The sequence below is a fragment of the Xenopus tropicalis genome, chromosome 9 (assembly GCF_000004195.4).
Source record: "Xenopus tropicalis strain Nigerian chromosome 9, UCB_Xtro_10.0, whole genome shotgun sequence".
Taxonomy (NCBI): domain Eukaryota; kingdom Metazoa; phylum Chordata; class Amphibia; order Anura; family Pipidae; genus Xenopus; species Xenopus tropicalis.
In genome coordinates this window covers 41,056,548-41,344,905 of record NC_030685.2, presented here as the reverse complement: position 1 = coordinate 41,344,905, position 288,358 = coordinate 41,056,548, and the positions used below count along the sequence as shown (strand labels likewise).

The window sequence follows — 288,358 nt, the reverse complement described above, 5'->3', positions numbered from 1 at the left end:
TGCTTATATATCAGTCCAATGCAGTGTATCACACCCACACGATGTGTCCAAAGTAAATGCTCACCAGATTTAATTAAAATAAGAGCATGTAGAGAAGTCAATTCGGCTATTGATTGCAGTGCATCCTTAGTCCTCAGAGTATATGGAATGAAGAGGAATCGAAAATAGTATAAAATCGTTTAATATGTAAAATAAAGCCCCTGCACAATGCAGGCTACTTACAGTGTGAAGCAGTATATCAGTTGGGAGGGTTGTTCTTATGAGGAGGCAGCACACGATCACACAGTTTCTACTATACTGAAGATTTGGTTTCAAAGAACTCCACCAAGAAGCGCTGAGTATTTGGGGGACCACCCTATTAACTGTTACACTTAATACTGTGAGATTTGGGTTGGATTTCCACCAAGTCAATAGGTAAAATCTGATTGGCTGTTCACAGCCCCACCCACTTTTGGGCATCCAACAATCATCATATTTTCATTCAGGCTGACCCCATGACTATGTGATTCAAGTTTGGGGAGTGTAGCCTCAAAGCTGTAAGATTGGCAGCAGTTTCAATTTCCCCATTAAATTCAATGGGTGAAATTTGATTGGATGTTGGCCCCTCCCACTTTGGGGCCATTCAACAAATGTCGCTGTTTCATTCGGGGTGACCCCATTATTATGTTCAAGTTTGGGGGTGTAGCTTCAAAGTTGTAAGTGTGGCAGCAGTTTGAAAATCTTCCCTGTCAAAGTCAATGGAAAAATTAGGATGGTTCGGAGTGGCGCCACAAAAATATGGAGGGCAGGATCACTTAGAAAAGCACAAGCAACCTGGTCTGCTATAGGGCGAAGAAGTGTGGGGAGTTTGGGTGTTGTACCCCTAAAACTGTAGGAGGAGTAGCGTTTAGAAAATGAGGGGCGCTAAGAAGAAGCAGAAGAAACGGAAGAAGAAGAAGAAGCGGAAGAATAAACCAAAGTCGAAGAACAGTATGTTGGGGTTTTCAACCCAACACAATAACTTCTGGAATGTGTACTTTAATGTCTGAATTGTTTGATTTACCCCTCTGCTCCTCAGAGTAAAATTTTAAATCGAAGAAAAATGTGTCTTTGTCCAAAACATTATTGAGGGCTCTGGTATGTGCACTGTACAACTTGATACTTTTTTTAAGCCAATGTAACAGCAGCCACTTTAACATGGGAGATTCCATCAATGTAACTTGGTAAAAAATAGAATATTGAAGCATCCACTCTGCCAAAATTACTACGATCATGCCCAGCAATTGCCAAAAGATATAAGCATGCATTGAATGTGAGCAAATAAAGAATCCTGGTTTTGTAGTAAATCAGGCCATCTCCCTTATCAAATTTACTTACTAAGCTGGCCATACACTCACCGATATTATCATACGAAACACGGTTTCATATGATATGCGCGTATGGCGGATCGATGAGATGAAAAGCTTCTGATATCGGTCATCTCATCGATCCAGTGGAACAAAAGGTTTTGAGTTTAGGGCTTATTATTATTATTAGGGCTCATTAGATAGGTGTAGAATCCCTATTGTTTCTACTTCCATATCTGACGATTCAGTCCTGAACATCAGTGGAGGGTGGGGATAATCTTTCCTGCAACCAATGGTCACAGGAAAGATAATAATTGAAAGGTGTATGGCCACCTTAAAGGTTCCCTTGGGAGGCTTGAAAAAAAATATGCGTACTCTGCTGGGAGCGAGTCTGGTAGTATTGTTAGGAACTATATATGTATGTTATTAAGAATAGCTAAAATAATTTCTTAATGTCACTTAATGTGCTGTACATGAGTTATGGACATACTCTCCTGTATATGTTCCTTCAAATTTAATTATGTATTGCTAATGATATAGTATGTGGTTAAGAGCTCTTGATAATTTTCTATTTTGTATAGTGTTATTTAAAAATGTAATAGTCTACAAAAACTGTTAGTGGATAACAGTTGCATGTAATGTACTCAAATGTCACATGGCCCTGAGTACAAAGACAAGACATAATGTCATAATTATATAAATTGAAGAGGGTTTGAAAGTAATTTTGTGCTGGTACTACATATGCATGTGATTATACAGCTACAGTGCATTGTAAATGTACTCTGACCACTGACCATTTTTAAATTTTACTAATGTACACTGAAGTTTTGTTTTCTGTGGTATTTTCATTTTAAATCACTTATGTTCTCTGCCACCAATGAAGCACCATGTAGGACTCGGGCCTTAATGTGTTGGCCTTATATGAGAAAGATACTTTTTGAACAAATACAGCTTTGCTATTTATAGAAGGATTTCCAGTGAACTGGAGGTTTTCTGTTTACAATGGCTCTAAAGAGGACACGACTACATTACAATTTGCCTCTACAGGGAATAATTTGTTTTTTTCTAGAGGTGCTTATGCATGGTTGTTTTTACCATGTTTATTTGAGAGGCAGGTTTGAGAAACCCCTAAATGTATGAGCTAATTGGTTACATGTTATTTTACCTACTTGCACCCATGATAGACCCATCAAATGTGTGTGTGTAACGGCCCCAAGAAACTATTAACTAAAACTATGAGTGCCATAAATGCTCTTTGCCATATTAGAACATGGACTAATACAAAAAACGCTCAAAAAGGATAAAATCTGCGTGGGATAAATACCAAAGAAAAAAATTAAATAATTACAAAACAAGTAATTAAATCAATGAACAACCGCTTGTGCACAACAGCACGAAAGTAAATCAACTAATTTAATTAAATTAATTATATACCCTGTGAAAAGTTGAGACCCGGGTGTAGTAAAACCCCGAGTCTATAACTCTCAACACGAGGAATAAATCACATAAGCGGCATAAGGTTCAAGATAAACAGTATGCTCACCGAAGTCCAATGGTGGTCCGGGTGCTTTTAGCCCCGAACCCGCAGCTGAAGGGAAGACACACCAAACCAACCATATTAGAACATGGTGCATATTAAAACAACCCCTTGAAGTTTTAGTGTATCCTGCTATAGACATCTGTTGCCTCTCATTGTCCCAGTTGGAGTCAGAATACACGATGAGAATTGTACCCTTAAAAATCTCTCACCCCTATTATGAATATAATCTACAAGCTTCTACGCCTGACTTGTATATATGAGGGTATTGTATGCAAAAAGGACATTAAACACCTATCAACATATTATCCCTTCTGTTGGCCCTTCGGCTGATGCCACACGAGACGTAGGGCTGATATTTTCGGCAAGCGGAAAAACGCTTGGCGAAAATTCAGCCCTACGACTGCTACTTGTGCCTGCACCCGAATGAATGGAATACGCTCGGGTGCAGGCACATGTAGCTGATATACGCATGAAAACATTGCTTGGTTGCAATGGGCAACATTACCTCTAAGGGTTCTGGCACACGGGGAGATTGTAAGTCGCCGGTGGGATGGCACACGCGGCGGCGCGATTTTGGGAAATTGTCGAAGTTGCCTCGCAAGGCTTTTTTTGGCGATTTTCCGAAATCACACCGCTGCGTGTGCCATCCCACCGGCGACTTACATTTTCGCCGGTGGGATGGCAGGTGATGGCAACTCGGGGAGATTAGTCGCCCGCGTACAGGGAGTTTTGTCGCGGGCGACTAATCTCCCCGTGTGCCAGAGCCCTAAGTGCATTAATGCAGGGGGCATTATGATAACCCTCTAAAGGGAGATACAGCAGACCTCAAAACTGGAATTAGTAATGACAAATAAACTGTTTAGTAATCCATTTGGTTGTTTTCCATTCACAAAAAAAATTAAAGGCACAATAAGAGAATCACAGTGAAAAAGCTACATCGATATTGACCTTGGGGTGTTGTTGACCTTCAGCAGTCCCAAGAACGTGCTGGGCCCATATGCAAGAAGATCTTTAGAAGGGCCCTGCGCGCACAGATATTCAACCGCTATCCCCTCCCCACTCACTCTTATGTGCACTCCAAAGTTCTGCACACCCTGTCACCCTAAGAAATAATTCCAAATTGTTTTCTATTGTGTTAGTCAAATGAAATAAACTTCACTTACACTATAGAAATGATTTGAATCTTATTTTCTTCAGCCTTGAAATTCACAATTTCAGCATGCAGGCAGGCACCATTTTGCGGACACTGTTATTAAGGCAAACTTTGCACGCTGCCAAAATCTTTTTTCTGTGCCAGTATGGGGGGGATCTGATACCCATGTCCATACTCTGGTTCCAAAATTAGATGGTTAGGAGGGAGGGGGGATGTGAGGAGTGCAGCAACATCTAAGAAGTTCTGAATTGAAAGTGAAAGTAACTGACTGCCACACCTCTATGCCATAGAGGCGGGGCAGGCAATATATGATTGACAGCTGGGATTTTTAAATGCTTTTATAATGGGTATGGATGTGTTAACGTATAATTTGAAAAGGGTTTTTATTATACGGCTTTTTATGCCTGGGTGACAGGTCCACTTTAAGCAGTGGACGCGTATAACTTCGACAAGAAAAGCGGCTATAGAAGAAGCAGACCCCGAGGTCGGGCCCCCCTGCAGGGTTTGCTTCCTCTATAGTTATGCCACTGAAATTATTATACATCATTTACAGCACATAGCTCTGTTTGATAGGCTGCTAAGTTTTAAGATATTTACTGGTATATATAAATGAATTGTCTGTGGTAAAGGCAGGAATGAAATATTATTTAAAAATAAATAACTGTGTTTTATCTGGGTATAAATTAAATGAACAGCAGTTTGAATACCATTAAGGTTATGTCTGCATGTAGGGGTTGTACAGGTGCAGGTACTTATACTAGGGGTAGTTACTTACAACGTGTTTCCTGTAGCACTGCAAGTAGATAAGGGCTTTATATGTAATAGTTGGGTCAACACAAGTCGCAATGTATATGAAGCCCTGATTTCAATTTAACGGAATTTATGGTAGTATTTGAATTGATGTGCACAACTCTCTCGCAAAAAAATGTAATGAAAGGCAGCTCTGAACAGCTGTCAGTTGTTTGTACTCAGTTGAGTATATTCGCTATCCAATAGATATGGGGTTGGGGCATAATATGCAAGTAAGAACATTCATTACATGGGTGGCAGGAAGGATGTCAATCATATATTTAACCACTAGCATCAATTCTTTTCAAACCAGCTACTGTACCTTTGCAAAAATATCCTTGTTGTAACAGATTTTTAGATTGCAGAAACCACTAATAACAATAGTTTAAATGTTCTTATATAGTGCTTACACAATTATGCTGTGATTTACAGGAATTTTAAATTAATTACTGCCCTAGTGAAGATAGCAAACTAAGGTCCCTATCACATTCACACACAATATGTTAGAGACAGGTTAATTGGCTCCAGCTAAAACTATGTTTTTTGACAATGGGAGAAAATCGGGGCACCCAGAGGAAACCCATACAAGACATAGGGGGAACATGCAAACCAAAAGCACAGTCTAGTGGCTGTTTAAAAGATCTACATTATAGTGAAACCATGTTTATAGACATCAATGCAATTTTAATGATCACCTGATATTTAAATTTAAAGTCAAGCATTCATTCTTAAAAACATACATTTTAAAATAATATATTCTTCATTCAACAAGGCTTTCACCTAAATCAAATGATGAAAGGCTTCTCCTGAGCTGGGGAACAGATTATTTTAAAGGATCTGTTGTCTTCTTCCACTAAAGATACGGTTTCTTTATTCGACATGTTGTAGAGTGCAGAAGGTACTGAAGTTGCAGTGTATGAATGAGAAAGTGTGTGATGTCTTACAGATGCTTCTCTGGGTGTTTGCTCCTGAAAACAGAATCCACATGTTTGCGCAGGCTGTGAGCTTTCTGTCTCTGGAGGGCTATCTTCTGTGATATGGTCTGGAAACAGAAAGGTATAAAAACTGTTTGTCATAGGCTATTTTTCAAAACTTAGTCTTGTTTACATTATACATTTGCCATCCCTTTAAGAGAGCCAACATCAGGAGGGTGTGGGCTGGATAAGGGGCTGTTTAAGAAAGGGAAGGGCAGGTTGGGGAAGTAGAGTTACACGTTGGAGCTGTTTGGGATTCACCGGATTTTTCTGAGACAAAATGGTGGGTTTGAACTGCATTCTTGTTATCTGCTAAAGTAAGCCAAATTAGTTTTATTTGGGCTGCCTTTGGGACATTTTTTGGTAAATTATACCTACTCTGTTTTGTGGAACTTTTGATTGCTGAATGGAAGTTGTGGCCTAGTAAAAGACTAATTGGATGTATAATTTTGAAGGTATTTATAGGAATGGTTGGACCACTCTCGCTTTTCTCTGATCAGAACAAAAGCTGCCTGTCAGTACTGAGCCAAGTTAAGCAGATAGTTCCCCTTTACGGGAATAAATCAAGAACAGTAATTATTTTTATTTAATATCATTAAAAATGACAATCATGTCTGCTCTGTGTTTTTAGTAGAAAACCTAATATTATATGCCCTGAAAGATAGCCTTTAAGGAGTTAAAATTTGCTTTTCTGTGAGTGAGTTCACCAGTTGATAAATATGCTTCTTAAAATCCCATAGGAATAATTAAAACATGGGTGAATTTTTATGTATTAAGCTCTAAACTCAGATTTTGATACATCTGCCCCCTAAGTATTGGTAGGACTGTAAGTTTTGTATTGTTCACGAATTCTTGATTTCACAGATTTTCTTTACTATATGGAGTTGTAATATACTTTTATAGTAGGGACAGAAATTACATCTAATGCTGTTGGTTTCATTAGAGGTTTGCATTATAGCATAGTATTTTAGGTTAAAATGAGACATGTCTATTGAATTCAACCTTTGGGTCTCAATGAAACCTACCTAACTGATCCTGTTTGGTCACTGCTCAAATGTAAGTATAAAATCCAGTTGTGTGAAGAGCTTGTTGAGTTAGTTTACTAGAACATGTATAGTATTATATATTACAGTTAGGTCCTGTTGTCAGCTTATGGGTATTAAGTTTTCCCAAGTTTTAAGTATTCCCTAAAAAAATATTATTTCTCCATTTCTGTATACAGAGCTTCTTTATTTTTTGCCAGAAGATAGAAATGGAAAACAGGACAGGGTCATACCCCCTTTATTTACAGCATTAGGTCTTTACCGGTAGATTTGTGTTGTTTTATTAATTTGTTACATTGTATAATTATTTAATAACTTCTTAAAGTGATCTGGTGGCAGCATCTTTTTAAAGATGAGATGTGGAACAGTAAAGAGTGTGCTGTGAAATAAGTAAAAGACTAATTTGATGTATAATTATGATGGTATTTATACATCCCATAAAGTAAGCGGAAGTGTGACCCGATTCTTGAGGGTTAAGGCTAGAGATTTAGTTATGAGGTCTATGTTAGCTACTAAATTGTTTAAGGTTTGGATGAATGTGAATACCCAAGTGCTTAAATGATGTTACCCATTTCACATTTTATTATTATTATTATTATTATTATTTATATTGTTACCATAATTCAATGGAGCCACACTCTCAACCTGAATCTTTTTACTATTAATATACTTAAACTTTTTGGGGTAATTTTTGGCCTCAGTCGCAATGCACTCCTCATTTTCTATCTTTGCCTACCAGATTGCTGTTCATATAGTGTTTAGGCTGATGCCACACGAGGCGTAGGGCTGAAATTTTCGGCAAGCGGAAAAACACTTGGCAAAAATTCAGCCCTACGCCTGGTACTTGTGCCTGCGCCTGAATGAATGGAATACGCTCGGGTGCAGGCACATGTAGTCGATATACGCATGAAAACGCGAGAGAATGCAAAGTCAAGTGCAGCCTCTGTCCCCACTTACTTGTGTTTCTTAAATGCTTTATTTTTTTCCCTATTAAATTATTTACTCCTTAATTAAGCCACATAGGGTGGTCAGCTGATTCTAATCAGGCCCACCTAGTCAGTCTGTAGAACTTACTCTGAATAGCCAGTCCATGTATTCCTAAGAAATGGCTATATATTCTGTTATCAATTAGCTTGCATACATATAAAGGGTGACTACAATGTTATTGAGCAAACAGTAGCACAAGTTATTGTTCCTACAACATTTATTTATAAGTTATACAAAAGGCAAATTGTAGTTTTATGGGAATGTGCAACATATTGTTTAACTACAACTCCCACATCACCAGCCAGCTCACTTGGCATGTAGGCTTGCTGGGCCTTTGTGCTAAATAACTTAATTGCTGCTACTCAAAAAAGCAAGTGTTATATGGCTTATTTTATGTTTTTGGTCAAAAATAGAAAAGAAATAAAGTTCTAGGTGTTTGTTAGTGACTCGGGTGAGAGGGAAGTTTTGAGACAATGTAAAGGGAATTGGGTTGAATTTTTAGACCTTCTTTAAAGTTTTTTCCAGGATGGGCAGGAATGGTTGGACCACTCTCACTTTTCTCTAATCAAAACACAAGCTAGAGTTAGAGTTCACCAGTTGATAAATATGCTTCTTAAAATCCCATAGGAATAATTAAAACATGGGTGAGTTTTTATGTATTAAGCTCTAAACTCACATTTTGATACATCTGCCCCCTAAAGGCCCCCATACACGGGCCGATAGAAGCTGCCGATATCGGTCCCTTGTATAATTTCACAGCTTATTTGTGGCAAGATTATTACAAAATCAGGAACTTGGAAGTTTTAAACAATATTTTTTAAAAAACAGGTTTTTTATTAATAAACCCACCGTTAAGTAAATTGCCTTTATTTATCTCCTTTATGGATTGTTTACAAGGTAGTGATTGCTTTGGCTTTCTCAAGATTCGCCACAAGATGAAAATGATGATGCCAATAACTGTGATGATGCCAACAGTCACCCCAAAGTAAATCAATATAATGTGATTGAGGGGCATCTGCATATTGTCTTTTCCATGATGATTCCAGCTTTCTGCTGTAAGAGAAATGTATATCAGAAAGGAAATATGAAATAAAATTTCGACTTAAACATACTTATATTAGAAAACTCAAAGGGGTTGTTCAACTATAAAATTAACTTTAAGTATTATGTAGAGAATGCCATACTGAGACACTTTGCTATTTGTCTTCATCTTTTATTATTTGCATTATTTAGCTTTTTGTGCAGCAGCTCTCATGTTTGTAATTTCAGCAGCAATCTGGTTGCTGGGGTTCAATTTAACCTAGCAACCAGTTGTTTCAAAGTGACAGGAATATGAATAGAGGATGGCCTAAATAAAAAGTAACAATAATAATACAATTGTGGCATCATAGAGCAATAGTTTTTTGCTGCTGGGGTCAGTGACCTCATTTGAAAGCTGGAAAGACTCAGAAGAGAAAGGCAAATAATTAAAAAAAAAATATACAAAATAAAAAATGAAGATCAGTTGTTAAGAACAGGCCATTTTATAACATAATAAAAGTTAACCTGAAGGTGAACCACCTTCAGGGTATGTAAAATTGAGGTTTACTTAATTTTACCTGTTAATTTGGTTTTCAAGCTGAAACACAGGTTTGGCCTCTGTTTCTGTTTTTTTAATCCGTTTCTTTTAATAGCAGATTCATTGTGCAGTCAAATTTTATCTATCTCACAATTGGCTCTATTTTGTGCACTGACGGGTGGATGCAGCGCTTATTCGTGCATACAGAATATTACGTCTCTGTGGAAGGCAATGGATCGAGCCTGTCTCCAGCAGCAGAGAAAATGACAAGTGTGCCACTAGCCTTATGCACATGTTACTGTATATAACTTATAGCAGCACATTGTTTATTGCAATCCTAATACTTTCACTGTTTGTTCTTTGAATATGAAACATTATTAGTAAAAATGTCTTTTTAAAAATCTGACCTACTGCAGCAACAGTCATAAAAGCCATAAATCCTAAACTATTACTCTATATAGTGCCTAATAATCGTATCATATTAAATTAATAAAACAGCACCATATTAGGCCTATTACTACCATATGAATTTTGCTAAAATAAGTTTTTTAAATTCAGTTTTTTTTTTCATTATTTTGTCGTTACAATACAATACAATACAATGCCAAGTACAATACATGGCATGCCCTGGGATGTGGCTTACTGTAATATGTAAGAACAATTTAGTGATTTCCTTTGTTTTCTACATTCTAACCAATTGCACCAAGCAGGAAATGCATTGCTTTAATGTTGAATTATGGTAACAATATGGTTATAACTGACAGAGAAAAGGCTAATGTGTTAAATCAGTTCTTTTCATCCCGCCCGATGGCTGCACTCTTGGCTTTGTTCAGTATAGTCAGTGGCTGACACAGGACATGGTACATAAAGGGTTACACAAAATTAATGTGAACAAGGCACCAGGGCCAGATGGAATACACCCTTGGGTACTGAGAGAGCTTAGTAAGACCTCTATTTCTGACATTCTCAGACTCGCTACCTATGGATTGGAGGAAAGCTGTAATTCTTACATTTAAAAAGGGATTGTGATGTCATCCTGGCAATTATAGGCCAGCAAGTTTGACATCAGTGGTTGGACAGTTATTTGAAAGCTTGTTAAGGGATCACGTTCAAAATTATGTACCGGAGAATGACATGAGCAGCAATCATCATGGCTTTATGAAGGACAGGTCATGTCAGACAAATTTAATAGCTTTTTAGTAAGAAGCTGAACAGTGGGGTTGCAGTAGATGCGATTTCTTTGGATTTGTTTAGTTCACTTTTATTTAAAGGAATACTCTAATGGGAAAAATGTAACTAGGCAAATTCATAATGGAAGCGGACCTTAGAGTCCTTGTAGATAATAAACTTGTCTGTAGCAAGCGATGCCAGGCAGCAGTTGCAAAGGAAAACAAGGTTTTGAAGGTATTAAAAGGGACATAGATTCACTGGAGAAGGGTATTATTGTTCAACCACCTAGAATATGCTTTTCCATTTTAGCCTCCAGTGCTCAAATGGGACATTGAGTTAGAGAGGGTCTAGAGAAGGGCAACTAATCTGGTAAAGGGCAGGGCCAGAACTAGGGGTAGGCAGAAGAGGCACCTGCCTAGGGCGCAATGGTGGGATGGGGGGGGCACCTCTCCTTTCACTTACCCTTAGTTCTGTGCCCTTTCCCCCCACCGCATCACCTCCCTCCAGAAGCCCAGTAATCCCGTAAGCGTGCCAATCTGGCCGGGTTGCCTAGGGTGCCCGGCCGTCTTGGCCCAGCGCTGGTAAAGGGTATGGAAAGTCTCGGTTATGAATAAAGACTGGCCACATTGGAAGAAGACACTTAAGGGGTGATATGATAACTATGTATAAATATATAAGGTTCATAATGGTTCATATAATAATCTCTCTAATGCTTTATTTACCAGTAGGTCCTTCCAGCGGACTCAAGGGCACCCATTCCAGTTACAGGAAAGGAGGTTCTGTCTAAAGATTCGGAAAGGGTTTCTTTTACTGTGAAAGCTGTGAAGTTGTGGTTGTGGAATTCCCTCCCTGAACCAGTTGTACTGGCTGATAAGGGAGGGAATTCCACAACTTCACATATATATAACTTCAAGAAGGGGTTGGATGGCTTTTTACAAGTGAGGGAATACAGGGTGATTATGGGTGATAGTTCTTAGTTCCAGGGACTGCTCCAATTCCAAGGAATTTTCCCCTCTTTGGCAAATTAGAGAGGTGTCAGTGCCTTCCCCTGTACTAGCAGTTAGGCATATATAGGCATAAAGGTTGAACTTGATGCATATGTGTCTTTTTTTCCATCCTAACTTACTATCTTCCTTATAAGCAAAAGTTTAACATAAAATGAGTATAAATACAAACACTCACAAGTCCCTATAAATAAATACTATAGTGCTCATTTGAGAACCCAAAAGCAGTAATATGCAAAGTGCTAATAAGACTGCATTTGACTTTTTTTGCACATAGCGAGCCGTCTGGGTGTGCAAATAGTGATAGACCTGCATGCTGCTCTTTGAATCTAGTGGGGGCTGCATTAGGCCACACTAGATTCAAAAGATGTGGGCACGTAAGCATTCTCCCCCTCCCCCTGCCCCTGACTTGCGTGTCATTCTGAGGCAGCAGGATTTTTCATCCTGCACTCTGTACAGAGCCCAGTGTCTGGAAGGGCAAACGTGCTACTAAATGAGCACTAAGGAGCCTGCTCTTGTGCCCCTTAGTGCTGTTGCACTTGGCTCTTGTGACTGGGGTTGCAAATGAGCCCTTTTGATTCCCTTGGGAACCTTCTTCAGAGTTGCAGAAATGTAAATAAACCATACATATAATACTTCCATATAACAGATTCTATGTTCTGCTGTACTTCCAGGTAAGGGAGCAGAGAAGCACCTCCTTCATTTTCCTAGGCAACAGCAGACACAAATAAAAAAGAAATAATGTGTCTGGTGCAAAACTACTGAAACTATGATTTTGACCATTCTCAGCAGGGGGCTGTTTTCCACGGCCCAGTCAAATTCAAATCAAAAAGGGGCCCTGGTAGCAAAGCACAAAGTTACTTAAATTGCATAGCTTATGTATACACTTACATCAAATCCTCAATCAATTGGCTGACATTAATTCATTATTTTATTTCACTTTCACCATGAACATTGACTACTATCAGAGTCCAACTGTTTCCCCTATAGTTTCTGTGCCCCCCAGCAGTTGAAGGGTCTGTTTCCCTTTATAGTTCTCTTTATAGGTAAAATGATTTGCAAGTTTGGGACTATGATACTGTGAGTATCATTGCATCTATTTGCTATCCTGCTTTCCTGTATCTCAAGTGGCTAAGCACACTGCGTCTCGGTTGTCTTTAGTCCATTTACAATTATAGATAGAACCAAGAGCAGTGGCTGGTGGGGACAGCCTGAAGTACAGTTAAATATAATTTGGGCAGGTAGAAGGGACAGGTAGAGGCCTCCTAGCTATTTATATTTCCTGTTCAGTGGATTAGATCATTTCAACATACCCAGACCATAAAAATGTGGCATGTCCCATATTATGCCTACAATGCTTTTTAATATTTGTGGGTATCTCTGTGCACCAGGGTTGCTTTGTATATAAATTATAAATTCTAAATAACATGAATATACTTCTCTGTAAAGTAAACTTAGTGAGTTGTTTCTGCTGTAGGATTATACTCCTAATTATACCAGACTAAAATTTAAATGGCCAATTTAAAAATCTTATTGGGACAAAGAACGCATCAGCTTGTTGATGTGGCCCTTGCCTTGACGACCTGCTCATATTGCATAAAGATCCGGTTATTTGGCCAAATGCAGTACAAAGAGGGCACTGAATATTTTGTTTTGATTTGTTATCTTTATTTGTATATTTGTTTAATAGTAGTTTAAGACATTATTTCTATGTTTTACTGTTAAGTCATATCGGGTAGGTTTTCTCTGCTAGTGTATTTCTGTCTGTGAAGAAATGCCTAAAACTTCCCACACCACCTCCCATTGACTTCAGTGGAAATTGCCAGCACTGCTGGTACAGACTATTTTTAACAGTTGATGCAAATCCCAAAAGCTTATATTCAGAGAGGCAATAACTGTGCATAGAAGTAATAGTAATTATTTTGTCTTACCCTGGCAATGGTCATTGCACTGACTGGGGTGTTGTCCGCAGATATCCTGGCAAGGCACACAGCTCAGCAGCACTTTATCATAATAAGAGCCATAGTTACTCTTACACTCTTGCATGGCTATGGGGAAAATTAAAAAGTTAAAAGAGCAGAAAGAAACAGAAACTAAAATCTGAAGCCATTAGAAAAAAAATACATATTTGTTTTGATTATTTTCTTTACGGTTTTTTTATCTGTTATTAAAAAAAACAAAAAGTTGCTGAAAATGGATCAATACTTAGGACCACGCACATTCAGAAGTGATGGGTTATAGTATTACACCCAGTATAGCAAAGGCAGCATTCTTTGATGCTTCAAAACAGATGTCTAAGCATGGAGCTTATGGGCAGAATTTTAAATACTATTCATGTTAACATGTAAATCTCCAACATAGCTGTGTAAGGGGTCCGGGTCAGACTGGGGGGTGCAGGGCCCACCGGGGCTACTGCTTCAGGGAATCCTGAGCTCATCTTAGTTGGTGACAGATAGTAGTAAAAGAAGGCAGCATTTACCAGTCAGGGCTACATAGAGCCAGTTACATTTTCTAGCATCTGAGTAAGCAAAGTAGGAAGTTCACCCTTTGAAATGACAAGATGTGGGAGGAAAAAAAAGATGCTGACAGAAGATGTTACTGCAAGGTCAAAACAAGAGAAATCAAAAGGAAAAACTAAAAGAAACCATAATTACTCTAAAGCTGGCTATACGCATTAAGATTTTTAAAAGATCCTTAGTTATCATAGGACCAAGCTTATCCTGAAATGATCATTTAAAAGTACAATTTGTCCATCAACAAAAATGACCATTTCAAGTGATATTGTCTAGTTCAAGCTAGAAAAACTACTTGTTTGGTCTTGCAAACACTTGAACAATGGGCAAAGTTCATTGCTAACGACAAAAGTTTTCAAACTTTTTCTGATGTCAGATAAAAAATCGATCTGAAATTGGTTGTCAGGGAGAGAAAAATCTTAATGTGGGCCCACCTTGGGTTTAAAGCACTGAAAATGAATCCACTCATCAGAAAAAAACACTCTGACTGGGGTATTATTCCTGATATGAGCATTTTCAGACATTTTATTTCTCCATTCATACACCATATAAAAAGTATTTCTGAACCTAGACTTTACTCTACAAGCCTGGGCATCCATTAATCATTCATTAATTTCATTAATAAATGCAAGCTCCTATATGCCCTACCCACCACAGAGGATCAAAATGTGATTTAATATGAATCAGACATAGTTGGTATAGACTTTTAAAATTATTTTCACTGTAAATAGAACCAGAGGCACAATATCTTGCCTCATTTAAGCACTGTTCCACTTTTATAGCCAAATAGAACAGCCTTTCTAAGCACAGGTAGCCCTTGGTAGTCTATCCACTCCTTCTGCTTTTTTCTTTTCTACACACAACTCTCTATATCTTTTCTACTCAGTGCATTCATGGTAAATTGGTCAAAAACTATTTAGAAGGCCATCAAAGAGAGATTCTATTCCTTCACTACTACTTCTATCAGGTGTTGGACCACACTGCAACACTATTCATTATAGCACTGCCTAACTTGCATGTAATTAAGGTGCACAGGTTAGGCAGCACCAATGGGCACATGGCACTATAAAGCAATATACTTACTCCCTACCTATGAAAGGGTTGAAATACAGGGCTGTGTTGCTCCCACAGTGCTGGTCTTAAACCTTGTGCTGAATTCAACACAAGGCTGCACTCTACCAAATTTGCTCTGTGTCCATTAGTGCTCTAGCACTAGCACTCTAATCCCCCCCCCCCCACTGACCTAACTGGACACATCACAAAGCCCCCCCTTCCCTGTCTTTCTAACAAGCTTACTGCCAAAAACTAGGATGGGTATGCTGCCCAAAGGGATGGCCAGGAAAAGAGGATTTATTGTATTAAACAAACAATAACAACATTTAGTTATTCAATAAACAGAGTTGTAAATATACAGAGGGTGCCAATACACTTTGTAAATAAAAAGAAATTACCAAATTAATAAAAAGGATATATGTGGAGATATATTATCATTTAACTGAGAGCCAATAGCTTATGGGATAGAAGCTATAATAAACATCCGAGAACTGCATTTGTCATTTGTGTTCATGGTAAGGGCTATATGTCTACCCATTCATCACAGTAAGAATAAAACCATTTCCTCTTTTCCTGGCCATCCCTGGTCAGCATTAAACGAATGGGTTTCTTATCCAAACAATGTACTATAAGGGGTGTGTAGAAAAGTCAGACCCAGAATTCCCAGAAGTAGCTCCTGAAGACTCATCTTCTCTAGACACTACTGAGTCTGTCTGACTCGCTTTCTTTATCCCCTGAGATACCACTTGCCTGATCCATGAAAGAATATGCGCAGGCTGAACCTCCAAAGTAGAGGAAATCTCGGGTACAGTAAAGACTGGTGCACGAGGCTGACACAATTGAGCTGAAACAACGTGTCTTGGAGGTGACATAGAGTCCTACCTAACAGCCTCTCTAACACATCTATTACAAAGTCTTTTACTCCTTTCAGTAGGAGCCTTGCATACCTTACAACAGGGGTCCACAACGTTTTGGAGCCATGAGCAACATTTAAATGTAAAAAGGGTTGGGGAGCAACACTCACTAGCATTCAAAAAGTTCCTGGGAGTGCTAGATAAGGGCTGTGATTAGCTATTTTGTAGCCCCTATGTGGACTAGCAGCCTATAAGAGGTTCTGTTTGGCAGTACACCTGGTTTTTATGAAACCAAAAATTGTAAAATAATAATATCCTTTTGTGCATAAAATTGATTTTATTCTCAGAAATATATCTTTTGTATATTTGTTACGAGTGTATATGGCCACACAATTATTCTGTGTATTGGGGATTGTTCTTTGTATACAGAATATATTTTTGTAGACAAAATGTACTTTGGACAAACAGCACCCCATACAAAGACAGTGTTTCAATGGAAAGTGGAAGGATATCCAAGCATTTGTATATGCCACAGTCACCATTTTCTTTGTTCATGCGTTTCAAAGTTGGTGAAATAAAATTCAACTGTCCATAAACATATACTGCTTTAACACAATGACCCCTGCATGCAGTTGTTGTTTCCTACTTTTCATTTATATAATTAGCTAAATATGTGATTTAGGAAGACTAACAGGGTCAGTGAATAAGCATTTTATAGTCCTAAAATATAAAAACCAGTGTACAAAGCTATATTGATTACAAAAAGAGTGAGAGATTTAGTCCAATGCAATAGGGTTTATATATTTATTATATGCAAAACTGAGGCAAATGCTGCAGAATGAGACAACAACAACAACAACAACAACAAACATTTGTAAAGCGCTTTTCTCCCGTGGGACCCAAAGCGCATAAGCTTGTCTCAGATAAGTTATGTGGCCATAAATGCCAGGCTAAACAGGTGGCTTTTCAGTTTTGATTTAAACGTGTCCAAGGTTGGAGCTGTCTTGATCCCGTTTGGCAAGGCGTTCCACAGGGTAGGGGCAGCATGACAGAAAGCTCTGGATCCAAAGGTTTTCAGTTGAACTCTAGGGATGGTCAGATTATTGGATCCATTTGATCTAAGATTGTGGGAGGTGTGACGTAGTTGCAGCAAGTCCTTCAGGTATCCGGGGCCCAGGCCATGTAGGGATTTGAATGTTAGCATCCCAATTTTGAAAAGGATTCTCCATTTTATGGGTAGCCAGTGCAGTGAGCGAAGGATTGGTGTTATGTGGCAATGGCGGGGTTGGCTTGTTAGCAATCTTGCGGTAGCATTCTGTACTAGCTGCAGGCGGTGTAGGTCTTTATTTGGAAGGCCTGCATAGAGGGCATTGCAATAGTCCAGTCGTGATGAGATGAAGGCATGAACTAGGGTTGGAAGAACCTCAGAAGGAATGAGGTGTTTAATTTTTGCAATATTCCTTAGGTGAAAGAAGGAATGTTTCACCACAGCTGAAATTTGGCTCCTGAAGTTTAATTCCCCATCAATTAGTAAACCCAAGCTGCGCACAGTGTTGGAGCTAGCAAGATCTGAGGTCCCTAACCTCAGTGGCATTGACTGTGTCTGGAGCTGCTTTGCTGTTAGGCGCTGGCCACCGATGACAAGAACCTCAGTCTTGTCAGCATTTAGTTTGAGCCAGTTTTCGTTCATCCACTCCTGAAGTTCAGCTAGGCATGTGTTTGGGATGGGATCTGTCGTGTCGGGTTTAAATGACATATAAAGATGGGTGTCATCACCATAGCAGTGGTATGTCAGACCGTGTTTTTGAATGATTTTCCCAAGTGGCAGCATGTATATGGTAAACAGCAAAGGGGATAGTATTGAGCCCTGGGGCACGCCATATTTTAGTGGCACAGGGTTGGACTGGAAAGGCCCTAAGGCTACCTGTTGTGTTCTGCCAGCTAGGAAGGAGGAGAACCATTGGAGGACTAAGCCATCGATGCCACAATACTCTTGCAGTCTGTTAAGCAAGATTTCATGGATTTCACCTCACCCCTTCTTCCTCAAACCCCCCCCCCCTCCCAGAGGGCAGCCCTGCCTAGTACCCCTACCTAGCCAGACCGATTTGATGATGTATTATTTTACACTTATTTAAGCCTCCAGGTTATGCTATAAGAAACCAACCCATCTGATAAAACTACTGCCCAGCCCAAACCTCTGCAAGACCTTCCAAAGATATGGCCACTCAACAGTCGAGGTTGAGTCAAAGGCCTAGTTGGGTAAAATGGCAAAAGCAAGCCTGGTAGGTGCTACCTCCAAAAATAAATCTTATGAAATATTTGTTATTTATGATGATTTGACTGTGTAAGCCACCGCTACTCTGTAATATATGGATTCTCCTGAGTATTTTGTTTTTGTGCAACCAAAATAATGCACTTGAGTCATCACAAAAAAACATGATAGAGTGATATCCCACACACATACAAGAGCTGTATTATGGAGACAATAACATCTTCTTGTGATTGATTCATGTAAAGGGAAGAGGGTGTATATGGGTAACAAGTTATTATTTTCTCTGCATCTCTAAATCCTCCTTGTCTGCTAGCAAGTCAGTCCCAAATGGAAGTCTCTTAAAGCAGACTTTGTTTCCCTCCTTTTCTTCCAGCTTTGATTTATATTTAAATATTGATGACATAAGGCACATTATTTTTCCAAAATAATTAAAATATGGTTCTGAAGTTTATAAAGCGATTATAATGTGCACCAAGGTCTGTCATAAACATAGACTCATCCCTGAAACTGCCAGTTATTCCTTACAACAAAGAATGCTTCAGTGCAATGGTGCAACCTGGACCAGCCCTGTCCTTGCTATCTGCCATAGGGAAGGCAGTAAGAGCAGGGCCCAGTTGCGGCCTGCCTCCCCTCCTCTTGAGACAATGTAGTTTGTTGGTGAAATCAGTTTCAGACTGGGGCACCAAGAGCCCACTAGAGAACTTGATATAAGGAGCCCACTAGCAACAGCCCTAAAATGTTTTAAAAATACTTATATTTCATGTTTTAGAGATTCATTGTTCAAAGCTATCTGCTTAAAGGGCACCTGTCACTCAGCTGTATAATAAATGTCTTATATAAGACCTATGTAAAAACCTTAGCTGTCAATCATATATTGCCTTCTCCACCTCATGCTTAGCATTTTTGCACTTCCTAGATGGCACTTTTCCCTTCCCCCTCTGTGCTCACGGTCTACAATTGTGAAGCCTGTGCATGGGTATCAGGTCCCCCATTCTGGCGCATACACAAGTGTAACCCCTATTTGACTGTAATAGTCAAATATGTCCAGCTAGTAATAGAGCATGGGGCACATGCGACTCGGATTCTCAGGATGGACCTTTGCTAAATGTGCTTATGGAGGGTGTTGTGTACCTATACCTCCCACTGCCACTAGAGCAAAGGGCAATAATTTTGTGAACCAACTGATAAGTGTTTATTGTCCAAGACAAAGCATATAAGTGCAGGGTGAAGATACTCACACTCCTATGAGGTAGACATGCATTCAGTAGTACAATTGATGGTAATACAGATTAATCAGTTGAAGTATGGTGTCCACTGGTTTATCCCTTCTCATAAAGAGGTTGGGCAGGGTTAAAGACTGGCGTAGTCCCTGGCACTTCTGGTTCCCTAATCTAAGGCAAGTAAGCCTGTTAGGAGACTACTCCTTTATTCTCTTATCCTGGATGGAGCAAGGAAGCTGCTCTTTCTATACAGGTTCTGACTTTCTCACTTTCCTAGAAAGTGCTATAAGTGGATCTAACCTGTTCTTCCTTTACCTCGTTCACAGGGTCCCTGTCCCCAACTTCACTAAGGGTACTTGTCCCCTTAGGCCTAACAATTCTGGGCCAGTGTGGATCCCAGGCTTCAAGGAGCATCCACACAGATCAAATGCTGCAGGCCAGGAAGAAAGATCCACCCCTTTCCTAACACTATATTAACTCTTTTACTGCCAAGCACGTATGGCATACGTGCTGGCAGTAAAAGGGCTTAAACGCCAACGACGTGTCTCATACGTCGTTGGCGTTTAAGCGCTGCTCTCTGCAGCGGCGGCATGTGCCGCCGCTGCAGAGGGCTTCTAACAATGACAGCCCCCCTGGGCAATGTGCCAGGGGGGCTGTCATCAGGGTCCTGCGAGCCGATCGCTCGCAGGACCCTCCAGGAAGCAGCAGACGCGATCGCATCGCGTCTGCTGCTTCCTGCTTCCTCCCTCTCCCCCAGCGCCGGCCCAACTGAGGAAGGAGGCGATCTTCAGGAACAGGTAAGGAGTTTTTTTTTTCTTGCATTTACACACTTTTACACACTTATACACACATTTACATACATTTATACACACTTACATACATTTACACACACTTACAGCACACATTTTAGCATTTTTTTATTTTTTTTTTCATTTTTCACACTTTTATACACTTATTTACACTCATATACACACTTACACACTATCACACAACTTTTACACATGTACATACATGTATACACAAACACTTGTTTTTTTGTTTTGCTTTTTTTTTTTTTTTTTTCATTTTACCACTTTGTTTTTATTTTCTTTTACCTAAAAACTGTTTATTTTGACAGCGTAACTATTGGATCAGATATTCTGGCCACTAATTACACTGTCATGTAACTTATTTTGTTGTTTCACTGATTTGCACAATTTTTGTGGTTTTATCACATTTTATCCCTATATAAGTGTTCCTGATCTGTTTTTAGCGTAGCTTTGCCAGGTGTAACTTTGGTGTACAAAAATAACTTTACCTATTTTGAATTCATCAGAATGTGTACTTTCCAAAAATATATGGTTTTCTGGGGGTCACTGTATAGTTAGGGGGGGTTACTGCACATAATACACTGACAGGGGGCTCTGTGTGCAAAAGCTGAGTTGGCAGGCGAGAAATCCTTATGCGCTATTTTCATTTTGGGTTCAGTACATACCGCAGACTTTGGTATATCTATGCATATTGGGCATCAAACTGTTCAGTAGGCCTCTGATGTTCCTATTTGGGGAGACTTGCTTTTGTATGCAAGAAATTGTGTGAGATAAATGCGGCAAATTGCAACATTTTTAGGCGATTTTCTGAAATGTCATAAAAACCGATAACTTTAGGAAAGCTTTGCGGCTTGGTACTTTGGTGTAGAAAGGACTCTTTACCCTTGTTGGATTTGTCAGAATGTGTACTTTCCAAAAATATATGGTTTTGTGGGGGTCTCTGTATAGTTAGGGGAAGTTTTGGCACATAATACACTGACAGGGGGCTCTGTGTGCAAAAGCTGAGCTGGCAGGCGAGAAATCCTTATGCGCTATTTTCATTTAGGGTTCAGTACATACTGCAGACTTTGGTATATCTATGCATATTGGGCATCAAACTGTTCAGTAGGCCTCTGGTGTTCCTATTTGGGGTGACTTGCCTTTGTACGCAAGAAATTGTGTGAGATAAATGCGACAAATTGCAACATTTTTAGGCGATTTTCTGAAATGTCATAAAAACCAATAACTTTAGGAAAGCTCTGCAGATTGGTACTTTGGTGTAGAAAGGACTCTTTACCCTTGTTGGATTTGTCAGAATGTGTACTTTCCAAAAATATATGGTTTTGTGGGGGATCTGTATAGTTAGGGGAAGTTTTGGCACATAATACACTGACAGGGGGCTCTGTGTGCAAAAGCTGAGCTGGCAGGCGAGAAATCCTTATGCGCTATTTTCATTTAGGGTTCAGTACATACCGCAGACTTTGGTATATCTATGCATATTGGGCATCAAACTGTTCAGTAGGCCTCTGGTGTTCCTATTTGGGGTGACTTGCCTTTGTACGCAAGAAATTGTGTGAGATAAGTGCGACAAATTGCAACATTTTTAGGCGATTTTCTGAAATGTCATAAAAACCAATAACTTTAGGAAAGCTCTGCAGATTGGTACTTTGGTGTAGAAAGGACTCTTTACCCTTGTTGGATTTGTCAGAATGTGTACTTTCCAAAAATATATGGTTTTGTGGGGGTCACTGTATGGTTAGGGGAAGTTTTGGCACATAATACACTGACAGGGGGCTCTGTGTGCAAAAGCTGAGCTGGCAGGCGAGAAATCCTTATGCGCTATTTTCATTTAGGGTTCAGTACATACCGCAGACTTTGGTATATCTATGCATATTGGGCATCAAACTGTTCAGTAGACCTCTGGTGTTCCTTTTTGGGGTGATTTGTCTTTATCTGATCTGATTTATCGGCAAATTGCAACATTTTTATGCGATTTTCGAAATGTCATATAAATCTGCAAACTTAGGAAAGCTTTACAGCTTGGTACTTTGTAGCAATAAGAAATATTTACCCATTATAGATTCGGGGGGATGTGTATTTTCCAAAAATATATGGCTTTCTGGGGTGAATGTACTTTTTTTGTAGCATTATCCCACATAAAGGATGTAAATGTGTTGATTTTGCAGGAGCTGAAATGATAGATCATATGGGGGTATGTTCCCATTGGGGCCCCTACATGCCACATACTTAGGTAAACCTATACATATTGGGCATCAAACTGTTCAGTGGACCCCTGGCGTTCAAATTTAGGGTGTTTTATCTTGGTACCTAACACTATGTGGGAGATAAGATGCTGCAAAGTGGAAGCTTTGAGGGGATTTTTGGAAATGTCATCAAAATTGCTAACTTTAGAAAAGCTGTGCGGCTTGGTACTTTGGAGTAGAAAGACATGGGTACCCATTTTAGATTCGGGGGAATGTGTACTTTCCAAAAATATATGACTTTCTGGGGTGAGCGTACTTTTTTGTAGCTTTATCCCACATATAATGATGTAAATGTGTTGATTTTGCATGAGCTGAAATGACAGAAATGACAGTATATATGGGGGTATGTTCACATTGGGGCCCCTACATGCCACATACTTAGGTAAACCTATACATATTGGGCATCAAACTGTTCAGTGGACCCCTGGCATTCAAATTCAGGGTGTTTTATCTTGGTACCTAATGTTATGTGGGAGATAAGATGCTTCAAAATGGAAGCTTTGAGGGGATTTTTGGAAATGTCATCAAAATTGCTAACTTTAGAAAAGCTGTGCGGCTTGGTACTTTGGAGTAGAAAGACATGGGTACCCATTTTAGATTCGGGGGAATGTGTACTTTCCAAAAATATATGACTTTCTGGGGTGAGCGTACTTTTTACTAGCTTCATCCCACATATAATGATGTAAATGTGTTGATTTTGCAGAAGCTGAAATGACAGAAATGACAGTTCATATGGGGTATGTTCACATTGGGGCCCCTACATGCCACATACTTAGGTAAACCTATACATATTGGGCATCAAACTGTTCAGTGGACCCCTGGCGTTCAAATTCAGGGTGTTTTATCTTGGTACCTAATGCTATGTGGGAGATAAGATGCTTCAAAGTGGAAGCTTTGAGGGGATTTTTGGAAATGTCATCAAAATTGCTAACTTTAGAAAAGCTGTGCGGCTTGGTACTTTGGAGTAGAAAGACATGGGTACCCATTTTAGATTCGGGGGAATGTGTACTTTCCAAAAATATATGACTTTCTGGGGTGAGCATACTTTTTACTAGCTTTATCCCACATATAATGATGTAAATTTGTTGATTTTGCAGAAGCTGAAATGACAGAAATGACAGTTCATATGGGGTATGTTCACATTGGGGCCCCTACATGCCACATACTTAGGTAAACCTATACATATTGGGCATCAAACTGTTCAGTGGACCCCAGGCATTCATATTTAGGGTGTTTTATTTGGTTACTTTATGACCTGTAGGAGATAAGATACTATAGACTGGAAGCTTTGAAGCGATTTTTAAAAAAAATCACAAATTTTGATAAAAACCAATAACTTTAGGAAAGCATTGCGACTTGATAGTTTGGAGTAGACAGACAGTTGTGCCTATTCTGTATTCCCCAGAATCTGTTCTTTCCAAAAATGTACAATTTTCTGGGATAAACCTTCTGTTAGTGGAATTTTGGCCTTGAAATCCAAAGTATGCAGTTTTTTTGGAGCAGTGCTTTGGGAATTTGGTAGTGTACTGCTGGGAGTTTTTGACCTATACAAGTGAGAAATCTCCATAAAACTATATATATTTGGTATTGGCACGTTCAGGAGACATGGGACTTTCCAAATCAGTTGTATATTCGTGCATAAAATAATTTTTGTTTCTAGTATGTGTGATTATATTATGGAAAATTTGATTTTTTTTGCATTTTTAGATATTTAGAAGCCTATATCTTGTTACAGAATTGGAATTACACAAAAATTCTACCATATTTTGAAAGCTTAGGTTGTTCTGAAAAAAACGATATATTTTTTTCCTTGGTAAACTAAAAGTCCCCCCGAGGAAAGGCCCCTAAAGTGAAACAGTGCAAAATGTTCAAAAACTGTCTGGCAATACAAGTTCTGCTTTGACCAAAATGGCTGGCAGTAAAAGGGTTAAAGTGTGGTAGGGTGTGGTCAAACCTTGAGCCAATAATAAGGTATATGTAAATACCAACTAGAAACATCCAGCCTTGCCTAGTGACAAGGAGAAAAGGAAAGGTAGTATGTAGTCATAGGGGCACATTAACCCTATGGGTCCCTACACAAGATTCCACAAAATGACGCTTGTCATTGCATTGTGGTGATTGCAAATTCCAAAACTAAAGAAAACAAGATTAAATGAATTCATACAGTGTAAGTATTGTTTATTTTGCTTGACTAACCTGATATAAATTATTTGGAATTATTTTGTAGGGGGACAGTTTCCCTTTATTATAGCCAAGTAGGCACTGTTTTTCAAAAATACTTGCCACTTCACTAAAGTAAACATTTAATAGATAGAGACATCAGAGCAACTAGTGCGGCAGCTTCCAAAAAGACACATTCAGGACTACTTCTGTGATCTCCTGTGTCTTGTTTGTTGCATTATGCTCTGGTTGTTGCATTTTTGCTAGTGCAAGCTGTGTCAGAACAAGAGCAATGCAGTGGATACAGACAGACTGCAGTGGACAGCACAGAGAGAGTGCAGGCGGAACGCCTCTGCCCCAGTGCTATCTCTATCTGTTAACTCCTGCTCTTTCATTTACACTGAAATCTTTTTCTAAAAAACTCAGGCCTTGTGCGATTAAAAGCCTCCCTGGATTCTCTTGCGTGTCTGTGGCAAAAAAATTTGGCTTCTGACACCATCTCTAGAGTTTTATTACAACCTTTTCCTATCTTTCTCACTGCTGATAATAATTAAAAACAGAAGCAAAAAAATGAAAAGGTAGAAAAGAGTTAATGCTCTGTGCTTCAGGTCAAAGGACTTACTGGGGAAAATCCTGGTACTAGGCTAGGCCAGTCTGACACAGGCTTTTTAGTAAACTCTGACACTGCCTAGAACTGCAAAGTCTGCTTGTACATTTTGGCAAACAAATTACAAACTTTATTTTTGCGATCACATTTTTCCAATAAATAAGAATCTCATTAGGTGGCAACATACTTTTTTTGATTTTAGCTAATGTGAAACTTACTGAAAATCTGCCCTAGGATTTTTTGTACAGACTTTCTGAAGCTCAAGGTATTATTACATATGTCTGTATATATGTATTATATGACATATTCCTGCGATAAAGGGAACACAAAAATAAGACATCCTAGATCTCATGACATTTATTATTAAATTCTTCGTTCTTTACATAGTTGAATGTACTGACAACAAAATCACACACAAATTATCAATGGAAATCAAATTTATCAACCCATGGAGATCTGGATTTGGCGTCACACTCAAAATTAATGTGAAAAAATACACTACAGGCTGATCTAACTTTGATGAAATGTCCTTAAAACAAGTCAAAATGAGGCTCAGTAGTGTGTGGCCTCCACGTTCCTGTATGACCTCCCTACAACACCTGGGCATGCTCCTGATGAGGTGGCAGATGGTCTCCTGAGGGATCTCCTCCCAGACCTGGACTAAAGCATCCACCAACTCCTGGACAGTCTGGACAGTCTGTGGTGCATAATGTCCCAGATGTGCTTAATCGGATTCAGGTCTGTGGAAAATGAGGGCCACAAAATACAGTAGAACCCCGAATTTACGTCCCCAGATTTAACGTTTTCCCGCCATTTAAACCATTTTGTTGTGGTCCCACCAATTTGTATGCATTCCTATGGGCTGTCTTCCCGGATTTTACATTTGTATTTCCCGCATTTTACACTGTTTTTAACATGCCTCGCCCTAGCAAATCGCTTCATTTTAATCTGAAAAAGGTGCTTACTTTAGGAAGCAAAGTTTCCCCCATGTCTTGCGATCGCAGGCGCCATCTTGGGATGGTCAGCGTCACCACTATTGCCTCATAATACACACTGTGCATGCGCACCTATCCGGGAGCTTACAAAATATCACGAGATTTGCAAAAGCACGGGGGAATTTGTGACTGAGCAACAGAAACACCAGTCCTTCATTAAAGGTACAAGTTACAAGGTGCAGATTTTCTTTAAAATTGTACAGATTTTTGTTTTAGGAACAATATAGTGCTGAGTTATGGATGTACATTTTGAAGTCAATGTTATATGGTGTCTCTGTGTCAGTGTTATGTAGCAATGGGGTGTCAGTTGCAAATAAAAAAATGGTTCCTGTAGTTATTTCCTTTAAATAGCTTACATTTATGTGTCTTTAACACATTTCCCTGATTTTACTTTTTTTTCCATGGTCCCCTGAAAAACGTGAAATGGGGGTTCTACTGTAGCTATAAATTGCTGAGCAATATTGTAAGCTCTTTTGGGCAAGGCTCGCTGTACCTCTTTTATCTGTTATAAGCTTTAGTTGTATGTAAATCTGATATCTCTATGCAGCAATGTACAATAAATGCGTAAAATGTTGGCATATTATAAAAACTTGTTTATAATAATTATTGAAATCCATATGTACTGAGAGACATGAATGCACAGTGCAGCAATAGTTGCTTAATGAAGATTACAAAGTGTCAGGGTCATGGGTGGAAAATAGTATTACTGCACCTTGAGAGACGAGTGAACCTACTAGCAGAGATATGCAAGTAAAATTCTACACACATCACAAGTTAAAATGGCATGAACACGTCCACTTATATCACACTATCTTTAATATTGGAAACATAAAAAGACCTAGGTAAAAGTTAATCCAGGAAAATATGTTTTGAAGTGATATCAGATGTTATTAAAAAGTTAGACCTTTTCATTTACATAATGGCAGTTTTATGGTTGTTGCCCCTTTAGGCTTCATTTTATGAATGTGTATGCACAGGGGTACAGATGAAAGGCGCAATACACCCACAATACATAATTTCCCCCTGAGGACCACACTAGCTCTACCACAATTTAAGTATAACTTGTTTCATAAAGTAAATATTGGCACATAGGTGGGATGCAGGACTGCAACTGCACACTGCAATTGTGTGATTTTATTATCTTATAGTACACAGTTGTAACCTGTACTTACCAACTGCCAAAGCCGGCATTAGGTACAGAACCTCTTTCTGAGCTATCTGTGATTTTTGTGTTGTTCCCCAGATAAATTGGCATCAGGTGTAACAATGGATGGGTACAATTTTGCTATCATTTTAACACCTAACTATGTGTCTATTAGACCATGTATCAATAGTGTTGAGTATGTAACCAAAAGTGATTTTAAGGACTTTGTCCTATAGTGCAGTGCTATAAGTTCTACCACAATGTAACCTATTTGTTAGTTGATCTAGGGCTTTACTGCAGTAAACACAGGGACTGAGGCCACTGCTTTTTTTTGTTCATCATTTGTCTCTGTTTGTTCATCATTTGTCTTATGTAAACATAAACACCAATAATAGTGTAAATATCTACTATTGGTACAAACAAAGTTTTTTTTCATTGTACTGTTGTCCATAACATAGTAATTTCCAATCCACCCCTTAGTTTAATAATAAACTTATCTCAATCACTGTTGAGAAAACATATGCAGTGCCAAAGTTTCCTCATAAGGCAACTTCTAAAAAATTGAACACCCCATTAGTTTTCATACTGGCAATTTACATTATTGCCCATGGTAGTGAAGATTTTTTCTCCTTGTGTGCCAGTACCCTTAGCTTACAAAGTGATTTCTTTATTATTTACCTTTGTGTCTTGATAAGATTTCGTTCAAGATGTGCTGTCCTCCTATCCATGAATGAAGTGAATGCAGAAGTAATTGCAGACAGTATAACTGGTATTAATAAGTGTTTCCCAATCTAAAACAATGCCAAGCGTGACTCGCCCTGCTGTCCTCCTCTTACATCTTTCTCTGATGCAGCCTCTTTGCTATTACTCAGTATATTTATAATTAGCTTCTCATTTGATTACAGTCATCTCTGGGAGCTTCCTGGGGCTGCCCCTTCTACATGACATAGCTTCCTCTGGGAATCCAAAATTCTGATGTTATGCTCCTTTACAACACATAAAAAAAAATCTGATTTATTTGAAAATAAAATTAGCAACTGATATTACTGAATTGTTCAAGTGATACTGGAACTGTAAAAATCGATTAATGTATACAGGTATGGGACCTGTTATCCAGAATGCTTGGGACCTGGGGTTTTCCGGATAAGGGATCTTTCCATAATTTGGATCTCCATACAATAAGTCTGCTAAAAATCATTTAAATATTGAATGAACCCAATAGGATTGTTTTGCCTCCAATAAGGATTAATGATATCTTAGTTGGGATCAAGTACAAGGTACTGTTTTATCACAGAGAGAAAGGAAATCATTTTTAAAAATTTGAATTATTTGCTTATAATGGAATCTATGGGAGATGGCCTTTCTCATAGGCGGATTTTCCATAAGGCTAGGGGAGGCTAAGCCTCCCCAAACCTGCTTGGCACATTAAAAAAAAACAAAACAAAAAAAAACCTTACTCCGTTTCTGCACTGTCCTGGAAAGCCTGTTTTGCTGTGCTCCGGTTGGATCTTTCTTCTTGTGGATTCTCCAATCAGAGCACAGCTTTCTTGACAGACAGTAAAATTGACCAATCAGAGCACAGATGCACACAGGGATCGGGAGATTATGCAAACTGGAAGCAGTGCAGAAATGAAGACTGAAAAGAAGAATCTGCAGGCTGTAAACTTTACCTAAGAACCAATTCTCAACTTTTGCTGCAGTTTTCATCCCACAGGTACTATACAGTTCTAAAGAATCACTAGCTGACATTAAATTGTTTTTTGCCTGACCTGACATCTATAATAATTTATAATCTATCCCCTACCCTAATAGATGGAGGGTGTTAACTCTTTCCCTCTGAAAAAGCGCATTGTGTGTTTATATATTTGTTGTTGTTTTTTGCACTTACTATTTTTTTTTTATTTTTGTCATTGTTTTGTTCATTTATAGTAAGTTACAGTGGGGCCAATGTTGTGTATCCGTGCCAGTGTTATAGTGCCAGGGCCTGAATATCTGCCATCAGTACCCACTGTGTTTCACTGTATATAATGTGCTGGGTTTGTACATACAGACTGCGTCTCACTGTATATAATGTGCTGGTTTTGTAAATACGGACTGAGTCTCACTGTATATAATGGGGAGTCAGTACCCACTGCCTTTCTTGCTATAAAACTAACATAAACACATCTAAAGGGGTGGTTCACTTTTAAGTTAACCTTTAGTATGTTATAAAATGGCCTATTCCTAGCAACTTTGCAATTGGTCTTCCTAATTAATTTTTTTGAATAATTTGCCTTTCTCTTCTGCCTCTATCCAGATTTCAAATGGGGGCCAAAAAATATTGCTCTGTGAGGCTACAATTTTATTATTATTATAATTTTGTATTACTTATTTTTCCAAGTAGGCCCCTTAACTATTCATATTCCCATCTCTTGTTTAAACCACTACCTGGTTGCTAGGGTAAATAAGACACTAGCAACCAGATTAGCTGCTGAAATACCAAATGGAGAGCTGCTGAACAAAAAGCTAAATAACTGAAAAACCATTAAAAATAAAAGTGAATTCGAATGCGAACTACCCCTTTAAGCTAACTGATCACAAACACAAATGTTTGCAGATCCCCTAACAGAAGTGCACGTATAAATACTTTTACATCCTAAACATTTTAGGGTAAAAAAAAAAGCACCCCCACCCGCACTTTTGTACAGTATCCCTGGGAGTCCGTGGGAATGGCAAGAGGTAGTTGGGAGGTTAACTTTTTATGCCAGCAGCGAATCCACTAAGTCTCACATTAGCTGTAGGTCAGTCTGTGTATGGGCCATCTTTAGCCTCCCCAAACAAAAAAGTCACCCTCCGCCTATGGCCTTTCTGTAATTCAGAACTTTCTGGATAACGAGTTTCTGGATAAGGGATCCTATACCTGTATTACTAAATATATAAGGCAAGATATTTTTTCTCTAACACAGTGGTACTTAACTTAGCGACACTCTGACATAGCTTTATGTCTCAGCATTGCATCAGTCATGCATTACAATCCTTCAGTAGGCTGAAGTGCTGCTTTCAGTTATACTCTAGATCAGTGATCCCCAACCAGTGGCTCATGAGCAACATGCTGCTCATCACCCCCTTTGATATTGCTCTCATTTGCCTTAACCCTTTCACTGCCAGCCATTTTGGACCAAAGTGGAACTTCTACTGCCAGACAGTATTTGAACATTTTGCACTGTTTCACTTTAGGGGCCTTTCCTCGGGGGGACTTTTAGTTTACCCAGCTTTATTGTTTTTTTCAGGACAAACTAAGCTTTCAAAATATGGTAGAATTTTGGTGTAATTCCAATTCTGTAACAAGATATAGGCCTCTAAATGTCTAAAAAATTTTAAAAAAATCATATTTTTCATAATATAAACCAGAAACAAAAATTATTTTATGCACAAAAATACAACTGATTTGGAAAGTCCCATGTCTCCTGAACATGCCAATACTAAATATATATAGTTTTATGGAGATTTCACACTTGTATAGGTCAAAAACTCCCAGCAGTACACTACCAAACTTCCAAAGCACTGCTTCACAAAGCTGCATACTTTAGATTTCAAGGCCAAAACTTCCACTAACTGAAGGTTTATCCCAGAAAATTACACATTTCTGGAAAGAACAGATTCTGGGGAATCCAGAATAGGCACAACTGTCTGTCTACTCCAAACTATCAAGTCACAATGCTTTCCTAAAATTATAGGTTTTAAAAAATCCAGGGGTCCACGGAACAGTTTGAAGGCCAGTATGTATGGGTTTACCTAAGTATGTGGCATTCAGGCCCCAATGTGAATATATTTTTGTAAAGTACATATCCCCCCAAATCTAAAAGGGTACCCATGTTTTTCTACTCCAAAGTACCAAGCCACAAATCTTTCCTAAAGCTGGCAATTTTGATGACATTTCCAAAAATCCCCTCAAAACTTCCATTTTGCAGCATCTTATCTCCCACATAACATTAGGTACCAAGATAAAACACCCTAAATTTGAACTCCAGGGGCCCACTGAACAGTTTGATGCCCAATATGTATAGGTTTACCTAAGTATGTGGCATGTAGGGGCCCCAATGTGAACATACCCCCATATGATCTATCATTTCTGTTATTTCAGCTCCTGCAAAATCAACACATTTACATCATTATATGTGGGATAAAGCTAGTAAAAAGTATGCTCACCCCAGAAAGTCATATATTTTTTGGAAAGTACACATTGCCCTGAATCTAAAATGGGTACCCATGTCTTTCTACTCCAAAGTACCAAGCCGCAAAGCATTTCTAAAGTTAGCAATTTTGATGACATTTCCAAAAATCCGCTCAAAGCTTCCGCTTTGCAGCATCTTATCTCCCACATAGCATTAGGTACCAAGATAAAACACCCTGAATTTGAATGCCAGGGGTCCACTGAACAGTTTGATGCCCAATATGTATAGGTTTACCTAAATATGTGGCATGTAGGGGCCCCAATGGGAACATACCCCCATATGATGTATCATTTGAAAAAATCAATACATTTACATCCTTTATGTGGGATAATGCTACAAAAAAGTACGCTCACCCCAGAAAGCCATATATTTTTGGAAAGTACACTTTCCCCCGAATCTGAAATGGGTACCCATGTCTACTCCAAAGTACCAAGCTGCAAAGCTTTCCTAAGTTTGCCGATTTTTATGATATTTCAGAAAATCGGCTAAAAATTTTGAAGTTTGTCGCATTTATCTCACACAATTTCTTGCGTACAAAGGCAAATCACCCCAAATAGGAACATCTAAGGTCTACTGAAGAGTTTGATGCCCAATATGCATAGATATACCAAAGTCTGTGGTATGTACTGACCCCAAAATGAAAATAGCGCATATGGATTTCTCGCCTGCCAACTCAGCTTTTGCACACAGAGCCCCCTGTCAGCGTATTATGTGCTGTAACACCCCCAAACTATACAGAGACCCCCATAAAACCATATATTTTTGTAAAGTACACATTCGGATGAATTCAAAATAGGTAAAGTTATTTTTGTACATCAAAGTTACACCTGGCAAAGCTATGCTAAAAACATATCAGAAACACTTATACAGGGATAAAAATGCAATAAACCACAAAAACTGTACAAATCAGCGAAACAACAAAATAAGTCACACGACAGTGTAATCAGTGGTCATAATATCTGATCCAATAGTCACGCTGTCAAAATAAACTAAAAACAAGCAGTAAAATGGAAAAAAAAAATAATACAAAAAAAAAGTTTGTGTATACACGTGTGTACATATGTAAAAGTAGTGTGACAGTATGCAAGTGTGTATATGAGTGTATATAAGTGTATATTAGTGTGCAAAATGAAAAAAAAAGTGCTAAATTGTGTGCTGTATGTAGGTATAAATGTGTGTGAGTGTAAGTGTGTAAATATAACAAATAAAAACACACTTAACTGTCCAGAAGATCCAGATCGCATGGCTAGCCGTCCTGCTGCAGTCCTGGTGAGTGGGCGGCTCTTGGTGGGGGGGAAACAGGAACCAGGAAGCTGGGAGCAAGCAGCAGACGTGATGCGATCGTGTCTGCTGCTTGGGGGGGGGCCTGCAACGATTCTGCAGAGAGAATCTTTATTTGCCAAACGACGTACGGCGCATGTTGTTGGCAGATAAAGCCTTTTTCCTGCAACGACGTACGCCGTTGGCAGGTAAAGGGTTAAAGTAGGTGTCTATTTTTAAATTTCTGGTTTGGAGGCAAGTTTTGGAAGCACAGGGACATAGTTTTACTTTAAGCAGAGCCTCCTGCAGGCCACACAGGGCTTCTAAATAGCCAATCACAGTCCTTATTTGGCATCCCCAAAGAACTTTTTTCATGCTTGTGTTGCTCACCAAAACTATTTACATCTATATGTGGCTCACAAGTAAAAAAAAGTTGGGGATCCCTGGTCTAGACTTTTGAAGGACTGCACCACCCTGAGCCCAGCATGACATAAAAAATGCTAAAGAATCCTACAGCTCATTGGCCTCAACTTAAGGTGGCCATACATGGGCAAATTTAGTGCCAATTTGTCCAATTCAGACTGATTCGGCAGCTTATCCTATTGCTTATGGGGCCATCCAAAAATCTTGATTTTCCTGTCTAATTTGGCTTGCTTTGACAGCCTGTATCCCCTTTGTTGTGATCTGATCGATCTGATCAGCCCAATATCGGATAAAGATCTACTAGTTTGTTGACCTCACCAAACAAGTAGATCTTATAATATATGGCCAGCCTTAGTCATATAAAATGCTCACACAGTGCACAGAACATATAGATCCAAATACATATGATTTATTTTTTAATTAAGGATTTGCTTTTCCCCAAAACACAAATATTATCATGATGGTTGTTCTACTTATTCATGTTATGGAGTATTTGTTTATAAATAAATGTGGATATATTAATTAGGGTTAGGGCATTAATGCCACAAATTTTTTTGGCATGAAGGGGCCTACCCAGCACCACCTCAGAGGTCCTAGGCTCCTGAGGTGCCCAAGTTGATGTCGCCCCCCCCCCTCGCCTCGCTTAGCATTTTCACGTCAGAGGGGGGTAGGGGCATTGCTAGTGCAGAAAGCACAATAGTGCAAGTGCGCTACTGCAAGTAAAGAAAGTAAATGGCATTACTCGTGGGAATTTTGCTTAAATGCCTGCTTATTTTGCAGTAGCCTGAGTGTTAACCAAAAAATTACTTAGATAAGCACTCAGCATCAAACTGTTCAAACAACCTAGCATAAATAACAACAGTCTGTTGATCTTCGTACAGAAGGACTTGTGGGAGATAAGATGCTGTAAAATGGAATCTTTCTAGCAATTTTTAGAAATTTCTTTTAAAACCACTAAATATAGCATTGTTTTACAATTTGATAGTTTGAAGTAGAAATATCTCTGTACCAATTTTAGATTCAGGAGAATATTTACTTTACAAAAATGTATGGTTTTAAATGGTCAGTGTACTTTCCTTTTGCAGCTTTTACAACACATAAGACAGGCAAGTGTGTTTTTGAATTAGTTGAAATGTAAGCCATGAAATTATTAGGCATATAATTGGTTATAGGTACAGTTGTGTTCAAAATTATTCAACCCCCACTGAAATGGAGTGTTTTGGCCAGTTTGACATTGATTTTGATCATTTCAGTCATCTTGTTTACAATTAAATCAAAGAGGCACTTGTAAGTCAGACAAATATAACATAACATTTATAATGAAATAACCACAAATGTCTTTTCTGTGCTCACATCATTATCAGTTTTATTCAACCTCCAAGTGACAATCATTCTTAGTACTTAGTACAACATCCTTTTCCAGTTATAACAGCTTTTAAACGTGAAGCATAGCTTGACACAAGTGTCTTGCAGCGATCTACGGGTATCTTAGCCCAGTGTTTTTCAACCTTTTTTGGGCAAAGGCACACTTGTTTCATGAAAAAAATCACGAGGCACACCACCATTAGAAAATGTTAAAAAATTTAACTCTGTGCCCAGCAGCAGTGCCCCCCTAGTACACTGGTGCCCAGCAGCAGTGCCCCCCTAGTACACTGGTACCCAGCAGCAGTGCCCCCCTAGTACATTGGTGCCAAGAGCAGTGCCCCCCTAGTACATTGGTGCCCAGCAGCAGTGCCCCCCTAGTACATTGGTGCCAAGAGCAGTGCCCCCCTAGTACATTGGTGCCCAGCAGCAGTGCCCCCATAAGTCAGTGTGCCCCATGGCCCCCCCTAATACATTGGTGCCCAGCAGCATTTTACTCTTCGGCGGCTTCAGCAGCATCTTCCCCTCACGCGCACCGCCTCTGCACTTCTGCCTACACGCGACCTCACACAGGCCCTTTTATAACGTTGCGCCCCGTGCGTACTGACGTCACCCGTACACACGGGGCGCAACCAATGACCAAATTGCGGCCCTGCCTACGGCACACCAGGAACAGCGGTTGAAAAACGCTGTCTTAGCCCATTCATCATGGGCAAAAGCCTCCAGTTCAGTCACATTCTTAGGCTTGCGCGCTGCAACTGCTTTCTTTAAGTCCCACCAGAGGTTCTCAATCGGATTTAAGTCTGGTGACTGCGATGGCCTCTCCAAAATGTTCCAGCCTTTAATCTGCAACCATGCTCTAGTGGACTAGGTATGCTTGGGATCATTGTCCTGTTGAAAGGTCCAGCGTCTCCCAAGCCTCAGGTTTGTGACGGACTGCATTACATTTTCTTCCAATATCTCCTGGTACTGAAGAGAATTCATGGTACCTTGCACACGCTGAAGCTTCCCTGCAGCTGAAGCTTTACCTGCAGAAGCAAAACAGCCCCAAAGCATGATTGACCCCCGCCATGCTTCACAGTAGGCAAGGTGTTCTTTTCTTGATAGGCCTTGTTCTTCCTCCTCCAAACATAGCGTTGATCCATGGGCCCAAACAGTTCTAATTTTGTTTCATCAGTCCACAGAACACTATCCCAAAACCTTTGTGGTTTGTCTACATGACTTTTGGCATACTGCAGTCGACTCTTCTTATTCTTTGGAGACAGCAAGGGGGTGGCATGGAGGCCTTCATTACGCAGTGTGCGCCTCAGCAGTCACACGGGGACTTTTCTCCACTTTGCGCTTCAGGTAGCGCACAGCAGTCGAAGTCAGCGTCTTCTTTCTGCCACGACCAGGTAGTGTTTCAACAGTGCCCTTTGCCTTGAATTTGCGAATGATGCTTCCTATGGTGTCTCTTGGTATGTTTAACATCTTTGCAATCTTCTTATAGCCATTGCCCTTCCTGTGAAGAGAAATCACCTCTTCTCTTGTCTTCCTGGACCATTCTCTTGACTTCACCATGTTTGTGAACACACCAGTAAATGTCTAGAAGGAGATGAGTATCACAGTCATTTTAAATCTGCCTAATTGGTGCTTATTATGCTTGATTGCTGCTCGTTGACATCCACAGGTGTTTTCAATACCTGATCGAAAATACTTGAATGAACCTCTGTTCTTAAGAGTGGTAGTCTTTAAGGGGTTGAATAATTGTGTCAATGAAGAAATCACAAAAAAACATTTTATACTGTATTACAAAAACAATTGATGTCATTTTAGTTGCATTTGGTTCTTTAAAAAGTCCTTGTAAGATTTCATTCTGAACACAATTACAAATGTACACTGAATTCCCTAAAACCCTTTACAGCATTGGGGGTTGAATAATTTTGAAAACAACTGTATATATTGGGGAATCTACATGACATGTACTTGGTTAAATCTATACACAATGAACATCAAATTGCTGAAATGGCAGACAGGCTAGTTCAATTATTTTTGTATTTTGGGGGCCCTACATTGCAGGTACTATAGCAAGCCTATGCATAATGGGCATCAAACTGTTTAGTGGATCCCTGGCATTCATATTTAGGATGTTTTATCTTGGTACCTAAGGATATGTGGGAGATGAGATGCTGCAAAGTGGAAGTTTTGAGACGATTTTCAGAAATGTTATCAAAATCAACTTTGGCTTTTTTTTATTATTTTAGTAGCTGAAATGACAGCCATGCTAATTCATGGGCACTATTTTCATGCCAGGGTCTCTATAGTATAATTTGGAATTTGCAATCCACTGCTGGATGAGACTCAGTATTGGTTGTTGACATATGGGTTTTTGTTTCATGTCACACCTGACATTCCTAACAAATAAATTAAATCAGCCTTTTCTCTTGTAAAATATTGTATTTCTATGAAAACATACAGTCATCAAACTAAGAAAAATGTAGCCCCTGAGACATGGCAAACATACATTTCTGCTGTTGTTTTCAGGCAGAACAGTAAATGTCACCCTAAACAGAAACCTGCTCTTTGCCAGGTGCATTTCTCTGAATGAACATTTGTGCTTAAATTTCAACAAGTTGATGGTTAAAGAAATATTATCTGCAAATTCAATATGTAAAGAGAGGAAATGAAAAATCAGTCATGAAGAACACTCAAATGTTGTTGCTCACAAGCAAGTATTGAATTCAAATCACAAGATGTGTCATTTCATAGATCCTGGGTGCAACTGGACTGTACAATCCTTACTTACTGGGTCTGTTTTTTATTCACAAATACATCAAACTTCTTAAGAAACCAACTGTTACAGTGTGCATATACTCTAATTAGATTATACTAATGACCTACAGCTCCTGTGAGATTACTGCAATATGTTTCATTTACTGGTACTATATGACCACTTTCAGTATCAAAACTACCTCAATATTAGCAGTTTTTGAGAAGCTGAAACTTGGGACTCCTCCAGTTACATGGGAGTAGGAGAAACGATAGGTTACCTGAAAGCAGTTCTAAAGTGTAGTGCTGTCTCCTTCTGAAAGACTCGGGCACAATGCACTGAGATGGCTGCCTACACACCATTATTACAACTAAAAAAAATGCATTTGTTGGTTCAAAGATAAATTATCTGTTATCTGCTATGTAATATATGCCTTTTCTCCTTTGAATGGTTGTTCCTATGGCTACAGAGCAGCTTGGTTTATATAAACTATAGTAGTCTTTCTGAGGCAAACTCACCAGTCGCAGGGCAACAGTATATGATATTGTAATTACTTTCATTTTTTGGAGTTACTGTTCCTTTAAGTTTTTTTGGGTAGGACTGGCCTGGCAAGTACAAGCAACCTGCAGAGTTTTAAAACTGGACTTCAGATCCATAGCACACTTCGTTTTTTTTTTTTTTTGAGTTTTAACTTTTTTATTGAAGATAACAAAGTACATAACATATACAATGACATTTCCAGTTGTATATAATTGTGTCAATAAAGAGTACAATTGTTGATCGAAATTGGTTTTTACGTGTCGTTCCTTAAGGGGAAAAAAAAAAAGAGGGTGGGGAGGGATTTGCAAGTCAGGGTCTTGTTTTTTCAGAATCCTGGCTTGCCGGGGAATGGTTGGTAAATACAAAGAAAATATACATACATACAAAAGAAAAACATTAAGGTTTAAACTAGTTAAACTATAACCAAGCCATGCCGGGTGGGGTATCTCTCATTGCTCCTCTCCACTTTTCTCCAGGATCCGGGTCCAACCTGGACATTATTCCTTTTTGCTTCCATTGTGACCTATCCCTGAGACTCTTAGGTCGTTATCTGATTTGACTTTATCCCTTCTGCTTCCCTGCCCTCCTACTGGAGGGGTGATTATATGGTTAACCTTGTTTAGTTTGCATAACTGAGGTAACTCACATAATTTATAAAATTATATGGGGAAGGCATGGTTCAAGTGGTGGAAGTAAAGTATTGTTCCCAGGGGGCCCACTCTTTTTGAAACCGTTCTTGCTTATCAGTTAAGATACTGGTTAATTTTTCATTAACGTAGATCCAGTTAACCTTATTTTTCAATTGTAGAATAGGCAAGAAAGGGGATTTCCACGATCTTGCTATTGTTAGTTTAGCTGCGATAAAGATTTGGTTTATCAGCTTCCAAGTGTATTTATTTACATTAGGTATTTTTTTCCCCCAATAAAGCATGTTCTGGGGATTTGGGTAGGTTAACTCCTGGTACTGAAAATATCATTTCATGGACCCTAGTCCAAAATCTTTTTACCCTGGGACACTGCCACCATATGTGATAAGCCTTCCCCTCTGCAGTTTCTAAAACCTTGCGGGTTGTATTGGTTGTTTATTTTATGTAGCCTGGCTGGGACCAGGTACCACCGTAATAGAACTTTGTACCCCGCTTCCAGCAGGGCAGTATTGATTGAGCTATGCGCTGCTTGGTCCCATATTTTAAGCCAATCCTTTTCATCAATTGTATGACCCAGATCTTTTTCCCAGGCTTTTACGTACGGTAAGGTGGGTGGGAGGTTAGTTTCAGATAAAATGTTGTATAGTTTTGACAAAACCCCTTTGGAGTATGGGTATTTGGTAGATATTGTTCCAGGGTGGTGTATTTGCATCCTTGAATTTGGATTTTAGGTAATGTTGTACCTGTATGTACCTAAAAAGTTCACCTGGGGGGGGGGGGGAGTACAGTTGTTGGAATCTATCCCACTTCAAGGGGCCAGAGATTCCATACATCTACCTTAATACCGTGAGACCCTTAGATACCCACCACCTAAAAGATCCCTGGTCTAATCCTGGGAGGAATTCCGGGTTTCCCACTATCGGGACAGCTGGATAATGAGGGGAGAACAGTTTTGCTTTATCTTGTCCCATATAGTTAGGGTTTGTTCTAGCATAGGAGTTAAACCTTCAGGTCTATGTACATAGGGAAGCCATATAATCACTGCCAGCTTTGCTGGGCTGATAAGTGTTTCCTCCATGGTCACCCATTTTGGAGGCGGTTTGGCGTACAGTATAGGAATCGATGCTATTTGAGCCGCTTGATAATAATTAACAAAGTTTGGAACTCCTAGACCTCCCTTTTGTCTTGGTGCTTGCATTGTTGCTTTTGAAACCCTGGGGGGTCTAGTGTTCCAAATTTCATTACTTTTACTGTAGTTTTTCGATAACAGAACCCGGTATTGAAATAGGTAGGGTTCTGAAATAGTACAGCACTTGTGGTAAAATTACCATTTTAACTGCATGGAACCGGCCAATCCAGGATGTATCCTGTTTTGTCCAGGTCTTTAGGGTAGCCATCACATTTTTCCACAAGGGGGGGTGGTTGGTTCTATATAGATCTTGTATTTGTGGAGTTATTTTAATACCTAAGTATTTTAAGTATGCTGATTGCCACTTGAAATCAAAGTTTAATTGGAGAAGCTTGAGTTGTGGGGGTGGAAGGTTAATATTCATTGCATAAGTTTTTGTGTAGTTTATCTTAAGTCCTGATATTTCCGCATATTTATCAGATGTGTTAATTAAATTGGATAATGTGGTGAGTGGTCTAGTTATCAATAGTAGAATGTCATCTGCAAAGAGACATATTTTATGGTGTGTAGAATCTATTTTTAGGCCCGATTTGTTAGTGTTGTTACGAATTTGTGCGGCCAGTGGTTCCAGGGCCAATATAAACAAAATTGGGGATAGAGGGCAGCCTTGCCTCGTACCTCCTGATAGTGAAAAAGTCTCTGTGTAGTATGGGCCCAATCTAACATAAGCTTGGGGATAATTATACAGTGCTTTAATGACGTGTTGGAACTTTTGTTTGAATCCCCATTTGTCTAGAATATAATGCAGGTAGGACCATGAAACTGAATCAAAGGCTTTTCTTAGATCAATGGATAGTAATAGCCCAGGTATTGCCTTGGATCTAATTGCGTGTATGAAGGTCAGAGCCCTCCTAATGTTGTCTGTTGTCTGACGTTTGGGGACAAAACCCACTTGTTCCCTGTCGATTATAGTAGGGAGAAATGTATTCATTCGGTTTGCTAAAATTTTTTTACAGAATTTTTACATCAATGTTCATAATTGATATAGGTCTATAGTTTGCACAATTTAGTGAGTCTGTGTCTGGTTTTGGTATTGGGGTGACCTGCGCTAGAAGTGAGTCCCTTCCCCCAAATCCTCCATCCATTATTTCATTTAGTGCATTCGTTAACTGGGGTGTCAATATTTTAGCGTATTTGTTGTAGTATAAGGCCGTTAAGCCATCTGGGCCAGGCGCTTTTGATGTTTTGAGTTGCTTTATAGCCTTTAGGACTTCCTCCTGGGTTATTGTATTTTCCATAAGATCTGCTTGGGATTCCGCCAGGTGCGGAAGATTTGCCGCTTCTATAAACCTGTTTGCTTTTTCCCTGGGGAAGGGTGTACCTGATGAGAATAACGATTTGTAAAATTTACCAAATTCTTCTATTATTTTAGCAGGGTTCCCTGAGATCTCCCCTTGGGAAGTTCTAATTTTATATAAAGCTGTATTTGAGGTTGGAGTTTTTTTCAATTGCTTTGCTAGTAATGTTGTAGGTTTCTTGCTCAGTGAATAATATTTTTGGGATCTCCATTGAAGGGTGGAGGCTGCTTTGGCTGATAAGTGTAGGTCTAGTTCTGTCCTTAATTTAGACAGCTGTGCTCTTAATGCTGGAGAAGAGGCCTTTTTGTTCTGTTTCTCTAGGTCCTCCAGTTTGGTTTGCATTAGAGCTGTTTGCTGATTGGATTGTTTTATTTTGTAGGAAATAGCGCTTATGATATGACCCCTTAATACAGCTTTATGTGCTTCCCATAGGCTGACCTTTGAATTGACACTGTTTTCGTTTTCTTTAAAATATTTTTCTTTTTTTTAACAATGCTGTTTATTGAGAAAAAGCATTCAGTGTACATACATATGGATTGATGAGTCTTTCGCATTGTACAGATTTCTCGTATTTATTTTAATACAGATCTATATAAAAATAAACAAAAACAATAAACATGACATTCTGCAATAAACCATGTTTTCAGTGTAATTATTTCTGTTGCTCCTGTTTTGAGGGGCATTGAGTTTCCTAGTGGGGTATAGGGGGGGTAACATCTGCAGTTGTTAAGGCTTTTATATATGTGGCTGTAGGAAAAAGGGGGGGGTACCTTGCATATGCACATGCGAGTGGTAGAGTGCTAGTTTCCTGTAGGGTCTCTACTCATCTTTTTCTGCATCTAGCCAGTCTCCCCAGACTTTTTGGAATTTGTCAAGGCAATTCCTTCTCATATATGTTAGTTTGTACAAAGGGGCTGCCTTGGTAATTATGTTCGTCCAAAATGGGGTTGTGGGGGCTGAGTCTGATTTCCAGTGAAGGGCTATAGCTTTCTTGGCATACATTAATAGAATTGAGAGGAGAGTGCGCTGTGCCCTCCTGGGGGTTGTTTCCTCCACTTGATTCAGGAGTATTGTTATGGGGTTTAGGGGTACTATGAGCGATGTTCTGTTTTGAATGCTCTGGATTACTTGCATCCAGAAGTCCTGAATCGCCGGGCATGACCAGACCATATGGAAATAATCTGCCTCTGAGGCAGGGCATTTCGGGCAAGTTTGTGAGATGTTCGGGTTCATTGCATGCAGCCTTTGTGGGGTGAGATAAGTTCTATGCAGGTATTTTAGCTGGAGTAGCTTGTCTCTGTTACATACCATACCCTCAAAGCAGGAGTCTAGAATATCTTCCCACATTTCAGCATCTAATGTGGGTATGTCTTTTTGCCATTTAGTGAGGGCTTTGGTGGCTGGAGATGGTCCAGCTTGAATTAGCAAACTGTAAAATAATGATAACGGTTTTCGAAGTTCAGGTGTGTGAGCATACTCTTCCAGTCTCCTGGGGGTGGTGTTTAATGTTTGTGATTGGAATTGGGAGCTGGCTGCATGCCTTAGCTGTAGGTATCTGAACAGCATTTTATTGGGTAGTAAGTATCTCTCTTTGAGGTTTTGAAATTGCATAAGTTTCCCCTCTGTATAAATATCATTAATGTATTTGATACCATGCATGGCCCAGGCCTGCGGGTCCGGGACAGTGCTGAAGTGTTTGAGTTTTGGATTGTGCCAAATGGGGGAGAATTTAGAGCAGTGAGGGGGGGGGCTAGGGAAGAGGTTAAGTGCCATTTTCCATACTCTCACCGTTGTGGACATTACTGGTGTGGCTTTCTTTGTATATTTGGTCCCTCTGTATAACAGGTTTTTAAGCTCTTCAAGGGACCCAATCACTTGCGCTTCTAGAGTTGTGGAGGCATTTTGTGTGGAGGGGGAGGCCCATCTCCATGCTGCAACTAATTGCGCTGCCAGGAAATACAAGAATAAATTTGGTGCAGCCAATCCCCCTTGCCTTACTGGGAGCTGGAGAGTGGCTAGGGCAATCCTTGGTTGTGTGTTGTTCCACAATAGTGTTATTTCTAGGCTGCGGAGGGTTTTGAACACTTTCTTTTTGATCACTATGGGGGATTGCCTGAAGATGTATGTTAGTTTTGGAAGTAATATCATTTTAAAGAGATTTATCCTGCCATAGAGTGAAAGAGGTAGAGGTGCCCATGCCTTAATTTTGGATTCGGTGAGTTTGAGGACTGGGGCCAGATTTAGGTCTGTAAATCTTTTAAGGTCTCTATGTACCCAGATTCCTAGATATTTGAAGGTGTCAGACCAGGTTAGGCCCTGGGTTTGGGTGGGTGCGTCTGGGGACCTGGGATCAACGGCAAACAGTATAGATTTACCCCAGTTTATCTTGAGGCCTGAGTAGGCTGTGTGTATTGATATTTATGAGTGCCGCTTTGAGTGATTTGTCTGGGTTTGCCAGGTATAAAAGAGTATCATCGGCATACATGGAGATTACTTCTGTACTGTCTTTTATTCTTAACCCCTCCACTTCACTATCTGATCTTACTCTGCATGCCAGGGGTTCCATTGCGAGGGCAAAGAGAAGGGGGGAGAGTGGGCAGCCCTGGCGGGTGCCCCTTTTTATGGAAAAGGGCTGTGAGACCTTGAAGTTTGTTCTAACCCTGGCTAGTGGATGTGCATAGAGTGCCTTCACCCATTGAATATATGTTGGTGGGATGCCGACCCTTTTAATTGTGCCCCAGAGTTAAGGCCATTCAACTGAGTCAAAGGCCTTTTCATTATCGAGTGAGGCCACTGTTCTGTTACCTGCATTTTCGTGTGTAACAGATAGATTGGTGTATAGCCTTCTGATGTTGATGTCTGTAGACTTTCCCGGCATAAAGCCAGTCTGGTCTGGTTTGATTACTTTGTATAGTATAGGGGCTAGTCGAGAGGCTAGTATTTTGGCTAAAATCTTTGCATCTGAATTGATTAGGGAGATGGGTCTATACGAAGCACATTCTGTTGGGTCTTTACCCGGTTTTAGTATGAGTACTATTAGTGTTGTACTCATGGATTGTGGGAGAGGGGCACCCGCCAGAGTGGCATTGAATAGGTTAGTTAGATGAGGGGCAAGTTGGTCTTTGTATGTTCTATACCACTCGATGGGTATCCCATCAAGGCCTGGGGTTTTGCCTATAGGAAAGGAGGAGATGGCATCTTTGACCTCTTGGACAGTTATATCAGTTCCCAGTCTTTGGGATTCCTGTGGTTCAAAGGTGGGGATATCTGTGTTATGGAGATAGGTATATATTTCTTGTTCCCCCTTCTGTATTTTTGTGTTGTATAGATCTGCGTAGAAGTCTCTAAAGGCCCCATTTACCTCTTCCAAGTCAGTTGTGTTTCCCCCTGATGAGTTTTTGATTACAGAAATAGTGGACTGTGCAAGCTCATCTCTTGCTAAGAAGGAGAGTAGTTTGCCATTTTTGTCACCTTGTTCAAATATGTTAACTTTTTGGTAGAGTATATGTTTTTTGGTTGCCTCTACTTGTGCTAGTGTGAGGGCATTTTGGGCACTGAGCCAGTCCTGTCTGTTTTGCTCTGTTGGTGCGTTAACATACATAGTTTCCAGCTCATTGACTCTTTGGGTAAGTGAGGTTATTTCAAGGCTCAGTGAGATGGTTAGGGCTTTTATGTTACTAATGTATTCCCCTCTTATATAAGCTTTTAGAGCATCCCACACTACATCAGGGGTGGAAGAACCTTGGTTGATCTCGTAGTATGAGGTTATATTATTTCGAATATGTTCAACCAGGTTTGGGTGAGTAACCCAGTAAGGACTTCAGGTAAGGACCTCCAGGTTCTATCGCTTGGGTCTGTGGTTACCTTAATAGAGACCGTTATGGGGGAATGATCTGATATACCTCTGGTTAGGATATCGACATTAGTTATCAGTTTGTCTAGGTCTGGGGTTCCGAGAGCTAGATCAATTCTGGACAGGCTGTTATGTCCCGGGGAGTAGCAGGTGTATTGTTTTTTATCTGGATTGCGTGTGCGCCATATGTCAATTATGCCATACGTGGAGACCCAGTTGGAGAAGTTTATATTGGGGGTTCCAGAAGCTTTTAATCGGTCTAGTTCTGGATCCCTAATTGCATTAAAGTCACCTATCACCAGCAATGGTGCTGGGGGTAGTTTGGTAATTTTCCCCATTATTTCATGTAGCAGTCTGGAATCAAATGGGGGTGGGAAATATATGCCAGCAATTGTATATTGGCGTCCATATAGTAGTCCATGCAGGATTACATACCTGCCCCATTTATCCGTGGTAACTGTGGTTAGGCTAAATGGGCATGATCTGGTGATCAATATAGATACTCCTCTAGCATATGTGGAGTATGTGGAGTGATATGAGTTGCTTATCCAGGGTTTTTTAAGTGCTTTTTTTACCTCCCAAGTGGGTCTCCAGCAATATTATAATATGAGGTTTCTCTTTTCTGACAAAATCAAAGACTAGTCTACGTTTGATAGCTGTACCCATCCCTCTTACGTTCCAGCATATTACCTTAACCCTTGACATTGTATACAATTAGTAATCGTTCCCCTTGGTGTTTGAGCACACCTATTATTATGTTCAGAATATTGTGTCATGTTAAACTTATAAACAACAAATAAGTAACTTCCCAAGTTCAAAATATGTTCCCTCCCTACCCACACACTCCCCAACGAAATTGTGTGCAGGTTTTCACCCTTTAACGAACCTGTGATGAAAAAGAGGGGTTATAGTCTACTCAGCCTGTCCGCGCCTGGGACAGCCTGTGTTCTTGTAGGTCTGCGATGCGGGGGTAGACTTCGCTGTTGCATGGGAGTCAACTGGTGTAGCCGGTGTCTTTGTTCCATGTATTGTCGTCTGGGTCTTTAGCAGTCAGTTTGCAGAGGTGTCTAGGTTCCAGTCATGCTTGTCTGTGAGGTGGTGGGTCTCTAGGTCGGCCCTTAATCCAAGAGATTGCTGTCTCCGGAGATTCAAAGAATTGGGTCTTCCCGTTGGCGACTATTCTGAGTCTGGAAGGAAATAGCATCGCGTAGGGGATTTGCCGTTGCCGCAGCATACGTTTAACTTCGGTAAATTGTGCTCTTTGTTTCCTAATCAGTGCGGAGAAGTCTGGATATATTGACATTTTGTGGTTCTCGTGTAGCAGCTCTCCTGCTTTCCGGGCAGCAGTTAGAGCTGCGTCTCTGTCTTTGTAATTTAGAAGTCTGGCTATCAGTGGCCTTGGTTGTGCGCCGGGTGGAGGGGGTCGGCCCGGTATCCTATGTGCTCTTTCAACTGCAAAAGCTGCAGAAAAGGCTTGTTCCCCAAATTTAGATTGGAGCCAGTTTTCAACAAAGTTCTCTGCTGCATTTCCTTCCGCTCCCTCCGGCATTCCCAGTATGCGTATATTATTGCATCTTAGACGATTTTCCATATCGTCCGCTTTGGCTTCTAGTGCAGTTAGTTGTTTAGTAACTGAGTCAATGCGGCCTGGCATAGGGTTAGTTAAGTCTTCCAGTTCCCCTATTCTCCTTTCTGCCTCTCCCGTTCTTTCTCTTACTTTTTGTAGGTCATGCTTTAGTATAGCAAAGTCAGTATGTATTTCATCCACTTTTGTAATCAGCGTGGAGTGATTATTGGTAATTATATGTAGTATTTCCGTCAGCATTGGTTCTGCTGAGGGGGAGGGCTGGCTTGGGGTAGCAGCATGTAAGGTTGCCTGCCTGTTGTCCGGTACTATTTCTGGTGAGGGAGACATACCTCTGGGTTGTAGGGGAGGAGAGGGTTGCCTGGCGAAGCGCTCGAGCCGCTTGGCTGCAGTACCTTCTGTGCTTGCTGCGGCTGTGTTCTCGGCGCGGGTCGCATGGTGTGAGGGTGCTGCGGCGCCATCTTGGATGTGCGGGTCCGTGGCGGGGGTTGCTGCGAAGGGTCTCGCTGCTTGTTTGCTTTTACCCATTGCGTCAGGTGAGTGTCCTGGGGTATCTCCCCGAGTTTGTAGTGCCTTATACGGCGTTTATTTATATGTATCTGCAGGATATTAGAGGCACCCGTGCAGAGCTCAGTACAAGTGCGTCCTACCCGTCCAGCATGCAGGCCACGCCCCCTAAAATATTTTTCTAAATGATTTTGTATTTTTTGTTGGATCATAAAGATCTTTTAAAGTTAAGGAGAGAGGTGAATGGTCTGACCACGTGGTTGAATGTATTTTTGATGAGATAGCCTTTGGTAAAAGGGTTTGTTGTACCCAGATATGGTCAATCCGTGAGTATGTGGAATGTGGGTTGGAATAAAATGTGTAGTCCTTTTTCCTAGGGTTCATTTCTCTCCATGCGTCTATGAGCTGCATGGAGGATAATGTTTTCTTTAGGAGCGTTAGGTCCCTGTGCGTGGGTGGGGTGTTTTGTTGGGGGGTCCCTGTCTGATTAGTCGAGTGTTGTTTTGTTAGGGATGGGTTATATTTGTCTAATGTTGGGTCTAAGCTTAAGTTTGAGTCCCCGGCCATTAAGAGAACCCCTTCCATATGCTTGTGGACCATGTCGAGCAAGTCTATCAAGAATTGTACCTGTTCTGTATTTGGGCTATAATAGTTTACAATTGTGATTTTTTGGTCTTGGAGGTCCCCTATCAAAATCAGATACCTGCCTTCCTGATCGTTAATCTCGTTCCGGATCGTTAGTGGGAGTCCCCTTCTCACACATACTGACACCCCTTTTGTTTTTTTTGGCCCATTTGCGGAATAATAAGTAGGGAAATAGGTGGAAAGGAACTTAGGGGCCGATGTAGCTGAAAAGCGTGTTTCCTGTAATAAAACGATGTCTGCTTTGGCTGAATGATAATATTTAAAAGCTTTAGTCCTTTTATTAGGGGAATTAAAGCCTTGTACATTATGAGAAATAAATTTCAGTTGGGATATCATTTTTTTGTGGCATATATAAGCTATTATAATGTTGTGGGCTCGATTTCTATATTGGGTTTGCGGTTGGAACATAGCCTGGCTTTTCCCTTTAGATCGTAATTTGTCTGCGGTTACTATAGGGGGGTTTGAGGTGTGTGCTGATGCTGATATCATACAACTCACGTTTTGATGGTTATTGCACCTGGATGGTGGAGGATCTTGACCTAAGATACCCGGGACCCGGATCAGTGAGGACTGTACATCATGGAGGCTGAGAACACCCAGCATGGAAACAAAAAAACAGGTTATTATTACATTTAACCAATACAAAAACATTTCCGGCCAAATTGGCCAACTTTCTGGTTAAGCAAAAATCTTTTTACTGTATCTTTCGATAAGTAAAAAGGGTGTGCAGCTTTCTCAGGGGGCAGCCATGCTAACACACCGGTACTTTCGTAAGATTATTATATATCTATTTGAGGTAGTGGTTTCCCTTTCACTGTAATGAAAAGTTCAGTCTCGTTCAGAGGTAGTTAATTTAAGAATCCAGGGTAGGTTTTCCCCTTTCTCGTGGGGTACGTTGGGTTTTTGCTCATATTGGGGACAGGTTGACTGAACGGGCCGGGCTCTGTGACGCAGGAGGAGATTGCGTTGTTGGTTCTACCCGACGGAGGTGTTGCAAGACTTCCATGGCGTCTCCTACTGTAGATGGAGAATATTGTTTACCGTTATGGAAGAAGTTGAGACGTAATGGAACTGACCATCTGTATTTTATGTTGTGATTCTGAAGGATTGCTAGGGCTGGTTTGAATGTGCGTCTCCTTTGGATGGTTTGCGGAGCCAGGTCTGTAAAGATTTGGATAGGATGTCCTTCGAATTGTAGAGGGACCATCTCTCTAGCCGTTTTCATGATGGCTTCTTTTGCTTGGAAATAGTGGAGCTTAGCGATGATGTCCCGCGGCTGATTTGGTTGTGCCGGTTTACCCAGCGATCTGTGGACTCCATTTCCAATTTGGCCGGAGGCAGGTGTGGAGCCAGAATAGATAGTAAAGATCCAATGTCCTTCTCCAAGTTTTTGTATGTTTCTGGGAGGCCCCTAATACGGATGTTGTCCCTTCTTGAACGGTTTTCCTGGTCCTCTAACTTTTCCTGAAGATCTGTTATTTGTCTTTTCGTTGTATTTATTTCCAGTTCATGACCATCTAGGACCGTAATTGCATCATCCATTTTTTGTTCAAGGAGATCCGTATGTTGTCCTACCTCTCTTATTTCTTTCGTTAATGCTTTGGTTATTTTCGTGGAGGATGCCTCTAGTACTGTACGTAACATATGCTTAAAACGTAACAGCAAATCAGATTCTTTCGAAGCTGGTCTTGGCTCCATTTGTGATATTATTTCTGAATCTTGTTGATGGAGCGCGGTTTCTGTATCTGAATCTGACTGTTGTGGAGGGGAGGATTCCCTCACTTTTTGTAGGTACTCCTTGATATGTTTACCCAAAGGAGTCTGCTTAGATGAAGGCGCCTGTGGGCCTTTTCCCTTGCCCCATTTGCCCATTTTGTATGCTTGCGGGTGTTGCTGAGACCTGGATTCTGTATTAGTTGGCCGGGCAGAGTGATACTGAGAATTGCCTCTCTTTCAGTGGAGGCAGAGTCTGTTTCACGGTGGAGGCAATTAAAGAACGTTTGCCAATACCCTCCCCCCTTTTTTTTTTCTTCCCTTTCCCCTTGCTTTATAGTATATATGTCCCCTTTTCAGTCTGTTTTACATTGGGTCACACCCTGGATGCTATAGAGGGTTTAACAGGGGTATGCTTGTGCTGGGTTTATGAGGGAGTATCTTGGAGGAAGGTGAGGTGTATATCACCAGAAGGCTATCTGTAGTGTGCCTTTTCTGTAGTATAGTCCCTCTGGTCCTCTCCTACCAGCTTATGGACTGTGCTCTGTCCTTTCCCCCCGCGTTTGCCGCTATCACCCGGCCCTCGCGTCGGGTAGTAGGCCTTGTGATGTCACCCGTGATTCACTTCGCGACTCCAGCGGGGACTCTCCTGGCTGATTTTAACCCTTTGCCTGGGGAAACTACCGCTTGTAGTATTGGCGTGCTGCGGAGCTCTAAGGCAGTGCGGCCATCTTAGAAGCTGCGTGCTAGCGCCCCCCCACACTTGGCTTTTTAATGGTTAGATAATAATAACACTTCTTTAATACTAGCTTTGCCCCTATATTACTGCTCATTCAAACGTTTCTTTGGGCATCTACCCAGGTCCACCAGGACTGGGGGCCCCACATTCAAATTGTTACATTTGCTATAACTTTTGACTAATGCATCCCCCTGATGGGCCCTTCATTTAAATCAGATAGAAGAGCTCTACATAGGTGTTGCCATTTCATTTCTGTTTACTTTAACTTTTGATTCAAATAAATGCTCCTATAGACCATTCTAACAGAATACTTGTATATGCTGCCATAGCGGATGGTTTAGGGTGGGCCCTTGATCTTATGTCTACTTTAGTAAGTACATACTATTACTTTATTTCTTGCCTTAAAGGAGAACGCAAGTCAAAATTTAAAAAGCATACTGCCCAATAGTCCTCCTATTGTTTAGTAAAAATGCCACACTTTTGGCTCACCTAATGAAATATTTACTCAGTCACACTTACTTCACATTTTCTAGAACAGGCAGCCATCTCTAAAAAGGTATTCTCCCTTCCTTTCCCTCCTTGCTTCATACTGCACGTGTTTCATTCCCTCCCCCCCCTCCCCTCTGGCTGATTGGCTGGTAGGTATGTGTAGCTCAGAACAGGAGACAGGATCAAGTTACACACATGCTCAGAGAATAGGAAGGCTGCCGCTGGCAGCCTACAGGAAGGACAGAGAGATTTCAGTGATGTCACTGTAGTCTTCACACTGCTGTAGGCTGCCAGCACCATATCTCAGAGAAGCAAGCAGGGATCTGGGAATTTAGATATGCAGTAAGTACTTAAAAAGAATGCCTTTAGACTTACATTTAATTTAAATTAACCTTTCATTGTCCTTTAATACATTTATGGTCACCTGCTTGAGGGTAGCCTATTACACATTTTTGGCATTGCTGTGGGGGCCCACCAATTTGCTCAGGGCCCAATTGCACCTAAAGGTGGCTCTGGTTCCTGCACCCAAATGTTCAACATCGGCTCCAAACAGCTTGTGGCGGTAAAGTAAGTGGGTAGGTGTTTGAAGTTGAAGAGGAAGCAGACCTGCGAGTTTGTTTTAGCTGTAAGTGTATTAGACGCCCATTGTTTTGTTAAACCGTTGTACTGAAATATAAGGTTTCTCTCCTCTCTGTTATACTCAATCTTCTATTTCCAATTGCTCAATATATATTTCATTAGTACTGCATACATGGGAAAGCCAGATGATCAGCTGAGCCTAATACCGTTCTGCTACTAATCCCTGCAACTGCTTAACTAGCATTCTAGTGTGGCAAGCGATTTATACGTCACAGAACATTGGTCTTAATGAAGTCATTTGCACATGGATAGAAAACTGGCTACAGGATCAGGTACAGAGGGTGGTTGTTAATGGTACATTCTCTACTTGGAGTAAGGTTATCAGAGGGGTCCCTCAGGGTTCTGTACTGGGTCCACTTTTGTTTAACTTGTTCATAAATGACTTAGGGGAGGGTATTATAAGCAATGTATCAGTGTTTGCAGATGACACAAAACTCTGCAGACCAGTCAATTCTATCCAGGATGTGGCATCCTTGCAGCAGGATCTTGACCAACTGGCAATCTGGGCGGCTAAGTGGCAGATGAGATTTAATGTGGATAAATGTAAGGTCATGCACCTGGGATGTAAAAATATGCAAGCCACTTATACCCTTAATGGGACTGCACTAGGCAAATCCATAATAGAGAAGGACCTTGGAGTCCTTGTAGATAATAAACTTGGCTGTAGCAAGCAATGCCAGGCAGCAGTTGCAAGGGCAAACAAGGTTTTGAGCTGTATTAAAAGGGGTATAGATTCACGGGAGGAGGGGGTTATTCTTCCCCTTTACAGAGCGCTGGTAAGGCCCCATCTAGAATATGCTGTCCAGTTCTGGTCTCCAGTGCTCAAACGAGACATTATTGAGTTAGAGAGGGTCCAGAGAAGGGCAACTAAGTTGGTAAAGGGTATGGAAAGTCTCAGTTATGAAGAAAGACTGGCCAAGTTGGATCTGTTTACACCGGAGAAGAGGCGCTTAAGAGGTGACATGATAACTATGTATAAATATATAAGGGGATCATATAATAACCTTTCTAATGTTTATTTACCAGTAGGTCCTTCCAACGGACACGAGGGCACCCACTCTGTTTAGAAGAAGGGAGGTTCCGTTTAAATATTCGGACAGGATTTTTTACTGTGAGAGCTGTGAAGTTGTGGAATTCCCTCCCCGAATCAGTCGTGCTGGCTGATACATTATATAACTTTAAGAAGGGGCTGGATGGATTCTTAGCAAATGAGGGAATACAGGGTTATGGGAGATAGCTCTTAGTACAAGTTGATCCAGGGACTGGTCCGATTGCCGTCAGGAAGGAATTTTTCCCCTCTGCGGCAAATTAGAGCGGCTTCGGATGGTTTTTTTTTGCCTTCCTCTGGAACGTCTTTTTTCAAACCAACTTACTATGTACTATGAATCACACTATTTGGGAACATGTGTCCTTTTTGGGTTGGGTAGCAGTGGCAAGAATATTAAAACTGCTACTTAATTTCATTATTGATCATCTAGGGGCTGATTTGTTAAATTTATTTTTTTTCTGACCTTGGTATAAATTCAAATTAAACTCAATCATTGCATTTATAAAATGTCATGATAATGCTGTCATTGGTCTTACGAAAATTTCAAGTTTACCTTTGTAAATCACAAATTTTTTGAGCTGAAAGTATGGTTAAAACTCAAAAAATTTAAGTTTAAACAGACGTTTATTTCCATGAATCCTCTTTATTTTTCCCAAATAGGAATTGCTCCAGCAGTCATTTTAGGAGAATTGGTGCTCATTCTTGGAAAACAATGTGTTTAAGTTTCACTTGAAACTGGGTGAAATAGAAAACAATTATGGGATTTACTTCCCCTTGAAAATGTCTAGGTCACTGACTATTCTATTCTGAGCCTCCATAGGACTCAATGGTACTTGACAGATCAAACCTGCCGAAATTATTTTTTTTTTCAGAGAGCGTCATAAACTTCAAATTATTTGAGTTATGTTCAAAAAACATGAATTTGACAAGTTTATACATGTAATACAAAACACAAAGTATAGAAAAGTGTAATGTATGTGTGAATGTTTAACTTTTTTTTTTTACTCTATTTTAACAATTTTATTTTATTTTCAGTTCCACATTACTGTTTATTGATTGATTGCACAGGTATCAGACCCCTTATCTGGAAACCCATTATCCAGAAAGTTAGAAATTATGGAAATGCCATCTCCCATAGACTCAATTTTAATCAAATAATTCACATTTTTAAAAATGATTTCCTTTTTCTCTGTAATAATAAAACAGTACCTTGTACTTGATCCCAACTAAGATATAATTAATCCTTATTAGAGGAAAAACAATCGTATTGGGTTTAATTACGGTTTAAATAATTTTTCTGTAGACTTAAGGTAGGAGACCAAATTACAGAAAGACCCCTTATCCAGAAAACCCCAGGTCCCGAACATTCTGGTGACATTCTGGATAACAGGTCCAATACACACGTCTTTCCGGAATTTGGATCTCCTACCTTTAGTCTACAGAAAAAATATTTAAACAGTAATTAAATGCCTGTAAAACATTCACTGAATAATCATTGTTATGATGGTTTTATCAGATTCTGTATGTATTCTGCATTATCCATTACTATTTGTTTAGTAAAAAACGTGTGTAGTATTTTCAAATGTAATATTGTCATGTATATTAGAGGACAGGTAAAACCCCCACAAAAATTTAATCGGTGAACAGCCACTCTTTCATATACTTTCAATACATGCCACTCCTGTTGTTCAAAGGTTAACAAGACGGATGTAACATCCCCTTAATCAGTTAGGATTCCTTCTTCTCCTGTAACCCCCTTGACCACCTCCCTAAGGAACAGACTTTGGCTCTTGGCTAACTGAGCATGCTCAGTTCTTCTCAACTAAGGTTACCAAACACACCTTCCAGTCTAGCATAGAAACTCTGCTCTAGCTGTGCACTCTGCTGGAGAAACAAGTTTTCTCTCCTTACCTCCTCTCCTGGGCTCAGTTTAACCTTTACAGGGCACAGTTCAGCAGGACTTTTTCTCAAAGTAATTTCTGCCAGTGTAAGCCTGCATTCTTCATTGCATGGACTTTACAGTGCATGTGCTGTTTGCAGCTGGCACTGATGATGTGCAAGAGGGAAAATGGCCACCAGGTGAAAGCTGCTATTTGTTTTAGGAAAATGTATTATAAACATGTCCTTTAAGAGATTCCTGGAATTCATATTTAAGACATTATATCCATATATCTAATAATACGCTAGACATGGTAAGCGCAAGCTCTAAGACCAATTTCAGATATTTAATAGAAAACACTAAATTAGAAACATAAAATTGCAGTTAGGTAGTTTTGAGTATAAAGACATTTACCTATTTAATCCAAATGAGTATTTTGCAAAAATTTACAATTTTAGGATGTCTTACAAAACAACATGTGTTTTGCAAAGTGTCAGCCCTAAATACACAAATAGTTTATCCACAATTTTCATTTATGTGTTATCCTTGGACATGCTTCAAAATGCAAGTATTCAGATGAATTTCAGAAATTTCATAAAAATGGTCAAACTTTTTAGCGTTTCCTTGCAAGACAACTTCCGCATCTTCAGAAAAACTAAACCACGCACATGTTTTCCCACCAGCACATTATTTTCAAGAGATTAGTCGCTTATTGTAGAGCAGATTTATCATGGGTGACTTATTTCCCTTTGTGCTGTCATGCTTAAAATTTCTAAAAAAAAAAAAAAATTCCAAATCTAGCCAAGCTTTATTAGCTTGGAGCAGAAACATTGTTTTTTCAGTAATGTAGCAAATGTCCCACTAAAAATATTGAGAAAAGAGTTACCATTAAACCTAGGAGAGACATTCAACCTGCCATCAATGTTCACATTAGCCAAGTAGTAGAACACGTGCATGGTTGGTAAACTTTACTAAGTTGTAGCTTAGGTCCTACAAGAAAATGTTTTTTTCTGTTACTGGTGAAAGACAGCAGTACAGAAACTAAGTTTGGGGAGTTCATGTGACATACTTAATGGGTCCTAAAATCTGGAATCTGAGAAGTCTGGGATTATTTCTGATTATATCTGTGATTTTTTTTTTTTTTTAATTCATTCATGAATTGGTTCAAAGTGTTTCCAACACAGTGATTTTTCATAAATTATTTAATGAACAAATATTCATACATAGTACAGAATTATTTCATTTTATAAAGAAAAGGTAAATGGTGTATATATATCATGAGTCTCTGTAGCTCAATATACAGCAAAAAAAAAAAAAAAAAAACACACAGTAAGTGCCAGTATTTTTTTTTTTATATTTGTTCAATGGATTATTTGACTCCAGACAAGAAGCCAGGAAAGTATTACTCTCCTAAGCTCCACTGTGTAATGACCACCATAAATAAAAGCAAAAGGGGCATCTAAAAGCCGGTTCAAATGCAAATTTAGAATTAAGATTGGGAGAGAAACAAACAGTACTTTTGAGTGCTTCTTCTGCTTTTAAAATTTGTTAGTTGACTGTGGTGTTTGCCATAGTGGTATTTTAAAAAAAAAAAAAAAAAAAAAAAAAAAAACTCTAATGTAGATATAATTTAAAGTTTTCATTCGGATTTTTTCACTGTAATGGCTGCTTCTGCTAGCGTCCGAGTTTCAAACTGTTTTACAAGTTCCTCCACATACACTTTAAAAAGAGGTGTTGGATCCTGCAAAGGAAAATAACAGTGGTTGCTGCAAGACATTCACAAAGTAACATAGGTTGAAAAAATACATTATATATATATATATATATATATATATTAGTAAGTACTGCACTTCTTAACTTCTCAAAGAAAAAAAATATGAACAAAAATGCCAACATTTTGAGCACCAGCTGTGCTCTTCCACAGTAATAAAACAGACTACCACCCTGGCAAACATTTAAATACCCAAACTTGGTGAAACGGTGCCAAAATGCTACTGTTAACTTGGTAACCCCTGCACATAAACATAGTGTGAGGCAGCCAAACTTAGATCATATTGATCAGACATGAAAAAAACAAGCTTTCAAATGGTCACCCCCCTCCCCACGGCAACAGAACAATGGGCAGGTAGAAGCTCCCTGACACCTCTGCTGAAGGCTTCAGTTGCCTGAACTGTTAGGAGCTCCAAAGACTAATAGCACTGCTGGTACCATCCTAAACTTTAGTGAGTGGGTAAACAGGTAATATAGCTTATACTGCTTCACAGTAATTTAAAGGAATAGTAACACTAGTAAGTAAAAAAATCTATTCTACTCTGTTTCAATAATTTCCCTATCCTGCACACCATTTATTATTTTGAATGCTTTATTAGAAAATACCTGCCAAAACTTGGCTTCCGGTCATTTGAAATAGGGCGATATGGCGATGCAGAAGAAGCAGAATCCACTATGCCACGATCGACTTCTCCTCCTAGCCTTCCTTCTGTATAGGAATGAGTCGGGCTAGGATCCATCAATCAATCGTCGCATAGTGAATTCTGCTTCTTCTGCATTGCTGTATCGCCCTATTTCAAATGAGCGGAAGCAAAGTTTTAGCATATATTTTCTAATAAAGCATTCAAAATAATAAATGCTGTGCTGGATAGGGCAATTATTGGAGCAGGGTAGAATAGATTTTTTTACTTAAAACATTTTAGTATTACTTTTCCTTTAAGGTGGCTTCAGTCATTTCTGTGGAAAATCTGCCCCATGTGCCATTAGCCTTAATTATCTTGTACAGTGAATATATAGACATATACACACATAATATAAAGAACAATACTATGTATTCACGTTTTAGTTACATGAAGCCATATCTACTCGGCCCAACGCAAAAGCACCAGGCGTAGGCACATCAATAATGTTTCTGGAGTGTAGGGGTGGATTTTTGGCCTGCATTTATTCAGACAGTGAATCCGCCAAACGTGACAGGAGTCTAAGTTTCAGTTACTCACAATGTCACTATGATCTTGTGATGTGATCACGGTAGAGTTTGGGTATTTAAGTGTTCATCAGGGTCTCAGCTAAACACTGGAAACATGGCTTGGTGTAAAGAGACTTAACAACACTATGAATGCACCAAATACAGGATTATGGGGCTCAGCCTTTTTCAGCAGGATTCGGAACCGGCTGAATCAGAATCCTTAAAATCACTTTAATTTTTGTCACATAAACACAGAAGTTGAAGATTTTGCAGTGCGTGCTTCTTTTTGACCGCTCTATGGCCTAATTTGGATATGCAATTTAGGATTCAGTTCAGTATTCAGCTAAATCTTTCACAAAGGATTCCAGGTTCAGACGATATTCAGTGCATCCCTAAACAAGATGCCGCATTTTCAGCCACTGTGATATTTATTAGTGGTTGAGCAAAATCCTACAGGGAACACCACATTTTTACCTAAACCAAGCCATGTTTTCAAGTGTTCAATTGAATATTATTATATACATTTGTGGAAAAACATAGCGCTGAGATGAACTTAAGCCTTCATCACCACAGCCTGAACAATACATTCTAGTCACATACTTCACAGACTACCACCTGCACTGGGCCACCATCCACGCTAAGTAAAACATATCCTTAATATTTTAAGGAGAGGCCCCTTTTCCTCTACTGCTTTTGTTATGCTACTATTTAGAAGGGGTGTGTGAAAAGCGAGTATTGTAAAATATGTTTCGTTTTTCTATATATTATATAATAATTTATATGCTATTGGTTTTGCCAAGGCATTCTTCTTTATTTCATGAATTTATGCATGTTTGATAATGGAGGAACGTAGGAGGATAAATAATTTAGCAGTATATATTATATAAAAATAGTATTAGAACCAGCACTTCCTGTAAATTAATTTTTATTTCCTTTAACACATTGTTCTTAAAAAGTCCAATGTTTCGGTCATAGGACCTTTACCAAGGATATATACCCATAAACAACACCAGATAAAATAACTAATGTGGCTTGTGTGACACCTTTTAATAAAAGTGTATCAAGAATATATAGATAGACATGTGTGTATGTATACACACATGCATATTTATACACATACTCTGTACATGTGTCTTTTTTTCAACCCAAGTTACAAGTATGTGTACGTGTAAAAGTACAAGGAAAATACTTAATACAAAGAATGCTACCGTGGGCTGGTAAAAACACTGAATGAGGTTTTACTATATACATTTATGTCTGTAAGTTGCTCACAGAAAAACTTTACTTTTACAATTTAAAAATAAACTTGCCATAACATAACAGAATGATTTAGCAATGCACCATTCATATTGCTGGATAACCAGATGCCACTTTCAAGAAAATATTTTATGAAAAGAAAAATATTTACTACTATCTAGAATGATTATAAACATTCACCTGTTAAAAAGGTTAAAAAGTCTTACCTTCTTTTCTAACAGTCTCTGCTTTTCTATAGCTTCTTCTAAAGACAACCCCACCCATTCTGCTTCCTCCATTGGAATTACAAATTCCTAAATGAAACAAGATAATGATGTGCAGTAGCTCTCTTTTCATTTAAACATAAGCTATAAATTGTACAGTGCATGAAGCATGCATCCTCTCTCTTCATCTCTATGCAAGAAGTGCAGACTACAGCTTTCAGAACAAACATTAAATACCATTGCTTACATGCAGACAAAAGATTACTTATCACAAAATCACATTCCTGAGACATAAGTGGACTCAGGCTCAGACTGTAAGCACCCACATTGTTCACCTTTTCACACCTTAGCCAGATGGTAGGAGCAGTGCAAGCATTGTGTCAATATGGCACACACAGGCAGCATAGGGCAGGCAGATTATGGCACACACTGGCAGGGTATTGCAGGCAGAGTATGGCACACACAGGCAGTATTCCGCCTGCCCTATGCTGCCTGTGTGTCCCATATGCTGCTTTGGGAGGTAAACCTGGCAGGGGTTTGTTTTGGGAGTTTGTTAGCATTTGGAAATAGTCATTATATGGTCCCTAAGCTGTGTAATTATGTGCTGGGGTTGCTGTGCTATCCACAGGGGAGGAGGAGGTGGCGGCATTTGGATTTAATGGTTTGACTAAATATTACATAATAAAATTATTTCACATATGAATGAAGGGTGAAATCCCTACAATAAGCGCCAACCATTTGGGTTTTTGCCTCGGCCATGTAAGCCAGAAAAATTCCAGGCCTCAGTACCACAGAAGTTGGACAGCACTGTACTGAAGGGTTTTGACGTGTCCCCTTGTGCGCCCTCTTGTAATAATTTCTTGTGAGACACAACTGGAGGAAAGCACTTTGGGTAGGAAGCAGCTAGGAAGAACTATTTGAGAGAACTGCCACTGCAAAATGTATTTAAATATTTTTTTTTTAATGCTTAACAGTTCAGTACTATGCAAAGACTAAAGGAACAACTTAAAATGTACCCTACAAATACGTACTACAAATGTAATACATACCTTATATTTGTTATACATATGATCTCTCTTTGATGGATCATTGGGATGAAGATTTGGGTCTCTTGATGCAAGACGCATGAGCATAGCCCTTTTTAAATCCATTCCAAATTTTGAGTTTAAATCTTCTTTTGGGGTCTATTATAAAAACCACAAACTCATATAAGCCCATATATGCATTCAAAAGCCTTATTCTGTACGATAATGTCCTCAAGGCAAAACAAAAACATTAAGTCAATCAGCACAGGATGAAAAAAAATTACGTTTTTATAGTGTGAAACTGCACGACTGCACTGCAGGACTTGCTATTCATTCTATTTTTTATTTTTTTAATAATTATTTGACTCTTTTTTTAGCTCTCTAGTTTGGAGATAAAAAAAATTGGCTGAAAGGGTCACAAATTATCCTAGCGACCAGGTAGATGTTTGAGTGCACATGCCCAAAGAAGTTTAGACAACATCAAAGGATGTTCTGAGAATTTGAAGGCGAGAAGGTATTGTCAAAAAATCTGCACATGGTCAAACAGTCTGCAGCTTGTAAGATCAACAGAGTTACTTTCTCAATGTGTGGTGGTAATCAGACATGTAAGAAAACCCATTCAGATAAGTGAGAGGTACTGACAATTAATTTAAGTGATTGGTTGGTTAAATATTAAAACAATGGTTATGACTACATTAAAACAAAGGTAAAGGTATCAGACCCCTTATACAGAAAGTTCAGAATTATGGAAGACCCATCTCTCAGACTCCATTGTAATCAAATAATTCACATTTTTAAAATGGTCTCCGTTTTCTCTGTAATAATAAAACTGTACCTTGTACTTGATCCCAACTAAGATATAATGAATCCTCATTGGAGCCAAAGCTATCCGATTGAGTTTAATTACTGTTTAAATATTTTTTTTAGTAGACTTAAGGTAGGAGATCCGAATTACGGAAAGACCCCCTTATCTGGAAAAACCCCAGGTCCTGAGCATTCTGGATAACAGGTCCCATATCTGTAGTATGAAAGTGAAGCAGAAAGTTATAAAGGAAGCCTGCAAACTGATCTAAGAGGAAATAGAAGACAAGAAAGAAAATATGAGAAGCTAGTGGGTAGAAATTTCAGTAGGGCTGAAGGTCACAAAGAAAATGATCATTGGTGTATGCTATAAACCACCCCGTATAGATGAGGGGGATGACACCCAGCTACTGTTGCAAATGGAGGAGGCTTCACAACTGGGTCAAGTTGTTATTATGGGGGACTTTAATTATCCGGACATTGACTGGAGTAATGGGGTGGCAAGGTCAAAAAAACTAGTAGGTTTGTAAATATGCTAAATGACAACTTTTTATTTCAAGCGGTTCAAGATCCTACTAGGAATGACTATTTTGGACCTGGTAATATCCAATAACACTGAACTCATCTCTAAAACGTTGGTTGATGAGAACGGGGAAAAAGCAGAAATTTTTAACTCTTATTTTTCATCTGTCTATACATCTGAGGAGCCAGATAATGAAGGCTTCCCTTTTAATATGCCCAGTTCTAGTAATTTAGCTACTGACGCATGGGTCACTCAGGAGGAAATTCAAAAGAGACTTGAACATGTAAAGGTACACAAAGGTCCAGGACAGGATGGGATTCATCCCAGGATATTTAATGAGCTGAGCGCTGTGATTGCCAAGCCTCTTCACATAATTTTTCAGGATTTGTTGAGGTCTGGCATGGTGCCGAGAGGCTGGCGAATGGCTAATGTGGTGCCGTTATTTAAAAAGGGATCCTGTTCTCAGCCTGAAAACCATAGGCCTGTAAGTCTGACGTCAGTAGTAGGAAAGCTTTTGGAAGGGGTAATAAGGAATAGTGTACCTGAATACATTGCAGTTCACAATATTTATAGGTTTGTGCCAGCATGGTTTTATGCACAACAGATCTTGCCAGACTAATTTAGTTGCCTTTTATGAGGAGGTGAGCAGGAACCTCAATGCTGGAATGGCAGTTGATGTCATCTACTTGGACTTTGCTAAAGCGTTTTATACAGTACCTCACAGAAGGTTAATGATCAAATTGAGGAATATTGGCCTAGAACATATTTGTAATTGGATAGAGAACTGGCTGAAGGATAGATTACAAAGAGTGGTGGTAAATGGAACATTTTCTAATTGGACCAGTGTGGTTAGTGGAGTACCGCAGGGGTCAGTCCTTGGTCCTTTGCTTTTTAACTTGTTTATTAATGACCTGGAGGTGGGCATAGACAGTACTGTTTCTATTTTTGCTGATGACACAAAATTGTGCAAAACTATAAGTTCCATGCAGGATGCTGCGACTTTGCAGAGCGATTTGACAAAATTGGAAAACTGGGCAGCAAACTGGAAAATGAGGTTCAATGTGGACAAGTGCAAAGTTATGCACTTTGGTAGAAATAATATAAAGACAAACTATCTACTGAATGGTAGTGTGTTGGGGGTATCCTTAATGGAGAAGGATCTAGGGGTTTTTGTAGATAACAAGTTGTCTAATTCCAGGCAGTGTCATTCTGTGGCTACTAAAGCAAATAAAAGTGTGGTCTTGTATAAAAAAGGGCATTAATGCAAGGGATGAAAACATAATTTTGCCTCTTTATAGGTCCCTGGTAAAGCCTCCCCTTGAGTATGAAGTGCAGTCTTGGGCTCCAGTCCTTAAGAAGGATATTAATGAGCTGCAGAGACGTGCAACTAAACTGGTTAAGGGGATGGAAGATTTAAGCTATGAGGGAAGACTGTCAAGTTTGGGGTTGTTTTCTCTGGAAAAGAGGCGCTTGCGAGGGGACATGATTACTCTGTACAAGTACATTAGAGGGGATTATAGGCAGATAGGGGATGTTCTTTTTTCCCATAAAAACGATCAATACACCAGAGGTCACCCCTTTAGATTAGTGGAACGAAGCTTCCATTTGAAGCAGCGTAGATGGTTTTTCACGGTGAGGGCAGTGAGGTTGTGGAATGCCCTTCCTAGAGATGTGGTAAGGACAGATTCTGTTAATGCCTTTAACCCTTTCACTGCCAGCCGTTTTGGTCAAAGCGGAACTTCTACTGCCAGACCGTTTAGGGGCCTTTCCTCGGGGGGACTTTTAGTTTACCCAGGAAAACAATATTGTTTCTTTCAGGACAACCTAAGCTTTCAAAATATGAAAAAAAATCATATTTTCCATAATATAAACACACATACCAGAAACAAAAATTATTTTATGCCCAAAAATACAACTGATTTGGAAAGTCCCATGTCTCCTGAACATGCCAATACCAAATATATATAGTTTTATGGAAATTTCTCACTTGTATAGGTCAAAAACTCCCAGCAGTACACTACCAAATTTCCAAAGCACTGCTTCAGAAAGCTGCATACTTTAGATTTCAAGGACAAAAATTCCACTAACAGAAGGTTTATCCCAGAAAATTACACATTTCTGGAAAGAACAGATTCTGAGTAATCCAGAAAACGCACAACTGTCTGTCTACTCCAAACTACCAAGTTGCAATGCTTACCTAAAGTTATTGGTTTTTATCAAAATTTGTGAATTTTTTTTTTAAAAATTGCTTCAAAGCTTCCAGTCTATAGTATCTTATCTCCTATAGGTAATAAAACTAAATAAAACACCCTAAATATGAATGCCAGGGGTCCACTGAACAGTTTGATGCCCAATATGTATGTGGTGGTCCCAATGTGAACATACCCCATATGATCTATCATTTCTGTCATTTCAGCTCCTGCAAAATCAACACATTTACGTCATTATATGTGGAAGAAAGCTAGTATAAAAGTACGCTCACCCCAGAAAGCCATATATTTTTGGAAAGTACACATTCTCCCGAATCTAAAATGGGTACCCATGTCTTTCTACTCCAAAGTACCAAGCCACAAAGCTTTTCTAAATGTAGCAATTTTGATGACATTTCCAAAAATCCCCTCAAAGCTACCACTTTGCAGCATCTTATCTCCCACATAGCATTAGGTACCAAGATAAAACACCCTAAATTTGAACGCCAGGGGTCCACTGAACTGTTTGATACCCAATATGTATAGGATTACCCAAATATGTGGCATGTAGGGGCCCCCAATGGAAACATACCCCCCATATGATCTGTCATTTCAGCTCCTGCAAAATCAACACATTTACATTCTTTATGTGGGATAATGCTACAAAAAAAGTACACTCACCCAAGAAAGCCATATATTTTTGGAAAGTACACATTCCCCCTAATTTATAATGGGTACACATTTCTTTTTACTCCGAAGTACCAAGCCGCAAAGCTTTCCTGTTTGCCGATTTTTATAACATTTCAGAAAATCGCCTAAAAATGTTGCAATTTGCCGCATTTATCTCACACAATTTCTTGCATACAGAGGAAAAACACCCCAAATAGAAACACTTAAGGTCTACTGCACAGTTTGATGCCCAATATGTATAGATATACCAAAGTGTGTGGTACGTACTGAACCCAAAATAAAAATAGTGCATATGGATTTCTCGCCTGCCAACTCAGCTTTTGCACACAGAGCCCCCGTCAGCGTATTATGTGACGTTACACCCCCTAACTATACAGAAAAACCCACAAAATCATATAGTTTTGGAAAGTACACATTCTGACAAATCCAACATCAGTAAAGAGTCCTTTCTACACCAAAGTACCAATCTGCAAAGCTTTCCTAAAGTTATTGGTTTTTATGACATTTCAGAAAATCGCCTAAAAATGTTGCAATTTGCCGCATTTATCTCACACAATTTGCGTACAAAGGCAAATCGCCCCAAATAGGAACACCTAAGGTCTACTGAACAGTTTGATGCCCAATATGCATAGATATACCAAAGTCTGTGGTATGTACTGACCCCAAAATGAAAATAGCGCATATGGATTTCTCGCCTGCCAGCTCAGCTTTTGCATAGAGCCCCCTGACAGCGTATTATGTGCTGTAACACCCCCTAACTATACAGAGACCCCCAGAAAACCATATATTTTTGGAAAGTACACATTCTGATGAATTCAAACTAGGTTATGTTATTTTTGTACACCAAAGTTACACATGGCAAAGCTATGCTAAAAACAAATCAGGAATACTAACAGGGATAAAAATGCAATAAAACCACAAAAATTATGCAAATTAATGAAACAACAAAATAAGTCACACAGTGTAATTAGTGGTCAGAATATCTAAGCTAATAGTCACGCTGTCAATATAAACAGTTTTTAGGGAAAAGAAACTAAAAACAAAGTGGTAAAAAAAAAGTTTTAGTGTATACATGTGTAAAAGTTGTGTGACAGTGTGTAAGTGTGTATATGAGTGTATTTAAGTCTATATAAGTGTAGATAAGTATGCAAAAAGTGTGCTGTGTGCAAGTTAAAAAAAATCAGCCTTACCCGTCCTGAAGCTTGCCTGGTCCTCGGTTCTGCAGTCCTGGAGCATGAAGTCCCCCTAGGCAGTGGGCCGGCGCTGGGGGGAAAGCGGGACCAAGCAGCAGATGCGATTGCGTCTGCTGCTTGGGGGTCAGCCCTGCGACGATTGCGTCACAGGCCCGACATGACAGCCCCCCCTGGCTCATTGCCCAGGGGGTTATCATCGCTAAAAACTTTCTGCAGAAGCAGCACATGCCGCTTCTGCAGAGTAACTTTATCTGCCAAAGAACGTGCGGGGCACGTCGTTGGCAGATAAAGCTTTTTACTGCAACGCTGTACATCATTGGCAGTTAAAGGGTTAAGAGGGGCCTGGATAAGTTCCTGAACAAGCAGAATATCCAAGGCTATTGTGATACCAATATCTACAGTTACTATTGGTGGTTGTATATATAGTTTATGTATGTGAGTGTATAGATTGGTAAGTATAGGTTGTGTGTGCTGGGTTTACTTGGATGGGTTGAACTTGATGGACTCTGGTCTTTTTTTCAACCCTATGTAACTATGAACCATAATTGCAACAGATAAGAACCCTGGCTTTCGGAAGAAGCAACAATAAACAGGTTTCCTTTGTTAATAGAAAAGGTAGGAAATGCCTGATATCTATTATAACAAAAATATGAGTTAATAGGGTTGTTTTATGTTTAGAGAACCTGATCTTCTAAACTTGAAGGGCACCTATCAGTCCACTAACCATCTCTGGGCCAATAGGTTAGCCCAAACCTGCCCAACCCGTTCATCACTGCAATATAGTAATACAATGCAGCAGCTTTACAACATAATTGAAACAAAATAAAAATATATTTTTTGTTGATCCCCCACCAAAAATATACCATATACATAACAAGGTTTTAAACTATTATCTGGGCAATAACTGCACACCTTTAGGATATAAAAATCAAATCCATACGCAGCATCAATAAGGTCCAAAGTTCTCATGGTCACTGTGATGGAAAAGGTCTTATCCAGTATCTCACTGTGTAACTCCCTTGTAAAGAGCTGAGGCTTCCAGACTTTTTTTACTCTTGCAGACAGCTATGTTTTTGGAGGTAAAAAAAAAAAAAACACAGTTAGTCAAATACTGATTTGTATGAATAAAACATTCTACAGTGATTTTGTGCGTGTGTGATATTTTAGTTTGGAGCACTGAAACAAATATTTTTGATAATGTTTTATACTAGAAAAAAAATTGTGAAATATGCTGTGGTAATGTTTCTTGTCTTATTTAAAATTTTGCATAATTTAAGTATGAAAGGTATTGTGGAATTGAAAGTCTTGGCTGGAGGGGTGCTGACTGCTGCAACACTGTTTCAATAGCACATGTACTCACAACTAGCAAAAAGGAGAAAAACAAATGACAGGCAGTGCCTTAACCCTTTAAGTGTCAGCAGAATTTTACATTTCGGTTCCCCTCAGTGCCTGACGTTTTGTAAAAATTCTGTGCTCTCTCAATTTAGGGGCTTTTACTGGGGGAAGGGTTAAGTTTAAACTATATATTGTTTTTTTCAGGAGAACCTGAGCTTTCCAAATCTGGTTTTTGTGTATTTCAACTTCTGGAACAAGGTTTAGAGTTTGAAATACAAAAAAAAAAGAAAAAAAATGCTATTTTTCATGATATAGGGATTTAAACCAGAAACATATTTTATTGTATGGAGAAAAATTCAACTGATTTGTAAAGCTTCATGTCTCCCGAACGTGCCAATACCGGATATGTATAGTTTTATTGAGATTTCTGACTTCTATAGATCAAAAACTCCCAGCAGTAAATTACTAAATTTTCAAAGCATTACAGCAGAATACGGCATACTTAAGATTACAAAGCCAAAAATCCTGGAACACTAGGTTAACCCTAGGAAACCATATATTTTTGAAAAGTACTCATTCTGACGAATCTGAAATGGGTAACTATGTCTTCCAACTCCTAAGTACCAAACGGCAATGCTTTAATGAATTTAGCATTTTCTATAAAAAAAATTAATAAAGTTCTAAAAAATTGCCTCAAATCTTCCACTTTCAAGCATCATATCACCCACATAATATTAGGTACCAATAAAATACATCCTAAATATGAAAGCCAAGGGTCCACTGAACGCTGGTACTTTCTACTCCACACTACAGAGTCGCAATACTTTCCCAAAATTGCCAGTTTTGATAAAATACCTGAAAATCACATCAAATCTTCCACTTTCAAGCACCTTATCTCCCACATAACATTAGGTACCAAGAAAACACATCCTAAATATCAAAGCCAAGGGTCCACTGAACAGTTTGATGCCCATTGTGCATATGATCACCGATTTATCTGGCATTTAGAGACCCCAAAAAGCAAGTAAGTACATACAAAGTGTATACAATATAATATACCGCATGTGCATTATGTGCCATAAGACCCCCTAACAGTACGGAGACCCTAGGAAACCATACATTTTCCGAAAGTACACATTCTGACAAAACAAAAATGGTTAAATACATCTTTCTACTGCAAACTACCAAACTACAAAGCTATGCTAAACAGAACGGTTTTTATGAAATTTCTGAAAATCGTCACAAAGCTTGCATTTTACCACATTATGCAACGTATCAACATAAAACTTTCTAGATATGAACGCCAGGGGTCTACTGAACAGTTTGATGCCCTATATGCATATATTGGCCAAACTACGTGCCGTACAGGGGCACCCAAATAAAAATAGTGCATATGAATTTTCACATTTTTGCACCCGGTATGTGTATTATGTGCCATAAGACCCCCTAACAGTACGGAGACCCTAGAAAACCATATATTTTCCGAAAGTACACATTCTGACAAAACAAAAGTAGGTAAATACAAACTACAAATACTGCAAACTACAAAGCTATGCTAAACAGAACAGTTTTTATAACATATCATCACAAAGCTTGCATGTTGCCCCATTATGTACCCCACATTTAGTAACGTACCAACATAAAACACTCTAAATATGAACGCCAGGGGTCTACTGAATAGTTTGATGCCCAATATGCATAGATTTACCCAAACTATGTGGGGTACAGAGGATGCCAAATTGAAATACAGCAGACAAAATGTCCATGTGCAAAGACAAGAAATAAAGAATGTGAAATGCAATAAAATTGATAAAAATAAAAAAATCACAAATCATTTTTTTTTTTGCCTAATAATATCTGCGGTCAGAATAACAGCTTGAGTATTTTGGCTTGGGCAAATTAGTTTTACAGACAAAGTCAAGTGAACAACAACTATGCATAACTGAAAATGGCTAAAAATGCACCAAAATCACAGAAAATGTTTTAGAAACACCAAAATAATACACAAAAGGTATTGCGCAGTGTGGTTAGCGAATATGCTATCCGCAATGGCAATAAAACATTTTTTTCAGGCAAGAATAAAAACGATGAGAAAAAAAAAAAAATTACAATAACATAAGTGTGTAAGTGTGTGTGTATACTAGGTAAAATGTGTTTTGTGTGCATGTGTGTGTGTGTGCAAGTAAGTGTGAGTGCTGTAAGCGCTGTGAATGTGTGAAACCCCCCAACCCCCCCAAAAATGTATGTGTGTGTAAGTATAAGTGTGTATTAGTGTAATAAGTGTGTGATTGTGTGTTTGTGTGTATTTGGCACTTACCTGGACAGAAGAAGCCGAGGATCTGCAGAAGAGACACGAGCAGGCACAGCAGCTGCAGGCCATGTGAGGGGGCAGTGCAAGAAGCGGGGGGGGCCAGAGGGGGAAGCTGGAGAAGGCAGAGGCACTGCAGGGAGAGCCACAAGGATTCCAGGTATGTGCTATGGGGCCCCTGGGCGAATGCGCCCCATGGGCCACTCATTCCCCCCCCTGTGCTCCTTGCCTAGGGGCTGGGGAACGAGTGGGGAGTGAAGGAGCGGCTTGAAAAGCCACTCCCAAACCGGAAGTGCAGCAGGACGTAGAATCTACGTCCTGTGGCACTTAGGTACTTTGATACACAGGATGTAGATTCTACATCCTGTGGCACTTAAAGGGTTAAATGCCAATTACAATTTACAAATACATTTCAAATCACTGATCAACTTTACATAAAGTATTGTTGAAAATTGTTTAAAATTAAAACGGTCACATGCTCATGTCAAACTGGTACAGGACAGCACATGTATTACAGGAAAAAGTAAAAGGGCCCTAAAACATTACATTTGCAAAGGACAAGGAAAGGCTTCAACTTTAGATATCAACATTAGAAATACCTCTGTTGCCTTTACCTGGTTGCTAATTTTGTATTTCTTAATTGTAATTGTATTTGCAGCAGGTTGCTTTCAAAGATTTGTATGTTCCTTGTCCGTTGCGGCCTCCATTTTGGATAGGTATACATAGTAAAGATGGTGCCGCTAAATGTGCAAAGCTCCAGCCTACTTGATTCGCTGTGTGTATGCCCCTTCCGTGTTTCGTGCGTCACCATAGCAGCCATCAAAGACGGTTTCTGTAGTAGTGGGGGGCAGGGGCGCTTCTGCCATTAGGCGAGTTGAGAAACCGGAAATTTTTAAACCGGAAATTCGGCTCTTCTAGTGCAGAGAGCGCAATTGCGCTCTCTGCACTAGCGATCTCACCGCCCCCAGACCCGCTCCTGCGCTCAGAAGGTAAGCGCTTGGGAGCGGCATCCAGGAGCCGCCTTAGGCGGCGATATGTCCAGAATCGCCCCTGGTGGGGGGGGGCTATGCAGGATCTTTGTTGGTGAGCGCTCCTGTTCTGAAAATGTGCTCGCAAATACTAATACTGCACATGCGCTGCCCTGGTCTTTTATCAAATGTGCATGTATGCCAGTCTTGGTCTTGGTGCATGAGCGCAGATTTATGGGTATTTTCATTAAAGAGCCAGTCTTTTTTTTTTTTTCTATGCGGCTTTTGATCTGGAAAACAAGCTGAATATGAGAAGAATTTAGGGCACCGATGACAACACTGGAGGTATGCCTCTAGTCGAGGATTAACTCTTTAGTACCCTTTCCTTGTCCTTTAAGTAAAAAGGCCCTAAAACATGTGCATGACCTAAAACTGCAAATTTATTTTACCTTATCATTATTTGCATATCGGTAGCCAGTGACCCATCCTTCTCCTCCCCAAAGCCCTTTGTCTGCCTCGGGAGGAAAATATGGCAGAATGGGTACATCTTGAACACGTTCCCTCTGTCCTGACTTTGGACTCAGACAAAATTTAAGCCCATGTTGTTTCCAGTGCACAGGAGATGGTTTGCGTTTTTCTAGTAAAGAAAGGCGATAATGTTCTGGCAGACGTGCGTAGATACCTTCCTTCAGCTTTAAAGCATCCCATATTGCTGGAGGATACTTGTGCAATGGCATTCCCTTAACACAATAACAGTAAATAATACAGACATTAGTAATGATTTTAACAATGTTTGGCTAAATAAGAAAGCAATAGACACAAATATTTATTACAGAAAAAGATAACCCTTGGACTGTAGGATAAAAATGACAGATAGCTTACAGAGAAAGAAAGTAAAAGATAAAGCAGGTTCAAAGCTACAAAAATACGGTGATAGATAAGATGGATAACTTCTGAAATTTCAGGTGTCTTCTGAGTTTGCTCTTGTGTCAGGCTCAGAAAATGTAGAAGCAGCTGACCTTCACCTTGACCGAGACTTCTCTTGGGTGCCCTACAGAAACTAGTGTTTCAACTTAACCTCAGTCGTTCTTTATATGTAAGGTAACAACTATTTCTACATTTTTTATCTTAACGGTTAGCCTCTCTTTTCATTGCTTTAAGTCTTATTTCTACCCAACAATGTTACTAAACCACATTTACAAGCCATGCCTCGCACGAACTAAGCAATCTTAACACCTTCTCAAAGAACTGATAAGTGGCGAAGCTGTCACTCGGCTATATCACAGTAGTTTGCAAACAGAACACCTTCCACTATATTTTATTCAACAGCGGCACAACCGTGCGGGAAAGAAAACAGATCTATTAACCCTAAAACATACAGCAGGGACGCCATGGAGGGGGCAGTCGTACCTAGCCCCGCTGTGCAGCACTTACTTGGATTATTGGGGCACCTGTTGTCAGTGCCACGCGGATGTCAGCCTGAAAAGGTCGGGTAGTTGCAAGTGTGCCTGCAAGTTTATTCCCTTACAATTTCACGCACCAAATCTCTTCGCGCGAGACTGGCGTCAGGACTTCACGTAAGCGCAGTGACGTATCGCAATGTAACCCCCTGGTGGAAGTGCCGAATTAGCGTAGCTCGACGTCGGAAGTTGCTAAAGTGTGGCGATACCTTTGGTTGGAATCTGCTATTTCTCTGCTCCCGAATCCTGCTGTTAGAAAACAATAAAAGAATTACAAATATTAGACTTTTGTTTCGTGTTGGTAGTTGCAGCAGGCCACAAGGAAGGGAGAGGCTTGGTTTGGAAGAGGCACAGACAGAGCAGGAAGCAACAATGTCTTTGATGTCATTCTGTATAGAAGGCCATCAGACAAGACAATATCATAAATCCAAAGTGTTTTTCACCCCTGGGTGACTGGATTGTTTGGAACTGTGGGTCTACTGGAGAATAGTAATAATGAAGCTCAGGAGGAACATAAGCCATGCTGATAGGAGTTTCAGGAGGTGCTGAGCTGATTGAATTTGAGAAGCAAACTGTGGATACAGAGAATAATCCTGTCAGGGAATAATAGGATCATCATCATAATCACAGTGCTGATCCTCAAGGATGAGACTTCTAGAGAGGGCATCTTTAATGATGAAATTAAACTGGGGGAAAAAAGAGTACCCACCAGGCCTGCCAAGTATTGAGTCTTTTGAGCACCTCAAAATACTCAAGATTTTTGTAGTCCATAAGAATTGTTATGGGATGCGGACTGCCTTCAAGAAGATGTTTGCACTCTACTTAAGCTAACTTGATAGCAAGTCATTCTCAGTTTCCAATGTCTTAGTTCTATTCTGCAGAGGAAAATCTCTTAGAGAAATAGGCATATGGTTGTACTTTTCCATCAGACAAAATGGCTCCTGCTACAATATTGGATGCATCGACTTCCATGTAGAAGGGTTGAAGAGAGTTGGGGTGTCTGAGGACTGGGGCAGGAGCTAAAGAGTCTTTCAATGCTTTAAAAGCTTCCAGGGGCCAGATATTAGGATAAGAGCCAGGATAGATGCAATACGAGAGGAGAACCCTTTGATAAATTGCCTATAATAAATGGCAAAACCAATAAATCTCTGTATGGACTTGGTGCCTGTAGGAAGAGGCCAATACTGGATTGCAAAGACTTTTGAACGGTCTATTTGAAAACCAAGTAAGGGGGATCTTGGGGACTTCAAAGACCTTAAAAGCCCTTGGAAAAAACAAGAATGTCGTCTAGATAGACAAAAACGGATTGTCCCAAAATGTCTTGGAAGATGTTGTTCACAAATTCTTGAAAGACAGCAGGGACATTGCAGAGCCCAAAATGCATTACCTGATATACATAATGCCCATCTCTGTTGCTGTCTTTCACTCATCCCCCTCACGTATCCAGATCAAGTTGTAGGCCCCACGAAGATCTAATTCAGAAAAAAAACCTTAGCCTCTTTCAATTGATTGACCAGTTCAGAGATGAGGGGTAGGGGATAACAGTTCTTAATGGTTATCTTGTTGAGGCCTCTGTAATCGACACAGGTATGAAGACCACCATCTTTTTTCTCTACAAAGAAGAATCTAGCCCCAGCTGGAGAGGTCAAAGGCCATATGAACCCATGTTGAATGCTGTATGTATTCCTTCATGGCCTGGGTCTCAGCTGGAGAGAAAGTATAGGTACGGCCTTTCTGGGCCATGTTTCCAGGAAGGAGATCGATGGGACAGTCATAGGGATGATTAGGAGGAAGAGTCTAAGCGGACTTCTTACAGAAGACATGTGAAAAGTCTTTGTATGCAGAGGGCAAATGCAGAAAGGCGGCAGACAAAATTTGCAGCAAAATGGACTCCAGCGGGAGATTTGGCTACTGGACCAATCGAAGACAGAATTATGTAAGCGGAGCCAAGGTAACCCTAGCACCACAGGAGCATAAGGGCAATTGATGGTAAAAAAGGATAATTTATCTTTATGCAGAGACCCCAAGACCCACCGTTGGGAACTATAAACACAATTGTAGTAGATTTGTCTTAAGAGGGTAGTAACTCAGAGATAAAGTTCAAAGTCACTGAACCCCATGAATGAGAAGGGACTGGAAGAAGAACCAATAGCTTACTGTTAGAAACCTTTGACCAGGCACAAATCTCACGAGAAACAACATACTGTAAGGGAAAGGTAGGGGCACTAAAGAGGAGAAGGAAAAGGGAGTCTTCAGGCAAGAACTAATACTGTGCAGACAAGGAAAGGGGCAAGGGCAGGACGGAGCAGGCAAAGGCGGAAAGGAACAGTACGAAGCGGGCAAAGGCTGGAATGAGAACAGGACGGAGCAGGCGAAGGCTGGAGCAAGAACAGGAACAGGACGGAGCAGGCGAAGGCTGGAGCAAGAACAGGACGGAGCGGGTAAAGGCTGGAGTGAGAACAGAAAGGAGCAAGAGCAGAATCAGAGTAGGAACAGGAGCCAGAACAGGGAACTAGGAGCTAGGGACGATGCCACAGTGTTCAAGTAAATCAGTGCTCAGGCCAGGAGGGCTGGGCTTATATAGGGCAGGGTCAGCCCTGATTGGCTGAGCTGAGCCCACCAATAGGGCTGCAGGAGAGTCAAAACATAACCAGGTAAAAGAACAAGAGGGAAAAAGAATAGTCGATAGAAAGGAAGATGAGCACTTAACGGCTGCTCTCCTGGTGTAGTGATTAGGGAGAGCAGCCAGCAACCAGAAGGTCCCTGGTTCAAGACCCAGCAGAAACTTACACTTACCTAACACAGTCTTTTCTCCAGATCAGCCATTTTTCCAACAGGGAAGTTTTTTTCATTCTAGGATGTTCTGCTCATTTAGAGTCATGGATAACTTTGAGTGCCTCCAGGGATGAAACTTTTATTTCCATAAAACAGAAGTCCATCCTTAAAAGTTAACCCAGAAGGAGAAGAAGAGAAGAACAAGGCCCATCTAATTGTCCTAAGTCTCTTAGCAAAGAGCAAATATTCCAAGTTACAGTGGTCTGTGAAGATAAGATGCTCTGCTCCCTTCAAGAGGTACCTCCCATTCCTTCAGAGCAAGTAATTCCTGTGATGTCATAATAACATTCAGAGTTACATGAAAAGAATTTAATGCCAGACCTTTGACAGCTCCAACAGCCATTTCTGAGGCGTCCACTTCTAAAATGAAAAGAAGTGATGGAGTGATGAAGGATAGGAGCAAAATCAAAGTCTTTTTAGGGAATCAAAGTCTTTTTAGGGATTCAAAAGCAAATCACATAGTAACATAGTAAGTTAGGTTGAAAAAAGACGTACGTCCATCACGTTCAACCATAATGCCTATATTTAACCTGCCTAACTGCTAGTTGATCCAGAGAAAGGCAAAAAACCCCATCTGAAGCCTCTCTAATTTGCTGCAGATGGGAAAAAATTCCTTCCTGACTCCAAGATGGTAATCGGACCAGTCCCTGGATCAACTTGTACTAAAAGCTTTCTCCCATAACCTTGTATTCCCTCACTTTCTAAAAAGTCATCCAACCCCTTCTTAAAGCTATATTCCGAATATTTAAACGAAACCTCCTTTCTTCTAAACGTAGTGTGTGCCCTCGTGTCTGTTGGAAGCACCTACTGGTAAATAAAGCATTAGAGAGCTTATTATATGATCCCCTTATATATTTATACATAGTTATCATGTCACCTCTTAAGCGCCTCTTCTCCAGTGTAAACAAACCCAACTTGGCCAGACTTTCCATACCCTTTACCAGCTTAGTTGCCCTTCTCTGGACCCTCTCTAATTCAATAATGTCCCGTTTGAGCACTGGAAACCAAAACTGAACAGCATATTCTAGATGGGGCCTTACCAGCGCTCTGTAAAGGGGAAGAATAACACCCTCCTCCCTTGAATCTATGCCCCTTTTAATACAGCTCAAAACCTTGTTTGCCCTTGCAGCTGCTGCCTGGCATTGCTTGCTACAGCCAAGTTTATTATATACAAGGGCTCCAAGGTCCTTCTCCATTGTGGATTTGCTTAGTGCAGTCCGCTTTAGGGTATAAGTGGCCTGCATATTTTTACATCCCAGGTGCATGACCTTACATTTATCCACATTAAAGGCAAAGTAAAGTCAAAATCAATTAACCACACTATTCAATACCACTACTATCGCTATGTAGAAACGCTATATTTCTGGCTTGCCTAGTGAAAGATTTACTGAGATACACTTACTACATACTACAGACTCTACAGATGCCCACTTCCTTTCCCTCACTACTCCCTACTGCACATGCGTCCCCAGCCAAGCTTCCCCCCCCCCGCTCCCCCAGCACCTGCAGGCTGCGTCTGTCCCATACAATAACAGCACCTGCTGGCAATGTCTGTCCCACACAATAACAGCACACAATAACTGTCTGCGTCTGTCAGGAAACCCTCCGCCCCCCCCTCCGACTCCCGAACCAAAACGTGCCAGGGCAGCAGGAAACATCAGTAATCCATCAGGAAACATCACCCCACCGAAACCCACCCCCCCGCTTCGCTCTGCTCCCCCCCACCTGCCTGCGTCCTCTTCCTATGCCCCCAGCTCGCCGCTGCTTCTACTTCTTACACAAGCGTCACCATGGCAACCAGGCGTTCCTGCTTCTGCGCGTGTGCTTGCTAAGGAACTGGTCGTACAGTCTGTGCAGGAGCATTGCATTATGGGAATCTTCTCTACCCAGCTCAGCGTTTTTTCTTCCTGTTTGGCTTCTGATCATCTGAACTACTGAAATATTTAAGGGCACTATTGAGACAACTGCAGGTATGCCTGCATTTTGAGATTAACTCTTTACTAGCCTTTCCTTCTCCTTTAAATCTCATCTGCCACTTGGCCGCCCAGATTGCCAGTAGGTCAAGATCCTGCTACAAGGATGTCACATCCTGGATAGAATTGACTGGTCTGCAGAGTTTTGTGTCATCTGCAAACACTGATACATTACTTATAATACTCTCCCCTAAGTAATTTATGAAGTTAAACAAAGTGGACAGAAAGTAAGAACCTTACTCCAAATAGAGAACCATTAACAACCACCCTCTGTATCCGATCCTGTAGCCAGTTTTCTATCCATGTGCAAACGACTTCACTAAGACCAATAGATCTTAGTTTACAAAGCAGTCGTTTGTGAAGAACGGTATCAAATGCTTTTGCAAAATCCAAATAGATTACATCTACTGCATCCCCACTGTCCAGCTTCTTTCTAACCTCATCATAAAAAGCAATTAAATTGGTCTGACATGACCTGTACCTGAGGGTATATTCCATCTGGTCCAGGTGCCTTGTTCACATTTATCTTGTGTAACCCTTTTAGCACCATATCCTGTGTCAACCACTGCGTAGTTGAAGCTGAGGCAACAGTGTTGCTATTGGGTGGGACTTGGCACTCTGGCTCCTCTACTGTATACACAGAAGAAAAGAACTGGTTAAGCACATCTGTCTTTTCTGTATCTGCTGTAACCATATTGTTACTACAACTCAATGGGGCCATGCCCGCAACCTGCATCTTTTTACTATTAATATACTTAAAAAACTTTTTGGGGTTAGTTTTGGCCTCTGCCACAATGCACTCCTCATTTTCTATGTTTGCCTTCCGGATTGCTGTTTTACAACACTTGTTATAGTGTTTATATTCATTAAATGCAGCTACTGTCCCCTCCGACTTATATTTCTTAAAAGCTTTCCTTTTTTTCCCTATTAACTTCTTTACCTCAGAGTTAAGCCACATAGGGTGATTCTTAAGACTTCTACTTTTTCTTATTAATGGAAAAAATTGAGGATAGTAATGATTTAATATCATTTTAAATGACAACCATTTCTGCTCTGTGTTTTTATCAGAAAACCTAATGCCCCAATCTATGCCCTGAAGCACTGCCCTTAAGGATCTAAAATATTCTTTTCTAAAATTCAGGGTCTTTGTTGCCCCAGTGTAAATTTGTTTCCTGCACCAAACATCAAATGAAATAACATTATGGTCACTGTTACCCAGGGGTTCAACCACTTGCACATTTGCTATATGTTCTGGGTCATTAGAGACCACTAGATCCAATATAGCATGGTTCCTTGTTGGCTCCTCAACTACCTGTGACATAAAGTTGTCATGCAACAAGTTTATAAACTTGTTCCCATTTACTGTCCTGGCAGTACTATTGCTCCAGTCAATATCAGGATAATTAAAAGCCCTCATTATTATCCTCCTCTTTGCTTACATTAGGGGGTCTATAGCATACCCCTACCATTAATTTGGTGGACTCTTTACTATCTTTGAGAAGCTCACCCCCTAAGGCTTCAGCTCTCTCTGTTACCACCATCTGTCAGGACTGGCCTCTGGTGAGAGACCAGGAGGTAGGAGCCTATATGCAAGTAACCCCCAGAACTCCATTTAAGGGCTGGACAGCCGAGTGAGGTAAAGCAAGAATGTTTAATAAAACTGAACAGAACAAAAGAATAAATATACAGGCCTGTGATGAATAGGCAAAATAGACAGAGTCCGGTAACAGGCAAGTAGTCGGGGCTGGCAGAGTACTGGCAAGGTCCGTAAGGCAGGCTGAGGTCAGTGGCTGGCAGCAGGCAAGCAAGGTTAAGGAAACAGGCCGAAGATCAAACCGGGGAGATCCACAAAAGACAGGGTACCAGGTGGGGACAGGAGAACGGAGACGGAAATCAGGCAGGGAACGCAGGAACCAGGAGTCAGGATACGCAGAAGTCAGAATCAGGATGGCAGGATCAGGCTCAGCTAGGATGATGATCGAGCAACTGGGTGTTGCCCGGAGAGGGTTTATATAGGCAGGTGATTATTAAAGCAGCCACACATGTGATAACAAAAAAAGTCGCCACTGAAGGAAAATTGGTAAAGATGCTAAAAGGGCAACAGACCCCCACATAGCCTTCTGTGGCTCAGTAAGCAAGTGCACCTGCAATCCAGCCTAAAGTCCAGGGTTCGACTCCCCGCAATTCCTGACATTATTGCTTCCTCCTTAATATTTGCTTTTAATTCCTGCTTAACGAACAGATACATCCCTCCTCCTTTTCTATTGCCCCTGTCCCTCCGAAACAATGTATAACCTCCAATATCAACTGCCCAGTCATGCGACTCATTTAACCAAGTTTCAGCAACGCCAATCACATATTTCTGCTCCAACGCTAGTACCTGCAGCTCTCCCATTTTACCAGTCAGACTCCTTGCATTGGTAAACATACATACATACTTTAATACTAGTACCAGCGTGAAAATGTCACGTAAACAACTTATGGTCCTCCCTGCCATTATCAGTATCCTGAAGAAAGTCTCCTCCCCCATTATCCCTTACTATGCCCACTACTTCATCTATCCTGTCTACCACAGAATTACTTGCTGCACCTGTAGCCATTCGAGAAATCAGCTCAGTTCTCCAGAAACCCAAAGCCCTCCTCCCTGCACCAATCTCTCAGCCACGCATTAATCTCCCTAAGCTCCTGCTGCCTTCTTAACGTTGCTCGTGGCACAGGTAATATCTCTGAGAAAATGACCATGGAAGTCCTCGCCCTCAACTTATCGCCTAGTTTTTTTAAATCGTTCTTGAGGACTTCTCCCCCTCCTCTAACTTTGTCATTGGTACCTATGTGTACCAAGACCGCCGGGTCTTCCCCAGCCCCTCCCAACAATTTGTCCACTCGTTCCACCACATCCCGAACCCTAGCATCAGACAAGCAACACACATTTTGGCATGTAGGGTCCTTGCAACAAATTACCTTATCCACCTTTCTAATAATTGAATCCCCTACAACTATAGCCTGCCTTCCCTTCCTAGCACTACTCCCCCACCTGTATTAGAGGTGCCGGTTCCCAGGGTGCTCTGAGAGTCTGCCTGCTCCATACATGTTACCTCAGAGCTTCAGCATCTTCACCTAAAACGGCAAATCTGTTGGTTTGTCCAAGCTGTGGACTGACCTCTACCCTTGCGTCCCCTACTTCCCCTCTTAACTGTCACAAATTTGTCTCCCTCATTAACCTCCACTGTCCCTTCTCCACCCCCAAATACACTGGCCCCTGCCAGTGGTTGCTCAGTGAGCCTCCTTTTCTCCCCCATGTTTGTAGCTGCCCTCAGTGCTGCTGTCACGATCGGTATCCCAAAACTCAGAACAGGTGCCAAGGGTCCGGTCACGGCTCACGCTTCTGCCTTTAACAGCCGCCTGTCACGTTGGGAGGAGCCCTTGCTACTCGGATGCCGCCAGGACTTATAGTAAGAGACCCAAGGAGAGAGTTCTGAGTAGGCAAGGGAACCAAACGTGTAACAGGAAGATGGGGAACAATTCAGAGTAAATCTTGAGAAATATACAGATCTAAGTAGAAAAACGCTTACCCATTGTACATGGTTGGTCCAGGTGCTCAAGCCCCAGGCCCTCAGCATAGGGGAGCCATATAGGAATCAAGTAGGAAGTTAGGCAGGCACTCCGGAATCCCAAAGAAGTAGAATTACTGCTCAGGTATTGAGTAAAAGCACGGTAATTTTATTTAAGTAATGCACATAAATGCTATGAAGCCTTACGTGTTTTGTACCATCCAGGGTACTTAATCATAGGCTATATAACATCCTTTAGACACAAAATATTTAAAGTCAAGCTGACCAATCAGTTAGAAGCAGTGCTAACCAATCACAACGGGCATGCAATTAGGATCGTTAGTACTAACCAATCATAAAGGGCCATGTAATTAGAAGAACATTACAAGAGTTGTACAAACAGATAGTAGCAGTACTGACCAATCATGATAGGACATGCAGTTAGAATCATTAGTACTAACCAATCGTAAAAGAAACTAAATAGAAATTACTTAAAAATTAATTAAAAAGAAAAAATAAGCATTATGTGTAAACAGTTTGCAGTAGAAAATGAGCTATTAGCTACAATGTAAACCTACTGCTCTAATTGTGTTGTCTCTTAGACTTGTTGGTCATTTTTGTCCATTTTTCTACAATAGCCATGGAATCTAATACTAGAAAATAAAAACTAGTGGAAACTTCCACTCTAGTCCCTACGGTACATGAATATTTCTCTTCACTAGAGACACTCTCCTTAAAAGAACTGAGACTACGGTGGGAAATAGCTTCTTTTGAAAAATACATATCTTTACATATGATTCCTAGATGTTTGAGAATTAAAAAGTATCCTACCTCTCTCACAGAAGATACTGACTTCATGGAACAGTGGAACTTAATTCTATACGATTGTTCATTAAGATTAATGAACCTTCTGATAGACAACAAACGTCAAATGTATGATAAATTGAAAAATTATATCTCTATCTTTAAAGAGAACCATAAAGATTTAACTAAACTTTCTGACTATACTAAACTTTCTGATAAATTAACAATAAAAATTGATAAGACTGGAAAAGATATTATGGACATTAAGACCAATAAATTCAAAAAGGATTATGATACTAATTCAGTCTATAATTGGAGACAATACATGAATAAACAAAAGAAATATAATGCTGGTAGGAATAGAAGTAACACTTCGATCTTATTATAGATCTTAGATCTATTCTAAAAACTAAAGATAAAAGAGTTTTTCTGGCACTGATTTTGACAGCTGTGAAAGTAATTGTGAATCAGATACTGGTGGCTGCTGTTCCTCTCCTTTATCTTCCCAGGTCACTCACGATCTTAGAATGAGGGAAACCTTCTCAGAAGGTGATAATAGACCAAAAATATCTACATCTTCATCTTCTTCAAAAAACGTAAAAAAGGACAACCGCCTGAAATGGAAAAACAAAAGAAATCATCGCTGAAGCGAATCTGGCGAGAAAGATCTAAAAACACCAAAATACCCTCTGAGAGACTGAGGGAGGAAAAGATTTTGAACTTGTCTGACAGACCCTTCAGCACAGATGAGAAGAACGTTTTAGAAAAAGGTCTAACATTCTGTCCAGTAAAAAACTTTGACTTATTTAATACTATCACTGATAGCAATCGCTTTGTACACAAACTATTATTGAAAAAACATTTCTTAACACAGAAAATTTGGACACCACTAGTACTGATAACACTTGAGAATGTTTATGATAAGAGTGACACTATATTCCTACAATCACATGCCTCCAATTTTAGATACTTCATTTAGAACACCTCCAGAGAGAAAATGATCCTAATACAGGAAGGGTAGGCGTTAACTCTAACACATCAATTGATAAATTTAAATCTAAGTCTAATTTCTACCCAGCATATCTCAAAGACCAAATTATCAATATGTTTAAAAAAAACATTGAACTAGAACTGACCTCTCTACACGAAAAGTTAAAATGCCCATAAAATCTCTCAATAATAATAATCTCACTTATAGAGAAATAAGAGCTTTAAAAAATTTAGAAAAGGATACGAATATTGTCATTAGACGAGCTGACAAAGGTGGCCAAATTGTCATACTAAATAAGATAGACTATCTTACAGAAGCACAGAGACAACTAGCTAACAAAGATTCTTATAAGAAACTGGATAGTAATCCTACTCTAGCGTTCAAATTAGAATTAGATACCCTTCTGCAAGAAGCCCTGAAATGTAATATTATTGATGATAGACTCTACTCTTTCTTAAAACCAGAATATCCAAAAACCACGATTTTTCACTATTTACCCAAAACTCACAAAGAGAGACCTCCTCCATCTATTTCTAAGACTAAAAGAAAGATGTTATGCCATAGATACTTTAAATCAAGCTTTTCAGAGAGCAGCCTCTACTGAGAGATATAAAACAAATCAATATGAATGTAAACAAAACTCTCTAAAAATAAAAGTGCACAGAGAAATTCCTCTCAAGCTTTATCCTGCATACTTACGTTAAAGGAGGTGTAAATGTTAAAAAAACAAATCATATATTTAGCCTTAGACTACTATTCTCTACACTTTACACTACCTTAATTTTTAAAATAAGACTACCTTAATCCACTGTGTCCGGCACTTCCCCCTGGTGTTTTGCAGTCACACGTGCCATGTTTGAAAGTCTTCAGAAAGAGCAGAATCCCCCACCCTCCTGGAAAAAAAAGCCTGCTCATACACAGGCTGGCTCCTGCTGCCTCCAGGCATGCTCAGAAGGGCTCTCCCCACCGACAAGTTGTCGGTGTAGTGAGAGACCTGAACAGGAAGTGGGGGCGGAGCTTCACTCTAAACAAGGAAGGAGTGAAATAGAGCAGAATGTAACTCAGCAACCAGGTAAGAAAGAACAGAGGGACAAAGGCAGGCAATCTGGGAAGCTGTTTACAGTAATTTTATTAATAGAAAAAAAAAAAGGTTTACTTATTCTTTATGCCCTCAATACAAGGAAATTTAAAATATTATAGACAAAAACCTTGGTATCTTAAAATCTGATCCTATTCTTAGACAGATTTTAGATAATGCACTTAACTTTGTAAGAAGAAAAACTGAAACCATAGGTAACAGATTATCACCCAGTTTTATCCAATCTAATAAATCTCCTACCACATGGTTATCTACTAAAGGTACATACAGATGTGGCGCCAAATCTTGTATTACTTGTAAATACATACAAAAAACTCAATCCTTCACCTCCACTATTACTAACAGAACATACAATATTCATCATTATATTAATTGTAATACACAATTTGTTATATATTTATTAATGTGTAAAAAATGCGGTAAGCAATACGTTGGCCAAACCAGTAGGAAATTAAAAGAGCGTATCAGAGAACACATTCTAAATATCACTGATGAGAAAAACAACACTACTGTTGCAAGACGTTTTTCACAATGTTGTAATAGAAATCTCTCCAACCTTACTGTCATTGGCATTGATAAAGTACATCCAGACCCCTGTGGTGGTAACATAACTACTGTCCTAACGAAAAAGGAAACCAAGTGGATTTTCTTTTTACATACCATACAACCCGAACGATTTAATTATGATTATGATGTATCATGCTATGTATAACTGTAATTATACTATTTTTACAGATATATGTAAATGCAGCACGTTTTAGTTAACGACTTCTCATATTTTTCATTTAACTACATTTTGGTAAAAACGTCTTATATATATATATATATATATATATATATATATATATATATATATATATATATATATTTGTCCCACTTATATATATATCTAGATTTTGTGACCTATATCTACTTGTATACCAATTATTAATCTCTCATTTAATTCTCATTTTGAATGACTCGTGTATCTTATTTGTGCATCTGTAGATGCATATCTGTACATTCTAATAGAGATTCATGCGTATGCATGAATGAATGATTGGATGTATAACTCCCTAATTAGGCTAGCACTGTGGTTTACATTCTAGCTAATAGCTCATTTTCTACTGCAAACTGTTTACACATGCTTATTTTTTCTTTTTAATGTCCTTCTAATTACTTTCTTTTACGATTAGTTAGTACTAATGATTCTAACTGTATGTCCTATCATGATTCGTCAGTACTGCTACTATCTGTTTGTAATGTTCTTCTAATTACATGGCCCTTTATGATTGGTTAGTACTAACGATCCTAATTGCATGCCCCGTTGTGATTGGTCAGCTTGACTTTAAATATTGTGTGTCTAAAGGATGTTATCTAGCCTATGATTAAGTACCCAGGATGGTACGAAACACGTAAGGCTTCATAGCATTTATGTGCATTACTTAAATAATAATTACCTTGCTTTTACTCAATACCTGAGGAGTAATTCTACTTCTTTGGGATTCAGGAGAATGATTCAGAGTAGTCTGGTACAGGCTGGGGTCAGCAACGATCAGACAGCGCAGTACGAAATCGGAATCCAGGAGAATAGTCAAAGCAGGCAAAGGTCGGTTCAGGCGGCAATACAAGAAAGGTCAGGAACAGGCAGGAGTCAATACACAGCAAAACATTAGGCAGATCACACCCAGGAACTCACATGAAGTAAACCTATGTTGGGCAAGGAATACAGGCAGTAAGCGCTTTAAATATTTGAATTTTGTGCCAAAATGTGCATGTGCACGCATCAAAGAGAGCGCATGCATGTTAAAAGGCATAACGAGGTGCCTTAACGCCTGCAAACACTTAATTCACATGCAGCACTCGCTTAGCAGCTCCCACACACGCTGTGCAGTGTGTAACTTAGAGGTTCAAATTGTTCTTGTGAAGACCAGGACATTTTTATATTAGAACGAGTGAGTTCTGCTATAGGTGTAATTATTTGCAAAAAGTTTGTAATAAATTTCCAGTAGAAATTGGCAAACCAATCAAGAATTGCAGAGACTTTTTTAGAGTATATTTGATTTCCTTGCGGTGAAATAAAGAAACCCAGAAATTCAACAGTTTTTTTTTAGAGGACACATTTCTCTGGTGAGTACATAGAGGTGAAAAACAACTTTCTTCATATGAACTCTATGTTGTTCTAGAGTTTTGGAAAAGACTAGAATGTTGTTAGTTAAAATGATTACAAAAATGTTCACAAAGTCCCTAAAGACATTGTTTACAAAATGCTGAAAAGTTGCCAGGGCATTATATAAGCCGAAAGGCTAACTAAATATTCAAAGTGGCAGTACCGGGTACCAAAAGTGGTTTTCCACTATTCTCTCTCTCAAAGGTTGTAGGCACCACTAAGATCCAGTTTGGAGAAAAATTTGGCATCCCTGAGGTGCAGGAACAATTGATGAGGGTAACTGTTCTTGACTTTATTTAATTTTGGATACTCTGTACAAGGTTGTAGTGTGTGACCCTTCTTTTCAACAAAGAAGGTCCCGGCCCAGAAGTAGTTTAGGCTCAGACAAAGGGTATATTCACCCAAATGGAATTTTAGCACCTGGAAGCAGGTCATCATATTTATATGATGGGGAGGTAAAGTATCAGTCTTGTTCTTATTGAAGACATCTGCAAATATTTGGTAAACAGCAGGGAGGAGATAAGTGACGTACACAAGGAGAGAAAAAGTGTACATAGCTTGGAAGATGCTTTGGTTGACTCAGGACAACATTTTGAGAGACAAAAACTATGAATGAAAAGTAACCTTTCCTGTAAACCAGTTAATTGAAGGATTATGCGTCTGAAGCCATGGTAAACCCAGAATGATAGGAACCAGTGGAGAAGCAACCACATCAACAACCACAGTAAAGCATGTGAGAAACTTGAAGAATCACAATTTTCAGTTGTGCATAAAAGAATGAAAAGTCTTTCGATCTCCAGAGAATCTTTCTGGAAGAAGCACCTTAGGCTCAGTGGACTATGAGTCTGTAGAGGAGGCAGCTTCAGCCTGTGGGGAAGAAGTACATGTTGCTGATGCTGGGGCAGGACCCATAGGTGGAGATTGAAGGGAATTTATCTGTTCTTGGATCTGGTTATAACCGCTTTGAAATTTGCAGACTGCTTGTGTGAGGGCTGAGAGTTATTGGGTCAGGAGCACAAAGGCTGCAGCTCCTTCAGCTTGTTCTATGGCCTGGTTATACAGTTGAAACTGCAGGCACTGCACAACATCTGAGGGTAAAAGTGAGGCTGATTCTTGAACATAAAAGTTATAATAAAGTCTATATCAATGCAGCAAAAACAGACAAGCTCTGTACCAACCAGTTAAAAAAAGGGGAACCCTTGCAACTCATGACAAAATTCAGATGCACTTGGGAATAATTTATCAAACACTGGGCAAATTTTCACCTGGGCAATAACCCATAGCAACAAATCAATGACTGGCCTTTTCCAGACAGTTGCAAGAATAACAATACAACAAATCATTTGACTGGTTGCCATGGGTTATTACTCAGGTGCAAATTTGCTGAGTGTGGATAAATGAGCCTGAAACTTTTTGGCATAAGCCTAGCAGAGGACTGGATTAGAGGAACCGAACTTTTACTTGAAGCAACGTGTTTTTTTATGGTGAGGGCAGGGAGGTTGTGGAATGCCCTTCCAAGTGAAGTTGTGATGCTTTCTTGAACAAGCAATACCCAAGGTTATTGTGATACTAAAATCTAGTATTGATGTTGGTATATATAGTTTATGTATGTGATAGGTCAGTATGGGTCTGTGAGTGTGCTTCCAAGGTTGAACTTAATGGACTTTGGTCTTTTTTCAACCCGACTTAACTGATGTTTTTTCAGTACTACACTTCATTTCAGTACTACCCCAGACTGCAAGCCCATTTGGGCAGGGCCCTCTCTAACTTTTGTACCAGTTATTGGCTGGTTTGTATGTAAATCTATTTGATCAATGTATATTCCCATTCACTGTACAACACTGCAGAATACAATATTTGTGCTTTATAAATATGTTATAATAAAATTAAAAACAGCACAATGTAAAAACTGACAAATATTTAGTGTCAAAACTATATTTATTATTCTTCATTATAACAGAAATCACAGGCACATATCTTCTATGTTAATAACTCTTTAATATTATCTTGAGTACATTTCTCATTATTTACACCATATTTACACAGCTAAGAAAATAGGCATATAAAGCAAATATGGTATTTCTACTAATAAATACAGTATGTTGTTCATATTTTCTAGATAAGCAACCAAAAACACTTCAAAAATACAAGATACACATAATTAATTAAAGCATATTCCTCTATCCCCCCCCCAAAAAAACGGTTTCCATTAAAACGCATTAGTTTCCTCATCCTGTAACTGTAAAGAGATACTGTAATCAGAACAAATGTGTAAAAGAGTGTAAGTGTAGTCTTGGAACCAAAACGTTTTACTCTGCTTTCATTGGCATTTTTGATGCTTTCATGACAACATGCATTTTATTGTATGCATTCAACTAAATTTTTCCCCTTTTTGGCACACAATAGCAGTAACGTCTTGCTTGCAGGCAGGGATTTCAGATATACTCTCAGAATACTCCCAGAGTCTGTGTCTCTTACATATACTACATCGCTAACTAGCATTACTAACTTAAACTGAAAGCTGGAAACATTGTTTGAGAAGCTGGGTTAAGTTTATCTTTACTGCCTTAACCAATCTGTGATTCTAGCTACTGCACAAATCACTTTTTCTCCCTGTACCTTAGGCAAATTAGAAAATAAAGATTTACAAGTCAAGAACTTACTCTGCCAGAATAATTCCGTGGAAAATGAAAATATTAACAGCTCCTCTTACAATTAGTTGCATGCATTTCTCATGAGGCATTAAACACATTTCTTATTTCAAGTGTAGGTGCAAAGCACTAAAACAGATGCAAAACGGAGTGTGCAGTGACACCATTAATAAAAAATACTAGCACCCATACATGCTCCTAGCACTTGCAATTACTTGCAGGGAGCACCAAAGCACCCACCCAGTCTGCTTTGATGAATAGTGTGCAAGTGCATGCACTGATGCAAGGGATCCCTGGAATTAGTATTGTTTCAATAGGCACAGCTGCCCTGCACCAGACAGTAATGACGTTATTAATGCCACTTGGTAGAGTCAATGCTGGTAAAGGGCCCTGCAGCAAAATCAATATAATCTGTATACATCTGAAGCTGGGGTAAAATAACCTGTCACAATTACTGAAAAGGTGTATGAGTCAGGATGCCTACTGGGCCCCCCAGCAGCAGCTTTTGGGTATGCTATGCTCATGGGTATGTTATGCTGATGGCAGAAACAATTATGGAGCCTGGTATGCAAATAATGTATCTACAGTTAAATATGATTCTGAAAAGGAACTATTATAGATAGCTATAAGGTATATGGAAAGGGGTATTTTAAAAGCCATCATGATTATGTCAACATTCCCTTTATCGCTTGTCACAATTTTCAATGAAAAGAAAAGCACAGAAAGTTTTGCCTATGGCGGACATGGCAAGTGATAGGTACTGCTAAATGCTTGATATAGCGCTGTCACCACCAGTTTGTGCAACAGAAACAGCATTTATTGATCAATGGGAAATAGTGATATGCAATTTTCCTGTCTCAGTCCTTCTTTAGGGTTAGGTTACATGCAGCATTTTGACTACCATGGTGCTCTAAGCAGTGAGACCTATTAAATTCTATTAGTTACTTTCAAATATATGTACGTGCAGTTAAATTATTTGTACCACATTGCATAGCATTGCAGTGTTTTGCTTTTGCATACTAAGTACTATGATTTAAATGTATTTAGGATATTTTTATAATTTATGGTAATATATATTTTTCAACAAAAAAAAAAAATTAAATTTTTTTGTATTATAGTTAACAAAATGTAATTCATACATCTATCCTTTGTGGACAGTTTATTTATATTAAAGTAAGCAAGAATAAGAATGATGCTGCAAGACACATTGACTTGCATAGCAATTCCTTTTGGATAATAATTCTACTCCATTTATGAGCTGTCATCTCATAATGGAAATGTGCTTTAGGGTGACATGGAGACACATGGAGCTACTAGTAGCAGCTACTAAAATAGACAATGCTGATCATTTACCGATAATTGTCTCTACATGTGTTTTAGCAGAGGCAATTCTCAGTATTGTCTATGGGAGGTTATATTGTGGTGTAAGGGCTCTGGCACACGGGGTGATTAGTCGCCCGCGGCAAAACTCCCTGTTCGCGGGCGACTAATCTCCCCGAGTTGCCTACCCCTGCCATCCCACCGGCGAACATGTAAGTCGCCGGCGGGATGGCAGACGCGGCGGCGCGATTTCACGCAGGGAGTTTTTCCGCGGGCGACTAATCTCCCCGTGTGCCAGAGCCCTAAAAAGTAGCTGCTACTTGTAGCTTCATGTGTTTTCACCTGTACAGGATCTGAATGTTTGGTCTGTAAGGGAGTCAGTTTGGTTATCCATGCGCTTAGTGTTTAAATTCCTCATAATATGACTAAAAAGAACAATAGATGGGAACTGCAAGATAAGCAGCCTTCATTTAGAAGGTAAAAATATGATTTTACAAGCACTGAATTGCAGAAATTTTATAGCAATTCAATAAGTGAAAAGCTTTTGAAGATACAATTTGTCAGTGTTTATGTGAATTCAGTTATTTTGGATGACTGGTATATCTCATTTTAAAAAAGTAATCCCTTATCTTCTGATTGCTGATGTCCTCCTTGGTCAGCCAGATGACTTTGCCATTTGTGATATCTTCTTTCAGTTTTCTCTTGGAAACAGACAAAATACCAGGGTCCTCTGTTGTTTTCGGTCCCATTAGTAACACATAACAAGCATGCCGGCTAGCCTCAAACAAAACAGCTTAAAACAAAGGAGAACAATAAAAAAGTAATATATAAAAAGTATAATGTTACCATAATGTATACAATTTTTTTTAATAGTTTTATTATCTTTTCAACAAATGCCAATCATTAAAGAGATACTGACACCAGAAATTAAATTTTTTTTGACATCTTTCACAACATTGTCTTTGCAAGAACTTTATAATTTTGCCATAAAAGTATTTGCCTGATGCTTTTACATTACCTGTCTGATCTCCCATGTTCCTCTATGAGGGGGCGCCATATTTGTCTGTTAGCATTGGAAGCTATATCTGACAGGCTGAGAACGGACAGTCAGGTTCATGAACTTCAAGTAACACAACCTATAGGTAACTTTTTATGTATATTCATATTTTGAAAAGTAGTTTTTTCATGCCAGTATCACTTTAAAGAGGTTCTGAACTCAACTGTAATGTTGTTCCCCTCTGCCCCCTAGTTTTCTATAGAGGTTGCTGAAAACGTTATTATAGATGCAAAAAAAATCACCAATGAGAATTGTACTGACCAAAAAATTCATTATAAATGCAAAATCATGTACCAATGTAAATTCTAATTACCAGCACTACATCAGGGCTTCTCCTTCTCATAGGTAATTTTCTCCTTCATTGTATTACACTGTAGTAAGACATGGGGAAAAAGGACTTTTTCAATGCTGGGGAAATATGTTAATTGCTTCCAACTCCAATTGCAGGGACAAACAAACATTGAGCCAGATTTACACAGATCAGCTGGGATTTTATTTAGACATTTTTTTTGCATTTTACTGCAGCTGCTGGCTGTGGAAGGGGTTGGGGAAAAGTTTCTGAAAAATGTTATTGCGCAATATTGCTTTAAAAATACAACCATGATGTTGCTGGACAACAGCTTTAACCTATGTAATATGTTACATTATTCTGAGATATGTAGTCTCAACAGCTGAGTAAAGTTTGGTTGAGCAATTCAGTGCAGCAGGGTTCGCGCATGCGCACAGGTGGGGATGCGGGCGTGAATGGGGGGCGGTCTCGGGGTGCCAGGATTTGGTTGTAGTGATCATTTTTCACTGACAGGTTTGCTTTTATAAGTAATTGTTACATAAAGTTCCCAAACCTGACTGTGCCTTCTGAACCTATTTATAGCTTCTAATGTTAATGAAATACTGCTGCACAAATATTGCAGCTCCCTCATAGAGGAACATGGGGAATCGGATAGGTAATGTAAAAGCATTTGGCTAATACATTTAGGGCAAAATGTAAAAGCTCATGCAAAGACAATGTTATGATATATTTAAAAACAGTTTAATTTCTGGTGTCAGTATCTCTAAGTTTTGCAGCACAATTACACAGTATGCAGTTTTTCATGCCAAATTCCAGTTGATGTGCCACCCCCTGTCTGTCCCTCATAAATACAGTACTACTGAATGCAGGCATTGTTGTATTTAAAGGGGTAGCAACAGCACAATTTTTTAAATCAAGGAAGGCAGTGTGCAAAGTGCACTGTGTCCATAATCTGTGCACTTTGCACACACTAATAAATGGCTTCTTAGTCAAAGCTTAAACTGCAGGCTTTGGAGAATAAATACTAAATCAGTGCTAAGCATGAAAAGGAAAACAGTAGTCAGACAGCTCAAAGCAGTATATTTAAAGTGCAAAGTGAATTTATTTTATCAGCGATAATACACTACATGTTTAGGACAGTGGCCTTTATCAAGTGACATGTATTGTGTTGTTACTGCTAAAATAAATTCACTTTCCAGTTTACAAATACTGCTTTCAGCTGTCTGACTATTTTTTACCTTTTCATGTATTAATAGGTGGTACACAGACACCTTAATTTAGCAGCCTATATTTTTTAAGAACTCTGGGCCGAGACTTGGATCCTATTTTTGTTTTATCAGTGCTATGATTAGTGCTGCTACATAAAATATATGAAATTGAAATTATATTGCATTATTGCAAGTCCCTGTCCTCACTAATTAAAGTTAAAAATAACCGGTGTGGAATTAGCCCCACAACCAACCACAGTTGGTAGCATTCATTTGGATTTTTTCTAAAATGCAAACCTCTAAATCACTGTATTTAATGATGGAATATTGATTTTGGCTTGTGATTTGCTATACTTCTCTTCAAATAAGGTCAGGATTCTTAAAAAACGAAAGACTTTTTGCTAGCACATGCTTGAAGCAAAAACATTGTAAGACTAGGGGGGCAATTTATTAAGGCATGAATGCTCTAAGCGTATTTTGCGCGACAATTTCGTACCTTGCGACAAAATTTGTGCAACAAAATCGTATTGTTGCGCCGAATACGAAAGTTTCGGATTCATTCAAGCTTCGTTATTGTGACTTTCCTTGGGCCAGGTTGGAGATGCAAAGTGCCATTGATTCCTATGGGAGGCTTCCAAAATCATGCACAGAAGGATCAAAGTCGGAAAGGTTTTCCCGCTGTTTACAATCGTTCGGTACGAAAATTTCAGATCAACAATACGATATTATTGTGACTAATACGATTTTTTCGTAGCATTTTCGTGATATTTGCGATCTTCAGAAATTATGTATCCAATACGAATTTTTCCCATTCGGGATTCGAACTCGTGATTTGATGAATGTAGCCCTAGGACTCCATGGACAACCAAAGTCCAACATGGCTGTATGTGAAGTATTTGGTTCCTGTTAGGAGCTAGCTTTATCAGTGGCTGTTTTTTTTTCAGAAATGTCCCTAAAATGTTATCACTACTAGCTAAGCACAGGATGCAATACATAAAAATACAGTGCTTCCCAAATGATTAGTGAGTGTGCGACTTCCAGTGTCTATAGTGATATACTCCCTAATCAGCCATAGAGGAAGAAAGACAGCATAAATCTTTCTTCTGGACTTGGTCTAAACCATTTTCCCTCCCCAATGTTTACTTCTACCGATATAAATTGCTTTTATTTATGTATTTAAAAAATAAAAAGTAAATATCATTACAGTGGAGAGTTCTTGTGTTTACTAGCTAAAAATAAAACAAAATGTAAAAATGGTGTAGAGGTAGTCCAATCAACAAAACCACCCCAATCAATGAAAAATATACTATGGGTAATTTACAATGCTCCATACAGTGCGTTAAGTGCAAATAAAGACTACAATTGCCCATTCTTTTGCACTTTGCACACTGCATTGTGCATTTTTGGAGTACAGAAACCTGCAGTTCCCATCACAAATATAGTGCTGACTGGGTGCAAGTACTTGTTATTTGATCTTTAAGGAGTGCAAGGCGACACCTTGCATTTAGGCTCCCGGGGTTTGTAAATTACCCCTACTCACCCAGGTCTAGACTGGGATCCAAAATAGGTGCATTTCAAGTACACAGAGGCCCAAATATCCCCACACCAGCCCAAAAAATAGTGACTATCTATGGCAGGGATCCTCAAACTACGGATCAGGCCCGCAGGTTAATTTACCCGGCCCCCGCTGCGTCCTCACCTCTGGCAGGGGACTCAACGCGCGGAGAGCTGGGAAGACGGACGGAGTTGGGGGTGAGCTGCAAGATGGAGGACTCAGCAGGAAGAGTGTATGAAAAGTTTTTCCTTAACAATGTAATTAGAGGATTACAAAAACTTACCATCAAACATTACTATGTTTTCTGTACGGTTGTTTAATTCTAGTAGAACATTTGGCAGTGTTGGGTGAAACATGTACAAGTTGTCCTTTGGTTCCATCTAAAAGTGTAGTAAAAGACTATAAATAGCCAAGTTTACTTCAAGCAAATAATTAATAAAATTACAGTTTTACAGAGAGTTTATGGAAGCGTGATCTTGTTTAACACATCAATGACGCACAACATCATTCAGTTTGTCTTGTTTTATAATATTATAAATATCTACACACTCATCTTTTTGTATCAGCTGTTTGAAAAACATTTATGCCATCTTTGCATCCTTATAGTGCTAACATAGTAATTGTTTTGTGATCCCCAACCCTATAATTATATGTTTCTGTTTGCAAACAAGCATTTAAACAATAAAATACAAAAAAAGGCAAAAATAAATAGAACGCAATTTTTAAAGGGGTAGTTCACCTTTAAGTTAACCTTTAGTATGTTATGTATGAATGACCTCACCAACTTTTAATTGCTCTTCATTCACTTTCATTGTTCTTCTACCTCTTTCCAGCTTTCAAATGGGAAACACTGACCCCAGCAGACAAACAACTATTGCTCTCAGGGGCAAACAATTTATTGTTACAATTTATTATCTTCCTATTCATTCCCTCTGCTCTACAATTTGTCTTCCAGTCTCTCATTCAAATCACTGTCTGGTTCCTATAATACACTGAACCTAGCCTTTGAGACCAATACTTTTGGGCGGTTACACTTTCTGTAAGAAAATGCTATTATGAATATGACCAGATTGAATTTGTTAGGTCCATCACATGAAGATTACGGTGAAATGTTATGGTATTATTATTGCAAATGTATCTATGTTGAAAATGTATGCACTTGGAAAGAATAAATTGCCAGTAAAACATAGGGCTAGGGAATGTACATTTAGGGGCCGATTTATCAAAATGTAAGTTTAGAGCTTAATACATAAAAACACTACACTACATTCTATTCATTCTTATAGGATTTTTATCAGTTGGTGAAATTTAGAACTCGCCATTTGATAAATATGCTTCTACAAATCCTATAGGAATGAATAGAACATGTGTGAGTTTTTATGTATTAAACTGTCAGTATTAAAGTCAAGACAGGGGAACCTCAGGCTATGCTACTGCATGAAATCACAGAGCCATTCCAACCCGCACCTTTCTTAGTTTCTCCTGGTTCAGGATAGTTTAAGTATCAAAAAGTGAGGAGGGAAGATATTTATGCTTACACAAAAAGCATAAATAGTAAACCCCACTATCTACAAGAGCCCCCCTTAACTGCCCTCCATCAGAAAATTGCCCCTATTTGAAAACCTAAGCTAAAAAAGTAGAGTAGCACAGCAGAGTTCTCAGTCGCCATATTCTGTCCATTACCCTCGGGTCTCTATGGCGACACAGAGCCTGCAGAAGCATGCATATTTGAAGCTGATTCCCGACAACTGTGTATGTACCTGCAGGGTCCGTGTTGGCAAAGAGACCATTACAGTCCTCAATATGTTCCTTTATGAAACAAATGTAAATAAGGGCTAACGTAGGTAACAGAAAGGAAGAAACCATGTACATTCTCTAGTAAGAGGGGCTATAAACATAATTTAGGACCTGTAAATATAGTAGAAATAGCAGAAATAGAAAGCAAGAAATTGATCCTTAATATTTTTTAATGTGAATCTGCAGTGTTCTCTTCAATTCTCAGTAAAGCAGCCTTAAATAACTTAGTAAAAAGGATACATGGATAGATCCATGTAGGCCTAATGCTGTCTGTCAAATGAAGGAAAAGTAATTTTATCTTGAGAATAAACTAAAATCCCTAATCAATATGCATTTGTGACCACATCGTTTTTCAACTTATTCTGAATCAAATAAAAATAAGGCAGGACTTACTGTTTCATTTGTGTCCATGTTGAGCGAACCCCAGAAGAGGAAGATGGACCTATGATCCCCTGTACTCAGTGTAGCTGGATTTGGATTGCTTATTCCCACATTCATTTCCAGCTGCCATTGTATTGATCCACTGTTGCTCTCAATAATTATTACCTAAGAGTAAAACAAAACATTTCGTACAATAAGTCCATCTGAACCACAAGCCACAACCATTTGAGACTGCTTTGAGACTGCGGCACAGTATGACTAATTTTCTGACTTTATATACTGCACATGCAACCAGCAAAAGATGCCTGAAAGGATGAAAGAAGATGGCATTGTTTTTTTCACTTTATTTATCTTTAATTATAGAAAGGTAGTCTCCATTCCCTGCAACACGAATTCACTCCAAACAGTAAATTATTTGTTTCATTTTATGCATTATTTAAAAAAAAAAAAAAAAAAAGTTCATACTTAACCTTCTTTCGACCATTTCCAATGCCAACTTCTATTATAACAGACAGTAGATTTTTCTTGAAGTACCCCAGTGCTGGTTTACTAAAAGAGGGAAAAAATTAGGTTAGAAGATCCTCTCTATTTAGAACATTTAGTACAGGAAACAGCCATGTAACAAACATAAAAGTAGTAGTAAAAGTAATTTAAAGGGGATGTCCAAAAGGATAATAAAAGAAAATGTAATTCTAAGCAAATTTCCAACATACATTATTTTAACATTTGAAAATTTAAAGTAGTTTATGTCTGTCTCTTATAATTCCATTCTCTTCTTTCTATGACTACTCAGCGCTATGCCAACCAACCAACTTCAATTTCCACAACAACTTGCATGTTTTGTGACTAACCTTTACAGGTACATTAGAGGGGATTATAGGCAGATAGGGGATGCTCTTTTTTTCCCATAAAAACAATCAGCACACCAGAGACCACCCCTTTAGATTAGAGGAATGGAACTTTCATTTGAAGTAGAATAGGTGGTTTTTCAAGGTGAGGGCAGTGAGGTTTTAGAAATGCCCTGCCTAGCGATGTTGTAATGGCAGATTCTGTTAATGCCTTTAAAAGGGGCTTGGATGAGTTCTTGAACAAGCATTGTATCCAAAAATATTGTGATGGTAAAAACTACAGTTAGTATTTATGTTAGTATATATAGTTTATGTGTGTAGTGTATAGATAGGTCAGTATAGGTTTGTGTGCACTGGGTTTACTTGGAAGGGTTGCACTTGATGGTCTTTTTTCAACCCTATGTAATTATGGGAAATTCCAGGAGTATGCAAAGCATTGCAGGAGAGTAAATTTTTGACTGTACTGAACTGTACTTTGCTAGATCAGATTAGAATCATACATTTTAGATCAAAATTTTCTTATATGATTCTGAAAAAAAACATACTTTCTACAAAAAGGTACAAAAAGGTAAAATTACAGCAGTTATAACATAGGGTTACTTTAGAAGTATTATGAAGTAAATATCTATCTAGTCTTATGGAGTAAAAATATGTCTAGCTACCCAATTTATCCTGATCAGAACTGCCAAAATCTTAAATATTATTGTCAGCTACATTTACATATATTTGAACAGCACTGGTATTACTAGTGTATGCAGTGACAGTACCAAATGATGGCTGAATCTTTGCTTCGCAAAATAAGTATCATAAGGTTGGTATTAATCTTAGAAAAACTCTACGCATTTCTGATTTTGTGTAGCTACCTTATTATGTTTGATGTATTCAGAGACCACAAAGAGTTGAGCTTCTGTCCATCAAGCAATTCCGAAACTTCAGATTTCACAATGAGAAGATTTTTATAGTATTTTCCAGGAACAGTTATCAAGTACAGAACATCACCGGAGCTAGAAAGCAAACACCAATTATATGCACTAATAAATCTGACCAGACAAATGAAAAGTATAGTGAAAAACTTCACATAACAATCATTTCGACAGTGAATTTTCCTACTGACAGCATTTTGGTTGCTGTAATATATTATTGTAAGGAAAGGGTATAATCTAGTATATGATATTGCATACGTATCTTATTAGCTGTATTTTCATATGATGGCAGGTTGGCACTAAACAGAGAATGTTAAATTAAATACTGCTTTAAAAATATAACCTTTATCTGTTCTTACTCTGTTCTTGTCTAGGCATAGATAAATTAACCAAATAGAGATCATTAGGGCCATATGTTTCTGATTTTGGCTAGTCTCTTTACTGGAAGCAAAATACATCCTCGGTGGCTGATGTGGCTGACTACTTGGTGTGCATGACTGCTAATCATTATTGTTTGTGAATATCCTTTAATTTTATGAGGACAAGAAAGTTCAGGTAGCTAATTTGAATGCACAGCTCTTTACTTTCAGGGAACTCCTGCAAAACGTTCTTACATAAGCTCTGTTCACAAGGTACTTTATTTCCAATGTATTTCTTTGCATGGCTTTAGCTGGCACTTAAAGGGGACCTGTCGCCCAGACATAAAAAGCTGTATAATAAAAGTCCTTTCCAAATGAAACATGAAATCCAAACTCATTTTTTTTATTAACACCCATATATACATCCATACCCATTATAAAAGCATTTAAAAATCCCAGCTGTCATTCATTTATTGCCTGCCTAGCCTCTATGCCTTAGGCATAATTTTGTAACAAGTGCACGAACATGGGTATCAGGTCCCCCATACTGGCACAGAAACAAGATTTTAACAGGATGCGAGGCTTGCCTTAATAACAGTGTTCACAAAATGGTGCCTGCCTGCTGCCTGCAACTGTGAATTCCAGCCGAAGAAAATAAGATTTAAATAATTTATATAGTGTAAGTATAGTTTATTTTGCTTGACAAACACAATACAAAACAATTTTAAATAATTTCTTAGGGTGACTGCTCCCCTTTAAATAAAAAAAAAAAAAAAAAAGAAAATAATTCAGAAGATGTAAAAGAAAAAATACCTGGAAACTGGAAGCAAAGGTATGTAACCACCAGAGTGGTTAAATCTTTTCTCCCAGTCAGGATCTTGATTGAATGCTACATTTTTACTTTCTGCTTCTACATTCCTAGAATATAGATTATTGATGGAATATCCTTCTATGACATCTCCTGTGTAAATAACCATGATGGATCACATTAATAAATGCAGAATATTTCAGGATTCTGATACTACGACACAGGGGCAAGTTTATCAAAGTGTGAGATTAGAGCTCACTGCTAGTGATGAGTGAATCTGTCCTGTTTCAGCAAAAAATTAGCAAATCTTTCAAAAGATTACCGAAATTTCATTTTGACGCAGAAGACAATTTTTTGTTGCACGCAAATGTTTCTGTGGCAAATTTTGTTTCCCAATTTCATGCAAAAATTTTGCCAGTGGCGAAACGCGAAAGCTCGACACAAATACATGCCTTGCCCAAAAATTTTGCCCATCACTACTCACTACAGAAAAACCCATCTATGGGATATTTGGAAGCGCTTATCAATGGGTGTAAGTTAGAGTTGACCATTTTATAAATACGCTTCTAAAAATCCCATAGGAATCAATACAAAGTAGGTAATTTTTTGTGTAGTGAGTTTAATTTCACAAGCTGCTACTAAGCAACAACAATAAAAAAAATACTTCATTCCATATACCCTATACATTCTGAAGGGAGGGGTACTTTATATACTTAGTATTATTTCTAAATGGAATTTCATAATATGCTGATATTGTTTACCAATATTCTACACTGTGTCCACCATTAGAAAGAAAAAGTTCTCATCAAATTTACATTTTATTATCTGAGAGAAGAAGATTAATATCACTGAGTGGGGGGTACCAAACAAATTGGCACCACCCAGTGACATATAACATAATATAACATTCTGGTTACACTCATCTATTTCTTTGCTTCAACTTGCCTAGATGATTGCTAGCTGTCTGTAAACATAAAAGATAGTTGGCCATACAATGAATTTTCCTGCCATAGGATCCTTCATGTCACACTGTGAACTTAAGTCTAAATTACACTCAAGGCGTTCCTCCAACAGCAGAAAAAGACCTGTCACTGCCTGCCACAGATGTGAATTGCAATGGCCAAGATTTTGGTATGAAAATGCTTAAGTGCACATTTTAGGCCAGTAATTTGCCTTCATATGAGGTTGCCATTCTAGTCAATGGCAATTTGCAGTCAGGCCCGGATTTGTGGCAAGGCTACAAAGGCCCGGGCCTATTGCAGCACAAATTTAGGGGCAGCATGCCGCCCCGCCGCAACAAAAAATTGTTCTCCCCACAGCTCCAGAAAATAAATACAAGCCTCCTACGTAAAATTTCATTTTTTACAAGTTTGTGTATGTAATGATTATGTACCTTTGTAGAAGAGTACATACTGTGCTCCAGTCTTTGTAACAAAAATGTGGTGACCAGCTTGTTCCCTAGTACCAATACTGATGTCTTTCCTGAGACAGTCTCCTCTGTGTCCAGAGAGAGTGACAATTCTGAGCTGAAATTTAAATAAAAAAACCCAGTTTTACCACATGCATATTTGTTTCCAAATTTTGTGTTTAATGACATGTATTACAGAGATTTTACAGATGTCGTTCTGGTCTTTTGTTGTCTGGGTGATTAATGGGCAAAAAAGTGTTTTATATGGCACTGAAATATAGGACATTGTTACCCTGCATTGGTAAAAATTCTGTATATATTTCAGCAACACTACTACAGTTCAGTAAGTGGTTGTGTTGCTATGGGGGTAGTGATTTAAAGGAACAGTAACACCAAAAAATGAAAGTGTTTTAAAGTAATTAAAATATAATGTACAGTTGCCCTGCGCTGGTAAAACTGGTAAGTTTGCAACAGAAACGCTACTATAGTTTATATAAATGAGCTGCTATGTCAACACGGGGGCAGCCATTGAAGCTGGGAAAAAGGAGAAAAGGCACAGGCACATAGCAGATAACAAATAAGCTTTGCAGAATATAATGGGCTTTTATCTGTTATCTGCTAAGTAACCTGTGCCTTTTCTCCTGTAAATGGCTGCCCCCGTGGCTACACAGAAGCTTTATTATATAAACTATAGTAGTCTTTCTAAGGAAAACACACCAGTTGTACCAGTGCAGGGCAGCATTACATTATATAGTAATTACTTTTATACACTTTCATTTTTTGGTGTTACTGTCCCTTTAAGATGAATAGGTCAAAAAGGCAAATGTTTACACAGCAAATAACAGATAATCTCTGTAGAAAACAATGGGATTAGTTCTTACACAAGAAGCTAAACAGGAGTCAAATGTCGTTTGTGGCTCAAGTACTGTAGAATGGGAAATAATTTGTTGGTAAGAAATAGTTTATGCTAGATCAACAGATACTTACATTAAATCTAATAAAGTATACTTTAAATTTATGGTGTTAATGTTGCTTTAATGAATTTGCAGATGGGTGAGAAAATAATTGGAATTGTTTTCTATTGATTTCAAAGGCAGTTTTCTGTACAGCAAGTAGACTATGTCAGATAATTGTCAAATTATTTATTTTTATGTATGTATGTATGTATAGCTCTATTTATAAAGCACCACAAGGGTACGCAGCGCTGTACAATCTTACAAAATACAAAATTACAAACATGGAGGACAAGTGTTATAATAAATAAATACAATAAATATAAATAAATGCACAGGGAATAAGTGCCATGTGGTATGAGATACAGTAGGAAGGAGGTCCCTGCCCTGTAGAGCTTACAATGGGTGAGTGTTCCCTAAGGAGGGATTCAGGGATAGAGTTCCAGAGGTAAGAAGCAGCAAGATAGAAAGGTTTAAGATGAGAGAGTGCAGTGAGTGTGGATGGTGTAAAAAGACGGATGCTCTGAGAGGAGCGGAGGAGACGACCAGGAACATGCAGGGAGACCAGTGAAGAAATGTAGTGAGAAGCAGAGGAGTGAAGGACTTTGAATGTTAGCAGAAGGATTTTGTATGCTATTATTTGCTTAACAGGCAACCATGCAAGAGAGCTTAAGAGAGGCTGAACAGGTTCCCTCTTTGGAGAGAGCAAGAGGATCCTGGCAGCAGAGTTTAAGATTGATTGCAGGGGAAAGAAGTGGGAGTCCGGGAGGACGGTTAGTAGGAGATTGCAGTAATCTAAGCAGGAAAGGATAAGGGCATGTATTAGTGTTTTAGCTGTTACTTATAAAAGAAAGGGGCGTATCTTGGCAATATTGCGGAGGAAAAAACGGCAGGTTTTGGCAGTGTTATTAATATGGTTAGAGAAGGAGAGTGACTGGTCAAAGATAACTCCAAGGCAGCGTGCAGAATTAATAAGGTTGATGGTCATGCCATCAATAGTAATGGTGAAAGGAGGAGAAAGTTTGGGCGGGAAGATCATGAGCTCTGTTTTAGCTAGGTTAAGTTTGAGGTTCATCCAGGAGGAGATAGCCAAGCACAGAGCCCTGAGGTACCCCCGCACTAAGCTCAAGCGAGGTGGAGGATTTGTTAGCAAGAGCAACAGAGAAGGAGCGTTTAGAGACATAGGAAGAGAACCAGGATGCAGGCTGATCCCGGAATACCCAGAGAATAGAGAATTTGCATAAGGACAGAATGGTCAACAGTATCAAAAGCAGAGGAAAGGTCTAGGAGAATGAGGACTGAGTAGCGTCCTTTGGCCTTGGTAATCTGGAGATCATTTGCCACTCTACATAAGGCTGTCTCAGTGGAGTGCGCAGGCCGAAAACCAGACTGCATAGGATCCAGCAGATTGTGGGTGCAGAGGAAGTTAGTGACACAAGAAAAGACAAGATGTTCCAGGAGTTCAGAGGCATGGGGCAGGAGAGACGGGACGGTAGTTAGAAAGGCAGGATGGGTCCAGCGTAGCCTTTTTAAGAATAGGTGTGACACATGCTGGAATAGAGAAGGAAAAGAACCAGAAGCCAGAGAGGAATTGAATATGTGGATAAGAGCTGGAGTAAGGGCAGGGGCACACTGTTTTAGTAGCGATGAAGGCATAGGATCCAGTGAGCAGGTAGTAGGCGGAGAGGATCGCAGAAGCTGAGAAACTTCAGACTCTGTTATGAGATTAAAGGAGCTGAATACGGAAAGAGGAGATTTGGGAAGGTTGAGATTACCGGTATCTGAAGGTTGGGAAAACTGTTTTCCGATAGAATCGACTTTGCTTTTAAAGAAGTCAGTAAAGTTCTGGAGTGTGTGTTCAGATACAATTGATTCAATAGGTGAAAGGTGAAGTAGCGAGTTAAATATGGAGAATAAGCACCGTGGGTTTGATTTATTATTATTTACAAGTGTGTTATAGTATACTTGCTTGGCCTGGGATAGGGCAGTATTGAGACACACCATAAGAAATTTATAGTGGAGGAAATCCGCTTTTGCACAAGATTTCCTCCAAATCCGCTCAGCAGATCGTGCACTGGAGCGCAGAAATCGTGTCTGAGGGTTAAGCCAGAGACGGGAATTACGGGCACGACTGCGCTGCGGCTGCAGGGGGGAATGGGTGTTTATTGTGGATGATAAAATAGAGTTGTAGGTATTTACTAGTAACTAAGGATCAGAGGAAGCACAGAAGGAGGAGAGAACTAAGAGGGTTAGAGAGAGCAGTTATATCAACCATCGAGTGTTGCGAATCAGGGTTTTAGACTGAGCGTTAGTAGAAGGAGACGCGTGCGAGATAGAAAAAGAGATAAGATGATGATCTGAAAGAGGAAAAGGCTCGCTGTTAAATGCAGATAGATCTAGATTTTTGTAAAAGACCAGATCTAGGAAATTACCATCCTTATGGGTAGCTGAATTAGTGCACTGCTGGAAATCAAAGGAGGAGGTTAGATGGAGAAATCGAGAGGGCCAGGACTGAGAGGGGTCATCTATATGGCAATTGAAATCGCCTAAAATAATTGCAGGGGTGTAGAGCATAGAAAAAAAGAGAGCCAGGATTCAAAGTCAGAGAGAAATGTAGCCAAGGATTTTGAAGAAAAAGGTCTTTAGAGGGTGGAACAGCTTAACCGCATGCACCTCAAAAGAAGGAAACCTGAAATAGGAGGTATAGGGATTAGTTTAAAATGGCAACGAGGGGAGAGGAGAACCCCCTAACCCTCCCCCACGGCCAGTAATGCGGGGAGTATGAGAGAAGGAAAGGCCGCCATATGAGAGAGCTGCCTCAATAGCATTATCATTCTGAGAGAGCCAGGTCTCTGTTATGGCAAACAGGTGAAAAGACTTTGAGCAAAACAGATCATGAATTAACCCTTTAAGTGCCAAGGGACGTAGATTCTACGTCCTAGGTACCAAGGGACCAAAGTGCCATGGGACGTAGAATCTACGTCCAATGGCACTGTCGGGTTTACAAGCGCTGCGCTCGCTTTTAAAGCAGCGCAGCGCTTGTAAACCCCTCAGATCCCCCTAGGCAACGAGCAATGAAGAACATACTCACCGATCCGGGTCCCCCAGCCGCACCGATCGCGTCGCCAGCCAATGACAGCAGTGGACACGCGTTGATGACGTGTCCACTGCTGTCCCTTTAAATAGCGCCGCCTACTGTCGGCTCCCTCACTCCTGCTGCGCACTTCGGACAAGATGGAGCTCCCCTGCTGCCTTCCTGCTGGATTGATCGCCCCTGATCGTCTGCCTGCCTTGGGTAAGCTGAACTACAACTCTCTACCACTGTTTATTTTGCTTATTTCTATCTCAACTGTCTAAAAAATTTTTTTTTGCATTTTTTCTTCTATCTTTGTCATTATTACACTTTTGTACACATACACACTTATTTACAACTTTCCCAAGCACACACAGACACTTACACACACACTTACACTTTTTTTTTTTTTTTTTTCTTTCTTTCTTTTCTTTTCTTTCTGTCTTTGCTTTCTTTGGCAGTCTTTTTTTTACTAAAACTTTATTTCTGATCTTGCTCTATAATTATCTGATTTATTTGGTTGCATTTTAGTGTTTTTTTGGCATTTTCATAATTGATTTCTGTTTTTGAATTATTCTATTGCACTGTAACTTTTTTTATTGCTATTTGGTGCTGAATTTGCAGTGACGTTGGTGGATCCAGGGCTCTGACCACCGATTTCATTGCAATTATTGTTCTTCTGTTGGTTTAGGTGGTTTTATTGGATTTTACGGTGTTTTATCTTTGCATTGTTCTTTATTGTGTGTTTAGTGCCCCCAAAAAGGTTGCTTTTGCAGTGACATTGGTGGATCCAGGGCTCTTACCGATTTCATTGCAACTATTGTTCTTTGATTGCTTTTAGTGGTTTTATTCCATTTGATTTCAGTTGTTCTAGAAAGGTCCAGAGGTGCTAAGATTGTTCTGGTAGTTTCTATTGCCAAGGGTTAGGCTGATGCCACACGAGGCGTAGGGCTGATTTTTTCAGCAAGTGGAAAAACGCTTGCCGAAAATTCAGCCCTACGCCTGCTACTTGTTTCTGCACCCGAATGAATGGGATACGCTCGGGTGCAGGCACGTGTAGCCGATATACGCATAAAAACGCGAGACTTTGCATTCTCACGCGTTTTCATGCGTATATCGGCTACATGTGCCTGCACCCGAGCGTATCCCATTCATTCGGGTGCAGGCAAAAAAAAAGGGGGTGCATAGAGTGCAGCCCCAATATTATGCATTTTCAGGTTTGGCGGCCATGTACTTATGTGCAACCAGACATAGGTATCGTTTTATTCAGGGGAACTTGCAGATTGATGGTTAGTAAGTTTTTGGTAGTTGCCATGGAGATTTTGGGGAGAAATCTAGGTTTTTTATCTGGTTTTTCCTTGATTTCTGACCAAAATCTAGGTTTGTATCTGGTTTTTCCTTGATTTCTGACCAAAGCGCTGACTTCTGCAAGGGACTGCGGCCACAATTTTCCATGTAGAAAGAGAAGAGTGGCGTCTCTGAATAGCTGAAGGTGTGCACTTTTCGTAAATATATAGATTGTGGGGGTTATCTCACAGGTAGGGGGGGTTAACACTGAAAAACTGCAGGTAGTGCACATAGAGCGCAGCCCCCAAAATTTCAACTGAAATTGCCCTTATGCATTGCCCCTGTTTGGGGGCATTTGGTGGCCACGTCTTTATGTGCACCCATACATTTGGGGTATCGTTTTATTCAGGGGAACTTGCAGATTGATGGTTAGTAAGTTTTTGGTAGTTGCCATGGAGATTTTGGGGAGAAATCTAGGTTTGTATCTGGTTTTTCCTTGATTTCTGACCAAAGCGCTAACTTCTGCAAGGGACTGCGGCCACAATTTTCCATGTAGAAAGAGGAGAGTGGCGTCTCTGAATAGCTGAAGGTGTGCACTTTTCAGAAATATATAGTTTGCGGGGGTTATTTCACAGGTATGGGGGTGTTTAGACTAAATAACTGCAGATAGAGCACAGCCCCCCCTTATGCATTGCCCCTGTTTGGGGGCATTTGGTGGCCACGTCTTTATGTGCACCCATACATATGGGGTATCGTTTTATTCAGGGGAACTTGCAAATTGAGGTTTAGTAAGTTTTTGGTAGTTGCCATGGAGATTTTGGGGAGAAATCTAGGTTTTTATCTGGTTTTTCCTTGATTTCTGACCAAAATCTAGGGTTGTATCTGGTTTTTCCTTGATTTCTGACCAAAGCGCTGACTTCTGCAAGGGACTGCGGCCACAATTTTCCATGTAGAAAGAGAAGAGTGGTGTCTCTGAATAGCTGAAGGTGTGCACTTTTCGTAAATATATAGATTGTGGGGGTATCTCACAGGTAGGGGGGGTTATCACTGAAAAACTGCAGGTAGTGCACATAGAGCGCAGCCCCCAAAATTTCAACTGAAATTCCCCTTATGCATTGCCCCTGTTTTGGGGCATTTGGTGGCCACGTCTTTATGGTCACCCATACATATGGGGTATCGTTTTATTCAGGGGAACTTGCAGATTGATGGTTAGTAAGTTTTTGGTAGTTGCCATGGAGATTTTGGGGAGAAATCTAGGTTTGTATCTGGTTTTTCCTTGATTTCTGACCAAAGCGCTAACTTCTGCAAGGGACTGCGGCCACAATTTTCCATGTAGAAAGAGGAGAGTGGCGTCTCTGAATAGCTGAAGGTGTGCACTTTTCAGAAATATATAGTTTGCGGGGGTTATTTCACAGGTATGGGGGTGTTTAGACTAAATAACTGCAGATAGAGCACAGCCCCCCCTTATGCATTGCCCCTGTTTGGGGGCATTTGGTGGCCACGTCTTTATGTGCACCCATACATATGGGGTATCGTTTTATTCAGGGGAACTTGCAAATTGAGGTTTAGTAAGTTTTTGGTAGTTGCCATGGAGATTTTGGGGAGAAATCTAGGTTTTTATCTGGTTTTTCCTTGATTTCTGACCAAAATCTAGGGTTGTATCTGGTTTTTCCTTGATTTCTGACCAAAGCGCTGACTTCTGCAAGGGACTGCGGCCACAATTTTCCATGTAGAAAGAGAAGAGTGGTGTCTCTGAATAGCTGAAGGTGTGCACTTTTCGTAAATATATAGATTGTGGGGGTATCTCACAGGTAGGGGGGGTTATCACTGAAAAACTGCAGGTAGTGCACATAGAGCGCAGCCCCCAAAATTTCAACTGAAATTCCCCTTATGCATTGCCCCTGTTTTGGGGCATTTGGTGGCCACGTCTTTATGTGCACCCATACATATGGGGTATCGTTTTATTCAGGGGAACTTGCAGATTGATGGTTAGTAAGTTTTTGGTAGTTGCCATGGAGATTTTGGGGAGAAATCTAGGTTTGTATCTAGTTTTTCCTTGATTTCTGACCAAAGCGCTAACTTCTGCAAGGGACTGCGGCCACAATTTTCCATGTAGAAAGAGAAGAGTGGTGTCTCTGAATAGCTGAAGGTGTGCACTTTTCGTAAATATATAGATTGTGGGGGTTATCTCACAGGTAGGGGGGGTTAACACTGAAAAACTGCAGGTAGTGCACATAGAGCGCAGCCCCCAAAATTTCAACTGAAATTGCCCTTATGCATTGCCCCTGTTTTGGGGCATTTGGTGGCCACGTCTTTATGTGCACCCATACATATGGGGTATCGTTTTATTCAGGGGAACTTGCAAATTGAGGTTTAGTAAGTTTTTGGTAGTTGCCATGGAGATTTTGGGGAGAAATCTAGGTTTTTATCTGGTTTTTCCTTGATTTCTGACCAAAATCTAGGGTTGTATCTGGTTTTTCCTTGATTTCTGACCAAAGCGCTGACTTCTGCAAGGGACTGCGGCCACAATTTTCCATGTAGAAAGAGAAGAGTGGTGTCTCTGAATAGCTGAAGGTGTGCACTTTTCGTAAATATATAGATTGTGGGGGTATCTCACAGGTAGGGGGGGTTATCACTGAAAAACTGCAGGTAGTGCACATAGAGCGCAGCCCCCAAAATTTCAACTGAAATTCCCCTTATGCATTGCCCCTGTTTTGGGGCATTTGGTGGCCACGTCTTTATGTGCACCCATACATATGGGGTATCGTTTTATTCAGGGGAACTTGCAAATTGAGGTTTAGTAAGTTTTTGGTAGTTGCCATGGAGATTTTGGGGAGAAATCTAGGTTTTTATCTGGTTTTTCCTTGATTTCTGACCAAAATCTAGGGTTGTATCTGGTTTTTCCTTGATTTCTGACCAAAAAAAGAGAAGAGTGGTGTCTCTGAATAGCTGAAGGTGTGCACTTTTCGTAAATATATAGATTGTGGGGGTTATCTCACAGGTAGGGGGGGTTAACACTGAAAAACTGCAGGTAGTGCACATAGAGCGCAGCCCCCAAAATTTCAACTGAAATTGCCCTTATGCATTGCCCCTGTTTTGGGGCATTTGGTGGCCACGTCTTTATGTGCACCCATACATATGGGGTATCGTTTTATTCAGGGGAACTTGCAGATTGATGGTTAGTAAGTTTTTGGTAGTTGCCATGGAGATTTTGGGGAGAAATCTAGGTTTGTATCTAGTTTTTCCTTGATTTCTGACCAAAGCGCTGACTTCTGCAAGGGACTGCGGCCACAATTTTCCATGTAGAAAGAGAAGAGTGGTGTCTCTGAATAGCTGAAGGTTTGCACTTTTCGTAAATATATAGATTGTGGGGGTTATCTCACAGGTAGGGGGGGTTAACACTGAAAAACTGCAGGTAGTGCACATAGAGCGCAGCCCCCAAAATTTCAACTGAAATTGCCCTTATGCATTGCCCCTGTTTTGGGGCATTTGGTGGCCACGTCTTTATGTGCACCCATACATATGGGGTATCGTTTTATTCAGGGGAACTTGCAGATTGATGGTTAGTAAGTTTTTGGTAGTTGCCATGGAGATTTTGGGGAGAAATCTAGGTTTTTTATCTGGTTTTTCCTTGATTTCTGACCAAAGCGCTGACTTCTGCAAGGGACTGCGGCCACAATTTTCCATGTAGAAAGAGAAGAGTGGTGTCTCTGAATAGCTGAAGGTGTGCACTTTTCAGAAATATATAGTTTGTGGGGGTTATTTCATAGGTAGGGGGGGTTAACACTGAAAAACTGCAGGAAGTGCACATAGAGCGCAGCCCCCACATTTTTAGCTGTAATTGCCCTTGTGCATTGCCCCTGCTTTGGAGTGTTTGGTGCCCATGTCTTTATGTGCACCCATACATATGGGGCATCATTTTATTCAGGAGAAGTTTGTCTTTCAAATATGCCTTTGTTAGAAAATTTTTATGAGATTTTTTTTTGTCAAATCCACATTTGATCATGCGTCCAAGTTTACGTTTTAGAAAAAAAAAAAAAATGTCATAAAAAGTTCCAAATTTCACAATGCACTGACAAAAGGTATTTGGCTTTTGAGTGAAAACTACATTGCACCTAGAAACCTGAAGGTCTGTAGTTTCTAAAGATACCAAACATGAGGGGATATTTTAGATTTACATATAAGTTATGCTGCATTAACTGTTACAAGCGCTTTTCTGCTTTGTTCTGGTGTGATATTGTACTAAGTATTGCCTTAGTTTGGGGGTTACTTCTGGACAGGAACTGTGGGGTACCACCACATATTTGGTATCGTTGGAATTGGGAGTATCAGGGCTTTTACAAACAATAAAAAAAAGTGAGTAAAATTAACTTTTCTATGGAAAAAAACCTCAAAATATACAGAAATTTTTCATAATTTTTTTTTTTTTTACATATTTCACCCAAAATACACATCATATCTCCAGAAAAGTTATAAAATTTGGTATGTATGTCGAAGCCCAATTAGTGACGAAAAAAACGATATATAATTTCCCTAGTTTCGTGGAGGTTTTCCTACCAAAAAACATTGTTAAAGTGAATGAGTACAAAATGCTTAAAAAACGTCTGGCACTGGGGGGAACCGAAATGACGAATTCGGCTGGCACTTAAAGGGTTAAAGTGGCTTTGTTAGTTACAGAGCCAGTATTGAGAAGAGCACAAGAGAAGGGGAGATAAGAAGAGGAGAGAGTGGGAATTTGGATAAGGTTAGACAGGTTAGTAGTTACGAGAGGGAGAGGAAGTGGGAGAATGATTTGAAATTGTTATGCTTTTGCAAGGTATTAGTTTAAGTTAATTAAATCAATGCTCCACATAGAATATAAACACCAAACAGAGTAAAAAATGAGTGTTTGCAATTGAAGGAAGGAATGCAAGGAATCTTTGATATAGCTTTTTAAACAGTAAAATACAAACATATTACATTTAATACATTTTAAGATACATACCAAAAAGTGCATATTAAACATGGCAGTGTCAGATATGGTAAGAAGTTTTTGGCACTCACTGTGCCTTGTACATAATATTCCATGTACAACTAATCTCTGCTCCTTTTTAGAATTCACTTGCTTATTTCCAAAAAAAATTAATGCCTACATAGATAGTAAAGTGTCTGGAAAAAAATGTACATGGCACTAAATTTACGTCATTTTCTGTAATACAGCGCAATAATAAATGCCCCTATTATACTCTATTACAGACTCCACAAAAGATGTCTGAGTAACCCAATTAAGCATTAACTAAAATCCAAATAAAATCAAGTACATATTTACCAACCCAAACTAGAAACAATATTACAATAACCTACTTACCTCATTTTCCACTGTAAAAATTAGAATAAAATCCTGTATATCATCTCCATTTACATCTGGGATTTTTACCACTGGGCCTTTAACAACTGCATTAGCTTCAGTACTAGTATTTTCTGTCCACAACTGCTTTCCTGAAACACATGGTGTGTCTTTAATTTTTGATGGTTTATTTTTGGTAAGCATGTGTGTTTGGGGGGATTTAGTAAATAATCTATGTCCCAGTAAAAATATGCCAAATATGCCTGATGAATCTGACAAAGAGAAAATCCGTATCTAAGTAAATAAGCATATTTACTTAGATACAGATTTTCTCTTTGTCAGATTCATCAGTGAGTGTATCTTGTTTAACCTAGTGCCAGAAATTAGCTCTTTTATTTTAAAATCACTACATAAGTATATTGTAAAGTAGCTAATTTTACTCTATAACAGCAAGTTCACTCTATTTCTGACTTTGGACCCCTTTTAACAATGCCGTTCTCATGGAAAAAATCATTATGATTCAATAAGATTACTGCAAGAAAACAAAATTACTTTGTATCTGCCTCTAATATTGCTCACTTGGTTGCAAAACAGGAAATAAATGTCCTGATTCACAAGAGTAAAATCAATTTACTTGTTTTGCCTCTTTAGCTCAAGTAATAAAAAACTTTTTTCGTTATTAAAACAATAGGCAAAAAAGCATGTTCATCTCAAACCATAACTATTATGCTCTTGTTGTGCTATATTATTTATACAATAAATTGCTAACTAATACCATCCATATTAAAGCATAATTGAAATGTTCCACATTCAATGCCACTAAATTGGATTGCTATATTAACTAAAACTTGGCAGGAATAAATATTATTATTATTATTAAGTATCTTGTTTACTTTCTTATATCACTTGGGTTTTGTAAGTAAAGATCTAAAAAAAGACTTTGAATACAGAAACACACATTAAAGAAATCCTCCTAGAACAGAAGTGGGGATATTCACATTTCAAAATGACCCTCAATGTAACAGAAATTTTTACAGGATAAAACTTTTTTCATCTATAGCAAGGATAACTAGTTCCAGAAAGAAGATGCAACGAAATGCAAACTTAGGGGCACATTTACTAATGTCCGAACGTCCGAAAAGCGTCTGAATGCGTTTTTTTCGTAATGATCGGTATTTTGTGACTTTTTCGAGCGCTCAATACGAAAAAGTCGCGACAATTCGCAAAAGTCGTAATGGCTATGAAAAAGTTGCGACAATTCACGAAAGTCATAATGCTATGAAAAAGTCGCGACAATTCACGGAATTTGTAATAGCTATGAAAAAGTCGCGACAATTCACGAAAGTCATAATGCTATGAAAAAGTCACGACAATTCACGGAATTTGTAATGGCTATGAAAAAGTTGCGACAATTCTCGCAAGTCGTAACAGCTACGAAAAAGTCGCAAAATGTTCGTTTTCCAATCTGAATTTTTCCCATTCGGATTTGTGGATTAGTAAATCAGCCCCTTAGTCAAGTTTTACCTGTTTGGGAATCAATTGCCGATGCAAAGTATGGGGTTCCAATAATGAGGCAACCAGACTTTACCCCTCCTAAGTTTTGAATTCCACACTCTGCTAACTGCACCTCATCAGCAACAGGTATGATCCACAAAGCACTTCCATTTGTCCCAGATAATGCAACTAAAAAAGTGCAAGGAGACTGAAAACCTGCAATTTCAGAGACATACTTGAATACATCTTATTGACATTACTTGAATACATCTTATTATTTAAAAATACATTAGATTATAAAGAACTATAAATAGTTTTTGTACACATTTTCAATTTGCATGTATACTTCAGAGATCAAGCAATCATTGCTTGCTTCAGCTGAAGCTTTTGCCATGCAATTTTTTGTAACACCATAATCACTTGTCATGAATATAGAAACCTCAGAAGTGAGAGTGAAGTTTATGCGAAGTGCTACATTTTTCAAACCGTGTTTCCCCGAAAATAGGGCATCCTCCGAAAAATAAGACACCCACCTAGGGCAAACGATGGAAGCCGTCTATCGCTGCGACTTCCTGTTTCCGCTGTGCGCTGCATGCGTGGTCTCTCTTGCGCCGCCGCAAACAGCACATTGAGCGGTGACGTCGCGATTGGGGAGAGAAGGCAGGAGTAGACAATCGGACAGGTAAGAATGAGAATGTGACACAGGAGGATTGGGGGCCACAGAAAGAGAATCAGAGGACACAGAAAGAACAGAGGGGCAATGAAAAAGGCACATGAGGATCAAAGGGGGCAATCAAAGGCCACATGAGGATCAAAGGGGACAATGAAAAAGGCACATGGAAAAATAAGACTAAAATAAGACCTAGTGCATATTTTGGAACTTAAAAAAATATAAGACAGTGTCTTATTTTCGGGGAAACAGGGTAAGTGTTTTAAAATAAAAATACTGGAACTGTAACAAAACCTTGATACCATGAGAAGGTAAATCTTATGACATAGTATAACTATAATAGTATAATAAAGCAGATTTAGCATTTATAAAGTCTGGGTATATAACCTATTAAAAATAGTGATCTTTCTCCCAGGAAGAAGAACGGATTTACCTAAAGTTGACCAGAAAACACAAATAGATTTAATTGTTTACCTTTGTCCATACAGGATACGTTGAAATTGCTAGTGTTGTCAGTTTTAACAAGAAAAATAACATCTTTCACTTTATCCTGATTCACATCTTCAGTACTTAAAAAACCAAATGTCCCTGTTAAAAATATAGTTAAACAAACATTACACTGGGTTAAAAACAATCAGACAAATCAGATGGAAAGATAAAAGGATATATAATCTCTAGCCTACATAATATTAGGTTATTAAAGTAGAACATAGCTCTTTGTTGCTGTAAAAAAAATGTAAAGTAGCAGTTCAGTGTAAAAATGAAACTGGGTAAAATAAATAGGAGACACGAAATAAAAAATGTTTTCAATATAGTTAGTTAGCCAAAATTGTAATCTATAAAGGCTGGAGTGAGCAGATGTCTAAAATAATGGCCAGGACTTTACTTCCTGCTTTCAGCTCTCTAAGCTGCTAGCAGTCAGTAACCAAGCAGTGACTTGAGGCAGGGCCATAAGGGACATAACTATCAGTTAGTTCATATTTGAATCTGACCTGCGTGATCACAAACTTACTGAATAGTTATGTCCCATGTGACCCCCCTTAAAGTCACTGACTAACTAAGAGGTTAGAGAGCTGAAAGCAGAAAGTAGAGTTCTGACTATTATGTTAGATATCTGCTCATTCCATCCTTTATAAATTACATTTTTGCCTAACTAACTATATTACATATATTTTTTATTTTGCACAGTTTAACTATTTTACCCAGTCTCATTGAGCTATTCCTTTAAGGCAGTCACTCATCCTATATACATATAAAAACACCATGACAGTATTTTAGGGACATATTTGTCTTAGTCTGCCAAAAGCAGAGTGATGGTCCTGCAGCAAATTTCTGGTGTTACATTTATTCTCTGGGAAACGTCAAATGCATCACCTGCCATTAGGGGCAGATTTATTAATATAATGATTCTTGTGGTTTAAAAGTTTTTGTAAACCACAACTAAACTCATTTCCACAAATGTTGTCATTTATTAAAAGATCTGAATTGAGAAAAAAAAAAAAAAACACGAAAAACATGAAAACTATGAATATTTCGTATTATCTCACAAATGCAAGCATAAAAAATACCTTCCAAAAGATCTTCCAGATGTAAAAAGGACCCCTGCCATTGACTTCTACATGATCTTGACAGCTTTTCAATGCCATTTTTTTTGTTGCATTAAAAAAAAAAATCGCAAAAAAAAAATTCACTTTTTTTTTCACTACAAAATTAAATTACTAAATGCCCCCTCTAAGATTCAATTTTTTAAACACTACTCAAGGAAAAAACATGAAGATTTTTTGAAAATTTGTATAGTTGTGGTTTATTAATCTTTTAAGTGCCAGAAGAATTTCACATTCATTCGCACTTGGATATTTTGTACTCTCACTTTAGGGGCATACTGTCATGATTTTTATGGTATATTTTTTGTTTCTAAATTACATTTTACATAGCATATAACTCACTCTACCCTTTAAAATTTTATTCATGAACCAACAAATTTTTTAGCTGTAATATTGGTGTGTGGGCAGCCATCTTAGTGCATTGTGACAGAGTCGGAGCTTTCAGAGCCAGCGCTACACATTAGAACTGCTTTCAGGTAACCTATAGTTTCACCTACTCCCATGTAACTGGAGGAGTCGCAAGTGGGACTTGAGTTCTATACTGATATCTACTGGGAGCTGCTATCTTGCTCTCTCCCATTGTTCTGCTGATCAGCTACTGGAAGGAGGGTGATATCACTCCAATTTGCAACTCAGCAATAAAATGTGACTGAAGTTTATTAAAGCACAGGTCACATGGTTTTGGCACCCTGGGAAATGAAGAATATGGCTAGCCCCATTTGAAATTTTAAAATTAAATATAAAAAAAAAATAATCTGTTTTTGAAAAACAGATTTCAATGCAGAATTCTGCTAGAGAATCTCTATTAACTGATGATTTTTGAAAAAAACAAAACAAAACATGTTTTCCCATGAGAGTATTACTTTAAAAATTCCTAGCAGTACATTACTGAACATCCCAAATATAAATGCCAGGGGTTCACCAAATAGTTTGATGCCTACTATAGGATCACCAAAGTATCTGGCATGTAGTGACCCCAAAATGAAATTGGAGTATTCAAACTGTTCTGAAGGTCACTTCAGCTGCTGAAAAATTTAACATTTACTGCATTTTATGTGAAGTAAACTATATATATAAAAATATGTTAATCCCAGAAAACCATATATTATTGGAAAGTTCACATTCGGCAAATCTAAAATAGGTAACCATGTCTTTCTACCCCAAACCAGTCGCGAAGCTTTCCTAAAGTTAGCAGTTTTGATTTAAAAAAAAACAAAAAAAACTGAAAATCCCCTTGTACTTTCCAGCATCCTTCTTCCTTGTCCTTAGGAACCAAGGTACAACATCTTCAGTATAAATGTTGGGGGTCGTCCAAACAGTTTTGATGCCCATTGTGCATAGGATAACCAAATATTTGGCATGTAGACACCACAAAATATACATACATATTTCATAATATATACAAGTATGGGGCCCATTATACAGAATTCTCAGGACCTGGGGTTTTCCAGATAAGGAGCCTTTCCGTAATTCGGATCTCCTCCCTAAAGTCTGCTAAAAACATTATTTAAACAATAATTAACCCTTTCACTGCCAGCCGTTTTGGACAAAGCGGAACTTCTACTGCCAGACAGTTTTTGAACATTTTGCACGGTTTCTCTTTAGAGGCCTTTCCCCGGGTTGACTTTTAGTCAGGAAAACTATATATTGTCTCTTCAGGACAACCTAAGCTTTCAAAATATGGTAGAATTTTGGTGTAATTACAATTCTGTAACAAGATATATGTGTCTAAATGTCTAAAAAATAAAAAAAAAATCATATTTTCCATAATATAAAACACATACCAGAAACAAAAATTATTTTATGCACAAAAATACAACTGATTTGGAAAGTCCCATGTCTCCTGAACGTGCCAATACCAAGCACTGCTTCGGAAAGCTGCATACTAGATTTCAAGGCCAAAAATTCCACTAACAGAAGGTTTATCCCAGAAAATTACACATTTCTGAAAAGAACAGATTCTGGGGAATCCAGAGTAGGCACAATTGTCTGTCTACTCCAAACTATCAAGTCACAATGCTTTCCTAAAGTTATTGGTTTATATCAAAATTTGTGAATTTTTTTAAAAAATCGCTTCAAAGCTTCTAGTCTATAGTATCTTATATTCTATAGGTCATAAAGTAACCAAATAAAACACCCTAAATATTAACACCAGGGGTCCACTGAACAGTTTGATGCCCAATATGTATAGGTTTACCTAAGTATATGGCATGTAGGGGCCCCAATGTGAACATACCCCCATATGATCTATCATTTCTGTCATTTCAGCTCCTGCAAAATTAACACATTTACATCATTATATGTGGAATAAGCTAGTATAAAGTACACTCATCCCAGAAAGCCATATATTTTTGGAAAGTACACATTCTCCCGAATCTAAAATGTATACCCATGTCTTTCTACTCCAAAGTACCAAGCCACAAAGCTTTTCTAAACAGCAATTTTGATGACATTTCCACTTTTCAGCATCTTATCTCCCACATAGCATTAGGTACCAAGATAAATCACCCTAAATTTGAATGCCAGGGGTCCACTGAACAGTTTGATACCCAATATGTATAGGTTTACTCAAATATGTGGCATGTAGGGCCCCAATGGGAACATACCCCCATATGATCTGTCATTTCAGCTCCTACAAAATCAACACATTTACATCCATTATGTGGGATAAATGCTACAAAAAAAGTACACTCACCCCAGAAAGTCATATATTTTTGGAAAGTACACATTCCCCCGAATCTATAATGGGTACACATTTCTTTTTACTCAAAGTACCAAGCCGCAAAGCTTTCCTGTTTGCCGATTTTTATGACATTTTAGAAAATCACCTAAAAATGTTGCAATTTGCCGCATTTATCTCACACAATTTCTTGCACACAGAGGCAAATCACCCCAAATAGGAACACCTAAGGTCTACTGAACAGTTTGATGCCCAATATGCATAGATATACCAAAGTCTGCGGTATGTACTTACCCCAAAATGAAAATAGCGCATAAGGATTTCTCGCCTGCTAACTCAGCTTTTGCACAGAGCCCCCTGACAGCGTATTATGTGCCGTAACCCCCCCAACTATACAGAGACCCCCCAGAAAACCATATTTTTGGAAAGTACACATTTTGATGAATTCAAAATAGGTAAAGTTAGTTTTCTACACCAAAGTTACACATGGCAAAGCTATGCTAAAAACAGATCAGGAACACTTATACAGCGATAAAAATGTAATAAAACCACAAAAATTTGTGAAACAACAAAATAAGTCACACAACAGCGTAATTAGTGGTCATAATAAACCGTTTTTAGGGAAAAGAAACTAAAAACAAAGTGGTAAAAAAAAAAAGTGTTTGTGTATAAATGTGTGTACATGTGTAAAAGTTGTGTGACAGTGTGTAAATGAGTGTATATAAGTGTATATAGGTGTATATAAGTGTGCAAAATTAAAAAAAAAACTGCAAAATTGTGTGCTGTATGTGTGTGTAAATATATGTAAGTGTGTGTAAGTGTGTATAAATGAAAAAAAAAATCACCCTTACCTGTCTTGAAGCTTGCCTGCTGCTGGTGCTGCAGTGCTGTCCTCCATGTCGGAGGAACTCAGTGGGCCGACGCTGGGGGGGGAAGCAGGAAGTGGTACCAAGCAGCAGACGCGATTGCGTCTGCTGCTTGGGGGTTGGCCCTGCGACAATCGCGTCACAGGGCCGACATGACAGCCCCCCTGGCTCGTTGCCCAGGGGGCTGTCATTGCTAAAAGCTCTCTGCAGAAGCAGCAGGTGCCGCTTCTGCAGAGAGTATTTTTATCTGCCAAACAACATACGGCGCACGTTGTTGGCAGTAAAAGGGTTAAACCCAATAGGATTGTTTTGCCTCCAAAAAGGATTAATCATATCTTAGTTGGGATCAAGTACAAGGTACTGTTTTATTATTACAGAGAAAAAGGAAATCATTTTTAAAAATGTGAAATATTTTATTAAAATGGAGTCTATGGGAGATGGCCTTTCTGTAATTTGGAACATCCTGGATAATGGGTTTCCAGATAAGGGGTCCAATACCTGTATTTCTAAAAAACAAAAAAATATATACTGTCTGTTTTATGTGTGGTAAAAGTGGCAAATAAGTAAGTGAACCCCAGAAGTACACATTCCACCCAATTCAAAATATCTATACAGTAGATTTATAGTAGATTACAGTAGATTTTGAAAATATTTTGTAAAATGAGGGGAAATATAAAATTAGGGAAATACTTTATGCATTATATATTGGCGAGACATTGTAAAATGAGGGGAAAATTAAAGTAAGAAACTTGTAAAACTGAGGCACAAAATGGCAAAGCTACGCTAAGCTTATTTTATGTAATTTCTAAAATTTGTCTCAAACCTTGCATTTTATCATATTCCCACATTTCATAATGTATGTAAATATGGCTTGCTACTGCAAACTATAAAGCTATGCTAAACACAGCAGTTTTTATGAAATTTCTGAAAAAAGTTTAAAAGCTTGCTTTTTACCCCATTATATATAGTATTTGCCTACATTTTCTAATGCTCAAACATACAAGATTCTGATTTTGAACACCAGAGGTCTACTGAACAGTTTCATGTCCAATGTGCATAGATTTACACAAACTACACTACACTGGGACTTATGGCCTTCCTGTGATCCATACATGAGTGATCAGAAAGATATCAAACATGAGGGGTGCCTCATGTTTAGCCCCCAGAAAAGATCCCTCCTAATTTGCGGGTATAGGCTGGCCGTGTTTGGTATCATTAGGAAGCATGTGATCTCCTCATAACCAATATATGATTTATGAGGATGTGAACCTTATAGCAGAGGGGATGTGGATCCTTTCCTATAATCCATATTTTTCTCATAGCGGCTCAACCTTGCACCTTTAGGTCCACAGCTCACTTTCAAAGAAACCAACTGCCCTGGCTTCCTTGCTCAAATGGTTTGGCTCCGAATTGTCTTCTAATCCAGAAAGGTGTGCCACATTTCCACAGTCCCTTGCTGCATATCTAGGGTCTCTTTGTAGACCCAAAGCCAAATGTTTCCAGGGTTAACTCTTATAATGCCAGCACAATACTGCTCTGGCATGACAATCAGCCCCCAGCAAATATCTTTTATTAACAATATTCTTTGTCTTATAGTAGCTACCGTATATACTCGAGTATAAGCCGAGTTTTCCAGCACTCAAAATGTGCTAAAAAAGGAATCCTCGGCTTATACTCGAGTCAAGTAGGGTCACTGCTGGATTACTTGTCGCACGGCAGTCGCATATATACTTGTGCACACCAGTCACGCTGCGCGCACCCCCCAACGTGCGCAATTGGCGTGCAACATGCGTGCGTGCTCGGGCGACACGGGGGGGTGCGCGCGGCGCGACTGGTGTTTCTTCAGGCACATTTTTAACTAGTACGTCAAGCCCCTATAGATAAAGATTTGTCTAAACTGAAACTGTTAAAACTGATTTGTGTACCAGGTGGTGGGAGTCACACAAAAATGAAGTGAGTTCCAAGAATGATTCCCTTTAATGTACAATAACAGGAAAGTGCCTCCCCTGATTGAACCAACGTTCTCATGCTTTTATATGCTTTTCATTCTACATTTCCTTGCATTGTTGAAGAGCAGTGGTCCCCAACCTTTTTTGTGCCAAGGACCGGTGGCAAGCGGGTAAAATTTTCCACGGACCGGAGGGTGGGTGAGTGGGGTTACGCGCACGCTTTTATACGTGCATATTCAGCGCGACCAGGAACAGAGGCGGTCCACTACAAATCAGCCCGCAGACCGGCGGTTGGGGACCCCTGTTTTAAGGGGTACCTGCCCTGGCACCAATGCAAAACGTAACCTCTGGCCACCAATGTTTTAGGGGGCCCTGGCTACCAATGTCTGTGTGTCCTTTGTATTGATGGGAGGGGTCACTGGGGGAGGGCCAGTGGGGGCATGGGAGGAGGGTGTCCCAGAAAATTTTGTTGTGAGGGGCCCCGTGATTTCTGATGGCGGCCCTGCTCACAGGACCTATAAATCCAAATGGTGATTTATTTAAGTACAAATTTACGTCTCTTTGTGGTAAAGACTTCAAGGGCTAAGCAGGCCCAGCGTTTCACAAATATTTACACTTCCAGTCATGCACATTGAAAGATTAACACCTGCCTCATTTACAATGATGGCACCATTGTAAATGGTACCATTGTAAATGGATGACAATTTCTCACACCTGTGTGTTACAGCCACAACTGAATAAGTTCAATGGAACCACTGTGACTGTACTACCCTAAGGCAGGGGTCCCCAACCTTTTATACCCGTGAGCCACATTTAAATGGAAAAAGTGTTGGGGAGCAACACAAACATGGAAAAGGTTCCTGGGGGTGCAAATAAGAGCTATAATTGGCTACTTAATAGCCCCCATGTAAACTGGCAGCCTACAGAAGGCTCTGTTTGGCATTATACTGGGTTTTTATGCAACCAAAACTTGCTTCCAAGTCAAGAATTCAAAAATAAGCAACTGCTTTGAGGCCCCAGGGAGCAACATCCAAGGGGTTGGGGAGCAACATGTTGCTCACGAGCCACTGGTTGGGGAACACTGCCCTAAGGATTTAAATGCAGGGGAATTCCTTACCACTGAACTGAAGAAGCTACTTGGGTGAGTGGTGAAATGCTTTAAAAAAAGTCCAGTTGTTTTAGACTAAATTCTTCTAGTTACTGTATATCATGATCTGGAGGAATAAGAATCCTAGCACAATGTATGCCATTATCAAGTGATAGTTACATTGATTTCGACATTAGGATGCCAATTTTTGTTTTTTTAGTCTCTTTCTTATTATATCCACTAGGTGTGGGTGGTGTATGGGTTGTTTTGTACATATGTACATGTTCTTAAAATTGAACCTAACTCGTGTCATAGAGTATGTGTCCTCCTGCTTGAATAAAGCTGGCTATACACTGAAAGATCCGCTTGTTTGGCAAAGTCAGTAGACTTTGGTGATCAGAGGTGTATTTAAGTCCAGTGCTGCCCTAGGCACTGGACCTAAATACGCCTCTATGTTGTGCATCACGCGCAGCGTACGCATAGCTTCACATGCACAGGGCCCTAGACCCCCTAACCCCTTAGCTCCGTTGCTGGATTTCCTATGGAGATCTGGAAATCCACGGTGGAGGCGGGGGGCATTTTTTTTGTGTGATAGAATTTGACAAAGGTTGAGGATCCAGCGGAAATATTATGTTTGTTTTCAAATAGATCACCTTTTAGATTCATAAGGATTGTGAGTACAGATTTGTATACAAACATGGAATGTGCCTAGGCAAACTTTCACCTGTATATGCATATTAACAAGCAAACAAAAAGAAGATCTTTGAATAGAACAATAAGCAAAACTTGGCTTACTGAACTGATTTTAAGAACCATGAGATGGGGGAAAACAAAACTAATTAATATTTAAAGGTTACATTTTAGAAAACCTGTAAAGTATTTTAAGCAGAAAACAACTGAATGCATTGTGTAATATTTGAAAACATCATAAACAATCAATAAAAGTTTAATTTTCTTTTCAAATACTTTTATCAAGTCCTACCTGCACTGTCATATTGTGCAATCCATGTCCTCTGTGAATAAGGCCTTACTGGACAAGGGATAATGAATGAGAAAGCAAACACTACTGCAAGGCACAAGAATAAGGCAGAAAAAAAAGCTGCTGTCCGACAGCGTGACAACCTGGAAAGTCCACTCTGTTTCTTACTGACTGTTTCTTTTTCAGGATCAGTTACGTTGCTTTCCTGAAACTTCCCATCATTGTTTTTCAAAGGATGAATTTCTGTATCTATATCCTTATCATCCATTATAGAAAGAAGGTCCAAAGAGAATATATTCAGTATTCTGCAAGAAAAAAAAAAAAATAGGTGCTAAGACCTTTACATGTCACACAGAGTGCAGCAGATTTGCTATTTTGGAATTCTTTTGATCTATTTCACACCAGTTTTTTACTGCCAACAAAAACCACAACAATCAATCAATAGGTCATAAAAAAAAGAACTAAATAGAAAATCTGCAATGATATTTAATGCTAATCACCTGCACATCATGCCATACTTATCAATATTATTTCAAATGTTGATCTCTTGACCAACCACCTTTCCATGCCAGTCTTTTAGGTGGGTTATGAGTGCTTTGCGAAACATACATTGCTAGACATGTTTTTCTGTAGTGTAACCTTGAACCCACTAGGGTGCTAAATTTTTGGCAGGCTGTCACTTTTCTTGCTAATGTCAGGGTAGGCATTAAAGTTTTACATTTTGTAAAAGCATCTAAATGCATATACAACCCCTTTTATAGGGGTTCATTTATTTGTTACTAGTTCTTAAAAATTAGCTGTGATTCTGGCTCAATACTTAATTTATAACCAAACAAACATTTACAACCAAATATTGTGAGCAAAGTGCTCACAATACAATACAATGCTTATTTCTCAGAATTCCAATGTCACTGCAGTCCCACTGGGAAATTGCGCACACATTCTGTTGCAAATCAACAAAACTGAATGGAAGTTTATCAGATGCAATTTACAGTGTCCAATGTCTGCATCCAAATGAACGGCACCTATTGATGCTGGGTGAAAAGGGATCCCTGACTGCCTGATCAGAAGGTGGTGGTAAGCTCCAGGATTCCCCTGTGTCAGTAGTTGCAACAGCACCTGATTTGGAATCAATCCCTTTGTTTTTCTTAAAAAAAATATATTTTTTTTTATACACCCAAAAACTACAGACGTCAGGTATCTGTTTGTCCTGTGCCTCCATTTGTTATGATGGTCTTGCGTATGGTTTCTGGCAAACTCTGAGATTTTATTTAACCCTTTAAGTGCCAGCCGAATTCGTCATTTCGGTTCCCCCCAGTGCCAGACGTTTTTTAAGCATTTTGTACTCATTCACTTTAACAATGTTTTTTGGTAGGAAAACCTCCACGAAACTAGGGAAATTATATATCGTTTTTTTCGTCACTAATTGGGCTTCGACATACATACCAAATTTTATAACTTTTCTGGAGATATGATGTGTATTTTGGGTGAAATATGTAAAAAAAAAATAAAATTATGAAAAATTTCTGTATATTTTGAGGTTTTTTTCCATAGAAAAGTTAATTTTACTCACTTTTTTTTATTGTTTGTAAAAGCCCTGATACTCCCAATTCCAACGATACCAAATATGTGGTGGTACCCCACAGTTCCTGTCCAGAAGTAACCCCCAAACTAAAGCAATACTTAGTACAATATCACACCAGAACAAAGCAGAAAAGCGCTTGTAACAGTTAATGCAGCATAACTTATATGTAAATCTAAAATATCCCCTCATGTTTGGTATCTTTAGAAACTACAGACCTTCAGGTTTCTAGGTGCAATGTAGTTTTCACTCAAAAGCCAAATACCTTTTGTCAGTGCATTGTGAAATTTGGAACTTTTTATGACATTTTTTTTTTTTTCTAAAACGTAAACTTGGACGCATGATCAAATGTGGATTTGACAAAAAAAAATCTCATAAAAATTTTCTAACAAAGGCATATTTGAAAGACAAACTTCTCCTGAATAAAATGATGCCCCATATGTATGGGTGCACATAAAGACATGGGCACCAAACACTCCAAAGCAGGGGCAATGCACAAGGGCAATTACAGCTAAAAATGTGGGGGCTGCGCTCTATGTGCACTTCCTGCAGTTTTTCAGTGTTAACCCCCCCTACCTGTGAAATAACCCCCACAAACTATATATTTCTGAAAAGTGCACACCTTCAGCTATTCAGAGACACCACTCTTCTCTTTCTACATGGAAAATTGTGGGCGCAGTCCCTTGCAGAAGTAAGCGCTTTGGTCAGAAATCAAGGAAAAACCAGATAAAAAACCTAGATTTCTCCCCAAAATCTCCATGGCAACTACCAAAAACTTAATAACCATCAATCTGCAAGTTCCCCTGAATAAAACGATACCTATGTCTGGTTGCGCATAAGTACATGGCCACCAAACCTGAAAATGCATAATATTGGGGCTGCACTCTATGCACCCCTTTTTTTTTGCCTGCACCCGAATGAATGGAATACGCTCGGGTGCAGGCACATGTAGCCGATATACGCATGAAAACGCGTGAGAATGCAAAGTCTCGCGTTTTCATGTGTATATCGGCTACATGTGCCTGCACCCGAGCGTATCCCATTCATTCGGGTGCAGGCACAAGTAGCAAGCGTAGGGCTGAATTTTCGGCAAGCGTTTTTCCACTTGCTGAAAAAATCAGCCCTACGCCATGTGTGGCATCAGCCTAACCCTTGGCAATAGAAACTACCAGAACAATCTTAGCACCTCTGGACCTTTCTAGAACAACTGAAATCAAATGAAGTTAAAATGGAATAAAACCACTAAAAGCAATCAAAGAACAATAGTTGCAATGAAATCGGTGGTCAGAGCCCTGGATCCACCAATGTCACTGCAAAAGCAACCTTTTTGGGGGCACTAAACACACAAAGAACAATGCAAAGATAAAACACCATAAAATCAGTAAAATCCAATAAAACCACCTAAACCAACAGAAGAACAATAATTGCAATGAAATCGGTGGTCAGAGCCCTGGATCCACCAACGTCACTGCAAATTCAGCACCCAATAGCAATAAAAAAGTTACAGTGCAATAGAATAATTCAAAAACAGAAATCAATTATGAAAATGCCAAAAAAACACTAAAATGCAACCAAATAAATCAGATAATTATAGAGCAAGATCAGAAATAAAGTTTTAGTAAAAAAAAAAGACTGCCAAAGAAAGCAAAGAAAGAAAGAAAAAAAAAAAAAAAAAAAGTGTAAGTGTAAGTGTGTGTGTAAGTGTCTGTGTGTGCTTGGGAAAGTTGTAAATAAGTGTGTATGTGTACAAAAGTGTAATAATGACAAAGATAGAAGAAAAAATTGAAAAAAAAAAAAAAAAATTGTTGAGATAGAAATAAGCAAAATAAACAGTGGTAGAGAGTTGTAGTTCAGCTTACCCAAGGCAGACAGGCGATCAGAGGCGATCAGGGGCGATAAATCCAGCAGGAAGGCAGCAGGGGAGCTCCATCTGGTCCAACGTGCGCAGCAGGAGTGAGGGAGCCGACAGTAGGCGGCGACTTTTAAAGGGACAGCAGTGGACACGTCATCAATGCGTGTCCACTGCTGTCATTGGCTGGAGCGACGATCGGTGCGGCTGGGGGACCCGGATCGGTGAGTATGCTTAGCTTTGCTCGTTGCCTAGGGGGATCTGAGCGGTTTACAAGCGCTGCGCTGCTTTAAAAGCGAGCGCAGCGCTTGTAAACCCGACAGTGCCATTGGACGTAGATTCTACGTCCCATGGCACTTTGGTCCCTTGGTACCTAGGACGTAGAATCTACGTCCCTTGGCACTTAAAGGGTTAATCACACTCCAAAAAAAAACCAAACTTTATTAAATGTGTCCAGATTATTGTTGTTCCATGACGAAATTTCCTTTCTCTGCTCTGGAAAATATTACAACTAAAAAAAAAATAAATTTGTTGGTTCAAGAATAAAATTTGAAATGGTAGAGTGAATTATCTGCTATGTAAACAGTGTAATTTAGAAAACAAAGTACACCATAAATATCATGACAGTATCCCTTTAAGAATGCTTGCAAAACAAAGAAAGAAAGCATGGATGGTGATGTGTATGTGCCTAGCAGCAGCATTTATTATGGACTGGAGAAGTAACAGTCTCTAGAGGGGTAGACCAATTCGTTATGACCAGTATATATATTAAGAGTGAGCAAATTCTAATTCTGGTGGTCTTGTGTGATGAAGGGTCATGTTTTTAGATATATTCTGTAGGTGAAGGTGACCTGATTTTGTTATTGAATGGATATGTGAATTAAAGTAGAGGGTAGAATAAAATATAATACAGTGTCACCAGGACAGAGCAGAGGGGATGATAGTTAAATGTTAATAGATATTTTGAGAACGTTATGGATATTAGAGGTAGAAAAGAGGATTTCTGTTTTAAGCTGGCCATACACACACCGATATTCAGTATTTACTTGATGGATTGACGAGGTGCCCAATATCGGCGAAAGCCTTGGATACAGGTCGTCTCATTGATCAGACGGATCCAAAAATTTAGCTGCATTTAGGGCTGAATCGTCAAATATGGGTAGAATTCCTATTGTTTCTACCTCCATATCTGACGATTCAGCCCTGAATGGAGGAGGGTTTGAAGGATCTTTCCAATGGTGGCAGGAAAGATCGTAATTGTAACGTGTATGGCCAGCTTTAGACAAGTTTAATTAAATATAATGCTTGGTCATCTAGTTCTAGGCTTAAATAAGCAGATGAGAGATACTTTTGAGTATCATCAGCATAAATGTGTTACTGGAAACAATATAGTTACATAGTTACATAGGGTTGAAAAAAGACCAGTGTCCATCAAGTTCAACCCATCCAAGTAAAACCAGCACACCTAACCCACACCTACCAATCTATACACTCACATACATAAACTATAAATACAACCACTAGTACTAACTGTAGATATTAGTATCACAATAGCCTTGGATATTCTGATTGATCAAGAACTCATCCAGGCCCCTCTTAAAGGCATTAACAGAACCTGCCATTACCACATCACTAGGAAGGGCATTCCACAACCTCACTGCCCTCACCGTGAAAAACCACCTACGCTGCTTCAAATGGAAGCTCCTTTCCTCTAATCTAAAGGGGTGACCTCTGGTGCGTTGATTGTTTTTATGGGAAAAAAGAACATCCCCCATCTGCCTATAATCCCCTCTAATGTACTTGTACAGAGTAATCATGTCCCCTCGCAAGCGCCTCTTTTCCAGAGAAAACAACCCCAACCTCGACAGTCTCACCTCATAGTTTAAATCTTCCATCCCCTTAACCAGTTTAGTTGCACGTCTCTGCACTCTCTCCAGCTCATTAATATCCTTCTTAAGGACTGGAGCCCAAAACTGCACTGCATACTCAAGGTGAGGCCTTACCAGGGACCTATAAAGGGGCAAAATTATGTTCTCATCCCTTGAGTCAATGCCCTTTTTTATACAAGACAGCGCTTTATTTGCTTTAGTAGCCACAGAATGACACTGCCTGGCATTAGACAACTTGTTATCAACAAAAACCCCTAGATCCTTCTCCATTAACCCTTTTACTGCCAGCCATTTTGGTCAAAGCGGAACTTGTATTGCCAGACAGTTTTTGAACATTTTGCACTGTTTCACTTTAGGGGCCTTTCCTCGGGGGGACTTTTAGTTTACCAAGGAAAACAATATATCGTTTTTTTCAGAACAACCTAAGCTTTCAAAATATGTTAGAATTTTTGTGTAATTCCAATTCTGTAACAAGATATAGGCTTCTAAATGTCTAAAAATGCAAAAAAAATCAAATTTTCCATAATATAATCACACATACTAGAAACAAAAATTATTTTATGCATGAATATACAACTGATTTGGAAAGTCCCATGTCTCCTGAACGTGCCAATACCAAATATATATAGTTTTATGGAGATTTCTCACTTGTATAGGTCAAAAACTCCCAGCAGTACACTACCAAATTCCCAAAGCACTGCTCCAAAAAAACTGCATACTTTGGATTTCAAGGCCAAAATTCCACTAACAGAAGGTTTATCCCAGAAAATTGTACATTTTTGGAAAGAACAGATTCTGGGGAATACAGAATAGGCACAACTGTCTGTCTACTCCAAACTATCAAGTCGCAATGCTTTCCTAAAGTTATTGGTTTTTATCAAAATTTGTGATTTTTTTTAAAAATCGCTTCAAAGCTTCTAGTCTATAGTATCTTATCTCCTACAGGTCATAAAGTAACCAAATAAAACACCCTAAATATGAATGCCTGGGGTCCACTGAACAGTTTGATGCCCAATATGTATAGGTTTACCTAAGTATGTGGCATGTAGGGGCCCGAATGTGAACATACCCCATATGAACTGTCATTTCTGTCATTTCAGCTTCTGCAAAATCAACACATTTACATCATTATATGTGGGATAAAGCTAGTAAAAAGTATGCTCACCCCAGAAAGTCATATATTTTTGGAAAGTACACATTCCCCCGAATCTAAAATGGGTACCCATGTCTTTCTACTCCAAAGTACCAAGCCGCACAGCTTTTCTAAAGTTAGCAATTTTGATGACATTTCCAAAAATCCCCTCAAAGCTTCCACTTTGAAGCATCTTATCTCCCACATAGCATTAGGTACCAAGATAAAACACCCTGAATTTGAACGCCAGGGGTCCACTGAACAGTTTGATGCCCAATATGTATAGGTTTACCTAAGTATGTGGCATGTAGGGGCCCCAATGTGAACATACCCCATATGAACTGTCATTTCTGTCATTTCAGCTTCTGCAAAATCAACACATTTACATCATTATATGTGGGATGAAGCTAGTAAAAAGTACGCTCACCCCAGAAAGTCATATATTTTTGGAAAGTACACATTCCCCCGAATCTAAAATGGGTACCCATGTCTTTCTACTCCAAAGTACCAAGCCGCACAGCTTTTCTAAAGTTAGCAATTTTGATGACATTTCCAAAAATCCCCTCAAAGCTTCCATTTTGAAGCATCTTATCTCCCACATAGCATTAGGTACCAAGATAAAACACCCTGAATTTGAACGCCACGGGTCCACTGAACAGTTTGATGCCCAATATGTATAGGTTTACCTAAGTATGTGGCATGTAGGGGCCCCAATGTGAACATACCCCCATATGAACTGTCATTTCTGTCATTTCAGCTCCTGCAAAATCAACACATTTACATTATTATATGTGGGATAAAGCTACAAAAAAGTACGCTCACCCCAGAAAGTCATATATTTTTGGAAAGTACACATTCCCCCGAATCTAAAATGGGTACCCATGTCTTTCTACTCCAAAGTACCAAGCCGCACAGCTTTTCTAAAGTTAGCAATTTTGATGACATTTCCAAAAATCCCCTCAAAGCTTCCATTTTGAAGCATCTTATCTCCCACACAGCATTAGGTACCAAGATAAAACACCCTGAATTTGAACACCAGGGGTCCACTGAACAGTTTGATGCCCAATATGTATAGGTTTACCCAAGTATGTGGCATGTAGGGGCCCGAATGTGAACATACCCCCATATATACTGTCATTTCTGTCATTTCAGCTTCTGCAAAATCAACACATTTACATCATTATATGTGGGATAAAGCTAGTAAAAAGTATGCTCACCCCAGAAAGTCATATATTTTTGGAAAGTACACATTCCCCCGAATCTAAAATGGGTACCTATGTCTTTCTACTCCAAAGTACCAAGCCGCACAGCTTTTCTAAAGTTAGCAATTTTGATGACATTTCCAAAAATCCCCTCAAAGCTTCCACTTTGAAGCATCTTATCTCCCACATAGCATTAGGTACCAAGATAAAACACCCTGAATTTGAACACCAGGGGTCCACTGAACAGTTTGATGCCCAATATGTATAGGTTTACCCAAGTATGTGGCATGTAGGGGCCCGAATGTGAACATACCCCCATATATACTGTCATTTCTGTCATTTCAGCTCCTGCAAAATCAACACATTTACATCATTATATGTGAGATAAAGCTACAAAAAAGTACGCTCACCCCAGAAAGCCATATATTTTTGGAAAGTACACATTCCCCCGAATCTAAAATGGGTACCCATGTCTTTCTACTCCAAAGTACCAAGCCGCACAGCTTTTCTAAAGTTAGCAATTTTGATGACATTTCCAAAAATCCCCTCAAAGCTTCCATTTTGAAGCATCTTATCTCCCACATAGTCTCTTTTGAATTTCCTCCCGAGTGACCCACGCGCCAGTAGCTAAATTACTAGAACTGGGCATATTACAAGGGAAGCCTTCATTATCTGGCTCCTCAGATGTATAGACAGATGAAAAATAAGAGTTCAAAATTTCAGCTTTTTCCCCGTTCTCATCAACCAACTTACCCCCCCCCGTGATAATAAAGTTCCCACCCCTTCTTGCTTCATTTTTTTACTATTCACATAATTAAAAAATAATTTAGGATTCTTTTTACTCCTAGCAGCAATATCCCTTTCCATTTCTATATGTATTGATTAGTTGGGCAAGGAAGAATGTGGAATAGAAAGAAATTCATAAGGGGCCTAGGACAGCTGTGAGCAACCCAAACAGGAAGATCACATTTAAATAATTGTTATATACTGGTCTTTTAAAGGTGTCAACTTTATTTAATGCTATTATAGCATTTCAATAAGACTTAATAATAGTGAAAAGTTTTCCTTTAAAAATAGAGTTACTGAAAATACCTCTAGCATAAATAGAGGAAGTCTGAAAGGGATAACACTACTTTCCCAGCAAAGTACAAGAATTTAGTGCTCTGGTATCTTGTAAAATATTATTACAGATTTATGCTATACAGAAAAGGGTTTGACAAACAACTGTTTCCCAACTACACTTCCCTTTCAACTCCTTATCAGAACCAAACCTAGAATGTAATTTGTCAATGTAGTAAAAAATCAGCTGAAGAGACATTAAAACTACAAAACAAATATCATATCTAAACAGTTAGTCTCATCAACACATTTTAAGTTAAATATATTTTAAATATATTTACTCCAGCACATCTGTGCAAGTGCTTACAAAGGTTATGCATTATTTACATCAGTGCTGTCCAACTGGCGGCCCACGACCCCCCTCTGTGTGGCCCCCCACCTGTCTGGATACTTTGATGGCTTACTCTTGTGTTAGCTTTAAATAGTATCAGTACTGTGATTAACTGCCCCCCCCCTGCATGGTTCTCACCTCAGATTCAGGCTGTAATCAGGCTGTATTGTTTAAATATGTAATCCCCTGTGTTGTTCACACCTTTTAATCTCTGCATTGTTCACCCCCTGCAGTGTTCACACCTCAGGCTCAGGCTGTAATCACCCCCATTGTTCCCCTGTTCACACCTCAGACTGTAGGAGCAGTAGAAACCCACAAATAATCCCTGCACACTACAAAAAGAACATATACTAAGGTGGTACTGCAATTAAAAAGTTTTTTAATATATAGTTATTGTGCAGACTGTAGGAGTAGTGCCAGCACTGTGTTACTGTATGCTGCCTGTGTGTGCCATAGGGCAGGCAGAGTATGGTACACACAGGCAGGGTAGGGCAGGCAGAGTATGGTACACAAAGGCAGGGTAGGGCAGGCAGAGTATGGCACACACAGGCAGGGTAGGGAAGGCAGAGTATGGCACACACAGGCAGGGTAGGGAAGGCAGAGTATGGTACACACAGGCAGGGTAGGGCAGGCAGAGTATGGCACACACAGGCAGGGAAGGGAAGGCAGAGTATGGAACACACAGGCAGGGTAGGGAAGGCAGAGTATGGCACACACAGGCAGGGTAGGGAAGGCAGAGTATGGCACACGCAGGCAGGGTAGGGAAGGCAGAGTATGGCACACGCAGGCAGGGTAGGGCAGGCAGAGTATGGCACAAACAGGCAGGGTAGGGAAGGCAGAGTATGGCACACACAGGCAGGGTAGGGAAGGCAGAGTATGGCACACACAGGCAGGGTAGGGAAGGCAGAGTATGGCACAAACAGGCAGGGAAGGCAGAGTATGGCACACACAGGCAGGGTAGGGAAGGCAGAGTACGGCACACACAGGCAGGGTAGGGAAGGCAGAGTATGGCAGGTTTTTTGCTGTACTACAACCATTAATATGGGTATGGTCATGTGATAACACGGGTGTGGTTTCAAGTGGGTGCGGTTTCAAAAAGGGGAGTGGTCAAAACTGTCTTCCATTATCGGCCCTCCACCACGTAGGTCGGAAAAATTCCGGCCCTCAGTACCACAGAAGTTGGACAGCACTGATTTACATTATAGTCCCTGCCCACAGAGTTTTTTTGCACTCTTTTTTGGCTCTATGTGGTCCTCTCTAAAGTGAGATAATTAGCTTTACCTGAGAGATATCTTGTTTTTTCTCACAGACTGGCTGGCAATTAAGCAGCTAATGTATTGAAACTTGAAGGGGCACATTTACTTATTCACGAACGCTCCGACCGTTCGCTCGATCGGTTCAATCGTATTTTCTGCAACTTTTTCGTACCTTGCACAACTTTTTCGTATTTTTAGCGTGAAAAAAATCGGATTGGTTTTGCCGCTGTTTACAATAATTCGGTATGAAAATTTTGTGACTTTCGGATCGCCAATACGATATTATCGTGACTAATACGATTTTTTTCGGAAGCATTTTCGTGATATTTGCGATCTTCAGAAATTTTCGTTTCCAATCCGAAATTTTCTCATTTAGGATTCGAACTCGTGTTTTGATAAATCTGCCCCTAAATGTTGTTTTTGGAGTACTACTGGTAGCAAGCTGTTGCACCAAGATTTGTGTATAAAAGGTTGCTACTGTTGGTTGGTAAGGGAGTGCTGTTTCTAAGTGATTTAAGTTTGCCGAAATTTGTCCACTACCATATTATTTAAATAAGTAGTTTATACCTAGCATCCTATTAAGGAAAATCTGCTCTGCCCCCACATCTCTCACAGAAGAGAATTTTTCATACAGAAGTTGGTAGGACTGTGCAATGTGTATGCTGAGCACACAGTCCTATTCTCATGTGTAAAAACTATTATTTTATAGGACAGGTTGGGAAGGCACATTATTTATTTTTCTCCCCCACCCAGTGTTTTTCTTCTGGGGAGAACAATGGACTACAACCAATAAATCATCCCTTTGCAGCCTTTTATAGAGTTAGTCCTATATTTTGATCATCCTCCACATGTTGTGAGACTACAAAACCTTTCAGCATGTTCATCTGAAAGTGCTGCAAATTAAATTTGCCTGCATGATCATACATACTGTATGTGAGGCAACAGAGGCTCCAACTAGGAAAATATGGATATATACATATCTTTATATATTACATAGATCATATATAGTATACACAGAAGTTATAACATATTAAATACCTCATACAAAAGTCTGTTTAATGTAGAAACTGGGTTATAATGATCACAACATAGCCTTATTTATATATAATATATAAATATAACAACTGTCCTACACATGTGTACGTACTACTGACAATGGGTAGAATAATATGACCCCTTTAAAATTTGTTACTAAAGGACACAACATTGATTTACAACATAGGATGCAGTTCTTGAAGTAAAGCAGCTATAAAGCTGTAAAATACAGAACCGGGAACAAAAGATAAGGAATTCTCTAAAATGACTTCCTTTTATTATATATGAGAATAACTAGTCTCATATATTATGTTATTTTCTTCAGATCATCTACTCTACACATTTAAAGGATACCCCAAATATATAGGGGATTATGACATACAGTATTTGCTTAAAATGTCTCTAGAAAAAATAGCAACAAGCTAAATACTGTGTACCACTGAGTTCCAATATACATTAGCTGAAACAAAGACTACAGCACCACCTTTAAGATAAATGTAAGAAACCCTTATTTAGTATATGACACAGTAAACAAAAAGCACTAATACCATACATATCTGGCAAAGTAATTGTAATTTCTGCTCACCTTACCCCGTGCCTACTGCCGGCCACACAAGTGACAAGTGTGAGCCCAAAGCTACAGCTGGGACACAGGGTGAGGTACAAACAGCGTCACTTCCGGGGATACAAACAATGCAGAGATAAGACGCCACTTCCGGTAAAAAGCTTTGGCCTTTTGGAAGGAATTTGTTTATTTGTATGTATTGATACACAGTTTGTGTGTACTTGCTTTTCATGCGGAGCAAAATCTCAAATTCTTATAATCTGACTGATTCCACCGTAAGATACAGTCTCGGAGTAACAAAAGCAGTTACAGCCTCTGTTCTACAATTTTTTCAGCTAAACGGCATTCCTGGAAATATTAATTCAACAGTGGCAGCTGCGAAACAAAATATATTTATGGCATATATTTAAAGTGTCAAATGCGTGCGCAACACAGAAATGAGTTTAAAACTGCACGTTTTACTTTGTACAGCGTTTTTAAGGCATGCTATTAAAGGGTCACATTTTTATAACAATACCATAAAACCCTATTCGATTAAAAAGTTGTACAAATTCTAGCTTCCTCCTTTAAAAAAACTGTCTGTTGAGATATGATGTGAAATATAATGTTTTGTACTGTCCTATTTATTTCCGGTAGCTTTTACTAAAAGCTGCATACTGAAGAGACCGTAGAATACGTCGTCCCCTTTCCTGGTTTATGGCATAGGGGCTCACGTAAAACAATTTGACAACCACACATTTACACGCCAGCCGGCAAGGAACCTTGCTGTACTGCAGCGCAACTTCCGGATTCTTCACCCTTCCCACAATTCTCCGCTGCAGACTGCTGGCCTCGTTGCTGAGATAGTAGTGGAGGGCTGCGGGACTTAACACGCAGTCAGGCCGGAAACGGAATAGAATTCCGCGTTGACTATGTCGGCCCAGGCCCAAATGAGAGCTCTGTTAGACCAACTGATGGGCACAGCTCGGGACGGTAAGTTTTTATGCAAAAGAACGGTAGGTGGTCTGTATACCTGCCTTGTCTTCTTATTTGCGCTCTCTATCTGTAAACTAGGCCGCGGCACTTGTGCCTTCTTTAACCCCTCAACCCTATCTTGATAAAGTGCAGAGAATGTGACTCTGATGACTTTAGACTGTGAAGCGAAGTGCTCATTTTATTTTAATTTCCGCATAAAAATGTATCTTGAGGATGACTGCAAACATTTGCCAAGTTTCACACTTTAAAGCTGCGAGGACTAAATGTAAAAAGTGAACGGCAATATGCAGGAATTCACTCAAAAATCCTACTGTATTACATTATATGTTGCTGTTAGCTGAATGTAGTTATTTTTAAATTAATCAGTGGAACCCCAATTATTTTGTGGAATTTTGTAGAAGCAGTGTTGTAACATGTGTGCAGCTCTGTTGATTATGAAAAAAAAACAACCTTATTGGCATTGTGTATATGGCTCTTATTACTTATTTTTGCCATAAAGACTTTTAGAGTATTGTAAGGCTGAGATCACACAAGATGTATTTTCTGCCTGCTGAGTGAATGCCAATCTGTTTTAATCTGCCCATTGTTCCCTTTGTACTGAAGGGCATCTGCCAGTTTTATATCAGACATGGGGTCCATTTCTTCACTAACATGCACAAAATATTTATTTATCTTTACAAGCAGTAGCAGCAACAACTATCCTGTTTTACTCTGTGGGTGGGACTTATTACTGTGATTCTAGCGCTATATATAAGTTGGCCATACATGTTAAGATCTGATTGTTTGGCGAGGTCGCCAAACGAGCAGATCTTCCGATGTGCCCACCTAAGGTCAGACAATCGAATTACAACAAAGGGAAAAGGAGCCATCATTGAGCCAAAGTAGTCTACGGTCCGATGTGAAAATCAAACCATCCCGGTCCAATTTTTGTCCCGATATTGATTGGGGAGGCCCGTTGTGGGGGGGGGGGGCGCGCCCGTACACTGGGAGATAATCTGCCGAATTGGTCTAAAGGACTTGGCTCGTCATCATACATCTACTTGTGTATGCCCACCTATAATCTTGTAAAATGCATTGCATGTGATCCTTTATCAAAAAGTTTCATATTCACTAAGATTTCCTGGCGGGCGAGACTTACCAGTGTCAAGGGGAAGAATTGCCCTTTCCTCCCTCAAATCTTGTACTCCTTTTAATACAGCTCAAAACTTTGTTTGCTACAGCCATTATGGATTTGCCTACTACATTCCTATTTAGGGTATATTTGTTATATTGGCATATTTTTATATTCCAGGTATATTACCTAACATTTATCAACATTTAATGACATTTGCCACTAAACTGCCCAGATTGCCAATTTGTTAAGGTCCTGCTGCAAGGTTGGCACATCCTGTACAGAACCATTCAGAACCCTACTAAAAACCCTACTCCAAGTACCGTTGACAACCACCCTCTGTACACAATTCTAGCCAGTTTCTTATCCCATGTATAAGCAATATTACTAAGCATAACTAGCAGCATATTCTTTTCAAGAATGTCCCCGGTACATTTCTCCATTCATCCTTCCTTCAATCATATGAAGTCTGCCAGTACCGTATGCTGAAAAACGGCCCCACACCATGATGTTCTTACCTTCAAACTTCACTGTTGGTATGGATTTTTTGGTGGTGTGTGCAATACATCCAAACTGTTTGATTTTGGTCTCATCTGACCAGACTATATTCTCCTAGATTTTTATTGACTTGTCCAAATGTTGTGCAGCAAACTTTAAAAAAAGCTTCAGCAGTGGAGTCTTGCGCAAAGAAAGTGCATAGAGGCCGAGTTGGTTGAGTGCATTACTTAATTGTGTTTTTTTTTTTTAAACAACTGTACCTGCTAATTCAAGGTCTTTCTGAAGCTAGCCATGAGTGATCCTTGGCTCTTGGACAACCCTTCTGATTATTCTTTTCCTCTGTCAGAAATCTTGCGAGGAGCAACTGGTTGTGGCCGGTTTAGGGTGAAATTATGTTCTTTCCACTTCCATATTATGGCCCCAACGGTGCTCACTGGAGCATTTAAAAGCTTAGGAATATCTCTGTAACCAATGCCATTGGTATGTTTTGCAACAATAATGTTGCAAACTTCTTGAGAAAGCTGTTTGCTTTTACCCATCATGAGATGCTTCTTGTGTGATACCTTGGTAATAAGAAAACTTTTAATAGGCCATCAATTAAGGATTTAAACCAGCTGATATTAATTTGCACTGAAGAAACCTTTTATAGGCCATCAATTAGGACTAAGCTAGCTGATTAATTGCACTGATAGGCTCATGCCAAACAAAGTGTATGGCGCATATTAGAGCTGGGCGGTATGACCAAAAATTTATATCATGGTATTTTTCAAAATTATATCGGTGTCACGATATTTGACGGTATTTTTTTTAGGTATGCAGCTGTTCACAAAGAGATGTTCTCCATCCCTTCGGGAACATTGACTGGGTATTCATAATAAGGGAAATATTCTTTCCTTCTGGTCATTTACTTAGATGCAGGTTTATGAGACCTTTCCTAAAAGAATTCTGCTTTGCAACGCATTATCAAGAATTAATGGGCTTGGTTATGCTGCTCATTATGTTTTTTTAATGTTTTTAGGCAATTTTAAAGTGGACCTTTATTAAAGATACAAAATTGTCTAAAAGAGCACTGCCCTCATAAAACTAGGGTCACAGGTGGAATGTAGCAGGGCTAATATGAAGAGTAATGGAAAAAATCCACTATTTGTGTTCTCTTCTTAAATGTCATGGTTTGGTAAATGGATTTCTCTACTTTCCTAGGAGCGTGCTTCTACATTAGTCTAGCAGCAGTCGCAGCCGCTCTCTCCCCCTCACTGCTGACCTCGTGTCACCCGTGCGCTCATTTCTTCCCCTTCTGCCCAAAGACAGGCGGAGACAGGCCCTTTTATAAAGTTGCACCCGTGCGTACTGACGTCACGTACGCGCGGGGCGCAACCCCGAACTACACCGGTATGGGGGTATGTAAAAAATTAATATCAGTTTTTTAAAAAAAAAACGGTATTCGGTATATGGCAGTATACCGCCCAGCACTAGTGCATATTTTCAGCAAACCGAAAAACACTTGCAGACAATGCACACCGTACACTTGAAACTCCCCCTGCCTGTGCCTGCACCCAAATTAATTGAATACGCTCGGGTGCAGGCACACATAGCCAAAATCTGCATTAAAATACGAAAAAATGCAAAGTCTCATGTTTTTATGCCCAATCCCAATTGTAAAGCCATTAAAATACACTATAGGTTTATGACCCATTTTCCGGAAACCTGGATCTAGAAAAGTTCCAAATTACGCAAAGTCTATCTGCTATGGACTCCAATTTAATCAAATAAATAACATTTTTAAAAATTAATTACTTTTTCTCTGTGGTAATAAACAATACCTTGTTCTGAACTATGATATAATTAGTCCTTATTAAAGGAATACCAATCCTTTTGGGTTTATTTAATGTTAAAATTATTTTCTAATAGACTTAAGGTGCAAATATCTAAATAACAGAAAGACCCCAATCAAGAAAGAATCGGGTCCTGAGCATTCTGGATAACAGATTCATAATATGACAGAACATAATAAAAATAGATACTGTCAGCAAAATTGTAAAAGGAAAAATAATTAAGTTTTATTGAGGTTAAAAAAAGTTTTGTTCTTAATAGCTCTTTCTCAAGATATTTGAAATTGCAAACTAAATACCCTGTAAATTGGCTGCAGCACTAAAGTTGATATCGCACATGACATGCACTGTGCAGTGTTGGCAGCAAAGAGAATGTAATAATGAATTGCATGAAAATGATTGATTGCATGAAGATAAATACTTGGCAAAGTATATTGACTTAAAAGGGGTTTTCACCTTTAAACTGACTTTTAGTATGACAATTTGCAATTGGTCGTAATTGTTTTATTAATTGTGGTTTTTGTTTAGTAGCTTTCCAGTTAGTAATTTCAGATTCAATCTGGTTGCTAGGCTACAAATTGTCCTAGAAACCAGGCAAGGGTTTAAAAGAGTGACTGGAATATGAGTAGGAGAGGGCCTGAATAGAAAGATAAGTAATAAAGAAATAAAAGTAATAGTAAAATTGTAGTCTCACAGGGCAATCATGTATGGGTTACTGGGGTCAGTTACCTCTATTTTAAAGCTGGAAGTGTCAGAAAAAGAAGACAGAAATATAATAAATAAAAAATTAAAACTAATTGAAAAGTTGCTAGGAATTGTCCGTTTTATAACATTTGAAAAGTTAACTTGACTGCATTGTTTCAGTCACTTAAGTGACTAAGTGAACAAAAGAAATACCTTATGGATGAAATCTAATAATTGTAACCGGGTATAAGAATACCCCACACAGCTTGCCTGACATAGTAGGAGAGAATTGTCTCACGTGACAGATTGATGATGGCTCAGTGCACAATAAAGTCAGGACATTGCCTTTTTATTAGAGGAACAAAAGGTGTACCATATATACTCGAGTATAAGCCGAGTTATTCAGCACACAAAATGTGCTGAAAAAAAGCAACCTCGGCTTATACTCGAGTACTCTAGTAATACAGATCCCCTGCCAGGGATTCCCGCTGCCCCCGCCAACAGGACAGGCTACCCGCACCACCTCTAAAGCCCCACACGCACAGCAGGGAAGTAAAAAACTCCTGCTAAAAATGAAGTCGCATGTTACGGTAAATACCTGCACTCGCATTCTTCATTCCCTCTCTCAGCCTATGCCAGCTTCCACAGCAGCTTGGTGTTGTGATTGGAACTGCTGAGTATACTTCTACAATGTCGCTCTTCTGCGCACCACAGTGGCGCGTGGCACAGAAGTGACGTCACGCGCACCTTCTGTTACTCATGGCCTCTTCCAAGGTACTTGCCATACATATATATTGCTATATACAGTAAATATATATATAGGCAAAAAAACAAAGACTGACGTTTCGGCTGGAAAACCAGCCTTTCTCAAAGAAAGGCTGGTTTTCCAGCCGAAACGTCAGTCTTTGTTTTTTTGCCTTTAATAAAAACTTTGATGTTCATAAGTCCTGTGTGAAGCGGTCCTACTCGCTACGAATACTTCTACTTTATTTTGGGACTGCACCCAGGCGATGGTTTTCTTCTTAATCGTGAGTGCCGATCCGTTTTGTGTTTGTAAATATATATATATATATAAAATATTTTATATTAGATGCCTATAGATCCTAATTATAGTTAATCATAATTGATTGAAGTTAAACACATATCATGTGTGTTTAACTTAAATCAATCAATAATTACCAATAACTAGTACCTAATTACAGTATTTCCTATTATTAGCAATGCTGATCAGGTATATCCATATCATGTGATCAGCATTGCTAATACAGGCGAATAGTGTAAATTATTTATTACCGTAATTTAAAGTTACAGCACACATACAGTACCGGTATATATCAGGCTCCTGTCAGATGTCTTTAACCCTTTCACTGCCAGCCGTTTTGAACAAAGTGGAACTTCTACTGCCAGACAGTTTTTGAACATTTTGCACTATTTCACTTTAGGGGCTTTTCCTCGGGGGGACTTTTAGTTTACCCAGGAAAACTATATATCGTTTTTGTTCAGGACAACCTAAGCTTTCAAAATATGGTGGAATTTTTGTGAAATTCTAATTCTGTTACCAGATATAGGCTTCTAAATGTATAAAAAATGAAAAAAAATATTTTCCATAATATAAACACACCAGAAACAAAAAATATTTTATGCATGAAAATACAACTGAAATGGAAAGTCCCATGTCTCCTGAAAGTGCCAATACCAAATATATATAGTTTTATGGAGATTTTTCAATTGTATAGGTCAAAAACTCCCAGCAGTACAGTACCAAATTCACAAAGCACTGCTCCAGAAAGCTGCATACTTTAGATTTCAAGGTCAAAAATTCCTTCCAACAGAAGGTTTATCCCAGAAAATTATAGATTTTTAGAAAGAACAGATTCTTGGGAATCCAGGATAGGTAGAACTGCCTCTCTACTCCAAACTACCAAGTAGCAATGCTTTCCTAAAGTTATTGGTTTTTATCAAAATTTGTGAAATTTCTTAAAAATCACTTCAAAGCTTCCAGTCTATAGTATCTTATCTCCTACATGTCATAAAGTAACCAGATAAAACACCCTAAATATGAACGCCAGGGGTCCACTGAATAGTTTGATGACCAATATGTATAGGTTTACATGTGGCATGTAGGGGCCCCAATGTGAACATACCCCCATATGATCTGTCATACACTCACCACAGAAAGCCATATATTTTTGGAAAGTACACATTCCCCCGAATCTAAAATGGGTATCTGTGTCTTTCTACTCCAAAGTACCAAGTCGCAAAGCTTTCCTAAAGTTGGCAATTTTGATAATATTTCCAAAAATCCTCTCAAAGCTTTCAGTTTGCAGCATCTTATCTCCCATGTATCATTAGGCACCAAGATAAAACACCCTGAATTTGAACGCCAGGGGTCCACTAAACAGTTTGATGCCCAATATGTTTAGGTTTACCTAAGTATGTGGCATGTAGGGGCCCCAATGTGAACATACCCCATATGATCTATCATTTCTGTCATTTCAGCTTCTGCAAAATCAACACATTTACATCATTTTGTGTGGGATAAAGTTAGTAAAAAGTACACTCCCCCCAGAAAGTCATATATTTTTGGAAAGTACACATTCCCTGAAATCTAAAATGGGTACCCATGTCTTTCTACTCCAAAGTAACAAGCCGCAAAGGTTTCCTAAGTTTGCTGATTTTTAATAAAACATTTTTTTCAGGCAAGAAAAAAAAATGATGTGATAAAAAAAAAAAAATTACAAAATTGCATAAGTGTGTAAGTGAGTGTAGTGCTGGGCGGTATGACCAAAAATTTATATCACGGTATTTTTCAAAATTATATCGGTATCACGGTATTTGACGGTATTTTTTTTTTCCCCATGCATGATTAGGTGACCACCCCAAACACCCGCCACCCGCACCCCCCCCGCCACCCCAAACACCCCCCCATCCGCACGCAGCCCCCCCACCCCCCCATCCGCACGCACCCCCCCCACCCCACCCCAAACACCCCCCCATCCACACACACCCCCCCCACCCCACCCCAAACACCCCCCCATCCGCACACACCCCACCCCACCCCAAACACCCCCCATCCCCTTCACATAAATATAACCCCCCACCCCACCCCATCCCACCCCCCCCAAACACAACCCCATCCCCTTCACATAAGTATAACCCACCCACCCCCACCCCCACCCCAAACACCCCCCCATCCCCTTCACATAAATAACACCCCCCCATCCCCTTCACATAAAATATAATTACTTGCCAGGCACCCCCCCCCCCCCCTGACAGGTCACATTGGTATCCGACTCTGAATGCGTTCTAGCGATGGCGCTTTTGTAGAGTGTGCGCGCTGACGTCGCGTGCGCGCTGACGTCACGCGCGCACCCGGAAGTATTCACGCACACCGGTATGGGGGTATGTAGAAAATTCATATCGGTTTCAAAAAAAAAAAACGGTGATCGGTTTTTACCGGTATACCGCCCAGCACTAAGTGAGTGTGTACACATGGCAAAATGTGTTGTTAGTGTGTGTGTGTGTGGAAGTAAGTGTGAGTGCTGTGAATGTGTAAAACCCCTCAACCCCCCCCCAAAATGTATGTGTGTGTGTGTGTATAAGTGTGTATTAGTGTAATAAGTGTGTGATTGTGTGTTTGTGTGTGAATCTGGCACTAACCTGAGCACAAGCAGCTGCAGATCACAGGAGGAGACAGGAGATCGCAGGGACAGCAGCAGCAGCAGTCGGCTTCAGTGTGTGGGCGGCACAGGAAGTGGGGGGGGCAGCACAGGAAGGGAGAGGGAAAGCAGAAGCAAACCGACAGGTAGGAAGTACATGCTGTCTTTTCCCATGGGGCCCCTGGGCGATCGCGCCCCAGGGGCCACTATTTACCCCCCTCTGCTCGTTCCCTAGGGGGTTCTTTACCCTGCGCTCGCTCTCTGCACTCGGATTAAGCAGGGAGCGCAGAGAATGAGCGCAAGGCAAAGAAAACGTAGCTTCTACGTGCTCGGCATTTAACATCTTTTTATGCCAGCTACGTGCTTGGCAGGGAAAGGGTTAATCGCCAGGTACCGTAAATACTGCGTCAGCAGGATGGTGTACCCGTTTCATGAATAGGTTTGACCTGTGTTTGCGACAAAGAACAAAGATTTCACAGAAGTTACCTCAATCATTCATCATGAAACAAGGATTCATAATTATGACCTGGGAGATATTAGGGATATGGATGAAACCCCTATGACTTTTGATCTTCCAAGCAACAGAACTGTGGCAAGTTTGGGAGACAAAACTAATTTCCTCGGAACCACAGGAAATGAAAAAAAAAACACTTCACAGTTGTTTTGTCATGTTTGGCTAACGGAACTAAGCTGCGGCTTGTCGTTATTTTTAAAAGAAAGACCTTGCCGAAAAATGTCAAATTCCCACCACGAATTACAGTGTGCCCACATGTAAAGGCTGGATGGATGAAGATGGAACAAAAAATGGCTGGAAGAAATTTGGAACGGATGACCAGGAGCAGCCTTAAATGACAAGGAAAGTAAAAAACTATTAAGCACACTATTAAATAGTACTACTATTGCTGTGTAAAAACGCTATATTCCTGGCTTGCATAATGAAAGATTTACAGAGATACACTTACTACAAACTACATACTTGCCAATTCCCTCTCCCTCACCGTCTTTACTGCGCATGCTGCGTCTTTGTTCCCCCCCTCGCTCCTGCACAGACTCTAGTCTCCTCGTCTCACCCTCCCTCCCCGCACCTGCTGGCTGCATCTTTGTTCCCCCTCCTCGCTCCCTGCTCCTGCACAGACTCTAGTCTCCCAGTCTCCCCCCCCCCCCCGCTCCGCTGCTCGCACCTGCTGACTAAGACAGCCAGCATAGATTTAAAAGGACCATGTGCACAGCATATTACTCATAGATGTTTTGTGTCCAGTGTCTAAAACTGCCATTTATATTGGGGAAAATAGCGTACTCGGAACTGAAAATTTGAAGCTAAAAGGAGTTCTGTCTGTTCTGAGGGCTCCCTGTTCCTGCGCAGACTCTAGTCTCCCCCCCCCCCAGCTCTGCTGCCCGCACCTGCTGTGGCTGCTGCACTAGTTTGACAGCGTGTCGCAATAGCAACCGGAGCGCGCCTGCTTGTGCTGAAGGGGAGCACGCCTGCTTGTGCTGAAGGGGAGCGCGCCTGCTTGTGCTGAATAGGGACATGTGCGCATGCGCCGCCTACAGTCCTGGTCGTACTGGTCGTAGGGTCGTTGCAGGAGTGATGCATTATGGGAATCCTCTTTACCCAGCTCAGCTTTTTTTTTCCTGTTTGGCTTCTGGTCATCTGAACAGTTGCAATTTGGGGAGACTTAAGGGCACTATTGAGACAACTGAAGGTAAGCCTGCAGCTTGAGTTTAACTCTTTGGTAGCCTTTCCTTCTCCTTTAAAGAGGAAACCATCATTGCTAGTTTGGGATATGTTCAGAGCCCACACGTGTGATGACATAAAAAAATTGGCAAATTCTTCTCAAGTTACTTTGGCCGTTATTTCAGGTGGGCTTACTTATTTCCTGGATGTGTCTTTAAATAAACCTTTCAAAGACCGTGTGTGAAAGAAGTGGCATGAATGGATGTCCATCTGGTCAAGCCCGACTGACAAAAGTTGGAAATCTAATGAAGCCCAACATAGAATTAATAGCAAAGTGGGTTCGAGATGCATGGGAAGACATTCCAGAGGACATGGTGCAACGCGCCTTCAAGAAATGTGGCATCAGTAATGCTATGGATGGCAGTGAAGACAGCTCTTTGTATGAGAATGACAGCAGTGATGGTGATGACTGCGAACTCAGTGATGACAATGTCTATGCTCATAACCTCACACCAGCTGAAGCTCTGTTTGGGCATACAGATGATGAAGAGGAATCCAGTTTTAAAGGATTTTAACTTCTTAACTCGGCTTACAGTGGTGTGAAAAACTATTTGCCCCCTTCCTGATTTCTTATTCTTTTGCATGTTTGTCACACTTAAATGTTTCTGCTCATCAAAAACCGTTGACTATTAGTCAAAGATAACATAATTGAACACAAAATGCAGTTTTTAAATGAAGGTTCACGTTATTAAGGGAGAAAAAAAACTCCAAATCTACATGGCCCTGTGTGAAAAAGTGATTGCCCCCCTTGTTAAAAAATAACTTAACTGTGGTTTATCAATTTCAATATCAATTTCTGTAGTCGCCCCCAGGCCTGATTACTGCCACACCTGTTTCAATCAAGAAATCAATTAAATAGGAGATACCTGACACAGAGAAGTAGACCAAAAGCACCTCAAAAGCTAGACATCATGCCAAGATCCAAAGAAATTCAGGAACAAATGAGAACAAAAGTAATTGTGATCTATCAGTCTGGTAAAGGTTATAAAGCCATTTCTAAAGCTTTGGGACTCCAGCGAACCACAGTGAGAGCTATTATCCACAAATGGCAAAAACATGGAACAGTGGGGAACCTTCCCAGGAGTGGCCGGCCGACCAAAATTACCCCAAGAGCGCAGAGACAACTCATCCGAGAGGCCACAAAAGACCCCAGGACAACATCTAAAGAACTGCAGGCCTCACTTGTCTCAAAACGGCCTGCATGGCAGATTTCCAAGGCGCAAGCCACTTTTAAGCAAAAAGAACATTATGGCTCGTCTCAATTTTGCTAAAAAACATCTCAATGATTGCCAAGACTTTTGGGAAAATACCTTGTGGACCGACGAGACAAAAGTTGAACTTTTTGGAAGGTGCGTGTCCCGTTACATCTGGCGTAAAAGTAACACAGCATTTCAGAAAAAGAACATCATACCAACAGTAAAATATGGTGGTGGTAGTGTGAGGGTCTGGGGTTGTTTTGCTGCTTCAGGACCTGGAAGGCTTGCTGTGATAGATGGAACCATGAATTCTACGGTCTACCAAAAAATCCTGAAGGAGAATGTCCGGCCATCTGTTCGTCAACTCAAGCTGAAGCGATCTTGGGTGCTGCAGCAGGGCAATGACCCAAAACACACCAGCAAATCCAACTCTGAATGGCTGAAGAAAAACAAAATGAAGACTTTGGAGTGGCCTAGTCAAAGTCCTGACCTGAATCCTATTGAGATGTTGTGGCATGACCTTAAAAAGGCAGTTCATGCTAGAAAACCCTCAAATAAAGCTGAATTACAACAATTCTGCAAAGATGAGTGGGCCAAAATTCCTCCAGAGCGCTGTAAAAGACTCGTTGCAAGTTATCGCAAACGCTTGATTGCAGTTATTGCTGCTAAGGGTGGCCCAACCAGTTATTAGGTTCAGGGGGCAATTACTTTTTCACACAGGGCCATGTAGGTTTGGATTTTTTTTCTCCCTAAATAATAAAAACCCTAATTTAAAAACTGCATTTTGTGTTTACTTGTGTTATCTTTGACTAATAGTTAAATGTGTTTGATGATCAGAAACATTTTGTGTGACAAACATGCAAAAGAATAAGAAATCAGGAAGGGGGCAAATAGTTTTTCACACCACTGTATATTTGGATCAGCTTATACTCGAGTATATACAGTATATAATGTAGACTGTCCAAAATATTCACTGGAATTTACCAATGTACATAGCATTGGCCATATTGCAGGTGCTTTACAAAAACTGCATCTTCATACACAAAAGCTGATGCAGCACCCTCCTTGTAAGTTATTTGAATCAGTGTTCCATTAATCAAAAAACACACAAATAGAACTTCCTCACTAAATTATTGCTCACTGTAGTCTGCATGTACAGCTTGACTGCTACGTGATGTAGTTCCCTCCTATGTGAAAAAAAATGTATTTGTGACAAAGATGACATTATAAGGAATAATAACTTACACTGCCCAGTGTGCAAAGTGCAGTTTTCAGGCACAAACCAAATGTTTTTTTTTTTAGTCATTTGTGTACAATTAGGGGTATATTTATCATGATGTGTAAAAAGTGGAGTAAAACATTACTCGTGATGTTGCTCATAGCAGACAATCAGATGCTTTGGTTTTCAAACTGTTTAAATCTAATTGCTGATTGGTTGCCCTTGACAAAATCACCCGCAATGCTTCACTTCACTTTTTACTCCGCATGATACATATACCCCTTAGTCTTTTGGTTGTTGATGTGGTGTGCAAGTATGTTTTCAATGAACAGCATTAATACGTATAGCGCGTGCATTCATTGATTCATGCAAGTATGTTTTAAATGAACAGCATTAATACGTGCCCACCTGAACTTGCGCTCCTCACCCTCCAGACGTGTACCCACCCTCCAAGCGTGTGCACATGGAAAATCCACCTATCGTGGTTTCAGCAGTTCCCAAAGGGTTGCAACCAACTGCACCCCTTTTAGTTACGCCACTGTTAATAAGAACAAAGGAACATTTTTAGCTTTGTAGAAGGCTTTGCCTACGGCGCTTCAAATAACTAAATCATGCAGCATATCTTTATTAGTACCTGAGGTGGTAATGATTGCTTAAACCTGATCTTTGCGCTTATCGATAGCATACAAGGTAAGCCTGTATATCCTTGTAGTTTAAGGAGAAGCTTGAGTACTTTGTAACAGCTATTTTTTTTAAAGTTACACAGAAAAACTTGGCTTTTACATTGTTGTAAATTAAGTATGTTATATGTGTCTCTCTTAAAAGTGATTTTTTTGTTTTTTTAATGATTTGCTGGCTGACATAAGATATATTCAAGTTGTTGTTATTTTGATTTGTAATTATCAGTTTTTAGCTATTTTAAGCTCCCAATAATATTTCATACAAACTAAACAATTGTGGCTCCTCTATTTTATTTGTTAAGGTTCAATGTATCTTTGCCAGCCTACATCTGCACGGGAGTTGCAGAAAAGCCTCTTTCATCGAGCCGTGAGTCACAAATTTTAAAGATGTTCTAAATTAAACATGTTTAATTTCACAAATAATTGTTCAACATACCTGAAAAATTAAGTGTCAGAAATGATGTATATATTTCTCATTAGTTACACTTTATTACTCATCTGTTAATTAGTTTTAACATAGGTGGGTATCAAAATATTACCCATACATATTTCAACCAGAAGTGCATTATACATCACATAGGGCATGCAAATAAAAAGTGGTATATTTGGTTTCATGGATCCGTGAAATAGCAAAGAAAATTTTCTTTTTTTTTTTAATATGCAAAGTTGCAAAATATGCAGTGTGGAGCTTGACAGAAGTGCACTTAATTTTTTACTGTTTGTTTCAAGCTTTCACATAGTTTTTAAGGTTGAAAAAAGACATTTATTCAGCTTCTGAGCAGCTGTGTCAGTCACACTGGGCTGGAGGCAGGGCAATGCTTCCATAGGCTGTAGTTCTGTTTTCAATTGTAATTAGCCTATGACAGAAGGAAAACAGCACAACTTCTTTTCTCTATCCCCTTCCTAAATAGCAGGTATCGCTAGGATGTTGAAGCCACAACTAATACTCACATATTCCAATCCTTTTTTTTTGGAAGTGTCAGTATTGCTTTAAAGTCACATCTACATGGGAACTATATTCTGTGCTTTCCCACTGTTGTGTTGCTTTTTTGTTTTACAATATTGTATGAAGGTAGTCACTATAATTGAAGGAAAGGCTAATAAAGAGTTCATCAAGCTGCAGGCATACCTTCAGTTCTCTCAGTAGTGCCCTTAAAGGAAATGTAACACAAAATTTTTTCTTTCAAGAAATCCATTCTATATACTTTAATTAGCAAATATACAATAGAAAAATTACAATAGTATTAGTGGTTTTCTTTGTAAATGTACTTTACCCCAGATTTACTGAGCTCTGGCAGCAGATCTCTCCCAAGTCTCTCAGTCCACTTCCGTTCAGATCCCCCTCCTCCCCCCTCCCTCTCTCCGTGCAGGCTGTGGCACCGCTCCTTCTTACAGACTGCAGACCCAGCAGAAGAGGTGAAAAGGTCTGTCTCCCATCCCTCTCCTTTCCTTCGTTGTGCCCCATCGCTAGCAGCCCATTAATCACTTTTAATAGGACACAGAAGAACGCTGTAAATTAACTTCCGGATTGAACCGGAAGTCTACCCCATCGCCGTATTGCCTTTTCAAGCTTTGCCCAGAAAGCCACTGGTAATGGAATTTATTACAAAACCACTTGAAATTTCACAATTTTTTAAAGTTATTTAGGTTAATAAAAGTATTTAGAAGTGATATCTTTAAAGTAAAATTTTTGTGTTACTGTTCCTTTAAGTCTCCCCATATTTCACCTGTTCAGATGATCAGAAGCCAAACAGGAAGAAAAAATGCTGAGCTGAGACCGAGACCAAGTGTACATGCTCAGTTAGTAAGACTATGGGGCACATTTACTAATCCACGAGCGTCCGAATGCGTTTTTTTCGTAATGATCGGTATTTTGCGATTTTTTCGGAAGTTGTCGCGACTTTTTGTAGCCATTACGACTTGCTCGTAAATTGTCGCAACTTTTTCGTAGCCATTACTACTTGCTCATAAATTGTCACGACTTTTTCGTAGCCGTTGTGCCGAGTACGAAAGTTCGGATTCATTCAAGCTTCAGTATCGTGATTTTCCTTGGGCCAGGTTGGAGCTGCAGAGTGCCATTGAGTCCTATGGGAGGCTTCCAAAATCATGCAAAGTCGCAAAGGTTTGCCCGCCGTTTACGAGCGCTCAATACGAAAAAGTCACGACAATATACGAGCAAGTCGTAATGGCTACGAAAAAGTCGCGACAATTTACGAAAAAATCACAAAATCTTCATTTCCAATCTGATTTTTTCCCATTCGGGATTCGGATTCGTGGATTAGTAAATCAGCCCCTATGAGTCAGCTTCCTGTTGATTAGCTCAGATCCACATTCCTAAGGGGGGTGGGGAGTGAGTTCCTAGCATTCTTGAGGGGAGAGAGGAGAGAGCTGTGTGTCTCTGGCAGAGGAAAATAGACACAACAGATCTTTTGACAGAGAAGTCAGTGCAGCGTTTCTGTGAGTGCTTATGGCTGTATTTACATAGACCTTTCTGATAAAGGTTACTTAGTTTTTACTTTTTTCTCCTTTAATGTGTAATGACCAGGGGATACATTTACCTGGATATTATGGAGCATCTAGAACACTATGACCTTTTATGGACAGTTTGTTCCACTTATAATAGATAATGTGATAGCCCATGTGTATTTTTTTATCATAGGTGTCCCATTATTTATATCCTACACGCTGTCAGTTTTATGTGAAAATGCAGCATGGCACTATGTCTGTAGATACCAATACAATGGGGCTCATTTTTTTAAACTCTGGGCAAGTATCTCATGGCAACTGATTGGTAGCTGTGGATTTCTTCCAGGTGTAAATGTGCCTAGTGTGATACTACATTACAAGAAATGTGGGCCATAAGCTTACAAATGAATGTAACCAATCACCTTTTGCCAGATACATAAAGCCATTGCAGTTTAGATTGTTGATTATGTACTGAAAGCTGTTACGGCATTTGTAAGTCACAAGGCATTGCAGAAAGTACAAATAGATTATACAGTTAACGGTTTTAGAAGGATATGTTGGCTAGCTAAATTTCTGATTTGTGGTGTATATGTGTTTGTTTTTGAGGCAGAGCTTCTTTTAGAATGTTGTTTCACTTAAAGGTTTCACTTATGTGTGTGACTTTTTTTTGTTGTGTTTTATTTAGATATTAGCTGAGGGCTATACCCTGTTTATAAATCAGATTTATATTTATTCTGAATGGTAATACTCTTTCATGTAAGGGTACATAACTGTTGTACACATGGTTATAGATGCTGAGACATATCTTTATTCTAATTACTGGAATGCTGCCCTAGGGTTACTGATCTTTTTGAAAAGTAGGGAAACATTTAGAAAATCCAGTTAGAAAAGCAACATGCATTTTTTTAGAAGTGTACCTGAATTTCTGTTTTGATAACTCTACCCTAGGGTACCACGGGTTGTGTATGTACATGTAAAAATGTACTTATAATTAAGTGTCACAGATAAATCAATTTATTAGAAATTTCACATGGAAACATTTTTTAGCTGCTTGAGAGTTTCTTTTTTTTTTTTTTTTTAATATCACTAGGGTACACTGTGGCATTCAAAATGCAACTACTTACCACCCTATTTGGCAAAATAAAAAATGGTTGCTCTCTGGGAGACTGTTTCCACTCAGCTGGTATTGCTCAGGGATGCAGAAGTTAGTGTTTCAGAGTGATATGTGCTTAAAAAAGAAAATTGTGTGCAACTGAGTGACTATTTTGCATTAACTCCACAGTAGGTAGCTGGTGTCAGTTGGAATGGTTCTTTGATAGCCACATGACATGAGCCCACCCCCCCCCCAAAAAAAGAAGAAATAAAAACTAATGTGCCATCATTTCTTACAGTTTTAACCAGAAGTATATTTTCTTAATTGTTTTTAGCAGATGCACATCTAAAAATCTACTTTTATTTCATTTTTTCTTTTTTCCCTCTTTATTCACTTCTCTCTTCACTTTTTATTCGTATTGAATTATTTAATATATTATTTTACATTTAAAATGTAAACGTTGCTATTTGGTTACCACTCTCTCCGACCCTAGAAACCTGTAATTTGAATGAATATAGGATTAATAGGAGTGTTCCTGATAAAAAATACATAACTATCCTCAGTCCAAAACCAAAGAGCACTTTAGTTCATTGTGTGAGAGAGAAGCTAAAAAATCTATAAAAAAAAAATTAATACTAATTGCCAAGTTACCGAAATCCCTTTCACATGCAAAATACCAAAATTAATATAAAAGTGAACTTCTCCTTTTCATAACCTCCAAAAGCTTGCTATTAACAGATGTATTTTTGGCACTCTGTCTAACCATTGCAATTCTAAACAATCATTACAGCCAGCAGAAACATGGTGCAAAGTAAGCTTAATTTTATAAATGGGTTTTATGAAACATTTTCATTCACCAAGTACATCTTATTAAATCTGCATTGCAGGGGATGAGACACGGCAGAGAGTAAAGTTTACAGATGATCGTGTCTGCAAAAGTCATCTCTTGGACTGCTGTCCTCATGATATTCTTGCAGGAACGGTAAGTCTTTTCTTGTTTACAGGGCATTAGCATATAGATTCTAGGTGTTTTTCTGCCAAGGTTTTAATAGCATTGCAGGCTGACAACAAAGGTGGTTAATTCCTGACTTGGTGGAAAGTTTTGGTTAAAAAAACAAGATTTCCTACCAAATTAAGCCTCCTGTAAGCTGATACATAGAGACTACCTAATAGCCAATGTTAGCCCTTATTTGGCACCTCCATGAACTTTTATGATGCTTGTGTTGCTCTCGAAGTCTTTTTACATTTGACTGTGGCTCACGAGTAAGAAAGGTTGAGGAACCCTGCTTTAAGGAGTCGGAGGCACAGCGATTATATGCAATTAGTATGCCATTGGTCAGTAATTGCTATGGGGGAAATACAGAACTTTTGCCTTTGGTTTAAACATTATACATAATTAGTCCAACTGGCCCTCGCATGAATTTTTCCTAGCCAATGATAGTCTGGGTACTACTTCAGTGTGCTCCACACACTTAAAGTGGTGCCACAGTGTAAAAATTAATTTTGTAACATGATGTAATAATATTGTGAACTAGCAGCTAAATGTTAAATTGTGATGTAAAAGATTTGTTAGCTTGACTAAGTGATACTGACACAAAAAAAATCTACTTAATCTCCTAACTACTCCTAACTATCATTGCCTAGACCCCTAGGCCCCTTAGGGTCTCTCCGCCGATACGTACCTGCATGCGCAGTTGGAGGTAGCAAGAAAACAGCTTCAACTGCGCATGCAAGCAGGTTCGTATCGGCGGTGAAACCCAAAGAGTCTTCAGTCGGTAAGAAGATGTCGGGCAGGTACGGTGCTGCGCTGCTCTGCAATTTTAGCTAGTGGTTAGCGATAGGGACAGAGTGTAAACTTCAAAACTATGCAATAAGGGAGAGGCGAGGGGGATCTAGGCAGTGATAGGTAATGGGGCTTTCTGCGCCTCCTTTAAAATTAAAAAGTAAACTATAGCTCATATTGATCATTTTTCACAGTTAGTTTTGCTTTTGTAAGTAATTGTTACTTGATGTTCCCAAACCTGACTGCTTGCCAACCTGACTGTCCCTTCTCAAACTGTCAGACTTTCTAAAACGAACAGACTACTGCAGCACAAATATGGCATTCCCCTCATAGAGTAACATCGGGGAACAGATAGGTAATGTAAAAGCATTGGGCAAATACTTTTATGGCAAAATTATAAACAGCATGAAAGATAATGTTATGATAAATGCAAAAATAAGTGTAATATTTTTCATAAAAAAGTGAAAAACATTATTATAAATAATCACATTATCTCCCTGTTGAATAATTGAACTGAATGTCAGCACAGTAGATATGGTAAATATAAGGGTTCTAAAAAAAAATTCTTTTGTCTTGAACAGCGCATGGATCTGGGAGAATGTACAAAGATTCATGATTTGGCACTGAGAGCAGATTATGAAATTGCCAGCAAAGAAAGAGACTTATTTTTTGAGCTTGATGTAAGTGTGATATTTGTTGCTCTACCTTATATTTAACCTTATGATTAGACTTCATTTCTTTAGTTTATCAAATTTGATTTATATGCCCCTTCAGATATTTTCCCCAAAACAGCACAATTCACTGTGAAAATATCCTTTCACAAGACATCTTTATACCCATAACTTGCAGTAATTCACACCTGTGCAAAAACTGTCTAAGGGGGCCATTTACTAACACTCAGATATTTTTTTTTCCTGATTTCCCGAGATTTACTACAACAATTCACCAGCTAAAACTTGCCGAGATCATGTAGAAGTCAATGGCAAATGTATTGAGGCTTCTCTCTATCATTCCCTGTTGTTCTGTTGTGTTAAAGTAGAACTAAACCCTAATAATGAATATGGCTAGAAATGCATTATTTTATATACTATATATATTGCTTCAGTAGCATCAGTGATAAAAAAATTCACACTTGTCACAGAAAATAAGGTTCATCTGTCATATAAAGTGATGCTACTGATTATTTAAAGGAACAGTAACACCAAAAAATTAAAGTGTTTTAAAGTAATTGAAACATAACGTACTGTTGCCCTGCACTGGTAAAACTGGGGTGTTTGCTTCAGGAACACTACTATAATTTATATAAATAAGCTGATGTGTAGCCATGGGGGCAGCCATTCAAGCTGGAAAAAAGGAGAAAAGGCACAGGTTACATAGCAGATAACAGATAAGACACCATTGTATTCTACAGAGTTAATCTGTTAGCTGCTATATAACCTGTGCCTTTTCTTCTTTTGAATGGCTGCCCCCCTGGCTACACACCAGGGTTTATATAAACTCTAGTAATGTTTCTGAAGCAAACACAAAACTTTTACCAGTGCAGGGCAGCAGTACATTATAGTTTAATTTCTTTAAAATATATACATTTTTTGGTGTTACTGTTCCTTTAATACTGATGCCTATTGCACTGGTTTCAGAGCTACCATGTAGTTAATGATATTAATGGTCCGTATTAAGTATTAATCAGTTTGATAATGTGATATTTATATTCTTTATACACTGTATATTGTGAATTGGTCCCTAAGCAACATAGAGCATGTGCAGTAAAAGAGCAGAAAAACTGATGTGGGGTGGTGGGGGGGGGGGGGTCTTTGGAGGCACATATCTCCCCTGCTAAAGGTCTGTGGGGGCCTTGGGTTGGTGCAGAAGGCCAAAATATACCATTTCTACCCCACTACTTTAGTTAGGCTTTTGTTCTCCTTTAATGCTAGTTATAGGGCCTTTTTTATTTGGCTGGGCTTCCTATGGCTGTAGATACACAGTCGTCATCAGAAATTTTTTCTGGCTTCTGCAAATTTGTCTGCCCTAAAAAAATGAATGAAGGGCACATTTGTTAGGTAATGTGGTGCAACCACTATACAGAATCATACAGATGTGGATTTTGCAATCAGTTTATAAAAATCATATTGTAACACATAACTTTTTGTATTTTAGGCAATGGATCATCTTGAGTCATTTATTGCAGAGTGCGACAGAAGAACAGAACTTGCTAAAAAACGTTTAGCTGAGACCCAGGAGGAAATTAGTGCAGAAGTGTCTGCAAAGGTATTAAATCAAAGAATGTGTGGAAATCTACAGCCAAGTTTAAAATGCATGTATTCCTGTGGTACACTATCTTTTCTATAGGTATATTAATGATGAATTTTCTTTAATAAGTGGCTTAATTTTTTTTTTTAATTTAAAATGTAACTTTTACTTTTGTATTATACAGTATATAAATTAGTAGTTGTTGCCAAAATGTTATAGGCTTTAAACCTAGTAATATGTTTTTCTCCACTGTCTGCTTGGGGGACACAGGAACAGTGGAGTATAGCTGGTACCACTAGGAGGCAGGACACAACAATACAAAAAAGAACTAAGTCCTCCTCCGCTGGCTATACCCCCAGAAGGCGGAGCCCAGTTCAGTTTTAGTTGTGTGTTTAGAGGTTAGGACGTGTTTTTTATTAGTTCCTTTATTGTTTTCCTCGGCTTTGACAAGAGGGGGTGCACTAGACTCCTACACTAAGTAGGATGTCTACTACTGACACCCCCCAGCGTGGGATTGTCTCCAGGGTCCCCTGTGCTCCAGCACTGACCACCCAGCCCTGATTTACTTCTCTCCTTCCTACTGCAGGAGTAGAGCGAGCTGGCCGGATGAAACATGGAACTGGGAGCGGGTGAGTATTCTTCCCTCCTTCCCAAGGCAGTTCCCACTCAGAGGGTGGGGGCACCCTGGTGCTCTTTTACTAACACCCACCCCCTCTCCTCCCGCCAGGCCAACCCGCGGGCCGCACGCGCTGGGACTGAGAGAGGGGGACGCATCGCGTCCCGGTATAGTGTATAGCCCCACTACCTTTTCAAAACTGGCGCCATTAACTTCTCCCGCCACACTCGATGCGCGCGCTTCTGCATGAACCCGGAAGTGAGTGCCCGGATGCACTGTCTTCTCCTTCGCGCCTGATACCATACAAGCGTGTTAGGACAGCTGCAGCAGCCATTACACTGCAATCGTTCTCCTTTGAGCCGACTTCCACCTGCTACCGACTGCATCCATCAGGGGAACATCAACTTCTGTCAGGGGCCCTTGCTATCCGGTGATCCTGAACAGAGGGGCTCTCAGCCACTAACCAACAGGCTATACATAGCACACATTGGAGCTTCCTCTACAGCTCCCAGAGGCTCTCTCCCATCCCTGCTTTACACCTGCAGGTCAGTTCCCAGCACAGTGCCTGTACCAAATAAAACAAAAAAACAAAATTCTCTCTTGAGCGCTCCTGCGCACGCTAACATCTCTCCCTCATCATGTCTGAGTGTTCTAGCGACAGTCTCTTTACTAAAGGCGCTTCTTCAGCGCCAATCAAATTTTTAGCTTGTGCCAAATGCCGCAAACGTCTACCTGCGGGTCACAAAGCCCCTATTTGCACTCTGTGCAAGCTGCCTGAGCAAGGTCTGGAGATGCCAGGGCTTGCTCCCCCCCAGGTGAACCAGGCCCCCCCAGAGGAGCCCTCGGCCACAGATGGGGAAGGCCCCCGCAAGCTGTACAACCCATACCTGAGTGGGCATCCCACCTGGCCACCGGGATTCCTAAGTTAGCTAGCTCCCTAGACAAGCTACTCTCTCGGCTTGACAACCCAAGGCACAGATCCTCCAAACGAAGAGCCCCTCACCCTCAGATGAGGACAGCGAGGACGACTCCAGGCTTCTCTCCCCTTCCCCTCCCCACTCCAGTCTTTCAGAGGGGGAACTGTCCCCCTCATCAGACCAGGAAGGGGAAGGATCTCCCAAGCATACATCAGACGGGCCCGACTCTCTTATTGCCTCTGTACTGGAGACCCTTAATCTCCAGGAACCAGAAGTCTCGTCTGATTCGTCTAAGGGGCTCTTCAAGCGCCATAGCAGGTCTTCTCCAGTCTTCCCTTCGCACTCTCAGCTCGATCACATTATACAACAAGAATGGGACATGCCAGAAAGACGGTTTCAAGTTAATCGTCGTTTCTTGAGACTATACCCTTTCTCCTCCGACCTCATTGAGAAGTGGTCGGCTCCTCCCACAGTTGATGCTCCTGTGTCTCGCCTGTCAAAGACCACAGCTCTACCTGTACCTGATGCCTCCTCCTTCAAGGACGCTATGGATAAGAAGTTAGAAGGGTTACTACATTCCCAGTTCACTGCCCTTAGTCCTATCCTGGCTACGGCCTGGGTCAGCCGAGCGGTGCAGTCATGGTCAGACTCCCTCTTGCAGGCCATCCTCTCCGGGGCTCCGTGCCACGAGCTTTCTCAATGATCCTCCCAGATCAAGGAAGCCAATGAGTACATCAGCGAGGCGTCACTTGATGCGGCTCAGGTCGCAAGCCAAACCTCTGCCCTTGCAGTGGCGGCCCGCAGATCTCTCTGGCTGAAACTTTGGTCAGAGGATTTCTCCTTTAAGAAATCACTGACCTCTCTCCCATTCAAAGGGAAACTTCTCTTTGGCCCCGACCTTGACAAAATTATAGCCAAGCCACAGGGGGCAAAAGTACTTTGTTCCCACAGCCTAATTCCCGCAGGAGAAAAGTTTTTTCGTCCCTCACAGAACAAGAACACAAGACCGTCCTCTCCACGTCAGTCCACATCCGGTAGAGGCCGCTTCGGGGGCAAGCCCAGGACTTCCTGGCAAAACCGTAAACCCATCACCAAGCCATCCGATAACTCTATGGCATGAAGGTGTATCTCCTCCACCGGGCCACGCGTCCATTGGGGGAAGACTTCGTTTTTTCGCCAAGGCCTGGCTCGGTCTCACGCAAGACATCTGGGTTCACGAGGTCGTGTTGCTACGCTACCACCTCGAGTTCTCAGCTCAACTTCCTCCTCGCTTCTTTATGTCCAGACTTCCACAGGACCCATCCAAACGAAGAGCCTTCCAAGACGTAATTTCCAAGCTCTTACACACGAAGGTAATCGTCCCTGTACCTCAGGGAGAACGCTTCACGGGATACTACTCCAACCTCTTCGTAGTCCCAAAAAAGGACGGTTCGGTCCGCCCAGTGCTGGACCTCAAGGAGCTCAACAGGTTTATCCGTTTTCGAAAATTCAAGATGGAGTCCCTCAGGTCCGTTATCGTGGCAATGTTACCGGGGCAGTTCCTAGCCTCTCTCGACATAAAGGACGCTTACCTACACGTGCCCATCTTCCCTCCCCATCAGAGGTTCTTGCGTTTTGGTTTCCCGAATTTCCACTACCAATTTACCGCTCTCCCATTCAGCCTGACCTCGGCCCCCCCGCTTTTTTTACCAAAATCATGGCGGCGGCCACAGCAGGGCTCCGGAACATGGGGATATCGATAACCCCTTATCTGGATGACCTTCTCATCAAGGCACCCTCTCTGGCGGAGGCCCAACAATCGCTCCACTACTCCATGGACACTCTGCAGAGCCTCGGCTGGTGCACCATCTAACCAAGTCCTCCCTATTCCCCAACCAGTCGATGGTTTTTCTCAAAATGCAGTTCGACACCCAGACTCAGAGTCTCCCTGCCACAATCCAAGGTGCCTCACCTCCAATCTCTGATCAGATCCCTTCTGTCCAAACCCCTCCACACGGTCAGGTTCTGCATGAAGGTTCTGGGTGTTATCGAGGCGGTCCCTTTTGCTCAATGTCACCTCCGGGAACTTCAGTGGAACATACTCTCTGCCTGGAAACAGAAATCCCTACACCAGGAAATCCATCTAACCCACCTCTCCTGGTGGCTGCGATCCGACCATCTTTCAGCAGGAAAACCTCTGGGAGAACCCTCTTGGCGCCTTCTGACGACCGATGCGAGACTTTTGGGCTGGGGAGTGGTCCTGGAAAACCACCCAGCACAAGGTCAATGGTCGCCGGAGGAGAGAACTCTACCGATCAATATCCTAGAGATTCGAGCGATCTGCCTGGGCCTCCTCAACTGGCAACACAAGCTGCAGGGACAAGCTGTCAAGGTCCAGACGGACAACTCCACAGTGGTGGCATACATCAACCACCAGGGCGGCACAATAAGCAGAATGGCCCTGAACGAAGTCAGGCGCATCTTCCAGTGGACGGAGGACAACCAGACGCACCTGTCGGCCATCTACATCCCAGGACTGCAAAACTGGGAGGCGGACTTCCTAAGCAGACAGGCCTTAGACCCAGGCGAGTGGTCACTAAAGGATGACATTTTTCACGAGATAACACTAAGATGGGGCATACCAGAGGTGGATCTCGTGGCGACAAGGCAAAACCGAAAGGTGCCAAACTTTTTCGCCAGGTACCGGGACCGGCTGGCGTTGGGGGCCGATGCTCTAACATCCCCCTGGGACTTTCGCCTTGCCTACTCTTTTCCACCTCTTCCCCTTCTCCCCAGGACGATAAAAAAGCTCCGGACGGAGCACACTACACTCATCCTCATAGCTCCCAGGTGGCCTCGCCGCACCTGGTTCTCAGATCTCGTCACTCTATCGGTGGGAGAACCCTGGACCCTTCCCCTGCAGCCGGACCTTCTATTCCAAGGCCCAATACTACATCCAAGCCAGCCTCAGCTTGACGGCATGGCTCTTGAGACTCGCATTCTGAAGCACAAAGGGTTCTCTGACGCAGTTGTGCTCACCACGCAAACCAGTCTCTGCCAAAACATACCACCGGGTATGGGCAACCTACCAACACTGGTCCAACCAGAATGACGCAGACTTCGAGACCCTATCAGTTCCTTGCATCCTGGAATTTCTACAGAGCGGCCTATCGAAGGGACTGACCTTGGGCTCCCTCAAGTCACAAGTCTCAGCCCTGTCAATCCTTTTTCAGCAACGGTTAGCACTCCTCCCAGATGTCAAAACCTTTCTCCAAGGGGTAGCCCACGTGGCACCGCCCTTCAGAGTCCCGTCCCCAACATGGGACCTCACAGTGGTGTTACGGGCCCTCCAGCGGGGGCCCCCTTTGAACCGCTTGCGTCAGTTTCCCTTCAGTGGCTCACATGGAAGACTGTTTTCCTTCTAGCAATAGCATCAGCAAGACATGTCTCGGAGCTCAGCACCTTATCCTGCAAGGCACCCTTCCTGGTGTTCCATCACAACAGACGGTCCTCCACACCATCCCTCCCTTCCTACCGAAGGTCATTTCGTCCTTCCACCTCAACCAAGAAATCACAGTACCAAGCTTCTGCCCGACACCCTCCAACCCAAAGGAGGTGGCCCTACATTCCCTGGATCCTGTGCGGGCCCTCAAATTCTATCTCCATAAGGTCCAGGACCTTCGTAAGTTGGACTCTCTTTTTGTTCTCTTCTCGGATCCACGACAGGGGGCCTCTGCCACCAAAACATCCATTTCCCGCTGGATCAAACAAGCCATCCAGCAAGCATACTCTGCCCAAGGCCGGACACCTCTATTGGGCATCAGGGCTCACTCCACCCGGGGTATGAATATGTCCTGGGCCTTCCGGAACCAAGCATCAGCTGAGCAGCTGTGCAAGGCGGCCACGTGGACTTAACATAGTAACATAGTAAGTTGGGTTGAAAAAAGACATACGTCCATCAAGTTCAACCATAATGCCTATATATAACCTGCCTAACTACTAGTTGATCCAGAGGAAGGCAAAAAACCCCATCTGAAGCCTCTCTAATTTGCCACAGAGGGGAAAAAATTCCTTCCTGACTCCAAGATGGCAATCGGACCAGTCCCTGGATCAACTAGTACTAAGAGCTATCTCCCATAACCCTGTATTCCCTCACTTGCTAAGAATCCATCCAGCCCCTTCTTAAAGTTATATAATGTATCAGCCAGCACGACTGATTCGGGGAGGGAATTCCAGAACCTCACAGCTCTCCTTTCCGAATGTTTAAATGGAACCTCCCTTTTTCTAAATGGAGTGGGTGCCCTCGTGTCCGTTGGAAGGACCTACTGGTAAATAAAACATTAGAAAGGTTATTATATGATCCCTTTATATATTTATACATAGTTATCATGTCCACTCCTTCATAAAATTCTACCAATTCGATACCTTTGCGGCAGATGACACCCGCTTTGGCAGAAAAGTTCTCCAGGCCACAGTGGAAGCTCACACCTAGGTCTCACGCCCACCCTTCTATCACGGGGACAGCTTTGGTACGTCCCCACTGTTCCTGTGTCCCCCAAGCAGACAGTGGAGAAAAGGAGATTTTGTGTACTCATCGCTTGGGGGACACAGGACTTCCCTCCCTGGATAGAGACCTAGCAGAACTTCACACATGATCGGGCAACTACCGGTTCCTTTATAGTTAATAGTTAAACAGTTAAGAATTGATTCCAAGTTACATTACACGCCTGTTTTTTCTTTGGTACTGAACTGGGCTCCTCCTGCTGGGGGTATAACCAGTGGAGGAGGACCTGGTTCTTCTTTGTATTGTTGTGTCCTGCCTCCCAGTGGTACCAGCTGTACCCCACTGTTCCTGTGTCCCCAAGCGACTTTGTAACCTGTGACTTTTATAAAGTCCAAGCTTTTTAAAGGCAATGGTTATATGTATGTGTATACATTTTAATAATTTTGTTTTCTGCAGTTAACTAAATAGATTTTGCTTTTTTGCATTCTAGGCAGAAAAGGTTCATGAGCTGAATGAAGAAATAGGAAAACTTCTAGCAAAAGCCGAACAGCTGGGAGCTGAAGGGAATGTAGACGAAGCTCAAAAAATCCTTATGGAGATGGAAAAAGTGAAAGGCAGAAAAAGAGAAGCAGAGGTTATTGGCCCTTTTTGATAGATTTGCAAATACTGATATCCTTCTCTGAAGTTTTTTTTTTTTTTTTTTGCTTGAAAACCAAAGATTTATAGTACACTCCTAGGTTTTGTACTTTTTGTCATTTTCAGTGGTTGTATGGGGTCTGTTTTCTGGAATGCTTAGGTGTATGTGTTTTTTTTTTTCTCAGATAAAGGTTCTTTATCTGAAAGTTAGAATTAAATAACCTTTATAGGGTTGCTTTGGCACCAATATATATTTATTTTTGTAAAACATCCTGTGTGTAAGATAACTTTCCCATATTTCAGGGCTTTCTGCTAACAGGTTTGTAAGCTTTATCAGAAAGGTCTATGTAAATACAGCCATAAGCACTCACAGAAACGCTGCACTGACTTCTCTGAAAAAAGATTAGTTGTGTCTGTAATTCCTGTGCCACAGACACACAGCTTTCTGTTCTCTGCTCTTTCCTGCTCCCCCCTCCCTCAAGAATGCTAAGAACTTACTCCCCCCCCCCTTAGGAATGTGGATCTGAGCCAATCAGCAGGAAGCTGACTCATATTCTTACTAACTGAGCATGTTCAGTTTGATCTTGGCGTCTGTACAGGAGTGAGGCATAATGGGAACTTTCTTTACTCAGCTCAGCGTTTTTTCTTCCTGTTTGGCTTCAGATCTTCTGAACAGTAATAGTAAGGGCACTATTGAGACAACTGAAGGTATGCCTGCAGCTTGAGAACTCTTTACTAGCCTTTTCTTCTCCTTTGCATCTATGCATCTATAATTTTTCATCAGTCCTTTTAATTGGAAAACATTTTTCCTTTTTCACGTGATTTGCTATAAAGCCATTAAAGAGAGAGAGGTTCTAAACCTCTTCCCAAATAAGTACCTCAGCAGCAAACAGTGGTAAATGCATCTATAGGCAGAACTGGGTTTTTTCCTGTCAGAATCCTCCCTTTCAAAGCTTCATTCTGCTGCCAGGTAGTCCCTTACAATGATGGCCTGTGAAGGGTCACATGTTCTCACTCTGAAATTGTATTTAAGAAACATTCCAATCCTTTATCCTTCGTGGACCAATTAAATATCCAGGTTTCAGCCATCCTGGGGGACTCAAGTGTTCTCTTAGTATTTATGGCCCTTCTAGAGCATCTATTTGAGCCAGAGGCTTTCATCCCTCTTTCTGTGCTTTTCCAGGGATGGGCTCTTTGTGATGGTCTCATCCTGTTAGGATTAGGACTAGCAACTTATTAGTTGCAAGATATACTGCCCTTCAATATTTCATTTGCCCCAAACTGCAAAAAAAAAGCCAAATTTAGCTCTGCTCTGTTCTCTAGGTAATTGGTAAGAACTGAATGTTTTTTGTTCATAGTTTTTATTGCAAAAGCCAGAGACTCCTCAAGAAGGCACTGCATCTTTTAGATACACATTAGCCAGAGGTAAAAAAAACATTTGTATTACTGTGACAAGGGAATCTCCAGGAGTGGTTAGCTTCATTCTTTAGGTTTCTAGGTTTCCCTGAAATGTCGCAAAGAGAGGGATTTGTGTATGTGTTACAGGCCTTTCTGTTCCATCTTTTGGAATGTAGGTTCTTTTTGTATTTTCTATGCATAACTGAAGGCCTGCTGGTTGTGGGTAATCGGTAAGTGTATGGTGGATAGAGGGACTACATGTAAGTTAAAGATACAAGTAAAAGTTACATATGTCCTAGTGGTTGATGTTATACCAGATAGTCTGTAAACAAAGTGCTTGCTCAGGTAACTTTTATCTGCCAAATATTCAATGCATTTATATGTGAATATTTTATATAGTATTTCAAGTGAGTTATACTGTTATAACTGAACAAGTTGATTATTTAACAAAACTGTATAAGGAAGTAAATGATAATATTTTCGAATTTGGTTCTTGGTATAAATTCAAACTGTAAGAAACACTGCTTGATTTAAGGTGTACAATTTCCCCTTATTGGCAGGATTGTGATTCTGGAAGACTGGTAGGGTTTCCATTCAAAATTTCATTTCAATTCAAAATCACTGTAGTTGTTAATTGTGTTAAACATACTGAGAAAGGTCAAAAGGTTTGTTTAAGAACAAGCAAAATGATTAATTGCATGACTTGTGTAACTGTTTTTTAGTTTTGCGTAAACATTAAATAATAAAGGTTTCACTTGTATAGCGTGATGGTATATTGACAAAAATATCTTACTCAATTCTTTATCATTAATTATCATACTTTTTGTGCATGCAGGAAGAGTACCGTAACTCAATGCCAGCATCAAGTTTCCAGCAGCAGAAATTACGAGTGTGTGAAGTCTGTTCTGCCTACCTTGGTCTCCATGACAATGACCGTCGACTTGCTGATCATTTTGGAGGCAAATTGCATTTAGGGTTTATTTTGATTCGTGAAAAACTGGAAATGCTGAGGGTAAGTATCAACAACCTAATAAATGTTAATGTGCAAACTGAATTACTGGTCTCCAGACTGCTTTAAAAACCATTGTAAAAAGTTTGGTGCCTCTTGAGTTTCAAAACACACTAAATATATGTAGGTGGTGACTCTTACCAGAAAGTCAGCAGAAATTATATGGGTTGCTTTTAAATGCATCTGGTACACAGTACTGTATTCTGGATATCCCTTAAAGGAGAAGGAAAAGCTAAGTCACTTGGGGGTGCCAAAATGTTAGGCACCCCCAAGTGACTTGAATCGATTACCTTTTACCCCGGGCTGGTGCCCCTGTACGGAGAGAACAGCACCAGCCCGGGGTAGCAGCGATCGCTTCCTCCTTCCTTCTTGCCGCGCATGCGCCTGACTCTCAGTCAAGGCTTAGCGAAGGCGGAAGGAGGAAGCACATCGCCCCAGGTGCCCCGGGCTGGTGCAGTTTTCTCCTAACAGGGGCACCAGCCCGGGGTACAAGGTAAGCAATTCAAGTCACTTGGGCTTGCTTAACATTTTAGCACCCCCAAGTGACTTAGCCTTTCCTTCTCCTTTAAGGCAGTGTGTAGTCTATTGCGTTGTCTCATCTTGGAACTGATGGAAGCTGTTCTCTTTCTCACAAAAGCTTCATCAATAAGTCACGTAAGGCTTCTTTTATCACCATGGGGGAACAAATTCAGCATATTAGGAGCTTTAATTAGTAGCTGTTTACATACTAAATTGACCACATCTAGACAATTAATTTGAGGTTTGTGACAACAGAGGCTGAATCAGTTTCCTACATTATGTAATCCCTGTTTTCTGTCAGAGATCTGTTGGATTTAGAAAATACCATAGAGCAAAGTGTCTAGTTTTTGTCTAAGTGCTCTGCATAGAACCCCATAATGTCTTTTTAGCACTAAGCAATGCCTACACAGTAGAGCCTCTGATAAAACTGTAGTTATAGGCATGGCATTTTTTATGCAGTAAATTATGCAGGCACTGAGGGGTCACAATCCATTTAATTAAAACATTCCGTTGCTGATTTTTTGTTTCTGGGATTCCCTTTTCTAACAAAGGGGAGTGGAATGTGACTTTGTGCATTTTATTTCTGCAGTTTTTTGCTAGTAAATGTGTTGGGCATGTGCCATAGACATTAGGCATGGAGACTTTTTTTTTTTTTTTTTTTAAAACACTTGCAAGCAGATTTGTTGACGTTTATATTTTGATGTTTGATTATGAAGAAAAAAATCACTAATACCTGATTTTTAAATGTTGAAAATATGCTTCCCATTGACATATAGAATCTTGCGGGAAAACCTTAATTTAAATTAATTCAAGATTGTGTTTTTTTTCTGGAATTGCAGATAAACAAAAATTCTAATTTTAACACAGATTCAAAGCAATTTTGATTTTACACATTTGGTTTTAGTTGTCAATTCTTTTTGGTTTATAATATCACTTTAAAGTCTGACAGTTTGACATTGCTGGGCTCTTTTCTTTTACATGTGATAGCAAAACATCAGGATGCTGCTTCTTTATAGATTTACATGTTATTCTGACCCTTTTTCTGTTATAGGTCCTATTTTAGTGCAGTTGTATAGAATATTCTCGTACTGGCATAGAGCTTAAATACCAACATTTGAATAATTTGAGGCTTTAATTTTTGTTTTTAAGAATAATGCATAATGGGTATCCACATTGGCATAAAGCTGCTTGTGGGGAAAAGGTTATCTAAAACTTCAGATCAGTCTTAAACATAATGTATGAAAGCTGTTTAAAAGGGAATAAACATATTTACAAGTTCTTTACCACTTCTTCCTGAAGCCATGGAGAGCCACAGTCTCTCAAGATGGTACCAGTACTCTTCCTCTGAATAACATAAAGATGTGAATAACTACTCTGTAGCTGGTGAGTACTGGTATAAAACTTAAAGGTAGAGGCAATAAAATTTATGCATATTTTAGAGCAGCATTACATATTCAAAATGAAACTAGAAATCAAAGCTGAGGAGCACAAGAGGCAAACCTTTTTAGACTTTTAAATTGATCACGTCTAGGAATTTTATCAGCAAGATCATCTTTGTAACGAGTGTTTTGAAGAAAGACAGTACGCATACAATTTTTTTTGTATAAATGTAATTTAATGTCTGCTATCATTCATTAAACAGGGACATTTCTGGGTATATAAAATACACACTTATGCATTAGCATTAATGGTTCAGTTCATCTTCAGGTAAAACAGTGCGATTCTATATAAATTTTAAAAATAAACAGGTTTGCAGTTGGTTTTCTTGTTGAATTCTTTGCCACCTGCACTGGGAGGGAGCTCCAGGTGCAGGCAGGCATGTTTGTTCACATGCATGCACATAGCCGGAGAGTCTTGGCTTGCTCATTATGCGTATGTGCGTGACATATTACTGCTGTAGTGTGATCCTGCATCACTTGTACTTATAATGAGTGGGCTGAAACACTCCTCATTATGTGTAGCGTTCTAATATGGGTGCCCAAATCACAAGCTCCCTCCCAGGGAGGACGACATTGAAGTGTAGACTCTAGTGGGGAAAGCTTAAGCTTTAAGTAATTAAACATACAATGCACATTTTTTTTACTGAAAGCACAGGTTAAACAAGTATTCTTAATAGTCGTTTTTCTGGGTCAAGCTTAAATGTTCTAATATTAAGCCACAAACGCATTCTGCTCTCCAAAATAAATTCAAAATAGTTTTTATTAAAGCATGATTAAAAAGCACATACCAACCCACAGATTTCAGCCTTATGTGAAAAGCAAGGCTGCTCTCCCTCTGCCAGAGAAAGGCAAGAGGCCATTTGGCTGCAGAAAAAACATGTCTGCAAAGAATGTTACCAAGAAAGTTATGTGGGGGCAGCACAGTGGCTCAGCGGGGTAGTACATTTGGTTTGCAGTGCTGGGGTCCTGAATTGAATCCCAGCCAGGGCTCTATCTGCAAAAAGGTTAATTGGCTTCTGACTAAATTGTCCATTGCATTTGTGAATGTGATAGGGACCTTAAATTGTAAGATCCTCTGGGGCAGGGACTAAATAAATGATGAATAAACTCTGTAAAGCACTGTGTAAATGTGTCAGCGCTATATAAGGAGCAATAACTATAGCTTTATTGAAGTCTTTAATAGGGTAATTAAGGAGCAAATGGAGTGATGAGTTTGGAATATTTTGACATAAACAGTTTCCACAGAATGACAGGTTTTATGATTTTGTCCGGAATTCTTTAGTTATGGGACAAGACCACCAGATATGTATCTAGGAGCCATTGTCTGAACACCCCCTAAAACAGACTGGAGAATTGGTAAAGTAGATTTTATGTTTTGTTTGTGGGTCAGATACCATCTAATTAGTATTTTAAATAAAAACATGTTTGAGATGTTGCTAGTGGAAGATCTAGTTTTGTTTTCAATATTGTTCCGCAGGCCTAAATCTTGTTCTCACTGTGCTATTACAGTATGAGACATGCATTTTTGTACCTTCTTTTTCTCTCTTCTCCTCCACCAGTTTAAGACTGGGGTACTCAAAAATGCAGTGTATTTTTCATTATCTGGTAATCCGGTTGAGGCTAGGGAAGGGGTTTAAAGGAGAAAGAAAGGCAAAGTCACTTGGGGGTGCCAAAATGTTAGGCACCCCCAAGTGACTTAAATCGCCTACCTTATACCCCGGGCTGGTGCCCCTGTTCGGAGAGAACAGCACCAACCCTTGGGGTAGCTGCAGCGCTTCCTCCTTCTCTCTCATGCGCCGACCACTGGCATTTTAGGAAAAGGAAGGAGAAAGCGCTCCGCTACAGGTACCCCGGCTGGTGCTATTTTACCAAACAGGGGCACCAGCCCAGGGTACAAGGTAAGCGATTAAAGTCACTTGGGGGTGCCTAACATTTTGGCACCCCCAAGAGACTTTGCCTTTCCTTCTCCTTTAAGGAGTTTTTTAAGCACTTGGGCTACGTTTGTACTGTAAGGACTTTTTCAACAACTTTTAGGGACTGTGTGTGGTTTTCCACGTACTGGGTGGTTTTCAGATATATTTTATGCTCAAGTGCTGGGTTATATTTAAATGAAGATGTCACATGAAGCTGATTGAGCTTGTTGGGAGTCTTGTGACCATAACATACTTTGGAGGGCCATGAGTTGAATTGTGCCCTTCAGTTGGACAGACTTGACCTAGATTATAATAAGCTACTGCTATGGCATACTTGTTCTGTCTGTACATATTCTTGAGAAATCTAATTGTGTGATATGCAGATGATAAGGATCAATCCAGAGGGCCAGTCTCTAGGAACTCATGCAATACACATGTGTATTGCATGAACCTTATACACCCATTATTATAAGTTTAGCTAAAACCACTGTTTTATGAAATATAAAAAAAAAAAAAAAGTGCAAAAATGTATGCATAAATATAGAATTAACAAGAGATCCTCTGCTCTCACCCATTATCAATATATATAGGACATTAAGACATTCTGTGCATTAAGCTACCAAGATATGTGCTCCCCTTTAAGCAAAACAGGGATTGTTTGTCCATATATTGCAATATGCATCAAGCTGGCCAACTAAGTCAGTCATCCACTCCGGCCAGTCCTATACTCTTTTATTTGATTCATTAGGAATTCTACTGCTTCAAAATAAATTTTGCAAAGGTACTGAGTTTTACTTGCAACTTACTTGCTTTCAAAGTTAAAACCCCCAAATGGTTGCCCTTTTATTGGCTCCACTGGGATCACCTGACTGTAGCTGGGAAGGGTGGGAGCTACAGCATGGAGCTGGCCCCTGCTCCTGTATAAACTATAGCAAAAAAGGGAAAGTTGTGCTCCGACAACAAAATCTGTATAATAAAAGTCTATTGCAAATTAAACAAAAAATAGTTATACATTTCTGCTCAACTTGTGCGATAGAAATAGAGATCATAATAAAAAAGGTATTTAGGTATGTTAAGATGACAGGTCCCCCTTACATCATTCCTACAATAATTCAAATTAGTTTTTATGCTAAAGTTACCACATACAGCTGCATAGGCTTCGCTTTTAAACTAGAGTATCATTTACAAACAATGACATCCCATTTATTCAATTTGAACCAACTATCTGTTCTAGACTCATGTTCATGGGCTTGATATGACTGAAAAAATTGTTTAAAAATCATTTCTAGAGTCATGAAAATTTCTTTGTGGTCCTCATCCAGTCAAGTTACATTGCTTAAACATATTTTTACAGGTTTTAAGAAGTACATGATTTTCCTCATTTAGAGGGTGTTGGTTCTTTAATTGTTAAGTTTATTTTTTCTATCTTATCTAATTAGAGAACAGTTGCAGAAAAGCAGGAGAAACGGAACCAAGATCGATTAAGGAGAAGAGAAGAAAGAGAAAGAGATGACCGATTGGGCAGACGGTTTGTATTATTATTATTGTTTAGACCATTCATAACCATACAATACTTATCAATGTTAATTTTCTTTCGGTTTTGGTAAACAGGTCGAAATCCAAAAGCAGAGATCGCCGAAGGTGAGTTTAAAATAAATTATATTTAAATATATGAGTCCAGTTTATCGGCACTCACCATACGCAATAGTCAAAAGCCGGGTGCACATCAAATATCACATTCGCTCCATAGAAGGCACTCACGGCATGTAGGCTATGAAGAAATTCTTTATTGATTCTCCAAATCAACGCGTTTCAACCCACTAGGGATTGTCGTCAGGATAATAATAAGTGAAGTGCAGCATTAAATCCACAAACCATGCAATCAGTATTCAGCAACAATTAACCCTTTAAGTATAAGTGTACAGAGAGTCACACATAACTTCATAATGCAAACCATTACTGACTCATAAAACACCATATATTGCACCATAATAAAAGGAGCAATTACTGTGCATAGTAACCATATTCATAGTAATCAAAAGTGTGATCCCAAACACATTAATAAATCTATATAGCTTTAAATATAATAAATAGTGACATAGTAATAAAATCTGTAGAAGACAGTGTCACAGTATAAAATACTTCAAAGCAAATATTGTGTTAATTCAGTGTATACCAGATTTAGAAAAAAGAGGAATAAAATCATGTATATAAAAACAAAATCGAGGTATCAAATGAGGATATCAATTTATTATAAGAAGTCAAGATCAAGTTGAGGAGGATTGTTCATAGTTAATCAGTGGCCATAATCATTAACTTATTGCTCCATAATGCTTAATAAAAAGTATAATAAAGAAAATCCATTTCAACCATAAGCTATTAATCAGGGTATCTGGAACTGTAGGTGCGACAGAGTTCAAGTCCAGAGTTCACAAAAAGCATGATAATGAAAACATTTAATTCAAACCCCGTGGGGCTATCGTATGAAGTCTCCGGATCCACTGTGCTTCCCTCTGTAAGAACACCTTGGCTCTATCGCCACCCCTAAGTAGTGGGGGGACATGGTCGATCAAAATAGCTCTCAACATCGGTAAAGAATGTTTTTAATTGGCAAAGTGTCTTGTCAGCGGAACATCAGATTTCCCAGTAGCTAGTGCCATGCATTTATATATATATATATATATATATATATATATATATATATATATATATATATCTCTATCCATTTTTCAAAAACACAATTTTTTTTTATATATTTAATTTTGAAATTTCACATGGGGCTAGCCATATTCTTCATTTCCCAGGGTGACACAACCGTGTGACCTGTGCTCTGATAAACTTAAGTTACACTTAACTACTGAGCTGCAAGTTGGAGTGATATCACCCCCTTCCCTTTCCCCCCCAGCAGTGGATCAGCGCCTTTAGGGGTATCAAGTAAGCGATTATAATCACTATTGTTGTCTAACACTTGTCACACCTTGGTGATTATAATTTTCCTTCTCCTTTAAAAATTGCCTCCATTTTATAACTTTTTCTTTAAAAATGCAAAATGTTAAATTATGCACCCAACCACAGGCCTAAAACTCAAAAATGCATTTTGTTAACACACTGGTATAAATAATCACACTGCCAATTTACTTGTCATATCATTTACACAAATAACCATTACACTTGGCCTAGGTCTAGCCAGCTTTAGGCAAAACTAAAGTTACGATATGAACAAGTGACAACTTGGGAAAACAAAGCAAGAGGGAAATGTATGCATTTAGCCCTTAATATTTTCTTTAAACATATAAGTTCTAGTAGTTCAACAAAAAAACTAGTCTTAACACATGACTGAATGTTGAATAATTCTGGGCAACATCTAAAAAACTAAGGAGGAGCACTGGGGAAATGTAAAAAAAAAAAAATAATTGTGGCCCTTTAAACAGAGCAGACACCTTAGAATTTGAACAACAATAGATAAAAGCTGATTTCTAGTTTCTAAACAGTGTCAACATATTTTCTTTATATATTTTAGAGGTGTTATTGTCCAGGCAAGTGAAAATCGGCACAAAGATTTCTTCATTTTGTATAGAGTATTTTTCAGGCTCGGTAGTTAAGGGGGTAGGAGGTTATGATGGGATCCATTGAAAATGTATAATCTGCAGGGATATGAGATGAAGAAAAGAAATGTTTACTTCAAGAAATGTATTTTTTTTAAAGAAATTGTAATGATATAGAATATGGTTCAGTGCAGTCCTTAAGAGTAAAGAAAAGGGTGAGATTTGTACCGTATAAGATTAGTCTGAAATGGAAATTGTTTAATTTGGTAAATAAATTGGTAACTGAACAAGATAGTCTGTGCAACAATGCAAAGTATGCAATGGAGGGACAGAGTACAAAATAAAAGTAAATTTGGAAAGCACAGAATCAAAGCAATATGAGGGGTATATTTCTTGAAAAACCATGCTACTCTTGTAAGCCATATAGCATTTATCTTACAACTTAATAGTTCAACTGTAACACTAGTCTTTTGCACAAATAAAATTAGTATTTTAATTTAAAAATAATGGTAACTACTTCCAAGAACATCGGCAATATGTGTTTTACATAGTTTGCTTTTATTTTAATTTAAGGTCACGCTCCAAGGAAAGGAGAAGACGACGGTCACGATCCTCATCCCGTGATAGAAGAAGATCTCGATCAAGGTCAAGGGACCGACATAGGCGCCATCGCAGTCGATCAGGAAGTCGCAACAGAAGTCATCACCGTAGTTCGAGGGACAGAGGATCAAAGCACAAGTAACACCTGTTTAAGGAAACGGCAACAACAAAATTGGGTACTGCACAAGCACCACATTTTGCTACACTGGGTTTGGATGTATATAGACTTGCAAAAATGCAGTGTTTATCTGATGTAGAGCATTTAATTTTCATCTAACCTCGGCATAGAACTAAAGCTTTTTTCCCCCCCTAATACATCAAGATTGCCTTGCTTAGAGATATACTACCAGTATAACACAAAGTTTCTTCACTGAAAATGTATATGGTTTAGTGAATGAAAGTAGTGTATTTTTGAAAACATTATAGTAACTTTTCATATTGTATGTTTACACGTACACACACATTTCTGCTTTCTCCCAGGAGGGTAGTGGCAATCAAAGTGCCAATAACGATCCACAGCTGTCATGCAACTCTTTACTGAAAATTACCTACACTGTCCCAGCATTTAAAGCAGTCTGAATACATCCAACAAAAGAATGTGTGATTTGAATTTTTGGAATAACAAGGACGAGGTGACTCAAAGCGCAGATCCACTTCTTAGCCTTACGCTGGACAGCATAGGAGAGTGAATCCACTTTTTTCAGCCTCATGGAAAAACAGGGCTGAGAGAAGTAGCTATATATGCTTTGTGTGACCTCACCCTAAGATCGCTTTAAATACACTAAACCATATAGTTTTTTTGAATAAAAAATTTAAACAAAAACATTGTATGACAGCCTCATGGTATGTGGCATTTATAATATAATAAAGCAGGTTTAATTTCTAGACACCAAGAGAATAATCAATGATTTTATGGCATTTTCTGTTGCGCTTTAATTTGCTTTATGTGTAGACTCTGAACTGTTGCAGTACTGATACATTTGTCAGAAGCATTTTGACATTAGCAACTATTGTATCAATTGGAACAGCTGCCTTTAACAAAACTCAGGGATTATACTCAGCAGGGTCAGCGATAAGAAATGTATTGACTAATGTATCAAATTAGAACAGGTTACAAAGTCCGGGAGTTGCTTTTGGGAGATATGAGAAGGTGAAAAATGAAACTTTAAACTTCTATATTGAAAACATATATATATATATATATAAACAGAATAACAGTGGGTATTGAGAGCGCTAAAATAACGGGAGTGATATACAGTGGTGTAAAAAACTATTTGCCCCCTTCCTGATTTCTTATTCTTTTGCATGTTTGTCACACTTAAATGTTTCTGCTCATCAAAAACCATTAACTATTAGTCAAAGATAACATAATTGAACACAAAATGCAGTTTTTAAATGAAGGTTTACGTTAAGAGAGAAAAAAAACTCCAAATCTACATGGCCCTGTGTGAAAAAGTGATTGTCCCCCTTGTTAAAAAATAACTTAACTGTGGTTTATCACACCCGAGTTCAATTTCTGTAGTCACCCCCAGGCCTGATTACTGCCAGACCTGTTTCAATCAAGAAATCACTTCAAATAGGAGCTACCTGACACAGAGAAGTAGACCAAAAGCACCTCAAAAGCATGCCAAGATCCAAAGAAATTCAGGAACATATGAGAACAAAAGTAATTGAGATCTATCAGTCTGGTAAAGGTTATAAAGCCATTTCTAAAGCTTTGGGACTCCAGCGAACCACAGTGAGAGCCATTGTCCACAAATGGCAAAAACATGGAACAGTGGTGAACCTTCCCAGGAGTGGCCGGCCGACCAAAATTACCCCAAGAGCGCAGAGACAACTCATCCGAGAGGCCACAAAAGACCCCAGGACAACATCTAAAGAACTGCAGGCCTCACTTGCCTCAATTAAGGTCAGTGTTCACGACTCCACCATAAGAAAGAGACTGGGCAAAAACGGCCTGCATGGGCGAACATTATGGCTCGTCTCAATTTTGCTAAAAAACATCTCAATGATTGCCAAGACTTTTGGGAAAATACCTTGTGGACCGACGAGACAAAAGTTGAACTTTTTGGAAGGTGCGTGTCCCATTACATCTGGCGTAAAAGTAACACAGCATTTCAGAAAAAGAACATCATACCAACAGTAAAATATGGTGGTGGTAGTGTGATGGTCTGGGGTTGTTTTGCTGCTTCAGGACCTGGAAGGCTTGCTGTGATAGATGGAACCATGAATTCTACTGGTCTACCAAAAAATCCTGAAGGAGAATGTCCGGCCATCTGTTCGTCAACTCAAGCTGAAGCGATCTTGGGCGCTGCAGCAGGACAATGACCCAAAACACACCAGCAAATCCACCTCTGAATGGCTGAAGAAAAACAAAATGAAGACTTTGGAGTGGCCTAGTCAAAGTCCTGACCTGAATCCTATGGAGATGTTGTGGCATGACCTTAAAAAGGCGGTTCATGCTAGAAAACCCTCAAATAAAGCTGAATTACAACAATTCTGCAAAGATGAGTGGGCCAAAATTCCTCCAGAGCGCTGTAAAAGACTCGTTGCAAGTTATCGCAAACGCTTGATTGCAGTTATTGCTGCTAAGGGTGGCCCAACCAGTTATTAGGTTCAGGGGGCAATTACTTTTTCACACAGGGCCATGTAGGTTTGGATTTTTTTTCTCACTAAATAATAAAAACCCTCATTTAAAAACTGCATTTTGTGTTTACTTGTGTTATCTTTGACTAATAGTTAAATGTGTTTGATGATCAGAAACATTTTGTGTGACAAACATGCAAAAGAATAAGAAATCAGGAAGGGGGCAAATAGTTTTTCACACCACTGTATGTTTGAAAGGAAAAAAGGGAGCGGGAGATCCTCCATAGCTGAACTGCAACTCACCGATTGATGCCTATAAGTGTATCCAAATTATAGCATGAAGAGTAGGACTGCTATTGAATTGTGTACTGCATTAGTATTAGGTATGAGTACGGCATTGCTAGATGAAGTTACCAGCAAAAGTCACACGGCATCGCAATTAAATAAGTTTACAAGTAGGCATCAGTAGCCGTAATCATCAGTATCGTTAGCTGGAAAGCAAAAAAAAAAATTATAAGACCTGGAAAAACCAATCCGCAACATACCCACATTGGGGAAAGCACAGCGCAGGGGAAAAAATGAAGCAGTGTCAGACCAACAAATGTCAGCTAGAGTGATACTCCTCGGAATACGGCTGGTCAGCGTGTACGATCTCCGGAAACTCATCCTGTCACAGAGAGCCTATATATCAGTACAGCATTCCATATATTGTTGCAAATGTAACTATTACCATATAATTCTTTCTTGAGAGCTGCCTTAGCTCAGCCACATATTGGATATAGAGACCCATACATTAGTTTTTGATACTTTATTTTTGTGTATATTTATGTGACACTTATGTTGCAATTTTCTGCTCACTTTGCTTTCACTCACTTCACTTTACTTTATTCTGTCAGTAGTTCCTTTTCAATCTGCTGTTTCTACATCTACGGGACCCTCAGCTGTAGGCATCTGTTCCGTTTCTTATGTGCCTGCCTCTGTAGCCTATCCTACAGCACCATACTGCCACCTGCTATAAGCAATAACTACTGCATGCCAGCTACTAGCACCCCGTCACCTAAAAACTTCTGGCTGACCACCTTCCTGGCACGCTGTGAAGATACCTAGGAACGCTGTACTGATATATGGGCTCTTTGTGACAGGATGAGTTTCCCGAGATCGTACGCGCTAACCAGCCTTCTTCCGTGAAGTATCACTCTAGCTGACATTTGTTGGTCTTACAATGCATCATTTTTTCCCCTGCACTGTGCCTCGCGTGCTTTCCCCAATGAAGGTATGTTGTAGATTGGTTCATTCTACACTATTAATTCCGGCTTACAATGCCGGCAATTTGTCTGGGTCTTAGACTCAATAAAAAAAATTTTTTCGCTTTCCAGCTAACGATACTGATGATTACAGCTACTGATGCCTACTTGTAAACTTATTTAATTGCGATGCCGTGCGACTTTTGCTGGTAACTTTGCCTAGCAATGCCGCACTCATACCTAATACTAATGCAGTTCTGAGCCATCAACACTGCTAACCCAGCATTTTGTGCTGATTTTATATTTAATACCTTTGCAGGTCTGTGCTTACGCAATGCAATAGCAGTCCTGTTCTTCATGCTATAATTTGGCTACACTTATAGGCACCAATCGGTGAGTTGCAGTCCAGCTACGGAGGATCTCCCGCTCTCTTTTTTCCTTTCAAACATATCTCTCTCCCGCTATTTTAGCGCTCTCAATACCGACTCTTATTCTTTCTATTTGTGTTTATTTTTTAGATTTTTTTTTATTTTGATGCTCATTTGTTTTTGTCTATTTTTGACTTAATTAGATTGCAATTTGTCTCAACTGATGATGTCACTGCTGCTTTCCCGCCATTTTGGGTTTTTCAGGGGGGTTGTTTCCATTCACTGTAACTTTGACAAAGGCTGTGGACACAGGCGATATATATATTATATACAGCAGCGAAGAGATCCGCACTTACAGGACTTATAGAATTAATCTGGTGTTTATTGAGAAGACTAACGTTTCGGCTACCTCAGTAGCCTTTTTTCAAAGTGACTCACACAGCTAAACCAGTGTCTAATTAACATTCAGGGGCGGGAAAAGTGGGGAATGACATCATCAACACAAGTCAATCATTGGGGGAAAACACCAAAGTTGTGAATAAACAAAAGAATTTGCAAAAAAGTAAAAATAAAAGGGAATATATACACAGGAAATACAGTATATAACAACTATATACAGGAGATTCTGAAGCACTTGTGTCTCAGGAAAGCGCAACATTGTATGCTGTTAAATGTAACAAAACAGAGCTCAACTGGTGAGAAAAAAACATCAGCTACATCATCACAGATTTGTTGCAAAGTTAATTCAAGTACCTTAGAGTCAGTGAAGGAATAGGGAGTTCACACTAGGCATATGTTGCAATAATTAGGAGCGGTTACAATGTATTAGGGACTTACTGTTACAAATGTTACATCCAGTGTTGTAGCCAGATCCTGTCAGTGAGAGGCGGGAATATATATATATACAGGTCCTTCTCAAAAAATTAGCATATTGTGATAAAGTTCATTATTTTCTGTAATGTACTGATAAACATTAGACTTTCATATATTTTAGATTCATTACACACAACTGAAGTAGTTCAAGCCTTTTAGTGTTTTAATATTGATGACTTTGGCATACAGCTCATGAAAACCCAAAATTCCTATTCTGGATAATGGGTTTCCAAATAAGGGGTCCGATACCTGTACTTAAAAGCTCAAAAGAAGCAATTTCATGTTTGATGTTAACTATTTTAGTCAGGTTGAATTAGGATTTATAAGGGGTGCAACTGGTAACCTTTTACACTTTTAATGTATTTTATCCTGTTTCATTTTAGCAGTATCTAAACTTACAAGAACCTTTTAGATGAGCAGGGAATACACAAGGACCATTATGGAGACATCCAAGATCCAATGACTTTCCAGATGGTGGAGCTTGAAGTATTACACATAACATAGTTTGTGTTGCGTTTGTAAATAATTAAGCAATGTTCTACAGATTACAATTTACGGTTTTTACTTACCGGAAATTCATCTTTTTTTAAACTTAAATTTTTATTGTTTGAGCTGTGTTTGCTAAATAGTATGCTGCTTGCCCTACATTTTGAAAGTAGTGAAGTATAAATAAAGTATTCAATTTGTGAAAAATTGTATCTCTTCCTGCATTATTAAAAAAAATAAATTATAACCAAATGCATTTGTTGTAATGATAGAACCATCTTCTCTTTTTCTTTTTTTTTTTTAATCCATTTAAAGGAGACACATAGGATAAGTGAAAAAACTGTTATAAGTAATATATGGTGCTTGTTTCACTTTGGTCTAAAAATTAATGCATGTAAAAATGGCCCTTTTGTTGGAGCACCTTATAGATCCTCTTCGGTCCTTGTCTGTGATTTAAATGAAGGGTGGGCATGTCCTAATGGACCCTACCAGAATCACAGTAGGAGGAGAGTAGCCAATCACAGCCCTGCAGTCACTCAAGCAAAGACAGACTTCAGTTCCCTGTCAGTCTAGCTGCTGATTGGTTTCTCTCCTACAGTGCAGTGTGCCACCAGCCCCGCTACACAGCCTGGTAGGCAGCAGGAAATAGGAAACAGATGGGTCGGACTAGTGGGGTTTTGTAGAAATTTTCAATAAATTAGCCCGAAACACTACTTTTTAAAGTACATTCCTTTTATATTTAGATGAGTACAATTCATTGGCACAACAGCTGTTGATACGTTAAGCTTAGGGGTTGTTGCAAATTAGCAAGCAGAGAATGAGGTTGGCCTGTCATGGGTGATGCTAGAATACATGCAATATGCAATACAAATGGTGTGGTTGGTTTGGTGGGGGGGGGGGGGGGTTGCCCAATTTATATACATGGTAGGAAAATGTAGGGTTTACATGTCATAATTGTTATAATTTCTGTGGCAGGAAGTCACTGCCAAATGTGTACAGCAAGTGTTACAAATACTGTGTATCTGTCTGTACCCATTAATTGGCAGGACCAAAAAAGTGGCTATCAGCATTTTTCCTGACCTGCTGGAAATGCACTGATCTGCTAGGTTTGTTAAGGCAAATTGGACACTAGCAACCAGATAGCTGTTGAAATTTAAAGTTTAATATAAAGGTAAAGTGTCCCTGATAAGTAAGGTTCAGGACCTTGCTGTAAATGCACATAGGGTGGGGCAACATGATGACAAAAAAATGGTCCGCATAGGTAGACTACAATGAATCAGACTTGCTACCCTGCATCAATGGCACAGGAATAACTCATTTATATAGGTAATAACTGCTTCATGAGTGTGCCATTCATACAGGTTGGTGTTATAAGCTTTGGTATTAGTGTAGCACACAAAAATGCTTATATTTATGATGCAAATATTTACAAAAATTCCCAGGTAAGACCACATACATTTTCACATGGCGTTCCTCTAATCTAAAGGGGGGGCCTCTGGTGCGTTGATTGTTTTTATGGGAAAAAAGAACACCCCCTATCTGCCCATATTCTCCTCTAATGTACTTGTAAAGAGTAATCATGTCCCCTCGCAAGCGCCTCTTTTCCAGAGAAAACAACCCCCACCTTGACAGTCTAACCTCATAGCTTAAATCTTCCATCCCCTTAACCAGTTTAGTTGCACGTCTCTGCACTCTCTCCAGCTCATTAATATCCTTCTTAAGGACTGGAGCCCAAAACTGCACTGCATACTCAAGGTGAGGCCTTACCAGGGACCAATAAAGAGGCCAAATTATGTTTTCATCCCTTGAGTAAATGCCCTTTTATATACAAGACAGCACTTTATTTGCTTTAGTAGCCACAGAATGACACTGCCTGGAATTAGATAACTTATCTACAAAAACCCCTAGATCCTTCTCCATTAAAGGACAAGAAAAGGCTAAGTCACTTGGGGGTGCCAAAATGTTAGGCACCCCCAAGTGACTTAAATCGCTTACCATGTACCCCGGGCTGGTGCCCCTGTTATGAGAAAATCCCAAAATGTCTTCCCCACCTGAATTGCAGGCTAAGATCCCTGCTCTGAGTAGGTGAAAGAATACTGTTGATGAAAGAGGCATGGGCACTAAGACCTTTGCTTTCCAGCGCATAGCCATAATGGGGACTATATACAGTATATCCCACAAGTGTCCCAACTCTTTTGGGTCCCTTATACTGTAGCTGTGTATGTGGCTGCTGAGCATATTATATGGCTACACCTTCAGCAGAAGATTTTGTGGTGTCAGCCTGCATCTCTGGCGGGTAACACTTTTTAGGGGGAAGGGGTGCAGAATTGAAGCATCTTTCAATCAGTTGTGAACAGTGTACATCTAGCAATGGGTAACAGATACTGAGCTTATAATGGAAACACCTTAATGGACAATTACAGATCTGATATTTTAATTTTCAATAACAATTTTTCATACTTCTGTGAAGATGGCACAGGGACTGTGTGCCTTTGTATTACAAGAAGGAAACCAGTAGAGGCATTTGCCAAGTAATATTAACTGCAGACCTCTAGTGACACCTTGTGGAAAAACAATTACATCACTTTGGGACAGATTTATCAAAATGAGAATTTAGAAGTGGGTGGGTTTCAGAGAGAAAATTCCACAACTTCACAGTACTCACTGTAAAAATAATAATTTGAACACCCTTACTTTTAGTATAATGTAATTAGTGATTTTATTTTTTGTGGATTTTTTTTTTTTAAATTAGTTTACCCTAGCAGTGGTAATGACTATATAATAACTGAGACATTTCATCTAATTAATTTAGATGTTATTATGAATAAATGTTTATAACCTTGCAGGCAAAAACTGATCCAGCCAAAATTCAACACTTTTTTGCAGGATTCTGAAGCCTCCAGTGCTTAGAATAAATCTGAACACTAAGAACTAAACTACTGGAGATTTTGTAGGATGGCATTGTATCAATAGAATGCATTCCACAAGTAGGATGTATTTTCATGGACTGACAAGAAAATACATGAAAGCTTTCGACGAAACATGCCTGTCCGAAAGGCATGCTGTGTCTGCATCTGCCAAAATAAAGTGTGATAGTGTCTGATTTTTCTTCTTATTGAAATACATTGACTATTGGATGTAGGTGCATGACCAAAATATACCATCTAACCATGGCTGTCCACAAATAAGGGCAATAGATGCAATAGATGTAAGGTTAGTGGGTCTGATAGTGTATTATTTTTTTCGGGTATGGCATACAGTAATATGGTGGGTGCGTTCTCTATTGTGACTTTATTGTCTGCAGTATTCCTTTCCAGAATTTTTTTAATTCTGGACATTTGAGCCAGATTTGATAAAGGGTATTGACCTGAAACATGTCGTGTTACCACTACCCACAATAAATGGTTTGCAGTAAATCTGCTGAAGCTTTTTTCCTACTTTTTGGATTTTTGCAGTTGTATTTGGTTGCAGCACAGAGCAACAACTAGGAGCTAAAGCTTTTTTCGTAAGTACTTTATACAAAGTTCACCAATCATTTTTTATTTTTGAGCCAGATGTGTGTGTGTGTGTACCCTCTTGCTTTGTTGCACCCAAACCAATAAAATTTAATAGGTGAAATCTGATCGGCTGTTGGTGGCTCCACCTACTTTTTAAAACCTAAAAATGCAGTCCCCAAGTGATCAACTGTAAAAAGTTTGAGGACCCTGGGGTTAATACTGTGAGAATGGCAGCAGGTTGAATTTCCCTATTAAAAGTCAATAGGTAAAATCTGATTGGCTGTCGGTGGCTCCGCCCACTTAAAAAAACCCGTAGTCACCCAGTGACTGACTGTGCAAAGTTTAGGAACCATGGCATCAAAATAATAAAAATCAATAGGTAAAATCTGATTGGCTGTTCATGGCTCCACCCACTTTTTCTAACCTTGAGCCACAGTTACCTGGTGCCTACCTCTGCAAAGTTTGGGGACCCCAGCGTTATTACTGTGAGAATGGCAGCAGGTTGATTTGCCCCATTGAAAATCAATAGGTAAAATCTGATTGGCTGTTGGTGGCTCCGCCCACTTTGTCTAACCTTGAACTGCAGTTACCTGGTGCCTTACTCTGCAAAGTTTGAGAACCTCAGAGTTATTACTGTGAGAATGGTAGCAGGTTGAATTTCCACCAAGTCAATATGTAAAATCTAATTGGCTGTTCACAGCTCCGCCCACTTTTGGGCATCCAACAAGCATCATCTTTTCATTCAGGCTGACCCCATGACTATGTGATTCAAGTTTGGTGAGTGGCGCCACAAAAAGAGGGGGGGCAGGATCGCTTAGAAAAGCACAAGCAACCTGCTCCGCTATAGGGTGAAGAAGTGTGTAGAGTTTGGGTGTTGTACCCCTAAAACTGTAGGAGGAGTAGCGTTTAGAAAATGGGGGGCGCTAAGAAGAAGAAGAAAAAGCGGAAGAATAAGCTGAATTCAAAGGACAGTATGTTGGGGTTTTCAACCCAACATAAAAAAGAATTGAAGGATCAAAAATTAAGATGCTTAGAATTACATTTTCTTACTTTTTCACAATAACAGGTTTAGCTCTCTTAACCCCTTAGCTGAATGCTGAAAAATTTTAGTTAGTGATGAAGTAGATTCATCATTTGTTCATAGAAAATTAATGGGCCACCCAATTCTGGCCAGTACAACCTTATTGTGACTGCTTAACGGATAATAACCTTAACATTTGATTAAAAAGAAGTTAAAAACAGTTTTATATCAAACAAAGAAATACATCTTTCCTGGAAAGGGAAAATTTGTACTGCATTAACATTCTACCATGCTGAGGCTGAACTACAACATTAAAGAAAGCTGGTGGGAATACAAATGAAAATGACCTGGAATTGTCCCACTGCAAATTCCTTTGGAATAATAAATGATGTCTATCTCAAACAAAGGTGTAGCTATTCATGCTTTGGGAAGTCCAATAAACAAAAATGCCAGGTGTTAATTTTGTGACAAACATTTATGTAACATAAAAATACCTTTATGCGTGTTGCATACTTATCATACAGTGATCAGTATATTACCGAGATGCAAAGCTGGTATACATTTATGTTTTGTCCCTATATGCAACATATAATTTATGCTTAGCTTAAAGGAGAAAGAAAGTCATTTTGGCATTTTACTGCCAATAGATTCTGTCACCTAGAACAGTATATTCATTCTGCAGAAAGCATTGCCATACCCGAGTAAAGAGACTTAGAAGCTTTCTCTGTTTGCTTAAGACAGCAGCTGCCATTTTAAGTAGCTTCCTGCTTGCAGTCTAGCTGTTATAGCTCAGATCACACATTCATAAGGGAGGGGGAGCAGGAGAGGGGAGAGAAATGCACAGACTCTGCTTACAGGAATTAAGGATTTTTCTGAGAGAATAAGTCAAACACCCAAACAAGAAATCCTGTGTTTCTTTTGATAGAGGACAGAGTGCAGCTTTTATGTGAGTGCTTATGTCTGTATTTAAGTAAGCTTTATCAGAAAGGTCTATGTAGTTTTTACCTTTCTTTCTCCTTTAATATAAAATTATTTGATACAGTAAAAAACACTTTTTCCATCATTAAATAGTGCAATAAATATTAAAAAGTCAAGTGCCAGCGTGCATGTGGTGCGTGTCTAGCTGTTGAGTTTACGTGCAAACTAGCACACGACAGAAGCCCTTAATTCAATGCTGTACAAGTTATAACAGTTTCACTAATTTACTTCAAACATATAATTAGAAAGGTTAATGTGCTGATGAACAAGCTCTGGGCTGTATTTCTACACCTTTTCATTGTACACAATATGCATAACTGCAAGTTTAATAAGACCTGATAAATAGCAAAGGATTTGGCATAAGCATGGCCTGGGAGCTACTTAAGCCGCTTGTATTACTAATAGAGGCAACAAAACTTCTGCTGTATGACAATTTGCTTTAAATAGAAGTCCTATATAGGGCTGATTATATTCTGCACCGAGGTGTGAACATAATGGATCATGTTTAAATGGTATCAGTGTACAGTAAAATGGCCTGACTGAAGACCCTGGGTCTGGCCTAATTTTTTTTTCTTTTTTGCTTTGGATATAGTGCATTGCTGTCCAAGATATCCTATGTAAAGAACTGATAATCTACTCCATAGAGATATGGATGGATCCTGTTTAAATTATTCTATGACTGTGAAAATTACATAAGTTAGAATAATCATTATTGAGGGCTAAATCAGGCACCTGGCTATTAAGCTAGACAGACCTAAATCCCCTATAATTCCCCCTTATACTTCTAGGCATCCTTCAGTTCACTGTGATTGTTTCTTTCCATTAACTCACACCATAAAGCTATATAGAAATTGGGCAGTTAATCAATTTGATTTAGGGACTGGTTCAGTTAACTTTTTGTGGGTCAGTAAGAAAATTTCCCCCCTCTGAGGAAAACTGGTGAGGCTTTAGACAAGGTTTTTTCATCTTCCTCTGGATCAAGTTTCACGTAGGCGTTTTACAGTGCTGCGTCTATGTAAATTAAAATATACATACTATGTGTTTCTTCTACTACTACAGTATAATAAAAGTTATTATTGTTATTGCTATTATTATGAGTAGTAGTAACATTACAGTATTATTATAAACAGTATATGAACAAAAATAAATAATAAAATACTTTCCATATAAAATTCCAAGCTTTAATATGATATTTGTGCAATTGCTCACTATAGCACTATGATTCAAATTGTTTCAAAATATTGTTCAAATACATTTAGGTTTTTTTAGATCCCCACATGTAAGGAAATTTCCCTATAAACAATATATAATTCATAGTTTACCATGTTTAAGACAGTAAGAAAGCAACAACTTCAAACATCATTAAATAGTGCATTAATGTAAAGAAGTCAAGTTTGAGCATGCATACTGTTACATGTGGTACGTGTCTAACTCTGTTACGTGCAAAATAGAGCATAGATAAAAAACGTAAATCAGTCCTGTAATTATCAGTTATGTAATTTTTCTGTTCACTGATTTATTTTCTACATACAGGTATGGGATCCCTTATCCGGAAACCCATTATCCAGAAAGCTCCGAATTACGGAAAGCCTGTCTTCTATAGACTCAATTTTAATCAAATAATTCAGATTTTTAAAATTGATTCCCTTTTTCTCTGTAAAAATAAAACAGTGCTTTGTATTTGATCCCAACAAGATATAATTGATCCTTACTGGATGCAAAACAATCCTATTGGGTTTAATTAATGTTTTATTGATTTTTTAAGGTATGCAGATCCTAATTACGGAAAGACCACTTATCCGGAATACCCTTGGTCCTGAGCATTCTGGATAACGGGTCCTATATCTGTATTATGGGAAATGTGTGGATAAAGAGGCTGTGATTTGTATTTTTACACCTTTTCCTTGTACACAGTATACATCATAGCCAGTTTCATTAGATCTAATAAGTACCCAAAACACTTAGGGTGATCCTGGGTCTTGTGCAACCACTTGCATTACAAATAGTTGTAATATAATTACAATTTGCATTAAACAGAAATCATAAACAGTGATATAATTTTTAAAGGCTCACACTTAGTTACCATCAAGTACAGTGTACAACAGGGGTGGGCAAACTACGGCCCGCGGGCCACATCCGGCCCCTTTGCCTTTTTAATCCGGCCCGCCGACGACGCCAAGTCTCATCACGCGAGACTTGGTGTCATTGGCGTGCCGGAATTAAAGAGAGAAGGGGGCCCGCCCTGGCCCGGTCCGGCCCGGGGGTGAGTAAATGTGGCCCGTGAGCCAAAAAGTTTGCCCACCCCTGGTGTACAAAGTACTGTTGTAGGGCAATGCCACATGGGGAGATTTGTAGTCTGGCTTAATCACGGATAATTGCGAAGGGGGGCAATTTTCCACTATTAAGCCTGATCACCACAATCACAATGTTAGTCAATGGCAAAGCACGGAAATAATTTTAAAGAATTAGATTTCTTTGCTTAAAGGGGAAGGAAAGGCTTGGGGGTGCTAAAATGTTAAGCACCCCCAAGTGACTTGAATTGCTTACCTCGTACCCCGGGCTGGTGCCCCTATTAGGAGAAAACCGCACCAGCCCGGGGCACCTGGGGCGATGCGCTTCCTCCTTCCGCCTTCCTTTCCCCTAGACTCCGAGTCCGGCGCATGCGCAGTAGAGTGAAAAAGCCGACTTCTCTGTTAAAGTTCGGCTTTTCACTCTACTGCGCATGCGCGCGCAGCGAGAGAGGAAGGAGGAAGCGATCTCTGCTACCCCGGGCTGGTGCTGTTTTCTCCATACAGGGGCACCAGCCCGGGGTAGAAGGTAAGCGATCTAAGTCACTTGGGGGTGCCTAACATTTTGGCACCCCCAAGTGACTTAGCCTTTCCTTCTTCTTTAAAATGACTCTATGGGAGCGATGCCCTTCCTGTAATTCAGAGCTTCTAGGTAATGGGTTTCCAGATACAGGATCCTATACCTGTATAACCCTTATTTGGCTTTAACAGACCTTATCCAGCTAGTTAGGTTAGAGTATGGAATACATTTGACTCTCTTTAAAAGGATGGGCCTTTGCTATGTGGAAGAGTATAGATGGATGGTGTTATTGAAATACACTTCTCATTACCAGATATAAAATAGTGATGAAAAAGAAGGATGCCAGTTCTTTTTCAGCAAACTGGAACTAACAACCTTTATTGTCCAAGAAAATAGCAATGCAGGGTAATCAATACTCACAAATGCAAAATGAATAGCAGACTTTAAAAGGCGCAAGATTGCAGAAAAAAATCAGAATGGTGCACCACTGCAGAGGACCAGCTGGGCAAGTGGGTTAATGCCCAGATCCCAACAGAGCCTGTTAAGAGATTACTTCCACCATCTCTCCTGGTTGGAGCACAAAGAGCTGCTCTTACTAAATAAAGCTAATTGTCTCACTTTACTAGAAAGTGCTATTAAAGAGTTAACCTGTTCTTACTATTCCTCATTCACAGGGTCCCTGCTCCCCGACTTCACTAGAGGTACAGGTCCTTTTAGGGCAGAACACTTCTGGACCAGCATCCACTTTGTTCAACAGATGCAGGCAAGTGTGGCAGGAAGTGGTCATAAGCCTTATGGTTCAATGATACAGAACATGCTAAATAGATACATCTGCATGCTACATGCTACAAGGGAAATAATGAAGTGGAAGGTTTAAAGCCATAGGTGTATATTAACCCTATGGGTTGCCACACCTGTATAACTTTTCATTGAAGCATCTCCAAGAAATGTTTTAACTGTATTTCTTTATAAAAATTTGCTCTTCTCCCTATAAAAATAAGAAAACAAACAACAAATATAAAAAAGAAAAAATAACCACTAAAAACAGTATTTATTTTGAAAGAAATTTTGGATGTTTAGTAAATTGTTTACAACCTCAATAAAAGATTGCACAGCGAGTGTTGGAACTATAAAGCTTGTGTTTTGCATGTGATCTAAGCGTTTCATTTATGAAAGGGTAAAGCTTGTGTTAGAAGCACTAAGAAAAGAGTTATACAAGGAAGCAACTGCACTTGGCATACAGTAGTAAGTACAATTTTACAGACAATTTTACAGACAACTTTTAGTGCTTTTCTTGATGCCATAGCAAAAAAACCCAAACATTTAATAGCATGCCAGTGCATGAATGAAACTGAAATATCTATAGCATATTATTAATCTACTCATGTAGAATGAAGGTATCAATGTAACTTAGTCAAACATGCTAAAATCAACCTGATGCATTTTGTGATAAACACAGGAAATGTAATTTATATACAATCTTGGAACAGCTGTTCCAGTGTAGACATCTCTTCCCAAGCTGTGCATTTTTTTCTCAAAAATGAGCAATGGCCGAGGAAACATTTATTCATTGGGAGGAGGGGGTGCCAAACATTTTGTCAGACCTAGTGAATTAGAGGTTTATAAATTAAAAATACGCAAGCCAGTTACTAAGAATTAATGTCCTTAATCTGTGAGGAATCTTCCTGTACAGTAAAAATTTAAATGATAAGCTATACCTGGAAATCCTCTGAAACATATCTAAATATATATAATTAAACAGCAACAGACCAAGGTAGACCAGGAGGTATTAAACCAGTCTTGAGTTCTTAATTCTAAAGAAGCTCCAATTAAGATTTGGTTTTTATAAAAAGATATCTTAAAGGAGAAGGAAAGGTAAAAACTAAGTAAGCTTTATCAGAAAGGTCTATGTAAATACAGCCATAAGCACTCACAGAAACGCTGTACTGAGTTCTCTTTCAAAAGAAACAGGATTTCTTGTCTCTTTGTTTTCCTGTGCCAGTTTCTGCACAGTTCTTGCCTCTCTCTCCCCTCTCCTGCTCCCCCCTCCCTCCCCCCTTAGGAATGTGTGATCTGAGCCAATCAGCAGGAAGCTTCCTCACAGTTTTACAAACTGCGCATATACAAGGGTCTTGGTCTTGGTGCAGGAACGAGGCATTATGGGAACTTTCTTTACAGAGCTCAGTGTTTTTTGTCCCCTATGATGCTTCGGATGATCTGAACGGGAGAAATATGGGGAGATTTAAGGGCACTATTGAGAGAACTGAAGGTATGCCAGCAGCTTGAGATTAACTCTTTATTATGATACATATTATTTATGTAAGAAAATAGTACAACGGGATCTCTATAGAAGACTGTCAGCAAACTTCAGTGAGTAGTTAAGGAGGGCATTAGTCAGAGAAGCAACCGAATGTACTGTGTTACTCGGAAGGAGCTGGAGAGATCCATAGATAAAGAAGAGTGGGCAAACATGTCAGCATCCAGTTCACAAAGCTGGTAGAGACTTACCACAGTAGACTTACAGCTGTACTGGAATCAGGGGGGTTGGGGTGATACTTATGCAACCAACAAATGTCTATTTTTTGTTTTATAAACCCTTGTGTCACAATAAAAAACATATTGCACCTTCACTGTGTCTTCAAAGAATGTTATGCAAATAAAATGTTAGTACAAAATTGCTACCTGCCATCTCAAAAGTAACTTTATTGTGCAATGATGAAACCACGTGATTTTGGACAGAAAATCTTGCAAGATTTTGGTTAGGAAAGCTGTACAGCTGTTCTGAAAACCATGCTTGCAGTTAGGTAGTAAATGTGATGGAACTCTACTCACCTAGGCTAGTTCTTTGTGCTGCCAAATTGGGGTTAACAGACACAGCAGATGCTGATCTTCCATCTGTTTGTGGAGATTTGAATATTATGAAATGTTCTTGCATTACATCTTATTATCTAAATAAATTGTGCAGTTGCACCTCAACTCTTGCATAGGTGGGTTTTGGCTTTGGGTTGCAAGGAGTCATTGGCAAAAGTATTGCACACAGTAAGATTTGTTGCCCGTGATTAAATCTGTGCCACACTGGGCGACAAACCTCCATAAAATACCACCCCCTTATATCTAGTATAAATAAATTTAAAGCAACTGGACTTGTTTGGTAATCATTGAAGACGTTTCACTACTCATCCGAGCAGCTTCTTCAGTTCAACTGACTGGTATGGGAAGTCCTCAGCATATATACTTTTCCACTAATCGAATCACAATGGCACTATGTAACTCTTCAGAAAGGTGACATCTGAAACTCACAGAGGTGTGAATGCTGTGGAGTTACTTTGAAAGGATTACCAAAGTATCATGTAACTCTTCAAACAGGTGTTACTTGTTAGAGTTGCATGAATGGATGTGTGACGAGTTCTGAAACTGCCGGGGTACAGATGTTAGAACAGCATTGTATGTAGCAGACAGATGGTGTCGAAGTCCCCCGCCTCTGTTAAGGGATGGTTTCTCCACTTTGACATGGATGGCCTCTTTTACACCTCTTTCAAAATCAAGAAATAAGAAAGATAAAAAGAGGAATCATAATTAGTACGGGGATGGAACATCAGAACCGGTAGGAGGTAAGTGGAAACCAGTAGTCTATTATAACACAGTAGCATGAGGGATGTCAGGTCAGACGGGCCCCACATGCAATTAGGGACCATATGTTAAGTGTCCCATCATTTAGATCTAAACTTTAAAAATTAGGACCAGGTTTCTTGTGAAGATGTATGTCTAACAGGCTGGTGGGGCTTACTAACAGGCTGGTGGCTGGTTGAATCAACTTGCTTTTCACTTCAACAAAAAAGGGATAAGTATTTTTTATTAACTTTATTCAAAATCTTTGTGTTTTTTAACTGTTGGGTTTAATTTTTTTTTAATTATTATTATTTTAATTATTTGCTGTTTTTGGTGATAATTTTTGCTGTTTTTGGTGATAATTTACAAAGTTTGGTGAACTATAAGGCTTACAGCAGGTTTGCCAGAAGTTACATTCCTTTGTAATTACCCTCAGTTTGAGGTGGGTGGGGTTTGATTAGTTCACCTGGACAGACTGTATCAATAGACCTACTGGCACTCCAGTGGAGCTTGCTCTGATGGTTGGTGCTCTGTAAGTGATTGCTCTTTAAAGGAGACATATTGGATAAATGGGAAAAATGCTAATTTTGTAGGCAATTATGAATAATATACGTTGATGGTTTCACTTTGTGCTAAAAATTAATCCTCTCTGTAAAAATGGCCCCTTTATTGGAGCTCCCTATAGATCGTATCACTTCTCCGTTCAGTGTGAAATGAGGGGTGGGCGTGTCCTAACGGTCCCTGCCAGAAGCACAGTAGGAGGGGGAGAGCCAATCACAGCCCTGCACTCACACAAGCAGAGACCAGCTTCAGTTCCCTATCAGGTCAGCCTAGCTGCTGACAAAGTTTGCAATTATTTAAAGTCTTTTCAGCTATCTCTGTTTAACTGTTTCTGTAACTGGGAGAATGAGAGTCGGCAACATTGAAGGTCTGACACAGTGCACAGCCTGCCACATGTATGCAGTTGTGGAACAACAGTTCCAAAGTGCATACCTCTGTTTTGGATGTGAGCGAATTGCCACTTTAGAGGCTCGCGTTAGAGCCCTAGAGGAAGAAGTTGCAACACTGAGTTCGATTGACAATCTTGAGAGGAGTCTCTTGCTTAGTGAGCAAGAGCTAGCGGGGTCAGATAGTTTGGGGGGAGGGGAGCAGCGAAAGGATGATAAGGTAGTAAGCTGGGTGACAGTTAGACAATCTAGTGTGGGGAAAAGGAAGAGGGAGGCTGCGCCTGTGTTAAGAACGCACTACTCCGAGATGCGTCTGACACCGGGACGGGGAACCAAGAGGTTACACTTAGTCACCTTTCACACAGGTTAGACTAGCATCAAGCACCCCCACCACCACTGCCCCAAATAACTATTCGCTGCCACCATCTATCATTAACCGGCGATAGAAACCTAATTACACAACTATATCACACGCAAACTTTCCTATTGCAGTTAGGGTTAGTTCTACTACTTCCACAAACAAACCAGCAGCCAAGGTTAATTTACATACCCACTTTCCTGCTGACCATCCACTAGTTAATTAGTAGTTACACAGAACTAGCCCCCCCTACTCAACACACATACAGCCCAGCACTTAAGCCTTAGCAGTCATATAAGGTACATGTAGATCGATATAGAGCCAAAGGACAGAACTTATTAAATTTTATATTTAATATTACAAGGGTAAACAGTGCAATTTAAAAAGATGTTACATAGTAACATAGTAAGTTGGGTTGAAAAAAAGACATACGTCCATCAAGTTCAACCATAATGCCTATATATAACCTGCCTAACTACTAGTTGATCCAGAGGAAGGCAAAAAACCCCATCTGAAGCCTCTCTAATTTGCCACAGAGGGGAAAAAATTCCTTCCTGACTCCAAGATGGCAATCGGACCAGTCCCTGGATCAACTAGTACTAAGAGCTATCTCCCATAACCCTGTATTCCCTCACTTGCTAAGAATTCATCCAGCCCCTTCTTAAAGTTATATAATGTATCAGCCAACACGACGGGGATTCGGGGAGGGAATTCCAGAACCTCACAGCTCTCACTGTAAAAAATCCTTTCCGAATGTTTAAATGGAACCTCCCTTCTTCTAAACGGAGTGGGTGCCCTCGTGTCCGTTGGAAGGACCTACTGGTAAATAAAACATTAGAAAGGTTATTATATGATCCCTTTATATATTTATACATAGTTATCATGTCACCTCTTAAGCGCCTCTTCTCCAGTGTAAACAGACCCAACTTGGCCAGTCTTTCTTCATAACTGAGACTTTCCATACCCTTTACCAGCTTAGTTGCTCTTCTCTGGACCCTCTCTAACTCAATAATGTCCCGTTTGAGCACTGGAGACCAAAACTGAACAGCATATTCTAGATGGGGCCTTACCAGCGCTCTGTAAAGGGGAAGAATAACCCCCTCCTCCCGTGAATCTATACCCCTTTTAATACAGCTCAAAACCTTGTTTGCCCTTGCAGCTGCTGCCTGGCATTGCTTGCTACAGCCAAGTTTATTATCTACAAGGACTCCAAGGTCCTTCTCCATTATGGATTTGCCTAGTGCAGTCCCATTAAGGGTATACGGGGCTTGCATATTTTTACATCCCAGGTGCATGACCTTACATTTATCCACATTAAATCTCATCTGCCACTTAGCTGCCCAGATTGCCAGTTGGTCAAGATCCTGCTGCAGGGATGTCACATCCTGGATAGAATTGACTGGTCTGCAGAGTTTTGTGTCATCTGCAAACACGGATACATTACTCATAATAACCTCCCCTAAGTCATTTATGAACAAATTAAACAAAAGTGGACCCAGTACAGAACCCTGAGGGACCCCACTGAGGACCTTATTCCAAGTAGAGAATGTACCATTAACAACCACCCTCTGTACCCGATCCTGTAGCCAGTTTTCTATCCATGTGCAAACGGCTTCACTAAGATCAATAGACCTTAGCTTAGAAAGCAGTCGTTTGTGGGGAACGGTATCAAATGCTTTGGCAAAATCCAAATAGATTATATCTACTGCATCCCCACTGTCCAGCTTCTTACTTAAAGAAGAGACACACATATACAAAACAGTCAATAAAATAAAAGGGTATAAAAAACACAGAGAAACCCTACGTATGTTACCGAGTTATCTTGTGCCCTCCTGAGGCAGGAGTTAGGAAAAGTGAACTCACAATCCAACAGAACATGGAGCCCCAAAATATGAGTTAACTAGTATCTGGGTCTGTGCCCCTTATATCCCCCTGCTGGGCTCGTCCCTCATTATCATATGCATGAGGAGGGAGTGCCCAGGAGCTGGTCACATGACCCCCCCCCTGTAGAGAGCTGTACTTCTCATGCCAGTTTTTGTCATATAATATTGGTACTTGCCAGTACCCAATATTAACCCTTTACATGTTGAGCCTTACTGCTACAACATGACAGCCTGGGTTTACGCATCCCAACAGATTTGCCAGATTGTGTGAAGAAGATGGGAGTGTGGGACTGGATGAGGCTGATCTCTCTAACAGCCGGGAGACCAGTTTCTCTAGTAGTGGTGGGGAGGAGAGCAGAGCTAGGCCTAAACAGATGGTGGTTATAGGGGATTCGATCATTAGGAAAGTGGACAGGGTAATCTGTCGAGCGGATCGCTTCAACCGAACAGTTTGCTGTCTTCCTGGTGCCAGGGTTCGGCATGTAGTTGATCGGGTTGACAAACTATTGGGAGGGGCTGGGCATGACCCGGCTGTCTTGGTACATATCAGTACTAATGACAAAATGAATGGTAGGTGGAGGACCTTAAAGAGTGTGTTCAGGGATCTAGGCTCTAAGATTAAGGAAAGGTCCTCCAATGTCATTTTTTCGGAAATTTTGCCACGTGCAAGTTTAGGGAGACAGCGGGAGCTTAGGGAGCTAAATGCATGGCTAAAGTCTTGGTGTAGGAAGGAAGGGTTTGGGTTCCTAGAGAACTGGGCTGACTTTTCTTTGGGGTACAATCTATACAGCCGTGATGGATTGCACCTCAATGGAAGGGGGTCTGCTGTGCTAGGGGAGAGAATGGTTAAGAGGCTGGAGGAGTGTTTAAAATAGACAAGGGGGGGTGGGTGAGCTAGAGTTTTATGGGAAAGCTAGTGTAGATGGGGCAGTGGGACTAGTAAAGGGTTGTGGGGGAGGAGTGAGGTGGGCATATAAGTTTATCAGATTAGGAGCTTCCGTTGTTACAAGGGAAACAGACTAATTTTTACCTTAGCTCTAACTCTCCATTAGCTAATGTAAATATCAGAGGGAGAAGTAATAATCTCTGCTGCATGCTTGCTAATGCACAAAGCTTGTCGGTTAAATTATGGGAGCTGCAGGCTATTAAAATTATGATAGCATGTATTGAAAATTATGATTTAATTGGTATCACTGAGACCTGGTGGGATGAAAAATGTGACTGGGCTGTGAATTTAAATAGTTATACACTTTTTAGGAGGGACAGAGAGATTAAAAAGGGTGGAGGGGTTTGTCTTTATGTAAAGTCAGGTTTAAAGCCATGTAATAAAGACATTACCAATGAAAACGTTGAATCTCTTTGGGTAGAAATTTCAGTAGGGCTGAAGGTCACAAAGAAAATTATCATTGGTGTATGCTATAAACCCCCCGTATAGATGAGGGGGATGAGACCCAGCTACTTTTGCAAATGGAGGAGGCTTCACAACTGGGTCAAGTTGTTATTATGGGGGACTTTAATTATCCGAACATTGACAGGAGTAATGGGGTGGCTAAGTCAGAAAAAGCTAGTAGGTTTGTAAATATGCTAAATGACAACTTTTTATTTCAGGCGGTTCAAGAACCTACTAGGAATGACTCTATTTTGTACTTGGTGATATCTAATAACACTGAACTCATCTCTAACATTTGTGTGGGTGAATATTTGGGGAACAGGGATGACAACATGGTCTCCTTTGAGATAATGCTGCAGAGACAGCTCTATAAGGGAGTAACTAAAACGCTTGATTTTAGACGTGTAGACTTTGCCAGTATAAGGGCATCTCTGCAATGTGTCAACTGGGAAAGGCTTTTCATGGGGTTAGACACAGAAGGAAAATGGAACATCTTTATAACATTGCTTTGCAGGTATACACAACAGTATATTCCCCTTGTAAGCAAGGAGAGGCATCGCAAAGCAAAACCTTTATGGCTGAATAAATGTGTTAGTGTCGAGGTTGGTAAGACAAAACGTGCTTTTAAAGCATTCAAGTTAGCTGGGACAGCAGAAACTGTCATCAGGTACAAGGAAGCAAATAAAGCATGCAAAAAAGCTATCAGGCAAGCTAAAATGGAGATGGAAAGGGATATTGCAGCTAGGAGTAAAAAGAATCCAAAATTATTACGTGAATAGTAAAAAAATTAAGCAAGAAAGGGTGGGAACCTTATTATGACGGGGGGGGTAAGTTGGTTGATGAGAACTGGGAAAAAGCAGAAATTTTGAACTCTTATTTTTCATCTGTCTATACATCTGAGGAGCCAGCTAATGAAGGCTTCCCTTTTAATATGCCCAGTTCTAGTAATTTAGCTACTGACACATGGGTCACTCAGGAGGAAATTCAAAAGAGACTTGAACGTGTAAAGGTAAACAAAGGTCCAGGACAGGATTGCATTCATCCCAGGGTATTAAATGAGCTGAGCGCTGTGATTTCCAAGCCTCTTGACTTAATTTTTCAGGATTCGTTGAGGTCTGGCATGGTGCAGAGAGACTGGCGAATTGCTAATGTGGTGCCGTTATTTAAAAAGGGATCCCGTTCTCAGCCTGAAAACTATAGGCCTGTTTGTCTAACATCACTAGTAGGAAAGCTTTTGGAAGGGGTAATAAGGGATAGGGTACTTGAATACATTGCAGTTCACAATACTATAAGTTTGTGCCAGCATGGTTTTATGCGTAACAGATCTTGGCAGACTATTTTAGTCGCCTTTTATGAGGAGGTGAGCAGGAACCTCGATGCTGGAAAGGCAGTTGATGTCATCTACTTGGAATTTGCTAAAGCGTTTGATACAGTACCTCACAGAAGGTTAATGATGAAATTGAGGAATATTGGCCTAGAACATAATATTTGTAATTGGATAGAGAACTGGCTGAAGGATGGATTACAAAGAGTGGTGGTAAATGGAACATTTTCTAATTGGACCAGTGTGGTTAGTGGAGTACCGCAACGGTCAGTCCTTGGTCCTTTAATTTTTAACTTGTTTATTAATGACCTGGAGGTGGGCATAGAGAGTACTGTCTCTATTTTTGCTGATGACAGTAAATTGTGCAAAACTATAAGTTCCATGCAGGATGCTGTCGCTTTGCAGAGCGATTTGACAAAATTGGAAAACTGGGCAGCAAACTGGAAAATGAGGTTCAATGTGGACAAGTGCAAAGTTATGCACTTTGGTAGAAATAATATAAATGCAAACTGTCTCCTGAATGGTAGTTTGTTGGGGGTTTCCTTAATGGAGAAGGATCTAGTGGTTTTTGTAGATAACAAAATAAGTTGTTTAATTCCAGGCAGTGTCATTCTGTGGCTACTAAAGCAAATAAAGTGCTGTCTTGTATAAAAAAGGGCATTGACTCAAGGGATGAAAACATAATTTGGCCTCTTTATAGGTCCCTGTTATTACCCGTTGTTTATATATAAATATATATCTGGAGTGACAAAATAAATTTATGTTTTGTTTTCCCCACAGTTAACAATAAACTGCGCATTTTTCGTAGCGTTAAAACTTACGCGAAAAGTTGCGCATTTTTCGTAGCGTTAAAACTTAACGCTACGAAAAATGCGCAACTTTTCACGTAAGTTTTAACGCTACGAAAAATGCGCAACTTTTTACGCAACTTTCGTAATGGATAGGAAAACTCGCGTTTTTCCGCAAAAATCGTATTGGTAACGAAAAATTCGTAAAGAATCCGAAAAAATCGCAAAACATACGAAAAAATCGCAATCGGACTCCATACGACCCCTTCGTGGGTAAGTAAATCAGCCCCCTAGTGTCAGCATTATGTCATGATATGACATCATTGGGTCACTGTCATTGTACGGGGGGTCAATGTCTGGGGTTACTGTGTCATATATTGCTGGACTACTGGATCATATATTGCCATATACCATGTCATATGTCACTGAGGGCCACTGTATAGGTATATACTTCAGTATCTGTGTTATACATTGCATGGGGCACAGTTTGATACCTTGTTTGGGTACTGAGAGAGCTAGGGGCAGAATTGCAGTGGCCCTTGTTTCTGATATTCTCAGACTCTCTTTCATCAGGTATGGTACCTAGGGATTGGAAGAAGGCGAATGTCATTCCCATATTTAAAAAGGGAGTAAGATCTCAGCCTGGCAATTATAGGCCTGTAAGTTTGACATCCGTGGTGGGCAAGTTATTTGAAGGCTTGTTAAGGGATCACATTCAAAATTATGTAGTGGAGAATGCCATTATGAGCAGTAATCAGCATGGCTTTATGAAGGACAGGTCATGTCAGACCAATTTAATTGCTTTTTATGATGAGGTAAGTAAGAAGCTGGACAGTGGGGATGCAGTAGATATAATCTATTTGGATTTTGCCAAAGCATTTGATACCGTTCCCCACAAACGACTGCTAAGGTCTATTGGTCTTAGTGAAGCCGTTTGCACATGGATAGAAAACTGGCTACAGGATCGGGTACAGAGGGTGGTTGTTAATGGTACATTCTCTACTTGGAATAAGGTCCTCAGTGGGGTCCCTCAGGGTTCTGTACTGGGTCCACTTTTGTTTAATTTGTTCATAAATGACTTAGGGGAGGGTATTATGAGTAATGTATCAGTGTTTGCAGATGACACAAAACTCTGCAGACCAGTCAATTCTATCCAGGATGTGACATCCCTGCAGCAGGATCTTGACCAACTGGCAATCTGGGCAGCTAAGTGGCAGATGAGATTTAATGTGGATAAATGTAAGGTCATGCACCTGGGATGTAAAAACATGCAAGCCCCGTATACCCTTAATGGGACTGCACTAGGCAAATCCATAATGGAGAAGGACCTTGGAGTCCTTGTAGATAATAAACTTGGCTGTAGCAAGCAATGCCAGGCAGCAGCTGCAAGGGCAAACAAGGTTTTGAGCTGTATTAAAAGGGGTATAGATTCACGGGAGGAGGGGGTTATTCTTCCCCTTTACAGAGCGCTGGTAAGGCCCCATCTAGAATATGCTGTTCAGTTTTGGTCTCCAGTGCTCAAACGGGACATTACTGAGTTAGAGAGGGTCCAGAGAAGGGCAACTAAGCTGGTAAAGGGTATGGAAAGTTTCAGTTATGAAGAAAGACTGGCCAAGTTGGGTCTGTTTACACTGGAGAAGAGGCGCTTAAGAGGTGACATGATAACTATGTATAAATATATAAAGGGATCATATAATAACCTTTCTAATGTTTTATTTACCAGTAGGTCCTTCCAACGGACACGAGGGCACCCACTCCGTTTAGAAGAAGGGAGGTTCCATTTAAACATTCGGAAAGGATTTTTTACAGTGAGAGCTGTGAGGTTCTGGAATTCCCTCCCCGAATCAGTCGTGCTGGCTGATACATTATATAACTTTAAGAAGGGGCTGGATGGATTCTTAGCAAGTGAGGGAATACAGGGTTATGGGAGATAGCTCTTAGTACTAGTTGATCCAGGGACTGGTCCGATTGCCATCTTGGAGTCAGGAAGGAATTTTTTCCCCTCTGTGGCAAATTAGAGAGGCTTCAGATGGGGTTTTTTGCCTTCCTCTGGATCAACTAGTAGTTAGGCAGGTTATATATAGGCATTATGGTTGAACTTGATGGACGTATGTCTTTTTTCAACCCAACTTACTATGTTACTATGTTACTATCATACTATCATGAAATGCTGGGGCAATTGTGTCATAGTTTGCTGGTGTCATATCACATAATGTTGGGGTGAATGTGACGTGTTTCTGGGCCACTGTATAAAGGAGAGTTTCATTGCTGGTCTGTGCAGTGAGTGACAGTGCTTTCCAATGTGGGGCCTGCTTAACTAAAAGTTAACTAAAAGGTTGCCTTTCTCTTTAAGGGCATGTACAGATTTTGATGTGTTTGTGCTCTGCCTTCACAAGTTCACAAGACCTGTGTACTAAATTATAAATGCAGGAGCCCCCCCCCCCCCGTGGACGGATGTGTGTGCTTGCGTACTTGAGTATATGGATGTGCTGACTCTGGCTCGATGTGCAGATCTAACGCACTCCTTGTGCGCACCCTCCCCCCCGTGGACAGACGAGGCTTACTTTTTGAGCACATTTTTAGTGCTGAAAAACTTGGCTTATACTCGAGTATATCTGCATTCTTGTCTTTTTTTCTCAAAGTGTAAATCCACACAGGGATTGGATAGGCTACAGAGTGAATCTGAATCTTTCTCCAGCTTATCCAGTTCACACAGGGGAATGACTGGTTATTGGATTCCACAGCAACTTTATTGGGCCCCTACACTTACGCAATTTATATAACTTATGCAAAAAGTGACAGTACTTTTAAAGAAACTTATGTGAATTAGTATAGACTCCACTGACCCCCCCCCCAATTAATTACTGACTTATTACTGCACATGAATTATTTTTACGAACTACTACTGACTATTTATTGGCCCTCACAACAAGACCACTGGGCCCCTAAAATTACAGTTTATGTAACTTGTGCAAAAACTTACGTTATTTCCACATCAAGCAATGACAGAGCAGAGCAGGGGCAGGTAGGTGGGAAAGGGATAACTCCACTTGACCTCTAATAAATTGAATGACTTATTAGCACATTGATCAATGGAACTCTTTATGTGAATGGCTTACTTTTTCATGGTGGCCCTGACCATGACACTTTTTAGAATTTTTTTTTAAAAAGTGCAGTGACTGACATTGTAAAAAAGTTAGAAAAAGGCAGTGCTCCAGGGAGGAAATAAAAATACAACATGGAAAGCAGAGAAAGAAGCAATGTTGACTAAAGATAAGAAGAGGTGGATAGCAATAAAGAAAATCAATGTAGAGAATAAAAGAAAGGTAGCAGAGCTTGTGGCTTATAATTGTGGGTGAGGCTTATTATTCGCACATAGCATCCCTCTGTTTTCTTCAAACCAATTCAAGCACTGATTATATCTAATAGGTAGTAAATGACTTGAGATAATAAAACCCCTGTTGTATCATAGAATTAAGGCATGGCAAATGCCCCAGAGTCTGGTAAAATTTGAATCCATAACAAGCCTTAGTAATTACTTTCATTGCACATAGTTACATAGTTACATAGTTACATAGCTACATAGGGTTGAAAAAAGACCAGTGTCCATCAAGTAAAAAACCCATCCAAGTAAACCCAGCACACACAACCCACACCTACCAATCTATACACTCACATACATAAACTATATATACAACCATTAGTACTAACTGTAGATATTAGTATCACAATAGCCTTGGATATTCTGATTGTTCAAGAACTCATCTAGGCCCCTCTTAAAGGCATTAACAGAATCTGCCATTACCACATCTCTAGGAAGGGCATTCCCCAACCTCACTGCCCTCACCGTGAAAAACCACCTACGCTGCATCAAATGGAAGCTCTGTTCCTCTAATCTAAAGGGGTGACCTCTGGTGCGTTGATTGTTTTTATGGGAAAAAAGAACATCCCCCATCTGCCTATAATCCCTTCTAATGTACTTGTACAGAGTAATCATGTCCCCTCGCAAGCGCCTCTTTTCCAGAGAAAACAACCCCAACCTCGACAGTCTAACCTCATAGTTTAAATCTTATATTCCCTTAACCAGTTTAGCTGCACGTCTCTGCACTCTCTCCAGCTCCTTAATATCCTTCTTAAGGACTGGAGCCCAAAACTGCACCGCATACTCAAGGTGAGGCCTTACCAGGGACCTATAAAGGGGCAAAATTATGTTCTCATCCCTTGAGTCAATGCCCTTTTTTATACAAGACAGCACTTTATTTGCTTTAGTAGCCACAGAATGACACTGCCTGGAATTAGACAACTTGTTGTCTACAAAAACCCCTAGATCCTTCTCCATTAAGGAAACCCTCAACACACTACCATTCAGTAGATAGTTTGCGTTTATATTATTTCTCTCTCGGCACCATGCCAGACCTCAACGAATCCTGAAAAATTAAGTGAAGAGGTTTGGCAATCACTGCGCTCAGCTCATTTAATACCCTGGGATGAATCCCATCCGGTCCTGGACCTTTGTTTACCTTTACATGTTCAAGTCTCTTTTGAATTTCCTCCCGAGTGACCCATGCGTCAGTAGCTAAATTACTAGAACTGGGCATATTAAAAGGGAAGCCTTCATTAGCTGGCTCCTCAGATGTATAGACAGATGAAAAATAAGAGTTCAAAATTTTTGCTTTTTCCCCGTTCTCATCAACCAACTTACCCCCCCATGATAATAAGGTTCCCACCCCTTCTTGCTTCATTTTTTTACTATTCACATAATTAAAAAATAATTTTGGATTCTTTTTACTCCTAGCTGCAATATCCCTTTCCATTTCTATTTTAGCTTGCCTGATGGCTTTTTTGCATGCTTTATTTGCTTCCTTGTACCTGATGAACGTTTCTGCTGTCCCAGCTAACTTGAATGCTTTAAAAGCACATTTTTTCTTACCAACCTTGACACTAACACTTTTATTCAGCCATAAAGGTTTTGCTTTGCGATGCCTCTCCTTGCTTACAAGGGGAATATACTGTTGTGCACAGTAGAATTATAAACTTAATAGCTGGCTATTCTCTTCCTATTTTGTCCCTCTTCAGTGTTCAGTGTTGATGGAACACTACATACACTACAGGTGATATCAGACACCGCAACATTCCATCTTCGAAAACCTAGAAAATTGGTAAACTAGGTAGAGCAAAATGATCTAAGATTCAAAATGTATCCTATTTTGAAATTACAAATTATTTTACAACTGTGGAATAGAAAATGCTTTGGTAGATTTATAGCTGGTTCAGTACAGTGGAAGGAGTGAGGAGAGAGGAGAATACAGACACTGGCAAACACTAGGACCCAGAGTCTGTCACCTACATAACTGGCCGTGACAGGTCCTGAGTGAGGTATGAAGGGGTGGTGTACCAAAAATTATCCATAGGAGGCTGGCATATCTGCTGCAGCACTGGGTGGCAGTTAGAAGAGATAGAGAATGAATTGCATCGGAAAACCAAGCAGCACCTTTAACCTCAATCACTTGGTAGGTTATTCACCTAAACTGATAGGCTTCTTACCTGGGGAAGTAAAATAATGCACATTTTTTATAAACTGCTTTATAAATAAGAACTTATTAAGTTTTGCTCTTAACTGTAAAAGAGTCATGAAATAGTATTATGTATTATTAACATTCAGCTGAAGCCAAAGAGGTTTAAAAGAGTGGGTTTCTTTATATAAAAGGAGAGAAACAGACTGTAATATAGAGGGTCAGGAATTAAAGTTAATCAGTTTCTTTGTATAACAGAAGAGAGAAAATCAGACTGTAAGATACAGAGCCAGGAAGTAAAGTTACCAACCTGAAATAGTTTTTAAAAATAGACTCGCATAGAATGTCACTAGCTAAAAGATTATCAGCTGAGATGTTCCAGTTAGAAGACATTTGCAAAAGGAAGATGCCAGTTTTAAAGGTTAAAAGGTAATTAAATCTTATTTGTGGATTATGAAGACTTCATTATTATGTCCACGTCAGAAGTGAGATCTATTTGATGATAAGAAAGGGAGAAGGAAAGGGAGAAATTCCTATCATACTTATTTATGATTTAGTTTTCTTGCCTATTATTGTGGGCAGTTGGCTATTACCCTTACCCCACCCCAAGGAGAAGCACTTTCCTAAACACAAGCACTAAAACCCACATCTCTCCCAGACCCCACCTATTTATGTTTCAAAGCTTTAGTAGGACAGAGAAACAAACAGGGAGTACATTCTGCCCACAGGGATGGCCAATTTCTCATTTTCTTGGCCACACCGTGCAGGATGGTACATGGTACCAAGTTGGGTAGCCAAACAAAGGAAATCATTGGGAAAAAAGAAAATGTTCCTAATTAGTTCAATAAAAAATGTACATAGTTGCTGAGGATTAAAAAAGGCATATGCTCATTCATTTCAAACCACAGCCTAATTAAACATAAGTAACTTTTAGCTGTACTAGAGGAAGGTGAAAAACTCTTATCTGATGCTGTCTCCAGTTTCTTCCCTGGATCCACACTGTACAAAGTGTATAAATAGCAGTAGCCTTTCTACTTCTCACCTTCCTATTCTTGCTTAAAATATGTCCGGTATCTGATGCTTTAGGGAGAGAACTCAACATCTCCCTTTCTTAAAAGATATCATATTAAAGGAACAGTAACACATAAATATTTAAATACCTTATAAGTCACAAAACATCTCTAACATTTGGTCTAGCCTTTCCCCCCTTGCCTTTTTTTAAATGCTTTGTGTAGAATTTTAGTGACGAACTGCTCCATAGCAGCACAGCGAAAAGGCTTGAATTCCTGTGTGCACTGACCCGGAAGTTGTCTTCGTGTGTCGGAGGACCTTCGGCACTTAAGCTTTTTATCAGCTTATGTAGTTTAAATTTATGATCGCAACATTACCCCCCAAACTGTCTGAAGAAATAGAAACATGCTCATGTGGATGCTTGCAGTGACACGTGCCAACATGCCAACATTCTATGCATATGCATTGAGCTAAAAAGGACACTGAGGCCTAGCAACATCTCCTTGGTAGGACACTGAGCACTGAATTTTGTTCCCGTTTCCTGTGTTTTGGCTTTGGCCTGTCCTTGGATTATAGTCTCCTGTGTGGTGACATTGCCATTTGCACACACTATGTGAGATTCACATAGCACACACCTGCTCTAACACAGTCAGAAACAGGAAGGCCTGGCAAGGTATTTTTTCAAAAGATTATAGATTCTTCCCCTTTACAAAGCACTGACAGGCCCAATAAATAGTACCTGTCTCAGGCCAGAATCTACAGATTTCCATTCTAGGCCTGCCCATGTATACTTCCATGTATCTGTTCCAACCCTTTAATCATCCCACAGAATGTGCAGTGCAGTTTTTCTAACCAGTTGACTAAAAAAGGATATAAATAAAATAGAGAAAGTCCAAAGAAGAGAAAATGTGCTAATAAAGGGTATTAGTTATGAGGAAAGGTTGGCCAAGATGAGATTGCCCCTTGCAAATGAAACATGGAACCCAATTTAAAAAAAAAAAAAAAAAAACATCCATACCTGTTTTAAATGTATTTAACATTTAACATTTAATGTATTGTCAATCATATATTGCAAATATGAAAATTAATTACTTTCACTTTCCATTTACCGTATATACTCGAGTATAAGCCGAGTTTTTCAACACCAATAATGTGCTCAAAAAGGCACCCTCGGCTTATACACGAGTATATACACGAGTGCCCTGGAGCGTGCCATCGCTCACACCCCCCCCAACCCGTGGACGTCTGTTCTGCACTCGCTCGCATTCCACCCCCCTGCCCGTTCGTACTGCGCAAAATAAAAATAACAGCAATATCACCAATATCACCCGACGCATCCTTGTTCAACCTGGAGAATCCCTTTGTCGTGACGCGGCCCCCCCGAGCTTAGCCCCAGCAAGCACACACGGCGCGTACTCGCAAGACGCGACGTGTGTGTGTGCTGGGCCAGCGCATGGAAGGGGTGGTGCTCGTGTGATATTCCTTTTATTTTTATTTTACGCATTACGAACTGGCCGGGGGTTGGAATGCGAGCGAGGACAACATAAAACTTAAACATATACATACCGTATATACTCGCGCGCGTATGAATGCTTACACGATGGAGCATGGATATGATACGGCAACTTCCCCGTGTATGCTTTGTTGTGCCAAATGAAAGCAGCCTGTACATATATGCACTGATGCAATGTGAGTAGTATACTACTTCTTGGCCATTCTCCAGAGTAGATAAGAGAGCAGCTGGCAAGGGGGGATTTATAAAAACTATATAGGAAGCAGAAACTGCTGTCGAGGCCCCGACCCTGTGATCTCTATGGTTATGCAACTGTAAATAATGTTCGTCAGGGTGAGGAATAAGGGTGACCAAAGAAGCGCACGTATATGCACTGATGCAATATAAGTAGTATAGGGTTGAACTTAGGGCCCAGATTCAACACCTCTTGTTTAATATCTGGGCTCAGAAGTGTTTGGTGGGTTGCAAATAGGGTCAATGTCTCAGGGCCCTGCAGGTGGTAGGTAGGATTTTAGAAAGAGTAGTGAATTAAGCACATAATAGAGCAAGATGGGGTCAGTAGAGAAAGGTGGGGAGAGTAATGCTAAGTGTTGGCCATAGGGGCTGCTGTAAGATGCTATAGACCAGTGTTCCCCAACCAGTGGCTTGTGAGCAACATGTTGCTCCCCAACCCTTTGGATGTTGCTCCCAGTGGCCTCAGAGCAAGTGCTCATTTTTGAATTTTTGGTAAGGAGACAAGTTTTGGTTGCATAAAAACCAAGTATAATGCTAAACAGAGCCTTCTGTAGGCTGCCAGTGCCCATAGGGGCTATTAAGTAGCCAATTATAGCTCTTATTGGCACCTCCAGGAACCTTTTTCATGCTTGTGTTGCTCCCCAACACTTTTTTCATTTGAATGTGGCTCACGTGTATAAAAGGTTGGGGATCCCTGCTATAGACAGTCACTATTTATCAGGCTGGTGGGGGGCTGTTCACAGGGGGTCACGTTGAGTGTCCTTTTATTATTTATTTGATTATTGAAACTTAGCAGTAGCGGCTACATTTCCCACCCTAGGCTTATACTCGAGTCAATACGTTTTTCCAGTTTTTTTAGGTAAAATTAGGTACCTCGGCTTATACTCGGATCGGCTTATACTCGAGTATATATGGTAGTCATTTCTATATGCCATTGCATTTTTGTATACTGTACATGGTCATCAGGTGCCAGATTGTGGAGCATAAACAAGATTTTAGGATGATGCAAAGCTTGTCTTAATAACAGTGTTTACAAAATGGCAGCTGCCTACTTGCTGTGATGTGTGTGCACTGGCAAAACTAAGGGATACAAGATTTATATGTATTTTATGTAGTGTAAGCAAAGTTTAGTTTGTTCACTTAACATGAAAAAAAGGATTTGGAATTATTTCTTAAGGTGACAGGTGGAGATATGATAACTATGCTTAAAAATATTAGGGGACCACACAATAAACTTTCTGAAGAAAGAGCATTTCAACTTAAGGTGCAAGTTGTTTTTTTTTTTTATAGCGAACTTTGAGAGCTTTGGAGTTCTATCCCCGAACCATTTGTACTGGCAGATACATTGATCATTTTAAATATATGGTTGGATGTCTTCTTAAAATGAGCAAAGTACAAATTAACTGAAATTAGCTCTTATGACTCAGTGGAATAACTTTTCCCCATATTAGGCAAATTGAAGGCTTCTGAATTAGTTTTTTTCTTCTTGCCTTCTTCTGAATCAACTTACAGTTAGACAACTTTCACTGAAACAAAAAGTTAAACTTTATGTGTCTTTCATCTCATCTACTATGTTACTATATTTATCTCAAGCTCTCCTGTTTTATCAGTCATATTGTGATACTTTTGTCCTCCCTATCATGTGGGCTAAAATCCCCTCTACTGTTCCATTTCCTATACTATTTCTAGGTCTGAGGATCAAAATAGGCCCTGGCATTCCAAGTACAGAGAGGCCCAAACAGCCCCCCACAGGCCCAATAAATAGTACCTGTCTGTCATGAATCGCCGCTCCCTACCTGCTCCTGGTGTGCGGCGGCGTCTTCCTTCTCGGCGCGGCGAATCCAAGATGGCGGCGCCCAGGGCTCCACGTGGGCGCAAGGACGCCGGCGCGATGACGTAACGCGCTATGGCGCCAAATTCAAACTTAAAAGGACGCCAGAGACCCAGGTTCAATGCCCGAGTATAGCTCAATATTCCTATTGTGTTCCTGGGTCTCGAATTGTTTGCTCTGCTTTCCTGTTGCTGTTCCATTGCCTGTTCCTGACTTTGAACCTTGCTGCCTGCCTCAAGTGACCTTTGCCTGAACCTGACCTCTCTATTGGATTACCCTGCATCTGTACTTCGCTCGGACTCGCTGGTAGCGGCTTTCCTCCTTGATCCTGACTACACCCTCCCTGTGGGTGCCGGAGGCCCCCGCTGACATTATACTCGGGCCATGGATCCTGAGGAAGCTGTACCGGACGTCGGAAGAGCCCTTCGCGGGCTGGCGTCCCGTATGGAGGCGTATGAATCCCAGCAAGTCAGAATTGGGCAAGTACTTGATTCCATTTTGTCCCATTTGCCCTCTACTCCCGCTGTCGCGGAAATTCCTCCTGCAGTGGTGGTTCCTCCTCCAGCGATGTCGCCAGCTCGTGAGCCGCGAATTCCTCCTCCTCCTCGCTTCAGTGGCAATCCTCAGGCCTGCAGGGGATTCGTGACTCAATGCCAGATTCAGTTTGAGTTCCAACCTTCCCAATTCTCCTGTGAGCGAGCGAAGGTGGGTTACGTTATGTCTCGTCTGGAGGGCAAACCGCTGGAATGGGCAACTTCTCTCTGGGAGAGTCAGTCACCCCTGACATTTGATGTGAAGGAATTTCTACAGATGTTCAGAACCATCTTTGATGCTCCTGGTCGGGTCGCTACTGCCTCTTCTCGCCTGCTGCAGATCCGCCAGGGCAACCTGGGTGCCAGTGAGTATGCCATAGACTTTAGAACCCTCATGGCGGAAACATCCTGGAATGAGGAGGCTTATAAGGCATTTGTACCTCCTGAATTACGCCTTCCCATTCTCCAGCAGACTCATAGCTCCAAACAAGCCGGCCATCCTGGTTCTGAAAAAACTCTTGAGCTTCTTCGACACCTAGTTTGGTGGCCGACCATCCGCAAGGATGTCCGAGACTTTGTCGCAGCTTGTACTGTATGTGCCACCACTAAGGCCAGCCACTCTCGACCCTGCGGTCTTCTGCATCCATTGCCAATACCCTCTCGCCCATGGACACATTTGGGTATGGACTTTATTGTGGAGTTGCCGCCCTCCTGCGGTAACACTGTCATTTGGGTAGTGATAGACCGCTTCAGCAAGATGGCACACTTCATACCCTTGAGGAAACTCCCCTCGGCTGTAGAACTGGCTCATCTCTTCGTACAGCATATCTTTCGTTTACATGGTTTTCCTGTGGAAATTTTCTCCGATAGAGGGTCCCAGTTTGTTTCCAGATTTTGGCGCTCCTTGTGCAAGTCTCTGGGAGTATCTCTTCAGTTCTCCTCGGCCTATCACCCTCAGACCAATGGGGCAGCAGAGCGTGTGAACCAAGCTCTTGAACAATTCCTGCGAAAACCATGTTTCCCTTTGCCAAGACGACTGGTCGGATTTACTCCCATGGGTGGAATTCGCTCACAACAATGCCAGTCACTCCTCCACTTGAAGATCTCCTTTCTTATCGGTGTATGGTCAACATCCTTTGGCCTTCCTTTAAGATGTTCTCCTCTCTGAAGTTCCCGCTGCCGATGACCTGGCGGCTCACATGTCTGTTATCTGGGCCGCCACCAAGTCTAATTTGGAGAAGAGTTCCCTGGTACACAAGACCTTCGCTGATCGTCGGAGAAAGCCTTCCCCTCCATACAAGGTTGGTGATAAAGTCTGGCTTTCTTCCAGGAACATCCGCTTGAGGGTACCATCTCCGAAACTGGGTCCCAAATTCGTGGGTCCCTTCTCCATCTCTGAAGTAATCAATCCAGTGGCTGTCCGTCTACAACTTCCCCCAGAGATGCGGATTCCTAACGTGTTCCACGTTTCCTTGTTGAAGCCAGTAGTGTTCAATCACTTCTCCTCTGCTCAGTCCCCTCCTTCTGCCGTCCTCGTGGATGGTCAGCAAGAGTACGAAGTTGAGAAAATTCTAGATTCTAGGCTCTCCAGGGGATCACTCCAATACCTCGTCCGATGGAAGGGATTCGGCCCTGAGGAATGCTCCTGGGAGAAAGATTCTGATGTACATGCGTCTTGTGAAGGCGTTCCATGATCATTTTCCTCAGAAGCCTCGGCCTGGTGGTCCAGTGGCCCCCCGTGGGGGGGGGGGTTACTGTCATGAATCGCCGCTCCCTACCTGCTCCTGGTGTGCGGCGGCGTCTTCCTTCTTGGCACGGCGAATCCAAGATGGCGGCGCCCAGGGCTCCACGTGGGCGCAAGGACGCCGGCGCGATGACGTCACGCGCTATGGTGCCAAATTCAAACTTAAAAGGACGCCAGAGACCCAGGTTCAATGCCCGAGTATAGCTCAATATTCTTATTGTGTTCCTGGGTCTCGAATTGTTTGGTCTGCTTTCCTGTTGCTGTTCCATTGCCTGTTCCTGACTTTGAACCTTGCTGCCTGCCTCAAGTGACCTTTGCCTGAACCTGACCTCTCTATTGGATTACCCCGCATCTGTACTTCGCTCGGACTCGCTGGTAGCGGCTTTCCTCCTTGATCCTGACTACACCCTCCCTGTGGGTGCCGGAGGCCCCCGCTGACACTGTCTCAGGCCAGAATCTACAGATTTCCATTCTAGGTCTGCCCATGTATACTTCCATGTATCTGCTCCAACTCTTTAATCATCCTATCCCCTAAAAAACATAATTTAAGTGAATCATATCCCTGGAATAGAGTTATATGGCTATAATACACAAGAGCCATGAATATGCTGTAAATGATATCCTCATAAATGGCGATTTCATCAGTTATAATTTATTCTTAGTAATATAATTTGTGTACATGCCTAACTGAAACTTGTGTTTTTATAAAAAAAATAGAATCCGGGGGCGTGGCCTGACCATTGATGTGAACGCACACACTTGTTAGAGCTCCGCTACTGACCCTGCAAATATCCTGAATAACCCGCCACTAACCCTTCGCAACGGAGTCAGAACCTGTTGCGAGACAGCCGCTACCCCAGAGAGTGCAGATGGGGCAACACAAGGCCCATAAACGAGCCTCGGAGGCAGCAGCACGTCTTGAAAAATATGCCCGGGAAACAAATCAAAATGGCGCAGACTCGGATCAGGCCGCAAACAGCTCTGACCAGACCGTGAGTACTGCCGACAACGCTGCACAGACATGCACAAATCTCGCATCGAGGGGAAACCCCGCACAACACAGAACCTACCCTGCGCAATGTGATGGCAGAAATCAGAGCGGCCAATAGCGCTTGCACCACGCTTATTAACACTAAAACAGAGGAGATCAAGATAGACCTCTATTATAAAATCAGATTTGCAGAAGCTGCGCGAACGCACCACCGCAGTTGAGTCACGAGTCAGCAATTTGGAGGACTCGTGCAGACACTTACCTAACCAGTGCCGCAACTTACAAAAACAACTTACAGACTGTCTGAGCAAAAATGATGACCTTGAGAACCGGCTGCGGCGCAGCAACCTGCGATTTGTTGGATTTCCCGAACGGGCAGAAGGTAACACCCCAGAAGCATTCCTAGAAACCTGGATCAAAGACACATTTGGAGCAGCGCAGCTCTCAAGCATGTTCTCAATTGAGCGGGCACACAGAGTTCCAACTAGGCAATCACCTCCAGGGGCACCTCCTATACCCTTAATTGCCAAACTACTAAATGCCCGGGATCGTGACAAGATACTGTCCCTGGCTAGGACGCAAGGCCCTCTGCGCTATCAAGCATCCACCATTTCTATTTTCGCTGATTATTCCATGGAGGTACAGAGGCAACGAGCAAGCTTCCAAAGCTGCAAGATCAGATTGCGTGAGGCAGGTCTTCCCTATGCAATGCTCTACCCTGCTAGACTCCGGGTACAAGCTGAAGGCCGCTTTACCTTCTTCACAGCACCACAGGAGCTCAATTCGTGGCTTGATGCCAGAGGAGCCTATCCTTAGAGTCCCCAAAGTGGAATGCCTAGGGAAAAATTTGCCAAAGATCACCTCTTATTTCCTTGCCTGGCCAGGCCTCTACAAAGTGCGGGTTATGCACCTTGTCACAGTAAGGGTCATTGCGGGCCTAACGCAATGTTGGTTATATATTTACCCGAGTTATTGTTCTAAACTTTAATACTAGCTCTTACTAGTGGAAGCTTACCGGAGTGGCACAGTTATGGACTATGTTAAGGGACAAGTTCTACTCAAAGTTGGGAACAGGGTGGAAGGGGAGGGGGGATGGATTTCAGGAAAGTTTTGTTCATATGTTATCATTCAGCGCGAATGTTGGTATAATATCATTGTGCAACAATATGTAAGATGTTATGTAATGTACTTAAGCAGGTCTACCCCTAAGCATTCACCCAATCTCAGACCATGGCGATTAAGCTGACAAGTTGGAACGTGAGGGGCCTCAACTGCCCAATAAAGCGTAAATTGGTACTAGACTTCCTTAAAAGACACTCCACTTCAATTGCCTTCCTTCATGAAACACACCTGACAGGCTCTAAAATTTTAGCCCTCAAACGCCCGTGGGTAGGATGGGCCTACCATGCCACCTACTCCACACATTCCTCAGGGGTAGCGATTCTCATAGGCAAATCTGTCCCCTTTAGGTTTGACAGCATTAAGACAGACTCCAAGGGCAGATATATTTTTTTTACACTGTTATTTCTACTCATGTGAAATACTCCTAGTCAATATTTACATCCCCCCTCCATTTGATGCAGAAGTAATTCATACCCTTGCGGATCACCTAGCCCTGTACCCAAGGGCATTGGTGCTGGTGGCGGGAGACTTCAACAAAGTATTACTCCCTGACTTAGATGGGCTATCGAAGCACCCCCTAAGGTCTCCTACCAGGAGCACCCAACTTTCTAGACTTATGGCCTCTTTAGCACTAATAGACCCATGGAGAGAAACCCATCCGGGAGTGCCCCAGTACTCATGCTTTACCTCTGCCCACTCAGCCCTATCCAGAATAGACATGGCCTTTATAAACACAACCACGATCCCATATGTAGTGGACACTGCTTATCTCCCCCGCGGTATCTCAGATCATGCCCCACTTCAGCTCAAACTAGAACTCCCACACAAAATTAAGAGTCCGCGCCCCTCCATAAACCCAGTATGGCTAAATATCCTGGACAACTCTAAAACAGTAGATGATAACATAAATGACTTCATAACGCTAAATCAAATCCTATATAAGGAGTTCAATATCTGCTGATATAGCGGCCTATAAAAAACAGGCATAAAAAGCAATACAAACTTTTGAGTCACAAGTTTCTCTCTTGGATGTAATAGCCGCTGCCTCTCCCTCTCCAGACAATCTAAAACTGCTTAATGAAGCACAAGACAATTACACCCAAGCCATCAAACAAAAGGCACCGAATAAGCTCTATTTCACTAAAACTAATATATATGAACAGGGAGAGAGGGCGGGTAGAATGCTAGCTCACTTGGCCAAAGCCCACACCACCCCTCCCCCAGTCCCTGCACTCAGAGATCCCCTAGGTAACCTGCATACTGACCCGCAGGCGGTCCAAGAAATGCTGGTTTCATTCTATACAGACCTGTATAAAACTAAACTCACGGCCTCTGAATTAGAAATTAACTGAATTAGAAATTGCTTCTCTAGTTCTCCCGACACTGCCCCAAGAATACAGTTCACACCTAGATTCTGAGCTCACTGAGACGGAGATACAAGAAGCTGTAAACTCCTTTCCCCTAGGCAAGGCGGCAGGGGCTGATGGTCTCCCTATAGAAATATATAAGAGGCACTATAAAATCTTAACCCCTCTACTGCTTTAGCTTTTTAAAGAAGCACTACAAGTGGGCCAATTCCCCGAATCTCTCAATGAAGCGGCAATTGTTCTCCTTCCCAAACAGGGCAAAGACCCGCAACTGTGCGAATCATTTAGGCCAATTTCCCTTCTCACAGCAGATGTGAACATTTTCGCCAAAGTACTAGCCCGCAGACTGAGCAGGGTGGTTACTAAGATAATTCACCCCGACCAGATAGGATTTATCCCTACAAAAACAAAAGCCCTAAACACTAGACGTCTGTATCTAAATTTAACTCATGCCCCTGATGGCACGGGAGGTAAAGCCATTGCAGCCCTTGACATTACAAAGGCATTCAACACAGTTGAATGGTCTTACCTATGGCAGGTGCTCACCCACTTTGGATTCGGTAAAAAATATATACAAATGGTTCAGCTCCTGTATAAGTATCCTAAGGCCAGCATTCGCATCAACTCTCTTACCACTCCAGCTTTCGCATTATCTAGAGGCACAAGGCAGGGGTGCCCGCTATCCCCCCTGCTTTTTGCCATAGCAATAGAACCCTTTGCCCAGGCGGTGCCGGCGCACCCCCAGATCACTGGATTTGAGTACCCCAACTTTACCGAAAAGGTGCAACTCTATGCAGATGACACTCTAGTGTACTTAGGCGATAGAGGCCCCTCATTGATGGCTCTGGTTGAACTTACCCAGGGGTTTGGTAAGATTTCAGGGCTGCAAACTAGCACCGCCAAATTGGTACTCTTCCTGGTGGATAAACAACAACCTAACGAATCTCTTGACTCGTGCCCACTACAGATTTCTAACAAATTTACATACCTGGGTATACAGATAGCTCTCCCGATTTCACAATACCATAATCTCAACATAGAGACCCTTTTCCAGTGGGCGCAAAACAAATTTAAAGCCTGAGAAACGTTGCCAGTGGGACCAGCGGGGAGAATGGTATGGACAGCCATACCAAAATGTTTATTCTGAAAGTGATGTTCCATGCCAGGAGAATACTTACTCTGCACTGGAAAGACAGGATACCCCCAAAATCTCAAGAATGGAAAAAGGCCATGGACGAAACTGCAGCCCTAGAATGGACTATATTGGATAAAAGAGGGATAATACTCACCTATATGCAAATCTGGCATCACTGGACAGACTGCCTTGGTACCCCAGTCCCCTTTTCCCCAGGAGATCCTTCACCGTCAATATCCGCCCCCCAGTAATGTCCCCAAGGCCCCCAACCTCACGGACTTTTATTAATACCGACATTCATCTTATACCAATGCTGATTCTGTTTGTCTTGTTGTCCAATAAAGATATTATTATTAAAAAAAAATAGAATCCCATACTGTAAAATATGAGGATATTAGAAATCATCTTGGAGTTCCATGTCTTAAAAGCATAAAAGCATTTGACCTTTGGCGGCAGAACTGTTTGGTGGCTTATAATAGCCTTATATCTAACAATAGAGAGAACACTATTTTCTATATATTTTATTAATGCTTTATTAACTACAAATGTTATCTTGCAATTACTTTGCTATTCAGGTCCCAGTATGAAGCTCTATGTGGAGGCACACCAACGTTCACCCAGAGTTTTTGTTTCCAGACAAGCTATGATTAGCTTTCTGGCACTAAAGACTTCAATCTTTAAAACACTGGTTAAAGAAATGTTTTGAAATAGTGCAAAAGTGCAGGTTTAGACATGCAACTGTCTACATGCCTCTTACGTGCGAAACAACATGTAAGGCAAAGACTCTGCTATAATTTCTTTGTTATAAAATATAAAACATTTTTAATAAAGCTGGAGTATGATTTCAAAACCTGCCTTTGAAGCCATGCTATACAGAAGCACAGAACAAGTGGTTACTTGCAGCAATACACTGTTAAATTAAATGTTCTGCTTTTATATACTCTGATATAATTTTGAGATGTATATCTGCATATAATACTTTTCAACAGGCTGGATCAAAGCAATAGCAAATTACATTCTGCCTTGCTGGACAAAATAAGAGATTCTTCTATTAAAGCAGTTGTAGTATAAACACTATATTCATAATAATGAAAAAATATAAAGAAATAAACAGCATATATATATTTCAGTCTCATAAAATTATCATTACAGTATAGGAGAGAGATGCTGGTAATTGTTTAAGATAACCACACGTGGAGATCCACAAAAGTAGAGAAAGCCAAAAATTGGAGTAAAACACAAGCATCTTAGCTCCAGTATTAGTGACACCACGCACCAAAACGCCAATGTTCCGGTGGTATCCTCTAAGGTAGGAATTTGTAATGTTTGTATAACCTTTTTAGAGCCAGCCACAGCAGAAACTGTAGAACAGTGATCCCCCACCAGTGGCTCGTGAGCAACAAAAGTATAACAATAAATACAGATAAATACAGTTACAACAACTTAAGAGTCAAAGACACAAGAGGATGGAGGTCCCTGTACCGTAGAGCTTACAATCCATATGGAAGGGGGAACTTACAGACACAAATGGGCAAATATAAGTACAACAACAACAACAACAACAAACATTTGTAAAGTGGGTGACACTACAATATAAGTGCTAGTTCCCAGATCAGGTGCTGGGTGAGTGCTCCAAAAGGTAGTCTTAAAAGTTTAGTTTTAAAAAGACTGAGGGAGGATTCTCTCTGGTGGAAATCATGGAGGGCATTCCAAATTTAAGGTGTGGTTTATAGACATATCATTTGAAAAAAAACTAGAGAGAGATCTACAATTTGGTTTACTTCATTTGGGTTTTCAAAAACGTACTTAAAAAAATGATACTCTTCACTTTAATCTACGTGTCCTAAGTGATAAACAAAAAAATATATACTTGCCTTACGTACAAAAATATATAATCTATAGGAACAACTGGGGGTCATTTATAAACATTAGGCAAATTTGCCTTTGGGCCATAGCAACCGGTTTTAAAACTAGTAATGGCTGCAGCTGTAGATCTAATTATTTATATTATATTGGTTGTTCCTCCTGTATAAATATCTCGGTCATATTTAAGAAGTCTTTGCATTTGAGAAACAATGACTAAATTTATAAATTGTGCAAAACTAGATGTTTCTTGCAGGATTTTGCCACTTTGCAGGATTTGGAAAACTGGCAGCAAACTGGCAAATGAGTTATAATGTTGATATGTGCAACATTATGCACTTTGGCAGAAATAACATAAATAAGATAAATGAGAGTTATACATTAAATAGTAGTGCATTGGGGGTATCCATGATTAATAAGGAATAAGGTATTTTTTGAGACTCTTGTTGTTTATTGAGTATTTGAACATGTTTACATTATGCAGCAGAGAAAAATAAACATTATTACATTAATAACAGGAAGTGAAGAGGAAGAGAAGGGAGAGAGAAAGAAAAAGAAATATAAAACATATCTTTATTCATCAATACAGCACAGAGAGAGTGCTGTGTTGAAAATGTGGAATAAAAGCTTTTTATTTGGAGGTGGTGTTCCCGGTGGGTATAATTGTAGTAGTGCTATTTGAGGTTGTGCAGGTAGATTCCATCCCAATTTATGTTTGATTAGGTTGAAAACCTCTGTTCAAAAGGGTTTTACTGATGGGCATTGCCAGCACATATGTAGGAATGTTCCTTGATGTCCGCATTGTCTTCAGCATAGAGTTGAGTATTGTGGGTTGATTTTGTTTATTCTTTTAGGTGTTAGATACCACCTATGCGTAACTTTGGTATGCACTTCTATATGGTTGGTGCAGTTGGCCGTGCCTTTGTATGCTGTTAGTATTTCCTGCCATTGTTCTGTATTAATTTGGAGTTGTAGTTCATTTTCCCATTTTTGCATATATGGAAATTTGTATCCTTCTGGTATTTGCAGTTGTTGCATTCTGACAGGATTGCTTTGCCATTCCATCATTTGTTGCATAGATGTTCCATCATGGAGTTTCTTTTGCAGTTTTTGTAATCCTGAGAGGTAGTCTTGAGGAAGTATCTGTAGATGAGTGTATCTTTGAGTTTGTGTTAGGTCGTATTTTTCCACCAGGTCCTCAAATTTTTGTAATGTAGTTATGGAGTAGAGGTGGCGTATTATAGTTATCCCTTTTGTGGCCCATTCTTGGAGGTTTATGTTTGGTATGATGTACTTCAGAGCTGTGAGTGGCATCATTGTTGATGGGAATGTACTAAAGTTAAATTTATTTGACAGCTTGTCCTATATTTTTATTGATAATTTTGTTGTAGGTAGTAGATTTAGTGTTGTCGGTCTTTGTTTTTTAGGGAGCCAGAAAAGTTGAATTAGATTTCCGTCTGGAGCTAGGCTCGTTTCGTGGTCCACCCATTTTTTGTTTCCTGGGGGAGAGTACAGTCTCACAACAGTTTCTAGTATTGCAGCCCAGTAGTATGCCTTAATATTTGGGATCCCTAGGCCCCTAAGTTTTCCAGAGAATTGTGAACAAGCAAAAGCTATTCTCGGGGGTTTGTTTTGCCATATATATTTGTTGACCATTCATTGTAGAGCTTCTAGATATTGGGGAGGCAATGCTATGTGTAGGGTTCTAAATAAGGCCTTAGGCAAAATATTCATTTTGATCAATATAATTCTACCTAGCCAAGATATAGGTACCTTTTTCCATCTGGTACATTCTGTCTGTACCATTTTCATCAGTGGTTGATAGTTTAGTCGGTATATAGCCTCAGGATCCTTAGGGAGATTTATGCCTAGATAGGTATGGTGTGATTCTTTCCATTCACATTTGAAATTATATTTAAGCATAGAATATGTATGGGGATATTTATGGGAAGTGCCTGTGTTTTGGTGTCATTCATTTTGTACCATGAGATTTTTTGGAATTCTTTTAGGGTGTTAATGAGTTTGGGGATGGTTATTGTTGGTTTGGTGAGTGTTAGTATTATGTCATCTGTGAAGAGTCCTATCTTATGTTGTTCTGATGGGGTGTCTAGGCCTCTAATGTCAGGATTGTTCCCGATTTTGTGGGCTTGCGGTTCTACCATCATTGCAAAAATTAGGGGTGAAAGTAGGCAGCAGTGCCTAGTACCACTTGTGAGTGAGAAGGCGTTCGATAGGGCCCCTGATGTTTGCACTTTGGCTGCTGGTTGAGATTATAGGGGTGTTATTGCTTTTAAAAATGTATCACCTATTTGAAAATGTTTTAGTGTTTCTTGCATATAGGTCCAGTTTACCCTTCTCCGCATCTAGTGACAATAGGAGTGCTGGGATTTTAGTTTGTTTTAGAGTGTGAAGTATATTGTGGAATCTGCGTGTGTTGTCTGCCCCTTGCCTTTGTAATACAAAGCCGACCTAGTCGGTGTTTAATAAAAATGGAAGTACTTTATTTAATCTGTCGGCTAGTAGTTTTGAATATATTTTTAGGTCTGTGTTTAGGAGTGTTATTGGGCAAAAGTTTGGATTTTCTGTGGATCTGTGGATTTTCCAGGTTTAGGAATGGTGACTATATGTGCCTGAAGATATTGTGGGTTGACTACACCGGTATCCATAATGTTTTGGAAAAGTGTAAGTAGGTGTGGATATAATTACTGTGAAAAGACTTTATAGTAGTTATTGGTGAATCCATCTGGGCCTGGAGCTTTCCCTTTCTTTAGTTTTTTGATGACTGACTTTATTTCTTCTTCAGTTATTGGTTGTTGTAACAATTCTAGCTGAGGTTGGGTGGGATGGGGGTGTTGTAGTTTGTTTAGGTAGTCTTTAGTGTGATTTACTCTTGGTATAGCGGTTTCTTTGTTTGAGGCTAGATTGTATAGTGTGGAGTAGTAATTACCAAATTCGTTAGCTTATTTGCATTAGAATTTCACTATATAATCATGTCATTTGTTAATAGTTACAAAATTTATATCCAAATGATTTGCCACTTTACTTACCCTTGTTTTACTAAGCATCTTGGGAATGGTAATTTTGAAAAGCATTTGTTTGAACTTGTCTCTTTCTAATAGACCAATTAACTCCTCACATCTGAGCATGTGTGTGAGGAGTGTGTCTGTTCGCTAAGCAGGAATTAAAAGCAAATATTAAGGAGGAAGTGATGGGGGTAACAGAGGGAGCTGAATCCTTATGGGTTGAGCTTCTCACAGATAGTAAAGAATCTACCAAATTAATTGTAGGGGTATGCTATAGACCCCCTAATGTAAGCGAAGAGGAGGAGGCTCGGCTCCTGGTGCAAATAGAAAAGGCTGCTAGTTTGGGGCAAGTGATAATAATGGGGGATTTTAATTATCCTGATATTGACTGGAGCAATAGTACTGCCAGGACAGTAAATGGGAACAAGTTTATAAACTTGCTGCATGACAACTTTATGTCACAGGTTGTTGAGGAGCCAACCATGAACCATGCTATATTGGATCTAGTGATCTCTAATGGCCCAGAGCGTATAGCAAATGTGCAAGTGGTTGAACCCCTGGGTAACAGTGACCATAATGTTATTTCAACAAAGACACTGAGTTTTACCCCCATAAGGGCATTATGTTTTCTGATAAAAACACAGAGCAGAAATGGTTGTCATTTAAAATGCTATTAAATCATTAATGTTCTCAATTTATTCCATTAATAAGAAAAAGTAGAAGTGTTAAGAATCACCCCATGTGGCTTAACTCTAAGGTAAAGAAGTTAATAGGGGGAAAAAGGAAAGCTTTTAAGAAATATAAGTCAGAGGGGACAGTAGCTGCGTTTAATGAATAAAAACACTATAACAAGTGGTATATCTAGTATTTGGATTTTGCCAAAGCATTTGATACCGTTCCCCACAAACGACTGCTTTCTAAACTAAGGTCTGTTGGTCTTAGTGAAGTCGTTTGCACATGGATAGAAAACTGGCTACAGGATCGGGTAAAGAGGGTGGTTGTTAATGGTACATTCTCTACTTGGAATAATGTTCTCAGTGGGGTCCCTCAGGGTTCTGTACTGGGTCCACTTTTGTTTAACTTGTTCATAAATGACTTAGGGGTGGGTTTTACAAGCAATGTTTCAGTGTTTGCAGATGACACAAAACTCTGCAGACCAGTCAATTCTATCCAGGATGTGGCATCCTTGCAGCTGGATCTTGACCAACTGGCAATCTGGGCAGCTAAAGTTCCCCTTTAAAGGGCACCTGTCACCATAAAACATTACCCCCCCCACCAGAGGTGCAGGTTAATAGAGCCACACGCCAGGTAGAGGAAAATAAAGCACTAGGCCAGCTGCACAATCTGCCTTCACAAGCATGTGTGTAATGAGTTAATTTTGCGGCGCAACTGGCTGCTCATAATGAGCATGTGTGCGAGACATTGGAGGCTGATTTACATTCACCGCTCTTACGTCAGGTGCATAGTAAGTGAGTGAGGAGTTAGCTTACTATGCACATGTGCGGCCAGCAACATGGCCGCCTGCACCAGGAGGGTAGCCCAGTGTTTGGCGGGGGGGATTTTTGGGGTCAAAATATTTTTTGGACACAACCATAGTGTGGGCTCTATTAGCTCTATTGGCCCACACCTCTGGGGTGATAGATGCCTTTAATATACAGTATAAGAATCACAAACTGGGGGCAACACAAACCAAGGCCCTGGGCTTGTCAGAACCATAACACCCCATTACCACCTCTGCTAATGCAACTCTTCACTTAATCAGCTATGTCTATGAAGCCCTCAAAACTGCCACTGCTAGCCCTGGCACTAACTACTCAGCTTTTGGTAATATTTTATTGACAACACTAGGATGTGCAACTGCAAGAGAGGTTACTTATGCCTGGGGGTGACACAGGTGGCGGGAAGGTCCAGCTTGTTGTTCTAAAAAATATAAATAGTGCATAGACATAAGAATACATTGCAGACAATGATAAATTGGCAGATTTGTTAAACAACTAGGCAAATAATATTTTACCTGGAGACTGAACAGGGTACGATAGATCTGCCCCACAGACATCCTGGGGCTGCTCCTCTGCCTCTGACGGCATCTGCTGCCAGGTCTCTCGCCTCTCCTGCACTGTGGGCCTTTGGCGCTGTGCTTCAGCTACAAGTTCACAGAAGGCAACAAAAAAATGCTCAACAAGTTTTGAACCCAAAGTACAAAGCCACACAAACATTCTGGATTTAGCAGATATTCAAAAACAAGACAAAAACCATTAAAAGCTACAGGTAAATCACTTGCCATCATTACAATGAGGCCTAACAGCTGCAGTTCATGGAATCTATTTCAGGGGCATATGGGGGAACTGGGGAAAAAATCCTCACTCAGGTATACTGGGGTCCGGTTTGGCAGATTTTTTTGGCAAAACCTGGCAAAGTCAGTTCTAAAACCAGGCAAAAACTAGAAAGTAGCCCAAAAATAGCCCAATATGCACAATGAAAAAAAATTATATATAAGTGAAAACTGTCTTTTTAAAGCATATAATCACTACCCATGCCCTTTGCCCCCTCTCCAGTTACTGGGATAGCGGATAATTCCCTGCCCTCTGTGCCCAGTCCAGCTGGGATCTCACTACAGAATTCAGAATGTTGCATTAACCCCAGACATGATATACATATGGGTGCGTTGCACTACAACTCTCAGAAGCCCCAAGATATCCTGAGAGTTATAGCTTAATGACCAACTGCAGAACTGCCCCCACATCACAGCAGAAAGTAACAGTACCCTATAGAGCAGGGTGTAGAACAGACAGGTTGAGCCTGAAAGATACAAACTACATTACCCAGCATGCAGTGTGACAGGCACACTAGGGGAAAAAAATGTGACTAGTTTCCAAACTACAAACCTGCCAAAGCTTCAAAAAATAGCCCCAAACTGTACCTTAGCGGGTTTGTACTTTGGAAAACCCCCAGGGCTTTAAATTAGTAGACCAATTTGGAGGACAAACTGCCAACTCTGAACACAATGGAAGCTCTGTTCCTCTAATCTATAGGGGTGACCTCTGGTGCATTGATTCTAGCAATGTTAAAGGGGTCAGTGACCCCCATTTGACAGCTGCAGAGTTAGAATGCGGCAAATTATTTTTTTGTAGTTTTAGAATTATTTGCTTTCTTCTAACTCTGCAGCTGTGGTTCACCTTGAAGCTAATTTTTATGATGTTATAGAATGGCTAATGCTAAGAAACTTTTCAATTGGTTGTCGTTATTTATTTGTTGTAGTTTTTGAATAATGACAACCAATTGAAAATTTGCTTAGAATTAGCCATTCTATAACATAATAAAAATTAGCTTCAAGGTGAACCACCCCTTTAAATAGGGGCCTTCAGCATGAAATAAGTGCTTTAAAATTCAAAATAAAAACTTACGTCTCCTATCTGAGTTCACGAATTCACCTGGCAGCCCTCCAAAGACCTCTACACCAACAGCTTTCAGAAGGCGGTGTTTAAAGGGCTTGAACTGGATGTTCATGGCCGGCCCTACACCCGCCTTCTGCGCCCTTGCTCTCTTGGCCACAAACCTCTTCTTCACGCACCTCTTCAGGTCGCTGAAGTGATTATACACCGTGTGGTGATCAGGGTGTATAGCGCCTACAGCGCTCACACGATACGCTACCTGCTGCCACAGTTCTCTTCTTCTGGCAGCAGTGAGCTGACAGGATCTGGCATCAAACAGATAGTCCCATCGTCTCACTACTTCCTCGACCATCGCCGAATTTTCCTCAATGGTGAATCTCGGCCCTGCTCTGTGGCTGGGCCCAGCCTCCTCCTCCACCGCCGCCTGCTCCTCCTCAATTCCACAGAGGGTTGCTGCTGCTGCCCCTCCTCCCTAGCCACCCCCCTGCCCTGGCCAGTTCTAACTAAACAAACTCCCTCTAGCTTCCTCCCCTGCACTAACTGCCCCCCCTCCCTCTAGCTGCCCCCCCTTCACTAACTGCTTCCCCCTCCCTCTAGCTGCCCCCCCTACACTAACTGCCACCCCCCTCCCTCTAGTTGCCCCCCTGCACTAACTGCCCCCCTGCCCCTAACTGCCCCCCCTGCACTAATTGCCCCTCATCCCCCTAACTGCCCCCTCTCCCTCTGACTGCCCCCCCTGCGCTAACCCAGGCCCCGTCCTCCTCCTCCTCTTGGCCCCACTCAGGCAAGGGCCCCCCCACCCTAAACCTCCTCCTCCCAACTCACCCCCCCACCTACCCCACCAACTACCTCCCCAGCAGCCCCCCACCACTCCTCCTCCCCCCTACCACAATGGGCCATTGCAGCAGTACAGCAACAACAGCAGCGATAGCAGCAGCAGACTGACTCCTCTCCCTTTGCTTTCCAAAAACAAAGTGAAGGAAAAAAAGGGCGCCAATGCATTTAAAATGGCCACTGGAAGACTTCCTGTTAACCCAAAAGAGAAATGGGTGCCAAATTCTTGTAAAATGGTCGCTGGGGGACTTCCTGTTTCATTTTAAAAAAAAAACGCCATTCATATTTCTGATCATCAGAAATTATCGTATCCAATCTGAATTTTTCCCATTCGGGATACAAACTCGTGATTTGATAAATCTGCCCCTTAGTGTCATCATTACTTAAAACACTGACATAGTTCAGAGCTGTCAACGTTTCCTTGCCAGCAACTGCCCGCATGTCGCTGAAACATTTTCCTGGCTAAACCCTTAAACAAAACCACAGGATTTAAAAATTGCATGCAGTGTGTCAAAACACATTTATATAAGTTTTGTAAAATTCAATTAAGTTAATTTTTTTAAAAGGCATCTCTCCATTTTATTTTACTATGCACACACATCTAGCGCAAAAATGCATGTTTTATAAAAAACAAAAAGAAACTTGGCTGCAATAAAATGCAAATCTGAGGGGGCATGCTCTTAAGAGTAATATGGTTACTGCACAGGCCCACAGCCACAGCTTACACACACAGGCCCACAGCCATCCACACAAAACATACATATAAGGCAAAATCTTTCTCACATTTAATATGTTTTTTCTAGTGATGTGCAGGTCAGGAAAAACTCACACATGATCCAAATCCATAAAACCTTAACCGACACCTGTTCCTAACCTGCAAATGTTGCCATTGTACAATCTGCACCTAACCTGTACCCTCATGTTTCTGTTCTGTATGCTACTTCTGCACGCAACTTGGGTCCCAAGACTTTGGGAGCAGAGAAAGAGGGCACTTCCCTAGTCTGACCTGCACCCAACTTGAACATGCAGTGGTCACCCAAATTTCAACCCTAATCGGCCTGACCTAAGAGTAAATGCACAGCTTGCGGGTCAACCCACTCATCACTAATTTGTTCCCTTCACCTTGCGTTTGCTTCTTATTTTTTATATTTAACCTCTTTTCCTACAACCTGCATCTTGCAGTCCTTTCTTTCTTATGGATTGTGCAGTCTTCAGTTCTCATTGCAAAGATTTTCTTTTGCTATATTAACCCTTTTGCTCTTTTTCATTCCCCTTTTCCACACTCTTCAACTACTAAATGATTTCCTCCTTCCAGCACCTTTACTTGAGATTTTTCTTTACCTATTTTCATTTGTTCTCCCATTTGTGGCTCTCACTTTTCCTATTTTTTATACTTCCTCTCTGCTCTGCACATTGTGTTACATTCACCATTTTTATTGCCCCTTCTTTCTCTCAGCTTCTATGTAATTTTCTTAGACCATTTTATTCTCTTTAACTTTTGCCATGACAATCATCATGTGCATAAGCCTCTCCTAACTGTAGTATTATGCCTGTCCCGTCAGTGCAGGCTGATTATCTGCCCCTAGGCTTGAAAAATGTTCTAATTGTGCCTGCACCCAGAATCCGCCGATATCGGGCAATAAATGCCAAGTCTTGCGTTAGTTGGCAGATATCAGCAGTGTGTGCCTGTAGCTGGGCAGATTCCATGAAAATACATAAAATATTCTCACTACAATTTTACCCAAACCAATGCTATACAAGAACCAAACCGTAAAAGTGAATATGGTTAGAAATGCCATATTTTATATATTGAACTTATTGCACCAGCCTAAAGGTTCAGCATCTCTATAACAGTAATGTTCCAGGCCTTCAAAGTTGTTACAAAAGCTCCCTATCTTGGATACTGTCAGTGCCAGTGACACTGCACATGCTCAGTGTGCTCTGAGCAGCTTTTGAGGCGTTAAAGGGGAACAATTATGATAAGTGTCTAGACAAACATTTTGGCAATTTATAACTTTAAAAAATCTTGCACCATTACAAAGTTATGGCTAATTACTGAAGCAGCCTCCTATCCAGGGGCAACCTCGTCCCTGCACCTCACCCCCCTTGTGCACGAGCAGTACCATCGCAGGGGGGGGAGTAATTGCCCCCACCACATAATGACAAGTGGCAGGGGCAATGACATAGTTACATAGTTACATAGTTACATAGGGTTGAAAAAAGACCTGTGTCCATCAAGTTCAACCCATCCAAGTAAACCCAGCACACCTAACCCACACCTACCAATCTATACACTCACATACATAAACTATAAATACAACCACTAGTACTAACTGTAGATATTAGTATCACAATAGCCTTGGATATTCTGATTGATCAAGAACTCATCCAGGCCCCTCTTAAAGGCATTAACAGAATCTGCCATTACCACATCACTAGGAAGGGCATTCCATAACCTCACTGCCCTCACCGTGAAAAACCACCTACGCTGCTTCAAATGGAAACTCCTTTCCTCTAATCTAAAGGGGTGACCTCTGGTGCGTTGATTGTTTTTATGGGAAAAAAGAACATCCCCCAACTGCCTATAATCCCCCCTAATGTACTTGTACAGAGTAATCATGTCCCCTCGCAAGCGCCTCTTTTCCAGAGAAAACAACCCCAACCTCGACAGTCTCACCTCATAGTTTAAATCTTCCATCCCCTTAACCAGTTTAGTTGCACGTCTCTGCACTCTCTCCAGCTCATTAATATCCTTCTTAAGGACTGGAGCCCAAAACTGCACTGCATACTCAAGGTGAGGCCTTACCAGGGACCTATAAAGGGGCAAAATTATGTTCTCATCCCTTGAGTCAATGCCCTTTTTTATACAAGACAGCACTTTATTTGCTTTAGTAGCCACAGAATGACACTGCCTGGAATTAGACAACTTGTTATCAACAAAAACCCCTAGATCCTTCTCCATTAAGGATACCCCCAACACACTACCATTCAGTAGATAGTTTGCGTTTATATTATTTCTACCAAAGTGCATAACTTTGCACTTATCAACATTGAACCTCATTTTCCAGTTTGCTGCCCAGTTATCTAATTTTGTCAAATCGCTCTGCAAAGCGGCAGCATCCTGCATGGAACTTATAGTTTTGCACAATTTAGTGTCATCAGCAAAAATAGAAACAATACTGTCTATGCCCACCTCCAGGTCATTAATAAACAAGTTAAACAGCAAAGGCCCAAGGACTGACCCCTGCGGTACTCCACTAACCACACTGGCCCAATTAGAAAATGTTCCATTTACCACCACTCTTTGTACTCTATCCTTCAGCCAGTTCTCTATCCAATTACAAATATTATGTTCTAGGCCAATATTCCTTAATTTGATCATTAACCTTCTGTGAGGTACTGTATCAAACGCTTTAGCAAAGTCCAAGTAGATGACATCAACTGCCATTCCAGCATCAAGGTTCCTACTCACCTCCTCATAAAAGGCAACTAAATTAGTCTGGCAAGATCTGTTACGCATAAAACCATGCTGGCACAAACTAATAGTATTGTGAACTGCAATGTATTCAAGTACCCTATCCCTTATTACCCCTTCCAAAAGTTTTCCTACTACTGATGTCAGACTAACAGGCCTATAGTTTTCAGGCTGAGAACGGGATCCCTTTTTAAATAACGGCACCACATTAGCAATCCGCCAGTCTCTTGGCACCATGCCAGACCTCAATGAATCCTGAAAAATTAAGTGAAGAGGTTTGGCAATCACAGCGCTCAGCTCATTTAATACCCTGGGATGAATCCCATCCGGCCCTGGACCTTTGTTTACCTTTACATGTTCAAGTCTCTTTTGAATTTCCTCCTGAGTGACCCATGCGTCAGTAGCTAAATTACTAGAACTGGGCATATTACAAGGGAAGCCTTCATTATCTGGCTCCTCAGATGTATAGACAGATGAAAAATAAGAGTTCAAAATTTCAGCTTTTTCCCCGTTTTCATCAACCAACGTACCCCCCCGTGATAATAAAGTTCCCACCCCTTCTTGCTTCATTTTTTTACTATTCACATAATTAAAAAATAATTTTGGATTCTTTTTACTCCTAGCTGCAATATCCCTTTCCATCTCTATTTTAGCTTGCCTGATAGCTTTTTTGCATGCTTTATTTGCTTCCTTGTACCTGATGAAAGTTTCCGCTGTCCCAGCTAACTTGAATGCCCTAAAAGCACGTTTTTTCTTACCAACCTCGACAATAACACTTTTATTCAGCCATAAAGGTTTTGCTTTGCGATGCCTCTCCTTGCTTACAAGGGGGATATACTGTTGTGTATACCTACAAAGCAATGTTTTAAAGATGTTCCATTTTCCTTCTGTGTCTAACCCCATGAAAAGCCTTTCCCAGTTGACACATTGCAGAGATGCCCTTATACTGGCAAAGTCTGCACGTAGACTAGGGGTAGGCAGGAGAGGTACCTTTCTGTCACCCAACATTGTTGTGACCTAAGCAGGTGCCTCTTCTGCCTACCCCTAATTCCAGCCCTGCTGCCATCCCCCACCTACCAGAATGTCTGGCTCCCAGGTTCTTGTTATTATACAACAATTTAGAAACCAGTGCTATATGCATTAGAATGTAATAATCAGCCCTGTTGCACCAGCCTATATGACAGAAAACCTAATTTTTTGCTTGATGATTCATAACAACACCTAAGAGCTTCTCAACAGCTGCCCAGACCACACTAAGCACGAGTGTCACTGACACTACCAGTGTTGCACTGCGATGTTTAGGGCCCACTGGAGCTGCTTTTTCAGGGCCCCACACCCCAGTTGTGAGCTTCTCTGCAGGGATAAGTGCTAGTGGCAACTCTTCCCTGATGCATGCACACCTGCCTGCCTCTTTAGAGACGCAATTGGGATACAGGAGGGCACATGGGGCACCCACAGACAGTTCCCAACAGGGATGAGGAGCAGAGCTCAGTCAGCAGGGCCCATAGGGTTTTTTCCTGGTGTTCCACCAGCCCCTTATGACCCTGGACACTACTAACAAAATCCAAAATGGGAAATCTTTAGTCTGGTGCAGTTAATTAAGTATATTGATCATGACATTTTTTAATGTTGTACTCACATAAGGGTGCTTTATAAATATTTGAAAACAATAACAATAATTAAATGAAATGCACATTCCCAATATTACCCTTGGTTTGGTCTAAGGTCACTGTCACACAGTTATTAAACCAGCAGTTTTGTATACATAGTTGGTGACAGGGATATAAAGCAGCAATTTGTATATTTTCCCCCATTAAGTTCTATGTATGTAGTATGAGGAATGAAATAGCTTCTATTTTTAAGACTTTTTTATTGAGCTTCTTTTCCTGTAACTTACACTTTCCCACAGTTTACATTATTTTTACTCTCCTGGGTCCTTTCCTAAGTACAAAATGTGGGTTTGACTGTATAAGACATTTCCATCAATAATATTGTATTTTAAAACTATAATGTTCAATTTTTTAAAGACTGCAGATGTTGTTTTTAAGTACAAAACCTGGAGTTAATCTCATATATCCTTTGTACAACCTACTCATATATTAGATTACTCAAGTCTGAAAGGATTTACTGGCAACGAGTACCACAGAGTGTAAGATAATATGCATGGAATGCAAAGGAATAATTGCGGTCATTGTATACACACTGTTTTATTTCCTGAGGAGTTGAAAATCACTTGAATAATCTTCTATTTGTCAAAAGATTGCCTAGATTCTCATTCGCTATTAACTTGGTTTTGTTTGAATACTGCAACATGTTAGATTGGAACCTCTCATGAGCAGGCCACTCTTTACCAATAGTTGTTAGTGACCTATATGTGTTGGATATAAATGCTTCTGTTTTACAGTGCTGGGGAAAAGGACACTTTCTAAACAAATGTTAATAATAATAGTGATGCTTTTAAAACTTTACATTATTTAACTATTATGACCAATGGAGAATTGGAAAAAGTAGAATTTGTATACTCACAGTATACTCTATATATAGACTATAAACGTAACAGTATAAGACTGATTAGTAATTCCTTCGGATTCACATAATATGGCAGCTCTGAAACCAGTGCAATTAGCATCAGAATTTAATAATCAGACCTGTAGCATCAGTTTATATGACAGGCCAGCCTCATTTTCTGCTTAATTATTTGCAAACACCCCTAAGCTTAGTTTCTCAAGAGCCACTCAGAGTCACTGTTCTGGACAATTCAGAAAACAGAATCCAAGATGGAGACACACAGAGCTACTAGTAGCAGCTACTTGTCAAGGCTACTAAAATAGACAATGCTGATCATTTACCGATAATTGTTTTAGCAGAGGCAATTCTCAGTATTGTTTATGGAAGGGTATTTTCTGGAGTTCAGTGACCATTAAAAAGTAGCTGCTACTAGACCTATACCATTACTACTATAGAGATGCTGAAACTTTAGGCTAGTGCAGTCAGTTTAGTATATAAAATATGGGATTTCTAGCCATATTCACTTTTAGGGTTTAGTTCTCATTTAATGTACTTTGGAGCAGAGATCTGCATTGGTTGAACTGGGTAGATTTGCTACTGGCCTACTTGCCTATAGCACTCATTCAAAAGGGATCATTGGTCACCTGTTAAAAACAAATATCTTATTGGTTAGTGTGGGTTACTGTACCCTAGCCTTGTGCTTTTTATTACATTTGGGAGTCTAGCCTGTAATACAAATACTTGGACTTGTAGTAAGTACAGCTGAAAGATAAGTTACCAAACTACAAAAAGAGTTCATAACTTTCTGTGCACTACTTGTATTTTCAGCCTCAACCTCTTGTTAAACTGCTTAGAAAACTGTTACAGTGGATCCAAACCCAAAAAATGAATTCATGTAAAGCAGTCAGAGAGCTTATAGCCTGGTAGTAACTAACTAAAACTGGATAAAACTGCTAATGTCTCAAACCACTACACATAGAAAATTAATGTAACAGTGTTCAGAGGACCACAATGAACACATTAATATCAATTCATTTTTGGGTTTACATTCCCTTTTAGGGCTCTGGCACACGGGAAGATTAGTCGCCCGCGACAAATCTCCCTTGTCGCGGGGGGACTAATCTCCCCAAAATGCAATCCCACCGGTGAAGCTTCTGCGATTTCGGGGAAATCACAGCGCTGTGTATACCATCCCACCGGTGATTGACATTTTCGCCGGTGGGATGGCATTTTGGGTAGATTAGTCGCCCACGACAACGGAGATTTGTCGCGTGCGATTAATCTCCCCGTGTGCCAGAGCCCTTACACAGCATCCCTGAAACAATTCTTTTCTACGGCTTTGAACTGCAGGGAACTACTACAACGAAAAATTTCCTGAAAAGGGACATAGCCTCACATACAGAATTTGCAGGAAATCACACCTCTAATAAGCTCCAAAAAAGGCACATACCCACAATACACAGAAACTGCCATTCATAGTTTCTGATGGTGCTGGGGACAAGGATCAGTAATGAGCCAGTAGTGGGGGGACAAAGTCATTGAGTAGGGGGTAGGCAGACAGAAGAGGTACACGCCTAGTGCCCCCTCCCGAGCATTGCACCTAGGCACATGCCTCTTCTGCCTACCCTTGTTCCAACTCTGTTTTGTATCCTCTCTGCTCTCTGACACATTTGCAAGCATTGTTGCCCAGAATTTGTGGCCTGCTTTGGCAAGCTTTATTGGACCATCCTTTGGTGCAAGTATGTGTGTACTGTGAAGTGGTAAAATGTCCAGAAATTGATATTGTAGAACCTGGCAGTAAGTATAAAACATAAAGAAATAAACTTGATAAAACACAGCATGTTTTGTCTTTTCTGCTCATGGGCATCTACAATGAATTTTTTACTCATATGTGCTTATTTCAACTTTCTATGTGTGATCTAAGAGCAGGTTGAATGTTAAAGGGAAGATACAACCCCTTTTTGACATGAGCTCATTTTGTTGGGGTTATGTAGAAAGAAGCATATGCACTATATCAACTTCACAAAATACATATAATTTTTATTTTACACAAATATACCAGATTGAAAGATAACTGTGATTGAACAGTTTGTATATTCCCCTTCTCCAAAGCTTCTATTACAAGCAGCAAACCAGTAAATAAAGACAGGAAATATGAAACTGCTGTATAAATCATTTAAACCTTGATAGTGTGAACAAGATTCTACTACTGATAGGCTGTTACACTATGGAATGTTAAGCCTCATAAAAACATGTTATTGTAGGAATGTGAAAAGAAGGTAGAGACTACTTAATGTAGACAATGTAAACAAGGAGACACATATTCTTTATCAGCTGATGCTTTGATGCTTTTATAGAGATATTATCACTGTATTCTGAAAAATGATTTCTTGACATACTAAACATGAATTAAAACCATAGAAATACTTTTCTGGGTCCTTTATAGCTACATATATATTTAATGTAGCCAGCTGAACAAATTAGCTACCAATTAAAATATAAAGTTGAGTGTTTGTATATATATATATATATATATATCAGTCCTGATGGTGTCTGCACTCCAAGGCTTTTAGTATTCTGTGGGGTGCACAGCCAAAATCTGAGTATTTAGCATGAAATAATCCATGGCCGGCACACCCTTAAAATTCAAAAAATTTTTTATTGAAAACTCATTGTTTAAAAACCAACGTTTCGGTCCTCATTAGGACCTTTATCAAGGATCCTTGATAAAGGTCCCAATGAGGACTGAAACGTTGGTTTTTAAACAATGAGTTTTCAATAAAAATTTTTTTGAATTTTAAGGGTGTGCCGGCCATGGATATATATATATATATATATATATAGTGAAACAGGCATCTGCACTGGAATGCTCCCCTGGATAGTGCTCTCTGAGAGTATGAAATAGGAAGAACCCATCAACAGGATAGAATGACTCTGCGGGAAGAAATTAAGGTAAGAACTTATGATGGCCCCACTATTGAAGTCAAACTTTATATGGGTGTGCCTAGCAACCAAGGAACCAAGTGACACTTATGAAATTATCTAAGTTGTATGTATATTCATACAGCATAACTTATGTATGCATAGCTGTTGTGAGAGATGCAATGAATAAGATCATTGTTTTGTGTGTTTTCCTCCAGTGTTAAAGGTGGGATACAAGTAGCACCAGGTAAAATGCCTGGTTTTGTAGCAAGTAATGCTGTGTTTAAGTAGTAGCTTAAACTTAAGCCAGTAGGCTTAGAAAAAGCCAAATTTATAGGTCCCTGGAATGAATGGAGGGAGAGCAGGAAAGACCCCCCATTCTGAACGCCAGTTAACGTTTTCATTTGGCCAGCTGTAGCGAGTTGCCTGATTAGGCTGCAGGTGAGCAGCAAATAAAAGGGCTGTGGGATTACACAGAGGGGGTAGAGTTGAAGTTGGTTCTTGACTCAGAGTAGGTCACTTTCAGAGAGGGGCACAGGGCAGGAAGGATGCCTGCCTGTGTTGGGAACTCCCAGAGGGGCTGGGGGTGCCTTCTGTCACTGCAAGGAGCAGAGGGAGTTGTGACCAGGTGGATAAGAGCTGAGAGGAGTCAGCAAGGCTTAAGGTGAAGCCTGAGTGTTCATGAGTGTGAGTCACTGTGGATGTGAGAAAGTCACTGGGGATGGTGTGAAACCGCGTAAAGGTTCCAGAGTGTCAGAGTGTGGAAGTACCCTTGGAAGGTGAGAGCCCTGAAGCAGGGACCAATCATGACCATGCTTGATGAACTGTTTATGAACTGACTGTTATGTTTATGTAGGGAGGAGTTTACCCCAAATAAACTTATATTTTTGAGGAAAAAACGTTATGTCACATGTGGTGTCCCTGTCTCTTATGTATCTTATGCCTGGTCCTCTGCTTACCTGCCTACCATAGCTAATTTCCCCCAAATATTATGTGTACAGCAGTCAGCATGTCACACTGTGCAGTAGAACAATATATTCACATAGGACAGGGGTCAATTCAATAATAAAATAAAAATAAATACAAAATCTAAGTGAGTGGGTAACTTGCAAATGCCAATAGAAGGATAATAAGTGTCCATGCTAAGTCATATGTTATGCAAGTGCCCTAAAATTTGCCTGGGGAAGGCAGGCCTCAGAAAAAAGGAGTGGAAGCGGAGTAAACAAGAATTTGGCAATACAAGGTCTAAACAAGGTAAAAAAAATGACATGGGTCAAAAAACTTGTTGTGCGTGCCAAAAAAATTACACGCAGGTAAAAAAAAATTATGCGCGTGAAAAGAATTGTTGCCCGCATCATTTTTTTGATGCCTGTGACCATTTTTTTACGCACTTCATTTTCCATGTTTAGTGAATTTTCCAACATTTTGCAGATTTTTTGACTAAGCGAAACGGGAAACTAGTCAACTAGTCACTAGTCAACATCTGTTAATGTATAGTAACCAATTAGATGTTTGTTATCAAACAGCTGCCAAGAAAATGCAACCTACTTATTGGTTGCTATGGTATAGTGGAATACAATTTCTGTACAGTTTGATTGTTATATTACCCTTCAACAAGCGTTAACCTATGGGTACTATGGATTTTGCACACACATGCTTACAAACACAAACACATTTAAGGTAAAAAAAATGTCAAAAATGCCATAATGAGCCCTCCGTCCGGAAAGAAAAAACAGCAGCCGCAAACACCGCAGATGTTTCAATGGTGCACAATGGAAAGCTTGCAGCCACCATCTTTGTCCCCCTGCGCAGAGCACAGCTCAGACTCTGAACCGCAAGTACTTAATGTAGACACGCAAGCCGCACTTCAAGCAGTAAAAAAATTGTTTAAAACTGAGCTCACTGCAGCAGTAGCCGAATTCACATGCCAGATAAAAGAACAGGGTGGATCACTTAGAACACAAGGCTAATTCTCATGCAATGGCGCTGCAAGAGGATCAAAAGCAACTGTCCCTACACCAGGCCCAAATCTTACAGCTCTAGAATAAGATAGAGGACCTGGAAAATAGGTCCAGAAGAGGCAACTTAAGGGTAAGGGGGGTACCAGAATCGGTAACTGATATATCTAGCCTGATGGAGGATGCATTACCTGACCTCCCAGAGGAACATCTCAATATTGAAACCCCCGAAACCCTAATGTTCCAAGAGACATTGTGCTAAAGCTACATGATGTTGAAGTTAGAGACTATGCACTACAGGCTGCGCGGTTGGCAAACAAAGATTCACTGCCACACCAAATGCAGCTATATGCTGATATTGGCCCGATGACACTGCAAAAAAGAAGGTTGATGAAACCGGTTACATCCCTACTGATGAAACACAGAGTAAAATACAGATGGGGCTTTCCCTTCTCCCTGATATTCACTTGGGAAGGACAGCAACACTCCATCACCACACCAGAGGCAGGGCTGGCACTCTTGGATACCTCCAACACTTCTCCTTTGAGAGATACTCGCTCACCATCTGCCTCCCCTCGGCCTAAGTTACCACCAACATACAGTTAAAGAAACCACTGCCCTCCTCTCACCCCAAGGACCAGAGACCACCACGTCCAAGATTTGATCCGGATGGGGACTGAGACAGAAACATATTACTTACCTTATTACACTCAGGTTTGAGTAACTACCTCACTTTACACCAATGAAAAGATATAATTACCAATCTAGACTACCTCTAATGCTCCATTGAGCATGTAACTAAAAATCACACTGATGGGTAACACTCCCTCAACTGAAAAAATGTCAAGGTGTGGGAAAGGGATTTTGCTGCCCCACACTAGAGCATTCCTGCTGTGCTCCCCTCTAGAAAGAGGGTGATCATGATAGCACAGTGCTTTCAAAAGGATGACCAATCCTTAACACCAGTTTATTATTTGAAAGTTCACATATATGGTTTTGATATTAAGGCAGCTGGGTTTTACATACTTTTACTAATTTTTTATCTTACTATATAATGTCGATTACGATTATATCCCATAATGTACAAGGGCTAAACTCCCCAACCAAGAGAAAGGCAGCATTTGAGATGTACCGACACCTCCCCCCCGACATGATATGTCTTCTGGAGACGCACTTTACCCAAAATTCCTACCCTAAATTTTTCTCAAAGAGTATAATACTTTTTACCTCTCTTCTACTACGAGCAAACACAGAGGAGTAGCAATATTTTTTCACAAAAACTTCCCACTTATTGTAACTGTAAAGGACATAGATTACAACAGACAATATATTATACTTCAGGGGACCCTCTATGATCAACCCTACACTATAGTCACAACATATGCTCCAGTAGTCACCCCCCTACCTTTCTTTGAAACAATAGTTGCCAAGCTCCCACGAGAACCCCATAGCACAGTGCTGTCCAACTTCTGTGGTGCCGAGGGCCACTGATGGAAACCCAGTTTTGACCACTCCCCTTTTTTAAACCGCACCCACTACAAACCACACCCATGTTATCACAAGAGCTTTAAAGACCATGCCCACATTAATGGTGGTAGCGCAGCAAAACCCCAAATGGTTGGTGTTCACTGCGGGGATATCAACCTTCATTCATATGTGGAAAAAATTTCTTATATTAAGACACACCCTTAAATCCATATACCTTCTCCACCCCTGTGGATAGCACAGCAACCCCCAACATATAATTACAAACCTTAGGGACCATTTAATGGCTATTTTCAAGTGCTAAAAATAATACTAAGTGGCTCAGTTTTACGGTAACAGGAGGGGGAATGTATCAGTTTGAAGAGAAATGGCATGCACTCCTTAGTCCACTTAAACTTGTCTTTATTGTAGAGACCTTTTTGCTTTAAGATCTCTACAATAAAGACAAGTTTTAGTGGACCAAGGAGTGCGTGCCATTTCTCTTCAAACTGATATTTCCTGCTGCTAACAAACTCCCTGCCAGGTTCACCTCCCACAGTCAGCATAGAGCCGAGTATGGCACATACAGGCAGCATAGGGCTGGTAGAGTATGGCACACACAGGCAGGGTAGGGCAGGCAGAGTACGGGCCACACAGGCAGTACTCTGCCTGCCCTACCCCACTTGTGTGTGCCATGCTCTGCCTGCCCTTAGCTGCCTGTGTGTGCCATACACTGCCTGCCCTATGCTGCCTGTGTGTGCAATAATCTGCCTGCCCTATGCTGCCTGTATATGCTATACACACAATGCTGGCACTGCTCCTACAGTCTGAGCCTTAAGTGTGAAGAGGTGAACAATGTGGGTGCTTACAGTCTGAGTCTGAGGTGTCAACACTGCAGGGGGTGGACAATGCAGAAACTAAAAGGTGTGAACAACACAGGGAATTACATGTTTAAACTATACAGCAGAATAACAGCCTGAATCTGAGGTGTGAACCATACAGGGGGCCAGTTAATCTCAGTACTGATACCATTTAAATCTTATACAAAAGTAAGCCATCAAAGCAGCCAGACAGGTGGGGGGCCACACAAAAGCTACTCTAGACCTACCTATATATTAATAAGCTCTCAGGATTCCAATGCCTTACAAGATTCTAGAATTATACAGTATGCCTGGTCAGACCATGACAAAATGAATCTGCAAATACATAGTAACATAGTAACATAGTAAGTTGGGTTGAAAAAAGACATACGTCCATCAAGTTCAACCATAATGCCTATACCTAACCTGCCTAACTACAAGTTGATCCAGAGGAAGGCAAAAAACCCCATCTGAAGCCTCTCTAATTTGCCTCAGAGGGGAAAAAATTCCTTCCTGACTCCAAGATGGCAATCGGACCAGTCCCTGTATCAACTTGTACAAAATGTCCAAGAACACATGCCCCACTTGGAGGCTAAATGAGATACCCTTAGCAGACCCAGAATGCAATAAACAGATCACACAAGAAACTACAAACTACTTTAAAGCCAACAATACACCAGATACGTCACCGGCCTGGGCATGGGTTGCATACAAAGCCTTCATTCAAGGATGCCTCAAACAAAAAAAAAGAGAGAATCAAAGTAAAACTAACATTAGAAACAGAACTCTCCACTTTAGAACATACCAATAGACTCCACCCCACAGCCAGGAATAGGAAAAAAATCGAGAAAATAAGACAGCAGCTAAGGGCTTATTAGATTGAAAAAGCCAAAAAATTAATTTGCAGAACTAGACACACGTTTTACAGATACGCAAACAAGCCTGACAAAATGACGGCAGCTCTACTGAAATCAGACACTACATACAGCAAAACCAACAAGATTAGGCTAGCGAATGGACAGATTTCCTCCAACCCAGATAAAATAGCAGAAACTTTTACTAACTTTTACCAGCGACTCTACTGACACGAAAGACAAACCCAAAGATCTAGACCAATATTTACAAAAATATATCCCAGGACCCCTTACCCCAGAAATGAAACAACTAATGAATAAAGAAGTAAAATATGAGGAAATAGAAGAGACAATTAAACATTTTAAATCAGGTAAAGCCCCAGGGCCGGATCGGTACTCATCTCTCTATTATAAAAAAATTTCGGAGCAACTAATCCCACAACTTCACAACTTGTACAAACATATAACAGACGGAGAGCCCCTCCCCCCAGAAATGAATGAGGCCCTGATAACAGTTATCCCTAAACCCAACAGGGACCCATTATCCCCAAAAAATTACAGACCAATATCATTACTGAATGTAGATATAAAAATATTAGCCACAATAATGGCAACCCGCCTGAACAAAATTGTAGGAGCCATAATCCACAAAGACCAAATTGGATTCATACCTACTCGACAGGCACCTGACAACATCTGCAAGATTCTTAAGGGTTGATTCACTAAAGGTCGATAAGCGTTATCGCATTTGTTTTTATTGTTTGTTTCTCAATAAGGTAGGTTACATATAAAACATATAGGAGGGAAAGAAAGAAAAATGAAGGTTGGGGGGAGGGGAAGGGGATTGGACTCTCGCCTAGCCATTATTATAGGTATAGTCCATTTCTTTTGTTCTGGATCCGACTTCTGGGTTTGTATCTTAAAGTTGTCCATGTTTACGTCTGGTTAGGTTGTTGGGTATTTCGGCTTTCAGTCCATGTGATCCAGGGGGACCATATATTTCATATGTGTCTGTTTTGTGATGGATAAGTGCTGTGAGTTTTTCCATCGTGGATATCCACCAGATTTTAGCTGTTATTTCTTGGAGTTGTGGTGGTGCCGCTTTCCATTTTTTTAGCTATTCCGCATCTGGTTGCAAGGCAGATCTGAGAGCATAGTTTGAATTCAGTCTGGATGTCTTTCTGTAGTAGTTGGCTTATAAGTCTGAAGATATCTTTCCAGAGCATTGAGATTTGGGGACATGTCCACCAGATGTGTAGTTCGTCGCCTACTTCTCCGCATCCCCTGTAGCAGGTGGGGTCCGATTTGTAGATTTTGTTTAGTTTCAGTGGTGTGAGATACCAGTCATAAATTAGTTTATAGGCATTTTCTTTGATTATGGTGTTACTAGATGCTCTTCTGATGTTTTCTAGAATTGTTTGCCATTGGTTGTCCTCTGCGGACATCTGTAACCTTTGTTCCCCCCGTTCCATATATTTAGTTTTGTCTGGTATTTTGTAGTTTAGTTTGCTGTAAAGCCATGTTATTTGTTGTTTATTGTGCGGGTGATGGCTCAGATGTTCAAATATTGTATTTTGTCTGTTTGTCTTTCCCAGTTTTGATTGGATGAAATGTTTGATTTGTGTATATCGGAAAAATTCCCTGTGGAGTTTGCCTAGTGGAGTTAGGCTGCCGATATCTGTATATCGATTCACTGTCCACCATTAGAATGCCGGAGAATCTATACCTAGGGGGAAGTCAGGGTTATTTACAATTGGGGCAAAAGAAGAGGGGTCTGAGCTGATCCAAGTTTTATGTTTTATCATTAGTTTATGGTTGTGTGTCTAAGTATTGGATTAGCCTGGATGATTTGTGGTTTGGAACTTTGTGCGATCCAAAGTATGGATCTTGATGACAGGGGATGCAGTAGTTGTGTTTCTAGGGCAACCCATCTAACAGCTGTGGGCATACAATGCATTTTGACCATTTGGGCTAATTATGCTGCCTTCCAGTAGTTGAGTAGGTTAGGAAAGTTTAGTCCCCCTTGTGATGTTGATCTCATGATAACTTTTTTGTTTATTTTTTGGGGTTTGCTGTCTCAGAAGAAAGTAAACATCTTTTTTTGTAGCTTTTCTAGATCTACTGCATTAATTGGGATAGGGAGAGTGCGGAAAAGATACAGTATTTTGGGGACTATCGTCATCTTCAAGGTGTGTACCTTCCTAGCCAGGAGATGGGATGTTTCCCCTATGGGTTTATTAAAGAGATCAGACTTTGGATCATTGGGGGGTAGTTCTTATTGTACAGCTCTTTGAATTTTGGGGTAAAATTAATACCTAGGTATTTCATGGTGTCTTTACACCATTTAAATCTGAAGTTCATCTCTAGAAGTTTCTGGTTGTGGGCTTGGAGGGACATTGCTAAAGCTTCTGATTTTGAGTTATTGACTTTGAATCCGGATAGCTTTGCATCATCGGTAATTTCATTAAATAGGTTTGGTAAGGATGTTTGTGGGTGTGTGAGGGTGAGAAGTGTGTTGTCTGCAAAATGTGCTATTTTGAATGTGTCTTTTCCGACATTTATGCCTGTAATGTTTGGGTTCAATCTAATTCTCTGCGCTAATGTTTCAATGCATAATGCGAAAAGGAGGGGTGACAAGAGGCATCCCTGTCTTGTCCCGTTATAGATATTGAATGGTTCTGAGTAGATGCCTGATGAGTAGACTCTGGCTGTTGGGTGGTTATATAGGGCCATGATTGCGTTGCTGAATTTGGGGTTACAGCCTGTGTTGTCTAATGTGGCTTTCAGGAATTGCAAGTCTACCATGTCGAAGGCCTTTTCTGCATCTAAAGATAGGAAGATACTGGGTATGGAGAGGTCTTCAACATAGTGGAGTAGATGCGTAATCTGATATTGTCAGTGGCATCTCTACCAGTGATGAACCCCACTTGATCTGGATGTATAAGTTGTGGCATGATTCTGGCTAATATGTCTGCTAAGATTTCTGCGTAAATTTTAACATTGTTGTGCCTGAGGGTGTTTTGATTGCTTGGATCATTGAGGAGCGGTTTTTATGTGTCAGTAATTTTGCTAATAGGGTATCTACTTTGTTTCCCTTCTCATAGAAGAGTCGGTTTGTGTTTCGTAGGGATTTTTCTGCTTTTTCTATTAGGATTAGAAGTTCTACTTTTTTATTTATCAAGGATGTTAAAGTGTTTGGGTCATGGTTAAGTTTGTGTGATGTCTCTAGTGCTAGAATCTTAGCAGTTAAGTCTTTAATTTTGGTGAGTTGTTGTTTGCGAATGTGTGTGATACTTCCCCGTTTTGGTTGTCTGAGAAGTATTGGGGAATGCCTTGAGTCACTTCCTGGATCACTGGGTTAAAATTTAGTAGGTATTCATTCAGTTTCCATTCCTCTCTAGGTTTGATAGTATTTAGTGAAAGGACAGACATCATTATTTCATGATCTGACCAGGAGCACAGGATGATTTTGGTGCCAGATAGGAGTTCTATTAGGGAGCTAGAGATTAAAATTAGGTTGATTCTGCTGTATCAGTCGTGTGGAGTGGAATAGAATGTGTAGTCTTTGCTATCCGGATTCAAAGACCTCCATGTGTCTAAGAGGCCTTGGAATTTGATCAGTGATCGTAAGCTTTTGGTTGCAGTTGGTATGGTGGATGACCTGTGTTTGATTTATCTAGACTTGGGATCAGCACAGAATTGAAATCTCCAGCCACAATGAGCTCACCGCTCCTGTGTTGTGTTATAAATGTATCTGCTTGGCAAAAGAATTCGGTTTGTTTTTCGTTGGGAGCGTATATTGCTGCTAGGGTTATCTCTGTGTTTGGCAATGTGCCTTTGATTAGCAGAATGTACCCCTCATTGTCTGTGTGGTGTCCTTTAATTTGTAGTAGGCAATTTCTGTGGAGACCTACTCCTTTAGTTTTTTTTATCTTTAGCTGAGGAGAAGAATTTTCTATCTATGTTTTTGTGTCAGTAATTTGGTTCTTTCTGGATGATCAAGTGGGTTTCTGTGAGGATTAGAATTTGTGCTCCAGTTGCTGGTAAATCATGGCAGGCTATCTGCCTTTTTACTGGAGTGTTTAGGCCTTTGCAATTTAGTGTGGCAATTTTCAGAGTTGTTTTCACGTCGTTATTTTTATTAGGGTTGGTTGCCGGGTCAGGTGAGTTGTGGCTGGAGATTTGGAAGGGGCGAGAGTCCAAGGGGGGGGGATTGGGGTGGTGGTGTTGGTATAGACATTGGTGGTATGCAAGGGGGGGAGAGGTAAGAAAGTATAGAAGAAAAAAGAAATAAACAATATAAGATTATCGTTAATAACAATAACTAAACAGTAAAAGTTGTATTACTTGGTGACTCCCTCTAGTAACAGTTCGTTGAGAGGTGAGTCTGTGATAGTATATAGTGTCACTACTGTGTTACCGATGTTATACCTTATGCAGGGGGGAGATGGTATTTCGGAGACTTTACGGACAAGTGAATGCAAAGCGCCGTGTGTAGGTCCGGGGGCTTGATAATGTTTACTGCAACGTGTGGTTTCATGTGTGGGGTGGGTTTAGAGTCATTTGTGGTGTTAATCTCACCCGGTTCTTGGGCCTGGCAGTGTGCAGGTCGGGCGGGTTCAGGTTTCCTCTCGACGGTGGCTTGTGCTTGGTTCAGGTGGCAAGTCGCATGAGAGGTGGAGTACAAAGGAGCTTTTCCCGGTCTCTCAGGTTCCGTATGGTAAGTATGCGGTTTTGATAGGAGACCTGAGGGCCGATTCACTAAAGTGCGTTAAAACGTGCGCTATTTATAGCATGCGCTAAAAATTTTATCGCGTCTAATTTTTTGCATCTTAACGCACGATTCACTAAAATGAACTTTGCAGTGTGATTTACTCAAGTATGTGTTGGCCCTAGAGTGATGTAGCCTCCAGTTTGCAGGGAAATGGTCATTTTCAAAACAGTAGTTTTCCGAAAGTAATGGCATGTATGGCTAATATGGCGTGCGTTGTTTCGCACGCGGTGCCAATTTGTGCGCGCTGCGTTAATTAGCGTGCGTTGTGTCAAATACCGCACAAAAATAGTCTTCGCGGCTTAAATAAAGCAAACAGCATCGTGTCTAAATTAACATAGTTACATAGTTACATAGGGTTGAAAAAAGACCATTGTCCATCAAGTTCAACCCATCCGAGTAAACCCAGCACACAACCTATACTAACCAATCTATACACTCACATACATAAACTATATATATACAACCAGTAATACTAACTGTAGATATTAGTATCACAATAGCCTTGGATATTCTGCTTGTTCAAAAACTCATCCAGGCCCCTCTTAAAGGCATTAACAGAGTCTGCCATTACCACATCACTAGGAAGGGCATTCCACAGCCTCACTGCCCTCACCGTGAAAAACCACCTACGCTGCTTCAAATGGAAGCTCTGTTCCTCTAATCTATAGGGGTGACCTCTGGTGCGCTTTTTATGGGAAAAAAGAACATCCCCCAACTGCCTATAATCCCCTCTAATGTACTTGTACAGAGTAATCATGTCCCCTCGCAAGCGCCTCTTTTCCAGAGAAAACAACCCCAACCTCGACAGTCTAACCTCATAGCTTAAATCTTCCATCCCCTTTACCAGTTTAGTTGCACGTCTCTGCACTCTCTCCAGCTCATTAATATCCTTCTTAAGGACTGGAGCCCAAAACTGCACTGCATACTCAAGGTGAGGCCTTACCAGGGACCTATAAAGCGGCAAAAATATGTTCTCATCCCTTGAGTCAATGCCCTTTTTTATACAAGACAGCACTTTATTTGCTGTAGTAGCCACAGAATGACACTGCCTGGAATTAGACAACTTGTGATCTACAAAAACCCCTAGATCCTTCTCCATTAAGGATGCCCCCAACACACTACCATTCAGTAGATAGTTTGCGTTTATATTATTCCTACCAAAGTGCATAACTTTGCACTTGTCAACATTGAACCTCATTTTCCAGTTTGCTGCCCAGTTTTCCAATTTTGTCAAATCGCTCTGCAAAGCGGCAGCATCCTGCATGGAACTTATAGTTTTGCACAATTTAGTGTCATCAGCAAAAATAGAAACAGTACTCTCTATGCCCACCTCCAGGTCATTAATAAACAAGTTAAAAAGCAAAGGACCAAGGACTGACCCCTGCGGTACTCCACTAACCACACTGGCCCAATTAGAAAATGTTCCATTTACCACCACTCTTTGTACTCTATCCTTCAGCCAGTTTTCTATCCAATTACAAATATTATGTTCTAGGCCAATATTCCTCAATTTGATCATTAACCTTCTGTGAGGTACTGTATCAAACGCTTTAGCAAAATCTAAGTAGATGACATCAACTGCCATTCCAGCATCAAGGTTCCTGCTCACCTCCTCATAAAAGGCAACTAAATTAGTCTGGCAAGATCTGTTACGCATAAAACCATGCTGGCACAAACTAATAGTATTGTGAACTGCAATGTATTCAACTATCCTATCCCTTATTACCCCTTCCAGAAGCTTTCCTACTACTGATGTCAGACTAACAGGCCTATAGTTTTCAGGCTGAGAACGAGATCCCTTTTTAAATAACGGCACCACATTAGCAATCCGCCAGTCTCTCGGCACCATGCCAAACCTCAACGAATCCTGAAAAATTATGTGAAGAGGCTTGGCAATCACAGCGCTCAGCTCATTTAATACCCTGGGATGAATCCCATCCGGTCCTGGACCTTTGTTTACCTTTACATGTTCAAGTCTCTTTTGAATTTCCTCCTGAGTGACCCATGCGCCAGTAGCTAAATTACTAGCACTGGGTATATTAAAAGGGAAGCCTTCATTATCTGGCTCCTCAGATGTATAGACAGATGAAAAATAAGAGTTCAAAATTTCAGCTTTTTCCCCGTTCTCATCAACCAACGTACCCCCCCGTGATAATAAAGTTCCCACCCCTTCTTGCTTCATTTTTTTACTATTCACATAATTAAAAAATAATTTTGGATTCTTTTTACTCCTAGCTGCAATATCCCTTTCCATCTCTATTTTAGCTTGCCTGATAGCTTTTTTGCATGCTTTATTTGCTTCCTTGTACCTGATGAAAGTTTCCGCTGTCCCAGCTAACTTGAATGCTTTAAAAGCACGTTTTTTATTACCAACCTCGACCTTAACTCTTTTTTTCAGCCATAAGGGTTTTGCTTTGCGATGCCTCTCCTTGCTTACAAGGGGAATATACTGTTGTGTATACCTGCAAAGCAATGTTTTAAAGATGTTCCATTTTCCTTCTGTGTCTAACCCCATGAAAAGCCTTTCCCAGTTGACACATTGCAGAGATGCCCTTAAACTGGCAAAGTCTGCACGTCTAAAATTGAGCGTTTTAGTTACTCCCTTATAGAGCTGTCTCTGTAGCATTATCTCAAAGGAGACCATGTTGTGATCACTGTTCCCCAAATGCTCACCCACACAAATGTTAGAGATAAGTTCAGTATTATTAGATATTACCAGGTCCAAAATAGACTCATTCCGAGTAGGTTCTTGAACCACCTGAAATAAAAAGTTGTCATTTAGCATATTTACAAACCTACTAGCTTTTTCTGACTTAGCCACCCCATTACTCCAGTCAATGTCCGGATAATTAAAGTCCCCCATAATAACAACTTGACCCAATTTTGAAGCCTCCTCCATTTGCAAAAGTAGCTGGGACTCATCCCCCTCATCTATACGGGGTGGTTTATAGCATACACCAATGATCATTTTCTTTGTGACCTTCAGCCCTACTGAAATTTCTACCCAAAGAGATTCAACGTTTTCATTGGTAATGTCTTTATTACATGGCTTTAAATCTGACTTTACATAAAGACAAACCCCTCCACCCTTTTTAATCCCTCTGTCCCTCCTAAAAAGCGTATACCCATTTAAATTCACTGCCCAGTCGCATTTTTCATCCCACCAGGTCTCAGTGATACCAATTAAGTCATAATTTTCAATACATGCAATAGCCTGCAGCTCCCCTATTTTTCCCGACAAGCTACGCGCATTAGCCAGCATGCAGCGGAGATTACTACTTCTTCCTCTACAGCTTACATTAGCTAAAGGACAGTTAGAGCTAAGGTGAAAATTAGTCTGTTTCCCTTGTAACAATGGAAGCTCCTTATCTGATAAACTATATGCCCCCCTCACTCCTCCCCCACAACCCTTTACTGGTCCCACTGCCCCATCTACACTAGCTCTCCCATAAGAATCTAGCTTACCAACCCCCCCCTTGTCTAGTTTAAACACTCCTCCAGCCTCTTAACCATTCTCTCCCCTAGCACAGTAGACCCCCTTCCATTGAGGTGCAATCCGTCAGGGCTGTATAGATTGTACCCCAAAGAAAAGTCAGCCCAGTGCTCTAGGAACCCAAACCCTTCCTTCCTACACCAAGACTTTAGCCACGCATTTAGCTCCCTAAGCTCCCGCTGTCTCCCTAAACTAGCACGCGGCACCGGCAAAATTTCCGAAAAAATTACATTGGAGGACCTTTGCTTAATTTTAGAGCCTAGATCCCTGAACTCACTCTTTAAGGTCCCCCACCTACCGTTCATTTTGTCGTTAGTACCGATATGTACCAAGACAGCCGGGTCATGCCCAGCCCCTCCCAATAATGTGTCGACCCGATCAACCACATGCCGAACCCTGGCACCAGGAAGACAGCAAACTGTCCGGTTGAAGCGATCCGCTCGACAGATTACCCTGTCCACTTTCCTAATGATTGAATCCCCTATAACCACCATCTGTTTAGGCCTAGCTCTGCTCTCCTCCCCACCACTACTAGAGAAACTGGTCTCCCGGCTGTTAGAGAGATCAGCCTCATCTAGAACCGCCAGTCCAGAGTTCACACTCCCATCTTCTTCACACAATCTGGCAAATCTGTTGGGATGCGCAAACCCTGGAGCAGCCTCCCTTTTTCTTTTCCCCACACTCGATTTTCTAACTGTCACCCAGCTTACTGCCCTATCATCCTTTCCTTGCTCCCCTCCCCCCATACTATCTGACCCCGCTAGTTCTTGTTCAGTTAGCAAGAGACTTCTTTCAAGATTGTCAATAGAACGCAGTGTTGCAACGCAAGTATCCTTTTAGTGAATCGTGCGTTAAGACACGAAAAATAAGACTCAATAAGATTTTTAACACATGCTATAAATAGCGCTCGTTTTAATGCACCTTTGTGAATCAACCCTTTAATCTAATAGCTTTCGCAAACAAATCAAACCTCCCTTTATGCTTGATTTTCAGCGTCTTCTTGAGCGTACTGGGTCTGTTCCATTTGTGAGTAGAGTGCTGTTATGTCTTTATCAACCTAGGTATGTGTAGTTGGTGATATCGTCAAGGCGTTTCTCAAGGTCTCCGACTCTCGCTCCCAGTGAGGGGATTTCTGTGGTTAGTTCTTTGGTTGTTTTTGTGTGCTCAGCTTTTACCATTTTCTCTATTTTAGAGAATAGTAGTTGGAGGTCTTCTTTTGTGATGGGGTCAGCGTCTTCCCTGTCTGTTTGTTCCCCGTTTTGGGCGCCATCTTGGTCTCTCTGGTTTTGTTGGAATATGTGGCGGAGATCCGCCGGGACTGTTTTTTTTCGGTGGCATCTTTGGTATTTTTGTTTCCACCTGTATCGATGGTGCTCGTTTTGCGAGGGCTTATTGTGGCGTGGTTTGTTTATAGGCTGATGGGCTCCCTGTGTGTCTTGGTTCGCGGCTAGCTCCGCCCCTATCGTATACTTGTTTGTGTTAAAATTGACGCGGAAAAAAACGTGCAATTCGCTAAAGTATTAGCGCATGTGTTAAGTCGCATATCGTGTGCATTAAATAGTGTGCAAGCGAATGCGTTCATTTTAACGCATTGCGTTAATTCTCACGAAGAAATAATACTAACGCATGATTCAAAACACTTAGACGCGCTAAATATTGCATTAGTCTGCGTGAAAATTAACACCTACTTTGGGCTGGAGGTAATTATAGAAAAGTACAGTTCATGAGCTTTTGGCAACACAATATGGATTTTGCCCATTGTCACCAGCATGCAGGATGCAGGAAAAGGTGATGTACCGTGTTGCCAGTCAAAAATGTCACCTTTTCCTGCATCTACAATGAAAGATACCAGAATATACCGGACACAAATGAAGCTCAAGACCCTGCTGAAGAAATTGGCTCATCTGGATAGTGACATCTTCTTCCTCAAAACCTGCAAAAAGGAAAATCTTATACCCAAAGGCCTAGCCTTAAGGAACCCCATTCGAAGATATGACTTTGTTAACACCTTCCACACAGATATTCTTTTTTTCTGGTTATTTGATCTATGAGCTGAATGTTGTATATATATCAGAGAAGCACCACAGCTTCATTGTAATCAGCTTGAAAAAGGAACTAAAATGTTCTGAAAGCTTGCTATGGTTATCTTAGTTAGCCAATAAAGGTATCACCTTGTTATTTTTTATTTCAAAAGGGTTACCCTGTAAACATTTTTGACTGGCTAACACGGTACATCACCTTTTCCTGCATCTCTTTGATATGAACTGTACTATAGCTGTAAGGGTTGTTTTGTAGTTTTATGGCAGGATCTCTATTGTCCAGAATTACACTGCAGCAGATGTCATGTGATGGAAAGGAAAGATATCTGTTAACCCTTTGTGTACATGTGGGTTCACTACTGAATATCCAAAATGCAGTACTACAAGTCTGTAGGATGTATCACAGGTAAATAGCAATAAGATTTTGTATTTTTTAAACAAATGAGGTAAATTTTCTTTTATTTAATATAGTTATAAGTGTGTATGTTTACATTCATAATTATTTGAATATTATCACATTTTTGCATAAACCTGCACATTGCACATTTATTGTATTGCAAAATTGAAAGGAAGAAGAAAAAACACAATGTTTATAATGCTGCTTACCCCTCTCCAATAATTATAATATTGCACTATTTTTGTACTGTACTGCTTATTCATTTAGTCATTTTACCTTACCACTACACTGATTTTGTGTTGCACAGTTCTGTGATTTTTTTTTTAAATTTTTTAAATTTAATTTAATTTAATTTTCTATTATTATAGTAATTATAGTTATATATTACCTTTTTTGATTCGGGAGGACGATATTTCGTCCCACTGTGTACTTATATTGTTGGGATGACAATAAAACTTACTTACTACTTACTTACTTACTTACTTACTTAACCTTTTTAGTGCCATAGGACGTAGATTCTACGTCCTAGGTACTAAAGGACCAAAGTGCCATAGAACGTAGAATCTACGTCCTATGGCACTATCGGGTTTACAAGCGCTGCGCTCGCTTTTAAAGCAGCGCAGCGCTTGTAAAGCCTGCACAACCCCCTAGGCAACGAGCAAGTTAGGTCATACTCACGGATCCGGTCCCCCAGCGCCGCCGATCCGGTCCCTCAGCCAATGACAGCAGTGGACACGCATTGATGACGTGTCCACTGCTGTCCCTTTAAATGTCGCTGCCCCCGCGTCGCCTCTTCACTCCTGCTGCGCACATGTGACTGCTGGAGCCCCCCTGCTGCCTTCCTGCTGCCTTCCTGCTGGATTGGTCGCCCTGATTGCCTGCCTGCATTGTGTGAGCTGAACTACAACTCTCTAACCACTGTTTATTTTGCTTATTTTATCTCAACTGTCTAAAATTTTTTTTTTTTCCATTTCTTCTTCTATCTTTGTCATTATTACACTTTTGCACACATACACACTTATTTACAACTTTCCCAAGCACACACATACACTTACACACACACTTACACTTAGAAAAAAAAAAAGAAAAAAAAAACTTTCTTTCTTTTCTTTTCTTTCTTTCTTTGCTTTCTTTGGCAGTCTTTTTTTTTACTAAAACTTTATTTCTGATCTTGCTCTATAATTATCTGATTTATTTGATTGCATTTTAGTGTTTTTTTGGCATTTTCATAATTGATTTCTGTTTTTATTGCACTGTAACTTTTGTATTGCTATTGGGTGCTGAATTTGCAGTGACGTTGGTGGAGCCAGGGCTCTGGCCACCGATTTCATTGCAATTATTGTTCTTCTGTTGGTTTAGGTGGTTTTATTGGGTTTTACTGATTTTATGGTGTTTTATCTTTGCATTGTTCTTTATTGTGTGTTTAGTGCCCCAAAAAAGGTTGCTTTTGCAGTGACATTGGTGGATCCAGGGCTCTGACCACCGATTTCATTGCAATTATTGTTCTTCTGTTGGTTTAGGTGGTTTTATTGGGTTTTACTGATTTTATGGTGTTTTATCTTTGCATTGTTCTTTATTGTGTGTTTAGTGCCCCAAAAAAGGTTGCTTTTGCAGTGACATTGGTGGATCCAGGGCTCTGACCACCGATTTCATTGCAATTATTGTTCTTCAGTTGGTTTAGGTGGTTTTATTGGGTTTTACTGATTTTATGGTGTTTTATCTTTGCATTGTTCTTTATTGTGTGTTTAGTGCCCCAAAAAAGGTTGCTTTTGCAGTGACATTGGTGGATCCAGGGCTCTGACCACCGATTTCATTGCAATTATTGTTCTTCTGTTGGTTTAGGTGGTTTTTTTGGGTTTTACTGATTTTATGGTGTTTTATCTTTGCATTGTTCTTTATTGTGTGTTTAGTGCCCCAAAAAAGGTTGCTTTTGCAGTGACATAGGTGGATCCAGGGCTCTGACCACCAATTTCATTGCAATTATTGTTCTTCTGTTGGTTTAGGTGGTTTTATTGGGTTTTACTGATTTTATGGTGTTTTATCTTTGCATTGTTCTTTATTGTGTGTTTAGTGCCCCAAAAAAGGTTGCTTTTGCAGTGACATTAGTGGATCCAGGGCTCTGACCACCGATTTCATTGCAATTATTGTTCTTTGATTGCTTTTAGTGGTTTTATTCCATTTGATTTCAGTTGTTCTAGAAAGGTCCAGAGGTGCTAAGTTCAGATTGTTCTGGTAGTTTCTATTGCCAAAGGTTAACTCCTGGTCATCTCTTGCTGGCTTGAGTTTATCAAAAGGTTACAGTGAGTTTTTTTTTTCTAGCTTCTCCTATTACAAGTGTTCTCCTATTACATTATTACATCATTACAAGTGTTGTCTTGCTTTTTTTTTTTTTTGCTTGCTTGTTTTGACTTTGCCTGCTGATTGCTAGATTTGCAGTTGTCTGTATATTTCTGGCACAATGGCCAAACGGTTTTACAGCACCGAGGAAGCTGCTAGGTATTGCATGGACTCCAGCTCAGAGGAATTTAGCGATTCTGGGTCTGAGTATGTGCCATCTGACCACTCTACTGAGGAATCAGAGATAGAGGATAGTGACACGGTTAGCGCAGAGTTTAGTAGTGGTGGCACGCTTACTGCTGAAGAGGCAGAGGCTAGTGGTAGTGCCCAAGATGTACCCATGGATGTAGAAGAGGGTGAGGGTAGCACTGATGCAGCAGTTGGAGAGCCTGCGTGGGGGCCTCCCTGTAATTATGTCCCTGAAATTCCCCCTTTCACTGCAGTCCCTGGCCTCAGTGTGGACACCACTAATTTTGAATTTATAGATTTTTTTAATCTCTATATTACAGAGGCCATCCTACAGGACATGGTCCGTTACACAAATTTGTATGCTGAGCAGTATCTTGCCAGCAACGCTTTACCGGGTTTTTCAAGAGCCCAGGCATGGTATCCCACAAATATAAACGAAATAAAAAGATTCCTGGCTCTTACATTGGCAATGGGACTCGTAGAACGTAATTCTTTAGCTTCCTACTGGGATACCAATACAGTCCTTTCCATCCCTCTTTTTTCAGCCGTTATGGCAAGAAACCGTTATCAAATTTTATTGCGGTTTCTTCACTTTAACGACAACACAACGGCTGTTGCCCCTAATGAGCCCGGTTATGACAGGCTTTATAAATTGAGGCCCCTTATAGATAGCCTGTCTCAGCGCTTCGCAGAGGTTTACACCCCCTCCCAAAATGTCTGTGTAGATGAGTCCCTTTTGCTCTTCAAAGGGCGCCTAAAATTTCGCCAATATATCCCTAGTAAGCGTTCTCGCTATGGGATTAAATTTTACAAACTCTGTGAAAGCAGCACGGGCTACACTAGTTATTTCATGCTGTATGAGGGAAAGGACACTAATTTGGACCCCTCCGGTTGTCCCACTGACTTGACTACCAGTGGTAAAATTGTTTGGGAGCTCATAACTCCACTGCTGGGCCGAGGTTACCACTTATACGTGGATAACTTTTACACAGGCATCCCTTTATTTAGAGCCCTAAATTCTTTGGACACCCCAGCCTGCGGCACAGTCAACCGTAACCGTAAAGGACTGCCCAGGGAATTGCTGGATAAGAAACTGAAGCGTGGAGAAGTACATGCTCTAAGAAGCAATGAGCTCTTGGCCATAAAATATTCAGACACCAAAGTTGTTCTTATGCTTACTACTATCCACGATGAGACCATGATTGTCCAACACAGAAGTGGCGGTAGGCCCTCAAAAACAAAGCCCCTGTGTAGTAAAAAATATAGTAAGCATATGGGTGGTGTTGATAAATCCGACCAAATACAACATTATTATAATGCCACCCAAAAAACCAGGACCTGGTACAAAAAAGCAGCAATTTATATGATCCAAATGGCCCTTTATAATTCTTATGTCGTTTACAAGGCGGCAGTACCAGGCCCCAGATTGTCTTATTACAATTATTTGCTGCAGTTGCTCCCTGCCTTGTTGTTTGGTGATGTAGAGGAGGTTCCTGACATGCCAGGTAATGACAATGTTGCCCGAATGGTGGGTAAGCATTTTATAGCACAAATTCCACCAACACCTAATAAAAGATATGCCCAGAGAAAATGTAAGGTTTGCCGTTCCAAGGGTGTTAGGCGAGATGTCCGGTATTATTGTCCCAAGTGTCCTAGCAAGCCTGCTTTGTGTTTCCACCCATGTTTTGAAGTGTACCATACTGTGGTACACTATGAGAGGACTTGAATTTTGTGTTTTTATAGGTAGGTTATGGTTCTCTGGGTTTGTTGGTGGAATAAGGATTTAGCATATCAGAATAGTGGACTTGGCATGTTCTAGGTTTTTATGCACAAGGTTGCAGGCCTCCAAACTTAGCTGTGCTGGCAAAGTGACGCTGTTTTTTATTTATTGAGTTTATCTATTCTGGCAGGTCCGTACTTTACTTATAACTAGGTTATAGATATATGTGATGAAAAGTTTGGTAAGGTGTGTCATATTATTGGCAAAAGTTTTTTTTTTTTTAGTAAAGTAGGGTTTTATGGTATGTGATTTTGTTTTTTGCACAGGTTGTCAGAAAAACAAAGTGTGCTTGTAGCTTGTGGTTGTTTAGACTTGTTCTTGGGCATTCAGATTTTTGTGTTTGAGCTATGGTTATTCAGGCTAGTTGCAGTGTTTCTTTGGTTATGGGGTAGGACTTGTATTGTGCTGTTGGTATAGCGAACTGAGGTGCTGGGTGACTGACAGGGCGCATGATAAAACTTGTGGTGTGTGATGAATCAATGAGATGTTTTTATCTCTAAAGCTGATGCCACAAGTCCTTTTACTGGCACCTCAAAAGCATGCCTGTCAGCGCAGTTATCTGTGCATAGTTTTGTATATTACTTTGTATTTCTGGGCAGCATTTAACTACTGTAAGTGTAGGCCTTAAGTTTTTTGCAAAGGTTCTTGAGCACAGGATGACAGATACATTACGGTTTTTTGAGCTTGTAGTACAAATTGAATATCTACTGTATGTTCTGGTTAGGTTACACAAGTTGCAGTGGCTCTCTAAATATAAAAACTTTGTGTAATACTGGTGTGCCACTGGTGACTGCTGCACGGCACGTAATTGTGCACATAATTTTATCTCTGATGCTAATGCCCCAAGCTTTATTGTTGGCACCTTTAGTGCAACTTCTAAGGACACTTGCATCATTTATGGGCCAAATTACTATGGATTTTTTTGGAAAATATCCTTCTAAATGTGGTGCAGATTTTGTCATTTCTAAAGTAGTGTAGGAAGAAGCAAAAAACTGGTATCATAACACCACAGGAAAGATGGAACTCAAATCAAAGATGCTCCGCTAAACTGAAATAGGTGAGTAAAGTACAATTTAGGGGTTTATTGGGGGGGGGGGTTAAAGTAAAAAAACTGCAAGGGGTGCATAGAGTGCAGCCCCAATATTATGCATTTTCAGGTTTGGCGGCCATGTACTTATGTGCAACCAGACATATGGGGTGTAATTTTATTCAGGGTAACTTGCTAATTGATACTGAGCAAGTTTTTTGATAGTTGCCATTGAGATTTTGGGGAGAAATCTAACTTTATATTTTTTTTCAGACTAAAGTCCAGCTTTAGGGAACTGCATCCACAATTTTGCCTGTAGAAAACCAAGAATGGTGTTTCTAAATAGCTGAAGTTGTCTATTTCAATGTATAGTTTATATGGGTTTTTTCACAGGTAAGGGGCAATTTTGTCTGAAAAACTTTGAGATGTGCACATAAATTGCAGCCCCATTATTATGCATTGCCCCTGTTTTGGGGCATTTGGTGGCTGCATCTTTATGTGCACCCATACATATGGCATATCGTTTTATTCAGGGGAACTTGCAGATTGATGTTTAGTAAGTTTTTGGTAGTTGCCATGGAGATTTTGGGGAGAAATCTAGGTTTGTATCTGGTTTTTCCTTGATTTCTGACCAAAGCGCTGACTTCTGCAAGGGACCGCGGCCACAATTTTCCATGTAGAAAGAGAAGAGTGGTGTCTCTGAATAGCTGAAGTTGTCTATTTTTAATCAATGTATAGTTTATATGGGTTTTTTCACAGGTAAGGGGCAATTTTGTCTGAAAAACTTTGAGATGTGCACATAAATTGCAGCCCCATTGTAATGCATTGCCCCTGTTTTGGGGCATTTGGTGGCCACGTCTTTATGTGCACCCATACATATGGGGTATCGTTTTATTCAGGAGAACTTGCAGATTGATGTTTAGTAAGTTTTTGGTAGTTGCCATGGAGATTTTGGGGAGAAATCTAGGTTTGTATCTGGTTTTTCCTTGATTTCTGACCAAAGCGCTGACTTCTGCAATGGACCGCGGCCACAATTTTCCATGTAGAAAGAGGAGAGTGGCGTCCCTGAATAGCTGAAGGTGTGCACTTTTCAGAAATATATAGTTTGTGGGGGTTATTTTACAGGTAGGGGGGTTAACACTGAAAAACTGCAAGAAGTGCACATAGAGCGCAGCCCCCAAAATTTCAACTGAAATTGCCCTTATGCATTGCCCCTGTTTTGGGGCATTTGGTGGCCACGTCTTTATGTGCACCCATACATATGGGGTATCGTTTTATTCAGGGGAACTTGCAGATTGATGTTTAGTAAGTTTTTAGTAGTTGCCATGGAGATTTTGGGGAGAAATCTAGGTTTGTATCTGTTTTTTTCTTGATTTCTGACCAAAGCGCTGACTTCTGCAAGGGACTGCGGCCACAATTTTCCATGTAGAAAGAGGAGAGTGGTGTCTCTGAATAGCTGAAGGTGTGCACTTTTCAGAAATATATAGTTTGTGGGGGTTATTTTACAGGTAGGGGGGGTTAACACTGAAAAACTGCAGGAAGTGCACATAGAGTGCAGCCCCCAAAATTTCAACTGAAATTGCCCTTATGCATTGCCCCTGTTTTGGGGCATTTGGTGGCCACGTCTTTATGTGCACCCATACATATGGGGTATCGTTTTATTCAAGAGAACTTGCAGATTGATGTTTAGTAAGTTTTTAGTAGTTGCCATGGAGATTTTGGGGAGAAATCTAGGTTTGTATCTGTTTTTTTCTTGATTTCTGACCGAAGTGCTGACTTTTGCAAGGGACTGCGGCCACAATTTTCCATGTAGAAAGAGGAGAGTGGTGTCTCTGAATAGCTGAAGGTGTGCACTTTTCAGAAATATATAGTTTGTGGGGGTTATTTTACAGGTAGGGGGGGTTAACACTGAAAAACTGCAGGAAGTGCACATAGAGTGCAGCCCCCAAAATTTCAACTGAAATTGCCCTTATGCATTGCCCCTGTTTTGGGGCATTTGGTGGCCACGTCTTTATGTGCACCCATACATATGGGGTATCGTTTTATTCAGGGGAACTTTCAGATTGATGTTTAGTAAGTTTTTAGTAGTTGCCATGGAGATTTTGGGGAGAAATCTAGGTTTGTATCTGTTTTTTTCTTGTTTTTTCTTGATTTCTGACCAAAGCGCTGACTTCTGCAAGGGACTGCGGCCACAATTTTCCATGTAGAAAGAGGAGAGTGGTGTCTTTGAATAGCTGAAGGTGTGCACTTTTCAGAAATATATAGTTTGTGGGGGTTATTTTACAGGTAGGGGGGGTTAACACTGAAAAACTGCAGGAAGTGCACATAGAGCGCAGCCCCCAAAATTTCAACTGAAATTGCCCTTATGCATTGCCCCTGTTTTGGGGCATTTGGTGGCCACGTCTTTATGTGCACCCATACATATGGGGTATCGTTTTATTCAGGAGAACTTGCAGATTGATGTTTAGTAAGTTTTTAGTAGTTGCCATGGAGATTTTGGGGAGAAATCTAGGTTTGTATCTGTTTTTTTCTTGATTTCTGACCGAAGCGCTGACTTTTGCAAGGGACTGCGGCCACAATTTTCCATGTAGAAAGAGGAGAGTGGTGTCTCTGAATAGCTGAAGGTGTGCACTTTTCAGAAATATATAGTTTGTGGGGGTTATTTTACAGGTAGGGGGGGTTAACACTGAAAAACTGCAGGAAGTGCACATAGAGTGCAGCCCCCAAAATTTCAACTGAAATTGCCCTTATGCATTGCCCTGTTTTGGGGCATTTGGTGGCCACGTCTTTATGTGCACCCATACATATGGGGTATCGTTTTATTCAGGGGAACTTGCAGATTGATGTTTAGTAAGTTTTTGGTAGTTGCCATGGAGATTTTGGGGAGAAATCTAGGTTTGTATCTGGTTTTTTCTTGATTTCTGACCAAAGCGCTGACTTCTGCAAGGGACTGCGGCCACAATTTTCCATGTAGAAAGAGGAGAGTGGCGTCTCTGAATAGCTGATGGTGTGCACTTTTCAGAAATATATAGTTTGTGGGGGTTATTTTACAGGTAGGGGGGGTTAACACTGAAAAACTGCAGGAAGTGCACATAGAGCGCAGCCCCCAAAATTTCAACTGAAATTGCCCTTATGCATTGCCCCTGTTTTGGGGCATTTGGTGGCCACGTCTTTATGTGCACCCATACATATGGGGTATCGTTTTATTCAGGGGAACTTGCAGATTGATGTTTAGTAAGTTTTTAGTAGTTGCCATGGAGATTTTGGGGAGAAATCTAGGTTTGTATCTGGTTTTTTCTTGATTTCTGACCAAAGCGCTGACTTCTGCAAGGGACTGCGGCCACAATTTTCCATGTAGAAAGAGGAGAGTGGCGTCTCTGAATAGCTGATGGTGTGCACTTTTCAGAAATATATAGTTTGTTGGGGTTATTTTACAGGTAGGGGGGGTTAACACTGAAAAACTGCAGGAAGTGCACATAGAGCGCAGCCCCCAAAATTTCAACTGAAATTGCCCTTATGCATTGCCCCTGTTTTGGGGCATTTGGTGGCCACGTCTTTATGTGCACCCATACATATGGGGTATCGTTTTATTCAGGGGAACTTGCAGATTGATGTTTAGTAAGTTTTTAGTAGTTGCCATGGAGATTTTGGGGAGAAATCTAGGTTTGTATCTGTTTTTTTCTTGATTTCTGACCGAAGCGCTGACTTTTGCAAGGGACTGCGGCCACAATTTTCCATGTAGAAAGAGGAGAGTGGTGTCTCTGAATAGCTGAAGGTGTGCACTTTTCAGAAATATATAGTTTGTGGGGGTTATTTTACAGGTAGGGGGGGTTAACACTGAAAAACTGCAGGAAGTGCACATAGAGTGCAGCCCCCAAAATTTCAACTGAAATTGCCCTTATGCATTGCCCTGTTTTGGGGCATTTGGTGGCCACGTCTTTATGTGCACCCATACATATGGGGTATCGTTTTATTCAGGGGAACTTGCAGATTGATGTTTAGTAAGTTTTTGGTAGTTGCCATGGAGATTTTGGGGAGAAATCTAGGTTTTTTATCTGTTTTTTCCTTGATTTCTGACCAAAGCGCTGACTTCTGCAAGGGACTGCGGCCACAATTTTCCATGTAGAAAGAGGAGAGTGGCGTCTCTGAATAGCTGAAGGTGTGCACTTTTCAGAAATATATAGTTTGTGGGGGTTATTTCACAAGTAGGGGGGTTAACACTGAAAAACTGCAGGTAGTGCACATAGAGCACAGCACCCACATTTTTAGCTGTAATTGCCCTTGTGCATTGCCCCTGCTTTGGAGTGTTTGATGCCCATGTCTTTATGTGCACCCATACATATGGGGCATCATTTTATTCAGGAGAAGTTTGTCTTTCAAATTTGCCTTTGTTAGAAAATTTTTATGAGATTTTTTTTTGTCAAATCCACATTTGATCATGCGTCCAAGTTTACGTTTTAGAAAAAAAAAAAAATGTCAAAAAAAGTTCCAAATTTCACAATGCACTGACAAAAGGTATTTGGCTTTTGAGTGAAAACAACATTGCACCTAGAAACCTGAAGGTCTGTAGTTTCTAAAGATACCAAACATGAGGGGATATTCTAGATTTACATATAAGTTATGCTGCATCAACTGTTACAAGCGCTTTTCCACTTTGTTCTGGTGTGATATTGTACAAAGTATTGCTTTAGTTTGGGGGTTACTTCTGGACAGGAACTGTGGGGTACCACCACATATTTGGTATCGTTGGACTTGGGAGTATCAGGGCTTTTACAAACAACAAAAAAAAGTGTGTAAAATTAACTTTTCTATGGAAAAAAAACTCAAAATATACAGAAATTTTTCATAATTTTTTTTTTTTACATATTTCACCCAAAATACACATCATATCTCCAGAAAAATTATAAAATTTGGTATGTATGTCTAAGCCCAATTAGTGACGAAAAAAACAATATATAATTTCCCTAGTTTCATGGAGGTTTTCCTACCAAAAAACATTTTTAAAGTGCTTAAAATGCTTAAAAAACGTCTGGCACTGGGGGGAACCGAAATGACGAATTCGGCTGGCACTTAAAGGGTTAAAAACCTAAAGATGTTTATAAACATTTCTGCTGCAGAATGTTTTTCTTCTATATATTATTGCAGCACACAAATATACAATGAAATATGTGTATGCAATGCCTTACTTGGAAGAGCTTTGAAAGGCACTAATTAGAGAGGATCTATCCTGGCCTGGATTCTTATAGGTGCTTCACAATGGTAAATCTTACTAGAAGAATTCTTCCCTGATTATTCCCTGATACATGCACAGGAGTTATTTGAAAGCAAAAACAGCATAGAACTAGAAACTAAGAACTCCTGTACTCTAGTTTAGTTATCATAGGGGACATTTACGGTAGTGCTTGGTCTTTCTTACCTTCTGTTCAAAATGTTACACAGTTGCACCTATTGACACAAGGCAGCTATTGCCACCTCCTAACCAAGCCAGTAGCTCAAATGTTCCCACAGTTGCCTGCTTCAATCGCTGCAGCACAGGTTCTCAGAAAGAATAGGGCACAGGCATCACTTTTAAGCAAAATGCTGGAAATTATGTCAGCCAGACTAGAACATTTTCAGTGCGCTTTCACCCAATCCGTATCAAAGTGCAATTACAACTACGTAGATTTTGACACATTACTTTTAGTACTACCCTGGTGACTACGATGAATTATGAAGAACAACCTGTTGCTTGCAGAAGAAGATCAAATGATGTAGGGTAGAATATAGCTACATTAGAGGTAATACCAATGGCAGCTCTTTTTTTTCAGGCACCTGAACAGTGAAAAAACTCACACACAGATTTAAGTCACAAAATCTGCAATGACTCATCATGCAAAACATTCCCTCTGAACAACTTGACTTGTTTATACCCCTTGCACTGCACTCCCTAAAGTGATAGTGAAAGATATTGTCTACATTAGTATAGGAAGGCAAGCAGGCAGGCATGCAAGGGCCACACATAAATAATGAAGTAAGTTAGAGTCAGCGACGTAACTTTGTCGCACTGGGGCCCCCCTGTAGAAATTTTTTTGAGAAGGCCCAGCGAGACTAGACCCTCCCGGCCTGAGCACGCCATTATATTTAAAGTAGGAAAGGAGCTGGGGAGGGGGGACTAAGGTACAGCAGAGCCTGCAGTCTGGTTACCCCCACGATCACTGTATATGCTGTATCTATAGTTACACCACTGATGGGAATGAGTTAAAAGCACCACAAAAAAAAAACCAGACCAGTGAAGGAGAGAGAGAAGTTTTGTAGTGCATGGAGATCATTAATATATAGTAAACAAATCATTAAGGTTGAGGAGATTGCCTCAAACAGATACAAATAAACAAAAGGAACTCTGGGAGTGAATTCCAGACTTCTAAAAAAAAATCCCATTTACATGGGTTTATCCAATAGGCTAAAGCTCACCCACTGGGTTTTAAAGCAGCAGCCAGGATAATAGCTGATCAGATTCCCAACTACAGACCAGTTTCACCTTTCTTGAAGCTCATCAGTGTAGTGCAGGGTTTTCTGATCTGCTTAGAGCGAGTCACCACGTCGTATCACAAACAAATCATTGAGGTTGAGGAGACTGCCTCATACAGATACAAATAAACAAAAGGAATTCCGGGAGTGAATTCCAAACAAAATTTCTAAAAAAAATCCCCTTTACATGGGTTTACCCTATAGGCTAAAGCTCACACACTGGGTTTTAAGGTAGCAGCCAGGATAATAGCTGATCAGATTCCTAACTACAGACCGGTTTCGCCTTTCTTGAGGCTCATCAGTGTAGGGTAGGGTTTTCTGATCAGCTTAGGTAGAGTCACGTTAGAGTCACCTAACCCTTTAGTGAAACTTAAACTCAAGGCAGCCTGTACACCCATCATGTCTGGGTTTTTTGTTTAGTATGTCAACTTCAGGCTATTTTAAGGAAAAAAGAATGATAATATAAACATAAGCAGCACTCAAAGGTTATTTTAACATACAGGTTTTTTCAAGACTCTTTTACATTTTGCCATGCATTCACATGACAGACTTATATTGCTTTATTACTGAACATCATTTTTTCACACCTCTATAAATAGAATTCCTTAAAGAAGAAAAACTTAACTGTTTTACAAAATAAAATATAAGGTTAAATTTAATTGTGAAGATGCCAGGTATTGCATCTCTTATCCATTAGTGATTAGCGAATCTGTCCTGTTTTACTTTGCCGAAAAATTGTCTACATGCTCAACTTTTAAAATGCAGGCACCTCATTGCAAACATGCTACTTAATTGGTGGCACAATGATATAAGAAATTACAAACCAATTAGCCTCATTAATTTAGGTCTTAAGCAGAGGTATTAGCCAAAAGGCTACATAGCTTACATAGATTGTGGTTTGTAAAGCCTGTTATTAGATAACAGAGTGGAGGCAACAGACAACATAAGAAGGATCTTACAAATAGTATACCTTAAGGTGGCCATACACGCACCGATAATATCGTACGAAACCTCGTTTCGTACGATATTCGGTGCGTGTATGGTATGTCGGCGAGTCGACCAATATCGCAGGAAGCTGCTGATATCGCCCGACTCGCCGATTGGACCAGTTTGAAAATTTTGATGGGGCGCCTTAGAAGACACCTGACCAAAATCTCCCTTCAACGCTGAATCGGCAGAAGGAGGTAGAAATCCTATTGTTTCTACCTCCTTACCTGCCGATTCAGCCCTGAATGGTGTGTGGCGGATCTGACGATGTTTCGTGCGACCATCGGTCAGATCGCCATCGTGTATGGCCAGCTTAAGAGACCTAGGTCTGAAAGCTATGCTTCTAGTAAGAGATTCTAAAATTGCTTTATGCTTAGTGGGCTGGAAACATCTAATGACTACAGATTATGGTACAAATGTATGATTTGTTATCTGGAAACCCATTATTCAGAAAGCTCTGAATTAAGGGAAATGTGTATTATTTGATTAATATGGAGTCTAGGGAGAAGTCCCTAGACTCCATTTTAATCAAATAATACACATTTTAAAAAAATGAATTCCTTTTTCTCTGTAATAAAATTATACCGTGTACTTAATCCCAACTAACATTTTTTTAAATACATTTTTATCAGACTTAAGGTATGGAGATCCAAACTACAAAAATATCCCTTATCCTAAAAACCCCTATACCTGTAATAAATGTACCTTGGCTATAATGAAAATATTACCACTCCATGGCAAAAGTAACAAAAATTACCTCTATCTCTAGTTAAATTGTCAAGGATGCCCCCATCACCATTATATTCTGCCATTTGCACTGACCCTTTAGCTCAAAGAACTCAGTATAGCAGGAATAAGTTGGCCCTTCTTATTATGTCAGTTACATACGTATATATACTTATGGAGCTTGTATATTATCACCCAGTTGTCTATTTGTAGGGTTTGCTTTAACTCTGTTTTAAGCCATTTACAAATAAATAGACATGCAGTAGGCAGTAAATTATCTCATACAGGTACAAGATCCATTACCCAGAAAGCTCCAAATAATGGAAAGGCCATCTCGATAAACTCCATTTTAATCAAATAATTAAAAATTTTAATACTTTCCCTTTTAATAAAAAGTACATTGTAGTTAATCCCATCTAAGATATAATGGTACTTTGTGAGGTGAGGCTGAGCCGGACCCATTTATCCAGTACCATTAAATAAGAGAAAAACATTTACCTATTTACCATGTTACTATGTAAATATATTTTGCAATCTCAAATCCAACTTTTTACCAGTCTGCATTGGTAATCAACCACTGTTCCATCAACAGGCAAGAAAATTCCACATTTTCATGGGGGTGCATCTATTCAAGGGGGCCTTTAATATATAACTACATTAATTCAATATATACAAATCAGTCATTATCTTTGACATTATCTTAGCCAGTCCATGTTTGAAATCAATAAAATGCTAAAAAAACAGTTCAGTAAAATAATTTTACTGAACTTACTGAATTTATTTTTCCAAATACTGCCTCTCTTTAGTTAGTGAGCACCAGTAGTAGACTGTATATTAAAGGAACAGTAACACCAAAAAATGAAAGTGTATAAAAGTAACTAAAATATAATGTGCTGCTGCCCTGAGCTGTAAAAGTTGTGTGTTTACTTCAGAAAGTCTACTATAATTTATATAAATAAGCTGCTGTGTAGTATGGGGGCAGCCATTCAAAGGAGAAAAGGCACAGGCACATAACGGATAAAACACTATTGTATTCTACAGAACCTATCTGTTATCTGCTATGTAACCTGTGCCTTTTCTCCTTTTTTCCAGCTTGAATGGCTGCCCCCATGGCTACACAGCAGCTTATTATATAAATTATAGTAGTGTTACTTTAGCAAAAACACCAGTTGTACCAGTGCAGGGTACAACAGGGTTTTATTTTTTGGTATTACTGTTCCTTTAAGTAAATCAGTAAAATCATCTAACCAGGCACAAATATTCCAGACCATTCCTTTTTTCTAGGCTCCAATCACCAGCATTGTTCCTCACATAGCTCATTTTTTCTGTCTGGCTATCTGTCTTCACATGTATCTGAAACCATGCCTTGTTCCTAAGTACAGTTCTCTTTGTAATTACCAGGTTCATAAATACCTCTTTATAAAGGATATCCTGTGTTTGAAAAGGTAATCTGATTCTTTATATCTGGGTGAGAGTACTTTTCTTACTTCCATAAGAAGTTAAGCTGACTAAATAAGCAGAAATTTGCAGTTGTATACACAGGTGTGGAACAGGAATGCTATATTTGTTTTTTACAATGATAATATTGATACAAGGATTACAATAACATTGCAATTACTTTTTGTTACTTTTTATGCAGTAATGTACTGTAAATCCATACTCACTTACTGTAAGCTAAATAAGTTTAGCCTTCTCCTGAAAACTTAAACATAGCTCTAGATTCCTGTATTTAGACTGTTACTTATGTATACAAGGCAGAGTGTAAGTCAATTTAAGTTCTACTGTAATTATTTTGTTGTGTGTTGTTTATTCTTTGCCCTCTTGTACAAGTTTCTCATGCACAAATGGTGGTAAATTGCTAAGTATGACTGAACATTCATGCCACATAACCATGAAAAATAAAGAAAGAAATAGCCAGATGCTTAAAGGAATACTGTCATGGGAAAACATGTTTTTTTCAAAATGCATCAGTTAATAGAGCTTCTTCAGAACAATCCTGCATTGAAATCCAATTTTCAAAAACACAGATTTTTCTATATTTAATTTTGAAATTTCACACGGGACTAGCCATATTCTTCATTTCCCAGGGTGCCACAGCTATGTGAATTGTGCTCTAATAAATTTCAGTCACACTTTACTGCTGCACTGCAAGTTGGAGTGATATCACCCCCCTCCGTTTCCCCCCCAGCAGCAGCCGATCAGCAGAACAATGGGAAGGTAGCAAGATAGCAGCTCCCAGTAGATATCATAATAGCACTCAATAGTAAGAAAACCAACGTTCAAGAATAAAATTTTAAATAGTAGAGTTATTTGCTATGTAAACAGTGTAACTTAGAAATAAAAAGTATACCATAAAAATCATGACAGTATCCCTTTAAGAGTATTTCAGTATAATATATAAGTAAAAGATTAAATAAACCATGCAACAGCACACCCATCTCTCTTTCTTATTCTCGTTATATTGTATACCTCTTTTTAACATGAGCTCAGTGAACAGAGCTGGTCCTGGACATACTTTTTGCCTATTATTATTATTGTATAAGAAATATCTATGGTTTCTGATAGTCTGGCACTAAACAAGAATATGATGCCAGTTTGACATTAGTACTTCCTGTCACTTTCTGATCCCGAAGACCTTTAAAGGTGCTGATTAAACAAATTATGTCCACTGAGAAGCCCCTGATACTGAACTGCTCAAAGGCTGTTGCTCAGAGAATCTCGGTGAAAATAGCTGAACTTTTACATTAGTGCTTTATAATGGTAAGAAATAGGAAAATTTTGATTTTTTTAAATGAAAACAATAGGCAGAATGTAGTTTTAAGACAAGTCCAAATTTTGTGTTCATTTTTAGCAAAGGTGTTTTCAGGTTTATTTTGTCTTCTTGAGCTATGGTGTGATGGGAGCAAAACTGCAGATCACTTGTCTCCCCCCTGCGTACACACAGAGGGGGGCCTTTTTTTACAAGGGGGGCCTGGGCCTCTGAACTATGCTGCTGCATTTAATTCCTCTTTTCAGTGGGTGTTAAGGTGGACATAGTTACATAGTTATACTGGGTTAACAAAAAGACCAGCCTTTTCATGCAAGACTGTACTTTATTTATTTTAGTAGCCAATGAATGTCACAGCCTAGTGTTACACAGCTTATTGTCCATTAAAATTCCCCTATCTTTCTCATTTAAGAATACCACCCACACTCTACCATTTACTGTATAACTAGCATTTATGTTATTTTTAATAAAGTGCACAGTTTTGCACTTATTAACATTGAACCTTCTCAGGTTTCCAGTTTAGTTAAATTGCTCCGTAAAGTGGGAGCACCCTGTATGAAACTTATAAGTTTGCACAATCTAGTTTCATTAGCAAAAACAGGGACAAGGACCAAGGACAGACCCTTTCTCTATCCCAGTTCTCTATCTAAATACAAATGTTATGTTTTAGGCCAATATTCCTTAATATAACCAGTAACCTTTTGTGTGGTACTGTATCAAATGCTTCAACAAAGTCTAACTAGAGCACATCTACTGCCATCCTAGAATCTAGGTTTCTACTCACCTCTTCTTAGAATGCAACTAAATTTGTCTTGATCTATTACTCAAGATCTATTACCCAAAATCATGCTGACACAAATTTATATAGTATTGTGATTTGCAATGTATCAATTATTTTATCCCTTCAACCCCCCACCAGAAGCTTTCCTAGCATTGATGTCAAACTAACAGCCCTATGATTTTCAGGCTGAGTACAGTATTAAGCAAAATTTTAAAAACTTTCCATTTTCATTCTGTGTTTAACTCCCTTGGCGAGACACTTTATGTTATTAAAACATTCTTTTCCAACTTTACGAGTAATCCTTATTGACCGTGTACCTTTACCAATGAGAGGTGGTGAAAACTTTTACAAAAGTAAAACTGGTTACCCTCATTAATTTTGAATTTAGAATTTTGGGTTATGTAATAGTACTGTATGTGTTTAGATTAAATTTTACTATTTTTGGGAATTCACTATTTCCGGGAATTGACATGTATGAATAGTGGGATCTATATACTATGGAGTTATTTGAGCCTGATTGATTGAGTCATTGATATAGTTAAACTAGATCTAAAGAGAAAATTGATTCTACACATGGAATTATTTGGGTAATATGTGTGAAAAATCAGATGAGCTACACTCTGGTTATCTGGTGCTACTAAGGAGTTAATTGAACTTAACTGTAGATCTTGTGGCAGTTTGTTATACATTTTATTCTATTTTTAATCTCACAGTATAGCAATGCACTTTAAAATAACTTCCTATTCACTTTTGATTTTCACAATGAATTGGTAGCGTATATGCTGCTCTTACTTGGAACTAATTACCATTTTTAATTGATCAGGTTTACTGAAGCAAATAATTCTAGTTTTTAAAAATTATTTCCTTTTTTCTGTATAATAATAAAACAGTATCTTGTACTTGATCCCAACTAAAATACAATTAATTCTTAATGGAGGCAAAACAATACTATTGTGTTTATTTCATATTTAAATTAATTTTAGCAGATTTAAGGTATGGAGAGCCAAATTACAAAAAGTAAAAGTTGTTGCTCAAAATCTCACAATACATGGCCCCATTCAGTGCAGTCGTCTTGTCCCCTTCACAGAAAAGCACCCCCAAAGCATGATGTTACCACCCCCATGCTTCACAGTCGGGATGGTTTTCTTGGGATGCAACTCATCCTTATTTTTCCTCCAAACATGGCGAGTGAAGTTTAGACCAAAAAGTTCTACTTTGGTCTCATCTGACCACATGACTTTCTCCCATGCCTCCTCTGGATCATCCAGATGGTCACTGGCAAACTTCAGACAGGCCTGGACATGTGATGACTTGAGCGGGAGAACCTTCCGTGCAATGCATGATTTGAAACCATGACAGGGTAGTGTTCTACCAACAGTGACCTTTGAAACTGTGGTCCCTGCTCTCTTCATGTCATTGACCAGCTCCTCCCTTGTAGTTCTGGGCTGATTCCTCACCTTTCTTATCATCAGTGATACCCCACAAGGTGAGATCTTGCATGGAACCCCAGTCTTAGGGAAACTGGCAGTTGTCTTTAGCCTCTTCCATTTTCTAACACTTGCTCCAACAGTTGATCTATTTTCACCAAGCTGCTTGGCAATTGCCCCGTAGCCCTTTCTAGCCTTGTGGTGGTCCACAATTTTGTCTCTGGTGTCTTTTGACAGCTCTTTGATCTTGCCCATGGTAGTAGTTGGAGTCTGACTGACTGTGGGGTGGACAGGTGTCTTTAAAGAGCTTACACAGGTGTTACTAATTTAGATTAATAAGTGGAGTAGAGGTGGACTTTTTAAAGGCAGAATAACAGGTCTTTGAGAGACAGAATTCTTGCTGATTGCCAGGTGTTCAAATACTTATGTGCAGCAGTGCAATACAAATACATACAATGTGATTTCCTGATTTTTTTTTTAAATGCTGTCTCTCACAGTGGGAATGCACCTACAATGTGAATTTCAAACCCCTCCATGATTTCTAAGTGGGAGAACTTGCAAAATTGCAGGGTGTTCAAATACTTATGTTCCTCGCTATATATATATATATATATATAAATCATTTTTTTTTACATATGTATAATATATTATCATACATTTAGTACAGAGGTGTCCTTATACAATGTCAGCGGGGGCCTCCGGCACCCACGGGAGAGGTGAAGTCAGGATCAAGGAGGAAGGCCGCTTCCAGCGAGTCCGAGCGAAGTACAGATGCAGGATAATCCAATAGAGAGGTCAGGTTCAGGCAAAGGTCACTAAAGGCAGGCAGCAAGGTTCAAGGTCAGGAACAGGCAAATAAACAGCAACAGGAAGCAGATAAGAATATTAGAGACCCAGGAACACAATAGGTATGTTGAGCTATACTCGGGCATTGAACCTGGGTCTCTGGCGTCCTTTTAAGTTTGAATTTGGCGCCATAGCGCGTGACGTCATCGCGCTGGCGTCCCTGCGCCCACGTGGAGCCCTGGGCGCCGCCATCTTGGATTCGCCGCGCCGGGAGGAAGGACGCCGCCGCACAGGAGCAGGTAGGGAGCGTCGCCGATTCATGACAGTACCCCCCCCCCCCACGGGGGGCCACTGGACCACTAGGCCGAGGCTTCTGAGGAAATTGATCATGGAATGCCTTCACAAGACGAGGAGCATGTACATCAGAGTCTTTCTCCCAGGAGCATTCCTCAGGGCCGAATCCCTTCCATTGGACGAGGTATTGGAGTGACCCCCTGGAGAGCCTAGAATCTAGAATCTTCTCAACTTCGTACTCTTGCTGACCATCCACGAGGACGGCAGAAGGAGGGGACTGAGCAGAGGAGAAGTGATTGAGCACCACTGGTTTCAACAGGGAGACGTGGAACACGTTAGGAATCCGCATCTCTGGGGGAAGTTGTAGCCGGACTGCTACGGGATTGATCACCTCAGAGATGGAGAAGGGACCCAGGAACTTGGGACCCAGTTTCGGAGATGGTACCTTCAAGCGGATATTCCTGGAAGAAAGCCAGACTTTTTCACCAACCTTGTATGGAGGGGAAGGCTTTCTCCGACGATCAGCGAAGGTCTTGTGTACCAAGGAACTCTTTTCCAAATTAGACTTGGTGGCAGCCCAGATAACAGACATGTGAGCCGCCAGGTCATCTGCAGCGGGAACTTCGGAGAGAAGCAAATCTTGAGGGAAGGCCAAAGGATGTTGACCATACACCGACAAGAAAGGAGATCTTCCAGTGGAGGAGTGACTGGCATTGTTGTGAGCGAACTCTGCCCACGGGAGTAAATCCGACCAGTCGTCTTGGCAAAGGGAAACATGGTTTCGCAGAAACTGTTCAAGAGCTTGGTTTACACGCTCTGCTGCCCCATTGGTCTGAGGATGATAGGCCGAGGAGAACTGAAGAGATACTCCCAGAGACTTGCACAAGGAGCGCCAAAATCTGGAAACAAACTGGGACCCTCTATCGGAGACAATTTCCACAGGGAAACCATGTAAACGAAAGATATGCTGTATGAAGAGATGAGCCAGTTCCACAGCCGAGGGGAGTTTCCTCAAGGGTATGAAGTGTGCCATCTTGCTGAAGCGGTCTATCACTACCCAAATGACAGTGTTACCACAGGAGGGCGGCAGCTCCACAATGAAGTCCATACCCAAATGCGTCCATGGGCGAGAGGGTATTGGCAATGGATGCAGAAGACCGCAGGGTCGAGAGTGGCTGGCTTTAGTGGTGGCACATACTGTACAAGCTGCGACAAAGTCTCGGACATCCTTGCGGATGGTCGGCCACCAAACTAGGCGTCGAAGAAGCTCAAGAGTTTTTTCAGAACCCGGATGGCCAGCTTGTTTGGAGCTATGAGTCTGCTGGAGAATAGGAAGGCGTAACTCGGGAGGTACAAATGCCATTCCTATAGGAGTATCGGAAGGAGCGGCAGACTGGCTTAGCAAAATTTGTTCAGCAAATTGGGGCAATACAGAGGCAATGATCCTGAAAGGAGGAATGATAGGCTCTTGCTCTATAGGTAGACGATCTTCGGGGGAGAAACTTCGAGACAGAGCGTCTGCCTTCCGATTTTTAGTCCCAGGACGATACGTCAGGACAAAATTGAAACGGGAGAAGAACAGCGACCACCTCGCCTGACGGGGATTCTGTCTTTTGAGAGACTGAAGAAATTCTAGGTTCTTATGATCAGTATAGATCGTGACTGGATGAGATGCTCCCTCTAAGAGGTGTCGCCATTCCTCGAGGGCGAGTTTGACAGCCAGGAGTTCACGATTCCCAATGTCGTAATTCTGCTCGGCGGAGGAAAACTTCTTGGAGAAGTATGCACATGGATGGAGCTTACCATCAGCAGAATGTCTCTGGGAAAGGATAGCACCTGCTCCTACATCAGAGGCGTCGACTTCAATAAAGAAGGGTAAATGAGGCTCAGGGTGTCGAAGAACAGAGGCCGAAATGAAGGCATCCTTCAGGGACTGGAAGGCTTCAAGGGCCACAGGAGGCCAACAATTGGGTCTCCCTCCTTTGCGGATGAGGGAAAGGATAGGAGCAATGCGGGAAGAAAAGTCTTTAATGAATTGGCGATAATAGTTCGCAAATCCTATAAACCTCTGGATTGCTTTGGTACTCTGGGGAAGTGGCCACTTCTGGATAGCAGATACTTTGGCAGGATCCATTTCGAAGCCCCTAGACGAGATAATGTAGCCCAGGAAGGAGATCTTTGGTACTTCGAAAGTGCATTTCTCCAACTTGGCGAAAAGGAAATTTTCTCTAAGGCGAGAAAGGGCTTCTTTGACTTGGGAGCGATGGGTCTCCAAATCTTGAGAGAAGATGAGGATGTCATCCAGGTACACGACAACAGACTTCCCCAGGAGGTCCCGAAAAATATCGTTAACGAACTCTTGGAAGACGGCTGGAGCGTTGCAGAGGCCGAAGGGCATCACGAGGTACTCGTAATGCCCATCACGGGTATTGAAAGCCGTCTTCCACTCATCGCCCTCTCGGATCCTGATGAGATTATAGGCCCCGCGGAGATCCAACTTAGAGAAAATCTTGGCCCCTTTAAGTTGGTCAAAAAGTTCAGAAATAAGGGGTAATGGATATCTGTTCTTAACAGTTATTTTATTGAGACCCCGGTAGTCAATACAGGGGCGGAGTCCACCGTCCTTCTTTTCAACAAAAAAGAAGCCAGCTCCTGCTGGGGAGGTAGAAGGACGGATAAATCCACGCTGGAGATTCTCAGAGATATACTCCTTCATGGCAGCCGTCTCTGCAGGGGATAAAGGATAGGTCCGCCCACGGGGTGGCATGGTTCCAGGAAGGAGATCAATAGGGCAGTCATACCGCCGATGCGGGGGAAGAAACTCTGCTGACTTTTTACAAAAAACATCAGAGAAGTCCCTGTAGACGGAGGGGAGAGCTGAAAAACTCGTGGAGGAGACTGTAACCCGCTGGAGTGGCTGAGGAATTAAACAATGTCTTTGGCAGTACTGACTCCAACGGGAGATTTGACCCGATGACCAGTCAATGGAGGGGTTATGGAGTCGTAGCCATGGCAACCCCAGCACAACAGGAGACAAAGGACATGGGATGATCAGGAATGACATCTTTTCCAGATGTAGTGCTCCAATCTGGACAGATAGTTCACCGGTGGTTAAAGTGATGGTGTCCGTGGAGAGAGGTCTGTCATCGATGGCGAAGACCCGAATAGAAGGAGTCACTGGAAAGAGGGAAATGCCAACCTTTTTTGCGAATGCCAAGTCCATAAAGTTTCCTGCCGCTCCGGAATCAAGGAAGGCTGAGACTGGAATTGCCTGGGAGGACAACCGGATCTGCACAGGAACATGAAATTGGTGAGATTGTTCCACTGACTTAGGAACAATACTACCAGCAAAAGAAACAACAGTCTTACTTGAAGCAGGAGTATTCCCCAGCTTGACAGGGCAGGAAACCGCTAAGTGGGATTGTCCGCCGCAGTACAGACATAGGCCGGAAAGGCGTCTCCGAAGCTTCTCTTGTGCGGATAGTCGAGCCTTCCCAAGTTGCATGGGTTCCTCCGAAGAGGAAGTGGTAAACTGCGGAGAAGGCGGGGGTATCATAGGGTTCTGGAAGCGCGGAGCCAGGACTGGATGAGACTTTTTACTCCGCTCTTTATCAGCCTGATGTTCTTTAAGGCGAGTGTCCACCTTAATAGCGAGAGCAATCAAATCTTCAAGGGAGTCAGGTAGATCTCTGGATACCAGGTCATCCTTCAGACGGGACGATAGGCCTTGGTAGAAGACTGCCTTATACGCCTCTTCATTCCAGGAAGTTTCCGCCATGAGGGTTCTAAAGTCTATGGCATACTCACTGGCACCGAGACTGCCCTGTCGGATTTGCAGCAGGCGTGAAGAGGCAGTAGCGACCCGACCAGGGGCATCAAAGATGGTTCTGAACATCTGTAGAAATTCCTTCACATCAAATGTCAGGGGTGACTGGCTCTCCCAGAGAGAAGTTGCCCATTCCAGTGGTTTGCCCTCCAGACGAGACATAACGTAGCCCACCTTTGCTCGCTCACAGGAGAATTGGGAAGGTTGGAACTCAAACTGAATCTGGCATTGAGTCACGAATCCCCTGCAGGCCTGCGGATTGCCACTGTAGCGCGGAGGAGGAGGTATTCGTGGCTCACGAGCTGACGACATTGCTGGCAGAGGAACCACCACAGCAGGAGGAATTTCCGCGACAGCGGGAGTAGCGGGCAAACGGGACAAAATGGAATCAAGTACTTGCCCAATTCTGACTTGCTGGGATTCATATGCCTCCATACGGGACGCCAGCCCGCGAAGGGCTCTTCCGACGTCCGGTACCGCTTCCTCGGGATCCATGGCCCGAGTATAATGTCAGCGGGGGCCTCCGGCACCCACGGGAGAGGTGAAGTCAGGATCAAGGAGGAAGGCCGCTTCCAGCGAGTCCGAGCGAAGTACAGATGCAGGATAATCCAATAGAGAGGTCAGGTTCAGGCAAAGGTCACTAAAGGCAGGCAGCAAGGTTCAAGGTCAGGAACAGGCAAATAAACAGCAACAGGAAGCAGATAAGAATATTAGAGACCCAGGAACACAATAGGTATGTTGAGCTATACTCGGGCATTGAACCTGGGTCTCTGGCGTCCTTTTAAGTTTGAATTTGGCGCCATAGCGCGTGACGTCATCGCGCCGGCGTCCCTGCGCCCACGTGGAGCCCTGGGCGCCGCCATCTTGGATTCGCCGCGCCGGGAGGAAGGACGCCGCCGCACAGGAGCAGGTAGGGAGCGTCGCCGATTCATGACATACTGCATGTCTAAAACGTTGTGTTATAGTTGCTCCATTACACAGTTGTATCTAAAGGGAGACTATGTTAAAGATTAATTCAGTATTATTAACTTTACCAGATCCAAAAGAAAATCTTTCCTATTAGGTTCCTGAACTACCTGAAATAAAAAGTTGTCATTTAGCATAGTATAAACCTGCTAGGTTTTTCTGACTTGGCAACCTCATTACTTGACCTAGTTGTGATACCTTTTTCATGTGTTATAGTAGCTGGGCTTTATTTTTTTCACTTATACTGGGCATTTTGTAGAATATACTGTACCAATGTTAATTTATAGTCTAACAGGCATAAGGTTGTGGAAAGAGATAAAATCTACATATAAAACGCCTGAGTGGAACAGGTCAAAACAATTCTTCACTATCTAAAATAGTTGCTGAAGCAAGTCATGACAGTAGAAAAATTGAACATTTCTTTATGTGTTCTCTTTCCTCCCTGGGTAAATGCTCATCTTTATTTTTAAAAAAGGTTTTTATATAGGTACTTACTTAAATATATTGTGCTTATTAAAGCTGGCCCAAATGGTACCAAGCATATAAAATTAATACTTAAACCCATGATACAGTGTAAATTAGCTTATTTAGGTTACCTAGCAATATTCCTTCACAGGCACATGGATTTTATTTGCAACATAAATGCTATAATCTGGCTAATTAAGACACTTTTTTACAGTTATATTTTTATTATGTCTAAACAAAAGGAAGTCTAATAAGCAATGAAATGTTAGTGAGCAGTGCTATTTTGGTTTAATTGCTTAATTCGAGCAAGAACTACAAGACAGATGGAGACAGCAAATTAGAGATATTAAAGGGAAACTAAACCCTAAAAATAAATATGGCTAGAAATGCCATATTTTATACACTGACCTTATTGCACCAGCCTAAAGGTTTAGCATTTCGATAGTACTAGATCCAGGTCATTACAGTTGTCATAGTTCCTAATTTTGGATTTTGTCAGACATGGCAGCTGTTAAGATGCTTAAGGGTAATTGCAAGTCATCAAGTAGAAAATAAGGTTTTCTTGTAGTGATGAAAAAAGTTTTTCAGCATGCATGGATTCGCAGCAAATCTCCGCATTTCGCCATTGGTGAATTGTTTTGCGAAACTTCTGTTGAAATTTGCTGTGGAAAAATTCGTCGGGCTTCAAAAAAAGTTGTGGTCACGGGAAAAAAAAGACTTGTGACAAAGAAGATGCAGGTGACAAAAAAGTCTCACGACAAACACGCTTCATGGATTTTTCACCGGTTTGCAAATTTTCCTGCTGTTTTGCAAATTTTTCAGCGAAAAGGGACAGATTCGCTCATCACTATTTCCCTGTCTAGTTTCCATTGATGCTACATGGCTGATTATTACATTCTAATGCTAATTGCACTGGATTCAGAGCTGCCATGTCATGGGATTCTGAATTAATTACTAAAAAGTCATGTAGCATGACTTTTATATTTTATATATGCAGTATATTGTGAGTCAGTCACTAAAAGGCAACTGAAAGCAGCACAAAGCATGTGCAATGAATCAGCAGTTTTAAATTTAGAGAATAAAAAAAGTGGAGTTAGGCAATCGGTTCATTTCATTTCATGAAGAACATTGTCCTTTAAGATGTTTTGATCTTAAGATGTTTTTCTTTCATACTTTCACCAGGGAGGAATGAGACAGTCCTTGACTCACAGTTGCTAAAAAGCAAATGGGCTGATTGTGTGTTAAGCAAACTGAATACTGTTCTTCCCACTTGGGCTCAGTCCCTTTCTCAGCCAATCTCTGACTAATCTCAGTGCAGGCCCTCTCATCTTTAGGCAGCCTGGGCTCCACTTCCAAATTTTCTATGCTAATCTCAATTTACAGCCCCTGTTTCCACTAATGGGGTACCAGAGCACCAAGAGCTATAAACAGTGCCCCCTTAGCCTGTGGTAGGGGCATTGTTTGGTGGCCCCTCAGCCTAAAAAACTGGTTGGTGTAGCATGAGGCACTGAATGATTCTTCTTTAGTTCCACCACATACAAAGGCACACTTTTATGAATTGATCTATCAAATCAAGTCCAGATCCCAGCAGGGTAAAAGCTTCTCTTCCCAATGAGTCTTACTACTCAGGACCAGTTTTGGTCCCTTGGATGCTATGATGCAGCTTTTGGCCATAATGCCTCTTTGCTAATGTTTCAAACAGAGTAGGTCACAGAGTTACATAGTTACATAGTTACATAGGGTTGAAAAAAGACCAGTGTCCATCAAGTTCAACCCATCCAAGTAAACCCAGCACACACAACCCACACCTACCAATCTACACACTCACATACATAAACTATAAATACAACCACTAGTACTAACTGTAGATATTAGTATCACAATAGCCTTGGATATTCTGATTGATCAAGAACTCATCCAGGCCCCTCTTAAAGGCATTAACAGAATCTGCCATTACCACATCTCTAGAAAGGGCATTCCATAACCTCACTGCCCTCACCGTGAAAAACCACCTACGCTGCTTCAAATGGAAGCTCCTTTCCTCTAATCTAAAGGGGTGACCTCTGGTGCGTTGATTGTTTTTATGGGAAAAAAGAACATCCCCCAACTGCCTATAATCCCCTCTAATGTACTTGTACAGAGTAATCATGTCCCCTCGCAAGCGCCTCTTTTCCAGAGAAAACAACCCCAACCTCGACAGTCTAACCTCATAGCTTAAATCTTCCATCCCCTTAACCAGTTTAGTTGCACGTCTTTGCACTTTCTCCAGCTCATTAATATCCTTCTTAAGGACTGGAGCCCAAAACTGCACCGCATACTCAAGGTGAGGCCTTACCAGGGACCTATAAAGGGGCAAAATTATGTTCTCATCCCTTGAGTCAATGCCCTTTTTTATACAAGACAGCACTTTATTTGCTTTAGTAGCCACAGAATGACACTGCCTGGCATTAGACAACTTGTTATCAACAAAAACCCCTAGATCCTTCTCCATTAAGGAAACCCCCAACACACTACCATTCAGTAGATAGTTTGCGTTTATATTATTTCTACCAAAGTGCATAACTTTGCACTTATCAACATTGAACCTCATTTTCCAGTTTGCTGCCCAGTTATCTAATTTTGTCAAATCGCTCTGCAAAGCAGCAGCATCCTGCATGGAACTTATAGTTTTGCACAATTTAGAAAATAGAATACAGTACTGTCTATGCCCACCTCCAGGTCATTAATAAACAAGTTAAAAAGCAAAGGCCCAAGGACTGACCCCTGCGGTACTCCACTAACCACACTGGTCCAATTAGAAAATGTTCCATTTACAACCACTCTTTGTACTCTATCCTTCAGCCAGTTCTCTGAGTTGGGCCACAACGATAAACATTTCATAGAATTAATCTATAAACACCAACTAAATCGGCACCTCATCCAGTTTATCTAGTGTGGCTTTGTATGGCACACATTTGGGCATTTCTGGCACAGAGTTTTCAAGGTCACACCACTACCTAGTAGCTCCAGGGTAGCACCAGGATTCCCACAGCAGGCTGCATAAATACATGCCATGAATTTCACAAAAATGCCATTTTAAATCCAAGCACCAGAAATGATGAAATCACAATGGCTGCAAAAGGGCACTTGAAATGGTGCAAACTCACTCATTATATGCATGCATGTAAAATAAAATTGGGGCACTGCAACCTCCAGTGGTGGAAGTTTTTTGTATGAGAAGATGCCCTTTAAGCATCCCTCCATTAACTGTTGAATAGTGCTGGGTGCATTAGTCAACTCTTGTTTAACTCAAACAAGCCCGATAGAAAATTTTGCCTTATGCCTGTCCTCTGTTCGCACCTGCCCGTATCCCGAGATAGATAATAGGCAGTTTGCCTCAAGCCAGGGACTCCTCAATTCTAGGCAACAGGTGAGTGTCCTTATGTGTACAGGCCTTCACTTTTCAGTAGTCTATGCAAAATTTAAACATCCCATTTTTCATTCTGACCAGTACTAAGGGGGTATTCCAGAGACTTTGGCTTTCTCTGATCAACCCCCTCCAATTAGTCATATTTCACAGCAATCTTATTTCTCTAACTTGGATCTCCCTGTCAGTGCAGACACTAGGGGGTTAAGTATTCCTTGACATCTGGAGGCAGGACAGAAGAATAAATCGATCTCCTCCCTTCTATATAAAGCCAAACTGCACCTCCTACGTCCAGCTTTGTTTTTCTTCTGTCCTGTCAGGGAGGTAGAGGACAGACTTTACAGTACAGTTAGTTTTTTTTAGCTTTAATTTTTATTTATTGGAGGCATGCAGAGATACTTCCCAGGGCTAAACAAATGCCTTGTTCCCAACTTATTTGCAATTAGCTAGCAAGAGGAACTTTTCTGGGTACCTCTTGTTTAGTGTTAGCAAGTAATGAAAGACACAAACAGGATCATCTTACAGTATATGTAAACCCTACATTTTCATCATTTGTACTGCATATATCCCAGCACCATCATATTCTCATAAAAAAAAATCAGCTTTCTCCCAGCAGTCATTTTCCCTCTGATAAAATATCCTGCTGCTTGGATTGAGCACTTTGATGGTTATGCTGAGCTTGGATAAGGAGGTTAGGAGAAAAAACATGTTTCTCCGGCAGAGTGCACAGCTAGATCAGAGATGAAAACCAGCATCGCCATTTCTTCATTGGCTGCTAGACTGGAGGGTGTGTTTAGTAGCCTTAGTTATAAAGAACTGAGCATGCTCAGTAACCAACAGCCAAAGCAAATTCTCAACGGAGGGGGGCAACTGAGTCAGAGGAGGAGAAGGAAATCTCAGTGACTAAGGGGATGCTGCAGCCTTACTAATATTACTATTAACAACCATTAATAACAATTAATACTATTAACAACCAGAGTGGCGGGTATTTAAAGATATCAAAGAGGCTGTTCACTGATAACATTTTTTGGGGGGAGTTTACATGTTTTTTTGGGGGGGACCTGCCCTAAAAGGTTGAATACTACAGTCTCATTATTAGTGTTAATGCAGAAAATAATTAGTTAATGATAGCGCCCTTCTTTGTTTACAGCATTACAAAAAGAAAGAGCTATAATAAATATTCCCCTTGGTTTGTGAGGTGAACCACCCTTTTAAAGAGGATATGAATCCTCATAAGTGTTGTTGTGCAATTTACATATACCAAGAGATTTAATATTGTTCTCTAAAAAATCGGTACATGTATACCTCTGTTAAAGTCCCCAGTAAGGGATGAAATGTGTTAGGTGTTAACTGTATGCAGTTTATGCACCATGTTTACTGTAGTGATTTCTGCTGTTTAATTTACATCCTAACATATTATCATGGTTAACAAAATCTTTGGCAATCTCTCTGGGTGCTGGAACCCTTTTTGCTCGAAAAAGGCCAGGGTCATGGTGGTCATGTCTGAGCCAGTGTCCAGTAGTCTTTTCTCCCCCACAACTTCACCTTCATGAAGGGCCTAGTGCTTAGGAGCCCCTCCTCCTGTTCCATGGGGCACCTGTTGACTTGCCCTATGGTCAACCCCTTGACAGCGGGTCCCACTAGTTTAACTGCAGATCTTCTGAGGTGGGGTCCCTCTTGTATGTGGAGCACGAATGAGTATCCTGGAGTCCTGCAATTCCAACACCACTGGGGCCTGCTTCAATCTCTCATTCATTCCCTTGCCAGTGGGCCCCACTTCTTCCCATATCACTGTGAGAGACTCCCGCAGCTTCTTTACAAGACCACACAAGGTTTTGCTGCCTGCTGCCTTGTTCCTGGGGGTGGCCTTTGTTGTTCTGGAATGTTCATTTTCCCCTCTTGGTTCTGTTCTATGGCCTCCCGCAGGATAACACAAAACAGGATGCTGCTGTTGGCTTGCACCTTTTTCTTTAACACAGTTCTCTATCTCAACTTCTGCAGGCCTGATACAAAGTGGTTCAGGGAGAGAATTCAACAACTTCACAGCTTTTACTGTAAAAACCCTTTTCCAAACATTTAGACTGAACCTCCTTTTTTCTAATTGGAATAGATGTCCCTGTGTCTGCTTGAAGAACCTACTAGTGAATAAAGCATTAGAGATAGAATCAGTTAACATGTGCTTACACAGTGAAAATAGCTCCAGGTGCACGCTGTACCCACTGCCCGGGCAAATAAATACAAAGGCTTGATAAAGGGCTGGATTAAAGCCCGAAACGTTGCCTTTGGCAATTGAGTAAAGATTAACATTTTTCAAAACAACCGGAGTGCTGCTGTTTTCATCATTTTTAAAGCATTAGAGATATTATTATATGATGCCCATATTTATACATAGTTATCATATCTCCCTTAAGTCCCTCTTCTACAGCATAATAGAATCAGTTAACATGTGCTTACACAGTGAAAATAGCTTCTTGCAGCCCCAGGTGCACGCTGTACCCACTGCCCGGGCAGATAAATTCAAAAATGAAGAAAACAGCAGCACTCCGGTTGTTTTGAAAAATGTGAGTCTTTACTAAGTGCCAAAGGCAACGTTTCGGGCTTCACTCCAGCCCTTTATCAAGCCTCCTACAGCATAAAGAACCCCAACTTGCCCAGTCTTTACTTCATAACTGAGACTCCAATACCCTTTACCAGCTTAGTTGCCCTTTTTTGGACCCACTCAATATCCCGTTTGAGCACTGGAGACCAAAACTGCACTGTATATTCTAGATGGGGCCTTACCAGCACTCTCCTGCAAATATGTGACCTTTTTAAACACTTGTTTAATTTTGCAGCTGCTACCTGGCATTGATTGCTACAGCCAAGTTTATTATCTACATCATGGATTTGCCTAGTGCAGTCCCATAAAGGGTATAAGTTGCTTGTGTATTTTTGCATCCCAGGTGCATGACATTTATCAACAATTAATCTCATCTGCCCACACTGACAGTTTGTCAAGATCCTGCTGCAAGGATGCCCCACTATGGATGGATTAAATTGGGCCGCCTAGTTTTGTTCATCTGCAAACACTAATTTACAATCCTGCACATAGGGAATATACAGAAGATAGATTATATCTTGACTGTGTCCCATAAACATTCTCCCAATAACAATTCTTTTATAGGTTTGGGAATTACTAGAGGATTACTAGTCAGAGCAATAGCCGTAGTCATCATGTTACTGACTAACTGACAAAGTCAGTGTTCCTCATTTTGCCTTTATTGCAGGGGAATTCAACAAATAATTTCCTAAGAAAAAAAGCAGATATATGTAATTAGAATCAGCAATTAGCTGCTTGATAACTAAATCCTATTCTTTTTTTATATCACTGCTGTGATACTTTACTGCATACTTTTCATGCTCCCCATGCTTGAATATATTTTTTTTCTGTGGTTAAAGCAAATCTGTAACCTTTCTTTGCTTATCTTGTAAAATATTAGCATTTTTCAAATTGACAGGATGTTTTAAAATTACATCGTACCCTGAAATATTTTGTATACAAGAGAAAATCAGAACCAAAATCAACAGATACATCCAATAAAACCTCCCACACTGCACAAAGATTGCACAATTATTTCCAAGAGTAATTATTGATGGAATGCTGACGTGTTTTATGATTTGGGATTTGTGCAGCCGTTCCCTCCCTACTAATGGCTGTCAGACATGAAAATATTCCTTATCTTCTTTTCTTATTTATAGGATCATTAAATGTTTTTATGGTCAGAAATGGTGTAAACATTCTCTTTAAGAGTTATAGTTAACATGTTGACTGTTTAATAAAAACAACATAAGCTGCATACAAGCTGCTACTATTAATTAAAAAGCAGAAAGGTTTAAGGCGGGAAACAGCAGTAGTAGTGGGGGGCACAACCAAGCGGTTGCTCTGTGAGGAACAAAGGAGTCGGCCAGGAACGTACAGAGACACAAGAGAAGAGATGTAGTGAGGAACAGAGTAATAGAGGGCTTTGAAGGTTAAAAGAAAGAGTTTGTAAGATATTATTTGTTTAATAGGAAGCCATGATAAGGACTTCAGCAAGGGAAGGGCCTGAACTCTCCTGGATGAGAGGAGGAGATTTCTAGCAGCAGTATTTAATACAGACTGTAGGAAAGATGGGAGTTAGGGAGGCGGGTTAGTAGCAGATTACAGTAGCCAAGTCGGGATTAGATGAGAGCAAGCATGAGCAGCCTAGCTGTTGCAGTAGAAAGAAAGGGACGGATTTTTGCCTAAGAAAAAGTGACAAGTTTTGACAGTGGTGTTAATATGTATTTGACTTATGCAGGATGAGGAAATAGCACATTGATTGGAAACAGGGAAAAATAGAAAGCGCTAATGTGCTCTCTCCACTAGCAGAGCCAAATTTTCATTTTTTTAAAAAAAAATCAGCTCTTAAAGTTACCAGAGGTTGCTTTTTGCTGCCCCTGGTAACTGGCAGCTCACTTTGACTCATAGCAGGAGTGGCCCTGACTCCCAAATAGGAAGTTGGGGTTGACATCTCTGAAGTATACAACATTGATTAATGTTTTATATGACATCTAAATTGAAAATATAATAATACCTACCTTACCTAGCTATTATTTAGTAAGAGAATACAAAAGCTATCAAATTTCATGCCAGGGGTAGTTCTGCTCCTTAAGCCACCATGAGGCAATGTTTCTGATGCTGACGCCACCCCTACGTTTAATTTTCTTGCACTCTTGCAGGGGTGAAGAGGAACCGCATCACTAGTGCACAGTTGTTCTTTACTGGAAGAGACAAATTCTTGGTTTAAAAAAACTGAATTGCATTTGCACCTTCCAACATTTGAAAAATGTAAAGAGGTTTTTTTTTACCACAGCCCCCTAAATACCACTCCCATTTTACAAAATTTGGCAGGTTATAACCTAAATATATAACCTCAATGTAGCCCTGCAGGGTTTTTTTTTTTGCAAACAAGCTTATTGCCTTGTTTTTGTGGACTGATTTCACTGTTATTTTGAGGACTGCAGCAGTATAATTAATAATGGAAAGGGGGGACTACATATCCCAAAATGCCATGTTCTGCAGAGGATGTGAGAAGGAAAAGGAAATCTTGGAGAGGAAGTTAGAGAGGAGAGGGAAGGAAGCGCATCTGAGGAAGAAGGCTGTGGAGATCTGCTGAAGATTTTGCATGGGAGACAGAGATTCCGCTGCGCAGGTTCGAAAGCGGACAGAAATCCAGCCAGAGCCATTCCAAGTCAACAGCTTAATACTAAGAATTTGGAGTGGAGACCTGCAGGCAGGGCCGGTCTTACCAACTGCGGGGCCCAATTGGAACCATTTTTGCGGGGCCCCCTTAGTACATTGTGAATTATGCTTAGTACAGGGGGAATCCCTATGCTGCCATAGTTTTATAGTTTTTCAGGCTGTTCCTGCTGAATTGTGCTTAATACAGGCACAAATTCCAACATTTAAAAAAATGTGAATAGGCACAAAAAAGCTCTGCCGTGCGCAGCGCATCAAAACATTTTTTTGCCATGCCCATGGAAAGAATGCAATTTGCCCAGTGTACTCCCATTCCCACAACCTGCCCCCAATGGCCCCTCCCCCAGTAACCTCTCCCATCAGTACAAAGGATAGAGACATTGGTAGCCAGGGCCCCCCCTAAAACATTGGTAGCCAGGGCCACACCCCTAAAACATTGGAAGCCAGCCCAGGGCCCCTAAAACATTGCTGGTCCTCTCCCAGTGTCCTCATACTATGGCCCGCTCCTTCCTTCTCCCCCACTCCCCCCTACATCCTCCAGCCCCCCCAACATCCTCCAACTCTACCCCTAGCTTCCTCCAGCTCCCCCCCAAGCATCCTCCAGCTCCCCCCCTAGCATCCTCCAGCTCCCCCAACTCTCCCTCCAGCATCCTCCAGCTCCCTCAACTCTCCCCCAGGCGTCCTCCAGCTCCCCCAACTCTCCCCCCCAGCATCCCCCCAACTCTCCCCCCAGCATCCCCCAACTCTCCCCCCAGCATCCTCCAGCTCCCTCAACTCTCCCCCAGGCATCCTCCAGCTCCCCCAACTCTCCCCCCCAGCATCCCCCAACTCTCCCCCCAGCATCCTCCAGCTCCCTCAACTCTCCCCCAGGCCTCCTCCATCTCTCCCCCAGGCATCCTCCAGCTCCCCCAACTCTACCCCCAGCACCCCCCCCCAGTGCCCACCTGCTTCATCCTGCTCTCTCCCGGCGTCCCCCTCTTCCTCCAGCTGTCCGCTGTTTGCATCCTCCGGCTCACTGCGTCCTCAGTCCTTACTTTTAAAGGTTGCGCCCCGTGCGTACTGATGTGACATGACCACACGGGGCGCAACCAATCAAATTACCTGCTAACCACCAATGAAAGGGCCCGTCATTTTTAAAGGGGTCCCGGGCTAAAAAAAAAAAAAAAGAGAGAAGTGTATCATGGCGGGGACCCCATTGGCGCGAGGCCTGATTGGGTGCAATAGGTCTAAACGGCCTAGGACCGGCCCTGCCTGCAGGCCTTACAAATTGCAAAGTGTTAGACTTCATCTATATGGGCATGCAGGCACTCAAGGATCTCCACCTGGGTGGTAAAAGAATTTATTCAAAATGTAACATGACTATGAAGATTTTTTCAAGTGTAACCCATTCTTGGCACACTCACTTATTTTGGGCTGTATACTTCCTTAGGCAGGAGATTTGGTTCCCTTATGCAGATAAAAGGTACTGGGAACTGGGATTTTAGCGCAGTGCCTCCACCTAGTGGACACTGAGGAGCACACTTCAAGGTGATTTCCACTAGGAAATAATCACACACAGGGCCCGATTCACTAAAGTGCGATAAAACGTGCGCTAAAATTTTTATCGCGTCTTAATTTTCGCGACTTTTCGCACGGTTCACTATAAGCATACTTGCGCTTTTTTACGCGCGGTATTTTATGCGATAGGTTTGCCGCGATAAATAGCATGCGCGGTATTTTCCGCAACCGGCAGCATAAAACTGGCGACATTTTGCCCTGGGAGAGCACAGAGTGCTAGAGAGGTGCTGTATAAATGTTAATTTGCAAAAAAAAAGCCCAAAAACCAATAAAAATATATATTGGTGTGTATGGCTAACATGGCATGCGTTCATTTGCGCGACTATTTATATGCGGCTACAAGTGATGAAATGTTTCGCCAGGCATGGATTCGCAGTGAACTTTTGGACATGTGGCGAATTTTTCTGCAGCAAATTTTTTCATGCGTTTCGCAAAACCATCCGCCAATGGCAAAACGCATAAAAAAATTTGCCACACGAAAATTCCTCGCACATCCAAAAATTTGCTGCGAATCCATGCCTGTCGAAACATTTCATCACTTGTAGCCGCATATAAATAGTCGCGCAAATGAACACACGCCATGTTAGCCATACACGCCAATACTTGTAAAATTACTGTATTAAAAATGACCATTTCCCTTCAAACCGGCGGCTGCGTCACTCTAGGGGAAACACATACTTGAATAAATAGCACTGCAAAGTCCATATTTTATTGGCAAAAGCTCATTTACTGTACTTTTCTATAATTATTATACCTAGTAATGTATTTTGCGCGACTAAAGATTTACCTTTATAGTACTGTATATTTTGGCGACAATATATTCACCGCTATAGTACTGTATAATATCGCGACTAAATATCCACCGCTATAGTACTGTATAATATCGCAACTAAATTTTTACCACTATTGTACTGTATATTTTGGCGACTAAATTTTTACCGCTATAGGATTGTATATTAGTAGCGAAATTCCATACATGCCAAGACTTTAGTAAGATTGAGTAAAAAGACACATACTTGAATAAATAACACTGTAAGTCTATATTTTATTGCAAAAAACTCATTTACTGTACTTTTCTATAATTTTTCGCCTGCCTGTAGTAGGTGTTAATTTTGAGTAAAATTGAGTAAAAAGACACATACTTGAATAAATAACACTGTAAGTCCATATTTTATTGCAAAGAACTCATTTACTGCACTTTTCTATAATTTTTCGCCTGCCTGTAGTAGGTGTTATTTTATATAGCCGAATGCGATATTTAGCGCGCAAAAGTTTTAGTGAATCATGCGATCGTATTCTTTTCAGCGCGGAAATTCACGCATGCGGTAAAACTAGCGCGAGAAATACTGTATGCGAAAATGGCGATTTATTGCACCATAATACTATGGTGAATCGCGCGCAAATTATCGCGTCTTTTTTACCGCAAAAAAGCGTGCGATAATTTTTATCGCACTTTAGTGAATCAGGCCCACAGTTTGCAGTAAATATCAACTTAATATAACGGTGTGAAAATAGAATATAATTAACATGCAAACTGTAATAACCCTGCTTTGGAAACCTGTGGGGTTTAGCCACTACTGGCTCAGTCTCTCTGAGGATTAAATTCCACCTCCACTCCTGGAGGAAATACCCTTTCCCAGTTTAGTCCCTTCCCCAGAGCTCTTTCAGTTTCCCTGGTAGCGCTACCTGCCCCAAAGTTCCTCTCCCTTTGGAATAGGCAGTTGCTCCAATGTAGCAGGCCATGAGAAACACCTGTCTTCACACAGGACACACAGGAGACTTTCTCGAGAACTGGGCTGATTTCTCAAACAGGCTCTTTGCCAGTGATGGGCTCCACCTCAATGATGATGGGGCAGCTGATTTGGGGGAAAAGATGGCTAGAGGGTTGGAGGAGATTTTAAACTAGGAGTGGGGGGGCAGAGCACAGCGGGTAATTCTGTGGTAGACAGGATAGATGAGGTAGTGGGCATAGTAAGGGAAAATGGGGGAGGAGACTTGCTTCGGGGTACTGATAATGGCAGGGAGGCCCATAAGTTGTTTACGTGGCATTCTCACGCGGGTACCAGTATTAAATGTATGTTTACTAATGCAAGGAGTGTACTAATGCAAAGAGCTAGAGGTACTAGCGTTGGAGCAGAAATATGACGTGATTGGCATTGCTGAAACTTGGTTTCGCATGACTGGGCAGTTAATATTGGGAGTTATACATTGTTTCGGAGGGACAGGGGTAATAGAAAAGGAGGAGGGGTGTGTCTGTTCGTTAAGCAAGAATTAAAAGCAAATATGAAAGAGGAAGTGATGGGGGTAACAGAGGGAGCTGAATCCTTATGGGTTGAGCTTCTCACAGATAGTAAAGAATCTACCAAATTAATGGTAGGGGTATGCTATAGACCCCCTAATGTAAAAGGAGGAGGCTCAGCTACTGTTGCAAATAGAAAAGGCTGCTAGTTTGGGGCAAGTGATAATAATGGGGGATTTTAATTACCCTGAAATTGACTGGAGCCATAGTACTGCCAGGACAGTAAATGAGAACAAGTTTATAAACTGGCTGCATGACAACTTTATGTCACAGGTTGTTGAGGAGCCAACCAGGAACCATGCTATACTGGATCTAGTGATCTCTAATGACCCAGAACGTATAGCAAAGGTGCAAGTGGTTGAACCCCTGGGTAACAGTGACCCTAATGTTATTTTATTTGATGTTTGGTGCAGGAAACAAATTTACACTGGGGCAACAAAGACACTGAATTTTAGGAAGGCAAATTTTACCCCCATAAGGGCAGTGCTTCAGGGCATAGATTGGGGGCATTGGGGTTGATTCACTAAAGTGCGATAAATTTTATCGCAGGTTTTTTTAACGTTAAATAAGATGCAACAATTAGCGCGTGATTCACAACAGTATTACCACGTGCGTTAAGTCGCATATCGCATGCATTAAATTTCGCGCTACCGGATGCGTTAAATTTTACGAATGCGTTAATTTGCGCGCAGAAATGAATACGAACGCATGATTCATAAACACTTAGGCGCGCTAAATATCGCATTAGTCTATGCGAAAATTAACACCTACTTCAGGCAGGTGATAATTATAGAAAAGTACAGTTAATGAGTTTTTGGCAATAAAACATGGATTTTGCAGTGTTATTTATTCAAGTATGTGTTGCCCCTAGAGTGATGCAGCCTCCAGTTTTCAAGGAAATGGTCATTTTTAATATAGTAAAGTATTGACATGTATGGCTAACATGGCGTGCGTTTATTCGCATAATTTCGCTACTGTAAATATTTAGTCGCCATAATATGCAGTACTATAGCGGTAAATATTTAGTCGCCATAATATGCAGTACTATAGTGGTAAATATTTAGTCGCCATAATATGCACTACTATAGCGGTAAATATTTAGTCGCCATAATATGCACTACTATAGCGGTAAATATATAGTCGCCATAAATACATTACTAGGTATATTTGGCGACTCTTTTGTCGCGACTTTATAATCTCACGACTTTCGGCCATTTTGTAGTGACTTTGTAATCTCGTGACATGTGCGACTTGCAGCCATTTTGTGTCATTGAGCCTGCAGTCACACTGAGAGGAGCATCATGCCTGGGGTTTCTGAGCTGCTACTGGGGGAGAGGCGCTATATTATCGAGGTTTTCCTGCGCCTTCCTCTGGATCAACTAGTAGTTAGGCAGGTTATATATAGGCATTATGGTTGAACGTGATAGACGTATGTCTTTTTTCAACCCAACTTACTATGTTACTATGTTACTATATATATATATATGTATATATGCATTTTTTTTCAAAAACACACAATGCGTAAATAAGTTTAAAGCAGGGGGGAAGCAGCAGGGAGTCATTTGGGGAAGGACCACAAATGTTTTAGGGGGCCCTGGCTAACAATGTCTGTGTGTCCTTTGTATTGATGTGTGGGTTCACAGGGGGAGGGGCCAGTGGGGGCGTGGGAGGAGGGGGGCCCAAAAAATGTTCTTGTGAGGGGCACCGTTATTTATGATGGTGGCCCTCTGTGTATGAATGTATATATATATATGTATAATAGATTTAAATAACATCTTGCAATACTATCTCACAGAACTCCAGCTCGATATAGCGCCTCTTCTCCCTCCAGAGGCCCAACCCCAGGCACACCAGGCTCCAGAGGCCCCTGAGGCCCACCAGGCTCCAGAGGCCCCCGAGGCCACAGCGCCACCAGAGGCCCCAGCTCCACAAGAGGCCAAAGCGGCCCCAGAGGCCCCAGCTCCACAAGAGGCCCCAGAGGCCCCAGCACCACAAGAGGCCCCCGAGGCCCCAGAGTCCCCCGAGGCCCCGGACACACCCCAGGCCCCGGACACTCTCCCCTTGATTTTTCCCCCAGTTTCCCCCCAGGCCCCAGACTCTCCCCAGGCCAAGCGCTGGGCACCAGGTCCTCCTGCGGACGAGGGACCATCACACCGGACCGAAGATGTGGGGACCCAAACAACACCTGGGTGGACTGACCCCACACTTCGGTCAATGCAGGAGGATCTGGACACTATCAAGGCCCAGTTGGCCGAGCTGCAGAGGGACATGCGGGAACTCAAGGGCAGCAAGCCCTAAGTTTTTTTAGTTTTTTTTATAGTCTTTTAAAATATTTTATTGTTAATATTAAAGTTTTTAGTTTTCTACTTTTGAACTGGGTAATGTCTAATTATTTTGCCTTCCTTGATATGGTATTCTATACTTTCATGTAGTTTCTCCTACACTCTTACATATATCAGTAACAGCATCAATATGCTATATGGTTTAAATTTTTGCAAATATTCTGCCAACAATTTTGTCTGAATAGTAAAGCTTGCGTTAATTAGTACGTAGCGTATTTTCTGGCAAGTGTGATAACTGCCAATCAAATGTTTTGTTGCCAGAATAATTGCAATATTATATTTGTTCCCGTTTAATAAAGTGCCCATAACATATTTGCCATTTATTCTGTGTCTAAAATCTCCCACTTAATTTAAGCCACTTTAGTAAATGGACCCCTAAGTATTTTCCTAAATATTCTTAAATGCCCCTCCCCCCTATTTTATTCTCTCTAGCATAGTTACATAGTCACATAGTTACATAGGGTTGAAAAAAGACCATTGTCCATCAAGTTCAACCCATCCGAGTAGACCCAGCACACAACCTATACTAACCAATCTATACACTCACATACATAAACTACATATATACAACCAGTAATACTAACTGTAGATATTAGTATCACAATAGCCTTGGATATTCTGCTTGTTCAAAAACTCATCCAGGCCCCTCTTAAAGGCATTAACAGAGTCTGCCATTACCACATCACTAGGAAGGGCATTCCACAGCCTCACTGCCCTCACCGTGAAAAACCACCTACGCTGCTTCAAATGGAAGCTCTGTTCCTCTAATCTATAGGGGTGACCTCTGGTGCGCTGATTGTTTTTATGGGAAAAAAGAACATCCCCCAACTGCCTATAATCCCCTCTAATGTACTTGTACAGTGTAATCATGTCCCCTCGCAAGCGCCTCTTTTCCAGAGAAAACAACCCCAACCTCGACAGTCTAACCTCATAGCTTAAATCTTCCATCCCCTTTACCAGTTTAGTTGCACGTCTCTGCACTCTCTCCAGCTCATTAATATCCTTTTTAAGGACTGGAGCCCAAAACTGCACTGCATACTCAAGGTGAGGCCTTACCAGGGACCTATAAAGCGGCAAAAATATGTTCTCATCCCTTGAGTCAATGCCCTTTTTTATACAAGACAGCACTTTATTTGCTGTAGTAGCCACAGAATGACACTGCCTGGAATTGGACAACTTGTGATCTACAAAAACCCCTAGATCCTTCTCCATTAAGGAAACCCCCAACACACTACCATTCAGTAGATAGTTTGCGTTTATATTATTCCTACCAAAGTGCATAACTTTGCACTTGTCAACAATGAACCTCATTTTCCAGTTTGCTGCCCAGTTTTCCAATTTTGTCAAATCGCTCTGCAAAGCGGCAGCATCCTGCATGGAACTTATAGTTTTGCACAATTTAGTGTCATCAGCAAAAATAGAAACAGGACTGTCTATGCCCACCTCCAGGTCATTAATAAACAAGTTAAAAAGCAAAGGACCAAGGTGTCAGGCTTACCTCTGCCAGATGCTTGGATTGCAGGAAGGACGACTGAAGCACTCCCCTACGCTTCCCACTGAGTTCTCAGATCCTGGGTATGTAGACAGGGTGAGCTCAGATGAGGAATAGCAGAGGTGCTAATACCGAGGCACAGATCTCTGCTGGGTGCAGGAGACAGGAAACAGGATTAAGCAAGCGAAGTCACAAGGCAGGCCGTAGATCTGGACAGGTAGCAAACAGGAACGTGATGAACAAGCCAAAAGTCAGGACAGGCAGCAAACTTGAGGAGTCGAGGTCCAAAGCCGAAGTCACAACCGGGAGTTCAATCAGAATGCAGAAGGAAGACGAAGTCGGGAGCAAAAGCAGGGGTCAAACCAGAAATCAGGAACAGGAACCGCTTAGTGTCAATCAGTAAAGACGATCACCTCGCACTGGACTGAAGGCCGCGGCGTCTTTTTAAACGCGATGCGCATGCGCCTGTTTTCGCGCGGAAATGCGCCGAAGCGTGCGCACGCCGACGTGACCGCGTCAATGCGCGCGCGCAGATACGCACGGGTGCACGCGAATAATCGCGCATGCGCTGAACTGGCGGCTTAGCGCGAGCAGTGCGGATCGCCTGACATTGCCCCCCCCCGAGGTGCGACCTCCGGGCGCAAGTAGATGCTGGTTTTTCAGGATGTTTCTTATGAAAACTTCTTACCAGCAAGGGAGCATGAACATCAGATGCGGATTCCCATGAATTCTCCTCTGGAGAATACCCCTTCCATTGGATCAGATATTGCAACCGACCTCTTCTTATTCTTGAATCCAAAATTGACTGAACTTCAAACTCCTCAACACCTTCGATAGGAA

The 288,358-nt window shown here is 40.5% G+C and overlaps 3 protein-coding genes and 1 long non-coding RNA gene across 11 annotated transcripts; 1 reads left to right on the top strand and 3 right to left on the bottom strand.

Annotated features, from left to right (window-relative positions):
• Positions 1 to 55,379: 55,379 nt before the first annotated feature.
• Positions 55,380 to 71,106, bottom strand: mrpl28 (mitochondrial ribosomal protein L28). 2 transcript variants are annotated; one of them, NM_001016451.2, is given in 6 exon segments: positions 55,380 to 55,933; positions 58,615 to 58,701; positions 59,661 to 59,795; positions 65,945 to 66,097; positions 70,093 to 70,383; positions 71,078 to 71,106. In NM_001016451.2, coding segments are annotated over 5 exon segments (765 nt in total). In that variant the 5' UTR covers positions 70,381 to 70,383; positions 71,078 to 71,106; the 3' UTR covers positions 55,380 to 55,831.
• An 8,504-nt stretch (positions 71,107 to 79,610) lies between these two features.
• LOC116407771 lies at positions 79,611 to 82,281 on the bottom strand. The gene is made up of 2 exons (XR_004220554.1): positions 82,057 to 82,281; positions 79,611 to 80,880 (listed from the first exon to the last, which is right to left on the bottom strand). It is a non-coding gene; the product is annotated as an uncharacterized LOC116407771 (long non-coding RNA).
• Positions 82,282 to 83,834: 1,553 nt separating this feature from the next.
• Positions 83,835 to 133,275, bottom strand: fam234a (family with sequence similarity 234 member A). Of its 4 annotated transcripts, none has more exons than XM_031892544.1 (12): positions 133,064 to 133,275; positions 121,081 to 121,382; positions 112,387 to 112,500; positions 111,273 to 111,458; positions 109,770 to 109,900; positions 99,095 to 99,227; positions 97,707 to 97,854; positions 96,475 to 96,615; positions 95,234 to 95,312; positions 94,776 to 94,928; positions 92,869 to 92,965; positions 83,835 to 84,045 (listed from the first exon to the last, which is right to left on the bottom strand). In XM_031892544.1, exons 1-12 carry the CDS (start codon positions 133,267 to 133,269, stop codon positions 84,017 to 84,019), a joined length of 1,719 nt encoding a protein of 572 aa, XP_031748404.1. In that variant the 5' UTR covers positions 133,270 to 133,275; the 3' UTR covers positions 83,835 to 84,016.
• Positions 133,276 to 133,299: 24 nt separating this feature from the next.
• Positions 133,300 to 177,103, top strand: luc7l (LUC7-like). 4 transcript variants are annotated; one of them, XM_018097077.2, is made up of 11 exons: positions 133,727 to 134,009; positions 146,926 to 146,990; positions 151,070 to 151,164; positions 152,547 to 152,645; positions 154,120 to 154,230; positions 160,719 to 160,862; positions 163,098 to 163,274; positions 168,582 to 168,670; positions 168,754 to 168,783; positions 171,261 to 171,463; positions 176,742 to 177,100. In XM_018097077.2, the coding sequence occupies exons 4-10, from the start codon at positions 152,550 to 152,552 to the stop codon at positions 171,427 to 171,429; spliced, it is 816 nt and encodes a 271-aa protein (XP_017952566.1). In that variant the 5' UTR covers positions 133,727 to 134,009; positions 146,926 to 146,990; positions 151,070 to 151,164; positions 152,547 to 152,549; the 3' UTR covers positions 171,430 to 171,463; positions 176,742 to 177,100. The 4 variants fall into 4 exon arrangements, with proteins under 4 accessions (XP_012825740.1, XP_012825741.1, XP_017952566.1 ...); XM_012970286.3 differs by lacking the exon at positions 146,926 to 146,990 and having other exon boundaries at positions 133,300 to 134,009; positions 176,745 to 177,103; NM_001005458.1 differs by lacking the exon at positions 146,926 to 146,990 and having other exon boundaries at positions 133,892 to 134,009; positions 176,742 to 177,051.
• Positions 177,104 to 288,358: the final 111,255 nt, after the last annotated feature.

Coding starts and splice junctions, on each gene's coding strand:
- mrpl28 (XM_031892668.1), bottom strand. CDS start 70,380: ATGCCATTGCACAAGTATCCTCCAGCAATATGGGATGCTTTAAAGCTG. Junction 58,702..59,660: donor ATATGTATAACAAATATAAG/GTATGTATTACA, acceptor TGTTTCATTTAG/GAATTTGTAATTCCAATGGA. Junction 55,934..58,614: donor AGAGACTGTTAGAAAAGAAG/GTAAGACTTTTT, acceptor TTTCCTTTGCAG/GATCCAACACCTCTTTTTAA.
- fam234a (XM_012970133.3), bottom strand. CDS start 133,269: ATGAAAAGCAAGTACACACAAACTGTGTATCAATACATACAAATAAAC. Junction 95,313..96,474: donor AATACATCAAACATAATAAG/GTAGCTACACAA, acceptor TCCCTCTTTTAG/TAAACCAGCACTGGGGTACT. Junction 92,966..94,775: donor ACATGGACACAAATGAAACA/GTAAGTCCTGCC, acceptor CTACACTTTTAG/ATGGAACCAAAGGACAACTT.
- luc7l (XM_012970286.3), top strand. CDS start 133,949: ATGTCGGCCCAGGCCCAAATGAGAGCTCTGTTAGACCAACTGATGGGC. Junction 154,231..160,718: donor GTGCAGAAGTGTCTGCAAAG/GTATTAAATCAA, acceptor TTTGCATTCTAG/GCAGAAAAGGTTCATGAGCT. Junction 160,863..163,097: donor GCAGAAAAAGAGAAGCAGAG/GTTATTGGCCCT, acceptor TTGTGCATGCAG/GAAGAGTACCGTAACTCAAT.